The sequence below is a fragment of the Martes martes genome, assembly GCF_963455335.1.
Source record: "Martes martes genome assembly, chromosome: 5".
NCBI classification, from domain to species: domain Eukaryota; kingdom Metazoa; phylum Chordata; class Mammalia; order Carnivora; family Mustelidae; genus Martes; species Martes martes.
Genome location: NC_137892.1, coordinates 55,656,122 through 55,944,479, shown reverse-complemented (window position 1 = coordinate 55,944,479; position 288,358 = coordinate 55,656,122).

Sequence of the window (288,358 nt, the reverse complement as noted above, 5' to 3'; positions counted from 1 at the left end):
GAAAGATCAGTAGGATAGAAGTAGCTCTTTCTACGATGCTAATTAAGGTTTTGAGGAAGAACATTGTACAAGTTCCTTAGATTTGTTCATGTTTAAGGATCCTTTGGGAGAAAAGCATTTTAGAAACATCTAACCAAATTCTTAAGTAAGAACAAATTCCATTCCTTTTTGATCGTTTGTTTCTTTCTTCCTCATTCCTCTCTATCCCACTCACTCTGGCTCTGTAGAACACATTTGTCCAATATCCCTTACCTTGCGGCTTTGTATATATTATCATTATTGAGTCACATTAGCTTTTTTATCTTTAGGATAAGTGATTCTTATGGTAATATTTCCACTTATATCTGATTTTTTTAACTTAAAATTATTTTTTCTGCTACCTTATTCCTTCCCCAAATCTACATTCTCCTTAGTTTTTAAAAAAATAAAACCTGAAGGTTTTTAGGTCTTTAGTTAAGGGCCTAACGACAGTAACTATCACAGAAGACTTCTTTCTTGTGTTTCTATATTACATCTTTATTTATTTGAATATTGTTCGTTCATTTTTGAACAGCTCAATATTGCATGTGTGATAAAGTGATCCTATGCTGAATGTTTACAATCCCTAGTTAGCATTCGTGATGGGCATTTAGTGGTCTTAGCTAGTGTCTATGAAAGATAATGAAGTAGTGAACTAGTTACCATAACTGTGTGGTGCCCTAAGGAAGGTGTCGTTAAAATAATCTGAAGCCTTGTAACATACACCCTCACCCTGTAGAAATCCATAGTAACAAGAGTAGGCTTGTCATGAGTGATACGCATGGACAGTTTTACATTATAATTCTTTGGACTAATCAAATGTTAAATTGCTTAGTGTATACTAAGTTAGGTTTAGGAAGAACTATAATGTAGGCTAGATAAACATTTGTCCAAGAAATAAGGGATCAAATGAACAAATGAATGCTTTGAATTAGGTATCCCTATCTTTCTATTCTTATCCCAAATAATACACTTGGCTTTGGATTTTTTGTTCTTATTGTTTCAAGAATGCTGTTATTGAGGGCTCATTAACTGGCAACAGAGAACAAAGACCTAGACTAAACCTACCTATTTATGAGAAAGCCCCTAAGGGGGTGCCTGACATACTAGAAACTCAATGGGTTATATACAATGTCCAAAACCCTGATTGAAATAAAATGTTTTCAAAGTGTTTTTCTGCTGTATCATAGACCATGCTTTACTACTGTCAATAGTTGCTGAGGGTAATACAGAACGATTAGTAAGTAGTAATAGATACTTGAATCTATGTATTCTTACTCTGTGTGGTGAAATGTCCCATTCAGTTTTGTGTCTGTATCTTAGTTACTTAATTACAAAACTGAGCAAATTAAAAGGATGCAAGTGGGTTTAGTCTTTCTATATCAGGGGATCTCCTATTGATCAGTGATTATAGGCTAAAAATTTCTGATGTGATTTTTCTTCCTAATCAGTCAAGAGTATTGCCTAGATGCATTATTGAAGAGACCTACATGCACAAATTGACAAATCAGTCACCTTCTCACCCACCCCACCTCTTTTCCTCTTAGTACCACCACCTCTTCCTCCAAGTAAAATTTGGTCAAGTTATATTGCTAATCCACAGCATATCACTCAAGGCATTAAATATCCCCATTAGCTATTTGGAAAACTAATTATCAATAAAGTAATTGGTTAATTTACTTTTTTAAAATTTTATGTTGAGCTTCTGGTTTGGTTTCTTTGTTTTCATTCTGTCTCTTATGTAATATTGAACATGTTCTGCCTAAATGACCAATAGTCACTAATGATTCCTCAAATGATGCAGTTAAATCATCCATACTATAAGGAAAGCTGTGTTAAAGTGTTGGTTAACCCAAAATTTCAGAATGCCATTCTTGACATTCTTTCCTCATATTCCATATCACTCCCAAGTTCCACTTTACATTTTAAACCACAGGACTCTATTTGGAAGAAAAAGTTAAGTGTAAAAAAGGGTCATGAGACTTAAACTGATGACCATGTGTAAATTTACTGCTCATTTAACCAAACAAATCTATGAGTTCATTAATGAAACAATTAACTTAATTTGACCAGGTCATTTATTCAAACAAAAAGTTTGGTGAAATTAATGTACATCATCTCTAATATTTTCTCTAATATACTCTTCATCTTAGGTCATTTTCAATACCAGGATTTGTATGAGTCCATAACAGTTTATGACTGTGAAATAAGAGTCAATTAAATCAGAATCTAATATACTTAACCCTATGCTTTAAATGAATGTCAAGAAATTGCTGCCTTACATAACACTTAGAGTGTCTTAGGAAGAAAACTCATGGATAAGAATGCACTAAAAACAAAATCTTTAGATGCTTAAATATATCAGCTGCTCTTAGTGATAAACTATGTTTGGATCAATATCTCTGGATGTCAGAATATAATAGATGTTGAAGAAATCTATTGAACTGGTAAAAAGTACACACAAATCAAAGGCTTTTTAAGGTTTTTGGGGACAGTGTTTTAAATGTTCAGTGGATATCGCGTACCTGAAGTTGCTATAGCCTTTATTTTGTTTCCTATCAGCATTCACCATCTTTTTAAAAGGTGGATATAAAATTAATTTACACAAATCTCCTATCTAAACAATATATATACTTCCTAAAAGGTCTTAATATAACCTGTAATGGGTTTCTGGTTTTCGTATCACACTTCATTTTATTGCCTTAAAATTGATGAATTATATGAAAACTTAAAAATTAAGACATCTCCCAGTTCACAAATCTGACCTATTATGACCTATTTCAGAGTCATAACATGTTGATGCATAAAGACTGAGTCATAACACATTGAGACAGCCAACCTTTTGCATAATGCTTAGCACAGAATAGGTGATCAGTGGTGCTAGGGGGATTCAGATTGTGCAGCAAAAGAAGACACACTTATACCTATTTTCTCATTCTCTTAAGTATTTTCACCCACATTTTAAATTGTAAGATCAAGTTTTTAAATTTTTTTAAATGAAAAATTTCTATCCATAAGAGTTGAACTAAGTACCTGTTAACTTAGACTAAAAGATAATGACAAAATTAAAGAACACCTAAGTGCATTGTCATCCTATTAACCAAAATTACATCTCTCTATATTTAAAGATAAAGAAACATACAAATGAGACCTATTTATTCAGTGTACAGGCAATGATTGAAATAGTCATGTTGATGAAGAGAGGGTTCTCAAAAGATTAAATTCCATTCAAACCATGGGTAACCATTGATGGAAAATGTTTAGATTTCAGCCATCATGAATTAAGGTGTTCAGAACCAGCTGGAGATGGTATCAATGGATTTTGGCATGAGGAGTTGGCGCAGGGTGAAAATACTTTACCAAGCACTCTTAGATCAGCTCTGAATTACTTATATGGCTAAACGAAATCAGTTGGGAATAGTGGTGAATGAACCAAGCAAGTCCTACTTGTGTTTTCTTTATGAAAATGGTCTTTTGTATTTGAGATCTTCTGTTTTGAATAAAGGAGTGATTTAACATATGATTTATAAGGAATGTGAAACAAAATCTTGAGGAAATGCAAATACATTTTCATTACACATGGAAGCTAATAGCTTTTAAGGTATGCTGCATAAAGTATAAAGTAGAAATTGATATATGCACACAAAGTCTGATACATAGAAGGTAACCTTGAGGTTGCTTTGTTTTGTCTCAAAACTTTGCCTGTAGTCCAGTATCTTACCCATTGTTTAGCCTACAAGTAACCATCTTCAAATAGAAGTTTCAGCAGATACACAGGTCTGCAGGTGTTTTGAGGAAAGCTGTTTTCTGGACTTATAAACGTGAAATGATTTCCGAAACTAATTCTTAAGGTTCATATGCTATAAGATTTTTCTTGAGAGGATGTATTTGAACTGTAATATTTGAAAATGCAGAATGTAGTGTTTGATTCAAATCCAATTGATTTTCTGCTGAGTCTGTGGGAGACCACTTCGTATCACACCAAAACTCAAACTCCCACAATGTACATGTATAATTTGACACTTGTGATTCACAGGAGGCCAGGATAATGGTGGAGTAGAGCTAATGGAAGTCAGAATTATAATGCCTAGGTGTAGTATTTGCATAATGGGTTGGGAACTGACAGTACATTTCCTACCAGTGGTAAGGGTGGCAGAGGAACTAAATGAATTGTTGAGGTAACAGCAATAGATCATTCTCCACCATGTGCTGCAAACATTAAGCTATTTGAAAGCTTAATGAACAAAGCAGTGGTTCTCTGATGAGGGCATCCAGAAAACATTAGCAAACAACAAATGAAACTGCCTAGAGCATGAGGAAAGATCTATAGAACTTTTCTTTTTCTTTCTTTCTTTCTCTCTTCTCTCTTTCTCTCTCTTTCTTCTCTCTCTCTATTTCTTTCTTTTCTTCCTTTCTTCCTTCCAAATTTTTTAAAATTTAAATTCAATTAATTTAGATATAACATATTATTAGTTTCAGAAGTAGAGGTCAGTGATTCATCAGTCTCATATAATACCCAGCTCTCATTATATTATGTGCCATCCTTTTTTTTTTTTAAGATTTTATTTATTTGACAGAGAGAGATCACAAGTAGGCAGATAGGCAGGCAGAGAGAGAGGGAGAAGCAGGATCCCTGCTGAGCAGAGAGCCCGATGCGGGTCTCGATCCCAGGACCACCAGATCATGACCTGAGCAGAAGGCAGAGGCTCAACCCACTGAGCCACACAGGCACCTCGTTATGTGCCCTCCTTAATGTCCATCACCCAGCTACCCAATCTCCCCACCCCTCTCTCTCTAGCAACCCTCAGTTTGTTTGCTATGACTAAGAGTCTCTTATGGTTTTCCTCCCTCTCCCTCCTTTCATCTTATTTTATTTTTCCCTACCTTCTCCTATGATACTCTGTTTTGTTTCTTAAATTTCACATATAAGTGAGATCATATGGTAATTGTCTTTCTCTGATGGACTCATTTTCTTAGCATAATACCATCTAGTTGCAAATGACAAGATTTCATTTTTTTATGGCTGAGTAGTATTCCATTGTTAAGATACACTGCATCTTTATCCATTTATCTGTCATTGGACATCTAGGCTCTTTCCATAGTTTGGCTATTATGGACATTGCTGCCATAAACATTCAGGTGCATGTGCCCCTTAGGATAACTACATTTGTATCTTTGAACTAAGCACCCAGTAGTGCAATTGCTGAGTTGTAGGGTAGTTCTATTTTCAACTTTTTGAGGAACCTCCATACTGTTTTCCAGAGTGGCTGCACCAGGTTGCATTCCCACAAACAGTGTAGGAGGGTTCCCCTTTCTCCACATCCTTGCCAACATCTATAGTTTCCTGACTTGTTAATTTTAGCCTTTCTGACTGATGTGAGGTGGTATCTCCTTGTGGTTTGATTTGTATTTCCCCGATGCTGAGTGACGTGGAACACTTCTTCATGTGTCTGTTGGTCATTTGTATGTCTTCTTTGCAGAAATGTCTGTCCATGTCTTCTGCCCATGTCTTGATTGGATTATATATTCTTTGGGTGTTGAGTTTTGTAAGTTCTTTATAGATTTGGGACACTAGCCCTTTATCTGATACATCATTTGCAAATATCATCTCCCATTCTGTCAGTTGTCTTTTGGTTTTGTCAACTTTTTCTTTGCTGTGCAAAAGCTTTTTATCTTGATGAAGTCCCAGTAGACCATTTTTGCCTTTGTTTCTCTTGCCTTCTCCCTCCCACCCTCCTTCCCTCTCTTTCTCTTTCCCTTCCCTCCTTTCTTCCTTCCTTTTTTCCTTCCTTCCTTCCTTTCCAGTGCTCTGTAGATAAAACAATAGTGACTACAACATGAGCTATGTCTTAAGAATTAATAACTTATTGGATTAATTGCTTCCAATCTTGTCTCAAACCAGCCATTTCTCCTTACTTGTCATTTAATCCTCAAGAAATGTCCTATACTACATTTGTTTCTATTAAAATCATGTTAGTTCAAAGTGACAATATGATCCAATCTTTCTAATACTTAAGAACTCTTCTTTTTATTGGACAAATTAAATATAAGAATAATATAATTATAGCTTGGAAATAAAATTTTATCTATCTCTCCAAAAAGAGGTTAGCAATCTTCTCTTTCTCTCTTAAAATATAATTTACTCCCTTGCTATTACATCTTTACAGGAAGTAAAATGTATGTCTAATGTGCATTTGATATGGACCCTATTCTAGTACTTCTTAAACTTTAATGTGCATACAAATCACCCTGGGATCTTGTTAAATGTAGATTCTGATTCAATAGGTCTGGGATGTCCAGATACTCTACATTTCTAATGAGTTCCCAGTTGATGTTGATGCTGCTGATATGGGGAACACTTTGGCAGTGGTTACCCAGATGGCTTCCTGGGAACCCAGCAGAGATACTCATGTACTTGTGCTTCAAGAAGGGGCAGGAAAAATGGGTGAGAGGTTTGAGGTAGGTGCTGGGCTTAGTTGTCCAGAAAAGCTGTGGAGGAAAGGTAACCGGATATTCATTTTTAATAGTGTTGCATCAAACTTGTAGTCTTGGTTTAATGATGTGAGAGGAGATGGTCCCCTTCACCTGCAGCATTCCAGGCACTGTACTACCTGCTGTGACTACAGTGAGGATGAGCTAAAGCTGCCTCTCTTGTAAAGCTTAAAGTTTGTGGACAACCCTGTTTTTTCTCTCAGCAGTTGAGGGATGGGAGGAGTATGTTAAAGTAGGAAGGGTGTGTTGTTTGTTTGTTTGTTTGTTTTTGTTTTTTGTTTTTAGAATTAGATGACAGGCTCTAGTTCTTCTCTGTTTACTAGTTTTGTGAATTTGAGAAGCTCACTAAGTCTCTCTGGGTCGTTTTCCTATGAATTTTTAAGTGAGGGGATTATCTTCATGGTCCCTTCTGGCTTTAAAATTATATGCTTATAACTAAACCATGTGACTCTAAAGTAATGTTGTTGTTGTTGTTGTTTAATAAGAATACCAAACTTAAAAAAAAATAAATTTTGCTCTTGAAATGAGTCCTCTTGGAAATCTATTACTCTGAGTATTTTAAGAACTGCACTTGTGGAATTTTCTGCAGTGTCAATTTCAGAGTCACTAAAAAAAATAAATAAATAAAATAAGTGACATTTTACAGTCCTACTTAACTGAGCCATAAAGCTATCTGAATTATCCCTTCAAATGTTAGAGGAAGATCTAATCAAAGAACACTGAGAGAATGTAAAATCTTGGGGAGTAGTTTCCATATCTGCTTTAGCTTTGTATTTTTACAGAATTATCCCCAAATTTCTTTGTTTATAAGAATCTCCTGCAGTCAATGCCAAGATTCCATATTTCTGAGGTGTACTCTAGCCTCACTAACTAAAAATTTTCAGGAGAATCCACATTTTGTCCACAAGGATGAATCTAATAGTTGAGGAAATTGAGGAAAATTACACTTTACACAGTGTTTAGTACAAGAGAGTTACTCAGCTATTGATTGAATAAAAGAAGGAAGAATAAATGGCCAAAATCTGTCATGTTAGTAAATTGCCATTTATGTAAATATAAACAGAATGCATTAGTTAACCTCAGAGTCTAAGACTTCCTTCGCCTGTGCCACCATCTTAAATCTTATTTTATCCAGGTTGAAGTTCGTAAGTCCTGCACTATTACCCTTCAGGTTCCATGAGGGCCAAGACCCTGTGTAACAAACTATTATATCCACAGTATGCAAAATAGCAAGTGATACCTAGTAGGTGTACATAAATACTTGTTGCCTTGAGCTCCATCCCAGTGTATTGCATAACTTAGATGACAATCTGACTGGTTTAATTGTAAGGAAGACTGTGTCAGTCACCTGAAATGCCTCCACCTAAGGTTTCCTTCAACTCAGGCTGACTGGGTCTAATTTCCACGTTTCCAGAAATTAACTGTACTTTGCTCAAGAGCAATCCTGAACCTAGAGCCATGAAATTCTAGACCCAACCCCTCTGTAAGAATTTATCAATCATCTGGACATTATCATATGCACCTGTTGGGAATTTGTGTTTTGCAATGTTCCTATATACAGGCTTATTAAATACATCTCTCTGACTCTTCATAGTGTTCTAGACCTCCTGCTATCACAGAGAGATTTGATTCCATTCCTCTTGTTTTGCAACTGCTCCAGTCATCTGCTTTCCAAGCAATTTTCCCCCTTTGTTTTAGTCTTTGTTTCCTTTCTGTTTCCCTCCCTTCTTTCTCCACAACTGCCACCCCCTTGATTTTTTCCTCTTCTTCTATCTACATTTTTTACCTTCTTTCCCTTTCAAAGTCACGGTGGGATGCATAGTAGGTGAGGGGAAACCATTCTGCTTTGGGTGATTCATTTGCCTAATCTGTGGGCATGAGGATCAAAGGCACTGGTGCTATTCATTGGACTATGTAGTTACAATAGTGCCCATAAACTATTTCTGCCTACACATTTTCCTACGAATTCCCTTGAAGAAAGGGAAACCCTTAGAATTGGAAGGACCAGAATGAGCAGTGGAAATTCACCCAAAATATGCTGAAACAATTAGTCAACAACTTAAATCTGCAACAGTATTGGCAAAGGGGGAAAGAGAATAAAACTCAAGTCAATGCTTCAGAGGAGAACCAATCTAAAGATAAAGTAAGCTGTTTGAGGAGAGAATGAAAACTATAATGCTCTTTAAAAACTTTGCTTAAAAAAAAACAACAAAAAACCTTATATTGAGCAAAACAGAATCTGTGAAGAAAACTCTGAATGTAAAGCAACACTAACACAGATTTGCAAAGTAATACCATTGACTTGGATCTGACTGAAGTAAGAAGCTTTAAAATCTATACACTATAGAAACCAAAACAAGAGGTTGTTCATGGCTAAATATGAACATTAGTTTAGATATCTTCTCCCACTACATGAGTACAGAATCACTTAAGCAGGAAAAACATGACCTTTCTCGAGAAGTTAGGAAAAAAATTCTTTCTAGAAAAGATTATTGCTGTAAGTTTAAACTTTGGGAACAGAAAGGTCTTGGTCCAATTCCTACTCTGTTCATTTGTTAACTTCATGACCTCAGTTTCTATAAGATAAAATTCATTATACCTTCATTATAGAGCTGCTGTGAACAGTATATTGGTTAAAATTTGTGCATTAAGAATAACATTTTGATGAATTAACTGATGTATTTTCCTCTTCAGGGATGAAATAGCACAATGTCAAGACAAAGGAGATAGTTCTTGCTATTTGAGCACCAAAGAGATTTGAAGGGATAAGCTGAGTCTGATTTTTTTCTTTCACAGAGTCCAAAGAAGCAAACCCTGGGATAGGAGAAAAGATAGACAAGTTGGAAAGAGGAGTACTGACATGAGTGAGAAGGAAATTCTGAGACTACTTAGGAAGGAGTGCAGGGGTGCCTGGGTGGCCCAGTCAGTTAAGCATCTGACTCTTAGTTTTGGCTCAGGTCATTATCTCAGGTTGTGGGATCAAGCCCTGCATTGGGCTCTGTACTCACCAGGGAATCTGCTGGAGGTTCTCTCTCTCACCCTCTGCCCCTCCGCCTGCTCTCTCAAATAAATAAATAAATCTAGAAAGAAAGAAAGAAAGAAAGAAAGAAAGAAAGAAAGAAAGAAAGAAAGAGGGCATGTCCAGTCTTGGCTTTCAGAGGAAGATAGTATCCCCCAAATTTATTTGGTGATCTCAGAGAAGAAGGGGTTCTGTGCTATTTCTAGACTGAGAACTCTGGGGCTAGACAACATCCAGTCCTGCTTGGCAAGGAGCTGTTTTCCACCATGATCAGCACTGGAGCAGAGGGTATAATATCAGCCCTGGATCTGGGGGTCTGTTGAACTCTATGGTAGGGGATGAAATAGGAGATCCCTGAGAATCAGGTAGGACCAAGAAATGTCACTGAGGCAGTGTGATGATCATTGGTCAGATAAGACAAGGAACAGCTCAGGAGAGGTCATCTTGGATGGGAAAAGGCTGAGGACAAAAACACTTCCTCTTACCAAAGACTGGACACAACATGATACTATTTTCAACTCCCCCACCCCCCTCCCCCGTAACAATATAACTTTAAAGGTGAAAATGGAAAAAAATTCCGAATGGACTTAGTTCATTCGGAAATTAGGATTCCATCTCTGGTGCTAGTGGAATGGGTTTTGAAATAGGAGTTCAGTCATGGGGGAAAAAAGGTACATTTTTGTTCAGTAAACTTATAGTCAGTGAAACTTGTACTTTCTGTATCTAAAAAGACTGCACTCTCTGACTGGCACAGAGAATTAGATCTATAAAAGACAGTGGGGTTATTATCAAGAAGAACTTGTAGAGGTAGACGGGATTTGAAGTTTAAAAAGTAAAACTGAAAAGTTTGTGCTGGGTACAGAGTGGGGTCTCATTCAATATGAAAGGAAAAAAAAAACATAGTGAGTGAAATGTGGAGGCAGGGTAGCTGGACTGTAACTTTATTGTGGCAGCACAATGTTGTGGAGAAATATTATGGTGTACACCTTAGTCTTTGGTTCCTCATTAACACCTAGCACAGTGTTGGACTTGTTTTTACTTTGTACATAGTTGTTAAAATATTCATAATTGAGGAAAGTAGGTATACTATTGGTGACATTGGAGTAGGAGAATAAGGCAATATACAGATATTTCTTTAGAAGGAAATTCATAGGTATTCAAGGGGTTTAAGCAAGCCAACTGTCAAGGCTTTAAAGTGATTTGAAGAGAAGGGGAAAGTGAGCACATCCATCTTTAGAAGATTGTAGCTATGGTAGATTGAGAGAAAAGGAGAAATCACTAAATATGGTGGAGGGAAGTCTGAGAAAAAGATTTAGTCATATTTAGGGAAATTAGCTTCTGGATCATGACAGGATGATTTTTCCAGAAAATCTCATGGGAGGTTCTCCAGGCACACCAGACACTATGAACTTGTGTAGCATGAGTGCTCAGGTGCTAGGCGGTGAAATAGCATTTCCAATCACCCTAATGTGTCCTGCTATATGGAAGTTTTTTAAATTTGCTTATTTTAAAAACTTTTTATTCAGATTTCTAAAATTTACAAATAGGTAACTTTTGGTTCAGAAATGAGAGAACATAAAACCAAATTTGGTTAAAATCTCCCTATCCCTCATTCTCCCAACTCTTTCAAGAAACCCTTCCTCCCAACACATAGGTAACAACTGTTATTAGTTTCTTGATATTCTTGATGCAGCTATAAAAAATATAAATATATTTTCTGAACCCTACCCTTTCTACACAAAAGATAGCCTTCTATATACGCTGCTTTGCATCTTTGTTTCATTTAGCAATGTATTTTGGTAATAGACCCAAATCAGTATATAGAGAATTTTCTTGTTAAAAAGTTGTATGATATTCCATTTTATCAATCTATCATAATCTAGTCAGTCTACTATGTTGCACTTTTATATTAATTCCTGTCATTGAAATTATTAAAAATGTGGAAGTGAATAAGCTTGCACTTGTGTGATTTCTTGCATGTGCTAGTATTTCTGTAAAATAAATTCTCGGAAATTTTTGACCCAGAGATTACTGCATGGGAGGGTTACATGTTTATAATTCTGACAATATTGCCAAATGGCCCCCAATAGAGTTTGTTTCTTTGGAATCATTTTATACCTTATCAGTTAGTGCAGATTTACTTTCAGAAAATGCTCAGGATCCTCAAATTGACAGGATGAGAAAACTAGTAAGGAAATCATTTCTTAAAAAAAAATTAAGGAAGTCACTACTCACCTTTATAATCGAACATAACAACAGAACCCAAATTACTCAGAAAGGTAACCACAGAATTCATTGTGATAGGATATTTTTTAACTCCAAAGGGGTGCTGAATGTCAGCTTAATCTTAAAAACTGGTATACATCCTGAATTATTTGACAGGTTATTTTAGTTTTACCATGCACTTGAGAGTTACCAGTCTTCATAAAACTCAGAGGTACTATGCTTATAAAGTTTTCCACTTTTGTTCAATCAAAATGTCACTGAAAGAAGGAGTTAGCACCAATGTTAATAACTAAAAATCCTTGCTCACCCTTGTATTTAACAATTTAGTGGAAAGAAACCCTGATCATCAAATGCCAGGTACTTGAAGATATTATAATAGATTATAATTGTAGTTGAAAGATTATTTTTAGAACTTAATGCGAAAACATTGATGTGTTTTTATATACACACCCCCCATAAACATACATACATCCATCAAATAATTATCTGTAGAGCTTAGCCACTTCATAAAAGGAATCTTCAGAACTTCAGCAATAAGAGGTTGGTGGTGGTGTGCTTCGACATTTGAGGAAATATTTGTTTAAACAAAACACAGTGCAGAAGGGTACAGAGCAGCTGTGGAGTCCTGAGGCAGGCAAAATGTACAGGCTGAAAGGAGAACAAAGTCATACTTAGGAGGAGAGGATAGGGCCCCTCCTGTGTATCTGGGCAATGACTCTCCCGCAAAAATGGTGAGTGAATAAATAGATGAAAGCTTTTCTTCTTTATTTGAACAGCCACCATGAAATCTGCTTTCTGACTGTCAAATTTCAATAATGATGTTTTTCCCTTTTAACCTTGCTTGTATTTTTTCGCTGAATATGTTAAGTGTTCTCTAAGATAATTCTAAGATGTATCCTTTGTATTCTGGTCTATCATAAAAGCCAATAAAATGGGTGTGGAAGGCTTTGGTGAAATTTACATCATGGGCCTGAAGGCAGATCATTGGATTATAGAACTTAATATATATATATATTTCAGTTTCCACTCGCTAAGATTGTTACGCACTTTTCTTATATAAATGAAATCTATTTAAAGGTCAGTAGAAGAAAGCTAGCCTTGGCAATGGTGCATTTTGTTTGCTGCCTGAATTAGAATGGAAATTATGGCACCTCAGACTTTTCATTACAAGGTTTTTTTTTTTAGGAGTCCCATGGTTCTACTTTTGGCACTGTGGTAGAAGACATTTAAGTAATTCAATTATAATTTAAAAAATAGTATTAGGTCAGCATAAAATGTCAGCTGTGTTTATCCTGCAATGCCTGGGTCAAGAGTGGTAGAATTCAATACCTCATAGCAGCATACAATCATGTAATTTCACAGCTTTGGAGAAATTTCTTTTCTCTAACAATGCCAAGAGTTTATATGGTTGAATTTTTTCCTTCGAACTATGTTCAAATATTACTGTAGTCTAGATATTTTTGGTTGACAGTTCTAATCATGCCTCCATTTCATAATTCTTTAATTATAATGCCAAGAGATTGCTCACAGGGGCAAAGCACAAGTTCTATAGAACCCACATCATTCTATTGCTGACCCCATCCAATATCTTGGCTTACTACATTATCTTTGGCTCCTCTTTCCTGTTTCATTGTTCCTAATCTCTGAGCACAAAAAAGTACTGCTAATGTCCTTTGGGCATTCCCAAGGGTAGAAAAACTATTGATTAATACCTTCAAAGTTTCTATTTTATTAGGCTACATGCTGTGTACCATGGATATAAATATGGATATGTCTTCAAAGAACTTACTGGTTTGAAAGCAAGAACATTTTGTAACTAATTAAATCAAGGGTCATTTAAGGGTTTATTATCAGAGCATTTTGCAGGCAAGAGTGGTATTCCAGAAGTAGAACTCACAGAATTTATCCACAGGGTAAAGAAATATCTCCTCCTTGGGACACCTGGGTGACTCAGTCAGTTAAGTGCCCAACTCTTGATCTCAGCTCACGTCTTGATCTCAGGGTTGTGAGTTCAAGCCCCATGTTGGGCTCCTCGCTGGGCATGGAGGCTACTTTAAAAAAAAAAAAAAAAAAGAAGGTGGGACCCGGGGAGGTCCTACCCTTATTCTCTCAAGTCAAGAGAAGAGTTTAGGTTAATGATTTGTTAGCTAAAGGAAATCCTAAATATCATGACTTGGCAATGTGAAGGAAACTGCTTAGAAGAAATTCTGAGGAGGGTAACTTCATAATTGTTTAGTTTCTCTTTTCTGTGTTTTGTGACATAGGGTTTATATTAGTTTCCAAGGACTGAAGGAACTGTCCTATGACTCTTAAGTAGTTCTAGTAAACCTCACATGTCCCTTGGTTTACAGATGCATCATTCCAATTCTCCATCTTCATGTGGCATTCTTTCTCTCTATCTTCATGTCATCTTCCCCTGGTGCATGACCTTCTGTGTGTCTACATTTTCCTTTCTTATAAGGACACCATTCACACTAGATTAGGAAAGTTTACATTCTGAGGTACTAAGGGTTTAGATTTCCAACATTTGGGGAAGGGATCAGTGCAGGAGGAGACACAGTTCACTAGGAATCATGACATTAAAAGTAGGTCATTAATGGGTGCCCTAATCCAATGTGACTGGTGTCTTAACAAAATTCAACCCATAATAGGGCCTATAGTGGTTATCATTGCTACTCTGCCCAGAGCCTCTTTAGTAGAAGTGCCACCTAATCTCCAGTTGCTGTGAATGTTGCCTCATGATGACTCAAACTGCCCTTCTCTTGGTAATTGTCTTTGGACAAGTGGGAAACACCTCAGTTTGTAGACTAGGACCCCCCCCCCCACCCCCGACCAGACCAGTCACAGGTCTCTAGCCTCAAGGTGGGACTAATTTTGTGGTGTACTTTGTACTCAAGAGTTTGCACTAGGGTTAACATTGAGGCTAGTCTCCAAATGAGGTCACATCTTACCTTTATTCTCTAACCCTATCCTGCTTCCCTCCCTCCTGTTGTACTAATAGCATCTGTTAATAAGTCACATGAGTAAGAATCTTGTGATAGGCAAAATAATGGCCCCAAAGATGTCCACATATTAATCCTCAGAATCTGTGAATATGTGAATATGTTAGGTTGCATAGCAAAGGGGAAAAGTTGCAAACGAATTAAGATTGCTAATCAGCTGACCTTAAAATAGAGAGATTATCCTGGATCATCTGGGCAGACGCAGTGTAATCACAGGGGTCCCTAAAACTGGGGGAGAAGAGCAGAAGAAATGAGAAGGAGCCATAATTATAGGGGAATGTTAAGAGAGATGCCTTGTTGCTGACTTTAAAGATGGAAGAAATGGCCCATGAGCCACAGAATGCAGTCTAGAAGCTGGGAAAGGAAAAACAAAAACAAAAACACTGTCTCCTAGAGCCACAAGGAAGGAATACCAATCTGGATTTTTGGCTCGGGGAGACCCGTGTAGGACTTCTGACCTCCGGAACTGTGAGATAATAAATTTGTGTCATTTAAAGCCCCCAAGTTTATGGTAACTGGTAATAGGAGCAATAGGAAACTAACGCAAATTCTCTGTTTCAGGCTCCACTTTTAATAAACCTGACCTAAAGCAGGGACTTCTTTCCCACCTACTAAAGAGGTACCATTTCCAATTGTCATTTAAAACAAAACAAAACAAAACAAGATAAAAAAATAAAACAAATGAAGGGTCTGAACCCCACGTGCCAGCCATCCATATTCCAGACTCGTACCAACCCTCTCTATGAGGGCCAGATGCTTGATGACCTCCCTTCCTTCTATATGTGAGAAGGTGATCATAGCAACCAATCCAGAGGGTTGTTGTGCGTTAATACATGAGAAGTGCTTAGAATTTTGGGACCATTCAATGACCTTTAGCCATCTCTGTTTCCATTTGCCTAAAAAACTGCATTTTGCTTCTCTCTGAAGATAAGGGAGCAGTCATGAAATAAGCTGACATCATAATGATTTGGTGTGCAAATGCACACCAGTTTGAAACTTGTACTTTATTATCCATCACAGAAAAAATACTATGGGGGGAGCAGACATTAGATGATTAGGGAATGTCTGCATTATTTTCAGTTTCATTACCAAAGCCTTAGCTATATGATAGGAACAGAAGAGATTTGGAATTCTTACAATTTATTTCAACTGTGTTTATATCTATGCTATAGAGGATACCCTGCCTAAAGTAGCATTTGTTAGATGTTTTTAGATGTAGATTCTAAAATGTACATTCCTGAGCACCTCCCCTGCCACCACTTTGAGAAAGAGGCCTTAAATAGTAGCATTCTTAGTGATTTCCCCACTAGGCTGCATGATTTTGAGAACATCCTTAAGTTGATGAGTAATTTTGTGCAATTATCTAAATATTTCCTTTTTTTAAAGATTTTATTTATTTGAGGGGTGCCTGGGTGGCTTAACTGGTACGCATCTGCCTTTGGCTCAGGTCATGATCCCAGGGTCCTGGGATGGAACCCCGCATTGGGCTCCCTGCTCAGTGGGAAGCCTGCTTCTCACTCTCCCACCCGCCCCCTGCTTGTGTTCCCTCTCTCTCTGTGTCTCTCTTTGTCAAAAAAAAAAAAAAATCTTAAAAAAAAAGATTTTATTTATTTATTCGAGATAGAATGAGAGTGAGAGAGAGAGAGAGAGCACAAGCACAGGGAGCAGCAGGCAGGGGGAGAAGCAGACTGCCTGCCAAGAAGGCAGCCCAATGCGGGACTCCATTCCAGGACTCCGGTATCATGACCTGAGCTAAAGGTGGACAGTTAACCGACTGAGCCAGTCAGGTGCCCCTAATCTAAATATTTCTACATTATTAACATTTGATAGCAAACTATCCGTGTAGGAGAGTCTTTGCATGTTTTTGTTCTCTCGTAACTATCACTGAAACACAATTAGAATTCGTCATCCTGAACAGTACATTTGGATTCAAGTGATTGAAGCATCACTAAATTTCTATTTCTTTTCATTAAATCTTCACATTGTGTCTAAGTCATTGTTTAAATACACATAAGAGTGCGATAATATTTTATTGCTTGAAAAAGATGAGCATACTTAATTTTAAAACTTCTTAAAATATATTATTCAATCTAAAGATTTGATCTGCCTCCAGAATGGCAAAAAAAAATTTCTTTTTAAGAATGGCAAATTTTTAAAAGCCTATCAAAGCACCTGGCCACTTAAAAATGAACAACTATGGGGTGCCTGGGTGGCTCAGTGGGTTAAAGCCTCTGTCTTTAGCTCGGGTCATGATCCCAGGGTCTTGGGATCAAGCCCCGCATCGGGCTCTCTGCTCAGCAGGGAGCCTGTTTCCCCCCTCTCTTTGCCTGCCTCTCTGCCTACTTGTGATCTCTGTCAAATAAATAAATAAAATCTTCTAAAAAAATGAACAACTATTACAGAACTGAGGAGAGTTCTTGGCAGGAAATGGCTGGAAAGAGGGGAAAAAGGGATGCAGAGAGATTATTGGGTTTATATTCCATTGATTTATTAATCTCTATTGGTAATGTGGACTTGGGAAAGTAATTGATCATCATGATATTTAATGGCACTTCTTATTAAGCAATGTGTTTTTTTATTTTCTCCTTTCCCATGCAGTGTGTTCATACTGTGGAGAGGGGAAAGAAGTATGAGTTAAGCTTCTTGACTTTTGAGACCTTAATGTTTAATAATAAAAATGAGACTAGACTATTAAAGCCTGTATATATGTATGCACATATTAGAAGTACACACGAATACATTTATGCTTTGTAAATTGGTACCTCCATATTTATGTTAAATATTTCAGGAATGAAGAATGGTTAGACACTACAGTGCATCATTTAGATACAAATTTACTGTAAAACTTCAGAGAAGGACATATCAGCAGGAACTGAAATAATCAAAAACTTAATTCAGGATTTGGTGACCTGGGCTAATCCTCTCCAGTATTTTGAACAATTTTAAGTCTGTGCGTCTTGGGCTTGATAATAAATGGCCTGATGCTTGCCCAAAGTTGGGTCTTTTTTCCCCTCCCATATAGCACTTGTATTAACTTATTTATTCACAGTGACTAGTTTTAAAAAATCAACTATTGTACAAATCTTTTAGAAAATTGCTTTAAAGAAAAAACATCCTGTCAGCATAATGGCTTAGCCAGATGAATAAGGACATGTTATTGAACTGACACAAGGGGCTTTGCAAACTTGTTTATTTAGATATGTTCTGCGGGGGTATCACTTTAAAAGCAGAAGCAACATAGAAGCTTTCTGGAGCATCAGACCTAGTATGGCCTAGTCACAAACTCAAGTCTTATCCCAGGTACTATAGCCAGTTGAAGCACTCATTAATTAGCATTTAGATTTTAAGATATATTCAGCGATCCGTCTTGCAGAGATTTTATCTCCTTGGAAGTATGTCTGCAGTGAATCCTTTTATTGGTCCTGAAAGAAGTCCAGTCTAATGATAACAGCAGAAAAAAGCAGTGCAGCACTCTGAAGGAAACCTATGATTTAAGTCTCAAAATAGCACATTAAAAAAAAAAAAGATTTTATTTATTTATTTGAGAGCCAGAGAGAGAGAGAGAGACAGGAGGGGAAGACAGAGAGGGAGTGGGGGAAGGAGAAAGAATCTCAAACAGACTCTGTGCTGAGTTGAAAGCATGATGCAGGGTTTGAGATCATGACCTGAGCTGAAACCAAGTGTTGGATACCCAACCAACTGAGTCACCCAGGCACCCTAGTACGTTTTTTTCCCCCAAGTACTAGCCTGCAATTTAAAATTACTCTTGTGTGCTTCAAAATTCTCATTTAACCTTCGTGGAACTTACATTTTGCGTACAGGCTTACTGGAGTTAGAAAATTCAAAGAGTTAAGTCATCAAGGAGTTTAGTATTATGTCTGTGTAAGTACAGACTTAATTTTTATTATACTTTAAAGTTAATTTGGTTAGTGTATAGAATGGACAATATGCACAGGAAGAACATTTTATAAGTATGAAGTACCTCCCAGTCACCCAATTTTTGAAGATAGCCCCAGTCACCAGCCCTAGTGTATCCTTCCAGAGAGGTGCCTAAGCACAAAAGCTTGAGTCATAAAATACAGACATCAAATACGAAACAAGTTTCAACTGTGTAGTGATTGAACAAAAGAAAAAGGCAGAGAAAAATGGCAGTGATGAATTGGACAGATTAGAAATCCTTAGGTCCTACCAATGGTGCCACTTGGTTGGAGAAGTTTGGTTATCAATCCTGGGATGGCATGCAGAGGCCGGGCCAACAGAAGGTTGTATTAAGTTAAGGCTAAGAAAGGAGAATGAGCTGGAGACCTCATGTCCGTTGCTTAACAGCTGATGCAGCTCACACCCAAATGATGGACATAATTCCTGTTACCTGCTATCATGGTCATTGTACTTACTGATCATAAGAAACGGCATTTTCTACAACTGCATGTAGTTGACTATTTCTTTACTCATGTTCCACAGAAGAGTGGAATTCAAACTTGAGTGAGCACCGGAATCACACTGCCAGCTTATTAAAAATGCATTTTCTCAAGCTCCAACCACAAGGGATTTTGACCCAGAGTATTGAGATAAAGTCTGGAGTCTATATTTTTGTTGAGTCACTCAAATGAGGCTATTGTAGGGATAATGTGCAGATTCTACCGCACAACTGGAGAAAGTCCAACACTGAGAAACATGGAGAATTTTCTGGGTTGTCCAAGCCCAGTGGCAGGCACACATGAAATGAATGTTCATTTTACAGTTCACTTCAGGCCCTTCCCTGGTTTTTTTCATGTTTCAAATCACTGACGAGCGGCTCTAAGTCCAAATGTTCAGACCACTTTGATTCAAATTCTAAAATTACAACCATAAATATAATGTGCATTTTTCCTTGCTGAATCCTTAACTTTTCCTTACACAACAGGTAGCCTAGTTTCTATGAATAAATGAGGAAATTTATGTGAGCAATTTTAGAACCTGGTGGGTAAAAATTAACCTCCTGTATCTTATGCTTTAACACAGGGGGGACTTTACTCATTCCTACTAATCAGTATTCCTTTTCACTCCTTTTATTACAATAGGAGCTATGATCTACCTTTGCAATTGAGCTTTTCTTTTAATATCACAATATAATTTTCTTTGAAATGTTATAGTCACTGAAACTTAATCTGAGAAAATTATAGCAACTGGAATTGGCCTTGGCACCAGCATTTCAAAATTTTATATTTAAATTAATTGTGCATATATAATACCACGCTGAGAGTCATTTTCACAGAATGTGGCCTACCTTTTGTAAGTAACCAAGAAGTAAGCATTTTGGCATTCTTTGTTAACTCTTCAAAGTCACCAGGACCAAAGATAGCAATCTTCGTGTACATTCAAGGTTATTCTGTGCCCCTACTCTTGCCTTGGACTTGCTGTTACTGACCTAAGATTCCACTTGTTTTCTACTCTTTGCCCCTGTATCCGTTTAGTTGGCCATAATGGCATTGGCAGGGCTATGTGCTCAGAAATTCGAGACTCCTATTTGGGCAAAGCTATCTCCACTTGCCAACTAGTCCCCCTACCCAAATTGCCATAGCAACCAAAAAGATTGCAGGTGCCTACATAATAGAATCATACACTGAACAGATGTCATCATTTACAAGCGGTGTTTTGTTGAATGTGAATGGTTCAAACAGCTGCAAACAGAATTACTCCTCCTTCTGAGATTTCAGAGTGTCAAACTGCAAAATATCCATGACTTGTTATGGTGAAGAGCCAACTAGAACAGAAAGGATAGCTCGTCCTGGAGGTGAATACTGCATGAGCACACATGAACACATGCACGTGCACACGCACACATACACACACCCCTCTCTTCTTTCCTCACTAAGCAGGTGGCTATCAAAAGTATATAATGCGTATGTTGAGGACCTGAACAGCTTACAATTAAGACTGAGACACAAATCTGGATGGAATATAAGCAAGAGAAAAAGGATCAAAGATCTTTCTCCAAAAGGGGTCTTGTCTAAAAATGGAGATGACAGATAACTGACAGTATATGGGAGGTGTTTCTGGCCTCCCTGAACAAAAACAGAATGCCAGAAATTCTTAACATTGATTAACCCTTTCTTCAGACTTAGGGATTGAAGACTTCAAATGACTACAAATATGCTGTCTCTGTGGAAAGGAAGTGACATAAATGTGATCACACTTAATATAACTGGTACGAATGAATATACAGGAGTATTGGAAAATAGATTCCGGGGCGCCTGGGTGGCTCAGTGGTTAAAGCCTCTGCCTTTGTCTCAGGTCACGATCTCAGGGTCTGGGATCAAACCCCACATCAGGCTCTCTGCTCTGCGGGGAGCCTGCTTCCTCCTCTCACTTTGCCTGCCTCTCTGCCTACTTGTGATCTCTCTGTCAAATAAATAAATAAAATCTTTAAAAAAAAAAAAAGAAAATAGATTCCAACAAAGGTCATGAGGCAATAAAAGGGGTCAAATAATCTGTGAAGGTCTCTGTAGAGTAGCTTTAGGGAGACTATACAATTTAAACATTGAACCAAGAACAGCACGTGCATACTGAGACCAATTCTGAATGAAGGACACCAAGGAGGAATATCGAAATGAACCACAACATGGGTTATATTCATTTACTCAAAAACAGCCAATGTCTCTCTTTCCTGTGAAAGAGGCAAACAAGTTTCTAGTAGCCTTCCAAATGAACTGGGAAATCTCAGCAGATATTCAGTCAAAACCAGAATGTCTTTCTTAGTGTGTTTACTGATGGATTTTAAATGTCTATTCCTTATACTCATGAAATGTGTTGTCTCTGATATTCCTCAGTATATGTCAGCAATGAAGACTGATTAGATGCAAAAAGTATTAAAAACTTTAGGCTCATCATAGTATTTCTTAAATAATTAAACACATTTAATAAGCAGTAGGGAAACTTACCAACCATGCCCTTGGTATTCCTGATTGTACATCCAGAGCAAGCAGCAGGTTTTTAGGCTATTAAAACCAGAGTTTCACTCCCGGAAGACAACTTAAGAGTATGAGCCTAAAATCCAAAAAGAAAATTTTATTCAAGACATAAAATCAAACTTCTTGAAGGCAAATTTCATTAAACAGAACAAATAACAAAAGCAAGGGATGAAATTGCTTTTTCCGCATATTTGCGTATCGACAGCCAGTGTTAAAACTATTGTAGTCAATGTGTTTTTGAGAAACCAGAAAAACTACTCATGTGAGTTTTGAGCCACACTGAAAGGCACAATCCAGTTCTTTTTTTTTTTTTTTTAAGATTTTATTTATTTATTTGACAGACAGAGATCACAAGTAGGGAGAGAAGCAGGCAGAGAGAGATAAGCAGGCTCCTGCTTGAGCAGAGAGTCTGATGCGGGGCTCGATCCCAGGAACCTGGGATCACGACCTGAGCCAAAGACAGAGGCCTAACCCACTGAACCACCCAGGCACCCCACGATCCAGTTCTTGTACTCAATGTCCTCTCATTGAGGCCTAGAGACTGCCCTTTTACATGAACTACCTACAAGTTCATGACCACTCACACTCACAATTACCAATATGGCGCAGAGGGAAGAGTGGGTCTGAAAACAGGCCACTTTTAGAGGGTCTGAAAGTAATGTTAACAGTTACCTATCGCCATGTGTAGGCCGCTTCCAAATTTAATGACTTAAAACAACTATCATCTATCATGGCTTATGAGTTTGTGAGTCTGCTAGACATGACTGCTGATCTAGGCCTGGCTGGACTCATTTGGGCTGTGTTCCTTCATGACATGCACAGAGGTAACAACCACCCAGAGGCTGGCTATCAGCTGATCTCAGCTGGGATGGTTCCCTGCTCTGTGTGTCTTTTCTCTTTCAGCAGGGTGATAGCTGCTGATAGGGTAGTTAGTGGGGGCCTAGAGAATCAGCAGAAATGTGAAAACCTTCCTGAAGGTCGTATTCATACCTACACAACCTAACATTGTATTCTCTTGGCAAAAACAAGTTACAAGACCAGTCTAAATATAAGAAAATCAAGAAATAGACTCCTTCTCTTGATAAGAAGAGCTACAAAGAATGTTGGCAATTTTTACCACAAACAATATGTTCACGGAGAATAATGTGTCCTCCACCAACTTCCTAGAGAAAAATACAGCTTTTATAGCACAGTATTGCAAAAGTATCTAAAATTTCTGTAGACACCTACCACTTTGAGTTGAAATACCCGAGCCCTATGCTCCCAACTATTTTACGCAAGCTATGACAGAAATTGACTTTTTCAGGCACACATTAAGACCCAGTTGTACACATAGTACAGTTTTGGGGGTGCTCAGTAAATGTTACTGAACTAGGAAAATCCTAAAGAACTGAAGAAAAAAAAATCCTGTCTATACCAAACATAAATTGCCTCAGGTTCTGCAATATTCCATGAAGTAGTCCCCTCATCCTGGCTCCTTTGGTTTAGCTGATTTTCCCTTTGGCTAGGAAAATTGAGACAGATTAATAAGTTTATACACCTATTATTGATTTTAAGCTAACTATTTGTAAGACATTGTTTAAAATTACTGAAAGGTACATTATGGAGAATTTGTTTTTGTAAAATGTACTTTGCCTATGTCTTCACATCTAGTTCCAAACTAGATTTTAAACAATTACAAGCAATATAAGTTAAACTCAATTTTAAATAAGGTGATGGGTATTAAGGGGAGCCCTGAGTGCATGGGGAACTGGGTGTTATATGCAAACAATGAATCATGGAACACAACATTAAAAACTCATGATGTACTGTATGGTGACTAACAAAACACAATTAAAAAAGAAGATAAGGGGGAAAAAAAAGAATGCATCACCAATGAGATTAGTACACAAAATACACATCTTGAATGTTTATACAATAAGCAAATATTTGCCTACATCATTTTTGGCAACTAGTGGAAAGAACGGTACAGAACCAAATTTCTCAATGTTGTAGGGTGGATTGTGGAAGCTGTAGTTTCTTCTGCCTCATATTTTCATATTCTCCTTTAGAGAACACCATACCCACTTTTGTACTCCTGACAGGAATTACCAATCATAGTGAAAATGGATTGAAACATTGAGTCAGCAGTTTGTGAATCAATTAATCTGGCTTACAAATCGAGAAAAACTTCTCTCTTAAGTTTGTAAAATCTCTATACCATTTCTTTTCCTGTTCACTGAAAATGGATATTTTACAAGTTAAAAATCTTAGCAAGTAAATAATACGGTACTTGGAAGAACAGCAATAGATACAACCTGTGTTTCAGGTTCAACAGTTCTTTAAAACACTTTTTTTTTTTCTGTATTTTAGTCTAGAAAAGTGTTAGTCACTTGGAAGTATTTGTTGCTGTTTAGCTACAGCCCATAGTGTTTTAAGCCTGACTTTACCCATCAGTGGGAGACATCTTCATTTGATGAATGTCAGGTCTGTGAAAGAATAGTAGACTAGCCGGGAAACCCCGGCCTGAGTTTGGCACTGGGATCTCTGAATCATGATGAACAACAAAAAGCAAACAGTCCAAAGCTGGAGTCAGTGCAGGTCATACATACAAAATGATGATTATTTTTAATTTTAATGAGTAGCACAAACAAGTTCTGTGTTTCTTTAAAATCCCTCCACCCCATAGCAATGACAACAAAAAAGTAAGGAAACCCTGTTCTGGTTTCTTTATCTATTTTTCTCCTTGTTTTATTTTTTTTTCTTTTTTTTTTTTTTCCAATGATAAAGAGAGACTTTGTTGCTACCAGAAACCAGCAAAAGCTCTCTTGATTACACCATCCAAGTGTTTCAGAATTACTTGCTGAGAAACTCCCACAAGCATGATACAGTCTCCCTGCCCTTTGATCTGACACAGACTTTTCTGTACAGCACGAGTCCTGCCCTTCTCATGTGGTACAGACAGCCTTGTCTCTGTGGGGTTGCAGTTACCAGCCAAGCATTAAAAACAGCACATGGATTAGAGGGCATGACACAGTAAAGAGACAGATAGTTAAGTGTTGCTATCTAAGAGGGAGAATGTAATCAGGAACACTTTATTAAGAAATCACGGGTTTGAGGAATGAAGCACTTTAGAATGGAAAGTCTAGAATTCTATACAGCAAGCCTATAAAATTAGAATGTTACCATACTGCTCAAGTCATAGGTTCATTTTTCTTTTTTAAATAAGCTCTAAAGAGTGACTGAATCAAGGTACATCAGGGCCAGTTTCCATCATTCTTTGCAACAAAAGCTCTTTCAGTTATTGGTGATAATGTTAACATTAAGGTCAGAAAACCTGAAAGTGAAAGTGCTGTTAGATTCATATGCTGTATTACCATGTAATTATATAAATTCCAAGTTGACCCTATCCCTATTCTCTATTTCCTCTAGTATATAGCTACTAGAAAGAACAGAAAGACAACATTGAAATTAAGACTCTATTGTAAAAAAAATAATTTTATATTTGGCATCTATAATAGAAGGTAAAAGCAATTATAATTCAGTTTGAACTATGATGGGATTACAAACAACGTATCTGCTAACCACCCACCCAAGTATTATATAAAATATTTCCCTGAGCTTTGATTTCAAGCATGTGTCTCTAAGGTGAATATCCTGCCTTTCCAGCAGGCACAGATAGTATAGTCCCAGCAAGATCGTGGGGACAGGATGGTCCAAGGTTAGCCAGATCAGTGAGGGCAGTCAAAACAATGCAAAGATTATAGGGCAGGACCCAAAGGAAGAGACTGTGAGAACCAACCATATGCACCCTGAAGAGGGAGGACAAGATTGCAGGATACAAATACCCTAGAGGTAAGGGCCTAAGTGGACAAAGGAAATTAGCATGACAGTGACAAATGGCCTAAATTTCCTTTTCAAGGAGGAACAGCTGAGCCAAAGTAATAATAATTAAAACAGAAGTTCAGAAAGTAAAAGTAAGTTGAACCTGATACTGAAAAATGTCTCTGTTTTAAGAGCTGATTAATTTTTAAAATCCTCATATCTACAATGAAAGTCATCTTCCATCTAAATTCCCCACCCCCTTTCTTCTTTTCCTCTTGCCTTCTTTCCTACCAGCTCTTCATGACAAGCCATTCTCCTGGTTCTCCTGGACTAAGATGCTGGTGATATTTTTTTAAAGATTTTATTTATTTATTTGACAGACAGAGACCACAAGTAGGCAGAGAGGCAGGCAGAGAGAGAGGGGGGGAAGCAGGCTCCCTGCTGAGCAGAGAGCCCGATGAGGGCTCGATCCCTGATATCATGACTTGAACCGAAGGTAGTGGCTTAATCCACTGAGCCACCAAGGCGCCCCAAGGCTGGTGATATTTTTATTATCTTGTCTGCCATTTCTCATCGCATTCCTCACATTCAGCCCGGGCATTCCATCACTTTCAGTTCCCAAGGATCTTCTCGCCTGCTGTTGACTGTGTCTTCCAAATGTACAGCTGTGATTTCGTCATTTCCCTGAACAGAAACCCTCAAGGATACCCCCACTCTACTAAGGAATGAGAGAATAGCTACTCCTTGAATTCAACTTTCTCCTTTGCCCCAACAGGATCCATTCTTCAGCTTTATCTTGCGTGTCCTCACACACTGAAGGGCACAGGTCTTTTCAAACATACTCTCAGCTTTCCTTTTCTAGTCTGTTGCTCTAGAAGCTCTACAACATGTGCATCTGCCCTTCAAAATTCAGCTCAACTGATCTTCATCCATAAAGTTTCCATGACCCTAAAAGAAAGCAACCTCTTTTTCATAAGCACTTGGTCACTGCATTTCTAATTACCCTGACCCGATTCTCATTTGTTTAAGGAGTTTACATACTTGTCCCAGCTTCTCCCAGTGCAGTGTATGTTTCCTGAGCAGGAATGCAGCCTGTTCATGTTCAGTGTAGACTGTTAGTTGCTACATATACAAAGTTGGAATAAATGCTTAGGAACGATTGAAAAGAAAAAGATTAATTTTAAAAGTTGTTTTACATAAATGTAGGTTAGATTAACAATTTAAAGAGGTTGTCATTCTTACCAAAAGAGGGAGAAAAAGAAAGCAAACTCAATATTATTTCATTCTAAATAAAGTGAGTAGCATTTGCCTTCTCTAATTGGTAAACAAGATTACCTCAACTAGCCTCCTGCTAGGCTCAGCTCTTTCGTATTACCAAACGACATAACCCATAACCATGTTTCAGTGTACACTGAAAGAAGATATACCAATGTGAATAATAGCTATTTCTGAAGTAGACTATTTGAGGAAATTTTTAATATCTTTTCACATATTTCTGCTTTACTATAGAATATTTATAGCATTTAGAACCAGGACATTATTAATAACAAAATTTGAGCAATGGATTATTTTTGATGGATGATTTTTTTTTAAAGATTTTATTATTTTAGAGAGAATGAGAGAAAGAGAGAGCATGAGGTGGCAGAGGGTCACAGGGAGAAGCACACTCCCCACTGAGCAGAGAGCCTGATGCAGGACTCCATCCCAGGACTCCGGGATCATGACCTGACCTGAGCCAAAAGAAGTCACTTAACCAGCCAAGCCATCCAGGTGCCCTGATGGGTGATTCTTAAAGATAATAAATTTTGAACTGGATTGTGCTACATCCTAAGAATACAAAAGTTACCCTGTATAGACTGAACATGATCTGATATATATTTTGAAACAGTAATACTAAAAACAACTAAAACATATAGCGGAAGGCGCCTGGGTGGCTCAGTGGGTTAAGCCTCTGCCTTCGGCTAAGGTCATGATCCCAGGGTTCTGGGATCAAGGCCCACATCGGGATCTGTGCTCAGCGGGGAGCCTGCTTCCCACCTGCCGCCCACCCCCCCCACCCCGCCTGCCTCTCTGTCTACTTGTGATCTCCCTCTCTCTCTGTCAAATAAATAAATAAAATCTTTTTTAAAAAAACATATAGTGAAGAAGACAAAAACTTGATGCAAAGAGAAAGGAGATTTGTTACTATTGATGGCAAACAATATGAAAAAGGTTTGAACCAAGATTGTAGCAGTGGGAAGAGAGGAAAGTTCAAATCCATATCAATGAATTTTGATTAACAATTCAATGAGGGGACTGAGGGAGTGAGAGGATCTTTCAATATTAAAAAGGCTGTTATAACCTGATTGATAAATAAGGGTCTGCTTTTAATGCTAAGAGGTGGTGCTTAAATGATGCGTAAGTTTGTTCACAGAATGGGCTACGTAGGTGGTTCTAACAGAAAGAAGGGTTATAAAGAAGTCATCAGGGAAAAGAAACCTGATATGTGAACTTTTATCTTTAGGGACTGCTGGGCAGCATGAGTCATGCAGTCCCAAGAGATAACAGGGCTTCCTGGCGAGATGTTTTAAAGAGATGCTGCCAAGAGCTAGCTCTGCAGGAAAGATGGTGACAACTTTCTCTGAAAAGAACCAGTGGCTTTTCTGAAGCAAACACGTGACTATATGAAGCAAGGGGTAACAATGGGATGGGCTGTATCTTAGGGGTGGAGGTGGTGAGTTTGGTAATGGGGAATTAACTGGTTCAATTTACCAGTTATAGAAATCAATTAGTAATAGACATTCCCAGTTTGTATTGTATGTATCTTTTAAAGATGTATTTATTTGAGAGGGAGAGCATGCATGCGAGTGGGGGCAGTGCGCAGAAGGAGAGAATCTCCGGCAGACTCCCTGATGAGTGCAGAGTCCAATGTGGGGCTCGATTCCATGTCCCTGGGATCATGACCTGAAAATAGGAGTCAGAGCCTTAATCAGCTGAGCCACTCAGGCACCTCTGCATTGTCTCTATTTCATGGTCTAAATTTTTTGGCATTCAGGATGACCACTATAGCTACCACCATTTTAAATATAGAAATCTATAGAAATACAATATTACCTTTATCATTTTTACCTATTGGGGGATATTAACTCATTAAGTTTCATAACCATAATTGAGCTTGTACCAGTTCTATAAAATTCTATTTTAATGCCTAGGGGAAAGCAATGTTCATAAAAAGTGCACCTTACAATTTTAACCCGGTTTTGTGAACAGAAGGACCTAAATCGTCTTCCAGTTACCTTCTTTTACTGAAATACATATCATTCTATTTCATTCCTTACTTTTAGCTACCAACATTAGATCAGATGAAACTAGAGGAACTAAATTACTTAATTCTATTTCCGCATTCTCTTACACCAAGAATCACAAAATGCCCATGGCATGAATTAGAATAGAGAAGACCCATATTCTAGTTCTACCACTACAACTTATTAGTATTTTGAGTTTGGGGAAATTAATGAATCTTACTGTACCTCAACCTCCTCTTCTATAAAGTAGACATTTCAGCTTCAGGAGCTAAATATTTCCCTGATATAAATATTCCCACCATGGCCAATTTATCAACCCACTCAGAAAATTCTTGAATATTTAATAATCAGCTCTAGAGGACTGATAGAATCCATATGAATTATATCTAGCACACAGTGGTTGAAGGGAATATATAATAAAGTTTCAAGAAGCAAGGCCTGCAGAGTAGAAATAATGACAAAGACAGATTGAAAATCAGATTTAAATTGACAAGAAAGTTCAGATATAAGATCATTAACTTCAAAAGCCATGGAATAAATAATCATAACAACACATGGAAAAGATATGTAAAACTGTAATGTTCGGAAGATTGAAACCTAGAGAACAGATTGAGGGAAGTATATGAAATATGTCAATTTAGTTAACTATATAAAGGACAGAGTTTTATAAAAGAGGTGGTATGATCACTTATTAAAAGTTGATACACAGAAGGAATAGTTATAAACATAGCAGAATGAATGCAAGTTTACATGTACTAGTTTTTATATACCAATAGCCAGTTAAAGGCAGCCTGGGACAGTGGTAGGATGGTCAACAAGATATAATCCATTAAGTTTTACTCAAGGTGAATAGAGGATAGAATAATGAGGTAGTTGTTATCTAGTCTAGTTCCAGATTTGTGTTTGTACTGTTGCTTCCAGAATTTTCTTTTTTTTTTTTTTTTAAGAAATATTTATTTATTTGACTTAGAGAGACGACAAGTAGGCAGAGAGGCAGGCAGAGAGGAGGGGAAGGAGGCTCCCTGCTGAGCAGAGAGCCTGATATGGGGCTTGATCCCAGGACTCGGAGACCATGACCTGAGCCAAAGGCAGAGGCTTAAGCCACTGAGCCACCCAGGTGCCCCACTTTCCAAATTTCAGAGTCTACTACTCTTCCCATCCTAGGGTCATCCTTATTCTAGTTTTTAAAACCTTCTCAATCCAAGTTCCAGCCTCACTCTTAGTACCATTGGTAATTCCAGCAGGCTTTCCAGTCTAGTTCAAGGAATCCAGTTTTGTCTTTTGGGATCTCACATGGTCCGTCTTAATCTCCTGCATGTATATCTCACTAAACTTGTCTTAAGCCAATTGTACATTGATAGACTTTGCCAAGCAAAAACTGTGTTTCAAAAAAAGCTACCCTATCCAAAGTCTAGACTTACACCAAGGTAACTTTCCCCTGATTTTAGCCTTGGTTACTCTGTTTAGTGCTCTCTCTAGAATAAGTATGCTGGGTTCTGTTTCCTGGACCCACGGATTTCTAATGGTTCTTGGCATGATTCATGAATGTAAAATTTCCAGTAGTTGCTAGTTGTTGAACTAACCTCCTAGCATTGATTGTTTTCTAAATTTCATCATAGTTATACCTATTTTTTTCCCATGAGGTTTTGAACTGCCTACTTTATTTCCTATCATTACCTGCATTCCCCCTTAGGTCTGCCTTTAGGTCTGTCCCAGCTATATCTCTTGGTGTATTCTTATCTTCCTATAATACTGCTCAGGATCCTTATGATCCTGATTGACTTCTGGGTTGACTTCTAGCCTGGGACCTACTCCACACTGTACCATACCAAAAATCACAGGAACAGTGTGTCTTCAGGTGGGCAGATGGAAAATGCATGGAAAATTAGAAATCCAGGGGACCCAAGTGTCTCATCAAAAAAGCAGTCAGGGTACTTAATACAGGGAACATAGTCAATAATATCATAGTAACATTGTATGGTGACAGATGGTAACAATGTATATTGCAGGGAGCTTTGAATAATGTGCAGAATTATGAAGTAGAACTATGTTATATGCCTGAAACTAATAGAGCATTGTATATCCGCTATAATAATAAAAATTTAACAAAAAACAAAAGCAGTCAAGATACTGCATATAAAAAAATCTTGACATAGAATATTCAGATAATAATTAGTGCATAGAAAATTTGTTCCTTGCATCACAATACGTGCAAAAAGATCATTTGTTTTGTCCCATAAGATATATTAATAATTTTTCTGTAGGGAAGGGCGCAGTCAAGGAAATAAACTTTTTTTCAGGTGCTTACTGGTGGCTGGAGAATACAGGTCATTCTCCTTCCTATTTTGGAGAACTCATTGGCTACTTTTCTGAAAGTGAACACAGGTTCTGTGCCTTCATGGATATCTAAATAATTTATTAATGTCAAAATGAAGTGGCCTGAAAAAAACAGTTGCCCCCTCCTCCCCCACCCCAGTCAAAGTTTAAGAAAAGGTCTAAGCTTATAAATGGACAAAAGATGTCACCAAGTTACCTTTCATTGGTGTGCTTTTTGTCCAATGGATCCTCCAGGGATAATCTGATTCTCTAAGAAAGTGTAATATTGATTAATTTTCTCTTGACTAGGCTAATTGAATTCCTTCTGATTGAAACAATAGCATAAACATTACAATTTATTGCCCAGTAGGATATTAGGAAGTTTTGCTGCTATTAATAAATTCACTTCAGTATTTCTGACTGACTGTATATATACACACACATATATAAATTTTCTTTTGATAGTTAGTGCCTCTCATTTATAAATTGCTTAAAATCTTCAATGTATATTCATTTTATATTTGTAGAAAAGAGACTTTTTTTTTTTCAAAAATGATTCTTGAATAACTATCTCTTTGTACCCAATAGAAAAAAGGAGTCTCATTACCAGGATCTTTGAGGTTAATCAATGGTCTATAACATTTGGAGTGTCTCACATGAACACTGCCTCCTCTCCTAATTCTACCCCTCATTTTCCGCCCCCAAAGTCCCTCTCTTGAATAAAAAACCTTGACTATCAATATTTTCAACTCTCCCACATTTTCTTTTTCCACAGCCCTATTCCTTTATAAAATCACAGCGCCCCTCCCTCGGGAATTGTCTTGTACCAATGTCCCCCTTCATCTTTTAAACTGTGTAGCCTAATCTCTCCTACTGGCTGAAGGGAAGGATGAGTCTTGGCCTTGTGGGTAGTGGAAAAAAAGCATATTGGAAATTCTCTAATCTTGACTGTTATTTAGTCTTTCCAAAGAGAGAGGGAAAGCAAATGAAAGCCAAACAAACAAAAAAAAAGCATGGTGAAGATTAACTTAACTAACAGAAAACTTAACTAACCAGGGCTACTTGAGATTTGTATTCCTCCTTTTAACATGTCTTTGACTTGATTGTGGTAAAAATGCATCCCTGTCAGGATTCCTTCCACCCCGCATATACCCTGAATCACATTCTAAAGCTTTCCCGATTAGTCCAACAACAAGCTGCTCCTGTCCATTAGGCTGGCCTAATTCCTGAGGGGATTTTTTTCCCCCTGTCGATAGGAGATGGCAAAAATCAGTGTTCTTAGGGATTAAGGGAGTAGAACTATCTGCAAAGGTAACCAACCCCACCTCAAAAAGAAATCAATGCAGTGGAGATGTGGTCATATTTAGTCCACCATCCACGGTCCGTGCTATGGCCTCTTTTTGAGGGGTACCTGGCACACGGCACGTACTCAATCAACATCTGTTGAATGAATGAATAAAAATACTTTTTCAAATGGCCTCACTAGGCCTCAAGCTACAAGGTATTGGCTACGTATACTCTTAGTCCATGTCCTTTGGCTTAGAGACTGCTTGTGAATATAAGCATTTTCAATGAACTCAATTCCCAAGTGACAATTAAAAGTATTTCTAACTGAGGGAATCCAATAATTTATTAACTTTGTAATCCTGTGTTCATTCTTTTACTTTGGTCTATCTTCATTTTTCTCAATTGAAGAAAGTTTCTGGGATTGAATAACTAAAATCTCTGTTCCTGAGTCATGCTGCTAACTCCCATTATGTGTTCAGCTAACATTGTGTGTTCCTGCCTGAATTTCTTTTGAAGCCTTTGTTCTGCCCAAACCCCTTCTGGTAAAAAGGAGTTCACAGACAGGAAATGAATGGCTAGAAGGGGAAATAATATATACACATGCACTTCGAAATGAAAAATAAACTGAAGTACCATCATTGTTGAATGGTGATGGGTTCAGCCTCAAACAATACTTTGCAGAATTTCTTTCCTGTAGAGATCTGTCAGTGATTCACCTTGAATGCTTGAATGGAAAATTGTTCTATCCTATCTAAAAAAAAAAGTTTGTTTTCCTCACATCTTTCTTTTGTAGCTAATGTCAAACTTCATGTAGTTCAGGCAGAGGTCAAAAACGGCAGAGGTATTGCCATTAAGCTAGGCAGAGTCTGGAGGTGAACTCTGTATGAGAGGGTCTTGAGGTCTGCACATCAGACTCAGAGATGTGAATCTTTTGTTTTTAATTTTGGCTCTAGCATTTGTTTCAGAGAAAATACATCACTTCTACAGTTAGAAATCAAACTTCCTTGAGAGAGTTTCATTTGTTTCCAAACTTTGAACATGGAAAAACCTTTTTTTTTTTTTTTTTTTTTTTGGTGAACAGTTATTAAATTCCTACTTCATGCCAAGCATTGAGCCCAGAGCCCTGCTTAACCAGGATCTCATTTTACTCCCCATGCCAGCCTTATACAGTAAATTAAATAATTGCCCTTGTAGTTAGTTCGCTAACTGGGATGCCACAAAGCAAAGTGTCATGCCTAGAATCACACAGCTTTGTAGAACTGAGTTTTGAAATCAGTCTATCTCCAAAGTCTGTTTATTTTAGTGAACATAAATTGTACAGCCAGAAAGTCAAAGGGCAGATCTCTAAACATCTAAAAGAAATTCTGTGACATTCATTCAGAGGTTTCAGGGGTAGCAGAGCACAGTGACAGACAGACTGGATGTTGACCTGCATGGAAAGTACATAGGGAAGAATTTGGCAGGCTTAGTTGTTTAGCCACATGCACAGAGAAGTAGCAAAATCATCAACAGCACTGTCTCCGAGCATTTAATATCGAATGTAATATCTGAAAGTCTAGAGTAAATTCTAAAGTACCACACAAAATGAAAGGTGATGTTACCTCAAGGAAATAATATAGCTTGATTGTACTTTAAATGCAAGTTTCTCCGGAGAGCAAACCATTTTTTTTTTCCCTAAAAATTTCCTGAAGAAAGACAAGAGGTAAAAGGCCAGGGAAGAAAAAGCAGCAAAATATGTTTCCGTTAACCTCAGTGCTCTTAAATTGCTATACTAACAATGTAACAAAAATGCCTGGCCTTTTTTTTTTTTTTTTTTTTTTTTTTGGTACAAACGCCTTTGGTTTACAAATTCTTTTTTTTTTTTTTTTTTCTTTTTTGTGGACTAACTGAAGCTTGCTGAGGTTAAAAGCAAGGCCAGGGGCTCACAGGTGGAAGTAGCAGAACCAGCTCTGGTTCTAACCAGCTTCTAGTCCATAGCTAGTGTTTATTCCACCGTACTGAAACTGTGTGTTCATTTGAAGATATGAAGATAACGAAGATAATTGAAGATAATAAAAATAATTACCACCTATGAGAATTCCTGTTGCGGTGAGAAATTCAGTACATGGAAAACCATGGATACGAAGGATATGTTTTAAGCCACTGTGGAAGAGGAATTATGGAAAACCGAAGTACTTTATCTTAGAATATTAGTGAAATTTTTTTTAACATTTTACAACATATAATCAACCTTCCAAAAGATCTTAAATACTAGCAAAGCTGGTGCCTGTTTTGTTTCTGAGCAAACCAAACAGCCAGCCTTATCTGATCAAGTTCTCTCTGGGTATGTCAACAGGGAATTAGCTCCCAGAGTTAAATACCTGCTCTCAATCCCCATTTAAAAATAAACATGATTATTCAGATGAGGAACCTGATACCCAAACAGTTTCTAAGACTGTGCAGAATTAATGACAGAACGGGAGGAATAAATTTTAGCCAATAACTCTAACTCCTTTAGTTGGGAAACCAACTAATATTCCCATGGGGGGAAGACGGAGAAGAGGGCAGAATGCTGTCTCAGACTGTGGCTCTTAAGTGAGTTGGAAGTTAAGACTTACATGACATCTTTCCTCTCTGGTCAAGCTTTGTCAGTAGAAGCCATTTATATTCTGGCAGCAGGAACCCCCTGATATTCCTGTTGGCACATTCTATGTAGAAGTAGGCCTGCTGTGACCTAGAAAAACAGTGAATTAATTTACATAATCAGTGCAGTGTCCTTGTGGAGGCATGTTTAGAAGGGCCACGTTTGCAAGAATGGGTTTGAGATGCTTTTGAAAAAAACCCATATGGCCTTTCTTTTAAGCATGGGGGAGATATACTACTCTGGAGGGGCTACAGTTTCTTACCCATTCATACAATTCATATGAACTGATAGACTTAAAGACAGTGGGCCTATCACTTACTTATACCCTTTCTAAGTACTTTAATAATGTAAATTACATAGCTTTCCAGAGTTCCCTAAATTATCACTAGAGCTATCTAACAGAATATTCTTAAATGATGGAAATGTTCTCTGTCCACATCATCCAATATAGTAACCATTAGTCACATGTGGCTACGGAACACTTAAAATGCGGCCAATATGCAGACATGTTTTTTTAATTTAATTTAATTTTAATTTAAACAGAAATAGCCACAGATAGCTAGTGTCTCTTCTATTGGAAAACTCAATAAATTTACTTCAAAAAACAAATAAATTGTCTCTCAGTGTGGTTTTAGCCTATTTTCTTTTTGTTTCTTACATTTAGCCTATTTTCTTCTTGTTTCTTACATTTGACACTTTTTTTGTGTTTTTTTGTTTAGTTTAGTTTTTTTTTTCTTCTTTCTTCTTTTTTCTCCTTGTCAAATGAATGCTTTGCTGGTTCTTTCAGTGAGGGTCTGTGCGTGGTAAACTCTTTGTCTTTTTATGTCAGAAAATACCCTAATTTGCTCACATTCTTGTAGTCATTTGGCTGATATAAAATTTTATGCTGACAGTTTTTCCCCAGCATTTTCAAGCTGTGGTTCCATTATGTTCTGGCAGCTATTGTTGCTGATAAACAGTTAGCTGGAGTGTATTTGACTTTTTTTCCCTCTTTCTCTCTAGTAGTGTTTTCTTTATTCTTGATATTCTACAGCTTTGTTATTACGGGTCTCAGTGAGAACTTAAGCTTATTTTTCTTGGTATTTAAGTATATTTTCCACTTGAGGATCTATAACCTGTTTTCAGTTGTGGAAGACATTCAGCTATTAGATCTGTAGATGGATTCTCCATTATTTTCTCTCTTCTTTTCTAGAAGTTGTACAAGTCTCAGGGTCTCCTCTCTGCCTCTTCCTCTCATCCCTTTATCCAAGTAGCAAACTAGGGAGCTATGTGGTGGATTCTGGTGATACCCCTTATCCACTTTACTAGTTTGCTCACTTAGATTGTGCCAACTGAGCATTGTCCTATATCAATCCATATTTTCTTATTTAGTAATTTTGTGTTCTTCCTAACAGATATTATACCTTTATCTCAATATTTCTCAACATACTTATTTCAATATATTTTTCAGATACCTATGTTAAGTAATGTCATCCAAATCAGATCTTTATTTTGATACTGATATTTTTCTTTGAACTTTTGGATTACAATCTCATGGGAATGGGAGATATTCTTTCTCACCCTGTTTAACCATGTGATTGACTCCACCCAGAACACGGAGGACTGTGACCTTTCCTTAGTCTCATGATGGATTGGGTTTCCCTCCAAGTGCTGTTAGATAACACAGCTCTAGTTCCCTTCCTAGGGAGTAGCTTTGTTTAATTCTACAAGCTACGTCTGTATCCTCCTACCTTTCTAAGCTGAAATGCTCATTAAATTATAGATCCAGGGAAATATCTGCAACAGACTTTTTTCATACTCCTTTCTTGTGTAGCATTAACTCACCATATCCAGGACACAGGTCCAGTCTCCCTTCACATGGAACACTGTAGTCTTCCACTTTACAGAGGCCAAACTCCCCCAGTGACCTTTACCTGCTTCTGGACCTGAAGTCCATTAAGACCATAACTACTTTTGTGCTCATGGCTATCTATTCCTATCCAATTTCTAGACCATAGAGATGCTATTCTCATTTTCTATTTTTTGTGTATTTTACCTGTTTAGAATAAGTGTCCCCCAGCTCTGGCATGTTCCAGGGCAGGGGTGGCAGTGGCTATATACATCTAGAGATCAGACAGAGTAATCTATATATCATGACATCAAAGCCAAAAAAGAAGAGAAGGGATGTCTCCAAGTGCAGACTTAGGTCATTGAAAAGAAATTTGCCCTGGTTTTCTGCCATGTGCTGGTCCCTGGAAAGTATACACATTATCTTGCCATCTTCATATTGTCAACTAAAACAGTACTAAATACATATGACCCAATAAATATTTTATTGAATAAGCAAGTACATAAATGTTCCCCTTCTCCTGGAGCCAGTGACTTTAATTAATTTCCATTAACGCAGCTATGTTGCTACAAGCTACATTGAAACCACATTGAGTAAAGGGCAAGGAGGGTTAAATCAGTCCTTGTTTTCCAGTTATACTTATTCTCTGAGTAAATGTTCACAAATGCAGATAAGTCTGTGTGCATCTTCTGAGAATCAAAAAATGGATCCCTTGTGTTGTAGGCATAAGGGAGCTGTGGGCCATCTCAACTTAAAATTGGTTTAAGCGTTTGAATGAATCAGTCCATTCTAGTTTCACTTTAGTTATGTAGCAATTTCACCTGAAAGCATGAGGTAGACATACTCAGGCTCCTAAATGGGAGCTCACCATGTTTGTGTCTTAATGCATTTCAATCACAAAAACTTCTCAGGCCTTGGCTTAAATATATATAATCTTATTTTGCACAAATATTGTCAAATTTGGCTCTCAGGTTTCTCAGGAGACTATAAAAGAGGGAGCTAGAACACTACAGAGAAACGGATAGACACATTGAGATCAACTAGAAATGAGTACTGATAATCAAGGAGAGTGAAGGAAATTATATAAGGCCATTTTGCTGAACCTATTTTGTCTTGTGTATTTAGAAGATCACTGTGTTATAACCAAGCATAACTATCAATTCACAATTTATTATCAACTAAGAAAAGTTGGAAGTATGTTCACTGTACTCTGATCAAGTGGGCTGGGGAAACACCAGGAACATTGTAGAAATATTTACTTGCAAAATGATTTGGTAGTAACCATAATAATTTGGTACCCAAGAACTGTAGATAGCTGAGATAGAATTATTTGGGTCTAATTTAACTTAGTCTGAAATGATCTGTAGAGTTTTGATGAGCATAGAGTAGGGCAGGGGGAGATAGAGAGAGAGAGATTGAGAACTTCAGTAGTGTAGGTCCATGTTCTGCTCACTGACCTCATTCCCTGAAATGAATGAGTTGGCAAATGTGAATCAGTTCTTTCCACAAAGGGTCCTCAGTTCATACAATTCTCTCATCATAGAAGCATCAACCAAGCTGAGGGAGATACTAATTTTTTTTTAAAGCTGTATTTATTTATTTGAGAGAGAGAGAGAGAGAGAGAGAGAGGATGTGCATGCAAACATGAGGTAGGGGAGGGGCAAAAGGAGAAGCAGACTCCCTGCTAAGCAGAGAGTCTGATGCCCACAATGGAACTGGATCCCAGGACCCTGTGATCATGCCCCGAGTCGAAAGCAGACACTTTAACAGACTTAGCCACCAAGGTGCCCCAGGACACTAGTTGTCAATTCTGTACTTTGGGAAGAGGGGGTATATAACAGACCCAAACAGCACATCTGTTTTCAACCTCCAACAGCATTCTGTTGGAAGTCTAAGAAAGGAGGTCAGGGACATTGTCTCTGGTGGACTTTGGGACCAATGGTATGTTGCTCTCTAATATGGCACCTTCTTGAGGAAAATTCAAGGTAATAAGACTTCTGTATGTCAATCCTCTGAACAAATCTTCAACTAAGAAGCAACTAAAGAATAATTAAAGACCTAAGTATTGTGAGAGACAGGATTGTCTCCCTGTCGTATTGATACTTGTATCTTTTGTACCTAGCACATAGCACACTTTTTAAGTTTGTTTGTTTATAATCTTTACACCCAAAATCCCAAGCTCTTCTGACTGAACCAGCCAGGTATCCTAGTAGATATTAGTTTTTAAAATACATTTTTTCTAAGTTGACTTCTTTGAGGACAAACAAAGGATACTCCTATTATATTATCAAGATTTACCTGGTTATTTCAGCCTAAAATACAATGTTTATGAAAGTAGGAACCTTATTTACCTTTTCTGCTTTTATTTCCTCAGAGCTTAGTACATGATGGGAGCATACTAAATATTCTAGCACCCACAAGTGAACTAGTAAACCAATGTAAAGTACGTGGAAGCATGCTCAGTCTTTCAGTGCATTTTAAATTTAGCAGTTAAGTGAATCTGACTAAGGATGAGAAACATATAGCGAGTAGAATAATTGGTTTTACTTAAGAATTTGAAGAGGATTAAAAGACTTGATTTGTATAATTCATGATGTTAACAGACTGATGTTCATCCCTTTTGTATTCTTTAAAACTTTCAGTACCTATGGGAGGAAGTAAAAGGACTTTTACCCTGTGCTTCAGCTGAAAATCTCCTAGTGAATAAGACAAGGATGGTAACAGTTGATTACTTGTGTGTGTGTGTGTGTGTGTGTGTGTGTGTATGATATGCACATGTGTGTACAATAGCATTACTGCCCAGGATATGCTCTACATGTTTGGTGAATCTACCCATACTGTCCCCTGGACCAACCATGTTTTACTGCCTTCTGGATTTCAGTATTACTTGCAAAGATGAAGCAGAACCCATGGGAGCTGTGAGTCTGTGAGCAACTAAACAGAGTTAGTTACCATAAAATGAATTTGTTAGATTGTTTGGTAGAAGTTGGAGACATCCTGAGTTGGGACTAGTCAATAAAATGGCAAGGAGTAGGCGAGCCTTCACTCCCTCAAAGATAAATTGTCTCTCACAGGTCATCAGGGGTCTTTATGAGGAAATCCAAATATCAAGTGGAAAAGTTAGCCTAATTCTCAAGCTGAATCCATTAAACATTGGGATGTTGGTGGGAAGAAAATGAGCATGAAATGGAAAATCAGAAACAAAATAAGCATAAATCCATCTTCTCTGATTAAGTCTTTCATCTGTTTTCTTCTCCACATACTTTTTTCTTTTTTGTGTGTGTCAGTTATAAAAATTTCCCCATTCTCTAAGCATTTGAGGAGAAATTTCTAAGGTTTACATTCTCTGTCTAAGGTCTGTCTTCAAGTCCTGTTCATTTGCCAACATGATTGGATTCAAAATTCTTTAACCAGTTTACAGTATTCTCTATTTTAGGGTGAGATATACCACTCACTATTAGTGAATGGACAAGACAAACGATAACATGTGGACAAGGTTTCATGTGCCATTACTCCCCAGTGCTTTCAGATATTGAAATAAGCCCTCTTGCTAAAGAAATTTATAGGAAAATGCTGGTTTTTTTTTCTTAAGACTTTTAAAAATTTATTTATTAGAGAGGAAGGAGGAGTAAAGGGGGAGGGAGAGGGACAGGCAGACTCTGTGCTGAGCACAGAGCTTGACACGGGGCTCGATCCCAGGACCCCAAGATCATGACCTGAGCCAAAAACAAGAGTCAGACATTTAACCAACTAAACCACCCAGGCACCCATTTCTTCTTTTTTAATGTCCAAAGATTTGATAGTTTAATGGAGAGTCTTTAAATCTTCTGAAATTTCTTCACTTACACACACATTACACAAATGCACATTAAAATAGAATGCTTGATATGGCGATATCAAATCTAGAATAAACAAATGTTTGGTGTTTGTCTTGCCCTTCAGTCTTGTAAATGAATGGACCACGGAACATAAGAAAACAAGGAAACTAGGCGAGCAGGGAAGACAAGGCAGGACAAAGAAAGACTTTGTGTTCCTGGGAGCATATTAGAGATAAAAGGAAAATATAAATCAAACTGAGAAAATGCCCTTTGAGTGGCTTCCTGATGGAATGACACAATCACATGTTGAGAGCCATATGGGAGAGTTCAAACAGTTTTAGACCTGAGCCCAGAGGGCAGTGAGGAGGCTGCTGGGAGAATAATTTGTTTTGTTTCTTGGGAGGATGGCCAGAATGACTGATGCTTTGACAGTTCCTGCTGGCTGATCAGCAACTCCCTCCAATTTTTCTTAACCTCTTATGAGAGATAAGACTAGAAGGACAGAGACTGTGTAGGAGGTGATGACAGGGAACAACACTCAAAGTAAAAAGAGAGCCTGACACTACAAGCACATTCTGGTCAGACACCAGAACCCGAGCTGATTAGGCTGTTTAGACGGTTTTACATGGCAGCCTTTACAGAGCTCTAATTCTTCAAACAAGAAAGGCTTGTGTTTCCATTGATGTTTGAAAGTGTTCGTTTTTTGACAAAAAGGCTGGACTTGACATTAGACAGATGCAACTTTAGTTAAAGCCTAGGAGGAATTGAAGATCACCATTCCTTAAAAAAACACAGATGGCTGCAAGAGAATGTTTTCATTTTGGTTTGGAGGAAACAATACAACCAGAGTTTAAATTTTGTGCAGTATATGTTCTACATATTAGAGAATTTTTGGTAGCATAAATGAAATTAAATTTCTAACCGGGAAAAATAATATTAGAAATTCAACATTAAAAACACTTCTCATTGTTACAGGCTTCCAGTTATGGGATGAGTAAGTCACGGAATAAAAGGCACAGTATAAGGAATACAGTCAATGACATTGTAGCAGTGTGGGATGGCGAGAGATGGTAGCTACACTTGGGGTGAGCGCAACGTAAAGGATAGAGTATACGGAGTTGTGGAATCACTGTGTTGTACACCTGAAACTATAACATTGTGTATCACCAACATGCAAATAAAAAAGTTAATTTAAAAAGTCCTAGGAAATTATAGTACCTAAAATTTGGGGGCGGGTATTTATCCCTGAGTTCCTGGTTAGTCAAAGCAGAAAGGGAAACACAATTGGTTATAGCATCCCTTCATGGACAACTGAAAGTCTGTCAGAAAAAGTGAATATTTTCCTGTTGCTAAGTTCTCTAACCTTTATTCTGATGCAGAGTGAATTAGGTAATGGAGAATAAAGGTCAGTATCGGAGTTGTCACAAAAAAAAAAAAAAAACCAAGAAAAAATAAATACTTCTCATCATTAAGAAAAGGCAAACTGGGGGAGAAAGAGTCAAAGATGTCAAGAAATTAAAACTCCTAAGCATTTGCATATATAGCTAGCTCCACTCTGAAACTAACTTTTCTCCCACAGAGAGCTCTGTATGGATGGAAAGTCTATCCTGAAAAAGACACAGTTTTAAAGTAGTGTTGTAGGGGTGTGAAGGAAAAAAAAAGATACCAGATTACTCAAAGCAATAATTTTATTCAGATCTTGTAATAAGGAGAAGGTGTATGTTCATAAATGAGGAAAATGTATTAGGAAGGGGACCTTGGGCTTAGACGAGGCAGGTGGACAAGGGAGTCATCCAAGTCTTATGGGAATCCTGAGAAGGATGGAGGTGGGTGTTACCCAAGGCACCGTGGAAAGATGCAAGTGAACACTATCTTGGAATATGAAATAGCAGGTTGTAGTTGGCCATTTTGTGGACCACTAAAAAGAATTTCTTTTTTACCGTATAGTGTTATGTATGATGAAGATCATGGGATGTAGAATATAATGTTTAAAAAGATGGGGGCGCCTGGATGGCTCAGTGGGTTAAAGCCTCTGCCTTCGGCTCAGGTCATGATCTCAGGGTCCCGAGATCGAGCCCCACATCGGGCTCTCTGCTCAGCGGGGAACCTGCTTCCCTTCCTCTGTATCTGCCTGCCTCTCTGCCTACTTGTGATCTCTGTCTGTCAAATGAATAAATAAAATCTTTTTTTTTTAAATCTGAAAAAAATATATGTAATTGTTGAAATAATTCATTGGATTCGTTGAATACCAGAATTTAGAGAGCTGAAAAATAAATTTCTGGGCTAGAATATAATGGGCAAGGAGCTCTCCCAAAGTCCTCAGAAAAGAAAAAAGAGGAAGGAAGGAGATGTGTTAACACCCACATAAAAAGGGCCTCTTCAGAACAGGAGATAAAAGTAAACAAGGAGGAGGAAATATTTGGAAAAAAATTTAATCTTCTAGATTTATACCCAGAATGATATAAACTCTCAGATAAAAGGACAAAGTAAAGAACAAAATAGCTACTGAAAAGCCTGTAACATGAAATGCTCTAGTGAAATTTAAGAATATCAAGACAGAAAGTCCCATAAGCTTCTTGAGAGAAGAAAGATCACTTAAGAGAAATAAAATTTAGACTGACATTAGATTCCTCTCTAGCAACACTAAATTGTATTGAGGGGGAAATATTACTTAAATTTTTATATCCAACTATGCTGTAACTTAAAGGCAAGGGCAAATAAAATATTTTTTCTAGGCCATGCAAGTCATAAAGTTCTTATTGTGCAAAGAACCCCATTCTAAGTCTAATGGCTCTGAAATCCGCTTTTGGAAAATAAACCCAAGGTGATCCTGTTGCAAACGGTTCACAGGTGATTCACAGCACTCCCTTTGAAAAGAGCTTAATTAAAGGAAGGTCACTTTAATCTTGGAATTTTGGCTCTTATAAATTAGAAAGACTGCCAAACTCCAAATAAGTAATACCTACTGATCTTTGAGCACTTTTTCACTTTCCAACACTTTTGAGACTCTGTTTCAAATGTTTTCATTTCAGGGTTCCTGGATGGCTCAGTTGGTTGAGCAACCAATGCTTGATTTCATCTCAGGGTTATGGAATCAAGTCCCACATCTGCTTCTCCCTCTGCCTGCCACTGCCCCTGCTTGTGTGCTCATTCTCTCTCTCTCTCTCTCTCTCTCTCTCTATCTCTGACAAATAAATAAAATCTTTAAAAAAATAAATAAAAAACAAAAATGAGGAAGAAATGATGGAAATAAAACAACACATTTAGGAAAATACCACAGAGGAGAGACCTTGTAGACACCATCTTAATCAAGCCATCAAAGTTTACTGTTAACGAGACATATCAAAATTGTGTGTCTCTGAATTCACAAGAGCACATGGCTACTAGAGAATTCTTGCCATATGTACAACCTGGATATAACGAAGAAGTATTGGAAAACTGAAATTGAGGGGCATTTCATAATGAAGGCAGATGCTTAACCAACTGAGCCACCAAGGTGTCCCTCTTCCTTATTTTTCTTTTATTAAAGATTGTATTTATTTATTTGACAGAGACACAGTGAGAGAGGGAACACAAGCAGGGGGAGTGGGAGACAGAGAGGCAGGCTTCTGCCCTCCCCCCCAATGTGGGGCTCGATCCCAGGACCCTGGGATCATGACCTGAGCCGAAGGCAGTTGCTTTCCAACTGAGCCACTCAGGCGCCCCCCTCTTCCTCATTTTTAAATTGGAATTCTACTGTAAGGACTTTCCCTTCTCCATTCATTCATTCATTCATTCGCTCATTGATTTCAGTGTGAACTCATGGATGTTTTTCATCATATGAGTTTATGATCCATTCCTATAATAATTTTTTTGCTCACATTGTCTCTGATTTAGTCTTGGGTACTCCTTCAGCTCACCTTCTGTGTTCTTTTCACCTTGCTCATGTTAATTTTTAAATGCCTCTTTCCTTTCTGAAACCACGAGAGAGTCCAGGTTCATCTTGTGCTTTCCCTGCCCCGGGCTTCACTGCAGCCATTTCTCTAAGTGGTCCTGATTTGTTGTCTTAGAGAACAAGATGTGGGAGCAAGGTGTACTTACTGCTACTGCAGTGTCATTGCTTCTAGGCCTTTACAGAGACTAGAGCTAGAAAATACGTGTATTCCCACGTACACATATCTTTATTTTTATGTTTCTCTATCTGCATAAACTTGAAAAACCATGAGTTCTGACTCTCTTCCACGACCAAAGCATCTATCCTAGCCTTCCCTACTCCTCTACATATAACTTCTTTCTTTAAGAGGTGAAAATTGGAGGGTGCCTGAGTGGCTCAATTGTTAAGCGTCTGCCTTCGGCTCAGGTCATGATCCTAGAGTCTGGGATCAAGCCCCGCATCGGGCTCCCCATTCAACGGGAAGCCTGCTTCTCCCTCTCCCACCCTTCTACCCCCCACTTGTGTTCCCTCTCTTGCTGTGTCTCTCTCTGTCGAATGAATAAATAAAATCTTTAAAAAAAAAAAAGAGTGAAAAATTGGGCTCTCATTATCTAGGAATATATTCACTTAGTTTCTCAATTCTAGAGTACGTGTGAAGTAGTTTCAGATTCGCTAACCCACCTTCTGTAAAGAACAGTTCAGTGAGTAGAGTACAGTGTTCATACAAAAGTCCTTCTTTTCCTTAGCCTTGCCTTACACGGTCAAAATATGGTTTTCCAAAATTACTTAGATTAGTTCTTCCTCACGCCCTTCCATGAGGCGATCTTACTCATTTGTAATAAGTTCCTTTGTTACTGTTTATAGTTGATTTTTTAAAATTAAAGATATGTTGATTTGTTTTTTGAGAAAAAGAGAGAGAGCAAACATGGCGGGGGAGTGGCAGAAGGAGAGGAAGAGAGAGAATCTCAAGCAGACCATGCACTGAGCACAGAGCCCTTCACGGGGCTCCGTCTCAGGACCCTGAGATCACGACCTGAGCCCCAACCAAGAGTCAGTTGCTTAACCAACTGTGCTACCCAGGCACGCCTATAGTTGATTATAGGTTCCACCAACATGTGGTTAATTTTATTTTATTTTTGAGTGTATGAAGTGTTAGTACAGTTCTAAAACTCTGAACTATGGACAAGGAATTCTTAGAGAAGTGGCCATCCTCTCTTGTTTCCACTCCCTTCTTTAACCACATTCCTACCCAGAACCTCTAGGAAACCTATCTCATTAGTTCCTAGTTTATTCTTGTATTTCATGCTGCACAAATAAATAGATATTTGTATACTTCATATAGGCCCTTTTACTTTTTTTTTCTTTTTTACTAAAAAGCCTGCATTACTATAAATGCTTCTGTAGCAACTCGTGTTTTTTGCTGAACAGAATATGGTAGAAAATACTCCTTGTAGGTTCACAGAGCTATCTCTCATTCCTTTTTACAACCGTGTCATACTCCATTCTTTGAAGATACCGTAATGTATTCAGTCACTCTTACATGTCTGGACATTTAGATTGCTTACAATATTTTGCTGTTACAAGCAATGCTGCAATGGATAACATTATGCATATATATTTTCATATTGTTTAAAACATACCTTGGATAAATTCTTAGAAGTGAGATTGTTATGTCAAAAGGGAAATGCATGTGTTAACTTATGGTGAGCATTGACTCAAGTGTAGAATTGTTGAAATAATATATTGTACAAAGGGATATTAACCTTTGGTCTCTGGTATGTGTTATAAATGGTTTCCCCCTGATTATCAGTTCTCCCTTGACTGTATGATGTTTTTGTCATGGAACAAGTTTTTATTTTTATGTAGTCATATTTATCACTCTTTTATTGTTTCTGAGTTTTAGTCATAAAGTCTTTTTTGCCCCAACATTAAAGAATTCATCCAAGTTCTCTACTAATACCTTCTTCAGTTTTTACATTTAGCTCTCTAATTTGTTCGGAATTGAGTCTTGTGAAAGGTGTGAGGTATAGTTCTAATTTTGTGTTTTTTCCAAAGGGTTACCCAGTGGTCAAAATACTGATTACTAAAAAGTCCATTTTTGTCCCTGTGATTCAAAAAGCCACATTTATAATATATTAATTTTCAATTACAGAAGCTTTAGAGTATATTTGAATGTCTGATAAGACTAGTTGCTCTCCCATAGTTCATTTTTAGTTTTTTCCTGGTAATTTTTGCATGTTTGTTTTCATTATGACTTTTAGCATAAACTTATCGAACTCTATAATAAAGGTTGTTGGCAATTTAATTGGGATTTTACCTAATTTATAAATTAGGGACAACTGTCTGCTTTAGGACATTGAGTCATCATATCTAAGAATGAGGTGTCTTTCCACTTGTTAAAATCTACTTTTGTGTCTTTCGGGAGAATTGTAAAGTGTAACTCATATATGTTATGTACATTTCTTGTTGAGTTTATTCCTAGGTATTTAATCTTTTTAACTATTATAAATGAGGTTTTTGCTCCCATAATGTCCTCTAAGTGGATATTGGTTCAATTTATTTTTGTACTTTCCGTATATTATCTCATTTAATCACCACAACCATACAAAGTGCTTTTCAAATCACACAGCTAGTAGTAGATGGTAAGACAAGGGTTTTATTTTATTTTTTTTTAAAGATTTTATTTATTTATTTGACAGACAGATCACAAGTAGGCAGAGAGGCAGGCAGAGAGAGAAGGGAGGAAGCAGGCTCCCTGCCAAGCAGAGAGCCCGATGCGGGGCTCGATCCCAGGACGCTGGGATCATGATCTGAGCCGAAGGCAGCGGCTTTAACCCACTGAGCCACCCAGGCGCCCCAAGACAAGGGTTTTAAAGCAGGCAATCTGATTTCAGTGTGCTGTGCTGCCTACTTCCCACTAAAAATTTGTTTAGGAGTTGATTTATTTAAAATCGTGGGCAACAATCCAATAAATTTTCAAAGCTCGACAAAAAGCAAAACATTGAATCTGCAAATTTTAACTTTAGAATTTTGAGAATATCTAGCAACTTAACTCCAAAGAAGAGGCAATAACTTAAGAGGGTATGGCATAAACTTATTTCCTCATGAGGAGAGATGAGGAATTAATCCACCTCAGTTTCTATCTCCAACCCAGGGGAGGGAAAAGGAAAAAAAAAAAAAGGAGGAAGCAGTATAAAGACTACAACTGTCTGGTTGGGGGGGAAGACAGCACCCTTTTTTGGTTGGTTGCATTTTCCCAGGTGCTACCTAACCTTAGGAGAATAGAGTTTAGGGGAAAAGTGAGAGCCCCTGATACTGAAGCATGGAGCAGAAATCTCAGAGCAGGCGCTTGGAAGAGGCATCCTCAGAAGCGTGTAAAGTCCCAAGGTCCCGAGGACATTGCACAGCAGCCCAGTGTTGAGTAGTACCCAAGGCAAAGGAGTCAGGGCAGTTACGGCCAAAAGTGTAGACAGGAGCACTGTGGCCATGGCAGCAAAGAAATGACAGTAATCTTTACAACAGTGAGGCATAGCGCCCCCACTCTTGGACACCACCACCTCCTCCCTTCCTGTTGACTAAGGAAAACCTGGAAGAACTGGGCAGTGACTCCAGGAGCGACGAGGCCATCTGAAGCAGCAAGTAGAGACTCTATTGAGCCGACTTGGCTTCCAGAATTCATGGTAGGAGAGGCGTAGCTAGACATCACTGTGTTTGTTACCCCACAGCTTGTTAGTTCTTTCATGGACCGGTAGCCTATACAGATCTGTTCAAGATTTTACGTGGGACTGATTTTTCCCTGAAATGAGTAATTTTCCCAACCAAAGCATGTCTTGTAGGTGAAGGCCCGTTACTTCCAGGTATTCAAAATTAGAGCGTGCTCGCTGGAGTCATTTATTTTTCCTAATAATGCAGCCTGGTTTTGTCCCTAATGCTGTCGAGTGAATACACTTAGGGTCATACCTATGCTGTTTGTACCCATGTATCGAGTGGAGCGTAAAGGCTGCGTGTAATGATTCTACTTCCTTTTTCTCCCTCAATGAAAAACATGTCTCTTGACAGAAGTAGGTTTTCAAAAGACAATTTCTTACTCTGATGAAGGGCTTCAATGGAGTTTCTGGTGGTGGATTTAAGGACCTTCTGATAGGATAGATTCGCCGCTCAGAGGACTTTAAGAAGGGATAGCTCCATCTGTAATGATCGAGACTATCACCTTTGTAGTCACCCAAACACCACGCAAGTTTCAGACAAAAAGATAAAACTATAATAATATTTATTATAAATGGCACCATAAAGTGAATTCCGCTTTCCTGGGAAAAGAAGTGGCTATGGGTGACATCTGTCCTGTTGACTCAACAGCGGGCATTCATCACTTAGAGCTATAGCTTCCAGCATTGTCCAAGTTATTAATAACAAGTCAGAGAAGAAAGAAAAGCTATTTGGAAGACGGAACATAAGTCAGTGTTCCTCATGTGGCACTTTGTCTTAGCGAAGAAAGCTTTTACCTATATTTAATAAGTTGGTGGGAGGTGAGAGCATTAACACGAAACAAATTATATATATTTTATTTCCTGTTTGTTTTCCAGTGGTTTGAGACTTCTGGGACTTGAGACTTCCCTAGCAGGAACTTAGCTCAATATTATAGTGTGTATCATCTTGAAAAAGGAATTGCAAAGGCTTGTTTGTATTCTCTGTGTGCTCTGAGTGGGCTGGAATCATTCTCTTCAAAAGTCATTTACAACCCGATGTAATGAGCACCCTTAGTCAGCAAAGGTTTTAAACGTTAATGAGAAATAGAAAACTTTGGGTGGGGGGTTTTTCTCAGTATGCTTGGTGTCTACAACTAGGTCTGTGTTTGAAAAAGAACTCTTAAGGCCTTGCCATAGATTTCATTTTCAGGATAATGGACTGGAAGCAAATTTTCAAGACAAATTGCCTTGAACCTAATTAAGAAGGAGAAAGCAAAAGGAGGAAGGAAAGGGAAGAATCACGAAAGGAGAAAGACAAGAAACACATAGCATGGTTTTATTTCAGCAGGATGGGGAAAATGATCTTATCCCAGGTATCAAAATACTGTGCACCCTGCCCAAACATTACCAGGAAGTTGGAGGGAAGTCAAAAGGTGAGAAAGCCCAAAGAGGCCAAGTAAAAGTTTCTTTTCCCTGGACTGCTCTCTTTTTTTGAATTTCAAGCAGTGAGAAGGAGGGGAGGCCTTTCTGAGATGATTAATTGGGAGACCAGAATTAAATGTATGACCCCAGAACATGTTCAAGGAGGGGTGGAGGCACTCCTTCTGCTAATTCATTCAAGGCAGGGAAGTAGCACCAACTATCAAGAAGAACAATGATTTAGAAGCCTGGAACTCCTCTTGGCCCCACTGTTGATGGTCTGTATGGCCTTGGCAAGTTAATGAACCTCTCTGAGAATCTGTCTCATCATCTCTAAAAAGAAAGCTTTGGGCTAGAGGTCACTTCCACCTTCCTAAATTTAAATTTTAAATTCATTTTCATTAGTGGTTCTGAAATTTGGACTTTCTTAAATAATGGGAAAGAGCAGAGAGAAATTTGTGAAAGTTTAGCACTTCTTATGTGATGATGCTTAGAAAACTTGGTAAGTTTCACAACCTGGAGGCCTTTATTTTTTTTTCGCATTTTCTTAGTTCTTAAAGGTATTCATTCTGGTTGAGTAATGAGGTCATTCTCTCTCACTTCAATTTCTGTCCATTATTTCAGAGATTTACATTATTTGGGGAAGGAGAGAGAATTAGGGAATTGGGCTAAATATATGCTGAGAATTCCCTGACTGTACTGGGCAACTAACAGCATTTTATGTATGTGTCCTAATCCACAAAATCCATCACTTTGCGATTTCAACACATTTGTAAAACGTTGTTCATTTTATGCTACCACTCTACCAGGAGTCTGGTCTTCCAGAATAATTTCAATATATATTCACCAAGAAGATTTGTCATAAAGTCCTGTTATTTCCACACTTGAATAGTTGTTCTGTCCATCATGCATCAAAAACTAGAGAATGTGTTTGGAGCTACCTTTTGAGTTTAAATCTGGAGCCAGGCATGTACAAAACGAGATAAAGTAGAATTTGAGTATAAGTAATAACCATGTGAAGAAAAAGGTAAACAATAAAACCATACCGAAGTGTGCAAGTTTGGGGAGTTCTCTCCCAACATTTCTAAGTGAATCTCGTGAATCTCCTGGTGATTCTAAGACCAAGGAGATCCTGGTAGTTCTAGAGTTTACTGACTGTTGCAGTGCTCACCTACACTTTGTGCCTAGGAATCTTCTTTAAGTTCCATTTCCTCTTTGCATCCAAACCATAAGCCTCAGAAAATGCCAGAAAAGCTTCAAGTGAAAGTGAAACACTGAATGATCAAAATGGTCCAAGTTTTTCATTCCACACCTACCAGCAGAGTTGAAGAGAGCTGCCTCATAGATGTCTGAATTTTAGAATTTTAGAGCTGAAAGGAAATGATCTAACCTGATGCTCCAATTTTAGAGATGAGGAAACATCCCAGGTGATTTTATTGCCAAGGTCACAAAACCCATTAGTGACAGAGTATTTATTGGAAGTCACATTTCCTAACTTGTAGTTGAATCTCCTTGTACTTTACTTTTTTGTTTGTTTGTTTCTGGTGTTTTATTAACACATAAAGTATTATTTGCCTCAGGGGTACAGGTCTGTGAATTGTCAGGCTTACACATTTCACGGCGCTCACCATAGCACATACCCTCCCCGATGTCCATAACGCCACCACCCTCTCCCTACCCCCCCCCCACAACCCTCAGTTTGTTTCGTGAGATTCTGAGCCTCTTATGGTTTGTCTCCCTCCCGATTCCATCTTGTTGTACTTTACTTTTATTTCCAACTGCATAGGATTGCGTAAGAAAAACCATAGCACAGAGCAAGCATCTTTCTTTGGGGGTAAAATCTGTTGCCCTTACTATGTATTTCCACATGGAGGAGTCCAGCTGAGCAACGGGCCTTGCTTTTTTCTTCTTTGTCCTCATTCCCAGGGGAGGACGAAGACCTAAGGACTGGTTGGGCGCAGGAAGGGCTGGCGTGGTCCTGACCCTTCCCCTTCCCTCCCTTTAGAGTCTGCATGTGCTCAGGTGTGGCAGGCCTTGCTCGTGACACTGTGCCTCTGCAGTGAGGTCTGCTACTTTCTAGACCTGCCCGCCACAGGGTAAACAAGTTTCCATCAAGCCACTTGGTTCACTGACTTCCAACCTAGCCTATAACATTAATTAAGATAAATTCACACCTATCTCTTGACCATCTCTCCAGCTCCAGTTTATTCCAAACCTGCATGGGGAAAAGGGGACTTTATTTACCAAGTGGCCTAAAATCCAGTGACTTTAACCTGGCGTAGTCTAAAGTTTCTTTCAGCCTACATTGAGTGAGATTTAACTTTTCAGTTAAAGGCACTGCCATGTAAACAATACATGAGAAAGAAACTTGTATAAGATCTTGCATCTTATAAAATCAAATAACTTGGTGTGCCTGGGTGGCTCAGTGGGTTGGGGCCTCTGCCTTTGGCTCAGGTCATGATCTTGGGGTCCTGGGATTGAGCCCAGCATCGGACTCTGCTCAGCGGGGAGCCTGCTTCCCCCTCTCTCTCTGCCTGCTACTCTGCCCACTTGTGATCTCTCTCTGTGTCAAATACATAAATAAAATCTTTAAAAAAAATCAAATAACTTGCTCTCTAGCAAAGGAAAAAAATCATTCTTTCCACTTAGCATTCCTCCACCCTATCTGCTGGCTTTTTTTTTTTTTTTTACTTCCTTCTTTCCTGACTGCCTTTCTTTCTTTCTTTCTTTCTTTCTTTCTTTCTTTTTTTCTGAATACACAACATTTTATTTGTCTTCAAATTTGGAGTGTTTTAATTACACAAAGATGGCAGGTCAAATTTTTTAACCTAAAAATATTTACTTATTTAATCTATATTAATACTTCAATAAATTAATATAATAGTAATATATTAATACCTTAAAACCATATTAATACTATATTAATACTTCAAAGTATTTATAAATACTTTAATATTTACTTATTGAAATTATATTAATACTTTAGTTTTTATAACAAACTATACAAGAAAAGATAATGAGCCAAACATGTGCATTTATAGAACTGCTTGTCAGTCATGCCAGATCCCCAGGGATGGAATTCCCAGCATGACCTCATTCGTTTGTGAGGACACAGAGAAATCCTTATTTAGGTGTACACATTCAATTCCTTGTCCAGAATGGTCAGCCCTCTACTTCTTGTTGATTTCCTTCTGCTATGAGGGTTCATGCCCAGTTGTCTGCTTCTTAGAGCAGATATTTACCTTCCGCATCCACCGGTCATCAGAGGAGGACTGGGGCCACACAGATGATTAATTGGAACCAGTCTTCTGGGGTGTTTCCTGGGGGACCTCATCCATTATCATATCTGAAATCAGAGGAATTTTTACATCTTGCTGAAGTGGCATCTTGAAAAACCAAACCGTGAACTCAGTTACTCCCCCAGAAGAAATCTCTTAACAAAGATAACAAAGATATTCTCTATGGGGACTGACTTGCTGTCCAACACTTGTCTATTCGAGATGTAAACCATCTTGCCCCTTGTTTGCTGCCCCGGAGTGACTGAGCCACCCTATCTGGTTCGATTCCTGTCACTTTTCTCTCCTACAGAGTTCGGTGTTAACCTGGATATGCTAATTATCAGCTATTTGGATTGGGCCAAGTGGTAACTTTTTCTGAGCCTCAGTTCCTTCATCTGTAAGTGGTGATGATAATTGTACTGGAGGGAATTGTACTGCACCTAAAATGCCGAGGGTGCCACTTCATTTACTATTAATATTACTTTGAGACAATTGTTTTCATTAGATTCCATTGCTACTTCCTGAGATAGTCCTAGGCATTCCTCTATTCTGCTCATATTATACTTGATATAGCACTTCTTTGTGGCAATTTCCACATTGCACTTTAATTGCTTGCTTACACATTTGTGTTCTTCAGTGGTTTGTAAGTTAGTCAAGAAGAATAAATAAGGTTTTACATCTCTGTATCCCCAACTCCCAGCTAGATCCTGCCACACATCAGTTCAGTAAATGTTTGATGAATGACTAAATGAATGGGTAAAATAATAAATGAATGAATTATAATCTAAGTAGTTCTGTGAATAGGACCTATAAATGTTATAAGCTGATGTCACGTGGGATGACTTATTTTCAAGTGGGAGGGATCAGGGAAATTATTGTAGAGACAGGAAATGGGTCATGTTATGAAATTTCATAGTTGGGTTTTCAGAAAAAAATTTTTTTTTTTTTTTGAGAGAGAAAGTGCACACATGAGGGGAGGGCCTGGGGAAGGTGTGTGGGAGAGTCAAAGGAAGAGAGAGAGAGAATCTTAAGTAGGCTTGATGCCAGGTACAGAGCCCCACATGGGGCTCAGTCTCACAACCCTGAGATCATGACCTGAGCCAAAATCAAAAGTCAGGTGCTTAACCGACTGAGCCACTCAGGCAGGCCCCCAGAATTGTTTTTTAATAGGATAAGAGGAACATGCTAGTCTGAGTGAAAGGTACATGTGACATCCCGAGTAAATAAACCGCCAGCTTATTCAAGGCATGGGGAGCAACCCAGACCTTACAGTTGATATTAGAAAAATGTGGGAGATGAAAAGAGGTAAGTCAGAAACAAACAGGTGGATTTTGAATGCCTAAACAAGATGCTTCTACTGGGTTTGGTAACAATGAAGACTCTCTAAAAGATTTGAGTAGGAGACCCATGATAATGGGACTATCCTGTTCACAATGTGCCAAAGAGACTGGCTTGGGAAGAATGTTGAATTAGTGATACACAGACTATGAGGAAGTATAAACTGGAACTAGAGACGTTGAAACAAAAAGGAAAAAAATAGATGCAACATACACATTGGAAGTAACAGGAGAATCCTCAAAACCACATAAAAGCAGACCTTGAAAATCTCATTCCAATAGATGAGACAAAAGAGTGACGGGCAACTGCTTCCTCCTAAGCTCTTCACCAAAGACCTTTGCTGTATATATACACGGTCAAGAGTGAAAATCAGGGGCACCTGGGTGGCTCAGTCAGTTGAAGGTCTGCATTAGGCTCAGATCATGGGATCAAGCTCCATGTTGGGCTTCCAGTTCAGTGGGGAGCCTTCTTCTCCCTCTCCCCACTACCCCCGCCCCGGGACTTGTGCTCTCTCTCGCTCTCTCTCAAATAAATAAAATCTTTATTTTAAAAAAAAAGTGAAAATCAGACTTCGCTGAAATAGAGGTATAATGTAAATATTTCAAATTGCCCTTAGGTCTTGAAAATCTACTTCCTCCCTTTGTTCTTTGCACCATCATTTTATTCCAACATTTTTCATTCTGAGATTTATAGCTTTCTTTTATCTCTAGATTTCTGAGCTCAAGTATGTTGACTGCAGCATTCACCCAGCAAACAGTTATGCTGAGTATTTCTATTTATTCCTGCTAATGCCTTAGAGATCAGGACTAAGCAGTTGATTCTTCTAAAACATTTACCAAGCTTTCTTGAAGCCACCTTCTTATTTCCCCTTGTCCCTCGATTTCCCCCTTAAACTAGAATTAACATAGTGAAGAATAAAATATTATCTGGCATTTATTGATGTGTTTTCTCAAGAAGCTCACAGATCTTTTCCAGCTATATCCTACTGAGAAGAGGAAAAGCATGAAAATATTTCTGCTTTTGAGAAAACAGATAGGAAGGGGGAAAAAGAATACCACAAGAATTCATGGAGCATCTGCCACAAAACCAGGAAAAAAAAGAACGCAACTTCTTGACTCTTGAACCACAGACTGTAGCTTCAGTAAAAATAGATGAGGATGATCATTATTGCATGGCCTTGGGGGATGAAGAAGGCTCATTGCTCTGACTGGAAAGTGATGTCCTTGAACGGGAAGGATCACGATCATAAATATAAAACAGATATGAAAGATGAGCTTCTCCTTTGGCAGTTCTCTAAAGATAGCTGCTACCTTTCCTCAAAGACCAAATTCCCAGAATCACATTTTCTCCTACGTTTACAGAAAGAAACAAACTACTGTGTGTCCCACTCTGAAGGGCGATAATACTCTGATGGAGGTAGTATGTATTTCTAAGGTGGCAAACACCTACAGCTCACTGCAGTCCTGGATACCTTAAAATTGGTACATTCTCCCTTTCGACAAGGGGAAAATTATATAGCAAATTCAGAAAATAATCGAACCCAGACAATTAAGCCTCTAAACTTTTGTCCTTTCCCTCAGTTGTTTAATTCAAATACAACGAAATATGTTAGCACATAATCTGGACAAATGCAGTTTGTTGAGTCCATCTTGCTCATTGTGCCTATGTGATCCTTATTGCCCAGACGTGCAGACATGTGTGAAAATGTATACTGTACTCCTGTGTGCTCTATGAGTATCCAAACTTCACAATATATTGCTTTCCAGGTTAAGGAGGTCTTAAACTTGAGATTTAGGTAAGATAAAGGAATTGAGAATCCATACACTGACCATGAGATGGAATGAAATCTATGTAGTTTATTATGCAATTAACTTGAACGAGTTGTACCTGTAAACTGTAAATAAAAAATAGCAGAGTTCTGGTTTTAACTTCTTATTGATCTTTACTAGGAACTGATGAAACTTTTGTTGAATGTGACTATGAGAGTTGCCCGTGTGAATCCAGAATCTGGCCCAGATTTCTCTCCTTTCCTGTTTTATAGTTTCTATTCATCTTCTGTGAATTCCGTTCTCATTGGTTCCCACACTGGTTGGTGAGAAATGACTCTTCCTAATGTGGAGATCTTTATTATTAACATTGCTATTATTTATTATCAATCTACAAGGAGTCAAAGTTCACACCTGAACTGTACTTAACATAGTTCCAGCTATTTTTGTTACTGGCCTTTCATGATGATTTTCTTCCTTTACTGTGATAATGCCTGCATGTTTTGTGAGGTTTGTCAACAATTTGTGTTGATTTTGTAGAATTATTCTCTGTTAGAGTAACTTCACCAGATTTTGGCGCTGCCTTGTTTATCTTGAGAGTGTGAGGTGAGTTTTATCTGGCTCCGACTTTTTTTTTTAATTTTTAATTTTTTAAACTAACATATAATGTATTATTAGGCCCAGGGGTACAGGTCTGTGAATCGGCAGGCTTACACACTTCACAGCACTCACCATAGCACATACCCTCCCCAGTGTCCATAACCCCACCACCCTCTCCCTACCCCCCGCCCGGGGCAACCCTCAGTTTGTTTTGTGAGATTAAGACTCTCTTATGGTTTGTCTCCCTCCTGATTCCATCTTTTTTCATTTATTCTTTTCCTACCCCCCAAACCCCCCATGTTGCATCTCCACTTCCTCATATCAGGGAGATGATATGATAGTTGTCTTTCTCCGATTGACTTATTTCTGTAAGCATAATACCCTCTAGTTCCATCCCCATTGTTGCAATTGGCAAGATTTCATTTCTTCTGATGGCTGCATAGTATTCCATTGTATATATACACCACATCTTCTTTATCCATTCATCTGTTGATGGACATCTAGGTTCTTTCCATAGTTTGGCTATTGTGGATGTTGCTGCTATAAACATTCGGGTGCACGTGCCCCTTCGGATCACTACATTTGTATCTTTAGGGTAAATACCCAGTAGTTCAATTGCTGGGTCGTAGGGTAGCTCTATTTTCAACTTTTTGAGGAACCTCCATGCTGTTTTCCAGAGTGGTTGCACCAGCTTGCATTCCCACCAACAGCATAGGAGGGTTCCCCTTTTTCTGCATCCTTACCAGCATCTGTCATTTCCTGACTTGTTAATTTTCGCCATTCTGACTGGTGTGACGTGGTATCTCATTGTGGTTTTGATTTGTATTTCCCTGATGCCGAGTGATGTGGAGCACTTTTACATGTGTCTGTTGGCCATCTGAATGTCTTTTTGGCAGAAATGTCTGTTCATGTCCTCTGCCCGTTTCTTTCTTTTTTTTTTTTAAAGATTTTATTTATTTATTTGACAAAGATCGCAAGTAGGCAGAGAGGCAGGCAGAGAGAGAAGAAGGGAAGCAGACTCCCCGCTGAGCAGAGAGCCCAATTCGGGGCTTGATCCCAGGACCCTGGGATCATAACCTGAGCCGAAGGCAGAGGCTTTAACCCACTGAGCCACCCAGGTGCCCCCTTCTACCCATTTCTTGATTGGATTATTTGTTCTTTGGGTGTTGAGTTTGATAAGTTCTTTATAGATTTTGGATACTATCTGGCTCCAATTTTTGTCTATATATATATACCCTCCTCCAAAGTAGGAGGGTGTATATATATATATATATATATATGTATATGGTATATGTATATAGCTTTGGTATATGTATATAGCAAAGCAGGAGGGTGTATATATATATATACTTTGGTTTTGGTCAGCATTAAATAACTCCTACTTTGCTTTTGGTCAGCATTAAATAACTCTTTATTAGGAACCTGTTTTTCCTAATTTTATGGTAACGATTATCTATATGAATAAAACTATGTTGAGAAAAATAATCAGGTGAACATGTGTGCAGTTCGTTAAAAGAAGTCACCCGAAAAAAATAAAATGAAACATAAGTGAAAGTTTGAATCTGCACTCAATTTTTTATTTTGCCCTCAAGACTTTAAGGTTTTATATAAAAAATAATTTTTGTGTGTATTTTACTATCACATGTTCATGGCAGACCAAACATTTTTCTTTTTCATGATGATCATCACAGCAGCTTCTAGGAAATATCTTCCTAACCCTTCAGATAAAGTGGTTAAATTTATCTTGAATGGCATAAATGAGGCTTTGCTGAAATAAGGTACTACATCAGATGACCTCTAAAAACTTACTACAGATGATCATTTTAAAACTAGCATTGTAAAGTGAATTTATATGATATAATGTAAAACCAATCTCAGATCAAGTAAATCTTTATATCCAGCATTAATTGTTGCTGCATAACAAATTACTTCAGAGAAAATAATAAATTCTATTTATACTTTCTGTGGATCAAGAAGGAATGGTTTGTTGGGTCAGTGTCTCATGAGATTGCCATCAAATTTTTGGCTAGAGATGTCTGCTTCTAAGATGGCTCTCTTGATTGGCTGGCAAGTTGGCGTTTGCTGCTAACAGGAGGCCTTAGTTCTTTACCATCTAGACCTCTCCATTGGGCTGCTTGAGTGTTCTCACACCATGGCGGCTGGCTTCCCCCACAGCGAGTGACCCAAGGAAGCATGGTGGTGCTGCCGGTGATGTTTATAACCAGTCTTGCAAGTTCATCATTTCCATTATATTCTTTTGCATTGTATGTAGGAGGGGACTAGACAAGGGCATTTATTTTGAGTTCTCGAGATAAATAAATCTATCTAGAAGTCTATATGTGTTACAGCTTTGCTCAGTTCTTATCCCAGATACACCAAAGAATTGGAGAGCCAAGACCAGAATGGGGAGATTGGGTTTATTGAGTATATAAGTGTAGTGCACTTTCAAGAGTGAAACTGGGCCACTGCCATAGCAAGAGAGGCAATGACACCGAGGAGCTCTCGTTGTGTCCTTTTAAGCTTGCTCTGTGCACCTGCAAATTTGGCTTTGATTGACATTTTTGATGGACAGCTAGTGGTTATATAATATTTTGGTGTTTGCGTATGTGCCTACCCATGATACATTCTGTTAGGATTGTATTTATTTATGTATTGCATATTTATGGGCTTTGTTGTGACTTTAAGGTAACCTTAAGGGCACGTTGTTCCTTTTTTTTTTTTTTTTAATGTTCAGTTAGCCAGCACATAGTACACCATAAGTTTTTGATGTAGTGTTCAACCATTCATTAGCTGCGTTTGAGCCAGCTCTGTGGCTCAGCCTTTCTTATTCTGTTAGCCTGTAGAGGTGGCTCGGAAAGTGTGGCTGTTAACTCTGGGGGTGAGGGAGGTGGCTTCGAGGGTGTGGCCAGCATCTGTCTCATCCCTCCTCAGTCAAGTCTAACTGCCTAACATACGTATATGTCGATGTCCCATTTATTTTTGGCACATCTGTTATATTTTTCAAGTTGAAATTATTAAAAGTATGGTAAAGTCTTTCCCCGATATTATTATAGGGGATTCACTTCTTGTGACTGTATACAACTCTTGTTTAAAATTAAGGCATTCTAGTTTTTATTCTTTCTATACCATGACCACATAAAGTAGAAGGTTAACGTCACTAAAATTATTTTAATTTCTAGATTTGAGTCTAAAGATCAATCCAAATAACCAACATTGTTTCAACCTGAAATATAATCTGTCAATAAAATTAGTTACTTTAGCCCAGAATGTCACTAAATTAAACAAATGTTAGCACACTAACTAATGCATGTTTTAAAGATGCCTTGTTGACATGTAAAAAGTAGCTTAGAAACCGGGAGATATGGTCTCAGTAAAATATTTGCTGTCTGCTCTATACAAGTACTTATTCAAGTCACTTGTGGGTAGTCTTAAAAAGCAGATTCTGCATCAGTAGATCTGGGATAAAGCCTGAGATTCTGCATTTCCACCAAAAGCCAAGGTAGTTATGCTGCCATTGTTCCTCTGATGACAAGCTAAGTAGCAACAGTCTATGCAGTGGGAGTTCCTTTGAAAAAATCTTTATTATAACAATATTTGTTTATTACGCAGATTTCAGAATACCCAGAGTTTCCTAATTTAGGTTCACATCAAACTCATTTTAGAGTGGAAAAAAAATTGTTCCATATGTCTTCCATAGAAAATTTCAACCACCCTCTGCCCTTAAATAATTCCTTCCAAATAGAGTATCTTTTTTAGGATGTGATTTCGTATGTCTAACCTTATTCTTCTGTTTTTAAGGAAGAAGAAAGGCAATTTCTTGGTGTTAGAAATGTGCTATACCTTTAGTAAATATTTTTGAGTAACGAAAATATTTCATGCACTTATTTATATTTTGATTTAACCCTTACATTTTCTTCTTCTGGCCATAATATCTTAGAACGTAGTTATTCCAACATTTTTTTCTATTCCTCTATACTCACCTTTGACTCTTGTATCATTCCTGTCTCTATTCCATGCCATGCCATGGGTCAGACTTTTGGTGAGGTCATTTATATGTTATCATCTAAATGTCTGAAGCGGTCCTTGCTTTTATACTCTAATTCCCTTTATCCCTACCCTGATCCTTATTATGGACATAACTCTTCATAGAACCATTACTAGAGAGTATATTCTATTTTAGAGAATTTGCTTACCTTTAAACACAATTATAAATCACTATCTGAGGACCTGGTATGTCAGGATGCTTGGTTGTAGGCAACAAAATTTGACTTACTACCTAAGGGAAAAAAGTTAAGTGTGTTGGAAAGATCTGAGCAACTCAGAGTCTAAGAGAGAGGGACACTTTGGCCTGCATAAAGCTGCCTGACTTTTAACTATCCATATAACTTTGTCATCTATTGAGAAATTAAACCTCCCAACTAGCACAAAGTCAGTCATATGTCTGCCTTTCTCATTATACCACAGCCAGGAGAGGGGCTGGGTAGATAGAGTCCCCTCTAGCAAGTCTACCGTCAGTGGAGAAATGCCCTCATATGGGGAAACCAAGATGTTAATAGAGGGAGAGTGTGAACACTTGATGCTGGATCCAAAAGATGTACAGCATCCACTATCCTCGGGTTTGGTAAACCTAAAAATGGCAGACTTGTGCTATTGCTCTCACATTATCCAGAGTCCCTGCTTTACACCAAGAAATAAACTTCTGGGCAACAGTGACCTAAGATCTTATTTCTCTCAACTTGTTGCCTCTCTGGGTTATACCTTCCCTGAAGGCAGAATAGCAGAATGAACATTTCAGATTGAAAAAGCAAGGTGTGCTACAGTGCCCTCATTTCCCATAAGAATTTTCTACAACACCAAAAAGGGGTCACAATCTTTAAATCATTTCTTACTAAAAATGCTGTCCTACTATGAGGAGAGAAATTTGAGTGAACTGGGATAGTAGAAAATATTTTAAACTTTTAATTCCATCTTTTAAACCTGGAAACAACTTGTAAGTGGCAGTCTTTGTTGTCTCCAAAAATCACATAGCTTAAGCCAAATGCTGAATGTTCAAATCCTAGGGCTAAGGTGAACTCAGAAAATGTGTGCTCATTTTGTCCTAACGTCACACTGTCACCTGGTGGTTTCTCACCCGGAAAATTTGAGCAACGAAGCTATGGCTTATTTGGATATTTTATTCTCTGACATATACAAAACAACTAAAGAACTACTTGTCTTTTAATAGCTAAAAGATGTTTTATATCTTTAACTTCTATTGGTTTGGATACTATTATAACTACCTCATAAGTCTTTTTACTGGAGCACATGTTTTCCTCTCACAGACAAAAGTAGAGCATAAATAAGAGTAAATCATGGGGAATGCTTTACATTGCAGTGGAGTGTTTGGTGAATTTACCTGGTTTTCCTACACCTTACCAGAGTGACTATATAAACCAACTCCTGTTGGAGTGCCGGTTTCCTATTTGCTTTAACAAACTACTCAGTTCATCTGTACCTAACAGCCTCTGAGTTCTCCTTCCCCACAAGTTCTCTGCTTTCAGTTAGCTGCCTTTCTTCAAAAGAAATAAAGGCACTTTTTAAGTGCCTTACATACAGTGGATTCTTTATACCATTTGTTTCTCTAATTATTACTATTGAGTAAGAATTATAGGGACTTTAAAATGTAAATCAAAAATATTTGTCCTAAGAATCCTATTTGTTACAGAGTACAGGTCCCAGGCAAAACTGTGAGGTCAGTGAAGATGAATGTCTCTAAGTCCTCCAGTCCAGCCACAAGTTTTGCTTGGTGCCCTGAAAATTCCTTCCATGACAAAGCTGGAATTTCTCACTCCACTTCCCCTCCTCTTTCTCCTGTACTCCCAAATACATGGAAGAGGACCCATCCCATATTTCATCCTTTAAAGGAATAAGTGGTTAAGAAGCTAAGCTAAAGAAATTCTAAATGGGAAACTGCTAGAGAAAAATATTGGCAGAAAGGAGGCAGATTTTCACCGAGGACTTTGGGGAGCATGGCAGATCACCACCGATGGTGAGTTGGGGGAACATAAGGCTTCCTTAAAACACCAGCACAGTTGATTCATGGTTGTGAGTCATTCTTGTTTGTAAACATTGCCATAATTTCATTGTGATTATACCGTAGTTTCTATTGCCTACTCTGTAAACTAACACATAAAATGCTGGTTTGGATTTATAGAGAAGAATAATATTAACTTGTGATATGGAAATCAAAAGAAATGATGTAAGTTCCTTCAAGATCAGGATACACAAATGAAATAAAAGTGGTACTTGGCGAAATACCACACTTCTAGACTAAGAGAATAATTAAAATTGGTATCGTTCTACAAAGGACTGGAGAATCTTGTCTCTCTCTTGATAGTTCTTACCAAACCCACATGAAAAGCCCTTTTGAGTTTCATTCAAAAGAAATGCTAGATTCTTGGGCACCTGGGTGGCTCAGTGCGTTAAGCCACTGCCTTCGACTCAGGTCATGATCCCAGGGTCCTGGGATTAAGCCTCTAATGGGGCTCTCTGCTCAGCAGGGAGCCTGCTTCCCCCCACCTCTCTGCCTGTCTCTCTGCCTACTTGTGATCTCTGTCTGTCAAATAAATAAATAAAATCTTTAAAAAAAAAAAAGAAATGCTAAATTCTATCTTTAATATCAATTAGAAGGCTCTTTCCCCCTCTTTTGTGTTTAAAAATAAGGATCCAGGAAGTATCTAGGAAGGTCTTAGGTGTGCAATGCTCAGCATTTTATTTATTTTTATTTTTTTTTAAATTCATTTATTTGACAGACAGAGATCACAAGTAGGCAGAGAGAGAGGGGGAAGCAGTCTCCCCACCAAGCAGAGAGCCCGACGCGGGGCCCGATCCCAGGACCCTGGGACCATGACCTGAGCCTAAGACAGAGGCTCTAACCCACTGAGCTACCCAGGCGCCCCTGCTCAGCATTTTAAAGTAGTTTGCAGAACTTCCAGGCTTATTGGGAGAATCAGAACATACCTTATTATAGTGAATTCTAAATCAACTTTAAAAATAGATCACCAGGATATTCACCTATAACTTGCTGTAATATTCATAGGAATCAATGTACCTACAGGGTGATTGCCTAAGGATTTGGTGTACTTCTATACACATCTGTCTGATAATTAGAAGAAACTCTTTTTATGTAACTGAACAGCTGAGAAAAATGTCAATAACTGACAGAGAACACACAACAGGACTCATAAACTCTATCTTCCAGTAATTTTTATGTTCCTAGTGGAATCCTAGAAGATATTCGCAGTTGTGGGGAATGTCGTAAATGCAATATGGGATTGGTTAGAGACCCTTAATTTCAAAGTTTTATGGTATCTTCACAAACCCTGAGAACATAATAGAAGCCCTACCCACTCTGAGTTGGCTGAGATGTAGGGGAAGAGATGAACATTATAGGATTCAGAAACTTTCCTCTGGGAAAAAAGGGGTTCACTGTGAATATATGAGTTAACCAGATGCATATTGTGGAGATCTCTCGACTAGATGCGGGGCCAGCAAACGTAGGGGAACGTGATGGGGTGGAAGCCATGGTGTGGGCAGTGAAAGAATTCACCCAAGAAGAACAAAAGAGATAGACGTTTATTGAATACACAGCAAAAGAGAGATGGGGAGGACAGCCAAGGAAGAACTGTCTGCCATGAGGCAGTGGTAAGGGGCCACAGTTATAGGACAGAATGAAGAGGTTTGGTAATGCATGGAATTTTCCCTTTTTGGTAATCTTAGGAACTGTGTCTAGTTGTAATTGGTCAGTTAGGGCCTCTGCCTATTTCAAGGTGGGTCATTTTATGATCCTGTTCACATTCATCTCCATGGATGCATGGGCCTTTTAACCTTACCCAGGTTTCCATTGCTCAAGCCTGTTGCCTGAAGTTGGCCTCTACTCATATCATATGAGCATTTTAAAAAGTAGCATTATTTATAGAAAAAAGTGTATTTAAATATTTTATTTATTTATTTGACAGAGAGAGAGATCACAAGTAGGCAGAGAGGCAGGCAGAGAGAGAGGGAGAAGCAGGCTCCCTGCTGAGCAGAGAGCCTGATGTGGGACTCGAATGCCGGGACCCTGGGATCATGACCTGAGCCGAAGGCAGAGGCTTAACCCACTGAGCCACTCAGGCATCCCTAGGAAAAGTGTATTTAAAGGTAAAATTAAAGAGATCACTTTTGCCCAGAGTATGTCTAATAGCACATACATACGCAGATCTCACATACCCACAAAAATCATAAAATCTCACTGGTCTTTTAGGATAAAGTTCTCCTGAGATCTCAGGGAAAAAATACAAAAATATCAATCTCAGACAGAAGTATGCCAATCATTCAGGTACTCTGAGTTTTGAAGAGAATATTAATATCTTCTTTTAGTTATTGAATATTTTAAAAATGATGAATCCCACATGTCATCTAGAAGAAATGTTGATTTTTCTCAATTATAATCAAATAAAATATCCAGTGAGTTAACGTGGTAAGAGCAGTTTTACACTTCAAAAAATTGAGAAATGTGAAACATGTAGGAATCACATCAGGCAAATGTTAAGATGCTATCCTCCTGATGTGGTATGATGGAAATACAGTTGACCCTGGAATGATGCAGGGTTAGGGAATACCAATCCCCTGCATGGTAGAAAATCTGCATAGAACTTTCAACTCCCCCCAAACTTAGCTACTGATAGCCTTCTGTTGACTGGAAGCCTTACCAATAACAAAAACAACACACATTTTGGATGTTATATGTGTTATTTATTTTATTCCAACAATAAAGTAAGCTAGAGAAAAGAAAATGTCAAGAAAATCATAAAGAAGAAAATGTACTCTGTGCTATACAGTATTTATGGGAAAAAATCCATGTGTAAGAGGATCCAGGTAGTTCAAAGTTGAGTTGTTCAAGTGTCAACTGTATTTAGAATATGTTTTCATGAGGTCATTGTGAGTTAGACGAAGGCAGTGCTGTCATACCCCTATTTGATGCTGTAAACCATGGGCAGCAGGGAAGATGTGAGACTGAATTAACCCACATGAAGTTTGCTAACGCACTGCATAAACCTTCCCACCATGAGAACCGAGGAAATGGAGACCTGTAATGGCAAATGTGTGTTGTTGATTGGGTGCCAAAGACTAGAATCTATGGATTCTATAGCATGTACCTACCTACTTGTAGAGGAACAGTGATATTTTATCTATGTCATCTTTAATTTGATCCTTTTTATGTAAAATATGTGTTTCCTAAATATGAAGACTCTATTACTATTTGTTTTATTTTATTTTGTTATTATTTATTTTATTTTATTTGTTTTCCAAATAGTAACACACTTAAGACAGGGGTGTATGCTTAAATAATGTACCCAATATAATTACCGCCAAAATTGCATCAACTGAAAGACCTTCGGTGCTGTGCCTTGAATATGACACAGTGCGGGCTGGGTTATCACTGATCCTGACCACGACTAATACTAGAGATTTACTATAAATCAGCACAACATGCTCTTTGTCAAGTATTTAACCTCTCTAACAGTTGGGGTCCAGTCAGAAACCACTGTTATTTTAACAGAAAGAATTTAAAATGAATAATTTTGAACTAAGTATTGAAGACTGAAAGCCAAGAAACACTAATGTATTATGACAGAGGAAGCTGTACAGGAAGCAGCTATACTCTTTGGGGCTGGAGGAACAAAGAGAAGTAGGGATTATTAACATTTACAAGTTTGGAGGTGGAACCCCATGTAGCTTTGACCTCCAACCACTGCCAGATAGTACTGGTGACTCTAAGGGGGCTCCATGAGGTCTGGCTTTCTAAAGTGGTAGAGAACTGGGGTACCTGGTTGGCTGAGTTGGTTAGGTGTTAGACTCTTGACCTCAGCTCTGGGCTTGAACTCAGGGTTTTGAGTTTAAGTCCCATGTTGGGCTCCATGCTGGGTGTGGAGCCTCCTTAAAAAACAAAATAAAGTGGTAGAGAACAGAAACCTGGACTTATGCTGCCAGGGTGAAGAAGAATGCCTGAGGTGACACAGAGAGCCAGCCTGGAGCAGATCTTTCCTTCCCCTCCAACCTCTCAGGCACCCCCTAGCGCCATTTTATACAGTTGTCTGGAAACAGAAAAGCAGTTTGCTGAATCCCAGCCCTAATATCCCAGTGGGTATAAACCTGAGAAACACAACTTTCATAACCAGTATGTTATCTTTTAACATAAAAGCATTAGGTGTCTTATATTAATATGTAGACCCACATTCTCTGATTGATTTCTCTGAGGAGAAACAAAGGGGCTCTTTCATATCATCACTCTTTTCCCTGGAAACATTTATTAAAGTATGGTTGGTTGACATCTTACTTGGTGCTATTTTTATACTTTGCACAGCACACATATTCTTAACAAATATTAGTCAAATGAATGTGTAAAAGTATACTCTTAACATAACTGACTCCTTAATTCTCTTTAAACAATGAATTTTTCATCTTCTTTGATCACTAAGCTAGAATATAAATATTTATACCATAAAAATTATAACACCACAGGAACATGAATTCCAAGTATTAGAAGCACTTGTGCTTCATTAAGACAGTTAATATAGATTTAGCTTATTTTTCTTTGAAACTCCAGAGGGATGCAGTAAAGAAATTTAGACTTTCCTCCTTTGATAGTCTTTTAGATGGAATCTATCTTTCTGAAACCCCAGTGATGCTACAAGCTACTCTTTGGATTCTCTGCACAAAAGTTGGAGGTGTGTTATTCAGCCTTCATATGAAAGAAATGAAAAATTATCTTCTCTTTTTATTTCTGGTTCCACTCTTGTCACTTCATCCTCAATCTCCCTTGGGTCCTATAGTCCTTTCTGGATACAAAGTGCTTGATCAAGTGCAGAACATGAATTCTGTTGGAGAGAGTTCTATTAAAGCATCTTTGAAAGAAAATAAGACCTAATGTCTACACAATTTCATTCACTTTACCTAGTTACATGTTGGGTTTTCTGTTTGGTTTATAACATTCATTATGCCACCCTTGAATATTTATTCTCTTCCAGAAGCAGACGAGACAAACTTGATCGTGAACTGAGAGAGAACTGGCTCCATGGAGCAGTGCCCTTTAAAACTCTCTTCTCAAAACATTTGAAAGAGTGATGGAAAAATCCATAGTTTCCTTGATGATTACCCAAGTTGTCCAAGTTTTTCTCAAATATATGTGAGGATATTATTTTGTAGACACTACGGGAGTTGGAAGCTTTTTGCAGGATTCACAAACAATTCACCTCCAAAGAAAAATATGTATAAACACATTTTAATGGATTATGTAGTCAATCTAACTTTTAAACACAGTCCTCTATTTCATTTTACAAACCATATGTTTTACTGCTTTTCCTGACATTAATTGTATTCTTAGATTATGGAGGAGTGTTTTTGCCATTTGTTTATGACCTTTGGGGGTATTAATCAGAAGTAACCTTGAACAATAAAGACTAATTCCTGTTCAGCAGCCTGTTTACAATATGAGAAAAAGGAAGGTCAGAGTGTTGGTGGCATAATCCCATGGGCAGTCTCTTGATTTTTCAATATAACATAGACTCACTTTATACTAAGTACTATGCCTTTAGGATTAGAAAGGAACAATAAAAATTTAGCTTTAAAATGTAAAGCTGGTTCTGCATCGGTGCTATTCTGTGTAGTCCAGGATGTGTAGTAGCATTTCTGGCCTGTCCCCAACTAGATCCCAGTTGCACCTCCCAAGTTGTGACACCAGAAATGAATCCCAAGGGGCAACCTTGGCCCCAGTTGAGAACCACTGCCTTAGGTCTTGACTATTTCCTTTCCGATCGTTCTGTTTTTCTTGTCCCCCCTTACAGGGCCCATGATAGTATATAGGGACCAGATGATCTTTCTCAATTATTAGGGTGCTTACTCCAGAAGATTGCTCTACTGTTGATCACAAGGCAAGAACTAATTTAGGGACTGTGAGATATTTCTTGTTGGGAATGATGATTATCTAGTTATTTGAGTTATGCTAGCTTTTTGTACGGGTGATATTAAGGATGAGCTATATTACAAACATCTGGCACTGAAAGTGGTTTGTTCTGAGAATGATAGTGAAGTCATTCAGTAAATTGAATGATGTGAATTTTCACTATAATCTTTATTTTTATAAAATCAATACTTTATTAATGCTTGTGTCTTTCATCCTATTTACTATACAATTTTGCTATCTAATATAACATATAATTTATTTTTAATTATATAATTATTTAATAACATCACTGTTAATATAACCCTTCAAAACAATCTGACTGTTAAGTTTACTTTTCTTAATTTTGAGTCAATATTATTAAATATTAGTATATATGGACTCTTATATTTGGTATATGGAATTCTGTCTTCAGTCATGTGGTTATAAATTCTTAGAAACTCATTACAAATGTTATTTCTTTTTTTTTTTTAAAGCTTTCATTATAGACTGACAACAAATGCTCAAGAACTACCAAATTTTGTTGTTGCTGCTGTTGTTTTTTTTTTGTTTTTGTTTTTTTTTGTTTTTGTTTTTTTTAAGATTTTATTTATTCATGTGACAGAGAGAGATCGCAAGTAGGCAGAGAGGCAGGCAGAGAGAGAGAGAGGAGGAAGCAGGCTCCCTGCTGAGCAGAGAGCCCCATGTGGGACTCGATCCCAGGACCCTGAGATCATGACCTGAGCCAAAGGCAGAGGTTTAACCCACTGAGCCACCCAGGCGCCCCACAAATGTTATTTCTGCATAAGATATCAAAAATAGGAATATCAGCAATATGTAATTATAGAAATGACAATGAGGCCTGGAGAAACCTGATGTACTTTCAGAATTTTACTCAGGACAATTGCCAGCCTTTGAACTAGAGCCTTTAAAGAGAATTTTAGAAGTATCACAGGACACATGAGCCTAGTCATTTACGAACAGCATTTCTAGTATTCTAGACCATCGGAGTCATAACTAACAAATGAGAGAATAAATGGGTAAAAAGAGATAAACTCTTATCATGACCAGCAAAAGACAATTTATGTAGAGAAGAAATGAGGAAATATGATTACTACCAGATAATTAGTACCATTTTATTAGAAAGATACATAATCTTTAATAACCAGAAGCTCATTAATCTTCATAGAAATAGTTAACAGTTGATGAACACAACTGTGACCTAACCTTGAACATGGAAGCTTTAGGTCTTCAATATTAGCAATGTATAAGATAAAATAAATTTGAGTTCTACAAGCAATATTTTTATTGCAGTTAACAAAAACTTGGGCTTTCTAGTGGAAGAGAAATATAAACAAATTTTATGAAAGCGCTAACCCAAACAAGTGAATGTAAATTATTTGTTTCCTGTTTTTATAACCAAATCTTTTTACAGCAAGGGCCATAACGTTCAGTGAGTCAGTTGATTTATAAATCAGGAAAACATGGCGGGCAAGATGTCACTGGAATTCATCAAGGCACAAGACAACACATAACACTTAATACTTGTCAGTCAGAGTATTTAAAAAATACATTAGTAATTGAGTCATCATGAGATGCTGATTAATTAATGATAGCTTTGATGCAGTTATCAGCTATCATATGACAATACCTAACCCTGGCGTATTTTACATCCTTTTATATCCTAACATTTATATCGACATTTTATGTGAAAACCTTGAGAGTGTGTTTCGCAAACGTGCCAGTGGCATGAACCTGGACAGCAAAAACAGTGATGCCAAAATCTGGATTCAAAAGAAGAGTGAAATAAAGTAAGCCAAATGAAGCAATACAAAATTTGACAGGGATTACTGCAGGCCTTGAACGGTAATACAAAGACACAACTTAGATCAAAGCAGAATGGGGAGAATTGGCTTCAAGGCAGCATTCGTGGGAAGGAATTAGAGGATTGGCTGACTGCAAATGCGGTACCACTCAACTGTGTGACTTATTTGCCAAGGAACTAACGTGATCTGAGGTGTATTCATGATGACATTTCTAATACTATAATATCTAGAGTGACATTGATGATAACATTTCTTTGCTTGGAATCACTAAGGCTCTACCAGGATTATTTTGAAAGCCGGGAGAGTGGTAGCGGGAACTTGATATCATGTCATTTAAGGAATGGTTGAAGAAACCCATCACACGGGGGGAAATAGGATTGCTGCCCTGAGATATCTGAGGAGGTGTCTTGTGGAAGAAGGGTTTGATTTTTTTCTATACAGGTAACCCCCAAAGTAGGCTGTTAGCTATGAGTTACTCCACCTAATTTCAGTCTGATTTTCTGCTCAATAAACTATAAGCCTAGAGTTCTCAAGCACATGAAAATCCAGACAAACATTAACAAGAAATTGGTACAACTCTTCTATTTTTAGTCTCCTTAGTAGATTTGCCACCTTGTCACCTGGTAGAGATATCCTTTAGGAGTGATCTGGGACAGTTTACAGGACTATTCTACTTCTACCTGTTACTTGAGGCACAGGAATCTATTATAGACCAAACTGTATTAGGTCAAGGTAAAACATCAGTTACTACTGCTAGCTAACCCCTCATGCATGTACCTTAAGACCGTCATAAGCCTCAGAGTTATTACGGATGGATTACTGACAAATCAGTTAACAGATTCTGGTGGAGATAAGTCTGAGGTTTTCACTTGCCTTTTTATTTTCAGGTTAACCTTAATAATTTGATATCATTTTGGAAGGAATAGCTAGATGCCCTTCCTTTCCAACAGATAACAGAAAAACGTCATTTTCTAAAAAATACATGACCTTGTTCTGTTAATGAATCCCTTTAAGAAAATTTATATTGATATTTTGATTCAGATAGCAAGAGGAACTATAGGTTAACTATTTTAGAGTAATGCCATCATTTTTAATAGATATCTCTCAGCTTTTAATTATTTTATAGCTCACATTTCTATATAAGTTGTCTCAGGCACATATGTATACTTCGAAGGAACTGAAGTACACATAAAAGAAAGTAGTTTATCTTTGAGTACACTGAAATTCTATCATGCCCTTTTATTCCTCTAATAACAAAGCTTTCCCTGTTTGTTTTTATTTGGCATAGCAAGTATTTTCTCTTATCCTGGTTTTCCTTATTAGTCACATAAAGTACTAGATCACAAATTCTATATCAGGGAAAAGATGAAAGGACTTTATGAACTCGTCTTTGTCTCCCCATAATGTTGCCCCAAGATAAATAGCCATTATACATTTACTGAGTAAAGGGAGCTTTAATGTAAATAGTTGGTATCCAGAAAAATGTTCAAACGATAATTTTAGATGGGAACTTAAGTTTAACCCACCGAGAACAACTTATTTCCCTACATGAGTGATAAGTGAGAAGAAACAATAAATTCCCCCACTCAGAAAACAGGCAAACCTTGTGGTTTCCTGGAAAGAGTAGAATCAAGCAGCAGATGACAAGCTTTCTGCCAGAAGTTAACCATTTATCTAAAGCATATTTAGCTCCCTCCAGGCCCACCTGGACGTTATTTTGTGGAAAGTTTTAGACTGAAAACTGGGAAAGGAAATCCACAATTACTTTGGTTAGCCTGGCCTCATCAGTGCTGAGCAGCTCTTCCTGCCATAGTTGTAACCCAATGGTTTATACATGGAGCACTCAAAAGAGATTTGTTGTTCATCTGGAGCTTAGGGAAATATACAATAGAGCAACAAATGACAAATACCATAATTGCTGAGGGGTATTATCATTTCTAGTGTGACTGATCAAATCTGGAAGCCTACAATAAAGCAAGCAAGCATTCATTCTGATGAAATAGCATGAACCAAGTAATTGCTTACTTTTTTCAGAGTTCAATGAAAAGTCAACCGTTAGAACAAAGTGATTTCAGCTTTGTCATTGAACAATAAATGTGCTCAGTGAAGCTTGGCTGGCTTTCTGTTATTCTTTTCTACGCCACCCAGCATAAAACAAAGATCAGCTTCAGGGCACAAGTGGTTTTGTTGGCACTGAGCTGGTACTGTTGGCGAGGGAGAACTTTTCTACTTCAACCAGAATATTTCTCAATGACTGTTGTTTTTCGTAAGCAATGCCCTTCAGGTCAAAAGTCATGGGTCTGAGACAGATCTCCACGACTTTCAGGTTGTGGACCATTGCAAACAACATTGCCTCTCGGTGCCACACGACAGTGAAGAAGGAGGATATCTGTGTTATCTGTCTCACGGGTTATCTGTGTGGAATACATCTGATCATGTGAAGGAGACTGATAAATAGGAAAATCGTGATTATGAATGTTAATAACCAAGCTCTTGGAGAAAGAGCTCAAAGAGGGAAATTATCCATTTGAATTTCTACTATGCCTCAAAACCATCTCTGATTCATGGGTGAAGTCTCCGCAGCTTTGCACTTTTCCACTCCCTTGAATTTCTGTAGGGAAAATGGGAGTCTTATTTCTGAGTTAGATGATGTTGAAAAGGTCAGGTGACATGACCATCTTATGTACAGTTGACGTGGTTATGTCTCTGTGGGTGGACTGGTGTGAGGCCCGTGGAAAGTGCCGACTGAGGGAAGGAGACCCCACAGCTGGAGTAGCACGGCCAGAAGAGTTCTAGCAAAGGGACAAATGCAGACATTCTAAATCAAGCTTGCCTGGGAGCAAGTCCCGCTCTACTTCTTCTTATCAACTCTGTGATTTTAGGCAGCATACCCAGTTTGTGACGCTTCCTAAACTGGAAAACAAAAAACAAAAAACAAAACAACAATTTTCTCATGAAGCAGTTATGAGGATTATATTATTTAAGGGCCATGGTAAGCACTTTAGGAAAGAAAGCAAATTATTATTTTTTTTAATTCATAGGGTCGCCTGAAATTGTATTAAGCTTTTAAGATCATAGAATCTTCTCTTAGAATAAAATAAGACAAAAATAAATAATGGAGATCTATCATACCTGGAATTATATTAGTAAAATTTATCCTTAAGAATCTACATAAAATTCTTTGCATGTATATTTGGTACCTCAGTTAAGTAGTTATTTTCTTGGAATTTTCCAAGCTGAATTCCTCTCTTTCAAAGCATATGAATAAATCATTCTTTGGATTTTCACAACACTGTTCTTTTAAAGTGCCCCAAAGAGTTTTTAAATAAACGGTTAAAATAGACAGTTTATTCCCAAAACATTGCTTGCCGAGTATAACCATACACACCCAACCCCGAAAGCCTTAACAAATGTTGCTTCTAAATGTCTTTGCTGCATATTAATGCCCTTTAGAGATTTCCGTTTCTGGGTGAAATCACATCCAACGGTACACAGAAATTCAAGCTAACTTCTAGTTACTGCTTTCCACTGCCGAATAAAGTTGTCACTGGAAGTTACAATGTTTACGGAATCAATTTGCTAAAATCAGGGCCTTGGATTTCACTAGAAATCCATGGTTTTTCCAGGATTGGAAAATTGGTTCTTCCAGGAAGCTCATTTCTGGTGCAACACTGAAATGGTTAAGAAATTATGGTTAAGAAAACAAATTTCCTGCTTCTGAGAGCATTACCACATATCAAAATGTGAGTAGCCCGTTTTTAAAGAAGTAAAGATAATAAAAACATCACAAAGAAAAACTACTGAAAAAATGCATACTTTTTTCCTGATATTCAGAGGATAATTTGGCATCTTTCAATAGCAAGGAGTCACAAATGTATTTATTGTCCAAGAACCCAGCAAGCAGTACCCAAGGTCTTTGGTTTACACATGAAGACTCAGACTGGAAGGGGGAGTATTTATTTATTTATTTATTTATATTTTCTTATTTTGTTGTTAGCCATCATACATACAGTACATCATTAGGTTTTGATGTAGTGTTCAACGATTCATTAGTTGTGCATAACAGCCCCTGCTCATTACAACACATGCCCTCCTTAATACCCATCACCCACTTACCCTATCTGCCCACCCCTCTCCCTTCTGTAACCCTCAGTTTATCTCCCTCTCTGATTTCCCCCTGTCAGTTTTCTCTTTCTTCCCCTAATGTCCTCCATGCTATTCCTTATGTTCTACATATGACATGGATGGAACTGGAGGGGATTATGCTAAGGAAGGGGGAGTTTTTTCTGGTTCTCTTAACTGGAGTCATGGCTTTGCTTTCACAGTGTTTGTGTCGTATCCTCTTAGGGAATTGAGATGGAAGTTAAAGTGCGAGGGGCCAAGGGCTCTGTGATTATTAAGCTCTGGTTAGGAGAAACCTACTGGGGATCTCCACATCCCATCCTCTTGGTCTCCATGACCATGGCCAGTGTCAGTGTGAGTGCTTATTGCCTGTCATTTGGACTTGGTTTCAATGGTCTTCTCTGTCATTTTCTCGCCTCTGGGAATGCCTACTCTCAGTCTACCTTACCATTGTCTTACTGATTCTGAAATGCCTTGTCTGCAAAGGATTTTTTTGTATCTATGCTTTAGAAAGAACTCTTACAGATTGATTCAGTAACTCAGTAGGATAATGGTAGGCAAACAATACTGATAGGCAGTTGACAGGCACTAGACAGATGAACAATTCAATTGTCCGATGCATATATAAAGTGATGCCTGCTCCCAGAAGCAGAGAAAAGTAAATAAGGAATGATAAGACACTACTTCTCACTTAACACATTGGCAAAAACTGGAAAAGAATGATAACCATAGGCTACAAGTGTATGAAGACACATCGAAGTCCTTGAGTAGATAAATGGTTGAATAAAGTCTAGTACATTCATATCACAGGATATTATACAGCCATTAAGAAGACTGACTAAGATCTATACCAGTTGACAGAGAGGGGTTTCTGCAACATATGAAGTAGGAAAAGCCAAACGAAGAAAATAGTATATTATATGAACTCATTTTTCTCAAATAATGGCAAAAATCATATTTATACATGATTATTAACATGTACACTTTAACATTATGTGGGAATGAGGGAAGAGAAGGGAAAAAGAGTAGATTAATTAAAACAGGAAGAGAGAATTAAAAATGTTTACACAATAAAAATAGAATGTATGATTCAGTTTTTTTATTTTACTTATTTTAATTATTATATAAAAATAGAACATACGATTCAGTTCAGACATATATTTCATGTCTGTGGGGTCATATAAAGAGCTGTGTGAGGAGATGGACAGCCAAATATTAATGCCGGTATGTCAAGGAGGTAGACGTTTTAAAAGTTGTTCATACTTTCTTAATGCTTTTTCCTCATATTTTTTTCTGTGTTCTCTTGAATTTTCCTAATGAATGTATACTATTTAATTTAAAAAGAGAATAAACTCTTTTATTTGTGGAGAAAAAAAGGTACACATTACTTCTCTCTTTAAACCTAAATAGTTCCCTGTGACTTACAGAATAAAACCCATATAAATGTAACATAAGGTTTCTTAAGACTGGAACCCAGACTATTTTTTCAATTGTGTTCCCAATATTCCCCCTGCTTGGCAATCTGAATCCCATTTAATTATAGCAAGTGAATTATAAGACATTTTCTGAATACCCCTTGGTATTTCAATCACTGTATCTTTGAACTCACTCTCACTTTCTCTAAAATGTGCTTTACTGGGGCACCTGGGTGGCTCAGTGGGTTAAAGCCTTTGCTTTCAGCTCAGGTCATGATCCCAGGGTCCTGGGATTGAGCCTCACATTGGGCTCTCTGCTCAGCAGGGAGCCTGCTTCCCCGTCTCTCTCTGCCTGCCTCTCTGCCTACTTGTGCTCTCTGTCAGTCAAATAAATAAATAAATAAAATCTTTTTAAAAAATAAATAAATAAATAAATAAAATGTGCTTTACACTTACCTTATCTGCCTGTAAATGCCTTCCTATTTATGCTGAAATTTCCATTTAGGTGTCAGTCCATGTCTCCCTCAGCATCCCCCAGAATAAATTTCTCACTAATGATGACGACCATTAACTGAGCACCTCTGTCCCTAACTTTAGGTTATTATTTAACAATGATAAGGACTACTGATTCTTATTTTTTAAAAAATGTGTAATCTGTTTAGAAAAGATAGTCTAGAAAGGCAACTATTACAGCTGTATAATGATAGAAGTATGATGTGGCTTGGGCCAAGGGAGAGGAGTGGGGGACTCTAAATCCATGAGGGAAATAGAGGAAAGCTTTACAGCACAAGTGAAACAGAGTTAAGTCTTGAAGATCTTTGATAAGTGACAGTTAGTTCTTCCAAAAGTGAGCTGGCTCATTGCCAGCAGAGGAAACCTTCAGACATGTGTACCAACAGACATGTTGGGAGGATACCATGGCATTTGACATCTTGGATAATATCCGGCAACAGACTGGCCTGTGTTTGTCTTCCTTCATCAGATATGAACACCTTGACAACAGGGGCTTTTTTACACATCACAGCCCCTGGCACAATGCCTGACTCAAGATGGGTGTTCTGTACCTGTGGGCTGCCTTGGACTTGGGTGAATTCTGTCCCTCCAGTTCTCCTTGTAAAGATCCTCACCCACCCTAGTCACGTCTAATACAGGGAATTTTCTACCTAGTTTTACTCATTTGTATTCAAATCAAGGTCTTGAACTCTTTGTGGGGTTTTGTTGATTTGAAGCAGAGCATATTCCTTTCAGTACTTCATCTATATTCCATTTGGTATGCAATTTTAATTTTATTATCATCTTATCTATCTATTCTCTTTTATTCAAAAGAGAACGGCATACATCAGTGATCCCAGGAATAACCGAAATGTTTTTCTGAAACACTGGAGGCTGGAAGCTTTTATCCCTTCCTCCCACGTAGGGGAGCAGAAGCACCTCTCAATTCCCCCAAGAAAGGATTCCTATCCTGGCTGTTATTTTTCGCCTTTTATCTTATTCAAATTAATTTTCTGCTTAGCAAAGAAATACATGTGTATGGCTTAAAAATTATTTGAATGGTACCAAAAGACTTAAAATGAAATACAGTGGTTGTTCCTCACCCCACTCCACACATCAGCTCACCCTGCAGTCTCCAGGGGTAACCACTTGAAACTCTCATGGTTTTTTTTCTCATACTACATTCAAGTTTCTAAATAATATGCTTATATCTCTAGTTCTTTTATTCACTTTCAACATTCATCTCTTGGCTTTCATCAGACTATAGTACTTTAAAATATTTTAGCCTAACTTGTATTATAACAATAACAATGTATTATTGTACCCCTGAAACTAATATTACACTCTATGTTGACTGGAATTAAAAATAAAAATTCAATAAAAATAAAAAATTTTAGCAGAGAATGAGCCATGTATGCATTGGTGTAATGATACCCTGTGTGTGGTCACAACCCTAAATATCTCTTAGACCCAGTCATTGAAAATTCTACTCAGGAAGCCTGCCCTCCAGGGGCTGTCACTACAAATGTGTGTCTTGCTTTTTTTCCCCTACACCACAGGATTTGATAAGTAGTATCATAAATGTAAAAACATGGGTTCCCATAGGTGAATTAGTGGCTTGTAAAAGGAAATTTGAAAGAGATTTCATTGTGAAATTAGCAGTCTTCTAGTTATGTGGACTGGCTAAAATATTTTAGACATGCCCTCACCCATACATGGAAATAAGAGGGAGAAGCCTGGAGCTTATAGCTTTACGGTTGATTTTAGGCTTAATTCCTAGAGAGTCCTCTCCATAGACTAGTTTGGGAAAAATTCCTCTGTTGTCAGTTGCTGATCATAAGATTAACTAAATTTTGCCTTAAAAACATCTTCTTGTCTGTCTCTGATAAACTCTGCGCTTGCTGGATGATGTCAGAACACCTAAAAGTGTCCGAACTGGAGACCTCCTGAATTGTCTGTGTGCCTGCTTACTGACAAGTGTCTATGTAACAGGTGAAAACATGTGTCGTAATTTGTTCTGAGACTGGCTTTTTTCATTAAAGTCTGGTTAAAGGTTGTTAAAAGTAGCTAAAATTCACCCATTTAAATTTTTGGAGGCTTCTGTGTTAACTTTCTCACACACACACACACACACACAAACACACACACCCCTAAGGGTTTACGCAGACTCAATTGGCTCAAGTTGGTTTGCAACAAATAAAGTATTCCACTCCTTTACACATTTCCCCACTTACCCGATCTTTCCTATAAAATATGTAACAATTTTTGGTTAAATTATTATTTGGTGTTTTCCTTAATATGCACAAAAACATTATTCGTGCCTGAGACAGTATACCGTGGCTGTTTTCAGGCCAATTTTTTATTTTCTTCTGGCATTAGTTCCTTATGCTTTTCATTTATTTCTCTATTACCTCTTACAGTAGTACCCTTCTGTTTTTTTAATAAAATTTTCCACCCTGTTAAACCTATCACATAACCTATCACCTGTGATTCTTTTTTTCCTCTGAAAACCTCCTGTCTGCTCCAGCCTTGTCGGGTCGCTTATTGTAGACCTGCTACTCTCCTGAAACTGCCTTTCGCTACAAACTCTGCCTTTGGCCTTGGCTTGACTCCTTTTGTCTAGGCCGTTTTCTTTTTACCTCTTGGTTTATGTTCTCATTATAGTGAAGAATAATCTGCCAGTACTTTCCTGAGAAACAACATATGTGAGGCAAACATCTTGAGTCCTTGAATATCTGAAAGAGGAACGGCTGGCTCATATGGTAGGTGTATCTTTAACTTTTTAAACAACTGGTAAGCTGTTTTCCAAGGCAGTGGTATCATGTGATATTCCTATCAGCAGCGTACAGGAGTTCCAGCTTCTTCATATGCTCAGCAACCCTTGGTGTGGTCAGTCTCCTTAGATTTAAAGGGGTAGCTCACTGATCGTTTTAATTTGCCTTTCTCTAATGATGTTAGATGTTAATGATGTCGGGCATCATTTCAAATCATCGCTGATTGGCCACGAATATACATTCTTCGGAAAAGTGTTCCATCCTTGTGCCGTCTTTCCTTTAAATTGTTTTCTTATTAATGAGTTTTGAGATTTCTTTGTAGATTATGGATACAAGTCCTTTAGCACATGTGATTTGCAAATATTTTTTGTCTCGGTCGGTGGCTTGTCCTTTTAATTCTCTTATCAGTGTCTTTTAAAAAACAGAAGTTCTGAATTTTGATGAATTCCAATTAGCTTTTTCTTTTTTGGGCCATGGTTTTACAGCTTTGCCTGGCCCAACGTCTCAAATATTTTCTCCTTTGTTTTCTTTTAGACGTCTTATAGTTTCAGGTTTTACATTTAGATCTGTGATGCATTACAAAGAAATTTTTATAGTGTAATGTAAGAATCCAAGTTGATTTTTTCACAGATGGATATCCAAATTTTCCAGCATGTCAGCATATTAAAATAATTGTTTTCTTCCCTGAATCAACTTCCTACCTTTGTTAAAAAACAGTTGACTGTGTATGTGTGAGTCTATTTTTGAACTCTAGTCCATTAATATGTTTATACCACAATGCCTTGATTAACTGTAGCTTTACTTATGGGTGTATGTGTGTATTTGCTTTTTTAAAAATATTAATCCAGTGTAATTAACATACAGTGTTATTTTAGTTTCAGGGGTACATTATAGTGATTCAACAGTTCTGTACATTATTCAGAGTTCATTTCATCATAAGTGACTCTCTTACTCCCCTTCCCCTATGTCACCCATCCCCCCCCACCTCATTTTTGGTAAACATCAGTTCTGTATAGTTAAGAGTCTGTTTTTTGATTTGTCTCTTACTTTCTTTGTTCCTTTGTTTTGTTTCTTAAATTACACATATGAGTGAGATCTTATTGTTAGTTGTCTTTTTCTAACTGAATTATTTCAGTTAGAAAATAATCCATTATATTCTTTATATAATTAAAGAGTATTTTAAAGAATAATTAAATATAATTATATTAAAAAATATAATTCATTATATTATCTAGATCCATCCATGTTGTTGCAAATGGTAGCATTATACTCTTTTATGGCTGAATAATATTCCATTGTATGTATATACCCCATCTTTTTTATCCATTCATCTATCGATGGACACTTGGGTTGTTTCTGTAATGTGGCTATTGTAAATAATGCTGCAATAAATATAGGGGTGCATGTATCTTTCTGAGTTAGTATTTTCGTATTCTTTGGGTAAATACCCAAATTCTTTGGGTAAATATAGGGGTGCATGTATCTTTCTGAGTTAGTATTTTCGTATTCTTTGGGTAAATACCCAATTCCTAAATCATACGGTAATTCTATTTTTCATTTATTGAGAACCCTCCGTTACTGGTTGTACCAGTTTGCCTTCCCACCAACAGTGCACAGGAATTCCCTTCTCTCCACTCCTCACCAACACTTGTTTCTTGTGTTTTTTATTTTACCCGTTCTGACAGCTGGGAGGTACTATCTCATTGTGGATTTGATTTGCATTCTCCTGATGACAAGTGATGTTGAGCATTTTTTCAGTGTGTCTGTTGGCCATCTGCATGTCTTCTTTGGAAAAGTGTCTACCGGATCTTCTGCCATTCTGTCTTTCTTCCCACTTTTTTAAATCGGATTGCTTGTGTTTTTGCTGTTGAGTTGTGTAAGCCCTTTGCGTATTTTGAATATTAACTCTTTATCTGATATATCATTTGCAAATATCTTCCCCCATTCAGTGGGTAGTCTTTTAGTTCTGTTGATTGTTTCATTTACTGTGCAGAAGCTTTTTATTTTGATGTAGTTCCAATAGTTTGTTTTTGCTTTTGTTTCCCTTGTCTCAGGAGACGTATCTAGAAAAGTGTTGCTAAGGCCGATGTCAGAGAAATTACTGCTCGTGCAGTCTTCTAGGGTTTTTATGGTTTCAGATCTCACATTTAGGTTTTTAATCCATTTTGAGTTTATTTTTGTGCATGGTGTAAGACAGTGGTCCACTGGGGCACCTGGGTGGTTCAGTCATTAAGCATCTGCCTTCGGCTCAGGTCACAATCCCAGGGTCCTGGGATTGAGCCCCGCATTGGGCTCCCTGCTCTTCGGGAAGCCTACTTTTCCCTCTCCCCCACTTGTGTTTCCTCTCTCTCTCTGTCTCTCTATCTCTCTGTCAAATAAATAAATAAAATATTAAAAAATAAAAGAAAAACCACTTTCTTTCTTTGGCATGTTGCTGTCCAGTTTTCCCAACACCATTTGTTAAAAAGACTGTCTTTTTCCCACTGCATATTCTTGCTTCCTTTGTCAAAGATTAATTGACCATATAATTATGGGTTTGTTTCTGGGCTCTCTATTCCAGTCTATTGACCTGTATGTCTATCTTTGTGCCAGTATGATACTGATTTGATTACTACAGCTTTGTAGTATATCTTGAAATTTGGTATTATGATACCCCCAGTTTTTTTCTTCTTTTTCAAGATTGCTTTGGCTGTTCAGGGTCTTCTGTGGTTCCATGCAAATTTTAAGATCCTTTGTTCAGTTTTGTAAAAAAATGCCATTGGTATTTTGGAAAGGATTACATTAAATCTGTAGCTTGCTTTGGGTAGTGTGAACCTTTTAACAATATTGATTCTTACAATCCATGAGCATGGGATATCTTTCTATTTCTTGTGTCATCTTCAAATTCTTTCATCATTGTTTTATAGTTTTCAGAGTATAGGTCTTTTACCTCCTTGCTTAAGTTTATTCATAAGTTTTTTATTATTTTTGGTACGATTGTAAATGGGATTGTTTTCCCAATTTTTCTTTCTGCTATATTTTTAGTGTGTGGAGATGAGATGCATTTCTATATATTGGCTTTGTCTTGAATCAGATAGTTTAAATCCTCCTGCTTCATTATTCTTTCTCAAGACTGTTTTAGCTATCCTAGGTCCTTTACATTTTCATACGAATTTTGGAATCAGCTTGTAAATTTCTCAAAAAAATATCTTCTGGGATTTTGATAAGAGTTATATTAAATCAATAAATATGATTAGGAAGAACTGCAGTATTGGGTTCTTCCGAGCCATACATGTTGTATTCCTCTCCATTTATTTAACTCTTCTTTAATTTTCTCAGAGTTTTATCCTTTTTATTACAGAAATGACACATATTTTATCAGATTTATCTCAAAATATTCAGTAGTCTTGAGGCTATTATAAATAGCACTTTAGTTTAAATTTCTGATTGCTTATTACTAGAGATATTATAGATGTAATATTTTAACTAATAACTATTTTATTAAAGTCTTTGTTTTAATCCAGTCATACTCCCAAGAGAATTTAAGGTAACATTCTTATAATGGCTTGACTCTGCACTGAATCTGATCAAACTGATTCACTTTGCTCCAGTTGATTTATAGAATAAACACTCAAATTCTTCAAAAGGATTCTCCTGGTGTGTGGTTGTCCAACTTATATGAAAATTTTAATTCTATTGAATAATATAGCTCCTTCAGCTATTCAACTACTTTAGAGTTAGCAAGTTATTAGCAAGTTATTCATTCTGGCTGGTCCATCAGGTTGAACTGCTACTCAAAACCTAACATCCTGTGCAAGTCCAATCAAGGTTGTCCCATGGTACAACTGATTGGTAACACCTGCCTTTAAAATTTGCCAAAGCAACGTCTTTTCAAACTTCATGGAGTATAACCCTGAAGTCTCTACCGTGCCTAGTCATTTGAACAATTTAGAAAAAATGGGCCTTATTTTTTTGCCCCCCACACCCCCACCCCCATCTCACATGCAGAGGAGAATTGGCCTATGGTGTAAGGTTAGAATGCAAATCAGTCTTTTCACCTTTTAGAACAGATTGCTGCCTTGGCCTTTTTATTTTTTTTTTTTTTTTCCCTACACATAAAACTTAGCAATGCTATAGAAAAATCTTGTTGCTTTATGGAACTCAATTTTGAATTGTCTGCTAACTGGCCACTACCATCAAAATACTGTTGACAAAAATACTATTTAAGAGAAACAGTTTCATGTTTGTGATAACCATATCCTGACATCAGTGTATCTCATCAGCGATTTATTACACTTCCACATATGAATGTCTTCTGTGAGTTACTATTTAATCTAAAGCTTTGATCTCTAAAATTTGTCTCAAAAACTAGGCATATAAAGAATATTTCCTAAACTTTCTATAAAATTGGGCTTGAAGATACCCTCCCTTACATTATGCATTATAAATTGTATATTATAAACATAATTTGAGTGGCAAAATTTTGCCTGGAGTTTAGAGCCAGGAATTCAATATTTGCATCTATAAACAATAGAATATACTTCTTTTTGTTGTTATTGTTATTGTTTTGGGTTTTTTTTTAAATAAGAGTGATTATGTATTTATACACTCCTTTTGTCATGGTCTAAAAGACCAGAACCACATTTCATACTCAAAATATCTTCCAATTTTCTGTGATGATAATCTCTTTCTTCTAGTTGGTATTATATACCTCCTTTACTTATTTTTTTTTAAGATTTTATTTATTTATTTGACAGACAGAGATCACAAGTAGGCAGAGAGGTAGGCAGAGAGAGGTGGGGGGGAGGCAGGCTCCCTGCTGAGCAGACCCCGATGTGGGGCTCAATTCCAGGACCCTGGGATCATGACCTGAGCCGAAGGCAGAGGCTTTAACCCACTGAGCCACCCAGGCTCCCTTCTTTACTTATCTTAATGGTAACTATCTTATTGTATATGTTTTTTTTTGCATGTATCCCAAAATTCTTTTAAGAAATAGGGTATAAACAAAAGAAAATTTTTTAAAAAATCAATTCCAGTTGAAATCCACTTACATTACATCAGAATTTCTATAATATTTTTATTTGTAAATCACAATTATTTCTTCAAATCTCTCATTACAGAGGCAACTCATGATATTTAATTTGGCAGGGAAAATAAGAAGAGATGGGCATGAACTGATCTTCAGTTTGCATTTCCAAAGAGAAAAAGTTTGAATTCTATCACCATATGCTTATGTAACTAAACATTCTCATGTTCACACCAAAGAACCTAAGGCCAGAACTGATGCTAATTAATTTGTAGCTTCCAGAAACCTAGAATACTTTTATGGATGTAAAGAGGATCAGTAACTTTTCCTGTAACAAATTTATTGTGCTCCTACCACGTGCCAGGCAAAGTTGATGGCTCTGGGATTATACCAGCAAATGAGACAGATGAAGAATCCAGCTCCCACACCACTTACATTTTAGCAGAGGAAAACAGATGGTAGATTGATTAAATAAATACACACAATAGATTTTAAATTAATCTAATAAGTAAAAAATAGTTTTACATATATTGTTAGAAGATGAAGGGCTATGAAAAGACAGCCCAGGGTAAGTGGGCAGGGAACAGGTGAAAGGAAGGAGCACTACAATTTAAAATAGGACAGACTGGGTAGGCTTCATTATGAGGGCAATTTTGATATTTAAGATACTTACCATTGCTATTTCAAAAGATTGATAATTTCATAATATTTGCTATTTCTGTGTCTGTTTATTGATTTTTTTCCAGGTTGAGTTCTGTTTTTCTATTTCTCAATAACCTTTGTAGTTGTTAATTAGATGGTAATTTTACACTTTTTTCCCCAAAGATTTTATTTATTTATTTGACAGACAGAGATCACAAGTAGGTAGAGAGAGAGGGAGAGGAGGAAGTAGACTCCCTGCTGAGCAGAGACCCTGATGTGGGCCTTGATTCCAGGACCCTGAGACCATGACCTGAGCCGAAGGCAGAGGCTTAACCCACTGAGCCACCCAGGTGCCCCAATGTTACACTTTTGAGTGAATTTTGTTGTCCTTTAAAGAGTGTTGGATTTTCCTGCAGACACAGTTAAGTTACTTGGAATAACTTTGATCCTTTTAAGGCTTCTGTTTAAACTTTGAGGTTCGGCCCATCCTTTACCGTAGGGATTTATTAGCTCTGCTACTAAAATGAGACTCTTTCTGAACACGCTACTCAATTATCTCTTGCATTTTGAGATCTTCTCTCTCTAACATTTTGGAATACAGACTATTGCCTGCTCTGTGGGACCTTGGGGACATTTGACCTTTCCTCTCCTGTGGTCATTTCCTTTGCCTTCAAAAGTTCTACCTTGCCTGTGTGCAGATTCTTTCTCAGCCCAAGACTGGGGAGGACCTTCTGTGCAGAGCAGGTGTTTAGTTGGGTTATTTGTTTCCTTAGTGTGTTTTCAGATCTCCCCTGATCTCTACAGCTTCCGCTTGTGCGGCTCTCCGTCTCCAGTTCTTGGCCATGCATATTCAAAGTGCCTATCCTTCCCTCCACTATCATTTCTGTATCCTCAAGGCAGCAAGATCTCCAGGCTGCTTGGATTTCCTCTCCTCTCCATACCCCAGAAAACTGTGATCAGAAGGTGACTTGGGCAGTCCTAGTGCCCAGCTTCCCTTCTCTAAGAAATCACATGTCTGTGTTATGTGGAATCCAGTGTCTGAAAGCAATTACTTCATCTTTTCCTAGATTTATAATTGTTTAGAGCAGGAGGGCACTTTCTTTAGAAGTTAATTCTTCATAACTGGAAACAGGAATCCTTTAGAATGTTTAAGGTAGTAGTTTGAAATTACCAGTATGACGAGATTTTAAAAATACTTCCTAAGCTACTGATGATTGAAACCATGAATTTTTTTCTCAGCATTTTGTGACCTTTTCTTTATTCCTGTATGAATTCTCAAGAAGACCAGAGCACGCAGCATCGTGGAATACTTGAGGGAGAAGGGATCTTATTTTTATTTGTGCTGAAAATTGTCTGGATGAAAAATGTGAATATAAATGCTATTATGTGTTTTTTTTATGTGTTGTGTGTTTCTTCATTTGCATTCAAACCACGTCAACATAGGCTCCAAAGGAAAGCCTTATGTCCCAAGCAAAAGAAAAAAAAGTGTAACTTTTTCTGTCACTGTAGGAAAGTGTTATATAAATGAAATATTTTGAATGGCTGATTTGTGTCTCGCTAAATTCAAGGACACTCAAATCCTGCCCCAAGCAGCCCAGGCTTTCCCCTCACCTGGGGCTAAGTTCTTTAGACATTAGCAGTTGATCGTATGTGCCCTACCTTGGCAATGATGTCCGCATTTCAGAAGACTGTAAGATGTATTATTTCATATGGATGCAAATCTTAGAAATCAGGCCATATGATTGTTTTCCTAAAAGCTTACTTTGAAGAATTTTTTTCAGGTTTTTTGTCTTGTTTTGTTTTTTTCTTTCAGGTTTTAGTGCTTCTGCTTAAGGAACACCACAGATGACAAGTAATTCCCTGGAACCCCTTCTGACCTTTAGAATAGCACAGAGACCACAGTATTCTATGAGGCGAAACACCGATTTTATCACAATGTTACTCTTTTAGAACTGAGAGAAGTTGATTCTTCAGCTTCTTTTTCCCGGGTAAGCCCTTTCAATGACATCATATTGTACAGACAGTGATCACAGACCTCATTTTAAATGGGCAGTGTTTTCATGACAAATTAGTTTGAGCATAATCCTCTAAGGAATAAACTATCCTCTGAGGAATAAACTATTACTGGTATATGTTGCCTTTTTTTTTTAATAGTTACTCATCATTATAATTCAGTTCCTTTTGTATTTTAAATGTTTCCTTTTTATGATGATTCTAAAAATCATGGTCATTTAGGAGCTATTTTTTAATTTCAATTTCTAATTCATGTTAAGAAATTTGAATAAAGCCTTAAGGATCCACATACAAATAAAGAAACAAATTTCTGGCATATACACACATACATAGATGTATGAAACTGCACTATGTTCAAAAAGGTGTACCGAGATGTCCCCCAAAATCAGAAATGTAAAATGCTATGTTACTACTTTCCTAGGGCTGCTGCAACAAAGTCCTAAATACTGAGGGGCTTAAAACAGAATTGTTTCCGTTCTGGAGGCTCAAAGTCTGAAATCAAGGTCATTCTCCCTCTGAAACCTGTAGGAGAATCCCTCCTTGCCCCTTCCTGGTTTCCAGGGGTTTGCCTGCAGTCTGTAGCATTCCTTGACTTATAGATCCATCACTCCAGTCCTTGGTCTACACATGGTCTTCCCTCTGTTCATGTCTCTCTCTGGTTCTACATTTTCCACTGCCGCTTTTTTATAAGGACACCATTCAGCTTGGACTAAGGCCTACCCTAACAACCTCTCTGAAAACCCTATTTCCAAATAAGGTCACATTCTCAAGGACTAGGGCTTAGAACTCCAGCATATCTTTTTGGGGGGGACACAATTCAATCCATAACAATTATGAAGTCATTTACACACACACACACCTTTATTTTTTGAAAACAACAACAAATATGGTGAAAAACTAGGAGTAGTAGTAACATGTATTGAGTATCATTCTACTGAGCAGGAAGTATCTCCCTTAGTTCTATGAGGAAATCAGTGTATATTCTACGTTTGATTTCATTTGACAAAACTGATGCCTAGGGAAGTTAAATAATGTACTCAAAGTCACATGGCTATTAAGTGATAAAACAGGGAGTCAAATTAATGTCTGTCTGAACTAAGAGTTCAGACTGTTTAACCACTGGTATTCTTAAACTACTTTTGTATCATGAATCCTCTTTGTAGTCTGAGATACCTTTGGAACCTTTTTCAGAAAAATGTTTTTAAAGCATAAAAGGAAACACAAAATGAACAAAAAAAATGTTATTGAAATACAATTATTAAATTTAAAAAATGATAATATATTAGGCTGAATCACACACAACTGTCATTTTTTTAGGTAGAAAATGTACAAATATTGACAATTTCATATGGTTCATCTGAATGGTAATATATGTGCTTCTATACTAATAAGTAAGATCAAGTGATACATTTAATAGCTACCGGAATTTCAAAATAAGTATAACAATATTTCACTATATTTGCCATAACTGTAATTTGATATGAAAATATTTGTGATTTCTGTTGGTGACAAAACTATAGATACTGCTAATGCCGTGTTGTAGGTTTTTTCCTGTTTTCATAATTGAAGGCGCTTATCAATTTCAGTTAGAGATAGTGAGATAAAAAGCATGTTTTTCCCATGAAAGTTCAGAGAGCCTTTGGAGGGCAGATGGAAAGTTTATGGAAATCCATACACTAAATTCTAGCCAATTTCAGGACACCCTAAGTGATTTTTTATTTGATAAAAATGCTTGAAAAGTAATTGAAGTGGACTTAAATTTATGCTTTTTTTTTTAAAACCAGATAATACTTTTCTATCTTTGGATAGCCCACAGCAGCCATTTTTGCCTTATCGTTTTGTTTATACATGGAAAAAGTGCTGCATGGGGACCGGCTGATGTTTAACTGAATATAGCCATGTAACTTTTACTTATAAGATGTAAAGCAAACAAAAGGCTGCTTAAGATGTTTTAAATCCCCAAGTATATGTTGTATTTAAGTTTGTAAATTTTCTCTGAGATCTTTACTCAGTAACATATGTGCGTACATAGCAACTCATTCTCCAACGGTATATTCTTTAATTTGCTAGTGAGGGGGTAGATGGATAGATGGCAGAGGAAAAGGAGTTATTAACAGAGCAAAGGCGGTGTGACATTAGGGCATCACAAACATGGTTGCTCATAGGAAGGAGGAAATTTTTTGGGGGGGGGGTCTCTCAACTCACTTCCCCATGGTACTTGTTAATGTTCTTTGACTTCTTTGAGGTATTGACCCTACTCTTAGAGAAACTGTCTGCACAGTCACTGCCAAGTTTGACCGAGGAAAATGAGTGTCACTTTAAGACACAATTTCATTTCCTCTTATTAAATACATCGGATAAAGAACAAAATTAACCTAATAACACTGGTACATTTGCAAGAACTGCCAACTGTAAAAGAAAGTGATAAAACAAGCAGTTTGTAAATTTTCTTTTTACAACACTCTTGTTAAACTAATTTAAGTGTCCTGCCTCCAGGAGCAGCTTAGAGAGGATACACTTTAAGTGATTATTCCTAAATAGGTTATTATTTTAAATGGGGTCCTTTAAGAGTCACATGTGTGGCATTTGGTTAATCCATTACATTTCCAATTAGAAACAAGTGCTTTTTATGGCAGGCAAATTATTTTACATGCTCCACAGCTGCACTTAGGACAGAAGACTCAGCCCATGACATTCCTCTTGAAAAACATTAAGGGAAGAACTATCCTGTGCCCAAGGGTGATTAAGCTTCTTAAATCACTTCTGATCTGTGACAGAAGTAGTCTCTTCTAATCCTATTTCTCTGAAAGAATAAACTTTGTATTCCACATGGGCTTGCAGGACTGAGATCATCTTTGCTCCTAGTCTTTACCCATGTGTTTACTTTAATGACCACTGCTGAACAGTTGAGCAAGCAACCTCTGAACTCTATTATTTAGCTAACTTACACAGCACTGGCAGGATATACCCTGAGCTGGGTGCACACTACACATCTGACACTCAGATTTGATCTACTAATTAGCAATTAGAAAATCTCAAGTTTAGTGCTTTTGATTTTGTCTTGATTCCAGTCTGTGTTCTGTCACTCATGGGCTATATGACCTGCAATAAGTTATGTCCCTAAACTTTAATCTCCTCATGAACAAAATGAAAATAATAACTGTTTCCTTTATAGAATTAACATGAGAAATGAATGAGAATCTCTGCAAAATGCTTAGCACAAAACCCAGACACTCGCTGACTAACGAATACCACTAGTATTATTAAAATATGTATGCAAGCCTACCCACGCCCCACCTCAAAGCGGGTTGAAGTGACCCTGTTCAGGCTTCTATGACCAGAGCTTGAGGCAAAGAATTTCTACAAGATGCTCAAAACAATATCCGAGGTTTGAATTCCATCTTAAAATCCTTAGAGAGTGTAAGTTAAGCCAGAGAAGTCAAGATCAAACAGAGAAGTAGGCAAGTCCAAAGGGGAAATGCAAGACCAAAAACTGAAGATAGTTATATTTCAAAGTTTAGGTTATAAGACTGCCAGGATTAGAATGTATCTGGTGTGAGTTTAGCAGAAAGGAGTGCTTGGAGAATGGAAAGAAGGTGTCATGATCTGCTCTCATCAGAAACTGGCAAGTCAGTCTGGATGGCTGACTTCAGGTGTAGGGTAGAGTGGACAAAGTAGCAGAGTGTACCTAATCATTATTTACTCACTTTTAAGTGCCTATAAACTTCCAGGTTTTGACTCTCATTCTAGAGATACATAGGTTCAAAGACATGGTTTTGGCCTTCGGGTATCTTAGAAGAGGACAGACATCAATAAAGAAAGAAAAATTTCTGAATTTCATGCCTAGGTGATGAGTAATCACACAGATAAGTAACACATTCAGAGGTACAGATTTGAGAGTTGATGAAACAGACTATGTTTGGAAATATTGAGTGTGAGTTTTCCATTGGTCATCCAGGACTTGCACACTGAGGGCTAAATACCTAACCGGAGCTTAGACAAGAGACCTCAGTTTGGCGGAGTGTGTGGCTCTTGATCTCGGGGCTGTGAGTTTGAGTCACACGTTCTATGTGGAGATTACTTAAAATCTAAAAAAAAAAAAAAAAAAAAAAAAATTAAAATAAAAAAAATGTTAAATGAAAATACATTTGATCCCCTGCCTAGAAGGAAGTAGAGATGAATGTGTTATACTAACAATGTCAAGGGACTATTTTATTGAATAGAAGGACATCAGTGAGAAATTTGGCATTGTTTTAGCTACTGATCTACTAATATCTGGGAATATTTGAAAAGGTTAACACAGAAGCATCTCTTAGACTTATAGTGCATTTTTGAGTACAGATGTATTTATTATCTCATTCATTTTCAAAATCTCCTGAAATGGAGATGTTCCTCCCAGCCATGTTTATAAATTAGAGAATAGACTCAAGTAGATGAAGTGATTTTTCCAATATCGTCTAGAGTTTCAAAAAGGAGCAAAGAGAGTAGTTCCCTCATTTCATTCTGCACAACTTTTCCTGAATTTATATTGTTTGCCAAGTACCTGCCCACCCCTCCCAACCCCATCCACCCCAGCCCTACCCCCTCACCCCCCATTGCCCTTCTGTCACTTAGACTTTGTCTCTCTGGTGTAAGTCTCCTCTCTGCAATGGCAGAAGAGCTGTGACACTCACAGGACACCAGTAGCAACAGTTTCCCTGAAGAGCCTCTGTGCTTAGGGAAAGGGATGTAAAGGTCCTAACTCTCACTTGGCAAGACCTGCTGTCGGTAATCTGTTACCTGTTCTGTGGCCAGAGATGAGCATTCAGACAGTTTTTCATATTACTCATAAGGTCCCCGACCTATGATACAGTCTCTCTGCTTTATTCGAGCTGCTTTTAAAGTTAGATCATTAATGATATAATGAATATAACTGGGGTCCAGTTGTCATGAGCCATGCCTCATGGTTTGTTCACCATCTCCTGTGCAGGCACAGGGGGATAAATGAAGTAGCTTTTGGGTATCCTGTCCAGCAGCAGTTCTCAAAGTGGGGTTCCTGGAGAAGCAGTACTAGCTACTGAATTAAAAACTCTGAGAGGAGGGTCCAGCAATCTGTGTTTTAATAAGACCTCAGGAGTTACTGATGCATGCTTTAATTTAAGAACCACTGGTACAGAGCTATAGAATTCTTTTCCTATACTGTTTGGACAGAAAGAGTGTTATGAATGTTCCCAGCAAAAATAGAATCTATCCATCAATGTAATGGTAAATTCAAGCACATTTTTATCCACATTATTACCACTCTGTCTTTATTTATTATCACCTTTATCTGAGGTAGCCTTTAAGATCTCTAATTTAATGTCAAAGCAAGCTCTCAGGACTGGTTAGTGTCATATGAGTAAATACGTAGTCTGTATTAATGGCACTGAACGTTGAACTATGTGACATTTTTTCCTCCTAATTTACCCTCATCTTATTGCTGTTTCCAGACGTATTTAGTGTATTTATTGTCTCTTCATGGTTAGAGTATGAAGGAAAAATGCCCAAAATGTTCATATTTATGTTCTAAGTAATAAAATATTGAAGGTTTTTTTGAATTCAAAATAGCACCTTTGTTTTTATTTTGAGAATTTTACATTACTTATAGCCTAAGGGGAAATTTGTGTTATTTAATGCCTCTTATTGTATTTCATTTCTTTCTAAGAGCAAAAATGATTGGTAGTTTATCGGAAGTTTTGATTAGTGATTTTTGGTAGTTATTTGCCACACATTGTTTTTTTCCAAAATAACAAATAGAACACAGAAAGCACTGTCTACTGTGTTGGTCCTAAAATATAAAATGAACAGAGAAGAAAAACCACTTAGATTTTTAACTTCTATCTTCAGCAAATATTATAAATGATGTCTCTGTGGCCCAATCTTGTCTGTCTTTGCAAACAGTAGCTTGGCAAGGAAATATTGTTCTTTCCCATTGATCATTCTTCATGCCCATACAAGTATATATGTGTATTCATGGGTTGAGTTCTAATTTTGGAGTTTCCTTGTGTTTGTAGGGACACGAATGACTGTTCTCTTTGAAGAGGTTGACAAAGGTATTTGTAACATTCGTTTCTTGATGTAGCCACCCTGCTTGCAGAAGTTGTTTATTTCCTTCCGATGACAGCTCGCTTCATAGACTGCATCTATATTAAGTTACATTTCTAGGGCTCCTTCAAGGTATTTTAAAATGCTCTGTTGGAAAACCTATGTTACATAAAAAGCTGGATGATACATATGAGGGACGTTTTGGAGCAGTCATGGCTGTCCATAGATAGCCTGGCTGGAGCTTTTAGGAATCTGTACGAGTAGATAGAACTAACTTTGATGGAATGTGTCCTTAAACAAGTCACATAGTAAGGCCACATTTGATTCCTTCAAGAACACTTTTAAAAAGAGATGACATCTAAATTACATTAATTACAACCTGATGAACGGTATTCAGTACTGCAGAGGAAAGTTTGGGAGGAGGAGGGAGTTGCCACCACGTGAACATTAAAATCTGAGTTGCAAGAAGAACAAGAGGAATAGGAATATTTATAGAGTCACGGAAGTTTTGGGATTGAACTTTCTAGATCACCTGGTCTGACTCATCCATTGCACACATGAGGAGTCTGAGTGAAAGAGAAGTCAAGTCCCTGCTTATGGTCACTTGCCAGTGACACAGGTTGAACCCATTGATCCAGGGCATCCGTACTCTCAGCTGTTCCCACTACCCCATTGATACAACATAGAACTAAAGAGGATGCATGAACAGGAGGCAGAAAATAAGAGTTTATCAAGGAAATTAAGAAAGCTTGGGGGACTGAATTAGGAAAACCTAAAACCGGAATGTAAATTAGAGTGAGACTTATAATAACAGGTAAAAACTAGTTTATAATGGGGGTAAAACATAGTTTAAGAGGGGTGGGTACCTGGGTGGCTCAGTTGGTTAAACAGCTCCGTTGTGCTCAGGTCATGATCTTGTGGTCCTGGAATGGAGCCCTGGGTCAGGCTCCCAGCTCAGTGGGGAGTCTGTTCCTCCCTCTGCCTCTTCCCACCCTCCACCCCCCATTTGTGCTTCATCTCTTTTTCTCTCTCAAATAAATAAATAAAATCTTAAAAATATAGGAGTTTCTGGAGATGGGAATAAACACAAATCAGAATTGAACAATGCAAATACATAGAGTTGCATTTATTTAAAGGCACCTCTCCCTTCTCCAGAGTATAGGAGTAGGCTGGAAGACATCTTTATGGTGCTGAGGACTCAAAGGTTGTGGAAGCTAGGGCTGTGAGCTGTAGGGCAGAGGAACTTAAGCAGAGGGAAGACATCTAGAACATGACTGTGGGATAGAGGAGACTGGGGGGTTGCCAAGAAACCGGCACCATTCCTAGCAGCCAACTTTACTGAGGAGGTCAAAGTGACTCAAGGGAGGAGGTGGGGGACAATATGCTTAAAGAAGCAGCAGCAAGCACATTTTTAAGTATTTCCTGCTTCTTTGACCCTACTGCAACCTTCCGGCACCATATACTGGCCCAGCTATAGCCCTCTGGTCCAGCCTATTCTCCAATTGGCCGTGGCATTCAACACCATTTTGGAACATGCCCTAACAACCTATTAAAGCATCAAGGTCCTCTTCACAGCCAGTCTTTTTCAACTGAATCCCTCACTCCTAAATCAATAAGTATTTGAGCTGGTTATCTGATGCATATACCTGTAATCCTGATTGGAGTAAAATGATCTAACTTAATTTATTCATGTATGCAAATCATTATGGAAAATATCTAAGTAAAGAATTTTGTATGCAAAGAAATTTTTAAAAACATCAAATAGGGTGCCTGGGTGGCTCAGTGGGTTAAAGCCTCTGCCTTTGGCTCAGGTCATGATCCCAGGATCCTGGGATCAAGCCCCGCATCAGGCTCTCTGCTCAGCGGGGAGTCTGCTTCCCCCTCTCTCTCTGCCTGCCTCTCTGCCTACTTGTGATCTCTGTCTGTCAAATAAATAAATAAAATCTTTAAAAAAAAGAGAGAGAGAGAGAAAGAAGTAAAGCAATAAACCCTCCTTGTATAGCCTGAGTTAAGACTATCTGAATGGTGTCTTCATTGACGTTTTACTGAAGTGTTAACTCTTAAAGTTGGGGCAGATAAGGACATCTCTTGGTTCATTTGAATGCAAACTAATGTTGGACATTTAAACTCTGATGAAAAGTAGTAGTCATATAGCAAACCACTAAGTTTTCACATGGATGTGTTTTTTTTTTCTTTTTCCTTTTTTTTAATCATTAAAATATACATAACATAAAATTTACCATCTTAACCGCTTTAAGTGTACAGTCCCACTGTATTAAATACATTTACACTGTTGTGCAACTAGCAACACCATTTATCTCTACAACTCTTTTCCTTTTTTTATAAAACTGAAACTTTGTACCCATTAAATAATAACTTCCCATTCTCCCTTTCCCCTGAACCCTGATAACTACCATTCTACACTCTGCCTTTATGATTTTGACTTTTGACTACTCTATTTCATATAGGTGGAATCATACAGCGTTTGTCTTTTTATATGACTGGCTTATTTCACTTAGCCATAATGTCCTTAAGTTTTATCCATATTGTAGCATATTACATATAATATTACATATTACATATTAATTTCCTTTCCTATTTTAAATATGAGAATAGCACAATATTACATTACTTCCAAGTGTACGACAAAGTGATTTGACAAGTTTATGGTTATGCTATGCTCACCGCAAGTGTAGCTACTACCCGTCACCAGGTAACACTTTTATAGTACCATTGACTAAATTCCCTATGCTGAATTCCTGTGACTTATTCATCCCATAACTAGTAGCCTATATCCCCTCCTCTCCTTCACTCATTTTGCCTATCTCCTTTCCCCCCTTCCCTCTTGACAATCATCTGTTCTCTGTATTATGGGTATGATTCTGCTTTTTGCTTGTTTTATTTATTTGGTTTGTGGATTCCACATATAAGTGAAATCATATGGTATTTATCTTTCTCTACCTGATTTATTTCACTTAGCCACATTGATCTATTTTTATTTTCTTCTCTCTAATGGACATAGTAAGAAAAGCCAAGAGAGGAGATATAGAGGAAAATCAAAATCACCTCTGGCAGGAAAATGTCACAACCTCATAGCTATGATGAACAGAAATCATAATAATTAATGATGGTGAAAATTGGCTGCTAAACTTTAAGCCCTTGAGTTAAAGCTAATTGCAAGCCAAAATGTATACAGAGGAATACAAATGTATACAGCTGATCCCTCAATTGTTCACTGACACAAATAAGATGTGCAATGCTTTCCTGATGCTAGAATATTCTCATCCATTTTAAGTCCATTTGACCCAGGACTTTAACATTACTAATTATTTTCTAAATTCTTATTTGGAAAGTTTTAAAGATTTTCCCCTTTTACCGGATACGGTTTTGCAAACTTGATCCATGAAAACTTCTGCAGCAAATAACTATATCCAGACTTTAACTTTTATGTAAGACATATGCCTTTCCTGGTCCTCCCCCAGTCTTTTACAAATCTGTAAATCACAGAATTAGAAGTAACTAACTTCAAGTGGTTCATGTCTAGACCGTAGGTGGAAGTGGCTTGCCGAGATAGAACAGTAAGCCAGGATCAGGAAGGAGAAGACTAAAAATAAATGTCAGACACCATACAAAGAGCATGACCAGACTTTGAGTGAAAAGACAAGGTTTTAGAGTCAGGTAGCAGTGTAGAATCAGGATAACAACAAAGATGAGGCAAGACACTAAGTGAGAAACTAGACAGGGTTTATCTGCTTCTATTATTCCGTGACCATTGCTTAATTCAGCTGTATTTCACAGTTGACTGTCGGCCATTTGAAATCAAGGACTTTGCTTATCCAGATTGGTAGACTTAGGGCATGCTTTGTATTACTGCATAAAATGGGAACAAAGTAAATATTGAATGAAGGACTGTGTCAAAAGTCAACTACAGGTATGGGCTCTTTATACAGGTATAAAAATAAAGCACTATACTAAACAAGAACGCATTCTCTTTATTACAAAAGATTTTCTAAAGGAAAATCTCAACAAGAGGAGTTTCTACTTTTTCACTTTGTTAACCTATCGGAGTTCAAAAATGCATAGCTGAAAATGGAAATTACTCTTTCCCAGTGGTTTTCATCCTTGGTGGAGGAAGAGTGGGATTCCTCATAACTACATGAATCTCAATGAAGTAATAATGAAAACTTGTATAGGATTCTAACCTCTCCAAAGCAGAAACTATTGTATAATAAACTTGGCACACTAAACCCATATTGCTGAGGCCACTAATAATGAGTCTTCAAAACCTTTCTGATTTATTTGAAGAGAAGTTGTCAGTCTTGACAGAGTCTCTCTGATGTCAGGAGGCAGGGTTCAAAGCCTACATTTAAGCTTAGAAAGGACTAGAAAGGACACCAAAAAAAGTCCAGGCAAGCTGTTTCAGTGTTTTCTGACCTAGTCTTAGCATTTCTTACAGTTAGAAAGCCATGTTTTACTGGAATGTTCTATTATTACCATGGTGGCATAGCGCCAAACATGGAACCAGCAGGAAGATAGGGCTGGAAAGGATGGTTTCAACTTCCTTCTCTCTCAAAAGTTAACACACCAGAGTGATGTCAGTGGATTATTCTCAAAGGTTTGTGAGAACAAGCATGACTTTATATGTGGCAAATATGAGGAAAAAGGAGAAGTAGTCTGGATACTGATATAATTGGTATGTAATTAGTCAAATATTTATGCTAGTAAAAAAGATATGTGGTTTCAAATACTGAACCCAATACATAATGCTTACAAAACAAATTTCACAGTGTTTTCAAATGAATAGAGTTCTTTAAAAAAAAATAAATTCAGTAATTTTTGTGTTGGTAAAAGTTATTCTTGTTTTTATTTTAAATTCCTTTTTCCCAAAAGTTTTAAATTCAAATAAGATTGAGGAGTACTCAATCAAGTAAGATTGAGGAGTAATTAAAATAAAATAAGATATTATTTTATTTTATTTTAAGATTTTATTTGTTTATTTAAGAGAGAGAGAGTGCATGTTCGAGAGAGAGCATGAGCAGAGGGGGAGGGGCAGAGGGAGAAGCAGACTCTCTGCCGATCAGGAATCCCAACACAGGACTTGATCACAGGACTCTGGGATCTTGACCTGACCCGAAGGCAGAGGCCCAATCAACTGTGCCACCCAGGCGCCCAAGAGGAATTTTTAATATAGACCATTAGGTGATCCTGAACATATGATAACAGAATTGCAGTTACATAAGAAATTTTCCATATTTTTTAATAAATCTGTATTGAAGTATGTAATGGTAAAAGGACATGTTACAGAGATTTGTTATAAAATACTTCAGAAAAAAATCGGAGGGAGAACAGATAAAGCAAGTGAGGCAAAATCATGAAAACTGTTGGATTTTTGATAGTTTTCTGAGAATGTGGTTTATTTTTCTCTCTGCATTTGTATGTTTAAGTTTTTTTGGTAGTTTTTACTTAAGTGAAGGTCATATGACATCCATAAAAATTGAATGGCTTTTAGCAAGCCTGGTATGTGGCACAAAGTGGCTGTTTCATCTGTGTGCATAATCTGAATAAACTAATTTCTGACACAAATTGGTATAAACACTTCGCTGTACTGCTTCAATAAAATCAACTGTTGTTTAAAAATATTTTCCAATGTTAGCTTAGTAAATAGACATAATTTATTTTTCCATTCTCATTCATTTTTTAAAACACACTTTTTCTTTAACCAAAACTCTTAATTACCTTCTAAGTCACTGAGATACTGAAACTGATGGCAAATCTTGGGCTTACAATTTGTGTATATAAAATCATGACAGGTATGGGAATTAGGAAGAGTTCTAATCAGGTTAGGTCTTCACAGTGTGGCTTCATTTTGGAATGTTCTAAACTCCTAAAATATGAAAGATGTCCAAATAAAACATAAATGCAAAAATATTTTTAAAAAAACAAGTGCATTCAAACAATCCTCTCCTTGGCCTTCCTATACTAACAGGTATAGGTTTTAACTCCTGACATAATTATTTTCTGGCACACTCACCTTTGCTCTTTTCTGTAAGAACAAGATAAAGTGTACAGACAAATAATAAAATCAATGTTCTGGCCAGCTAAGTTTGATATGTGGTCATCAAATATTCCAGAACCATTGTCCAATTTCCAAGGTAGTTTTTCTCCTGTGGTGGTGTTCTTATGCACTTTCACACCTCCTCTGACCTGTGGTTGTCACCTCTCTGGCGGTGACCTCTGTCCTGCTCAGTGGATTAGGTGACTGTACTGTTACAATCCACTGGATTTGATCCTGAGATGCAAATGTTCTTGGCTAGGAACCATCCCTCTCTGTCTCGGAGTCTGATCCTTTGTTAGCAGCAAACACTCACTGCGGGCTTGTCACAATGATTTAGGAAAGGCATATTTTACCCAAATAAGAAGCTCAGTGGTGTAGCTGGAACTGATCAAAAGCCATCAGCAAGCTGACAGATTGCTTTTTATGCGAGATTGGCCTTTGGGTCTTTTGGAGGAAGAATCCTCTACATATACATGATGAAAGCCAATGCTTGGTCACAAAGCTATGATCGTCAACAGAAAGGAAAAATGTTTATCCAAGTAGAAAGGTACATAGATGGGAATAAATGAACGTCCCATGATGAACGAATGAGCCTTATAGATCCTCCCATTGAATATTCCATTTGTTTCCCGCCCCCCACCTTGGTCATTTATTCATTTACTCATTTATTCTTTCATTCTCTCTAATGGGCATTATGCTATATGCTGGGAATAAAACAAAGAGTAAGAGAGATACTACCTCAGCCCGCATAGAATTTACGCTACAGTGGTAGATATTGACAAGTAATCAGGCATCAGGTAAAAGGGAGGTACAGAGAGTAATAGCTCACTCACTCTTCACTGTTACCCATCTGTTTAGAGCTGGAGCAAATCGGAAGGCAGTATATTTTCCGGATGCTTAGGGGGCAACTTCTGCCTTTGCACTTCTATAGGAGAAGACTTAATTAGTGGGAGAAATAGCTTCAAGGAGATCAGCGTTGTGAGCGGAAACCAAAGAGATGATCTAGGCATTCTCAGTAAAGGTGGTCTAGTGTCAGTGTCGAGGCATGGAAAAGTTATGAAGGGAAATATGGGGTGGTCAGATTGGGTCCCTTTATTATCACCAAAAGTAGATACAGTTAAGATACCTATCTAAGAATTGTTTGGTTGATTGGTATTCTTTCTGGAACCCTGATCCCTCAGCCGCTCCAGGATACCTTGTCACCCCCATCCCGGGTGTGCTCCCTCTGCCTCCTTATTCCACTTGAAGTTCTGCAAACTTGCTTTTTTGAGAGTCAGAGTGTCACAATACAAGATGCTGTTACCATTTATTAATTACTACTTCAGCATGTGTTCTCACCATCTGCTTTATTTTATTCTACAATGAAATGGCTATTTCTAGGAGAGGAAGAATCTTTTGGGCTTCATGGTATCTTTGCTGCCCCTCTCATCATTCTTGAATCCTCCATATGTATTATAAAAATTCCTGTCTTATCATTGCCTAACAGCAAAAAGATACTGTCAATTGCTCAGAAGACCTGACCAATACATAGTAATGGACAGGCAGAGGACAGATATTTGGAAGTAGGAAGGTAAGGAGGAAGAAGGGAAGGGAGCAAGAAATGGTGTGAAACAAAGAACTTAGGTTGCACAGGTCCGAGAAATGTTCACCTTACTGTTGCCAAATTCAAATCTGTCATCTCAGAAGAAGGTAGAAGTCTATAAAGTACATAGAATACAACATGTAATATCCGTAATAGTTCATTTCATGTGAGAAATTTGGTTATTTTGTGTGAGGCAAAGGAGGAAGAAGTTAGAAAAACACACTTTATTGGAAATCTATAGTTATTAATGTGGTTTGGCTCCTAGTTTTCTGTGTGGTCTTGTGATAATCACCTAACATGTTTGGTCTGTAGGACCTCATTTATAAAATAAGGCTGACAACAATTCTGAGGAAGAAATACAAGCAAAAATTGTAAGTACAGAAGTTAAGTACATAGGAGAATTTTGGAGAGTTGGATGAGAGAATTTGTTTGCTTACTGTGTCTATCAGATAAGATTTATCCATTTGTTTTTCAGGTATTTTAATCTTGTTTGCCAAAATAAACCATAATAGCTCTAATGAGCTGGGGAGAGGATCTTGGTGGTGTCACTTTAGGGGCAGAGGTGGGGGGGATTTTAAAGCCTGACACCAGTCCTCTGTAAAAATGACCTCCAGCTTCCTTAGGTGTGGGTGTAAGACGCTTTGGCAACCATTATTTGGTGGGTGGTGTGAAAGCTCTCTCTCATTCTTTCCCTTGATATTGACCCCCTGGTTCTGCGACAGTGAGGTTAACACTTTGGAATCCTACATACTGCTCCAAGGCAAAGAAAACTTTCTGCTACCACTTGTTTGGTTCATTTCCCATATGAGAGAAGAAAACCAAGTGCTGCAGGAAATGTGTTATTTCTGTCTGAACTCAGTTTTTATTCATTCAGAGATGTTGAGGAGACAATCCAGCTACATCTCCCTGCCCTGCCCTCATTTACATAGAAGTAAGCTTTGCCTGTCAAATCTGTTTTGCTTGAAAGCCCCGAAGGCCAAGAGCAACACATTCCCACAGACTTCTGTCTTGCTAGAGCTCTATGGGCTAACCTGAAAGAGGACCAAAACTTCAGAATCTATTTGAATGGGCCATGTACTGACAGTCCAACCATAGCCGTCAAGGCTCGTGTTTCCAGTGGATCGTAGAGCAGATTCTCCAAACTGCAAAGCAACATCTGCTGCTTTAGTCCTAACTATATGCCAATTACTGTGAAAGAGATTTCTGCCCGGGCAGATGCAGTTCCTATGATTACATTCATCTGTGCATTTCTTCTATGCAGCCCATTGTCTGTTTAAGGGCCCTTAGCCAGCTCAGAAGGGTGAATGGAGCTCAATGCAACACTGGGCTGTAATGATGCCATTTGTCAGCTTGCTAAATCTTGTAAAAGAATACAATTAAGTAATTTTCTAAAAATTCAATCTTCCTCCTCCCCCCGCCCCCATCACAACCAGTCTTGGAGGTAGTCATCCCATCAATGATTTTATACTTCAGCCAGGTGATTTTTTGTTTTGTTTTGTTTTTAGTCATCTCTCCAGTTTAGGACTAATAGTGATTGTCCCTGAAAGGAGGGCTCCTCAAGAAGATACAAGAGGACCAAACAAAGATAACTCACAGTGTGCTGAGAAGCTGAGGGTGGCTTCTTGTAGGTAATGAGAAAATCTTTTGAGAACAGAAAATGCAATTATAGTCATTCTTAAAACAGATAGGCTCTACGGTAATGTGGGCGCAGTGAAGTGTATGAGAGAACTATAGGTTTGTTTTGATTTGGGAAGCCTTGTAGGTTCATGTCAGGTGGCTCTTACTTGGGACTTCTATGCTGTTTTGGTTTTCATCTGTCCCTTCCATAAGAATTTATTATGTGCCTCCCGTGTGCTGGTCATTATGGAAATAAAAATGAAAGAAGTCACTCTTTTCAAGATGTTTACAATTCTATTTATACCCAAAACTTACAAAACAAGCAAATTATGAAAAATACTATAATTGAGAAATATGCAGGTTCCTGCTGGGGTAACAGCACTGATAAAAGTCATTTGCTGAAAGTGTCCGCTTATTTTGGTACAGTTAAAAAAAAAAAAAAACCCACCAACAACCTATAACAGTCCTCCAAAGTGGCTCAATTGTGTACAATCTTCCCTCCTACTGTGAAAATCAGGCCTAACCTATAGACTGTAAATGTGCAATGAGATAGACTGGATATTTACCCCAGATTTGATCGGTGATGGGGAAATTGGATGTCTGAAAATTGCTTTGGATCTTTGAAGAACCCATAGAAAACATGTTCCTAAGAAAACCCCCGTGAAGTATTTTCAGAATTGACCGGATAGTATTTGTAGAGAATTTGCCGACATTTCATTGATGAATATGTTGACAAACGCACACAATCGAGCCCACATCCCTCAGGGAGGAAAGAAGGCTTATTATGTTCAGGAGTGGAGGAAAAGAATTCTAACAAACCCGGGTTTGTGCTCTTGTGTAATTGGGCGGGTGTGGCAGAGAGGGCTTGGCAGCACTGGCATGTAGTTGTCCTCAGTGTTGCTGCTGGAGAACCCCACTGTGCCCTGCGTTCTGAGACTACAGGGAAAAAGGACAAGAGGGGAGGAGTTAGCCGCAGGCTACAGCAATGACCGGTTCAGGTTCTTCTCTGAGTCAGATTCTGAGAGCAACACCTTGAGAGAATTTTCTTCCCTTCTCAGTCCTAAAGGGTTTATATTTGGGCCATAGCCAGCAGGGGAGACTAAGGCAGATTGTGTTATTTATAGAGAATAGTTGCTGGTTTATTTTCCAAACAAATGACTAAGATCCTGTGGAAAACAACATTAAAACAACATTTGTAAACCAGCTTGCAAATAGGAAACTCCATGTACAACAGGATATTCTGGCTGTTTGGTTTTAATCATCTCTGACTAAATGTTTCTGGAAGTAGCTTTAGCTAAAATTGTATCTATTTTATTTATATACCTACCTTATTCCTTTTGAGGATATACATGAATGTGTGGCACAGGGACAAATGTAGAGTTTGGGTCCCTTCTCCGGCAGGTCCAAAAATGTTTTCTTTCTACCCCTATTCTGAAATACAATTCTTAATCACCTAGGATACATCAGGTCAGAAAAAGAAAAAAAAAAGTGGATTAAGTGCACATCATAATAAACCAACCTCCCACCCATAAGCCCAAATGTTTGGAAGGGCTTCAAAGTGCCCCCTGCAGCCTTTGACCAAAGCCTGGCAGCTCTGAAGAGGAACTCAGTAACAGGCACAAAGACGGCCAGCTGCACAGCGTGCCAAAGCCAGCCAAAGTGAGCTGGCAGAAGGAGCAGCCAGCGAGCTGACATTGCCAAGACATAGAGGCCAGGGTGACGGGAGGCGGGGGACAGTTTCCAAGGGAGCAGAATTGTTTTTAATTACTTGCTGTAGTGTTATTCTCAGCCTTGCTCTTTGTAATTGTATGTGGGTTGTTTCAATCCTACATCCATCTTTCCCCCTGACAAGGTTATTGAGCCAGAGAATGTGAAGTGACTTCTTCTCACACAGGGTGGGGACAGGCATCGACAGGAGAGTGAGACAACCATGTCAGGCTGGGCTGGAAAGGCCACATTTCTCCAAATGATGCATCCCCACAGAGGCAAGCTTTCTCACTGCACTAAATTCGAGCAACTGGTAATGAAGTGTGTCTAAGAAGTAATTTAAGAAGCCGGTGCCAACCCTTCCATTTATTCCGGTTAATTTCTTTATTCCTCATTCTCTACCTTCTGTTTCCAAATCCTCTTGCACTATTTCTTAGAACAGGGCAGTCCTTATAACCACCTGGATAGAATAGCCAATCTCAGTAGGAGGGAGGATAGCGGTAATAGCTGCTCTTTATTAATCAGCCGCGACATTGCACGTTCTGCACCCGGTGTTCAATCATTGTAACCACCATAGGTATCATCATCCCTGTTTTACAGATTAGCGTCTGCAGGAGATTAGAGTTTAAAAGAGATACCAACAGGTCAACAGGCAAAAATACACCAGAGACAAACGCTTCAATGGCAGAGAACGGCAAGCTGTCGAGGTCGTCTAGCGTAAATTCCGGGGGGCGGGGTAGTGAGGAAATGACTGGGGGGATGTCACTGGAGGAAGTCCCATTTGCAGTGAATAATGAGATAATGAAGAATGCAGAATATGTAAGAATAATGAAGAATAAATAAGAATTAACCAGTCAGTGAGAGTGGGAAGGGTTTCTAAGAGAAAGGGACCCTTGTATGACAGGCTTGAAACAAAAAAGATCACACCAGTTTAAAGAGGCTAGAACACAGAGCATGAAAGTAGTGTAAATGAGAGGTAAGACAGAAATGGAGGAGTTTTCCTAATTCATGCAGAGAGGTTTAAAGTTATTCTTAGGGAGATGAAAATACTCAAATGATTTAAAGATCTGCAGTTCAGAACATAGATAGCAGAGAGGAGAAGTGGAAGACAGAATGCCCCCAGATTTTATCTAGGTGATGCTCTGAATAAGGAAAGATCTTGAAAATGAATCCATGGGCATGATGATTGAATGTGGGTGGTAGAATGGGGAAAGACAGCAGTTTCTGCCTACACTATGGTCTTGAAAAATTGTGTGGACAAAAATATTATTCACTTTTATAAAAGAGGAACAACAGGAAAAGGAAAAGGAGTGTGTGTGTGAGTGTGTGTGTGTGTGTGTGTGTGTGTTCTGTAGTGTTGATGAAAGATGGTTAGGCAATGAATCCTGGCTGGGGACACATTAATATGGAGATGTGTGATAGTTTATGTAAACCTTGCATGTGAGGCCCATCAAATCTGAAACTAAGAATTCTAAAACTAGGGGCACCTGGGTGGCTCAGTTGTTAAGCGTCTGCCTGTGGCTCAGGTCATGATCCCAGGGTCCTGGAATCGAGCCCCACATTGGGCTTCCAGCTCAGTGGGGAGCCTGCTTCTCCCTCTCCCTCTACTTGCTGCTTCCCCTGCTTGTGCTCACTCTCTGTCTGTCCAATAAATAAAATCTTTTTTTTTTAATTTATTTATTTGTAGGCAGAGAGGCAGAGAGAGAGAGAGGAGGAAGCAGGCTCCCCGCTGAGCAGAGAGCCCATTGCGGGGCTTGATCCCAGGACCCCGGGACCATGACCTGAGCCGAAGGCAGAGTCTTTAACCCACTGAGCCACCCAGGCGCCCCCAATAAATAAAATCTTAAAAAAAAAAAATTCTAAAACTAATATCTTTATCTTAGCAAACTTAGTAAACAGGCAGAGGAAAGGACAGTAGGACCTTCAGCATTCTGACTTTTGAAAAAAGGTATAAGGCCCTTATCTTGCTCATCTGCTTGTCCATCATCTCTAAGCCCCAGGCTTGTGTAGAAACCTATGCTGTTCTCCTTGCTTTGTCTCTACTGAGGCTGAGGGGATACTGACCACCTTTGCGACAAGCTCTGTTCCTGGACTTGATAATCTAAGAGGGTAGATGAGTTTATCAATGGAACGTGAGACTGAGAAGTTAGCAGTCCCAGAATAAAAATTAAAAAAAAAAAAAAGACTATTTCTCCCTTAATTGTAGTTTCAATCTTCTTAGCTCATAGCAGCTCACTAACCTGGTTCTAGATTACCTAGTAATCCTCTGGGTTACTGAATATACTGTTGGTAAACGTATCTTTTGCGTTATAGCCATGGTCAATTTGTTCTATTTGTAAATTAAAAACCAGCCCAGTTTGAACCTAAAACTCTTATCTGGGGAACTAGAACAAAGAAAACTATGGTGTAGATATTTGGCTATTCAAAACCTAAGGAAATTGAACAGAGTTTGAGTAATATTAGACCTCCGTATTCTTATTAATAGAATTCTTCAACAAAAATCCATACTTCTAATAACATCTTGATGCTTGTTTGCATTGTGTTTGCACACCCACTGCACCCATCTTGGACATGCTCCTTGGTGTCTCATTTCTGCAGTATGCTCCTAATTGGTCTCCACTGTCCTTCATTTACCTTGTTGACCACTTCTGGATAGTTTTCCAAAATGCCTCTCTTCACACACACACTCCTCCTTTCTGCTAGTTTCTGCATAGGACTTCCCTTCCCATAAGAACCAATCAAAATTTCTTAGCTTATCATTTAAGTCTGCCCAGTATCTGGAAACCTGTGATTGCTCCATTTAACCACCACCATTTCCTCAATATGCAACTCTCCGCACATACATGCAACATCACTTCTACTTTTTTACTTTCCTGTAGTTCTCTACAACTTGATATTCTCTCTGGGCATCAGTCCAAATACTGCATTTTCTTAAAACCCGTATTGAACCCTTTCCCATTTTAAAATCAAATAAGCAACCTTTTTTAATTAGCCACTACTTTTTTCCTTTTCTTACTATCTGGAGTACCTATACTGTGTAAATTCAGAAATTTGAAGGGCTCCCAAAATCATTTGAACCAAATGTCTCATCAAACCGGTATGTAAACTGAGCCCTCCTGAATAAAACTGACTTCACCAGTCTATTCTATGCAATCTTGTCCCTTATCTTACACCGATTATTAGGCTTGCAGGCTTTTTTTCCTGCATTGGAGTGAAAACTTCTCAACCCTATCTGCTACATTTTTGTATCTTCCTCAATGCCCAGTGCCCCATTGAACTGAATTCAAACTGAATCAAGTTGTAATTTAAAATTCACTTGGGCTTATGTAAGTCAAGAAAACTAATGTTATGTTATTTGAAGATTTAAATATCCACTTTTTAATTTGGTTTTCCAAACTTGGGTTTTCATGTGTCTTATTTTTTCTAAGTGGGTACAACTGGTCAAAATAGATTGAGAATATATCCATTTTATTAGGCAGAGTCCCTTGACTGCTGAAATTCTGTTGAACTATTGCAGGCTCAGAGAGGGGAAAAGGCACAGGTTATCACTCGGTTTACGGGCTTCTGAACATAAATCCGATGCCTATGGGTCTTTAGAATTGGATATTTAGCCACTGTGAAGCTTCACAGCATGACAGCACCTTACTTCCTCTCCTGAGATAACTTACATGTGATAGAAACAGCTACGAAGAATTACTTGTTGCCTAGAGGGTTAAGAAGAGAGTGTAGTCCTTTCATCATTGATGATAAAAGTAAAATCAAAACATAAATAAGCAAAATAATGTGAGGCTTTTTATAGAATCTCTCCTATATAAAACAGTATCCATATGCCATTTGTTTTTCAAGCCTTAACGACTCACTACAACTAATATTTACTTTTTTCAGTATTAGGATAAAACTTTTTGAAATCCCATTCCATCTCCACCTCCTATAATTGTTGGTGTGGTTGTAAAAATATACCATCTCCAAGTCCCAGATGTTGCATTATAAAGTAATTTATTTATTACTGATTTATTGAATTCTTAAAGTGTTTTTAATCAAAATTTATTTATATAGGAGATATTTCAAACCGAATCATTTATCTCTTTTGGTATATAAAGTCATAGCCAACCACAGTAGTAAATGTCAGCTCCTCGACCAACAACTCACACATGCTCGATACAAATGTTATAAATAACTGTATAAAGTTTTAGAGTGTTTAATAAAAGCTTAATAGTTTGCTGACATGCTTATTTCCAATTTCTTGGTGTAGTTCATTGCCAGAATATCTGGATGCATGTGGAAACGATGCCCTTTAAACATCGCCAACTTTTTATATCCACTGCACATAACTTGTCTGAGCTATTAAGGAAAAAAGAAAAAGAAAAAAAACCTGTAAATCAAGATGACGTGAAGAGGGACAAATGAGCTTTATGTAACAGGAAAACAATTTGTCCTTCCCACCAAAATATTCTAAACAAACAGCTAAAGAAACAGCTCTGGAAAAGAAAATATTGTTCAAAGTTTTCATCTTTGAAATAATGTTGCTTAAAATAATTTCCACATAAATGATATTCAGCACATATGAAGATTGTGCAAAGATTCAGTTCTTGATATTGTGGTTGAGATTTATAGACCTTAAAACCTTGAAGCTATTGGGCATTCATACTGAACTCATTTGGAATAACATGGCAGGTTGTAGGTCACAGTAAAAAGTGGATAAACCTCTACACATCTGGTCTTCACTCTACAATGGAGCACACAGTTAAGACCCAAATGAGCAACCTCACTAGTCAAATAGAGTTAAAACCACCTGAGCAGATCAAACCAGGGAAATGATCCCCTCTTGTACAAGCAATTCAGGATAGAATTGGAGGCACTAAGGTTCAGCAACCCAAGAGTACTGATGAAGCAGAGAAAATGGGATCACACCTCTACAACAATCTGCTTCGAGTGTGAAACTTGTAGCCTAAACTAAGAGAAAAATGGGGTGGATGCTGTGTCTCAGAGCATAGGGAAAAAATGAGCCACAGGACAAGTTTATCTCTGTTAATTTTGTAGACTTAATCTTTTACTTAGGATATGAAATATATGCAAAATCCACAAAAAAATTCCACTGAGTAGGTGAAAGTCATTAGAAAACTGTAATAATTATCTCCAAAATAAAAAAAAAAAAAGGTATTTTGGGGGGTATGGTTTTAGGGCTTTATGCCTCTCAGGCACAATGATACTTCATTAAAGACAATGTTGATCTGAGTAAGTGGGAAAAATAAATGAAAAAGAGGCATAGGCAAACCAGGGTGTATATGCTTAGTAGCTGTATCAGTTTGTTAGCGCTATGATAAATATCACACACTGTGTGACTTAAACAATAGAAATTGACTTTCTCACAGTTTTGGAGGCTAGAAGTCCAATATTGAAGTGTGAACAGGTTTGGTTTCTTTTGAGGCTCTCTCCTTGGCTTGCAGATGGCCATCTTCTCTCTGTTTCCATATGTTCTGTCCTCTATCTATGTGTCATCTGTGTCCAAATTTCCTCTTCTTATAAACACAAAAATCGTATTGGATTAGAGCTCACCTGTATGAACTCATTTTACCTTAATTATTTCTTTTTTTTTTAATTTTTTAAAAAGATTTTATTTATTTATCTGACAGACAGAGATCACAAGTAGGCAGAGAGACAGGGGTAGGGGGAAGCAGACTCCCCACTGAGCAGAGAGTCCAATGCGGGGCTTGATCCCAGGACCCTGAGATCATGACTTGAGCCGAAGGCAGAAGCTTTAACCCACTGAGCCACCCAGGTGCCCCACCATAATTATTTCTTTAAAGGCCCTAACTTTAAATTCAGTCACATTCTCAGGTCCTGGGGGTTAGGACATCAACATATGAATGGGGGAACAATTTAGCTCATAACAGTAGTGCTATAGATAAAAATTGAAGTAGAGACTTGAAATAGCCTCATATAGATAATATAAGTCAAATATATTTTTGTTTACTGCTTCACAAAACTCAAGGCAAATGTGCAGGTTGAGAGCTTTACTATCTAACACCCTCATGTTTTGTTTCTCTGTAAGTATTCTCACATTCTTTCCAGCTTTATGTCTATTTACTTTCATTTTTGTACTCTACAAGATTGTATGCTTCTTGATACTGAAACTCCATAAATGCTCTTAAGTGACTAGCATCCTGATTTTTCGATCTGTGGAATTCACCTATGAGTAGGTTGTTAAATAATTCAGTGAGTGGTAATCATTATTTCAACAAAAGAGACTGAAAATATTACAGCGTGTAAAAAAAAAAAAATGAGGGTTGAGGTGATGTCGGGGAATATAGCAGAGTAAGAATGTCCATAAAAGCTATAGAAACAATGGCAAAATAGAGTCAACTTTTTCAGAACTCAGGAAATTAAACAAAAGCTTTCAGCAAACTGAGGAGCTGGCTGGATCTTTGTAAAAATGTGTCATTTTGTAGCATTTTACCTTACCTTATTCCTATCACCCATGGTAGACTTGTAGAACAACAGCCGCAATCATAGTGAATCCAGCAGACTGGTGACCACTGGAGGGAATCCAAGATGGATGGAGCTTTTTCATACCACATCCCCAGAGAACTGTCATTATTTGACCTGTCTGGTGGTTCCCTGGAAGAATCCACTGACGAAGTTAAAAACAGCTTTTTCTCTAGGCACTTGTTAAAAACAATCAGAGTCAACTGTTGAACATCACAGGTGCCTGATGCAGTAAATAAAACTGGGGCAAACAGTTGGCTAAAACTTAAAAGAAAAATCTGAGAAACAATGTCCATTGGAAACTTTGTCAAGTTCTGATACATTTCTTGGAATCTAGAGGCCAGATGCATACAGAGGACTATGCATGTGTCCAAGTCTGGACATACGCTCAGGAAAGATCTGAGAAGGCCCTAATCTCTCACCTCCAGCTGAAATTAGATCTCTGCACAAGAAGGAAGTTTATATCCCAAGACCCAGGCTCCCTCCAAAAACCACTGAGCTGTATACTTTAAAATAGTAAATTTTATTATATATGAATTATATCTCAATTTTAAAATATATTGGTCTATATCTGAAATTAAATAAAAACGAGAGTAGGTAGCATTGTTGACATAATATTGACAGGAAAGAGCCAGATACTCTATTCACGTGAAATTCAAAAACAGGCAAAACTACCGCTTATTGATAAAGTTCCAGATAGTGGTTACCTCTTTGGGGAATGTTTTGTGTAAGGGGATATGAGGGAGACTTCTTGGGGCCTAGGAAAGTTCTATCATGATTGAGGCTGTGGTAACATGAAGGCATTACACCTCCATGTATAAATTCATCAAGTTGCACACGTAGGGTATGTGTGCTTCACTGTAGGAGTTCTACCTCCATAAAAATAAAAAAAAAATATATAAGGGGAGTAGCTGTTGTTATATCAACATTTTGCTTTAGTTGAATATACATGTATGTGTATACTAGCTCATGATGTAAAATACATTTATTTCTGTGGGCATAATCAAAATGTTCGAAAATCCTGAACTAGAATGCTAGAATTCTGTGAAAAACTTGACCTGCTTTGAGATAGGAACAATTTGAGTTTATCAGGCACATTTCTGAGAATACAATGAAAATAGAGTACAAGTTGCAGCAAGTTTCTAACTAATAAATCAACCTCACAGTGATTTAGATTTAGTCACTACAACACTCTGGCCCTAGCTTTTGCTGTACTTTCTTCATGACCTTCCTTCACACCAAAGCCAAAAATGACCTCCTTCTCTTCTAAAGCTTACATTTTTGATTGGTATCTCCATTCTAGTATATGTAAACATCTGACATTGACCTAGCATAGTGTTTATATACTGTTTTTCTTTCCTAACTGTGAAACCCTAGATTCTAGTAATTATATCATCCTTTTCCTTTTTCTCCATAAAACTCAGCATAAGTAGTTTGCTCTTGATACTGCATAGAAGAATAAACACATTAAGAAATTAAGAAACCAATTAATATAATGATCTTTGAAATGTATGCCTTACTAAAATTAACAACACAGAAAATAACAAAAGTGGGTGAGGATGTGGAGAAAGGGGAATGCTCTTAGGCTGTTGGTGGGAAGGCAAACTGGTGCAGCTACTCTGGAAAACAGTATGGAGTTTCCTCAAAAATGCTACAAATAGGACTACCCTACAACCCAGCAATTGCATTGCTAGGTATTACCAAAAGGATACAAAAATACCGACTCAAAGAGACACATGCCCCCCAGTGTTTATAGCAGCATTGTCAACAATAACCAAATTAAGGAAAGAGCCCAAATGTCCATCAACCGATAAATAGATAACCAAGAGGTGGGGTGTGTGTGTGTGTGTGTGTGTGTGTGTGTGTGTATGTGTGTGTATGGAATATATACTTAGCCATAAATTGGCTGATGGAATGGAATCAATTCTATTTGGAATGGAATTGATTATGGAATATTGGAACAATGGAATATTACTCAGCCATAAAAACAAATGAAATGTTGCCATTTGCAACCATGTGGTTGGAGCTAGTGTGTATTATGTTAAGCAAAAACAAGTCAGAGAAGACAAATAAAATATGATTTCACTCATCTGTGGAATTTAAGGAAAGAAAACAGATGAACATAGGAGAAAGAAAAAAAAGAAGAGAGGGAGGCAAACCATAAGACTCTTAACTATAGAGGACAAACTGGGGGTTACTGGAGAGGAAGTAGGCAGTAGTTGGGGTAAATGGGTGATGGGTATTAAGGAGGGTATTTGTTATGATGACCCCTGGATGTTATATGTAAGTGATGAATTACTAAATTCTACTTCTGAAACTATTACACTGTATGTTAACTAACTAGAATTTAAATAAAAACTTAAAACATTAAAAAAATGAAATATATCCCCTAGAAGTTCAAAGTAGATGTGTAATATGAATAAAAATCTAATATTTACATACAAATAAAAGCTGAACAACAATATAGGAGTAAAAGAAAGTGTGTACATAAATGTATGTATGTATATATGTTTGTATTATACAGTCTATTGAGTATGTATCTGGAAACTTAAAATTATCATTCTTTAGTAGGTCAATGTGATTACTCCTGCAGAGTAATCACAAGACCGCTTTTCCGTTCTGTACCTCACATACAGGCTGCTAAACCAAGTTCATAGTTCACTAGTATCAGGGAAAGCTGGCAAAAATAAGAAATGAAAGATTTCACCCCAGAACTATAGCAAAGGATTTTTGACTCTTCAGTAAACAAGGCAATCATTTATCATCACTTGACCTAGAGATACTCAGGAAAATTTGGAGAGAGAACTGAGCCATATTCCTCAAACAATTTATTTACTTACATACCTTCAAGAAAACAATTAAAACAAAATCTGTCTCTTTAACTGAATCTTATTCTTTATGTGATATTTTTGATGAAGACAAAAATCATAGAAGCCAGATAGGAATCAAATATGTATTTCTTCAGGCCTGTGCCTTTCAGAGGCGCTCATGGGTTGGCAGTTCCAACTGTATGTGATCTCGCCTGTTGGTAACTGCTGCTACTCTTCGCTGATTGACTGTCGTTGATTGACCAGTGGGTGGTGAACAGCGGGAGAGAAAGACCACACAGCCTGAACAGCAATGAGGAAGCACTTAAGACATTTTTCAAGGCCTCAAGTTGTCTGGTGTTTATTTTCTTTCAAAGGCACACATGTAATGAACAGCTCAATCTTAGCTCTAAGAAGAGCAATTGCTTTTGAAAAGCAGAGTTCTTACAAAAATATAAGCCTCGTTAAAATCCAGGTATTACTAAATTCTCATTTTATTATAATCCTCTCCATGTCTCAATTTAAGCATCTGAAATAAGGTGTGTGAATCTTAATTTAAAAAAAATTTTTAATTAATTTAAACATCTTAAAATAAGGTGTATGAACCTACTGCTTAGCTGAATTCTTTACCACTAATTTTGAGTAAATAATAATAGAACAGCTACCCCCAACTTCCGTATCTGTCTTTCATAATCATAGAATTTGTAATTTAGAAAATGTAGGATCTGACATTCATAGACAATTCTCTTTAGTGTGCATAACACCTTATTGTTAGCTTATTTTTTAAAAAAAAAAAAGGATGGCAAAATAAAAGCAGTTTTCATTAACTTTAACACTTGTATATTGAGTCAGGCTTAGGCATTTACTTCAAATTCCCTTCTCTTGCTGTTAGGAAAGCTTCAACCACCTAGATTTCAGATCAGTAACCTAAGAACAGAAAGTTGCAATTAAATCACTAATTCTCATGGCTGAGGTTTTATTTTACCCTTCTTACAAACTAATACATTTGTTATTGTTGTGTGGATTCTGGTAGAAGACACAAGACTCCTGGTTCAGAGACAAAGGATTTTATTACAGCAGGGTAAGCCATGCGATCATCAGCATGATGTGTTGGTTCCCTTTGTTCCAACTCCTATGGGGGTGAAGCAGAGAGCTGGATGGATGCTATGTCCACAGTGTGTTTGTGTGCAGTTAGAGAAAAGAAGGAAGCATCATGTCCAGGAGTGGTCAAGAAGAACCCTGAATTTTCAAAATAGATTGACATAACCCCAACTCTTTTCCTACTGAGGAGTATCCAGAAGTCGATCAAAATATACACATACACTTTTCTGAGGACAGTGGCCTTCAGAGACCAAACTACCTTACTCAGGTGTGTAGACCAGAAGGAAGTAGGGAGAGTCAAATATTTTAACTGATTTTTAAGGAAGACTTTTCAGATGCTCAGCAATACTAGATTTTTGAAGATGGTAGTGAATGTGGGATAACCATCAAATACCTTAAGATTTGGCTCAGTTTGGACCAGCCTTTGTGACAAAAGACATGTTATTTTTGAACTCTAAATAGACTGAAAAGCTGAAAACATGATATGGTTTAATTTCAAGACCAACAGTGCTATGGCCAGAGTTGGCTGATTAGATAGGAAAGTGAAAAAGTTTCAACAATGGTAAGATAGCAGTAGCCCCAAGAGGGGGTCAAGTTGATGTATTGAATTTGTCAGGAGTAAACAGGGTCAGTTTCCCAACCCGTGTGTCTTCCTTCTCTGCAATACAAGTAGTTCAGGTTTGGCAGAAATCACAGGTCTAACAAATGGGGGTGACTTCTGAATCTGAAACATAAAATCATTTACTGTGTACCTGGTCTATGATGGCATGTCTGTTACCACATCTTGTGTGCCAATGAGTCCAGGTAGTGATGGCAGTGACCTGGGTGATGTAGGATTTTTCTTCTTCTCCTCCTCCTCCTCCTCCTCCTCCTCCTCCTCCTCCTCCTCCTCCTTCTTCTTCTTCTTCTTCTTCTTCTTTAAGATTTTATTTATTTATTTGAGATAGAGTGGGGAGGGCGGTGCACAAGCAGGGGAGCAGCAGGCAGAGGGAGAAGCAGGCTCTCCACTGAGCAGGGAGCCCGATGTAGAGCTCGATCCCAGGACTCCGGAATCATGTCCTGAGGTGAAGGCAGATGCTTAGCCAACTGAGCCATTCAGGCATCCCAAACTCCTTGATTCTCTTTGATCCCATCAGAGAATGGGCCAATACAATGGCACTAAGGAGGAGTATCTTTAGTCTGCCAGTGTGAGATTTTCTAAGTGGCAGCCAGATGACTAGGTCACTAACAACTAACAGCCCAGGGGTCAATAAAATGTAGCAAGGTTCATCAAGAAGTCTGACGGGGGATAGGAGGACTGACTTGAGTTTGCCCACCAAGAGGACTGAGAGCATCTGCTTTTGGTTTTGCATAGCTAACCTGGAGGCCAAAGAGTGGTAATGGCCCAATGGTCATCATTAGGTGTCAGCTTAGCTAAACTATCATTGCACCAGGCCCTGATATTTAAGGGAACCCCTGTAAATTTAGGGATCCATTGTTCCTGCTGCTTTACTTAAGGCAATGGAGTGAGTGATAATTTTCTCCTAAAGGAGAGAGTTGCCTTTTCTTATAAAACTGAGATGACATCAAGGCAGGCTAACTGCACTAATAAATATGCTGTTTCCACATGACTGGTGAAGTATATCAGGTCCTATCTACCTTTTAGTCATCAAGTTCAAGTTTACTCACCCAGAAATAAGAATGTCAAACTGGAAGTCACAAGGCCTTCATAAGTAAGGTATTCATTCAGTTGCATCAGGAGCATAGTAGTAGCAGGCCAATGGCTGTTATTTCAAAAGGGGTGTACTTGGTAGATGGCACCATCTCACTAGAAAATGACCTCTCTGAATATTCCCATAGCCTTTGCATCTTTAAAATTACGATTTCCCTTTCCCCTTCTGGAATTTTTTATTGTTTATGCTGGAGCACCCTGGAAGAGACAGTATATACAACAGATCCCGAGCGAGAAAATTCCCTCTGGCACTCATGAGATGGGGACATGCAGGCATCTAACACACCATTCCATTATACATTCAGATGTGGGAGCTACAGAAGGGCACAGTGAGTTAGCCCAGTGGGCCCCACACATAATGTCACCTTAACTTTCCTTTCAGTTAATATAAACCCCATCAAAACCCTAAAAGTTGAATTTGAGCACCATTTTCCCCTAAGGGAACATAGACCAACATGTTAACAGGTGTGTGGGCTAGAGGCCACAGCAGCAGATGCAGGGAGATCACATCATCTCCCAGGAGGGAATGCATGATAGGTGGGGTGGCAGAGGAGCCTGTCTCACAGAAGACAGTGCAGGGGTTGGAGGGAGCAGGAAAACTTTGTTTCTACCTTGAGTCCCTTATTTCAGAGTGGAATTCAAACATAGCATTGCTTTCTTTCCTGTACACCTCCCAGCATCCAAGCACCTAGGGCCCTTTCTGCCTGTCACTGTGGCTCCAACCTCACAGTCCTCAGCATCTCTGGTCATCCCATACCCAGTGTTCTGTCCTTGTTGCCAGCCCCACTGGGGTACAGCAGGTTCACACACATGGCTGGCTCTGCTTTGTTAGAAATGGTTGTGCATTTACTTTGTTTTAAGTAGCTCATGCGCAGATCAGTGAAACAAACATCCCGTATTTTTGGTTCAACCAAACATCTTGGTCAAATAACAAGGACATCCTTGCTGTATAGGTTACTCAGCTCTGCAACCACAAGCCACCTTGCCTTTCAGGTAGCACTCTGAGGCTTACTGTCCCATTGTCACGGTAATATTCTTTCCTCTTCTTGCCTGGAAGACAGAGAGTAATAACCAAGGTGCCTTTTGGGCGGATGATTTCAATATTACTTCTCACCACCCACCTCATTAATAATAGGGTAGGGCGAGACCCTTACTCTGTCCAGCACCCCCCATTCTTGCCCTTGGCTTGGGCAAGAGCACTTGGTATTAGATTCCAGGGAGTCCTCCATATCTCTGAACCTGACCTTTAAGGTTTTGTCCTCCTTCTACCAGAAAGCCATATGTCTCTTTCACTATCTTAACCTTGTCACCAGAACTACTGAGTCCGAGATTTTTTTCTTTATAAGCTAATAAGTTAACGTGTTATTGTTTCAAGGATATGAGCATACTGGCAGAAGATATAAGACTTCTGGGTCAGAGACAAAAGAATGTATTTCTTACAGCCCAGCAAGTGGCATGAGCATCAACATGTTTGCTTTGGTTCTCTTTGACCCCAAGTTCCATGGGAGTGCTGTAGAAGACCCGGATGAATGCTGCATGTACAAACTGGGTTTGCATTGCAGCTGAGGAACATTTGCAGAACCTCATGTTAGAGGGCAAGCAGCAAGCAAGCCTGCTCTTTTTTCTGAAGGGAGACTCAGGGTCATTGACTGCAAATTGGCCTGCGTAAGCAACGGTCAGTATCATGCATTCTAGATACACTCTGGAAGAAGGACAGGGATATTCAGGGCCCATGGTGATTGGCTCTCCCAACATTAACATTATACACTGATTATACCCCGGATATTCTGCTAGTACTTTCCTATCTTATTTCATTTAATCTTCATGACAACTTTGAGTCAGGTACCATTAATATCACCCTCGTTTAATGCATGAGAAAACTGACATTCATGGAGTCTAACTGGCCAAATTTGTTTCATAAGGGGAAAAACTAATACTGAAACCCAAGTCTGACACCAAAGTGCGTTCTCTTATCCACTGTGACAAATGTCTCTCAAGCAGTAGATGTGAAGTAATGTATTCTTCAGAGTATTTTAATAGATGTAGCCTTTTAAGGTATGGACACTTCCATAAAGACAGTTTAATAACTAACAAGTTTAAACACACACATTAGGGGAGCAGAACAGATTTCTGATGAAGTTACCATGATAGTAGTTGCATTCTCTGTATGGATGCCAATAAAATGTTCATATACATCTTGAAAGGTAAGCACTTGCCTTGGTTCCCACCAGACTGTCCTAGTCCATACCTGTTGTTCCATTGTATTCATTAATAGTGCTCCCACAGGATATCAAAATAATTGATCCTCATGATTTTTAATCTGAGGGTAGTTTTCTTCAGAAGTTAATGAAAACATAAAGGGAAAACACTCCCTGGAAATGTTATATATCAGAGGAGCAATTTCAAGCTTTATACGTATGAGCAGTCTTTTCAAAACAATTAGTTTGGAAATTTATCTACTAAACCCAGTAGCAGCTTAATCAACAATTTCTAATATGCATCATTGCTCTTCTGTTCATTCCTACTTTGTTTTCCCATTTTCTGATGACTCAGATCCCCATCTATATCCAATGGATAAACTCTCGTCAATGTATACAGAAGACAAATCTGTTAGGAAGGAATAGGGGCCAGTTTCTAACTTTGAAATTTAGTTCTACATTCTAAAATAACATTTCACAAGTATTTTAACTAATCACTGGCTGTGTGCATGCTGTTGAAAGCTCTAAATAGGAGAACTAAACTTTAAATCCATTTCCACCTATGCATGCATTACCTAGCAACATCCTTGTGTATATCTGAAATATCACAGTGAAACATTCAGAGTAATAAGAGCATGAGTTCTAGTTGAACTTATAGTTCAAATATACACATATATGTGAATATATATGTGAAATGAAAATATAAGGTGAAAGCAAAAGAATTAAATTTTTGATAATTTCATTATTGGTAAAATTGCATCAGTTTGTAAAAGTGGCAAGAATGATAAGGGAATTGAGGGAAATTGGTGGGGGAGATGAACCATGAGAGACTATGGACTCTGAAAAACAATCTGAGGGTTTTGAAGGGGTGGGGGAGTGGGAGGTTGGGAGAGCCTGGTGGTGGGTATAAAGGAGGGCACTTATTGCATGGAGCACTGGGTGTGGTACATAAACGATGAATTCCATTACACTGAAAAGAAATTAAATTTTAAAAAATGGTAAAAAAAAAAAAAGAATGATAATACAGACAGCAATAAAAATGGCAGGCACTACTTCCAGGAGTTTTCACCTAATCAAGGAGAGAAGATACTCTCAAGGAAACTTATATAGGTTTCTCCTATCCGAAAATAGAGCGTTCCTATGAAATCTTTCATAAGCCTAAAGGGCATAAAGCAAAGAAGTAATTACCATTAATTTGCATGGAAAAATTTCAAATGTTCCTAGATGGAAAAAAAAATAACCTGTTAGGCTTTTCTGATATCTTAGGACATAATTTGCTAATGGACACTCAAAACAAATCAGTGTAAAACACTGATGCTCACAGATAGTTCAAAGCTATGGCCACTTGATATGGAAATGCTGAGTGGTTCCTGGGGAAAGAGTTTGATGAGGTCACTTTTTTTTTTGAGAGAGAGAGAGAGCAAGAGAGAGTGCGTGAGCACAAGCAGGGGGGAGGGGTAGAAGGAGAAGCCCACTCCTCACTGAGCAGGGAGCCCAACATGGGACTGGATCCCAGGACTGCGGGATAATGACCTGCACTGAAGGCAGATGCTAAACCGACTGAGCGACCCAGGGACCCCAACGGGGTCACTTTTGCTGCTCAGACGGCACACCACCTCTAAAACTGTGCTCCCTGCAAAACAAAGGCCAAACCTTATTTTCATTTTTCACTTCATAAAGTGAAAATCTTCTTTGGATTCCTTTCAGTTAGTGAAAACAGGTATAACATACGTCTTTCATAAAAACGAAGTGGCATAATGTGAACTTTAGAAAGGTGGGGTGTACTGATGTTATCAACGTGTTGTTTCTCACCAATGTGACCGGAAGTTTGCACCTCTGTTTAATAGAACATTCTCTGTTGCGTAGAGAAAACAGTACGGAAAGGGCCCCGAGTGAGAAAATAGCTGGAAAGTGAAAGTTGTGTTCAGTCTGGACATCTGTAAGGAGAGAGTTAATGTATGCACAGCCTGTGGGAAGAGAGATGTGGTTTGAGAGGTGTTAAAACCCATTTACTTTTAGCGGATTAGACCGCCTGCTGCACAGCAATATCCTGAGGGAATCGAGGACAGCTCAGTTTTGATGAGAGAAGGAGGAGAGACCAAAACATGGAAGTTATTTGGATAAGATTTCAAATCTATGAGTTAGACGCCTCAGGAGGGAACCCTTGATATTAAAGAGGTTCCAGCTTGGGGATCTGGAGTTCCTGGGGAGGACTGGAAAAGAAGAATGGAGAGAGAATAAAAACAGAGCTGCAGGGACTTAAGCAGATGAGTAGTAGAGTTTGTATAGTTTCCATGCTCAGAATATCACGATTTAATCCTGGAGAGAACATCTAGCCCCCAGTCATTTTTGTACCAACATGACATGCCTTCTATTTGCCATGTTTTAGGGATAATCATTCAGAATTTGAACCCCTATGAATCTCCTTAGGCTCCCTCTAAAGGGTTACCCTTCTGAGGGATGAAAAGTGTGCAACTTTAAGATGCACCTAAAGACTGCAATTAAAGTAGCAAATGTGCAAGTAGGTAAACTCACAGTTAGAAGTAAGCCAGAAGTTCTACTGTGTTTGGACTCATTCCAGTTAGCTCTTGGGCAAGTCACCTGACCTCTTTACCTGAATTGTTCCCATAGTTAAAACGGGGCAGATCACTTCTCTCCTACCACGTGTCATAGGAATATATACTAGATTCTTTTTAAAGAATGGGGAGGAGTTCAGTATTATACTAAACATAGGGAATCTTCCTACATGAACTTCAAAATATTCCATTATTTTTGTTTCAAAAAATGTAAAATTCCACTTCAGTTATCCTTTATACCATTTTCCTCACAATGTTATCATTGTACATTTTCTGAAATTAGCAGACATACTTCCTACTGAAGCACCGACAGCAGATAAAACAGGGTTATGGGCTCTAAAAAGAACAAAGTCCTATACACAAAAGATTTTTTTCTCCCAGAGGTAAGAAAATTCAGCTTGAAGGATTGGCAAACACCCAAGACATTATTCAGTATACCTGTATATTACTTGGGTCCATGCTGGCAAGCCCGCTAAATGGGGAGAGGTGCTCTCCGGAGATTAATTCTGTTTCCTTTCATTTTCCACACTGGAGTCTCTCTTGTTATTATTTACCTCCAGAACTTCAGTTTCCAGGTTGCATGCAATACTAAAAGCAGGGGATTCACACTTCTAAATTGCTCTTCTCCCCCATTCTCATGCCTCTTTTCAGAAAACACACCAAAACAATGACCAGCTAATTGAAACAACCATATAATTTCAGATGGAGGTTCTGTAGTGCCATCATGGGAGACTTTTGCCCTCCTCATTGCTAATCTAATTCTGTTAGGATCATCAAAAGAAGGTAAACTTCTCAAAGAGAATGATTGATAATCTCCCAGGACAAAGAGAATGGAGAACAATGGAAATAGGGTCTCTTCTCATTTTTAGTCATCCAGGCTTTAATTTTGAAATCCAGCACTGTGGGGGTTGAGAACATAATACCTTTTAAGAGAGAGAAAAAGAAAATGATATACTCGTGGCATAATTTTTTTCCAATTTATAATAATTTCTTCAAAAAGATGTTGTAATTATGTAATTTTGTATTTATATAATTCTGTTAAGACTTGAAATGGCTTTGAATCGCCACTCCCTGACCCCGCCAAAGACCAAAGTAGTTTTAAATGAGGCTGGTCTTCCCACAGAGAGAAAATTTCTACAATCATCTGATTGATGCCCTGTGATATATTATTTGGATAATGTGCTTCTCTGTCCTCAAAATTTAATTCACTTGATAAGCTTATGAATATCCCCAGATATGCCATATACTCCTCTGCCTTCTGGGCCAAGTCTTCAGGAGTTACTTCAAATGTCTACGAGGAGAGCCCTCAACTTTGTGCATCTGAGTGTTGCACTCAGGTTCTCATGTTAGTGCTAAATGGAGTCAGAGGGTATTTCCGGTCTAGAGCCACAAATTTTTTGTTCATATTTTAATAGAATCAAGGGAGAAAAGCTAAAATAAGATGGATGACAAAAAAGAGAAAAAGAAAATGATCCAGTGAGCAACTTTCATGTATAGATAGTGAAATCTTGGAAGCCATGTTCCACTAATCTTTTCTCTTGCCTCAACATCAAAGCAAAAGCATGCATATAAGAACCAAAAATAAATGCCCTCCAATCATAGCGCTGTTCAGTCAGAAATAGAGAATAAAATGTAATAGTTAGGAGATCCAACCCGGAGTCTGATATTTAATCCCGTTCTAAGCCTGCTCTGCCCTTGTTATAACTTTGGAAAATTTCTTAAACTCCAAATTCTTCAGTTTACTCATTTGTAAAATGGGGAGGTTTTACCTACATCATAAGTCTACCTTGAGAATTAAATCAACTGCACTTATACAATATTTAGCTCAGTTTCTAGCACGAGGTATAGGACTCAGTTATATTAGCTGTTAGCTACAAGCATGCCTATCTTCAGTTCTTTGTGGTCAAGCCCTAATATTTTCATCAGATCAACAGAAAGAATCAGGGAAGTTAACAAATCCCATTTCTTCAGGAAAAAAAATTTTTTTTTGTTTTATTTGGCTTAAATTTTTTAAATAGCACTCATACTTTCTGCCCTGAAACTTGGTTAACCTTGGTGGTAATCAAAATACATGTTTACTCCCTTTTATCTTTTTGTAATTATCAAGGTTAGCAGTTAGTCTCTTTGCTACAGAATTACAGCATTCATCTCTTCCACCCTTTAAATCAACTGACCCAAAGTAAAGTCAAACAATGAACCAATTGCCATACATTGTCATAAGAACAATGGGTCTACTACTGAAATTATGACTAAAACATGATTTCAGGATCACTTGGAAAATTACTCCTGAGAGAAATTAAATTTTAAAATGGTGACACCGTGGTACACTGCAGGGAGATAGGGGGAATGTGGAACAAAGATAAAGGTAGCTGATCGGAGAATATGTGACATGAACATCAGATGTTTGGGACTTTAGAGAGAGAGAAAGGGAAATTACGGGTGACTTATATTCTCATGAAGTTTGTAATTCTGTAGTTACATGTGGATTTCTATTAGTGACAGGCATATTGTCAGTTACTTTCCCACATGGTATCTGTCACAAATACTTTCAGTTGGTTCACTCAACCCCATTGCAATTCCCTTTGAGCATATCTTCTTATAATAAAGACTGGAACACTAAAGACTACATTTTCACAGTCCCTTACAGTTAAGAATTTGTAGATGTACAGTTGGGAGTATTTTCTGGCTCCATTGTTCCTGGCTGTGTAGCATTCCATATTTTCCCCTTGACTTCCTGGAGCTTCTTTATCTTATATAATACTCTGTAATACATAGCTTTCTAGTTAAACTAGTGTGTTAGAGTTCTCCAGAGAAATAGTTCCAAAAGGATAAATATAGAGAGATTTACTTTAAGAAACTGACTCATGCAATTGTGCAGGCTTGACAAAACCAAAATGTACATTGTAGGCCAGCAGAATGGAGACATTTGTAGTTCCAGTCCCAAGATCTTCTGCTGGCAAAATTCCCTCTTCAGGGAGGTCAGTCTTTTTCTTTTTTTTTTTTTTTTAAGATTTTATCTATTTATTTGAGAGAGAGAATGAGAGGAGAGCGCACGAGAGGGGAGAGGTCAGAGGGAGAATCAGACCCCCCGCCAAGCAGGGAGGCCCATGTGGGACTAGATCCTGGGACTCTAGGATCATGACCTGAGCCGAAGGCAGCTGCTTAACCAACTGAGCCACCCAGGTGCCCCGGTCAGTCTTTTTCTATTAAGGTTTCCTACTGACTGGATGTGGTCCATCCACATTATGGAGAGTAATTCACTTCATTCAAAGTTTGTCAATTTAAATGTTAATCTCATCTAAAAAAAAAAGCCTTCGCAGGAAGACCTAGAATGTTTGACCTAGTATCTAGCTACCCTGGCCTAGCCAAACTGACGCATAAAATTACCTATCACAGCTCGTTAGAGTGGATTTTGTGGTCCATGATGAAAAACTCTAATATCACATCATTTCACATGACCCCCAAAGTAAACTTGAAGGTTAAGAGTTGCAATCCTTACTTTATAGATAAAGAAACCAGTTTAGGAAAATGTTTTGCACTGTTCTGTGAAGTTAAAAAGCTGAAGATGTTTTGAAGCTAGAACTCAAGATCCCAAATCCAGTTTGATTACAGTTCTATTGCCAATAAATCCGTTTACAAAGATGAAACTAACCACAAGGAAAAATTAAGAGCTAATAATGACAAGTACTAACCCAAAATGTAAAAAGATGTTATATATCTACAATTTGGGTCTGGAGTAGAATTTTAAGGAAAAAGTGGATTTTAAGGTGGATAAGATTTGTGTATATGCTAAGGAAAGAAAGCAAACGTTCCAGATAAAGGAAACAGAACGAAACAAATGCACAGGTGGATATATGCATGAATATGTGGAGGCTGGTTAGGCATCTGGGCCGACTAGGAAAGTAGAGAGGGAAGAAATTTGATGTCTAGACTGGGACAGATTATGGCAATGTTAAAATTGATAACATAGGTAACCATTACAAGTTCTTGGGCTGAAAAGCATCTTGAATATGGGGGTCAGCTATTATTTCTATTCTAGTGGTTCCCAGTCTTCATTTCCAGTCCTGGCACACCAACCCTGTATTTCCACCTGATCCCAAAACATGTTTTATAACCACCTCAAATCTCTCATTCCCAATGTCAACTATTTTTCTCCCAGAGAGGCCCTTTTTTTAAACAGTGGTATTGCTATTTCTTCCAGTCTTCCAAACTACATCTTTTATGTTTCCTTCTTTTTGTCCCCTAGATCTAATGTTCAACAGGGCATCATTTCTTCATTTCAATTGTCACTTGAGAGCCTGGTAAGATTTAATGCATCTCCATGTGCCCAGATTACAAGAATAGCTTCCTAATGGATGTCTCTGTTTCGAGCATAAAGAAGGGTTGTAGAAAAATATGCTTATGTTCTCAACACAGTGACTGGCTCTCCAAATTTTAAATGTTATTTACAGCTTAGGTAGTAAAAAGGCTACCTCTGCTCGAAAGATTTGGCATAATTCTTAGAGAGAGGTGAGTGTATTAGATATATTCCCCAACCCCTGCCCCCAGGCAGAATTAATTATTCCCATAGGACTCTAAACTTGCCTAAAGATGGGATATATCACACTGTTTTATAGTTAATTATTTATATGCCTGTCTACCTCCAAAGAGTAAGATTTTTAATCCAGCACCATACCACTTTTTCACCATTAGGCCATACCCTCTAACCTGTCATATCTTCACTTCTGTGTAGCAAATTTAGAGCTAATTGTTATTATAATTACTGTTACAAACAATTATTTCTCATATCTCTTCCTCCATCTTTCTTGGCAAAGCCCCATGTCTGATTAAATTCACCTGTCTTGCCCTTCCATGCCTGCATCCAAACAACTGAACTCTGCTGGAGAGTAATATAGAATCAGGCTAACGGATCTCACTATACATGCATGAACACAAATATAAAACAGTCACTCGACACAACATAGCAATATTTTCATACTTCTTATTTTTGTTTTACCACTCTCTAAATTGACAAGCTCACACCCTGAACTCTCTCCTGGAACCACCTGTACTCCCCCACTTCCTATTCAGCTGATGATTTTACTTCATACTTAAAATTCTTAATAGAAGCCATCCAACCAGTAGTCTCTCCTCTACCCTTCACACATCTGCCAATAAACCTCCATTGGAATAGATACTTCCTCTTCCTTCCTGCAAGTGTCCATGAACCGTCCTTGCTGGAGTCCACTTATCTTCTGGATTCCAGATACCCTTTTCTTCTCAGGATCTTTGTTCCTGAACTTTTTCTGCACCATTAGTTTTCTCTTTTCTCATCTCTCAATCTCCTTTCCTTCCCCACGCTCTCCCCATGGATTATATCTATCATCTCTCTTTTTTAAAAAAAGTACTTTCATTAGATCCTCCTCCAATGAACACCCCATTTTGATCCTCTTCATAGTGAAAGTCTCACTTCCACTTTTTCACCTCAGTCTCTTCTCAACTCCCTCCAATTAGGCTTCTCCTTATACCCTTCCACAGAGACTACCCTTTAGGCAAACACCGACCTCCATACTACCAACCCCAACAGATGTTTCTCTGTTCTTATTTTACCAGATCTCTCAAGAACGTTCCATATAATTGTTTACTTTTCTCTCTTTTTTAAAAAGATCTAATTAATTTATTTAAGAGAAAGAGAGGGAGAGAGAACACAAGAGGGGTGGGGGGAAGGCAGTAGGGGAGAGAGAGAAGCAGACTCCACACTGAGGGAGGAGTCCCACACCCCAGGACCCTCAGATCGTGACCTGAGCTGAAGTCAGAGGCCTAACCCACTGAGCCACCCAGGTACCCCAAACTGATTGCTTCTTTTTTTTTTTTAATTTTAATAAACATATAATGTATTTTTATCCCCAGGGGTACAGGTCTGTGAATCGCTAGGTTTACACCTTTCACAGCACTCATCATAGGCCATACCCTCCCCAATGTCCATATCCCCACCACCCTCTCCTGTCCCCCCTCCCCCCAGCAACCCTCAGTCTGTTTTTTGAGATTGAGTCTTTTATGGTTTGTCTCCCTCCCAATCCCATCTTTTCATTTTTTCTTTTCCTGGCTCCCCCCAACCCCCCCACATTGCATCTCCACTTCCTCATATCAAAGAGATCATATGATAGTTGTCTTCTCCGATTGACTTATTTCGCTAAGCATAATGCCCTCTAGTTCCATCCACGTCGTCGCAAATGGCAAGATTTCATTTCTTTTGATGGCTGCATAGTATTCCATTGTGTATATATACCACATCTTCTTTATCCATCCATCTGTTGATGGACATCTAGGTTCTTTCCACAGCAAACTGATTGCTTCTTGAAAGACTTTCACTTCCTAGTTTCAGTGAAGGATTACTTTCGTACTACTGGTCACTCTATCTCAGTGTCCTGCTTGTTCCTCTACAGATCACTAAATTTTGGAGTGATGTAGGACTCCCTGCTGGGTAACTTTTTCTTCTTTTTCTCACACTTTAGATAGATTAGCCTATTTAGTACTATGGTTTTAAATATCATCTAGTTAACAAGTTCTTCCATATTTATATGTCTAAACTGAGCCTAGTGTCCAAACTCCTGTATCTAACTGCATTTTTTTCACATCTGTGTTTGGATGTCTTCTGTGCATCTAAAAGCTGACATTGCCACCACAGAACTCCTTATTCCTATCCCATTCACCCTCACAAACTTGCTTTTCTCCCCAGTTTTCCCCATCTTGGTGCTAATTTCCTATCTAAATAGTTGTTCAAGCCAAAAATACTAAGATTCCTTTTTATTTCTATTCTTGATTCATCTCTATTTCTATATCCCCCATTTAATCCATTAGTAGGATCTGTAGACCTTCCTGAAAACATATTTCATAGCTGCCTACTTTCTGCTTCCTCTCTTGCCCCTTCACACTCCATTTCTACACAGTACCCAGTAGGAGCTCATAAAACTACAAACCAGCTTGTACTATTTCAACGTTCCACCCTTCACCTTCGCACCAAATAAAACAAAATACATAAGTTTTCCCTGGCTTACCCTTACCATTTGTCCTGTAACACTCTTTCCCTCAGTCATCATGCTTCCTCCACACTTACCTTCTTTCTTCTCAAGCCCAAGAGATGTGTTTCTACCTTGGAATTAATGCACTGCTGCACTCTCTGCTTTGAGTGCTTCCTCCCAATCTTCATGGCACCAGTTCTTCTTCTTCTTTTTTTTTTTCTGTATTTGTTTTTATTAATTATTTTAATTAACATATAATGTATTATTTGCCCCAGGGGTACAGGTCTGTGAATCGTCAGGCTTACACATTTCACAGCACTCACCATAGCACACACCCTCCCCAATGTCCATAACCCAGCCACCTTTTCCTTACCCCTGCCTGCTCCCCAGCAACCCTCAGTTTGTTTTGCAAGATTAAGAGTCTCTTATGATTTGCCTCCCTCCCGACATGGGACCAGTTCTTAATGGCTAGTCAGGTCTTGTTTCGAATGTCACCTTCTCAGAGAGATTTTTTTTTTTCTGTTTATCAGTCCAAAGTACTCATAAATTACATCTTATGAGATTGCCCTTTTACAAATTTTGACATAGTTAACATTTGATTTTTCTTCTTTTTTTTAAGATTTTATTTATTTATTTGACAGAGAGAGACACAGCAAAAGAAGGAACACAAGCAGGGGGAGTGGGAGAGGAAGAAGTAGGCTTCCCGCCAAGCAGAATATTTGATTTTTCTTATTAAATAGTTTATCCATTTATTCATTCTTTCTGTTTTTGTTTTTGTGTTTTTTTCATTATCTATCACATTAGAATACAGCCATCATGGAAATTTATTCCATAACGGGTTTGTTCCCTGATACATCTATTGTGCCCAGAAAAGTGATTTGGTAGCTTATAAGAATTCAATAATTGAAGTGAATGAATAATGAGATCTATGGCAGTCATTTGTGACCCTGAATGAATTAAAGGTCTTAGATCTTTGTAGCTGGCTATGGCCATATAACTAGTTTTGGCCAAAAAGTAATGAGCAGAAGTGATTTGTGTCACTTCTGGGTCTGAACATTTAATGTCACTGCAAGAACCTACAGAGTTCCCTTTCTTTCTGGCACGTGAGTGTTTGGGAAATCTATCAGCCTGTCCTGCAGTGAGGACAATAATGACATAGGAATAGAGCTTCCAGCCAGCTCACAGTAGACAGATACCATGAGCAAGAAATAACTGTTTGTTGTTTTTAGTCGTTGAGATATTGAGCTTTTATGTTACATAGCACAATCCAGGCTATCCTGATAAATAAAAGAGCTATCTTTACATCTTTATCAAATTGCTTTGTTTAAGTATGCCATATACTTTTCAGCATGTTTGTCAGAGTTAATGTAAACTAAAGATAATATTTATTGAACACTTATATATGCCACTCAGAATGCTAGCTAAGTTCTTGGTATATAAATGTCTTGTATAATTCTTGCAACCGCCTTTTAAGTCATGTTCTGTTACTCTGTCCATTTTACAGATTAAGAAACTGAGCTGCAGAAAGATTATTTAACTTGCCTAAGCTCACACAGGTAGTAAGTAGCAGAGTTGGGACTTAGAATCCAAACTTAAGCAATTTGTCTCAAAAGCTAGTTGTTTTTGAAAAGATAAGGTATATATGGGGTGCCTGGGTGGTTCAGTCAGTAAAGGGACCAACTCTTGATTTCAGCTCAGGTCATGATTTCAGGGTTATGGGGTCAAGCCTTGTGTGGCATTCTGCATAGGGCTCTGTACTGGGCTCCCTGATAGGCTTCGTGCTGGGCATGGTGCCTGCTTAAGATTCTCTCTCTCTCGCTCTCCCACATCTCTCTCTTTCTCTTTAATAAAAAAAGAAGAAAAAGATAAGAATATAAAACAGTTATCAAATTTCCTAGCACACATTATTTTCTCAATTGATAACTATAATTTAACAGCATATTAAATCTCTAGAGAACAACACAAATGCAAAGTGTTTGTTTTTGTTATCTTTAAGACTTTGTCTTTTCTCAACACTTAGTAAGAAATGTCTAAAAAGCTGTATTTACAGAAGACTAGAGTAAGATTTGGTATTTACCTGGTTACTCTGATCAACATAGACAACCACATTGACAATCCAGGAGGTTTATTTTATGAGGCCTAATATAAACTTTAAATATGTGTCTTTTAAAGGAATTTAATCAGTATGTATACAGTGGGAAAGTATCTACTAACTTCCCAGAAGTATATTTGTCATTTCGGGATCAAGTTGGGACTGAAACTTGAGAACAAATAAAATTGTTAAAGAATAGTATAGGTCTTCATTTTCAAATGTCATTCGATAGAGATAGACACTAATTCTACTGAAAGTTCAAAGGAGAGAGTTCATTAGATTGCTATATTTAGAAGATTGATATGGATGTTTCTAACTTTACACAGTTATGTCACCATTCAATTAATGTGGAAATCAAGCTACATTTTAAGTGAATTCTACTTGATCACTAAAAGGATTCGAAGTAAGTTTATATTAAAATCCAAATATTAAACAAGCATAAAAGAGACTTGATACATGCTTGTTGTCAGAATGATGTATAACTTTATATACTTTAGGCTCTATTTGCAAGAAATGTAACTATAACTTTTTATATAAGTATTTCATTCATTATAAGTTCCGAATGTTAAAACCTAAATATTCCTAATTGAAAATTCCCTAGAATGATCAGATAAATGTCATGGAAAAGATGCAGTAAATTTAGCAAATTCTCTCGGGGAAAGGGAACTCTATGTAGTTAGCCCCATAAATATATTGAAACTGAGTTGGACAAAGATTACTCTTCCTGTCAAACTGTATGGAAGACACTTAAGGGAGGAGTTGCTGTTGGTTGTGTTTATCTTAACTACATAAACCCAACTGCACTCCAGGTATTAAGTTGTGAAAGCGCTGTTGTTAAATTTCAAACAGATGTAGGATATTTGACTGCTAGAATTTTACTACCTTTTTTTTTTAAAGATTTTATTTATTTATTTGACAGACAGAGATCACAAGTAGGCAGAGGCAGGCAGAGAGAGAGAGGTGGAAGCAGGCTCCCTGCTGAGCAGAGAGCCCGATGTGGGGCTTGATCCCAGAACCCTGGGATCATGACCTAAGCTGAAAGCAAAGGCTTTAACCCACTGAGCCACCCAGGCGCCCCAATTTACTACTTTTTTTTAAATGATGGAAGCCTGTCATATGTATGAATTTCTGAGAATTTAGGACAGCTGAATATTTGAGTGAGTTTAACTAAAACAGTTTTCCATTCTTTAAGAATGAATTGCACTGGGATAGGCAAAACAGTATTAGGCTTGAGACATGAAGTTTATAGATGAAGGAGAAGATAAGCTAAGTCAGGAAGAAAGCATAGAAAGGAGGAAAGGGAAATGAAAGAAAGAAGAAAAATGGCTGGAATAAATATGGCCCTTGATAAATAGTTTGTTAATAATCATTCTTGTGTATCTTGATTTGATGACTCAGAAATATTCAATTCTCTATACCAGTTCCTTAAACTTGAAAAAAAAAAGTGCCTTTCTTTTGAGAGAGACAATTTGGAGGGTTAATTATCAGCATATCAGAGAATAAGTCTGCCTCCCTCATCTTTCCTTTCCATGATATATTGTAATGATTCACTTTCCAGTGCAAAGATGCTGTGAAAATATTGTTTATGCATATGGAAAACTGGTCTGTTTAAAAATAGTAAGTTATTTCCAAATTCCAAAATGTATATAAAGTACGAATTCTCCATTGAAATTTATTAAAATAATGACAGGGAAAGGACTTAACTAAAAATGTTAAGTACACATTGAGTGGTAAAACAGCTAATAAAATATTATAATATTGCAATTATTAATATTTTATGTATATATATATATATTTATAATATATTGTCAAGGCAAGGGACCTTGCAAAGCAAAGGCAAAAAGCATGTGGAGATGATGGGGCTCTGGGAAGAGACTTCTTTCAATCCAGGCTCTGGCCAACACTGCATAATAAATTAGTGAAAATAAAGTTTGAACAAGCCACCCGGAAGTTAAGCCTTTCTATAGACCTTGGTATTCCTTTAGAAGTATCACTGTTACCTGAGTTCCTGTTACAGCTCAGCTCGTGAGCCAAGGAAGTTTCACTGACTATTCCTGCCACCCATGGAAAGCTGCATTTCTTTATCAACCTGAACAAGCTAAGAACTAGGAGAGAGGTTTCTTTCTTAAATCTTTTGGGTAAATAGAGGAAGAAAGAAGAAAATATCTTTTAAAAAATCAAAGCTTTGTTCTTTGATTGTCCCTACATAGGATTAAGGTATATTTGACTCTTAGGGAGAAAGTGAATAAATCTAGATTATGGTTTTAAATAAAATCCCAACCAAATCTTTAAAAAAAAAAAAGAAATGCTTGAGAAGCACTGCTTTAGGCTGCTAAAGACCTCACATGGCATGTCTCTGGAGAACCAAAGGCGTATTTCTGGTACTAGAGAAAGAGCAATGTGCTAGTTACAAGGCTGATTTCTTACAATGACAAGATAGTTACGTGAGTTGTATGAAGTCTCTCAGAGCTCCAGGTAAAATTTCAGCCCCAAACTCTGGTCCTCAGTAGCATCTCTGCATAAACCACCTACTTCCCTACAAACAGGCAGCATTGCATTGATTATGAGTGCTCTGACAGAACAAAGTAAAGGGTCCAGGCCAAATCTTTTACTTCCCATGGGAAATTTCCTTAGTGAAAGCAGTAGCTGGTTGAAGATTAAGTCCATGCCTAAAGATCACTTGTGCCTAGAAGCATCCTAGAAAATTCCATTACAGCAAGACCAAATATCGATGTGGCCACCACTGAAAGCTGTCTGTTAAAGCCTTGTAATGTCACACATGTAACATGTTTTTTCCCCAGAGGAGGAAAAGCATTTTATAAATGCTCCACCCTGTAGAAAAGATCGTTGGTCACATAGATTTTATAGTCTCTATTGATTTCTTGAGTGGAAATAACAGATGCTGTTAATGAAACTTCTTGTGGGTATACATGCTATGTAACCTATCACATCTCCCTCAGAGGTGAAATGTAAGTTCTGCTGGTCTGAAGTTAAGCTCATGTGTGCCTGCCAATAGCAACAGGGTGCATGCAGTGGTTTAAAGTTTACCTCTGGGGAAAATTTTATCTATTAGGGAAAATATTCACTTTCAACCTCGGCTACCTCCTTCAAAGTATAGAGAGATTTAAGACTTTTTAAAAATCTATGAAAGAGAGCACGTAGAGAACACAATAACAGAGAGAGAGGGAAAATTAGCATGTAAATTAATGATATGTCTCCTTCCCTAATAGCTATTATCACCATATAAAAATCTTGTTAGCACCATTTGCTTTAAAAATCTGGTATCACAAATGTAGTGATCCGACGGGGCACGTGCACCCGAATGTTTATAGCAGCAATGTCCACAATAGCCAAACTATGGAAAGAAACTAGATGTCCATCAACAGATGAATGGATCAAGAAGATGTGGTGTATATATATATATATATATATATATACACACACACACACACACACACACACACAATGGAATACTATGCAGCCATCAAAAAAAATGAAATCTTGCCATTTGCGACAACGTGGATGGAACTAGAGGGTATTATGCTTAGCGAAATAAGTTAATCAGAGAAAGACGACTATCATACGATCTCCCTGATATGAGGAAATAGAGCTGCAATGTGGGGGGTTTGGGGGGTTAGGAAAAGAATAAATGAAACAAGATGGGATCAGAGGGAGACAAACCATAAGAGACTTAATTTCACAAAACAAACTGAGGGTCGCTCGGGGGAGGGGGGTCGGGAGAGGGTGGTGGGGTTATGGACATTGGGGAGGGTATGTGCTATGGTGAGTGCTGTGAAGTATGTAAACCTGACGATTCACAAACCTGTACCCCTGGGGATAAAAATGCATTTTATGTTTATAAAAAAATAAAAAAATTTAATAAGAAAAAAAATCTGGTATCATCCCCTATGGTTTTTAAAAAGATAAACCTAGGTAAATTTTAGTAAATATAAATTACTACTGCTTTGATCCAAAGGGCCTTAAAGTACTCAAAGTACCATAGTTAATTATTTTTTAGAACATAGATGGACTAAAAGCTTTTGTCTGATTTAAAACGTGAAAAAAAATTGGTAAAGATGAAACATTGCCTTCCTTGATAGAGACTTGTTCCTCTGGAGTACTCTTTAAAGATATTCTCTAGTCAATTTTCATAGACTAAACGTATCATGAGCAACGATTTTCCCTAAACCCATTTTTTAATTAATTTAAGGAAATGATTAGAGCAAGTTAGGTTTTATTTAATGCAGAGGAGAGAAGATTGAGACTAATATCATTAAAAAATATGTTCATGTATATGGAGCGTAGTTCTTCAAGGTACCAATGCTTGCTATTTAACATTCCATATATCAGAGATTAAGGCAGTATCTAAAATTACAGCACACACACACACACACAAAAACACAATAACAAGAATTTCAACAAGATGACAGAAGAGGAGAGCCCCGTTTCACTTTTGTGGGAGCCTTGGGATCCAGTTAGGAGATTGTAAAACCCTGGTTGAAGCCCAGTATCAACAGTGCTGTTTTAGGAAGGCAGACTGCACCCTGCTGGTAGGCTAAACAAACAAGCTCCCACCTGTCGACTTAACAGCAGCCTCGATCCCTTCCGGACTTGGCTCTAGCCCTGCTTGGTCATGGTCCTGCAACCTGTACTATCCATCAAGAGACCCAGAGGGGCCATAAGTCTCTGTGGCCTGAGTAACAGGCTTTCCAGCTACAGACCCAACTGTGGACTCGAATACAACCCTGTGACCCGGCTGCAGCCCCACTCTACCACCAGTCCAGAATCAATCCTACTCTCACAGATACCTAGTAGGACACATACTATCCGTACCTTCCACCTGCACCCTGCCCTCCCCGTCTCAGTAACAGGCCAACCAACCTCAGTCTTGACTGCAAATCCTAAAGCAGCCCTGTGTCTTGCCTCCAGCTCCCTCAACCACAGTCCTACAGGTTGTCCTGCCTACCAAGACACCCAACAGAAACCCAGAAGGAGCCACCTCAGGAACCCAGTGGGACTCATCTATTCCACTGGCAATAGGCCCACTGTCAGTCAGAAGTGACCTTGTAACCTGGCCCCACCATGCTCAACAAAGGTCCCAAAGGCAATCCTGTCCATGTCAGGATCTGGCAGGAACTGTACCTGCCCACATTTAGGATAATAGGCCTGCCAACCACAGACCCAGAAATAGCCATGTAACTAGCTTCTAGCCCCTCATGAGTAAAATCCTGGAAGCAGTCCCATCAGTCTGCAGACAAAGCAGGAGGAGGACCTCACCTGCCAAAACCAGTCTGTAAACACAAGAAAAAGTATTTGCTCCTCACATGCATAGACATCATCAATTCAAGGCTACATGGGTGGTGAGTAATCAGTCAAACACGGCACTGCCAAAAACTAATAAACCTCCTGTAACCAATCCCATGTGGGGAGAATTTTTATCATGAGTGAGTGTTGAACTTTGTCAAATGCTTTTTCTGCATTTATTGAGATTCGACAAAACTCAACATCCATTTGGTAAGGTTACAGGATATAAAATCAACCTGTGAAAATCAGTTGCATTTCTATATTAATTTCTAAATTATCTGAGACATTAAAACCCGTTTGCAACTGCATCAAAAACAATAAGATAGGGGCGCCTGGGTGGCTCAGTGGTTTGAAGCCTCTGCCTTCGGCTCAGGTCATGGTCCCAGGGTCCTGGGATCGAGCCCCACATCGGGCTCTCTGCTCATCGGGGAGCCTGCTTCTTCCTCTCTCTCTGCCTGCCTCTCTGCCTACTTGTGATCTCTGTCTGTCAGATAAATAAATAAAATCTTTAAAAAAAAAACAATAAGATACTTAAGAATGAATTTTACCAATGAGATAAAAGACCTATACACTGTAACTGTAAGACATTGATGAAAGAAATTGAAGAAGACAGAAATATATGGAAAGATTCAACATGTCCATAAATTGGAAGATGAATACTGCTAAAATAGCCATTCTTTCAATCAAATAGATGAACATGGGGGAAAGAAAGAAGCAAACAAGGAAACAAACTCTTTTTTTAAAAACGTTTGTTTGCTTGTTCGTTTATTTATTTGACACAGAGAGAGAGAGCACAAGCAGGGGGAGTGGCAGGGAGAGGGAGAGGGAGAAGCAGGCAGATCCAGAGATCTTAGGATCCTGGGATCATGACCTGAGCAGAAGGCAGACACTTAACCTACTGAGCCATCCAGGCACCCCAGGAAACAGACTCTTAACTATAGAGAACAAACTGATGGTTACTGAAGGGGAAGTGAATGGGGGGATAGGTTAAATAGGTGATGGGCATTAAGGAGGGTACTTGTGATGAGACCTGATGTTGTATGTAAATTATGAATCACTGAATTCTACACGAGAAACCAATATTATACTGCATGCTAACTAACTGGAATGTAAATAAAAATTTGGAGGAAAAACCCCAAAAAACAAAACAAAACAAAACAAAACAAACAAACAAAAATATCAATTCTACCTAAAGCCATGTATTGATTCAATGCAATCCCTATCAAAATTCCAATGACTTTTTTCACAGAAGAAAAAACCAATTCTAAAATTTGCATGAAACCATAAAAGACCCCAAATAGCCAAAACAGTCCTGAAAAAAAGCAAAGCTGGAGGCATCATTCTTCCTGATTTCCAACTGCATTACAAAACATCAAAACAGTATGGTAAAGGCATAAAAGCAGACACAGAGACCATTACAACAGAGTTGAAAGCCCAGAAATAAATCCATGCATACATGGTCAAGTAATATTTGACAAGGAGCCAAAATTACGCAGAGGAGGCAGAATATTCCTTTCAATAAATAGTCTTTGGGAAATTGTATTCACATACAAAGAATGAAGTTGGGCCGCTATCTTACACCACTGACAAAATTTAACTCAAAATGTATTAAGGACTTGTGTTTTTTAGCACATATTTTTCTAGAGAAGACCTATTTCTCCAAATTCTTTCTATAATTTTCCAAAATACTTTAGATCTATATTTTATCCAAAAATATCACTGTGGTCTAATAGCATTAACATGTATGGTACATATACTTCCTAGTAGATATGATAAATTAACTGATTTACAAGCATACTTTTAAATTAAACACTACTTCTGTTTTTGTGTGTGTGTTTTCCCTGTAATAGAAAAGTAACTTTATTTAGAGCGGAAGGCCATGAGTTTTGAGTCAGACTCTTCTATTATTATCTGTGCAATCTTGAGCAAGTCATTTAACCTAAGTCTTGGTATTCTTAATGGGTTAATAATCATAATGGCTATTCTGCCATTTCACATAATTGCTGTAAAAAGAAAACACAATGACTGATGGAGAAGTGCTTTGCAGTCTGCCACCATATATGAATAAAAGTGATATTTAAAATATATGATGTTCACTGGTATAGCACATAAATCTTATCCTAATTGATTCATGTTTTTAATTTAAGATCTTCTAAGCCTTCAACAATTGTCAAATTATCTAGAGATTATAAATTTTTAAGGTATATGGTAGCTAATGACACAAATGAACACAAAAGAGATTAGAAATTACTTTATACTTTTTAATAAATTTTATTTTACTTTTTTTTTTACTTAACAGTTCACCATATTATTTATTTTCCACTGGAATCATTAACAAATCAAAGGAAGTATTTTAGTTGAGGATGACAACATTACATTTTGTTCTCAAAATTATAACTGAGAGACAATGAAACTTGATATCATATATTCTAATTGATACACAGCTGTATTAAAGTACACATACAGGGTGCCTGGGTGGCTCATTGGTTAAGCATCTGCCTTCAGCTCAGGTCACAATCCCAGCATCCTGGGATCAAGCCCCACATTGGGCTCTCTGCTCAGAGAGAGCCTGCTTCTCCCTCTCTCTGCTGCTCCCCCTACTTGTTCTCTCTCTCTCTGTCAAATAAATAAATAAAAATCTTTAAAAATACAGAAGTAAAAAATAAAATAACATACACACACTTTTTTTCTCATTTCAGTTAACAATCTGAGGCTACCATTTTCCCCATTATTACCCCCCAATATCCAGTCCTTTATAAGTCTTGCTGGTTCTGCCTCCAGATACCTTCCATTCCCAACTACCCTCTCTCAGTCTCCATTGTCTCCAGCCTGTTCACAGCACCATCATGGCCCAGCCAGACTACTGTAACAGCCCCAACTGATATCTTTGATTTCTCTTGGGCACACTTCAATCTTTTCCTCATAGAGCAGAATAAATAAACATAAGTAAAATCACATTACCCATCTATTTAAAACCCTCCAACTTCTCTGCACTCAGAATAAAAAAAAACATATATCTTAATTTGGCCTAGCCCCAATCCTCCACATGATCTGCTGCCTCTCTCCTTTTTGACTTCATTTCATCTCTTCTCAAACCACTCTTCTTCCAAACTCCAGTCACAGTAGTGCATTCCTGCCTTGTGAATGCTGCGTTTGTGATGTCTTCTTTCCCAGAGAGCAGCATGAAGGGATCTTACTCATCCAACACTGAATGAGGGCTTTAACCTCATCATATTTTTTTATTAATCTATTTCTACCATCTAACTAAAATAAATAGATATGCAGTCTGACTAAAACAAGTATGCTTGTTATGCAATGAGAGATGCCAGGAACTCTCTTGGTTTTCCTCTTAAAGAGTAAGTCAAGCAAGGAAGTCAATTATCGTATGGTTTCACTTACTTGTGGAGCATAAGGAATAACATAGAGGACATAAGGAGAAGGAAAGGAAAAGTGAATTAGGGGAAATTGGAGGGGTAGATGAACCATGAGAAACTGTGGACTCTGAGAAACAAACAGCGTTTTGGAGGGGGAGGCGGAAGGGGGATGGGTGAACCTGGTGGTGGGTGTTAAGGAGGGCAGTATTGCATGGAGCACTGGGTGTGGTACATAAACAATCAATCTTGGAACATTGAAAAAATAAAATTCAATTTAAAAAAAAGTAAATCCTTAAGATCTTCCTATATAAACATTCTGAAGCTACCTTCCACTGCCTTTGTTTAAAAAATCTCCCCTCAGACCTTTATCTTCGCTCCATTGTATCAGATCTTAGCTCGAATCTCATCTCCTCAGGAAGGCCTTTACTGAACACCCAATCTGAATATTGTCAGCCATTTTTCTTGATTATAGCCACTGCCAATCACATAATAGGTATTCAGTGAATGTAAGTTGAATGAACGATGGCATTTTAGTTTGTGTGCATGTGCAAGAACTTGACAAGTACATAAGCAGCATGTGATGATAAGACTGTATTTTCATAAGCAAATCTCTCTTTCTGAAGTTTTCTTTAACAGAATCAAAGCTAATTAGTTAATGTATTCTATTTCTCTACGGACATAAAGAGAGGAGAAAGAAAAGCCAACTAACTCCCCAAATGCTTCTTAGCAGTTATTTTTTTTCCACTCATCGTTTTATTTTGGCTCTTTTATTTTAACTTATTTTTTCAGATAAAGACAAGTTGTCAGCTATATGAGTCTTTGAGAATACTATCACTCACTTGGAATATTTTAAGGCCAATTAAAAGGAAAACAATAACAACTGCCAGGCTTTGTTTCCCAAAGTGACAGGTCATGCTTCTGTGTTGTATTATGGTGTATATAGTGGATATATACGCATATTTTTAGTTTTAAAACAGTAAGTCTTGAAGACCCGATTTCTAAATCCATTATGCTAACTATGAATTTGTGTCAATATTTTAACTCAAAGTTACCCAAAATATTAAATAGCAATTTGAGATTTCATAGTAAGATTTTTAAATGTTAGGATTTCTGCTAATATGCAAGCAGGTTTGCACATCAAGATTAGCTTCAGGTCACATTGCTTGACAAGCAGGCATCACAGTTTCAGTTATTTTATGATTCAGCTTGGCATTTGCAGCAAGAAACCCAAGCTATCACCAGGCATTCACTCTCTACTGTCTCAGCACCGTTTACAGTTCAATGAGGCAATCTGAGGAAATGTTCTGCATCTCTGTTTTATCTCTCAGCTGCCCTTGTCCTTCTCTACCTTGGGATATGATTTTGGAAAATTCAATATGACATACTCTTTAAGCTTCTTGAGAATGAAGAATAGAGGAATGAAAACCACCCCCCCCAAAAAAAACACTGTATTTTATTTTAAATTTGATTTTAAAAAGTCTGACATTCCTGTTTTACATTCATTTCCTTAGCAGTGATTAATAATAGTATTTAACTTTTCTGAGAAAAAACAAAAACCAAGAAAAAAACCTTCACCCAGTTTACAAAGACAGCAAGGAAAATGTTCATTCATTCCAAAACATATTGATAAACTTATTAAGAGATTGCAATGTGCTCAGTGCTGTGGGGAATACAGCTGGGAATGTTGTATCTTCTAATATTGTTTTCCATATTGTTTCTTTATTACTTTATTATATAGAGGAAAAACAAGACATGTAAATATTTAACTACAATGTAAAGTAAAAAGCAATCTGATTTCTTCTGCGTCTTTCCAGATGCAGTTGAATGTGAGTGAAGAAAATCGCAAAATCAAATTGAAAAGTTTCCATTTCAAATCTCAATTGGGCACACGATAGTGCCCCGTGAAATTTTATCTGCTTCTGCTATAAACTCACTTTCCCACTTTCAGAGGCAACTCTTAAAAATTCTCCTCTCTCCTCCAGTAGTCAGGCCTACGTTCTGCAGTTGCCATGCCGGAAGGCCTTAACCAGCACTTCACTGACAAAATGGAATCTCTCTGATTACCAGCTCTCACCACCCCACAACGAAATCCATACTCTACCTGCCCCTGCATCTATCTTCTCTTCTTCATAATAAAATGGAGGACTGACATTTCTGTGACCAAAGGCCAGGGTCTCTCTTCCTTATCCCTTGGATCAAATCCCTAGAGTCTTTCTAAAAAATCATCCACTTCTTCCTCTTGTATCTTCAGTCTTCTCTTCTCCACTGGATCAGACCTATTAATGGACATATTCTTCCATATTCAAGAAGGGAAATCTGCCTCAACACCACATTATCTAATAAGTTCTGCCCTATTTTTCAGCTTCTATCTATTGTTATACTTCTTAATTTTTTTCTCTATTTCCTAAACTTCATTTCATAATTCTACCGGTAACAATTAGACTCCAAACATTTCATGATCAAAGCCCTTGTCAAAGTTCCAGATGATTTCCATGTTGCCAAAATCAGTGGATATTTTCCCACATTTTCTTAGTATCTAAGGTACTAGTTAACAGTCCTTCCTTCTGCAAAACCAAACCCTTCTTTCTTTTTCCCTTTCTGGCAATTTCAGAGTCCTCTTCTCTCTACATATCTCCCCAGGTGATTGCCTCTATTCTCATTTTACTTTTAATGTACTTTTAATGACCGTATTCATAATTTCAGCCTTGATTCTCCTCTGAGATCCAGAATTGTGTCTAGTTCCTTTTTGTCCCATCAGTTTGGGTCTCTAATACACATTTCAAACTTAATTTTCTGTACCTGATTCATGAGGAAGACCAATTAATTCTACTTCCAAAATATATATATGTACACACACATACACACACACACACACACACACACACACACACATATTTATATACAGTCTGCCCATTTCTCTCCTTTTCTATTGATTTTACTCTGTTCCAGGTTATCATTGTCTCTTCATTAGATTATTCCAAGAGCCTCATAACTGCTCCACTTCTGCTCTTTTTTTTTAATTTTTTATTTATTTTCAGCGTAACAGTATTCATTGTTTTTTCACCACACCCAGTGCTCCATGCAATCCGTGCCCTCCCTAATACCCACCACCAGGTTCCCCCAACCTCCCACCTCCTGCCCCTTCAAGCCCCTTTGCACAACAGGAAGAATAGCATTTTTCTACCCTTACTTAAATTATTTCCCTCCACCAAGACAGAACAATGGTGGACAAAGAAAAGCCATTTATTTTATTTTTATTTTAAAGAAGATTTTATTTATTTATTTGATAGAGAGAGAGCACAAGTAGGGGGAGAAGGAGAGGGAGAATCAGGCTCCCTGATGAGCAGGGAGCCCAAAGAGGGGCTCCATCTCAGGAACCTGGGATCATGACCTTAGCTGAAGACAGACTTACCTGACTAAGCCACCCAGGTGCCCCAGGAAAAGACATTTAAAGGGGACTTAAAACATAGTTAAAATTTTGGCTGTGGAAATTTAGGAATAATAAAAAAAGAATGTTTTCCAGAACAGCAGACCAGAAATAGCAAAGATGTGGAAGTGAACAAACGTAAGAGGGGACCTACAGATGAGTAAGTGGTTCTATTTGGTTACATCAGAGAGCACATTAAATAAGTAGTAAATACTAAGTTCAGGATTGAAGCCTGCTAGCCTCCGATATGCTAGGTGTTTGGAACTTGTTTGGTAATTTTATTTTATGCTCAACATTGAAAAATGAATGAAGCAATTTTCTGTTTGTTATTAACAAGTAAATTAATAGAGTAATATAAACTATACAGAGATAATGTACTTAGAGTGATAAACAAGTCATATGAACCTGTCTCAGGTATATGTCTTTATCTCATAAATCATTACACTGTCTTTTGCTTCTTTTGGGATTAGTAGATGGCAGGATAAAGGTAAATATTGGTTTGACCCATCTTTTTCTTTAAGAGAAGAAAAAATATTACTTCTGATTGAGATAATTGAAAAACCCACTGCCAGCCTACTTCTCCTGCATTTTTTTTTTCCTCTGTGAGATATTTCTTTTAATTAGAAATTGTCGTAGCGGTTATATACCCTTCATTCTATCTACTTTTAATAAACAAATACCTTTAAAATAACTTTTCAATGATCCAAAAATCAACTTCTTGTTTTAAGACTCAGGATACGTGGTCAATGTTCAAAACTGCTTATGGATTGCACTCTTGCCCTGTCCACAATGTCTAGAAAGACATAAGGAAATCTAGAAGTGAAAGAAATGCAAACATCTCCCAAATTTCATTCAAAAACTTTATTTATCAGCATTGCTTCTAGGGCTTATGCTCAACATATATCACTATTGACCACCATCACCCTCGCTTTCCAGATTTCAAGGTCTTTGCAAAGGGGCAAGTCACTTCACATTAAAATAAATATTGGGGCTAATTAAGGCAGACATTCTGAACTGAACACCAGGGCCTCTGTGATTGTTGTGTAATAATGTGTGATGTAAATATATTGTAAATGAATAACTGAGTCAGGTGTCTAGCCAATTCACAACCTTTTGTTCCTTAGAGCTTTGGGCAGTAAAGCAATTAGCACTTTGGAGGTTTGTGGTCAAGAGGTGCCCTTTGGGAGACAGGCAATCAATTGGACTGTGAGTCTGCTGAGCAATTTAAGGATTCCAATTAAATATTTCAGAGAAAGTCAGTTTAATTCCAAATAACTGTATTGGCAAGACTAGGTGTATGCAAGCTGCCAAAGTCAATATATTTTATGCCATGAGGCAATTTTTACAATTCCAAGAACATATATAAAAAGAAAAAGACTGTTTTCTCTCTAACCTAAGGTTAGTAAATATATACCTTTCCTCACCCAAAATACTTTCTTTCAAGTTTAATGAAGTTTTTCCAGAACATAAGATTTAATTTATCTTCTTATCTCCGAGCTTTATACATCTATTTTGAATACATATATAGCTACAGATCACGTATTTTTTTAAAAATATTTATTCATTTGAGAGAGAGAGAGAGGGAAAAAAAAAAACATGAGTGGGAGAGGGGCAGAGGGAAAAGCAGACATCTGTTGAGTGGAGAGCCTTACTTGGGGTCAATCCCAGGACCCTAAAATCATGACCTGAGCGGAAGACAGACACTTAACTGACTAAGCCACCAGGTGCTCCAGATAATATGTATTTTAATTTGATGTAGATGGATTTCACTTTACTGATTCCATGTTCCTGCAAAGATGAAAGGGAAAACAAGAGGACAGTAGGTATATCAACTAACTGTAGCTATATTTGTATTTGCTGCTTGTTCTTGCCATCCTTTAGGGATTTTACAAGCAAATTTTTGGCCTAATCCTAGATATTTAAACTATCCATCAGGGTCATACAAGACCACAACTAGCATTCTGCCAGTGGCATGCCATTGGTGGTATATCATTAGTATACCACTGCCACAATCAAAGTGTCCTAAGTAAATAAGAACTTCTAGAGCATGGTTATGGCACAAACTGTTCAGAACAGTGAAGGTCCTGAGATTTTCCATACTCACAAATGAACAAGTTAGCCTGCCAGAGATTCATGAATGCTGACAGAAGATATGAGAAAGCTGAGTTTGAGGCAAAGGCTTTGTCATTCTCTACAGCAACAGTAGCCACAGAATCACCATTTCCATGTATGAGTTTCCTGAATCTGAATGCCCACAGCATGCTGTGAAGAGGACCAACTCAGGGCCACATGCACACACAATGGGTTGTATACAGGACAGAAACCCTAAAGAAACGTGAACCTTTTATAATGCATCATAAGCACGCATTTTGCTGTAGAGGAGCATACTAGCTCTGCTTTCAATGACTCTACATTTTCAATAAAAACATCTTTGAAAAATATAGATAAGAATAAAGCTGTTAGTTTTGCACTTGCAAGATTTATAGAAATACAAGAGACCAGTGGAAAAATACTTCCTCATGTTGGCCAGACACTGAGACCTATCTTTGGCTCTCACTTTAAAAGGCTGTAAAATCTTACATACCAATGTATGTGCCTTTTCTTGAGAACTTTGGCCCAGATTGCATTCTTATAACACTTATTGTTAAATTGGACTATTCGACATTTCACTAAATTTGGCATGAATTTACTGAAAGACTTTGGGTAAGACCTCAGGCTCAGTATTTTAGTAGCTATAAAAATGAATAAGATATGGTTTGTGCCTTCTAACTACTCATAATGTACTGGAGGACACTGACATCTAAGACCCAACATAAATGAAGTTAGAGAAAATTATGGGATAGTAGAAGAAAGAAATACCTATCTCAACTTAAGGTAGAATTTGAGAAAGAAAAAGAAGAATAGATCTTAAAGGGGATGGATGTGTGGATTTGTGTGGGGCAGTAGAGAAATAAGAGTCTAAAGTAAATCACTCTGGCAAAAATATAAACAGTTTAGAGGGGAGAAGACTAGAGACAAAGAGGTATCTCCAACTGTAGTTCCAGGGAAAGCCTCAATGACAATTTGAATTCAGGCAATATCAGTACCAGTAGAAAGGAAGGAAGTGACTATTGAGGTAAAAGAAAAAGTTGTGCCTCTCCTCATATGTAAGGATGAAAGAAAGAAAACAATTGAAAATAATCTAGGGCAGATCAGTTACATTAACAAATCACCTGTATGTGAGTACATGACCTGAATTGACGATTCTTCCCCTGGTCCAGTGTTTGGTTTAGAGGTGGGTCTCTAGTACAAGTCATTCTATTACACTCAAATCCAGAACTTTGACTTGAACTATTAGAAACAGAATTTCCCTTTGTGCTGACCATGGAGATATTAAGATGTAATACTGGACGCCTGAGTGGTACCGCAAAGAGAATGGAAATTCATGTGGAAAAAAAGCAGGATTAAGAGGTGAAGAGAGATGGTAATATACTTTGAGGCCTTCACACTACCCATGCTTGCAAATGAGAAACAGTGATGAAATTTTCAGTTTTGGGAACCAATTCTCCTTGTTTGAGCTGTGTTTCTTCCATTTGCACTTGAAAATACTTTAACTGAATCAAGATTGCCTTACTTGAAAACTACTGAATTTTTAAAAATTAACATATAATGTATTATTTGTTTCAGGGGTACAGGTCTGTGAATCTCCAGGTTTACACACTTCACAACACTCACCATAGCACATACCCTCCCCAATGTCCCTCACTCAGCTACCTCATTCCTCCTAACCCCCTGCCCTCCAGCAACCCTCAGTTTTTTTTCCTGAGATTAAGAATCTCTTATATTTTGTCTCCCTCTCTGGTTTCATCTCGTTTCATTTTTCCCTCCCTTCTCTAAGATCCTCTGTCTTGTTTCTCAAATTCCTCATATCACTGAGATCATGTGGTAATTGTCTTTCTCTAACTGACTTACTTCGCTTAGCATGATACCCTCTAGTTCTATCCACGTCATTGCAAATAGCAAGATTTCATTTGTCTTCTTTGTGGCTGCGTAATATTCCATTGTATATCTATACCCCATCTTCTTTATCCAGTCATCTGTTGATGGACATCTAGGCTCTTTCCATAGTTTGGCTATTGTGGACATTACTGCTGTAAACATTGGGGTGCACATGCCCCTTTGGATCACTACATTTGTATCTTTAGGGTAAATATCCAGTATTGCAATTGCTGGGTCACAGGGTAGCTCTATTTTCAACCTTTTGAGGAACCTCCATACTGTTTTCCAGAGTGGCTCTACCAGCTTGCATTCCCATCAACAGTGTAAGAGGGTTCCCCTTTCTTCATATCCTCACCAACACCTGTTATTTCCTGACTGGTTAATTTTAGCCATTCTGACTGGTGTGAAGGGGTATCTCACTGTGGTTTTGATTTGGATTTCACTGATGCTAAGTGATATTGAGCACTTTTTCATGTGTCTGTTGGCCATTTGAATATCTTCTTTGCATAAATGTCTGTTCATGTCCTCTGCCCATTTCTTGATTGGATTATTTGTACTTTGAGTGTTGAGTTTGAGAAGTTCTTTATAGATTTAGGATACTAGCCGTTTATCTGATATGTCATTTGCAAATATCTTCTCCCATTCTGTCTGTTGTCTTTTGGTTTTGTTGACTGTTTCCTTTGCTGTGCAGAAGCTTTTTTATCTTGATGAAGTCCCAATAGTTTGGAATGTACTGAATTTTAGAGTCTCCAACAGAAATGCTCTTGAAAGTGCTGCTTCAGTGAGGACAAAGTTGGACTGTATGATGTCTAAAGTCCCTTCTGGTTTCAAGTATCTACAGAAGACTCAATTTTAAAGGAACATACAGGAGTGTAGGAATTTATTTGCATTAATAGTGCATCTATGGAACATAATTTTAGAAACACCTTTGCACTCCCTTTGGCATATTCCAATACAGCAAAATCTATCCTGTAGAATGTATATAAATGCTTCTCTGTATTCTTTTAGTTATATAACAGAATGAAAGAATGTTTAAGGAAAAAAAAGCAACAATAATGATGAAACACCATCAGCATAATGCAATGAGAAATATAGTCAGCCCCTTTTATATACACATCAATCATGGCAGAACCAGAAATGGATATACAGCCTTGTTCGGATGTATCTTACAAAATTGCTTTAGAACACTGAGGCATAAAGCTCTTAGCTTAATGAGTTGGTAACATTTTGCAGATTTGCTTAAAACACATTGCTTTCCAGACTGTGTCAACAGACTCCAACAGTTCTTGCCAACACACTCGTCCTAAACAATTACATTAAGATCCATAAGGCCGTGTTTACAGTTCTGAGAAGCAAATGTATTGTTAATGGGCCATAAACTATCCTCTGACTCAATGGCTTGGCTTTTTGAAATTTGTGTAATAGTCAACGGAAAATTTCCAACATCTACTTGGCATGGAAGCGGAATTAGCTTCAGGGATATAAAACTGAATGCTGAGAAGCATCCCTTCCACACATTTCCAATCTGACGTGCTTCTTATATAGAATAAAACAACTTACAAAAATTTTGAAGGAAGATCATTGCCATAGTTTAGAATAGTTTTATATGTTATAACAAAAAAGTGAATAATCACAATGAACCATAAAAAAAGTCCTGTGTGTACAATATCCTCAATTTTCTCTCAAATAGTTTTGCAAATCTCTTGTGAAATAGCTGCATCAGTGAGTCACAAATAGTCTGTGAACAGACATTCAGTGCAGCTTCCTGCTTGTCACGCCCGCTTTTTTTTTTCTGGTTGCCAAAAACCCAGTTGTTTCAATCTACAGTTTTTATCTTCCTATAAAACTCTATGTCGGCCTCTCATACCTATTTTCCATCTTCCCATCTTTCTTGCCACTTTCTATTCTTTTTCTCTATATTTCTGCTTCATTCCCTTTTCACTCCAGGCATCCTTCTTGTTTTAGGCTAATGTCTCTCAGTTTCTTTTTTCCAGATGGTTCCACATCCTCTTGCTGATAATTTCCATTTGTCTCACTGTATTTTTTAAATTAACCAAATCAGGCTTTGCAAGCTTTATTCCCTATGCAGTTTTATTCTTTCAATTCCAGCCTTCTTCCCATCTTTGTAATCTTTCAATGATTCCATGGTCAAACATTTATATATTTATATGTGGCATATTTATACATATTAATCTGCAACTTTGAGCAAGGAATTATTCTAGATACTGTACAAATAACAAGATGTCTGGATTCAAGCACCAAGAAGTTTGGCAACTCCGAGAAAAGTCACATTGCAAGAATATCCTTGGTATAAACAAATACTCTTCTCTTTTTGGGTCTCTTAGGTAGCGGGTGGCAAATACAGAGGAAAGACTTTTGTCTCTCTCACTTTAGAAGCCCATCAGAAGATTAGAAGGAAGGGAAAACAGGCTTTGATCTTTTTGCTGCAGTGTGTTCCTGTTGCAAAATAATGAGGAAGGTGATATGGCATTGAAGGCTGTTAGGTTGAGAGAGCAGCCCCAATGCCAGCCTTTGCAGTGCCGGTCCCTGGCACACTGCTTGTCCTGAGGCTGCCCCTACAGGCAGTCCAGCTAATATCCAATCTCTGCAGACTGCACGTGAGGCCCTGTTCCAAGCATGCTACTCATAAATAGTTTCCTCGTTTATACAACTTGTAAGACCAATTCACTTCCCCCACTTCAGGGATTAGGACAACTGGGCATCAAAGATTAAGTCACTTTTTCAAAGCGGTGGGTTCAGAGTTCCGATCCAGCCAGTTTGGGTCTGAAACACACACCCTTACCGCCAGAATCAAATAATAGGACATAGGGAATTCCCTGTATCCACTGTCCTCTCCTTCATCTGTGTGCTTTATCCCATCCTGCCACAGTATCACTTTCTCAAAAGGCCTGCATTGATTAACCCACTTAAAACTGCTGCACTCCTGACCACCAAAATTTTTGATTGCTTACTCTGACCCTTTAGAACCCTGAGTGAATCATTTACATTCTGGGCACCTCAAGCCTCAGCCTTCTCATTGAAAACTTCTTCTGGGCTGATCCTAAGTGAGTTACACTGTCTTCAGCAGAGTTGCAGGTCTCCATGATACCTGGCTTGTATATTCTTGTGATACTTTTGGACTATAAGTGTATTATCTATCTCTCTGGGAACCATGTGAATCTGCTAGTGGCACTATTTAGGTTGGACTGTTGAACGAGAAGTTAATCTTCATTCACAAATGGTGTAATGTAAACCTCATAAAAGGATGGGTGACTTATGATTAAAAAAAAAATCAGGTGTCCTATGCTCAGATATACAAACTCTGTTCTAGGTTGATCTTAATAACTTTCTAATGAAATCATTACATTTTTGATACCTGACATGGAAACACTATCTACCCCAAAGCAAGAAATCTTGACTTTGGATAAGAAGATGCTAATACTTTTTTTTTTTTAAGATTTTATTTATTTATTTGAGGAGTGAGGGGTGGGGGGAGAGAGAGAGAGAAAGAGAATCTTAGCGACTCTGCACTGAGCACAGAGCCCCATGTGGGGCTCAACCCCACAACACCGGGATCATGACCAGAGCTGAAATCAAGAGCCACTCAACCGACTGAGCCACCCAGGCAACAAACATACTAGTACTTTTATGGTATTTGTATTATTTATGGAATTGTTATAGTAGAATATTACACTGGGTATCAAACTCCTGGGTTCTGTAAATAACTTTAGTGCCAAGAATTGTGTGACCTAAGACAAGTCGTTTTTCTTATGTGACCTTCAAATTTCTCTTCTATAAATTTAGGTAACTCAACTAGATGATATCTCTAAGCTCTTTAGGAATTTTCACATTTTTTAATAATCTGAAAGGCTAAAACTGAAACTAAAATCATGACAACCGTGTGGGGTTTCAGTATTCATGCAGCTATGGGTGAATTATAAGTAGGATAACTCTATGTTTTTTGCTCAGGAGAGTCCCAATTTGCAACATCCCTCCATAATTATAAACAACACCTCCATTTTATAGCTTGTGCTATCTGTATTATTCTTCATTAACTTTCACCTTATGTTAATGCACATCTCTAAGTTTTGCAAGTTAATTTCTATTGTCACTTTTTCCAGTTTTATTGAGATATAATTGCTGTATCTCTGTATATAGCTGATATAGCACTGTATAAGTTTATTTTTTATGCTTTTTTCTAAGTTTTTATCTAAATTCCAGTTAGTTAACACAGTGTAATATTAGTATCATGTACAATATAGTGATTCAGCAATTCCATACATCATCCTGTGCTCATTACAACAAGTGTATCCTTAATCCCCATCACTCATTTAACCCATCCCCTCACCCACCTCCCCTCTGGTAACCATCAGTATGTTCTGTACAGTTAAGAGTCTCTTTCTTGGTTTGCCTCCCTCTCTCTTTTTGTTTTCCCTCTGCTTGTTTGTTTTGTTTCTTAAATTCCACACATGAATGAAATCATATGGTGTTCATCTTTCTGACAGATATTCTGATGAACATCTTTCACTTAGTATAATGCTCTAGTTCCATCGTGTCATTGAAAATGGCAAATTTAATTCATTTTTGTGGCTGAGTGACCTCGGATTGTGCATGTGTATAGTGCATATGTAGATTATAGATATAGATATAGATATAGATATAGATATAGATATAGATACAGATATAGATATAGATATACCACTTCTTCCTTATCCATTCATTAGTTGATGAACACTTGGGCTGTTCCCATAATTTGGCTATTGTAGATAATTCTGCTGTAAACACAGGAGTGCATGTATCCCCACTGTGTAAGTTTAAAGTGCATAGCATAATGACTTGACTTACATATATTGTGAAAGGACCACCATAATATGTTTAGCTAACATACAGCACTTCATATAATTACAAAGAAGTTTCTTTCTTGTGATGAGAACTTTTAGGTTCTACTCTTTTAATACTACCATATGGTATATTTGAAAGTTGCTAACTATAGTCATCGTATTGTATATTACGTCCCCAGTATTTATTTATCTTATAACTGGAAGTTTGTACCTTTTGATTACCCCATGACCACCAACCCCTATTTTGGGTAACCACAAATCTAATCTCTTTTTCTATGACTTTGGTTTTTGTTTTTAGATTTCACATATAAGTGAAATCATGCAGTACATGTATTTCTTTTTCTTACTATACTTTTCATAACGCCCTCTGTCCATGTTGTCATAAATGGCAGGATTTTCTTCCTTTTATGACTGAACAGTATTCCAGTGTATGTGTGTATGCATCCATTCATCTGTTGATGGACATTTAGGTTGTTTTCATGTCTTAGTTATTATAAATAATGCTGCAGTGAACATGGGGGTACAGATATGCCTTTGAGATAGTGATCTCATTTCCTTTTAATATATGCCCAGGGCACGCCTGGGTGGCTCAATGGGTTAAAGCCTCTGCTTCAGCTCAGGTCATGGTCCCAGGGTCCTGGGATCGAGCCCCGCATCAGGGTCTCTGCTCAGCGGGGAGCCTGCTTCTTCCTCTCTCTCTGCCTGCCTCTCTGCCTACTTGTGATCTCTGTCTGTCAAATAAATAAATAAATAAATAATCTTTAAAAATAAAAATACATGTATGTGCCCAGAAGTGGAATTGCTGGATCATATGGCAGTTCTCTTTTTATTTTTTGAGGAGTCTCCATACCATTTTTCATAGTGGCTATACTAATGTACATTCCCACCAACAGTCTATAAGGATTCCCTTTTCTCTACATCCTCACCAGCATTTATCTCTTTTCTTTTTGATCATAGTCATTCTAGGAATGTCTGAATGGCTCAGTTGGCTGATCATCTGCCTTCAGCTCAGGTCATGATCCCAGAGTCCTGGGATGGAGCCCTGCATTGGGCTCCTTGCTCAACGAGGAGCTTGCTTCTCCCTCTACCTGCCATTCCCCCTTGCTTGTGCACTCTCTCTCTCTTTCTCTCTCTCTCTGACAAATAAATAAATAAAATCTTTTAAAAAATAGTCATTCTAATAGTTGTGGGGTAATATCACACTGTGGTTTTTTTTTAGATTCTTTTTTTTTTTTTATTTGACAGACAGAGATCACAAGTAGGACGAGAAACAGGCAGAGAGAGAGAGGGAAACAGGCTCTCTGCTGAGCAGAGAGCCCGATGTGGGGCTCGATCCCAGGACCCTGAGACCATGACCTGAGCTGAAGGCAGAGGCTTAACCCACTGAGCCACCCAGGTGCTCCCACACTGTGGTTTTGATTTGTTTTTCCCTAATGATCAATGACATTGAGCATCTTTTCATGTACCTGTTGGTCATTTGAATATCTTCTTTGGAAAAATGTCTATTCAGTTCCTTTGTCTGCTTTTAAATTGGTTTTTGGGGTTTTTTTGTTTGTTTGTTTGTCTTTGGTTTGCTTTTGTTTTGCTATTGAGTTGTATGAGCCCTTTATATGTTTTGGATATTAACATCTTTTCTTTAAACTTTGTTTTATTTTTCCAGTGTTCCAAGATTCATTGTTTATTCATCACACCCAGTGCTCCATGCAATACGTGCCCTCCTTAATACCCACCACCAGACTCACCCAACCCCCTAACCCCCTGGATATTAACATCTTAACAGATATGTACTTTATAATTTTCCCCCCATTCCAAAGGTTTCCTTTTCATTTTCTTGATCATTTATTCAAATGCATAGTCACTTTTTTAAAAGATTTTTATTTGAGGGAGAGAGAGAGAGTGTGTATGTGCCCGTGTGGGTGAGCGGGGAAAATGGGCAAAGCGAGAAGGGGAGAGAATGTCAAGCAGGCTCCACACTCAGCACAGAGACTGATGTGGGGCTCCACCTCACAACCCTGAGATTATGACCTGAGTCAAAATCAGAAGCTGGACACTTATACAGTAATCCCTGCATATTCATTTTTAATGAATTAACAGTAAAATTATAGGTTGTATTTTATTTTCCACATTTTGTTTTAATATTATGCTGCTCATATTCTTGTATTTTAATACAGGTTTCAGCTTATCTCTCCATCCACACACACCCACTGGGATCATACATGTGCCTGTTAATTTTTTTCACTTCATCCACACATAGTTCTAAATTATTTGGGTGTACGTGTATTCATATTCTTACATATTATGCTTTTATTTTTCTAGAATGATGTCAAGATATTAAATCAATGGAACAAAGTTTATCTGAATTTTTAATTTTAATGTATATATTATTTTACTTTCCCAAAAGCCATTAAAACTCACTTCCTTATAAGCATTGTGTCAGAGTTACACCGCTTTTTGAAACTGGTTTTCTATACTAACTATGGTAATGAGTATTACACATAAACAATTGAAAAGGCAGCTGGAGGGATGCCTGGGTGGCTCAGTCAGTTAAGCTGCTGCCTTTGGCTCAGGTCATGATCCCAGAGTTCTGGGATCGAGTTCTGCATCGGGCTCCTTGCTCGGCAGGGAGCCTGCTTCTCTCTCCACCTCTGCCTGCCACTCTGCCTGCTTGCGTGCTCGCTCACTCTCTCTCTCTCTGTCTCTGAATAAATAAATAAATAAATAAATAAAACATTTTTTAAAAATAAATAGGTGAAAAAAAGTTTAAAAAAAAAAAGAAGCAGCAGCTGGAGGCATCTTCAGATTCAGATAGACTTGAATTCTTCTAATGAAAATGATCATGGTAAAATGTGCCTGTCAGTTTCCTTGGCTCAACTATGAGCTCATGAGGGGGCTAAGAGGCTCTTTGTTTTCATGCTCTCTCTACCATGAACCTAGAAGTATAAGCTCTGAATTACTGTTCTCACTCATTTTCCTAGGGCTATAGCTTAAACTCCATAACTAAAAGGATTGGACAGAAAAGACAGAGAACCAAGGAACATATAAATAAAACCTATAAAAGTGAGGATTTATATGGCTAAGTTCTAAATAGTATCCAATTTACACAAATCCTCTCCCTCCCCTGCAATAAATCTAAAAAGTTGTCCCATTCTTTATTCATGGCTCTCAGAGAATATTAAAGAAAATGCAATTCATGATCAATCCTGGCAACACTTTCTACCTCTTTTCTCTTTTATCTCCTTTCTTGCTCTGCAGAATCCCACATTCTTCACATTTGATCATTCCCCAAAATGTTTCACCAAATTCTCCCCTTATCCTGTCCTCTCCAGTTCCCACTCCCTCTGCTTCTTTTTCTTTCTCTTGTTTTTTTTTTTTATTTTACATTATGTTAACTTATTTGCTAAGTCTTTATTCTTCTCCTTACTTATAATCATTACTTATCCTTATTTAATATTTAGTATGTTGTAGTCTCTTTTCTATAAACTTGACTCTATTAACCCATTTAGTTCTTCAAAAAAACACTATAGGATAAATTCCATTATAATCCCTAGTTAAAGTTATGGAGAAGTTGAGTAAATTGTCCAAGTTCCCACATCTAGTCCATAGCAGATCCAGACCCTATGCCAGGAAGCCTGGTACCAGGGCCCATGTGAATAACCAGTCTTTTCTGCTGCCTCCCTAGCCCATTCCTCCTCTCTGAAGGTTCATCACAAAATATAGGATTCCCTATGGTGATTCAGATAAGGGAGGGTGTTAATAAATGTTATCCTGTCCCAGTAACATAAATAACTTAAGTCGCTATGGATGAGATTGTTATGTGGTTTCCAGTGGTGGCCAGATATAGATATATTCCATTCAGTTGGATTGGATATCTTCTTAGTGTCAATATTCAAAACCCACTAAATTTGATCTCCTCATTAAAAGATGTAGGATTTCAAAGGACAAATTCTATTATCCTGATACATTTATGTATCAGAAGAAAATAAGAATATGCAAGAATATGATAAGAAAATGCAATGTAGTGAAGAGGATAAAAGATTAGCATTTTTGAAATAAAGAACAATAAGATGCATATAAACTTGTCTTAATTCTCTGATTACTCATCCATAAAATTTATTACCTTTCTACTCTTCAAGCCTTATTAATTCCTTATTCATTCTTTTTTTTAAGATTTTATTTATTTATTTGACAGAGAGAGATCACAAGTAGGCAGAGAGGCAGGTAGAGAGGGGGGGGGAAGCAGGCTCCCTGCTGAGCAGAGAGCCCGATGCGGGTCTCGATCCCAGGACCCTGAGATCATGACCTGAGCCGAAGGCAGAGGCTTAACCCACTGAGCCACCCCAGGCACCCCTAAAGGGATTTTTTTTTAATGATTATTTATTTATTTATTTGACAGACAGAGATCAGAGGCAGGCAGAGAGAGGGGGAAGCAGGCTCCCTGCTGAGAAGAGAGCCCAATGTGGGGCTCGATTCCAGGACCCTGCGATCATGACCGAGCCAAAAGCAGAGGCTTTAACCCATTGAGCCACCCAGGTGCCCCCCTTATTCATTCTTATATTTCCAACATTACTTTAGTGTGAATTACTGAGAAATTCACATTATTATTTTTAAGCTATAAATTTTTAAAAGTCTCTGAGGATCTCCTTTGCATGAAATGTATTGAAAATACACTTCTAAAGGGCAGTACATGCATGTACTAGCAGTCCTCTAGATATATTCTATTGTTTAGGAATATAGCTCAAAGAAAAGTGATGAGAATTCTATGTATTAATCACTAGTTTTGGGGGTTTTTTTTTTCATTTTTTTTCTCAAGGAACCCAAATAAATGTTTGAGTTTCTTGATGATAAAATAGTTATTTAACTTGAAAGATGCCATATAAAATAAGAAATTGGTGAGTGTAGATGCTAAATAGATGTTAAGTATTACTATACTATAAAAAATGGAAAAAACAAATTAAGGAAATTGTGGACAACCACCAACCTCAAAAATATTACCACTGTGATATGAAGCCAGGATAAGAATTTGCTGAAACATCATACCTAAGTATTGGATATGGTACAAAACTAAGTTAAGAAGAAGAGAATTGTTAGCAGAGTTGTATCAAAAACAGAATGAGTATGGGAGAGTAGGAACAAATAAATGAAAATGGACAACAGACAAGTAGTATAAGGTAAAACTGCTTCCTGGCCGTCCAAAGAGCCAAATGCAGGGACTGACTAATTCTGTGTTCCAGTGGGAATATGAAGGAAAAGATGCCTTTGGAAGCAATACAATTTCCGACAATACAAACAACCTATATAGTTTGGATCCTTAAAAATCAAGTACCATCATAGATGGATTTATGTGGATAATATAATGAGCCAATTTTACTTATATAGTATCCATGCGTGCCATTTGTGGAAGAGAATGGCTAAGGGCTACTCTAGGTCAAAAAAGGGTCACTGTTTATATGCTGTGCACTTTGAAAACATATGATAAGTTTGGAAGAAGGAAAGTGTTCACATCTGTTTTTAGCAACTATAATGCCAGTCCCCACACTAAAGTTTTACAAATTTCTATGAACAGGTTTCAACCATTTAAATGAGTCCTTTAATTCAAGAAATGAGAAAGATAATTGGAACGAGATATACCTTTCTCATTCATAAAAAAACTAATTTATATCTTGTTTTTAAAATATAATTTATTCATTTTTATAATTATATATGATTATTAAAAATCATAAAACTATTACCTACCTAGTAAGAACCTACCAGGGAACAATTAGTATAATAAAAATAAAACCTTTAATAAATACTAGTTTTCAATATATTATTAAATAACTACTACTCCTTAGTTTTCCCCTTTAGTGTATTTTCTACTTACCATTATGAAGTATATATTTTATTTTTATTTTTATCTTTGTTTTTATTATTGGCCATTCTATAGTCTTCTGACAAGAATCACTCAATTTTTTATAAGTGGGATAATCAACTTTCTCACCAGATCCAGGGTAGAAGAGATCCATCAATAAATAGGTAATAAATTCCATGTCCCATCTACTGTGATTATTTGAGGATAGACAATGTGACTAAAAACAAAGAAAATCAGAACAGTAATAGTTTGCCTTAGACTTTTGCTTGAGTAGGGAAAGGGATTCATTGAACTTGAATCTGGGAGGATGTAGAGCTGAAGCTTTCCATAATACCATCCAGAGACCACATATTTGAAATGGAAGTCAACACAGATGAAGTAAAACCAAAAATAGAGAACCTAGGTGATTGTGGGTATCTGAGGCCTGTGAATGAAGGTGCATTACTATACAGTTCAGGCATATTAACTGATAACTTTGTTTTGTTTAAGCCAATTTTGACTATGTGTCCTCATACTTATAATCAAGGATTCTCTTCCCCACCCCCACTTTCATATAGTCTAGATGAGAGAACTATACCAGACGTTTCCTTTGTCCTATCCCCTGTAGTTTGAGTCCTTTAGAGAGAGGATTTCCAAAAATATGTAAGCCAAAATTATAGAAAAATAACTTACCTATGTTTTTCCAGCTAAAATGCTCTAAGAATTCTGATATTCCCTTACAAATAGCAAATATACTTAAGGATCTGGATCTCAAACTAAGTAATAGAACAGAATACACTGGCTTTGGAGTTATCCATTGTCATGCCTTCAGCAGGAAGAAAAAAAAAATTCTTTGCTTCAGAATAAATTCACAAGCAATTATGACTTACATGAATAAATAAGTCATTCTGTTATACTATGAAGTTCATTATATTAGGAAGAAAAACAAAACTCAAGAATAGAAAATACTTCTGATGTAGCTTTAAACTGATTTGTGCATAGCTATATAAACTGGGACCATTATCAGGAATCAGCCAAATTCAAGTGACATTAGTGGTGCATTGTTAGCTTATTTATCTTGGAATCTTGACATCAAATCCTGACTGGGTCACGGCTGGTGTTGGTTGGGAAAACAGGCATAATAGACTTGGGTTGAGGCAGATGGAGGAGGGGTGAGTTAAAAACAGAAAAAGAAGAAGCTGAGGGGTGATAGCTGAGTTAGAAGTGTTCAGAATCTCAAGGGCAAGATCCAAGGGAGGGAAGACATAAAAATAATCGGGAAACTGAGGTCTCTGGTCTACTGGAACAGACGGCTTCCTGTGGCAGCTCTTCAGTACTCTGGATAGCTCCCAAAAGCTATTAAGTACTTGAACTACATCCAAGGCTTCTTTCCCTACAGCATTTTACCCTACAACCCAAGGAGCTGACCTGCCATTTCCCTTCAAGCAAAGTTTTCTGATCATTCAAGTGATAATAGTTTTGCTGAACTCAGTTTTCTACAGTCTTGGAATAAACGTCCAAGACTTTACATCTTGGCATCAAATCAAAGAGTCTAGAATTTGTCTCTTAGTCTTCTGTGTAGCATGTACCAGAATTATCCTAGCTATTATTTCACATACATGGAAAGATAAGGATATATAAGAATATTCTTTGGAAGACTGTTTGAAATATAAAAATGCCAGAAACAATTTGTATATTCATCTATAGGGCAATAAATTGTAGTCTATCTATATAAAAAAAACAAAAAAATAATAAAATGCAAATACATCGACATATGCTGATATAAGATAATTCCCAAGATATACTATTAAGATAATTTTTAAAGATGGAAGACATAAAAGACAAGTATTTTGCAAAATAATGTAGGGCACTATATTTCCACCTATGGAAAAAATAGATTCAATATGTTTGTATATACAAAAAGTATTCCTAGAAGATTACACATAACTGGTAATGATTTTAGGAAGAAGGTCTATGGAACTGTTAGAATTTCTTACCATCTTCATATGTTGCTTTCCAATAAAAATGCTATCCAAAAGTATATATATTTTTTATTAACATATAATGTATTATTTGTTTCAGGGGTACAGGTCTGTGATTCATCAGTCTTAACACAATTTATAGCACTCACCATAGCACATACCTTCCCCAATGTCCATCACCCAGCTACGGCATCCCTCCCAAGCCCCTACCCTCCAGCAACCCTCAGTTTGTTTCCTAAGATTAAGAATCTCTTATATTTTGTCTCCCTCTCTGGTTTCATCTCGTTTCATTTTTCCCTCCCTTCTCTAAGATCCTCTGTCTTCTTTCTCAAATTCCTCATATCACTGAGATCATGTGGTAATTGTCTTTCTCTGACTGACTTACTTCGCTTAGCATAATACCCTCTAGTTCTATCCACGTCATTGCAAATAGCAAGATTTCATTTGTCTTCCTTATGGCTGCATAATATTCCATTGTATATCTATACCACATCTTCTTTATCCGGTCATCTGTTGATGGACATCTAGGCTCTTCCCATAGTTTGGCTATTGTGGACATTACTGCTGTAAACATTGGGGTGCATGTGCCCCTTCGGATCACTACATTTGTATCTTTGGGGTAAACATCCAGTATTGCAACTGCTGGGTCACAGGGTAGCTCTATTTTCAACCTTTTGAGGAACCTCCATACTGTTTTCCAGAGTGGCTCTACCAGCTTGCATTCCAACATATGGTATAGGAGGGTTCCCTTTCTTCATATCCTTGCCAACACCTGTCATTTCCTGACTTGTTAATTTTAGCCATTCTGACTGGTGTGAGGTGGTATCTCACTATGGTTTTGATTTAGATTTCCCTGATGCCAAGTGATGTTGAGCACTTTTTCATGTGTCTGTTGGCCATCTGAGTGTCTTCTTTGCAGAAATGTCTGTTCATGTCCTCTGCCCATTTCTTGATTGGATTATTTGTTCTTTGCGTGTTGAGTTTGAGAAGTGTTTGTTTTTTTGTTTGTTTGTTTGTTTGTTTGGAGAAGTTCTTTATAGATTTTGGATACTAGCCCTTTACCTGACATGTCATTTGCAAATCATAAGTATATTTTTTAAGTTAATTTAAAATTATGCTGCTTTGTGTAGATATGAGCTACTTCCATTAATAGATCTAGCAAGCTCCCTCCCCTAAGTATAAGCCATTGAGCAAAGTTTCCTGTGGTATGTTACTATTTTTTAGTTTCTTTGTCCAAAACTTAAAAAACAAAATATGTTGGGGCACCTGCTTGGCTCAGTGGGTTAGGCCTCTGCCTTCGGCTCGGGTCGTGATCTCAGGGTCCTGGGATCGAGTCCCACATCGGGCTCTCTGCTCAGCGGAGAGCCTGCTTCCTCCTCTCTCTCTCTCTGCATGCCTCTCTGCCTACTTGTGATCTTTCTCTGTCAAATGAATAAATAAAATCTTAAAAAAAAATATGTTGACTTTTGGCAACAGAGCAAATATTCTTTTATTGGGAAGTCTACCTCTCTTCTAGTCTACTATTCTTTGTGATTCTTCAACATGATTAAAGGAACAATCTCTAGCAGTTTACATAAACCTTCAGAGAAGCAATAATGTAGGACAAAAGTCACAGACATTTGTTCTAGAACAGTTTGTTCTGTGCTTAACATGGTTAAGAACTTCCTTCCATAGAAATCAGGGGCCAAAAATTTCTCAAAATTTCATCCCACTCCAGAGCACATAATGATTGCAGAATGAATCAGTGTCTTGGAAACCTAAAAGATTCTGAAAAAGGACATCTCATGTGTTGCCTGGAGAGCTGGGGTGGGACAGGAACTTAAATCTTATAAACTATAACCAAGAAAAAAGACTTCCTCTTTAAACATCACTTATAATAAAAAGGGGGAATTCATACCGAAGAGCCTCTTGTAATTACGATAAGATACATGTAAGAGTATTCTGCAGATTTACGTTTGAAAACAAGTTGTGAGTGGCAAACTTATTTACAGAAAATTTAAATTTAAAAGGGAGGAATTTACTGATCTACTGTAAAAAGCAAGCAGTGGTTCCTACTTCTTGCTACACACATGGGGAAAATTGTGATTTATGCAAAAAAGAACTACATAGATAAACTTCCTTTTAGTGAACTCAGGGAGCAGACACTCTAATGGAAGAATTGAGGCAAGAAGTACAAGACAGGGGCGCCTAGGTGGCTCAGTGGTTTAAGGCTCTGCCTTCGGCTCAGGTCGTGATCTCAGGGTCCTGGGATCGAGCCCCGCATCAGGCTCTCTCTCAGCGGGGATCCTGCTTCCCCCTCTCTCTCTGTCTGGCTGCTTGTGATCTCTCTTTCTCTGTCAAATAAATAAATGTTAAAAAATCTTAAAAAAAAAAAAAAAGAAGTATAAGACAGACTCAGATAATAGCCACATTAAAATATTCAAACCTGCCATAAGAAAACATATGGCAGTATGCTAATAGTATTTATCTCTGGTGGGATCATGTTTTATCTACACTTAATTATATAATATTATATGTACCTCTTTATATTTTCTAGGATTCCCATCATAATCATGTATTACTTTTAGGGGAAAAGTAAATGTTTATTATTAAAGACTATAATAGTCCAAAATGGTAATTTAGTTATAAATAAAATAGAACTCACAAATATAATATGCACTACAAATTATAGTAAACATATCTGGGATTATTATATCCCTTTGGTTTTAAACAAGAACACACATTTAAATTAAACTGTATAGGGGTGCCTGCATGGCTCAGTGGGTTAAGCCTCTGCCTTCAGCTCAGGTGATGGTCTCAGGGTCCTGGGATTGAGCCCCATATCAGGCTCTCTGCTCAGCAGGGAACCTGCTTCCCCCTCTCTCTCTGCCTGCCTCCCTGCCTACTTGTGATCTCTCTCTCTCTCTGTGAAATAAATAAATAAAATCTTTAAAAATAAACAAATTAATTAAACTGTATAATAGGTAACATTATTTAGTTTTCAGGGTACAGGACACCCACACTTTTCTACAAAGCTTTGTCCCTTAATAATCACTTAGTCTCACCTCTGAATTCCCACAATACTCGTTAGCTTTACCAACCATTTGGTATTTTTTTTAAAGATTGCTTGATTCATTGATTGATGAGAGAAAGCTCATGAGCACATGAGCAAGATCACAAAGAGAAGGGGGAAGAGCAGACTCCCCCTGAGCAGAGAGCCCAAGCCAGAGCTCTATCCCAGGACCCTGAGATTGTGACCTGAACCAAAGGCAGATGCTTAACTGAATGAGTCACTCAGCCACCTCAGCCATTGGATATTTTACACTGGCTTTTATTATACCTACGTGTGTGTGTGTGTGTGTGTGTGTGTGTGTGTGTGTGTAGTCTTTCCAACTATATAGTAAACTTCTTAAGGATAATGACCAAATATTATAAGTCTATGTAGCCCCTAAATGCCAGCCCAATATTTTGATCATCATAAAATGTTGATAAATACTCATTGGTTGATTACATACCTAATTAATTGATAAAGTTGTATGATTATAGAGTTAAATGACCTAGCAACATAAGGTTAATAGGACATTAAGAACAAATTTATTGACTAAGGAGTAAAATAGTTATCTCACCTCCCTTGTCCCTCTGAATATATTGTTAGATGGCTAGATATGCTGGAAGGCACACTAGGGCTTATTTTTTGGCTCTAAAATAGCAGATATTAAAATTCAGCATTGTAACAGATACAACCACTTAGTCCTAGGATCATAAGAAAATCCTTTCTCAACCTTCCAGGGTACATGAATAGTGGCATTTGGTGTGTCAGAATCGTCAGACTTTTCTCTAACTTATTCCATAGGTGTGTTAATCCACCTGTATCTGTTTGTAGTAGTTCTTTGAGGAAATAATGATGGAATGATCTGTAGCTATCTTTGCTTCTTTCCTTCTAGGGTCAAAAATAAAAGTATCCAAATGTTATCAAAGACCAGATCTTCTATCTGGGCTCTCTATCTCAACCTTTTCAGAAACCAGTTCTTTTAAGTACATCTCTCTTTAATCATTCTGCCATTGCCTCCTTTTCTTTGAACTTCACATATGCACAGATATTTCACTTTTTTTGAAAAATAATTTGACCTTGCTAATCAGCGCCCTACCTTGCTGCATTAATTTAAACCTTTCTTTGCCTACATTTCTTTTCTCTTTGTCCTCCATTTTGATACCATTTATTCCTTATCTCCCTTTTATCTGCAAAGTCCCTGAACATAGATGTGTAAGTTTATATAATAGTACCCCAGAAATGTTCAAGGCACAACCAGCATACGTGCCTGTGGTGGCCTTGTTGACCTCACTCCACTTGCCTTTGTCCCCCTTTTTCCTCCCCATCTCAAAACATTTCAAATAATACTGTGTGCAGCTTGCAGATTAATCTTCCTAAAATATCATTCAAACATTACCCAGATAGGATGAGGTCTAAATGCTTAACTGGTGTTTTCAGTTTTCACAACTGTCTTTCCCACTTCATGTCTACTTTTGCATGGAGATCTTCCACTCTAGCCACATCCATCTCCCAAACAGATTTTCACACCTTCACTTTCTCACGGAGCATGTGTCCTCCCCCAGCTTAGAACATCCCATCCCCATCTCCACCTATGTAATTCCTACATATAGTTCAAAGTCCAGTTTGAGTCTTGCATCTCTATAAAGCTTTAATGACTACCCGAACTCACAAGGATTTCTCTACCCCCTCTCTGATTCTGATTCTATGTATTACTATTCGACATATATATATATATACTGACTTTTCATTGTACTTACTTGTGAATGTGTATATGCTCTGTCTTTCCATGTAGCATAAACCTCTAAAGTCAGAGACTAGATATTATAACTCATTGTATCTTCTACAATGACCAGCACAACATTTCATATACAGTGGTACACTTGGTAAAGGATGATGATATAACATGATTTTCTGTAATTGGTAGGTTTTTATAACTATGCCTACCATGCAATCTTACTTTGGCATTTGTCATAAATACATAATAGTTTATTTCATAGGAGAGGTTGTTTGTTTTGTGTTGTGTGTATATAAGTGTACACACAAGCTTACCGTCCAAGTTACATAGTAACAGCCACATTCCCAAAGCTGGCATTCTGAACATGTAGTGTGTCACTATTATTAATACAAGTAGCAACAATAAATAATTCGGAATATGTTTCACCTTATCTTTTTCCTAGAGAACCACAGTGCACATCAAGTTTCTGAGGAGTCCCTTAGTAAAGTAGCAGGTTGGGGTTTATAAATTATGTTAATTAAAATAAAATCAATATGTTTGGGAGAATTCATTTCAGAGGTTGTTTTCTCAAATGTTAGTATTTTCCAAAGAAATCTCTTCAATAATTCGTCAAGGATTAGAATTGAGTGGAAAAATAAAACACCACACAATTCAAAAAGAATAACAGGAATATTGGTAATTATTTGACGGAAAGAAAGGGAAATCTATGAATCCATAGCTGTCTGCTCTGAATTTTTCTTTTGAGTGAAATTGATTTAAATACTACTACTCTAATTCAGTTAGAAAGAGCAAATAAACAGAATATTTTGTAAACTTGATATATAAATATGTCCCCAAGAACTTGACTGACTAAATCTCAGAACAGTACTTGACTCATAAACCCTGGGCCCAAAAGCCAGGAGCATGAATTATCACCTTAATTTGGCAGCCAAATACCCGGTGCTTTTTTCAATAAAAAGTGTGGCAGAAAACCACAGAACAGAATCCATTAAGTCAGATAAGGCTACTAAAGTCTCCTAAGTTTCAGAATGAAGTAGGGCAGAGTAGAGGAGTTTTGGCTGCAACATGGTTTTATTATTACTTATTATTAAAATATATGGCTATAGAAAAATGTGTTTTTGCTTAACTCATAATAATTTTTCAGCAGAGTTTAAATTATCTAGCACCAAGTAACTATATTTTTAGACTACTATAAAATAGTTTAGTGGAAAGATGGCAAAATTTTATAAACACGTGAGTAGCTGTGTTGCCAATCAGGTAAGTGACCTTGAGCAAGTTACTTAGTCTTTCTGAGTCTCAGTTATCTCTTCTATAAAACTAAAGATAACACACTCAGCATGTGGAGGCCTAGAAAAAAAATTAGTTTTCCTCTTTGCCCCCTTCTTTTTTCTCCCTATGGCCTAATGGCACACCATGATACTGAAATACTTTATGTTACCAAAGAAAAAATTAACCAATATGTATGTTTTATATTCTTATTACTAGAAATTAATTGTAAGAGGTTCTAGCTATGTTGACAGTCTCAGTGAAATGTATCAGTTAAAAAGGGATATTAATCTAATTAGATCACTTTCTTTTCTATTCAACATGGACAAATGAATATTTATACTAATATGAAACCATTTCAGGGAAGAAACTTGAAACGAGGTAATAACATTGGCAAAGAGAAAAAACACAATGCAATCAGAAAAGGTGACATGAAGATGAAAAAATTCCATTTTGAGTACCACTAATAAATAGTCTTTATGGTTTAAAAATGTTTTATTTATGCAGTGGATCAGTTTCTGAATGCCCACTGTGTGTCAGCCTTTTTGCAAAGGTGCTCTGAATAAAAAGATGAATAAGACCTGGGCCATTTACCTTCCTCTTACAGATTAATAAAGAATTGACATACAATTTTAAAATTCCCTTTTAAAGTTCAAGTGCCACAACATAATGATTTGCAAGGTATTACAGAATGAGTGTGGTGATGTTGCACAGAAGATTTCTAAGTGCTGTTTACAACTATCCTTTAAGGCTGGAAACAAAGTAATGCATTATCCCCATTTCAGAAATGAGGACTACCATAGTTCAGTGACTTGCAAAAAAGCTTAAACAAGGCCTCAAAATCAAGTGTAATATTTCCTAAACCTTTGCTTTTCCCAGGATGATCAAGTACTCAATCCATTCTATCTGCACCATAGTCTTTCCATTTATACCTAGGGCTTTAAAATAATTTCCCATCCAGCAATGTCAAGAGGCAGCAATATGATATTACTCTTGGTCTCAGTGGTAAGGGAGATGATAAAATCATCACTTATAATGCCAACAAAACATTATAAATAAGTTCACCATCATGGAATGAATGTTTGCCTTATTTCAATTTTATACAGAGAAATAGGATTACAGAATATTTAAGCTCTGTATTCTTTAGTAATGCAGTCTTGGTGAAGGCATGCTGGCCAGGTAGAGTAAGTGGTACAAAGATCCCCTTTCATCAAAATAACTATTTAAAATAGCTGTGGTTTCAAATGTACTGAATGGACTGTTATTCTTGACCTGCCTCTATTGAGTTTTTTCTTAAAACAGAATTCCCGTTACTGTCCTTCAATCAACGACTGGGTTTGAACATTAGCTATCCAAGTACAGCCATATTCCAATGGACTTTCACAAGCATTCCCTTTAAAGTTAAAATTTGATGTTAGTTTTTACCAAATTAAAGACATCTTTTCCCACTTTGGAAATGCTGTTTGGTGAAACAGTAAATTTAAAACCTAAGATGCCAAATAGTTTTCCAAAATTTAATAGAGTTTCTTCATTCGCCATAGATTTTTCTTTCTATTGTATGAATATCATTTCTATTCTCTTTTCATTTGAATTACTCTTACAAGAAAGCATAGGGAACAAAAAGAAAATAAGAATGTGATATACTTGTGATATTTCTTAGTTTATTCTAACATGCCGATACATGAAACAATTTTCATTTTCTTTCCAATGTAAGCTATGATTTTTAAGGTTGAATTTCTGAGCCATAAAAGTTTTTTGTGTTTTTTAATTTTTTTTTCTAGATTTTATGTATTTATTTTTGAGAAAGAGAGTGGGCACAAGCAGGGGGTGGGAGAGAGACAAGCAGACTCCGAGTGGAGCACAGAGCCCAATGCAGGGCTTGATCCCATGACCCTGAGATCATGACCTGATACCAGGACCCTGAGATCATTACCTGAGCCAAAATCAAGAGTCAGATGTTTAACTGACTGAGACATCCAGGCACCCCCTGAGCCACAGAAGTTTTTAAACAAAAGATATGGATGTTTGGGTGGTGTCTCTAACTTTTTGAACTTGCCTTAACATAAATGATGTATGCCCCCCTTCAAGTTATAATTTATTTGCATAGCCAAAGACAGACAAGATAGACCAACATGAGGATAATTTCTTCCTTTGGCAATTCTCTTGAAACATAAAGTTCTTATTTGGTCAGTGTATAGGTTCAGAGAACAATTTAAGTACCATATTGAGATATGCAATTTCAAAGATTCTTGTTATCAATTAGAATATGCTACACGTTCACTTGAACTTCTTCTTTCCTTCAACCATTGACTTTATAAAATAAAAATTCTTTAATAATTTATAACATTGTTATGAGCTTATTCATATTCAAGGATAAATTTTATTTCATAACTGTATGCCCCTATTTTATCAAATATTTTAGACTTTGAGAACATATTTTGCATACATGTTAACATTTACATTTGCAGTTAAAGACATTACTGAGGTAGAAAATACAATCTATTTATTATCTATAAATGATCCCAATTCAGAAGAAAGATGCACAGATTCCTAATGACACTAAACCACTTAGGGGTCTAGTTACAATGTGAGCTTTGGGAAATGGTCACATTAGAGTGCTCAAATTCTCCCATTCCTTGTTTTAGCTTCTTAGAAACGAAAGGTTCTTGCTTGAGGAGCTATTTCTAGAAGTCTCATAGAAGGAAAAGGGAAAATTCAGAGAAATGCAGGCGACCAGATAGGCTAAGTGGAAAGGGATAATGAATAACGGAGCGGGGTGGGGTGGGAGAAGAGAAGCAAATACCTCGATCAGGGAAATATTTTGTGGCAAGGAATAGAGAGAGAGCATCTTTCCGGATCAACCCTCATGTTTGTGGGGGACTTTGATAGAAACTAGTGATAGGAAGAGCTATTTTAAAGATCATATATTAATAATTTTTAATAGAGTTTCATCTAGAGCAATGTTTATCAAACATTGATATTAAAAGTTCTTAAATGTTGATATTAAAAGTTCTTTAATGTACAGGACTGTCCTATATATTGCAGGATTTTAGCATCTCTGGTCCCCCTTACTAAATGCCAGAAATGCTCCTCCCTCATCATAGCAACCCCAAACATTTTCACATATTTGCATATGTCTCCTGGAGATTCAATTGCTACTAATCAAGAAATACAGCTCTGGAAACAGTGTGTGTAGGGGTGTGTGTGTGTGTGTGTGTGTGTAATGTAATACTCACATGTATTGTATTTGGAGCAGCTGCATAGCAGGCATATTATCTTACATGCGTAAGAAAGTGGACTTCAAAATGAAAAGAAAGAAGTGTGTTTCTATTGGGAAATAAGTGATGTGAAAAGCAAACCAGGAAAAATCAAGGAAAGAAGCCAACATTTCTTGACTACCTGATATGCAGTATAATTTACCTAAAATTTTAAGATGACTCAGTGAGAGAACCAGTATCTAACCCAGGTTGATATGATTCCAAAACCCATGATTTATTGTGCGTTGACAGGAGAACACCAATGTGGTTTAAAAAAATAACGACTACCTTAGAAAACATAAGTACAAATGAAACAATAAATTTTTCTCTAGGTTTAAACAGCATCCACACTTCATATGTATCATCCTCCCACTCCTAATCTAGCAATGCTGTGTATCTTGCCCCCTGCCAATAGATGTGGGTAGATTTTGAAGATAAAAAGCTAAGAAATGTCACATGAGCATTCTCAAAAAGGCTCACTCAAAACCGATCTCATTATGGGTAAATGAAAGGGTTTAGAGAAAAAGACGGGAAAAGAACAAGTCTATGGCCTGTGGAAAATGCTTGATTTCTTGACTTTCTCAGGCTAAGGGCCAGAAGCATTAGTGGAAATGTATTATTATAAATTCAACCAAGAATTTATATATTATTCATTTCGATATTGCTTTGGAAAGAGACGATTTTACTGTTGTTGCTTGTGAGTATTAAGTGAAAATCATCTCCTTGCTTGAAACCGTCTTCAGATGGAAATGTCCTGAGCTTGACTTGATTCCCTTCTTTCACTTTCCCATAGGCAAGTTGGAAATCCAAGCCCTAGTCAGAACAACTTGGGTATGACTTGTGCCCAGCAGACAGGAGGCAGGACTAGAAGTGATCAAAATAGAGGAAGCAAATGGGCCCTGTGGCCCTTACGAGCTCTTTAACATTACAAAGGAAATGGAAGGAATTCTCAAAGCCTCAGAATAATTATCTCAAAGAGACTTCATTCGTCAGTCAGTCTGACACAGATTCCTACCAGAGGTCAGGGCCAACCCTAGAGCTTTATTCCTTCCTGTGGCACTTCCCTACAGGCACAGAGTTTAGAACAGATTTCACTAAGGACACCACCATATGCAGTTTTTGAGGGCAAGAAGCACTTCTCTGACCTACTGCTGCCGATAGTATGGCTCAGCAATCCAGCAGAAGTCTGCTGAGTCAGATAAAATGCAGAGGTTTCAGTTTTATAAGTCTACTATCCTTCTCATTGTAAGCTTTGCAAATTCAATGGACCACAAAAGATCAAGTCTTTCCTTTAAGCATCATCTTGGAATTTCAATCATTCTTGCTGAAAGATAACACGAAAACTAAAAGTAAAGAATCAAAGTATGTCAAGAAAAGTCCTTTTTCCTCTAAAAATTTCCAAATTACAGTTAATAATGATAGAAGTAATAATACTGGCAAAGTAGTCCTTTCTGTAAGAAATAACTTGGCTCTGGGTCTCAAAATCCCCTTGTGCCTTAATTATATATACATATGATTATGTGTGCATGAAGGAAGAGAGAGACAGAAATTATAATGGCTTTTGATCCTTTGGACTCTTCTTTCTGTACTGCAAATAAGTCCTGTAGTTTTAGAGACTAGGTCTGCACAATTCACTCAAGCAACAAAAACAGGAACTGTATCTAAAAATTGTCGTATTTCTTCCCTTTAGTTGATTATATCGATTATATTAACCAGACAATAGACTAATCTTTCTTATGCCATATAATCACTATTTCTGTGATACCTACTGAGGAAAAACTGCTTCAGTTGTGAATATTCCTGTGGTTCTTTTTTCTTTTTCTAGGCATATTTTTGAAAGAAGTCTCAAGGGTTGGTTTTTCTTTGATTAGTAAACTCAACACTCAAATCTCCAAATAATAAGTAGAGGTGAAAGGTCCAAGAGGCAGGTACTAATGCCCATTAGAAACTTGAAGAGGTTAAAAGGATTTCAATAAAGAATTTGAGAGTTCTATATCTTTTTATCATTTACTGTAGTCCACATAGAAGCTGCAAGTTGGAATGTTGTGGAAAATCTGAGATGACTGAGGAAACCCAAATGGCACATGGAGAGATGGGAGAACACAGCTTTATTAATGCCAGTGGGTTCAGTGGGATTGTTCCCCAAAGACTGAGCACCCAACAGGGTTAGGAGTGAGTTTTTATGGTTACAGGCAATGGGGGATGGTAACGGGGTGTTTTAGCAGTCTCTCAAGGCCCTGATGCTTTCCCAGTCTCTCAAGGCCAAATGACCCTTTCTTGTGGAAGTATAAAATATGTGGAGGTGTCTCAGGAGAGTTCATAAATCACCCCAGAGGCATGGGTGGCTCAGCTGGTTAAACATCCAGCTCCTGGTTTCAGCTCAGGCCATGATCTCATGGATCCTAAACTTGTGCCCTGTGTTGGGCTATGTACTCAGCAGGGAGTCTGCTTGAGGATGCTCTCCCTCTGCCCCTCCCCCTGCTCATGCTCCCTCTCTCTCTAAAATAAATCTTTAAAGAAAAAAAGAAGACATTTCTATTTAAAGTGACTTTAGAATCTTTCTGCCTTCATTTGGTGGGACTGTGAATGGTGAAAACCACGGTTCTGAAATATACATCATAGCACAGGCTCACCCCAAATAGTTCACCAAGCCTTCCTCAGTTATGAAACCTGGGTTTTAGGTCTCTTAAGAATTTCATTTGACTGATCAGTGGTCTCTTTGCTCCTTATTAAAGTATTCCTTTGAAACAAAGATCATCTTGTCAAAGTATATCCCAAATAACCCATGAAAGACAACCTCTTTTGTGGCAATGACCTGATTAAAAAAAAATATATCTCCCAAGGGCAGTTCACTCTGTGTAAATTAGTCTTCATTCCATTATGAAGTTAGAAATCAATTTCCAGTCACTTAAGAAGTCCTGAAATAGGTCACTGCTGTATGTACCTTCACCTGTCATATTATAGTAGCAGAAAGTACATACTCACATTAATGGTTTTAATAAGCAAAAGAAATGTCAGTAGCAATAGTGCCATAAGCCTAGGATGCTACAAATTAACACGGTCCCAGTCATCATTTAATATTTATTAAGTATCTAATGCATACTTGGCTCTAAAATAAGCACCGTGGAGGAATTACTTCTTATAGAGAGGAATTATCTATTGCTGACTGGGAATCTCTTGCCTGAAAAGACCCAATACAAGCATATAGTATCCAGTAAGATCATGTAGTCACCGTTGATCCAGCCAAAATAGTGAAGTGATATAAGTAATAGAAAAATGAAGATGATATAATCATAAAAAGAATGAGAGGAGAACTTAGAAATAATCTGGTTTAATTCCTCTCATTTTACTGATGAAGAAACTAAGGTCCAGAAAGTAAGTGATTTGCCTCATCATGTTCAGTTGGAGGTTCAGACCTGAAATCTAGGTTGTTATTATCTCAATGAGGTTCAGTCCACATATGGCATCTTGGTTAGTTTCCATTATGGCTCCTTTAAATCTTTGGGTATGGGTAGGTCTATGAATCTTCTCCTACACATACATACCCAACATAAAATGCAGAAACAGAACAGAATAGCCGCAGTAAACTCTCCCATACCCAAAAATAAATAAATAAATAAAAATTATATATATATAGAATGGTGAGCACAGAGTAGTCACTGGTTCATTGTGATTTTGAACTCTTGTGGGATATATGTATTATCCCTGACTTGAATGGGGCATAATCTGGTTCCCAAGAAATGATTCTCCAAGGTTTTTGGTTCTCCACTCTAAGTTCATAGTAATACTTCCATAAGAAATTACTCTTTTTGTAACTAGATAGGTTTCCCAGCCTTTTCCTGCCTACAGAAAATTAGGACACTTGCTACAGGGCCTTATACTGTCAGAGGGGTTCATCATTAATGACGACTTTGGTCTATTAAAGAAAAGCTGTAAAGAAATGCAAATATGTCAGACAGGATAAGACGTTCAATGGGGATTGAAGAAGTAGAGTTAAATTTGATCATTTCCATTTTAAAAAAAGGGGTACACACTTAAAATGCAATGAGGACCATGAACATGATTTTTTGTTGGAATGTCATTCAAACTAAATTAACTTGAAAGACAAAAGTAATACTTTTAAAAATATATCTTTTTCTCAAGAAAATTACAGTTATAAAAAATATATTTTTGTTTTAGTCATGAAAATCTGTAATTATTAGGGATAAACATTCAACATTTAAATAATAATCATCTATAATAAATAGAAAAAATACACTATGTACTTAAAATACATGTAAAAATACATAGTATATTTTTTTCCTTCTGACTTTCTCTAAGATTTCATTATCAATACCCAATCAACATAGAACTTAATAAAAGAGAGAGCTAAAGGAACACATGGTTAACAGAAAGTCTTTTCTGGAGGAACTAAACTGTTATCTAATTTGAGGGGAAAGTTCTTTGGAAGACAAGGTGACAACTTCTGTTAGATGAAATACAAAAGTAGGTAACGCTAATAAACACCCTCTCTCCTGATGTTCTGTGTTCTTTTCATTTGCTCCAGAGACTGGGACATAAGAGGAATTAAAATGTCTTTGACAAGATGTATGAATTTACTATTTTTCCTTCCTTTTATATTCATAACCTAATAACTTTTATAATTAGTCTGTGAAGGCCTCCCTTACTAATAAATTTTAAGCTTATGTGAAAGGATTCATTTGGGTGGTATATAATCTTTATTTTTAAGATGCAGTTTATCAACTTAAGCTAATTAAACTCTCAGTTGTCATGCTTCCTATGCTTCTTGGAATTCAAATTAAGAATTTGATATCATATCTTTAATAGGTAATGAACATTTTGTGACATTTGTTTCTTTTAATTAGTCTATTAAATATCGTGTGAGAATTGCCTGTTGATTGAAGTATTCTCCTTGCTTTAGCAGAATTAATTTTGACCATTATTTCAACTAGACAATAATTTTTTAGTTCAAAAAGTCACATAAAAATTTATCTATGTCAATGGTTCTATTTTCCTGCTACTTTCAATTTTTCATTGGTAGAATCAAATCTTGTTGTATTGTCCATCTAATAGCCTATAACAGTAATTGTACACCATTGACACACACACACACGCACACCAAACTGCTCTCAAGACAAGCTGTTACTATATGTAATAGACAAAAATCTCCCATTGACATAATTACTCTTTAAGGATTTTAACGTAGACTAAGGTAGTCACAGAATGTTTCACGAGAAAGGATTCTTAAGGAATGGGTAGAAAATAGGTCAATAGAAAGGAGGGGGAAGAACACTTAGACTGAGGAATGTAAAGTAGAAGGAAACTATCTCTACCATGTGAATAGGTTATAACCATGTGCTAGTGAATTAAAAGGAATGAGAGTGAGTAAGTAGGAAGGTCTTTTTCTTACTCCTGATATTTCCAGCCTACACATATGATGGCTCCTTTGGCCCAGAACATAGTTTCGCTTAAAAGATATTCTGAACATAAGCATGTTAATCATAATTATGAAAATACTGAAAACTTCTCATGAAAAAAATCCTCAATGAACTTTTCTAAGTCAGTTAAGTATTTTGATCATTATTCTTACCACAGTTATTTTTTTTTTCTTTTTAAAAATATTTTACCTGGAACTGCTGGGTTTTTTTAAGTTCTCTGGGAAAATTTGATGAATTATTTTTTATCTATACCAAACTTATAGATTATGGCTTTATCATGATTATTTTTGCTCATCAGTTAATCAGAAAAAGTGACCAATTTTGTGAGAAAGGTAGAGAAGAGAAGCAAAGGAACAAGGTGATGGAAAGGAGAAGAGGGGAAAAGCTGTTGGAGAATAAGACAGAAAAGGGGAGATCTAGAAAGAGAAACATAAGAAGAGTAATGAGAGACAGAAAGGTTACAGGGATTTCATCTTATGGCCTCTTAGGCCCAGAAATGTATGAAAGAGTAAAAAAAAAAATAATAATAACAAATTCAAAACAATAAGGCTGAAATGTCCTTTTAGGTAGCTAACCACAAAGCTCATATATGGCACATAAGTTTGAGAATATAGATTAGAGAAGATCTAAATACAGCAGATAATGAATTCGTATTTTAAGCTGTTGGCCAGTGTTTTGCCAAAAGATATTCCATAGAGACTTAACAATCTATTAAAAAAAGTTTTATTCAAATAAGTTTGGGAAATACTGCATTTGTTCTCCTCCTTCGAAAGCACTGACAATACATATAAGGATAGTAACATCTCGAGGGGATGCTAGGAAAATACAACGGGTGAGAATTTGTTAAATAATTTTTTACCAATCTTAAAGACAAAATATTGTGTGTGGATGTGTGTATAAGTAAAATGCCATTTCATCTTGTAAAACATACTAGGAGAACATAAGCAATGGTGAGTCACAGCTGATTGTTTAGGCTGAGAAAGACAACAAAGGCATTGAGTTTAGGAAGATAAAAGCTCAAGGTGATGAAGCAGATTATGGCTGGAAAACAGGAAGGCCAGTTGATAGACTATGATGGTAATGAAGGGGAGAGACAAAGTCTTAGGTTGGTCTGGGGATAGCGAAAATATAAAGATAGAGCTAAACATAAGAGAATTACACCACAGATATTGGTTATTACCAGGCCAACAGCCCCTCCTGATGTGGCCACATTTTATTCCATGTCATTCCACAACTCAAGTGAAGCAGGGTGGGAATCTGATCCAAGGTAACTCATCCACAACTGGCTGGTAAATATGACTTCTGTGGTGTGGCTTAAAAACAGAAGTTAGACCAGATTTCCCTTTCAAGAGTTTGAAATTGTGAAAAAATGGACTGAGACTTTTAGCAGATAGAAACAGATGGGTATGTGGAGAGAGAGAGAGACATATTTACTATATACAATGTTTACTTCTTACATTAAATTTCTATGCTGATTTAGATCCCAAATCCAGATTAAGACCTGTCTTATATGAAATATCGGCAGCATTGAGGTTATGATTTTTCATTGTGTCCTGTTAAAATATTGATCTTCGTGTTTGGTTTTTCCCACTTTTGTGTATGAGATCTTTTGACCAGTGAGTCAGAGGTACCCATATTTCCTCAAAGAAAGGTATGATTTTTTACAATAAGAATGAAAATGGCAAAGAATAGTCAATGTAGAAGAGATGCCTGGAGGAAGCAGAGTGTAGACTTTATGTTGTAGCATTGGAACAGAATAAAGAATAGTGAAGAAACAGACCACCTCATATGCATACACACACACCCAGAGAATATAAGTTTATCTGGGTGAGGGAGGAAGGCAGAGGGAAATGGGAAAGAGGAGCTGTGTGGAACATATCCTTATAGCATGTCAGGGAGAGAGAGGGGGGTAGACCCAGGGCATATGAATAACCTTGGGGAGAGAAGTAAAATAGTGTCCTCATGGACTGCCCATCACCTTTAGTGGCCAGTAGCAGAGAGTCTTATGAAAGACAAGTCAATACATAGAGACTACTTGTCACCTGGGCAGAGCAAGATGTCTCTGGTGGTGGTGTGGGTACAGACACCTACCTTTGCCCATGGAACTTCTAGCTTAAATAGTCATACCACTGACCCAAGAATTTGCTAGACCCCATCTGGAATGACATTCTTGGGCCTCCTGAATTGGGAGATGAGGGTCTTCAACACAGAGAGATAGTAATCATGAAAAAGGGGAGCCTCAGTATTGATAACTGGGTAGGATTTAAAAGTAGTATATCCTATCCCTGTTAAACATTAAACATAAAAGATTTTCTATAAAAGTTTTATTTTGAAATTTCATTTCTTTTATGAACCTAACTATAAAGGTCAAATTGAACATAGTTTTGTTCTTTCCATGTGTTTAAGCTAATCAGAATAGAAATAAAATTGCACAAAACAGTAATATCTCTAACTTTATTTAATAATAGCACATTGCTTTGTTTATTCCAAAAACCCTCTGGATCTGAGTACCGCCCATGCAGAAGAAATTAAAAACTAAATGAAAATTTTCTGCATTCCATACCTAGCAATTTAATTTTTAAGTCTTTATAACCCTAAATCGCTTAACTATTATTTTTATATTTTAGTTTAGAATGAGTTTTCCAGCAAGGATCCCAGGAACATTAAATCTGATATTTATAATCTCAATTCTTTTTGTGTTTTCTGTGCTGTCTCTGTATGAGTTGTTGTTAATATTCCCTTCATCTGAGTTCTCTATCTGTTCTTGGTATCTTTTGCTGGGGACTATATGTCTGGACCCCAGGGCATAATTCTACTTTTTTAAAATGCAATTCTCCACTCAGATACAATGTTTTGATTTGGTCTTTTTGTTGATTTTTTATATATTTACAATCTTCTGTTGTTTCAACAGAGTTTTCTTTTTTTTAAATGTTTTAGATTTTTGTTTGTCCTTTTTATCTTTTAAATACAAAGTCTGAGCTGTCCCACAGAGAGAGACACAGTGAGAGAGGGAACACAAGCAGGGGCAGTGGGAGAGGGAGAAGCAGGCTTCCCGCTGAGCAAGAAGCCCGATGCGGGACTCCATCCCAGGACTCTGGGATCATGACCTGAGCCGAAGGCAGCTGCTTAATGACTGAGCCACCCAGGCGCCCCTCAACAGAGTTTTATAGATTAAGTATGGTGCTCCTTTCCAGTTTCTTCATCAAGGTATTCTCCCTTAGTAAAGTAGCCAAGTAAGTCTGAATCTATTAGTAATCTGCCCCTATAGATGAAACAGATGATCGTGGTTTCCAGACTAAGCATTACTATGCTTAACTTAACAAAAAAAGGTTCTGATAAATGACATAAAGCCCCCAGTCCCTCTAGATGGAAGCCTCTACTGCACTTGATCCACTTGATCCACTCTTTTCGTAAACCAGAAGTAGGATATGGATGTTAGACTAGAGTCTTTGGTTGGTTGGTTGGTTGGTTGGTTGTTTACATTGTGTTTAACACTGGGTTGTGCTCTGGAAAATTTAACTTTGAGTCCCTTCTAGGCCTCAGTTAATCTCTGGATTGGGTACTTATTCATTCAACACACACTTAATAAGCAATTAAATACAACTAAAATACATTAGTCACTGAACTTTAGTTATAAGTTGAAAATAGGATGATGAACAGAACATTCTGATGCCTTCAGCCTGGTAGAGAAGACAGACATTAATCAATATCACTTTAGCCTGTCCCACCTCCTCTCTCTCCTTGGCTTTCCTGATTATTCTCCCTTGATTTCTATCCTAAAAACTCCTTCATGGGCTCTTTTTTTCCTCTATTTTCTAGGGTTTTATACCCACTCCCTGAGGGAGTCAACACACCTCATGACCTCATGACTTCAACTTTTACCTATATGCTGAGGATTTTTAAAAAATTCTTTCTCTTTCCCAGATTTCTATTCCCCAGCCCTATCCTGTAAGAACCACTAAGTCTCTAACCAAATCTTGGAATCCTTGTCCTCTTCTCAAACTCACTTTCATTGGCTAGATGCTCCAATCTTACCTAATCGTGCCCTTCTTCTCATTTCACTCCCCCTGTTCACTTATTCTGTAATAATATTTCTGGGGCACAAAAATGATCATGCCATTTCATATCTAAATGTCCCTAACAGTATCTAAAAGAGGTGGTCTAAGGACCTTACTATGACACACAGCTAGGATCATTTTCTTCCACTTCTCTACATGCTAAACTTCATTTTCAAAAATATGTCAGTAGCTTTTTATAATGCAACTTCATCCCATGGGCCATTTTGCTTAAAATAGCCTGCCTTCTTTTACTCAACATTTAAGATTTAGTTCAAATAATAAGTGAAACCCACAAGACTTCTAGGCAGAGTTAGCCACCTCTTTGTTATACCATTGCCCCAATGATATGTTTACATTAAAGTATCTTTCAGAATGCATTATGAGTTTGCAGCATCATTTATCTTGGTAATCTCAGTATATAGCAAAAGAGCTGGAAAAATAGTAGATGTTGAATAAGTATTTATTGAATATGACTGAATAAGAGATTGCCTCTGCAGTGTGTGTGTGTGTGTGTGTGTGTGTGTGTGTGTGTGTGTGTGTGTGTGTGTAGGTGTTTAGATGTTTAAACAAAGTAGCCTTTGGAAGGCTGGGAATTTCATTTCCATTCTTTGGATGGAGAGAGAAGAACAGAAAAGAGGAGAGAAAGCATTGAGTAAAATATTTTTTTACAGAAGTTAAAAGTAAAAATTTTAAATAGAACCTGCCTATTTATTGATGATGTTTCAAACAGGGTAAGAGGTTATTTATCACAGATTTGGAATTGGCCTCTGTCTGGTTTTGATAGGTTTGGGATTAGATTTCCTCCCCAATGATAGGAAATCATAGTAGTTGTGGTATAAGTAATTTTAAAGTCTAGTCCTTTCTGTTATAAAAGTCCAGGCTGAACAACACTTCACAGTGTCCGAGAACACGTCCCCCTTCGTCCTGTCGCTCTGTCACATGTAGCTTCAGCTTCATGCTCCAAAACAGCATATGTATATTCCAATAAGCAGAATAGAAGAAGGAGCAAAGAAGTAGAGAAGGAAGATGATATGCACATTATTTCCTAACGAAGACTCCCAGATGTTATACAGTACTTCTGCTTGACTCCTGTAGCTTAATTCGGTGGCCCCAGGAAGACTAGGAAATGAGGCCTTTGTTTTGGTCTGTTTCCAGCCAAAAATTCTGTTGCCGTAGAACAAGGGAAGAATGGATATGGACTGATAGATTTTTGGTTTGCCTCTTTCTGTTTCAGGCCTTACCCAAAATATTGTATGAGGTAATTAGTACACTAAGATCACTCAGTGAACATTTGTTATTATTTTTACTCTCCACTTTGATATCATTTGCCAGTTCTCCCATATCCGGACAAAATGGATACTTCTACCCAAGTAACTCTCCACTTGTACGTTAAGAGTATTAGATATTAAAGCCTCTACCGGGCCTTGACTACTACCTGAACTATATATACCCCGAAGCTCTTAAAATAATGACTAAATTTCTAATGGCCCTTGATACTGTTGGGGTCATCCAATATCACGGAAGAGTTACTGAAGTACTAGTAGATACAACTGAATGTTATTTAGTATTGTGACCTCACTTTTTCCTGAGAGAGCTGAACTCAGCTATAACCTCTTAAATCTCAAGGCCTCGTGGAGGACACTTGCATTTCACAGAAGGGGTTTTGAACTTTACTCCCCAGATCACTGACCACACTATTCCAAATTACTGCGCCAGAAGCAACATTAGGTGGTCCTCATATTTTTAGTGGGGTTTTAAAAACTATTATACTCTGTTGATTTGATAATGCTTCTGTTTTTTTACTTCCTCTGCCAGGAGCTAACATTTACAGAGTGAGCTTTTGGCAGGTGAATCATTTGGAAGAACTCTGGGACACTTCACCAATAGGACAGGACCAAGGACTACTGGCAGACAAGATAGGTTTCATGGTTCCTTGTTTGCCAAAAATCATTGTGCATAGTCTCCTGCCCAGGTTACTGAGATCACGCTGAACAGGTCCTAAGGAATTTCTCCCTTTTCTCTGTAACCTTAACTGTAGTGATCTCAGTGTTAAATGTTATAAAGTAGTGCTGGAGTTTTATTAATGAACCCATCAGCTAAATTACAGTGATCATTAAAACTGCCAGTTAGTGTCAAAATGTTTTGACTATCAAATTTAGAGAGATTAATCATTCTTTTAAATATGCTCTGCTGGCAACCTTATTCTTTCTTCTGGTCCGAGATGTCATTTAGTATGGCTTCTGTTTCTTCTATTTTGCAGGCTGGTAATTAAATGAAGGACAAGTGGGTAGAACCAACCTTTTTTAGGAAATTTTTTAAATGAGTTAATGATCCATTCCTTAAGCATTAGAAACTGAAGGTGAGCCACCAAAGCTCATGACATTTTTAATCAGTATTTGCAAAGAGCATCAGGTAATCGGAGCAGAAGAACAGACTGGGACATACATTTCAGAGGGTGAGTTCTTCCACCAAATTGTCAGTGACATCTTGTTCAAAAGAAAAGGGAATTTTCAAAATGTTATAAAGTGATAAAAGTCAGAAGATGTTTGATAAGTTGAAGAAGTAAGAAAATACTGACTGAGAGAGAAGGTTTTGCTATAAAATTGACAGGGACCTCAAGATATGTTTGACAATGATTGAATTGGGTTACATAAAGTGACACGTTTTGCTGCCTTGCTTCTTTTTCTGATCAAAATTGAGACTTAGTAAATTGTATCATTTTTACTTGCTTCTGCCCTGTCGCTCACTGCTGCCATAAAATCTGTGATGTTTGCTTTAATTTTTTGAAGCACTGCCAGGATTTATTTTTTAAATGTAAAGCATGGTATAAAGTGACCACTCGAGCACTTGCTAGAGTTATAGGAAATAGTATTTACCGAAAGAAAAAAAAATATCCTCTTCAATTTCTTAACAGCAGAACACAGGCCCCAATTAGTGAATTGATTTATATAAATCAGGGACAACTGTGTGCTTAGTTTTGCCTTTTCTGATGTCAAACCTCAGATCCTAATTGTCGAAGTGACAAACTGTTCTGCAAATGGCCTCTTGTGCACACTTCCCATGCAAAAAGTGATGCATTTAAAAACAATAATACCTTCCAGTCATCCATGTTTTCTATTAAATTTTTTTATGAAGTTAATGAACTTATATAAAAATGTACTTAGAATTCAAAATCTGAATTCATTACTGTAGTTCATTGAGTACTTAGTAAGGTTTCCCATAGATGAATTCTATGCAGGCTGTCTTTTCTGACACCCTCTAGGTTTTCCCTGGAGGGTTGAGAGTGTTCTCTTTTTTATCAGTAATCCCAACCAAGATTGCTGTATTTCCTACTTCCCAGCTCCGTTCATTCTCATCCTTTGGTGTTTGCTTTGGACTGTTTCTATGCAGGACAGACAGGCTGTGTGAAGACGTTAAGGCATCAGTTATGTAACATGCATCTACTTTCCCATCCTTCATTCTGCTTCCAATCTAAGTTTGAGCAATAAGCAAAAAAAAAAAAAAAAAGAATTCACATTTGCCTAATGCATTCTATGAACTGGTACTGGGCTCAACACTTTACATGTGTGATTTTACTTATTTATTTTTTCCACAACAGTGCTATTGTCCCTACTTCACAGGTGAGAAAATGTAGGTTCATAGAGGTTAAGTAATTTTCTCAAGGTCACTGAGTGAAAAAATGAGGAGGTTGGGCTGCCAAATTCTTCCCACTCGGTATATCATACTATACCCATCTCACCTGGACCTAAGAGTTATTTCAGGTTTAGATTGAAGAGACAGGGGCTAGTGATGATGCCAAGATGTGTGAAGCATTATTGACTTCCCTATGAGTCACTACTCTGATATATAAGCAGAACAAATTTTCTATAATAGAAAGTTAAAAAGTTTCATATTTATTACAAGTATTCAGATCTATATTTGGCATTAAGACGTTTATATGGGTAGTAATTCTGTTACAATATGCAACTAACCAATCCATATAATAAATCACTTGAGGTTTTTGTAGGCCAACTATAAACTTTATATTCCATTTTCAATATACTTGATGTGTATTTTAAAAGATATTTGCAGAATATTTCTCTTCCTTGAAATATTCTGGTCAATATTCAAGCTAATTTTATAATCCTCATAAATACATTAAAACCTTTCATATTAGCCCTTGTCCTGTTGAGTACTTCATTGGGATTCTGACTTAAGCATTTCTTTGACTGGAAATTGTCATATGCTACAGTTAACGATGCATAACAATACCTCAAGTCAATACTTTATGCAGTTACTCAGCATTTAGAAAAAACTATGCTGACCTTATTTTACCACTATTTCACGGCAATAGACACACAGTAACCATCGGATAACCTAACAGGCTTTTGCACTCATTCATTCACAAAATTATTCTACTTGAGGGTCATTCGTTCAGGACTTTTGTATTCAACAACCATTTTGACAGTAATGAACATCCTTCTGTGTAGGAATATGCCCATTTTGCAATATAATACTTTACTGTTGTTTGTTGTTTACAATATCTTCAATATCTAGAGATTTCTTCTTTCATTTTCCATTTATTGTTTTTCATTGTTAACTTGAACCATGGTAGAACAAGTGGCTTTTTGTTCTTGTAGATTCCATTTTGTTGGAGGAGAGGGTTTGGGGAAAGACTTCAGAAAAGGTCCTAATGATGAGTAGGAGTTCATCAAGAAAAAAATAATTGGGAGTCTACTATTGAAAATCTAGACAACTGAGCTGAATCACTGACACAAAGTTACCAGTAGGACACAGCAAAGATTTAGCCAGGACCTTTCCTATGTATTGGTGAGGATGAGTAGGTATAGGTACTAGAGTTAAATATATAACATCAGAGCCTATAGGGTCTTCAATATTCCTCAGCTGGCTGGTATTACTGAAGACATGAACATAAGACAATGCTGGGTCTAGAATATAAGCTCCATGAGAGTGACTAGAACAATTCTTGACATATAGCATGTTCTCTATAAAAAATAATGCATAAACGCCCTGATGATTTGGCATAAGAATTATAAAGCACTCAGAAGCCCTTCAGTTTTGTTATTAAGGAACATCTATATTCTTTCCTACCTGTCCTCTTATTTCATGTCCAAAGAGGAAGGGAATTAAAATTGATGGGTGAAAGCTAAGGGACACTTACAGGGCCATGAAGAGGGATAGCTAGCTGCCCTTCTTGGATTCCTCTTTCCTCGAAGATGCTTATATTTCTCTTTCTTCTTTCATGAGACTGATGCAGCAATAGTTCCCAGGGGGAGAGGTTCTACTGGACACATGGTCTTGAGGAACATGTCTACTGGACACATAGGCTTGAGGAAAAAACTCATTATCCTTCTGTCCTTGTTCTAGTTGTCTTTGCATCATGTATTCTAAACCTCACAGTATTTCTGTAAAGGATGAGCCCAGAGGCAGGGTACTAGAAACCCCTAATGCAGCCTCATGGTGCAGGCCTTGCTCCCTAGAACTTGAAATTTGGAACTGGAATCTCTCTGCCTGGCCTTGTCTCTCTCCATGGATTTTATGGGAGTGACTTCTCTTTGAGACTCAAATGAAATACCAGTTCATGACCCTAATGGTAGACTTGGTGAGAACAAACTAAAGGCAGGAAGGGCATTTCCAATAAGTAGAATGAGGGGCAAATATTACCAGACAGAAAGTTAAGACGAAAAATCCCTAAGAATGCAAGGATCCACTGCATTTATGAGTGCCTAAGTAGGACTGCCTTCCAAAAGCCTAAAGATTTCCATATGAACATTCCTAGTTCCCTCCCCATTCTTCAGCACTGACTTTGTCAGTCAACCCTGCCCACTACACACACACACACACACACACACACACACACACACAGCATACACATATGCATAGAATATAGGATTTGGAAGTACTCTGTGCAAGTAAGTTACTAAGATAATGGGGGAAACAAACTTTTTAGGTTCTGGGCTATCATCTAACATAATATTGTTCTCTCTGCTTATATATTTTGTATGAATATTAATGACTTCATATCAAGTTCTAATAAATATGCACTTTTTCATTCTTATATTTTATTTAAGTATCCTCACTGAAATTTACAGTTCAGAAATGTCAGATTAATTTTAATCACTCCTGATATGTGTGCATGCGCACACATGCACACACACAAACACACACACAGGGCTGTAAACTCTGTAAGGTCAAAGATTATGTGACTTACTCATTTGTATATTCCCAGTGCCCAGCATAATATTCAGCACATCTTTAGTAAAATAAATGTATCGTGTAATAGGTAAGGTCTGAACAGCTATGTGAGTAGTGATAGCCAGCCCCCCCCACCAAAAATCGTGTAACTATTACTTTCTGTTGAGTAGTTCATAGGAAGTAGCGGCCATCAAGGCATATGAATTTCAGTTCCTCTTCCCTACAAAGTTAGCAGCAAATGACCTCAGGAACAAGTATCATAGAGCTTTCCCCTGATATTTTATAGAAAGCAAGTAAAGTAAAGCTATTTAATGGGCATCTCCATTTTCTTAATCTTTTTTGGTAAATAAATCTCATTGCAACCTTTCCTTTTGCTATCCAGATCATCCCCATTTCTTTGTGCTTCCCTCCTGGTCAGTTTTCCATCTCATTTATATTATGGTCTCTCTATTAAATTTTCTATTAGTTTTCTTAATTTACAGTCTTCAGCACCTAGGCTCACCCTGACTCCAACCAGAGCTGATTAAGATAGAATTTATCTTCATCCATGTTTCACCATTTTTTTTTTTTTTTTTACAAACCTCTCCTTCGCTCCTTAAATAAATGTACATTACTGGTTAGTATATTTCTAGTTCTGAGATCTTCTCTAGGTACATTTGCCTGCTTGCATACAACCTGTATACTTAGAAATTGTTGTATTCTTCTAACAGAATTAGCCTACATCCTTTATTTTCAACTATGCCCATTTATTATATACATTATTTTTCAACTTGCCATTGTATTCTAAATTCTGATATTATCGTTCATGCTCTTATTTCTTCCCAACCACTCACTCAGACTGGTGACAAAAGCACATTTAATGATCATAATTTTCATTCAAGTACCAAAAGCTCTCTTATCAGATGACTCTCGAAAGACCAGATTGTGTAGATTTCTTTTCATCTGTTCTGCTCACATCCTACCTGATGTCCAACTGCTAATAATCGTCAACATGTTATTCTTAGATCCCATCACGACGAATTCTAAAGGGGTGCTCACACTTGCTCATTATATTAGACATCTGTTACACTGGGTTCCATATTGCTCATATGAAGGAGTCACAAGTCCTACTGCCTTATTTTAACCACCCAGATATCATACTTTTCTATCCATTGGGGCTGCATGTGCTAAATCATAGCTACCTCCTTTCCAAGTTTAAGAATCCAATTGACAGGTAGATTTGGGTTATGGTTGTCAGATTTAGCAAATAAAAATACAGAATGCCAAGTTAAATTTGAATTTCAAAATAAGAATTTTTTTTAACATAACCCGTATGATATCTAATGTTTATATACACATATATACACTTTAAAAAGTTTATCTACAAATTTAAGTTGTATCGAATAACTTTTAGTATATGTTCTAAATACTTCATGATATACTAAAAATTATTTGTTATTCTGAAATTCAAATTTAACTAGGTGTCCTATATTTTATCTGTCAACTGTAACTTGGGTGCATTCTCAGATTTGAGTTAGACATGAAGTAACTTATACTGTCTGGAAAGCATCTTGACAACCACAAAGGAAGCTGTGGGAAAGAAATAAAATCATGAATTTTTTGCTGTTGTTGTTTAACTGTAGTTGACATACGATATTATATTAGTTTCAGGTATGCAACATGGCGATTCAACATTTATATACATTACAAAGTGATCATCACGATAAATCTAGCTACCATCTGTCACCATACAAAGTTGTTACATATTATTTACTATATTCCGTATGCTTTGCAAAACCCTAAGTTTTTTGAGAGATTAAATGTAAGGGTAGACATTCACTGATTTGAGATGCTAGATTCAATTTTGCTTCAAAAAAAGAGGACTACGGGGTTTTCAAAACTTGTTTTGGCCCATTTATATGTGCTTGTGTTTGGGTATATCTACATAACCCCTCTTAAAATCATAGCTTAGTTCCCTGAACAGCTTGTTATAATTATAGATCAGTTTCACTTGGCATATGCTAAATATCTACAATTATTTTTTTTCTATAAAGGAAATATTTTAGGTTGTATATACAGGTTCTGACAGCAAAAGAATATTGTGTACTGTCTTTGCAGAGTCAAGCTGTTTGATGTTGCATGACACGCTATGACGTTTTGGGGTCAAGCAAAAAAACCTGTATTTGCTCTCTGACAGATATTACGACATCCACTCCAGGAGAAACCATCATTTAGAACTTCAACTTGGCTTCCCAAGAAACAGAGAGACATGCACTTTAGCCAAAAGCTAGGAGAATGGGAGTAGTTCTATTTCTTCAAACTCTTCTACATTTGAATGAACTTGCAGTACTACTTTGCACCAGGAATTTAAGAGCCAATTACCAATTTTTGGTCACAGTATTTTCTCTGTGGTTAGATTCAGATAACATATTCTAATGTATGTTTATTATAGAAAGCAGATACAATTAGATGAGGTAAACAGGAGATGGAGATATTTAACTTATTTCCAGGAAATTGAAAGAGAGAATGAAAGGCTGGGGATGCCTACTTTTTCAAACAAACATGTTTGACAGAATTGGCTCTGGGTAAGAGATGCCAAAGATCCCACTGATATAGCAAATAATGTCATGAACATTGATTCACAAAACTAATCTTGTGCTCAAGGGTTGGGGTTAGATAACTGGCAGATTCATCTACTTCTCGGTGGAGTCACTGCTGAGAAACTTGGCTTAGTTCAGATACTTGTAGAAATGAAAAGAGTTCATGGGGCCAGATTAGCACACCTCATAATCCACAATATACTATACCTACAAAAATTCCAAAATTTGTTTGTAAAGAGAGAAATAAAAATATTTGATTATATAATTGGTCATTTAGTTATGAATTCTCTGCTCTCAAAACATACAACTGAATTTACACACTTAAAGGTAACCAAATAACTTATTGTCAAACCATGAAAATTTTGCAGATGATGAATGCCAAACCAGAAAGAATTACTGCATAGTAGGTCTAAATTAGAACTATTCTGTGCAAACCTTAGGGTGTATATACTCAGATCTGTGTGTATAATAAAAAAAAAATAGTTACAAAAAATGGTTTTAAATTCATACAGTGGGAAAAAAACCCAAGGCAATCTTCATTAGAGTCAGAAAGTCATAAAACACAGAATGAAAATTTGGATCAAACCAGTCTGCAGACAGAGCTCACACTCTAAATAACAACATATATTAAACTAGAATTAACTAACTGAATATTAATAACTGCATCTTCAATGTAATAACATATTTGATAATATAGTACAACAAACTGAATAATAAGTATTCAAAAATTTAAGTACAGGGCTCCTTTCTAAATATAATGACTATATTATTCTCACACTACAAATGTGGCAAGTCTGACTCTGGGAACAAGGTACTCAAATTATAACCTGCCCACAGACTGTACCAGATTCACCTGGGTATTTATGAAAACTCAGGTTCTGGAGCCCCACCTCATACTTTATGAAGAATTCCACTTGAGTCTTGGGCATGTCGTGTTTGAGAATATGTTTCCTAGAAGACAGATGCAAGAATGAATTGGCGACATTGGATTTATGTTGTTTTGGTTTTGTCTTTGTGATCTGTGAAGTACTCAAAAACAATTGTGCTAATTTCATCTCAATTAATTAAAAATATTCTCTTCTACCCAGCAACTCACTAGATAAGGTTTTCTTATCAAACTATTTCAAGGGGCGCCTGGGTGGCTCAGTGGGTTAAGCCTCTGCCTTTGGCTCAGGTCATGGTCTCAAGGTCCTGGAATCGAGCCCTGCATCGGGCTCTCTGCTCAGCAGGGAGCCTGCTTCCCCCCCACCCTCTGCCTGCCTCTCTGCCAGCTTGTGATCTCTCTCTCTTTGTCAAATAAAATTTTTTTTAAAGTATTTCAAAATTTAATATCGATAATGTATAATTTGATACAGAAATTATTAAGTTAAATCATTGCTACAAAATAACTACAACTGACAACATAGAAGAAATTGTTCTGATGGTATCATCTGCACTGAAAAAGCTAAATTTACAGATAATTTTCTTAACTATAACCAAAAAAGCCAAAATGTCTCAGTTGTATTAGCACTCATCATTATTCATGTGACTTAAAAAAATTAATTACATGCATTATTCTTTTTGATTAATTTGAGGCTATCACAATTAGTACACTAAAGCATAAAGTCTTAACTTTTTCAAAACAATGTTTGCTTGTCAATTGCCAGGCAGTATTCTGGGCACTAATGGCAAATCAACAAAATAAGTAGACACAAATATTACTGTCCCCTAGAGTTTACTCTTCAGTGAGTCTTGTGCTTCTTTGACCTTAAAATGCATGACTACTTGTTAGTAAACTTTCAGTTATGTAAAGTAGAATTCCAGTAAATGAAAGTGGCTGCTGTCCGTTTCCAGGGAAGCTGTAAGAGAAGTTAGAGCAGAAAATGTGTAAATTGTACCACTAACATAAATTTCTGCAAGGTAAAGACCAAACACGAACCTTCCTGTGAGAGGCAGGGGTCACACTGACCTAGATATCCTCAGATTTGAAGGTCTGCAGGGATGTGAATTGCCCCTCTTAATTTAAAGGGTCACCCAAGTCGCTGATGGCTGAATTCCTCTATGCTATTCTGATAGACATTTATCGCCTCCTTGGTGGGAAAGAGATCCCCAAAGAGAATGGGATAAGCAAGCCCATGAGCAGCAGTCAGAAAAGAGCAGAGAGAACAGTAAGTTTGTATTCTGGAATAACAGCTCAAGGCAGAAAACCAGAAAATATCCCAGGACACATGAAGTTAATTGTGAAAGATCCTCTTAAATTTGGTGAATTCTCCATGTATTATTTCTTTTCTGTGCTGTTTCCCAGTCATGATCATACAGTGGTAAAAACAATCTAATGAAAGTACCTTGGGGCACCTGAGTGGCTCAGTGGGTTAAGCCTCTGCCTTTGGCTCAGGTCATGATCTCAGGGTCCTGGGATCAAGCCCCGCATTTGGGCTTTCTGCTCAATGGGGAGCCTGCTTCCCCCTTTCTCTCTCTGCCTACTTGTGATCTCTTCTGGCAAATAAATTTTAAAAATCTTTGAAAGAAAGAAAGTGCCTGTTTGCTTTTCCTTATAGGAAAGTAGGAAAGCCCAAGAAAATCAGATGGTGGTAAGGCAGCCTTAGAGGAGAGAGGAGAACAAGTTTATCTTGTGAGCCCTGATCATGACACGAAATAGTAAAGAGCACTAGGAGTTGACTGAGTCTGAGATACATGCCTGAGGTCTAGCAGAAGGGAAACCCTTTTGGTATACCCACCCCTCACATTTGGCATTGGAAAGGAAATAATATCTCAGTCATCCATGGAGGCAAAGGGCTGCATCATTGCATTATGATGCATTTCTCTGTCTTTGTTACCTAAGACACAGTAAGTCCTTTAAGGGCAAGGGTTAATTCATTTTTTGTCTTCCCATGGCCCAGCATGGTAGTTGACACAAATTAATTATTCATAAAAGTTGATGCAAAATGCTTTATTAAATGAATGATTTGAAATCATTTTATAATTTTAGAAAAGTAAAACATTTATAGAATTCTTATTGTGTCATAGGTGGCAGAAAAATATGAATCTGTGTCATAGAGGATTTGATGTTTGACCTGAGTCTTGATCAATACGATGTGGAAAGTGGGGAAAGGGACCTTTGAGACAGAGACATTAGAATTTGCAAAGGTGTATTAGTGAAGACAAGTCTTTTGGAGTGACTAAAGTATAAGAGGGATGAAGTGAGGCCAGAAAGATACGTTAGGGCCAATCATGAATAATTTTGAATGTCATGTTAGGAAGTTTGGATTTTAATCAGTGGGTCCTGGGAAGCCAGAAAAAGTTTGTAAGAATGGAAATTTGTTAGATTCATCTTCTGGAAAGTTCAATCTGGCACTAGTTTGAATAAAGAATTCAGTACATCCTACAAGAGAATCAGGTTATGAAGTTACTGGAATGATCAGGGGGAAAAAAAACTAAAAATCTGGACAAAGAAATGGATAATAGATACAAATGTTTGTGTTTAAACATGTAAAGCAAAAAACCCCACACATATATAACATAATGTATTAAAATTTATAAAACACATAACAATGACTTACTGCTGAATATAGGGGGAGGACATAAGACAGAGAAGTCTCAGGGATGACTCTAAAGTTTCTGGCAAGGAAATGGAGAATACTGTCTTTATGGAGAAAAACAAGACAGGGACGATTCAGCAGGGAAGACTGGCCGTCAGTTCAGGAGCCTGCTGAGTTTGAGGTCCCTGTAGACATTTCATGGAGATACTCCTTGGACAGTGAGATAAGGAGATTTTCAGCTCTGGGAGTTGCTGGTACCAAGCATGGATTCGCAATGTATCAGCAAAGAATTGGAAGATGAGACAAGGGGGACGAACTTCCCCCATGAAAGTGGATAGCACTGGAGGAAAGAAGCCTGGAGTGTATGCCAGGAATGTCAATATCTGAGGAACAAGAGTTGAAGAGGAAAGAGAGAACTGTATCTAGGGGATCGGGTGGGGAGACAAGAGGAGGTCTCCTAACAGAAGCCAAAGGAAGCCAAATTTCAATGGGGAATTAAGTCAGGTATCAAATAAGATGACTGAAAAAAAATGCCATTCCACTAGACAATCTGGAGGAATATGGTGATATCATGTAGTGTTTCAAACTGAGAAAACAGATTATAGAATATGGGGGGGGAAATGGTAAAAGAACGTGAGCGCATTCCTGGCACTTAGCAGTGAAAAGAAAGTTCAAGATGGGGTTTGGTGTTTGAGAAGATGACAAAATGAAGAAAATATTCTCTCTCTGGGTAAATTCAGTTTTCTGTCCCAACTCAGGGACCAGAGAGGGCCTAAATCTTCCCTGATGCTAACTCCCTTTTTCATTTTTCCTTTTTCTTGACTGCCTTATAGGTTTTCAGATTCAACCCCTGCTTGTGAGAGTTCTTCATCTCCTGCTCCTTCACTTTCCCATCTGGTCTAGATAAGAAAGATTGAGATCTTGTAGGGGGGAGTCGAGCCATGAGAGACTGTGGACTCTGGAAAACAATCTGGGGGTGGGAGGTTGGGTGAGCCTGGTAGTGGGTATTAAGGAGGATACGTATTGCATGGAACACTCAGTGTGGTGCATAAACAATGAATTCTGGAACACTGAAAAGAAATTTAAAAAAAAAAGGAAAGAAAGAAAGAAAGAAAACAAAAGATTGAGATGCCACCAGCAATGGGCATACTAAGGAGTTGGGGCAGGTTTGTAAGTTTAAGGATGGAGAGGGAATAGATATACTAGCTGCTAAGGAAATTATGTGTTTTTGCCCCATTACACCCAAATACCAGTATCCCTCTTTGATTCAAAAGAGCCACTGCATGTTATAGCATCCTTCACTCAAATATACAGAAAATCTAAACTACTTTTATTTTTCTTATTTCGACTTATTTTTGCCTGTGGATATCTTTATTTTCAACTGGTTTTCTCAGCCTTTCTTTTTCTTTTTTCTTTTTTTACGTATTTCCTAAATGTTTTGAAAATCCCAAATGATGTTATAAACATTTTTTTATTGATAAGAAACTTCTTGTTGGTCTTTCCTCATCTGACCCCATTTCCAAATGTATCTCCTTTTAAAGGACCAGGTAGTTTAACTCTACAGACTACCTGGATTTGGGGAAAAAAGTAAGAATTATCGAGGAGAAAGAAGGTAGAATTTAAACACTAGGTTAGCGTACAGTGTTAGAAGTCTCCTGAAAGGTATAAAATTAATCCCATTTATAACTGTGGTTTACGGAAAAAAATGTAAACGTCTGCGTTTTAATATATAGCTATTCAGTGTTTATTTTCAAACGGTTCAAAGTAACTGAAAGGAGTTTGAGTTACCAAAGCAAAACTATTCTTTTTTCCCCCCGTGTCACTGCCCCACTTTACGGTTTTTGAAACACTTGCTTTTACATTACTATAAATCAGCCAATGCCTGTTTCACAAAATATTCCGTACTGCTCAGCTCAAAACCATTCTCTGCCAAACACACAGAGGCGCCTTGGCCTCTGGAGAAACTGACGCAGGTCGAACCAGGCAAACAGAAGGGCCCCTGTCCTTCAGTTCCCAGGGCTCTGGCCTTTCCGCCTGCCCACAGGGACACTCCACAGTCACTGACCCAAACCTTCTGATGAGGGTCTTCAAGCTTTGCTAGCGTTCTCCATTCTAGAAAACCACAAATCCATTTATTTACAGTATGTTTCAAAAATAAAAAGGCCTGAGGAAATGAGGTAGATGGAGCAGTGAGTAATTTGTCCCCTTAAATGCCTAGCGTTTGTTTCCTCACGATTTAACGGTTTCAGTGTGCCTCTTCAGAGAATTAGCATGCCAAAAGAAACAAGAAAGTTCTTCCAGCTCGGTGGCTTCTGATTTCTTGTTGAACAGCACCACCTCGTGGTGATTCTGTTTCTTTAATTATTACAAGGGATGACTGACAATACCGGCTTTTCTGTTCTGGTTTGTTTTACTTTATAACCATGTCTAAAGTATAGTTTAAATATAGTCATTTCTCTGGCAGAGCTGTTTACATTGACCTCATCACTTGCTCTTGGGGTTCCTTCTTGTATTCCCTTGAGCACTAGCATCCCTTTCTATATAGTAGGCGCTGTGTGGTTGTGGTTAAAAGGCATCTTTCTTTGTCTCACTATTTTAACGGTCACTACATAATGATGGTTTTTCATTCAATTTTCTTTGAAGTTCTTACTAGAATTTAGTATCACTCATACAACTCTATGTATCTGAATATCTAATCATTTCTTTAAACTACAAGAAAATTGTTTCTCATTTTTCCTTCTTGTAAAAATCTTTAACATCGTTGCTTCTGAAATCATGACTTAGAATCTTAAAGACAGCCTGATTCCTACTTGTCTTTTCCATCTTTCAAATAGTAATACTGTCATTTCTTCCTATATCTTCATTTCCCTTTCTGCCCTAGCTAAATCTCTGGTCCAATTTTTTTTTAAATTTTATTTATTTATTTGACAGACAGAGATCACAAGTAGGCAGAGAGGCAGGCAGAGAGAGGAGGAAGCAGGCTCCCCACTGAGCAGAGAGCCTGATGTGGGGCTCGATCCCAGGACCCTGGGATCATGACCTGAGCCGAAGGCAGAGGCTTTAACCCACTGAGCCACCCAGGTGCCCCTCTGGTCCAATTTTTATTAGAGTCATGGTGAGGTTACTACAGTATCAGCCCTCTTTTCTTCTGCAGATCCCTCCATCTTTATTTCAGAACACACGTGCTTTTCTCTTTGAATCCTGCAATTAAAATTGAAGAATACAATCAAAATTACTTTAAAAATCATTGGCATCATTCTTTCCATTGAAGCTTTCCATATAAGGATAAATATTTAGGTATAAGAAGCTTCAACATCACTTTATATTATTGTAAGACTAGAAGCAAAGTAAATGTCCAACTAACAAGGAGGTAAGTGCCCCCATTTACAGAAATGGATGAATTATTGTACATTCATACAGGGGAATATTAAGCACCACTAAGAATGTTTTGTTTTGGTTTTGTTTTAAGATTTTATTTATTTATTTGAGAGAGAGAGAGCATGAGAGGGGAGAGGTCAGAGGGAGAAGCAGACCCCCCGCTGAGCAGGGAGCCAGATATGGGACTCCATCCTGGGACTCCACGATCATGACCTGAGTCAAAGGCAGTTGCTTAACTAACTGAATCACCCAGGAGCCCAAACAACAATTCTTATTCTTTGAATCAAAATAGCCTTCCATTTTGAGTTTAAGCTATCAGGTAACACAAGTTGACTTAAAATTCAAAACTTTCATTTTTATTTAAAAATTTAAATTTAATTTCAATCCTTTTCTTATCTCAAAAGAGATAGCTACATCCAGGGTTAACATCCAAAATATACAAGGCATATAAAAGGAACTACAACTGGAAAGCAAAAACAACAAAGCTAAACAATTCCTCACCGAAAAATGAGTGGGCAAAGACCTGAATGGTCATTTTTCCAAAGAAGATATACAGATGGCAATGGATATATAAACTAATCATCAGGGAAATACAATTCAAAATCACAGTGAGACATCACCTCTCCACTTTTAGGTTGGCCGTTATCAAAAAGATAAGAGATGACAGGTGCTGGTGTGGATGTGGAGAAAGGAGAACCTTCACACACCTTGGGGGAATGTAAATTGGTGCAGCTACAGTATAGAGATTCCTCAAGATGGTGATAGTAGAACTATCATATGATCCAGCAATCCCTCAAAACCAATTTCTTGAAGAGTTATCTGTAGTCCCATGTTCACTGTAGCACTGTTCACAATAGCCAGTGTATGGAAACAACATAACTGTCTGTCAACAAATGAATGAATGAGGAAATGTGGTATACACATACACACACACACACACACACACACACACACGCTGGAATATTATTTGGCCTTAAAAAAGGCGGGAGGGAATCTTGTCATTCATGACAACATGGATGGGACTCAATGGCATTGTGCTAGATGAAGTAAGACAGAGGAAGGCAAATACTGCATGGTATCATGATATGTGGAATTTAGGAAAAAAACTGGGAAGGGAGAAGTGGTTGCCACAGGCTAGGAGATAGTAGAAATAGGAAGAAACTTGTTAAAAGATATAAAATTCAGTTATACAGTGAATAAAGTCTGAGGATCTAATATATGATGTGGGGACTATCGTTGATAATTCTGGATTGTGTAAGTGAAATTTACTAAGATGGTGGAATTTAAATGTTCTTTCTCTACTCCCTCCCTCCGTCTCTCTCTCTCTCTCTCTCTCTCTCTCTCTCACACACACACACACACACACATACACACACACATACACAAAGGGTAGCTATGTGAAGTAATGGATGTGTTAATAATGGGAGGAATCCTTTCACAGTGTATACATATGCAAATCATTTTGTACTCTTTTAAAATCTTCTCATTTTGTCCATTATACCTCAAGACTGAAAAAACTACATATTACAAGCCACAAAAATAAAAGGGACAGCTGCTCTATAGTTCCTGAAAATAAGGAGCTCCACTATACATGGGTTTTAATTAAATATTTAAAACAAAAATGTGATATTTGTCAAGCTCAGTTCATTCTTTTAGACAAATTCAAGCCAGAGTCAGTTTCATAAAAGGAAATGTGTTCGAAGAGTTCTCTCCTATTTATAACTATAAACCACTCTGGTAAATCGTCTGCTTGGAGTGGAAGTTGATCAAAAGCTGACAATGGAAAAACACAGCTGCAAGTGGACGTACCCATCCTTTGCTAATGGCTGTTTATTTGGACATACAAGGCAGCTCTGGTTTTGGTGAATGGAATTCATTGTCACAAACCCTGCTATGAAACCTGGTATATCGCCCACATATAGCCTTTCCTCACCCCACAACCTTGCTCATCACCAACAAAGTCTGTGGTGACTACAGGACCAGTAGTGGTGTCGAAGAAAGAGGAAGAGGGAAGAAGAGGTGCTAAAAAGGGGAAGGGAAGGGTAAGGTCCTAGTAAAGACAATGTATTGATATACGCATTAAGCTTTTGTCTTATACTAGGTTCTCACCTTGGCTCTTTCCATATGTTATCACACTTCATTTTCACAATGACTTTATGAAGTAGTGCAGATGAGGAGGACGAGGCTTATGAAAGTTTGCTTAGGATGGTTCACATTACCGGTAGGGAGCAGATCTTGTGCCTCCCAAGCCATGCTCATAACCACGCTCTTCTGACAGTCCCCACAGACTGTGAAATGTGTTCCAGGTACTTCCTCATGTGAGGATAAAAGAATGGAAAAAAAGAATTTCAGGGGCACCTGGCTGGCTCAGTCAGGTGAGCCTCTGACTCTTGATTTCAGCTCAGGTTATAATCTCATGCGTTATGAGATCAAGCCCTGCGTCAGGCTCTGGCTCAGTGGGGAGTCTGCTTGAGATTCTTTCCCTCTCCCTTAAGTTAAAAAAAAAAAAAAGAGAGAGAGAAATTGTTCAGGGATCTGGTTGGGTCTGTGCATGGCAAATTAATCTTACCTTACTCTTAGAACTTCAAAATGTAGAATCTGCATGTCCTCTTTCTGAGGAAAGAAGCTCATGTGACTAAAATTTCACAGAGAACAGCAGGCATGAAAGTCTGGTCAAATGGGAGACTTTGCTTTATTTAGTTTTCAGTGAGTATCAGGAATGCTTTTGTTGTGAGATTTCTCAGAACATACCTTTACCAATTGATTTCATAATTTTTTAAGAAAGATTTTATTTATTTGACAGAGAGAAACATAGCGAGAAAGGGAACACAAGCAGGGAGAGTGGGAGAGGGAGAAGCGGGCTTCCCGCCAAGCAGAAAGCCTGATGTGGGGCTTGATCCCAGAACCCTGGGATCATGACCCAAGCTGAAGACAGACACTTAACAACTGAGCCACCCAGGTGCCCCAATTTCATAATTTTTAATACTACTCCTTCTCCACTGTTTTTTCCATTACATTCTGCCACCACCACTTCTCTCTTGGTTTTGATGAGGAAAAGGGCTGGGATTTACTCTAGGTGTTTGAGTCTTAAGCAGAGAGTCTTGAGTCTTGTCTTTGAGTCTTTGAGTCTTGAGCAGAGAGAAACACCAAAGAAGGCTAGGAGACAGAATATAAACTTTTTCATGTGCCTCTGATCCCCTATCTCCAATAAGCCAATCTCCTTCTGACCTCTCCCTCTAGCATCCATCCTTCCTACAACTAGAAACTCTATCCTTCCTCCCACTGCAGAGCTCTTGCCTCCCTGATTAACTGAAGTAATGAATAGGTAATGGAGCAGGAGTGAATTCCCACTGAGTTCTGGTGATAGATGTTTTCTGATATCTAAAATGTTAATATATCTGATCAAGAATTTTTAATGTGATATTTTGTATTCTTTGGAGATATGTTAAAAAAACTATTCCCGTATCTTTTTTACCAGGAAGCATGACCACCATGAAAGCTATAATGACATGGCATGACAATGGATAGATTTATGTTCCAACTGGAATCCAACTCTAAGTTGTAGAGGCACACTAATTCTTAAACTTAAAGAAGTTTCCACATGGTAATTTTAAAATGGAGAGACTATGAAAGATAGTTTATAAAGCTAAATTTACAAACTATTCCATGAAACCATTGTATCACATATGTTTACAATTAAGAACTAAGGGAGGCTATGAATTAGCCCCATTATTAGCATATTCTGTCACCCAGACAATCAAACCTCAAAAAAATTTAGTTCACACCTATATTTAACTCTATAAATTTGGTAGGATTACAACAAAGGTCCCAATAATTCTTATAAATAGCAGCCTTACCCCATCCTTTCACTTTCACTACCTCATAGCAAGATTTATTTTGATAACTTAAAGCTGTTTACATTCCATAATAAATAAAAGTATTTGGCATTTTGACCTTTAAAAAATCTAAAAATTGAAATACAGTTATACTTACTGAGTTGTTCTTACTTAGAAGCCTGAAAGAGATTAAAATGAAATTATAGTATAGTTCTACATGCATGTATCTATTTTCCCCATTAGACCATAAGCAATTTGAGGAGAAAAAATAATATTTATCTTTACCTTATTCTAAGTACATCAAACAGTAATTTCTTCATTGTAAATGTTCAAAATTTTATTATTTTTTCAGTGTTAACTTAAGACTACTACAATGAAAATATACCAAGATACATAGAATTCATGTGCAAATCATTCTTCACAGAGTTCTTCAAACTCTTTTTCATACACATCCTCTCAGTGCTACAAGTGGAAATTTGATGGTCATGGGAAGATATTTATAAGTTAATTAGCAGTATTCAAATGTTAGGTGATGCTGTTGGTAAATATGTAAATACCCGGCCCTCCATGTATGGGTAGATAAATAACTACATAACTGATTAAGCAAGAGCCCGTTTCCTATTTTTGGTGCAGAATATCTATAACCAGTTGGCCATAAACCTAAGAGGACCCTGACGTCCGATTAGCAGGAAAAGAAAAAAAAAGATTTTTAGTGGGATCATGAAAGAGACTGTTGAATTAACCTGGTCATGGATTTTGTAGAACAAAGATTAGAAAAAAACTGGAACTTAAAAGAGAATACAGATCCCTTTGGATGATAAGGAGAAGGAGCTTAGCAGGTAAAGGTCAGGCTCGAACAGCTGGTCAGGATGCCAAGGTATATTTGGGAAATTAAAGAAAGATACAAAACCCGGAGAGTCAGAGGGAACTTCTGAAAAGCCTAATATTCTCCACTAAGGAATGTGAGACTTCATACTGAAGGCAGTGGGGAGCTAGTAAGGAATTTTAGATGGTGAAGTTCATGATCATGTAATATTTTAGAAATGTTACACTAAAATTATATTTTAATGAGTTTGTAAAACAACAGGCAAATGCTTTCATAACATGTTAAGTAAAACAGCAAGGTAAAATTGCATACACATATAAATTATAAATATGATGTTTTCATCATTGTCAAAAAGAAAATTGACACAAAACATTTCAACAGAAAGGAAATATGCCTAAGTTTCAATGATGGCTGACTTTGGGCACTATGATTATGATGGAATTAACTCAATAAATATATATTGCATATATTTAAATTTCATTTTTAAAAGATTTCAAACTTCACTGCTCTCTTTGTAAAAAGCTAAAAAGCACAGTAAGTATATGTCTTCTTTTTATTTTATTGCCAGTGTGCTAAAATTAAATATTGCTACATAAGATAAATGTGTCTTCAAAAGCAGTCCTCTTTACCATAGTGTATTTAGTTTTTCACTTGAAACTTGGAGTTCATATTGTCGATGTTTTTTTTCCAAAGAATACAGGAATTGGGCTGGAATTGTAATTTCTGGAGAGAGACAGTATGGTTCATAGAACCAAAAAACCATGCTCAAACTAGCATCAGTTTATTTCCAGATGTCTGTCCTCTGACAAATTGCTTAATGTTCTTGGAAAAGGGTGATCATAATGATGACCCACAGATGTGTGGGGGTTTCAGTGGGGGTGTAGTAATAGCAACAGTCTGTCAGGCCAAATTGCAACTATATTTGTTTTACTTAATTATATACCATTAATATTCATATTCTGAGAAGTAGTTGAAAGCACAATTGTCATACCTACAGATCTGGTAGATTTTTAACCCCCAGGCTTATCATCCTATGAGTATGGTTTAGATTCTTTCCCTCCAAGGACATTAACTGGCATGTCAGAATTCAAATGTCTCTGCTTTTCTGTCCATTTATGCGGACTGGTAAGATCTTTCTTCAGTAATTATTCCACCATTTTAGATTTCCTTGCCCGGAAATCGGTGACTCATCTGAAATAATGAAAATTGTATCCCAAACCTCACTCTTTAGGGTTGCTTATGAATATAAGAAAGGAAATTCTTTTTTCTTTTCTTTTCTTTCCTTTCTTTTCTCTTCTTTTTTTAAGATTTATTAATTTATTTATTTGGTAGAGAGCGTATAGGAGGGAGAAGAAGAGAGAGAATCTCAAGCAGACTTCCTGCTGTGTGTGGAGCCTGACGTGGGGGTCTATCCCAGGACCCCGAGGTCATGACTTGAGCCAAAACCAAGAGCTGGATGCTCAATCCACTGAGCCACCCATGCGGAAGGAAATTTTAATGGTCTGTCCTATTCCCATGCCTCCGCAGATATGTGTACAAAACCAGAGCAGGGCTCGACAAGTTTGTGGAGTAGCCACTAGTGTGACATTTCATTTTTAAATATGCATCATTTTTAAAGAAAAGAAATTTTTATTTGTGTGAACTGCTCTTCTGCCCCACATGCACCAATGGCATACCATTCAGAGTAAAAGCCAAAGTGCATATATCTGCAAGACCCTCTAGTCAAAGGCTCCACTCTCTCGGTGACTTCAGCTTCCATGGCTCTCCTTTCCAGATCGACTCTGCCTATGTCGACCATCTTGCTCTTTCTTGTACATGTCAAGACATGTACGTGCCATTCCCATCTTTATGCACCACTCTTCGCTAGATCGCTACATGGCTTATTCCCTCACCACCTTTAAGTCACATGTCTATAGTGAGTTGTTCCCTGTCTATCTTACCTAAAATAGTAACAACCCCCACCAGCACTCCCAGGTACCTCCCTCCGTTCCGTGAAAGGGAGGTATAGGCACAACAACCTCCGAAGACTGGAGGAGCCATAAAACCAAAGAAAAAGGCTGACAAGTCCAGCTTGACAAGAAATGGTTTATTAAGGGAATCTACTGGACAGAAGCATGTCTTGGGCCGATGCAACACAAGTAGAGCTCCGTAACCTCATCTCACTTAAGACCTGCTTTTATAGCCCTCGAGGCTAGGGAGGGACCATGCAAGGGAAGACTGTTTAAGAAAAGGTGTGAATCATAGTCAGATCTCCAGGGCAGATCAAGGAGGATATATCCTGAGGCTGTACTTAAGGGTGTGGTTAAACAAAGGGAAAAAGTGCTGGGGAGGAAGGCTGCACCCAAAAATGTTTCAGGTCATAGAACAGTCATCATGGCATATTTGTTTAACACTCTGTTCGTCTGGTTCACAGACCCTCCTATTCTCATGTTGTCCTCTTCAGAAAGGAGAAGCTCTTTACAGAATTTACAGCCCTCTCTTTATTTTTGGTTTTCATCACCTAGAATGTAAACCCCATGAGAGCAGGGATTTGTGCAAGTTTGCTCACTGCTCTGTACCCAGCATCTAAAACTGTTAGGAGTTGGTTGGACAGTTAGGGGGTCAGGACAGCTGAAATAAAACAGCACTAACATCCTGCTTGGCGGCTTACACAGGACCACACTAGCATTCTGTTTTGCAGCCTTTACAGAAATGACTTCTGCAAAATGTCCTAAAATAAAACAAAAAACCACAAAGGACTTGTCACCATCATGGGTAAGGGGCAGTTAAGACATAAGCCCCCAGATGTCATCAAAAAAACACCATCAGCATGTAGACATTAAGCTATTCGGTAGACATGTCAAACACAAGCAGAACATGACCCAAAAAGGAATTTGGCAGAACATTCAGCTTAACCATTCTCTGGATCCCATAGTGGAAAGCAGAGATGGGAAAAGGAAAATACATTAATAACAAGAATCTACCATCCTCAGAGGGGCAAAAACTTAGGAATGGGCCCTGACTCTTCAAGGCTGCAAGTCAGAAACGGAAGCCTCAGGATAGAGAATCAGCTTTACATTCTGATCACACTCATTCTCTCATTCTCAAGAGACACCTACTCATTTTCATTCTCCAATTAAATTATATAAAAATTTTAAGATAATTCTTCTGGCTTGGGAGAAGTATGTCTGTAATAGTTTCTCATGCTGGGGCTACAAATCATATAGATTAAGGAGCCTGTGACATTTCTATTGGACACCAGACAATATGTTTTTATCTTTCCCTAAACATTACCTACAGAATGAGTTTGTAGGCAAACTTCCTTTCCAGGTATTACAAAGATTTTGCTAAAGAAATGCTGTAACCTAATGAAAATATTAGTTTTGAAAATATAACATTTGCCACTAATTAAGTCTTCCTAGGTATAGACATTTACCAAAGTAAATGGTTCTTTGGATCTAGAAAAAGATTTTGATGGGCCACATTGAACAGTTTTTATTGTACATGGTAGGGCTCCCAGAATAATCTGGATAGATAAGACTTAGAGAAAAAAAATAAGTGAAATCTCTTTCTGTGAAATTAAATAACAGGGATTTCATAGCTATGTACTGCTATAGTTATCTACTAATATAAATGGGAGTGAACCCTTGGAAAAAGAAATGGAATCAAATTTCTAGATGTGCACTGTCCAACATAGTAACCATTAACCACATATGACTATTTAAACTTAGGTAACAGTAAAAATTTAGTTCCTTAGTCACACTAGCTACATTTTAGGTGCTCAAGAGCCACACATGGCTAGTGACTACTGGTTTGGAAAGGACAGAAATTTTGTTGGGCAATACTGGTATAGACAGGATTCTCAGAGACATATTTGGGGAAAGGCATTCAGTGGTAGAATTATTTTCTGACTGTGTGGAAATTATCTTCTTTTTCTCCCAAATCTAAAGTAGAAATCTGTTTTACATAGAATTCCAGTCACATAATGTTAGTGGTACTTTGGTGAATGGAGAAAGGGAAGGGATGTTCCAAAGTTGTAGGTGGGAACCAGCCACAAATTAATGGAAGCCTGAGTTTGGACAAGAAGCCATGATTATGAGTCCTGGAAATGACAACAGAGAAGCAAACTCGAAACAACCCTCATTTTCTCTAAATGTTTTAGAGCAAGTTGGCCCCCAAATGAAGGAGGAAGCTAGGTAATGTTATTTTATAGGAAGAGATTTGAGCCGTTTTATTCATGTGTTAGAATAAAAGATGGCCTCAGGAACCTGGATGCCTTGGTGAATCTCAAGTGGTCGATATTTTGCTTACCCAAATCATAATGATCAAATAAATACTTTGTGAAGTAAGATCTTGGGATATTGGCTTTTGGGGGTATATCTCCAGAGACTTAAGCGCTTTACTTGGGGATAGTAAAACCAAGGGCAATATTTAACAACATGAGAAGCTTCCCCCCCCCCTTAAGAGTGATCTAACTAACATTCAGTCTTTCCCAAGATAATTTCACATCAAAGACAAGAACATCCCCTCTCAGGCTTATCAAAGCTCTTTTTCTGCAAAAGATGGAAGGTGATACTTATAAGGCATGTACAAAGTCTTAGAAAGTTATGAGACTCTCCCCTGAATGTATTTAACCAAATGAAATAATAAACTTTACATTGCTCCTCTGTTTAGAGAAAAAAGAAAGTAGAAAAGGATGTAGTTATCTCTCACAAAAATGACTCAAATTTGTGTTTTTTAATTTTTAATTATTTTATTTTTAAAAATAGGGACAAGCCTTCCCAAAAGTCACAGTTGGTTGTTTTTTGTTGTTGTTGTTGTTGTTTCGTTTTGTTTTTTTATGATTATTTATTTATTCATGAGAGACAGAGAGAGAGGGAGGGCAGAGGGAGAAGCAGACTCCCCACCGAGCAGGGAGCCCAACACAGGACTCAATCCCAGAACCTTGGGATCATGACCTGAGCTGAAGCAGATGCTTAACCGACTGAGCCACCCAGGTGCCATTTTTTTAGAGCTTTACTAGTTGAGAAATCATACTATCGTTATTAGTATATACACCTTTTTTCATTCACTAGATAGCAGGTTTCTTGAAAAGACACAACTGATATCCCTCACAATGTCTAGAAAAGTGCATTCATGTGGTAGGTAATAACTACTGAGTCCTACTCAGATACTAAATTATTATAAGGCTTTAGGGCTGCACCCTACTGAGCATCTAAAACATGCTAATTCAAATTTGCATGTTTTAAAGTATAAAATACACACCAAATTTTGAAGATTTTTTATGGAAAAAAGGACTATTAAACTATCTTAATTTTTATACTGGCTACATGCTGAAATAATAGTTTTTATGTTGAGTTAAAATATATTAAAATTAATTTAACCTATTTTTATGCTTTTTAGTAATACTAGAACACTTGGTAATGATATATGGAGCTTGCATTATATTTCTATGGGACAATACTAATTTAGAAAAGCCATGTAAGTGGAAAATCTTGAAAGAAAAAGAGAAGTTAAATAATAGGAACACAGACATAGAGCAGAAAGGCAACACAAGATCAACCATTTTGAAGCATGTATAGGAAGAGATTAGAAGTAAAAACATTTCTCTTTAATACACTTGTTTAAAACTCTACTTTTAAACTCTAGACTTTGACTCACTACATGCAGAGTAAAATGAAATAAAAATAAGAGGCATAGTAGATGCTTGATAAAGAAAAAATGTATATATATCTGGAGCCAGTCATAACAGGGACAATTGTTTCAGCCACTCTGAGGTAATGATTTTACCAAATAATGATGAGGGAGATTTGGAAGTTAATATCTGAATCCCACTTTTATTTTTAATGTATTCTACAATAGAAAATTTCTTAACCAATCTTCTTAAATCAACTTCTCAACCAATACATGAGATTAACCTACACTCTCAATTCTTCATAAAGCCCATGTCTGATGCTCAAAGCATGCTGAATGCTTCAGCAGCAAAGATCAGATTAAGATTATTGCCACCCAACCTGAAGCTCATAGTAGATACTCTCAAATTTACCAGTGTTAAATTAAAGCATGGAAGATAGAGAACAGTGGCCAGTAAATAAAAGTCCAGACTTTCCAGGCTATAAACCATGTCTAGATATTTGGCTGTGTTTACTCCTACATGGCTACATGGAAATGATCAGAAGCAAATACTGAGACCACTAGAGTTTTAAGGAAATTTTTTTTAATTTTTTTATTTTAATAAACATATAATATATTTTTATCCCCAGGGGTACAGGTCTGTGAATTGCCAGGTTTACACATTTCACAGCACTCATCATAGCACATACCCTCCCCAATGTCCATTTCCCCACCACCCTCTCCCGTCCCCCCTCCCCCCAGCAACCCTCAGTCTGTTTTTTGAGATTGAGTCTTTTACGGTTTGTCTCCCTCCCAATCCCATCTTTTCATTTTTCTTTTCTTACCTCCCCCCAACCCCCCCGCCTTGCATCTCCACTTCCTCATATCAAAGAGATCATATGATAGTTGTCTTTCTCCGATTGACTTATCTTGCTAAGCATGATACCCTCTAGTTCCATCCACGTCGTCACAAATGGCAAGATCTCATGTCTTTTGGTGGCTGCATAGTATTCCATTGTGTATATATACCACCTCTTCTTTATCTATTCATCTGTTGATGGACATCTAGGCTCTTTCCACAGTTTGGCTATTGTGGACATTGCTGCTATAAACATTCGGGTGCACGTGCCCCTTCGGAGCACCACGTTTGTATCTTTAGGATATATACACAGTAGTGCAATTGCTGGGTCGTAGGGTAGCTCTATTTTCAGTTTTTTGAGGAACCTCCACACTGTTTTCCAGAGTGGTTGCACCAGCTTGCATTCCCACCAGCAGTGTAGGAGGGTTCCCCTCTCTCCGCATCCTCGCCAGCATCTGTCATTTCTTGACTTGTTAATTTTAGCCATTCTGACTGGTGTGAGGTGGTATCTCATTGTGGTTTTGATTTGTATTTCCCTGATGCCGAGTGATGTGGAGCATTTTTTCATGTGTCTGTTGGCCATCTGGATGTCTTCTTTGCAGAAATGTCTGTTCATGTCTTCTGCCCATTTCTTGACTGGATTATTTGTTCTTTGGGTATTGAGTTTGATAAGCTCTTTATAGATTTTGGATACTAGCCCTTTATCTGGTATGTCGTTTGCAAATATCTTCTCCCATTCTATCAGTTGTCTTTTGGTTTTGTTAACTGTTTCCTTTGCTGTGCAAAAGCTTTTGATCTTGATGAAATCCCAATAGTTCATTTTTGCCCTTGCTTCTGTTGCCTTTGGCGATGTTCCTAGGAAGAAGTTGCTGCGGTTGAGGTCAAAGAGGTTGCTGCCTGCATTCTCCTCAAGGATTTTGATAGATTCCTTTCTCACATTGAGGTCCTTCATACATTTTGAGTCTATTTTCGTGTGTGGTGTAAGGAAATAGTCCAATTTCATTTTTCTGCATGTGGCTGTCTAATTTTCCCAGCACCATTTGTTGAAGAGGCTGTCTTTTTTCCATTGGATATTCTTTCCTGCTTTGTCAAAGATTAGTTGACCATAGAGTTGAGGGTCTATTTCTGGGCTCTCTATTCTGTTCCATTGGTCTATATGTCTGTTTTTGTGCCAGTACCATACTGTCTTGATGGTGACAGCTTTGTAATAGAGCTGGAAGTCTGGAATTCTGATGCCACCGACTTTGGCTTTCTTTTTCAATATTCCTTTGGCTATTCGAGGTCTTTTCTGGTTCCATATAAATTTTAGGATTATTTGTTCTATTTCTTTAAAAAAAATGGATGCGATTTTGATAGGGATTGCATTAAATGTGTAGATTGCTTTAGGTAGAATAGACATTTTCACAATATTTGTTCTTCCAATCCATGAGCATGGAATATTTTTCCATTTCTTTGTGTCTTCCTCAATTTCTTTCATGAGTACTTTATAGTTTTCTGAGTATAGATTCTTTGCCTCTTTGATTAGATTTATTCCTAGGTATCTTATGGTTTTGGGTGCGATTGTAAATGGGACTGACTCCTCAATTTCTGTTTCTTCTGTCTTGTTGTTAGTGTAAAGAAATGCGACTGATTTCTGTGCATTGACTTTATATCCTGACACTTTATGAATTCCTGTATAAGTTCTAGCAGTTTTGGAGTGGAGCCTTTTGGGTTTTCCACATATAGTATCATATCATCTGCAAAGAGGGATAGTTTGACTTCTTCTTTGCCAATTTGGATGCCTTTAATTTCTTTTTGTTGTCTGATTGCTGAGGCTAGGACTTCTAGTACTATGTTGAACAGCAGTGGTGATAACGGACATCCTTGCCGTGTTCCTGACCTTAGCGGAAAAGCTTTCAGTTTTTCTCCATTGAGAATGATATTTGCGATGGGTTTTTCATAGATGGCTTTGATAATATTGAGGTATGTGCCTTCTATCCCTACACTTTGAAGAGTTTTAATCAGGAAGGGATGCTGCACTTTGTCAAACGCTTTTTCAGCATCTATTGAGAGTATCATATGGTTCTTACTCTTTCTTTTATTAATGTATTCTATCACATTGATGGATTTGCAGATGTTGAACCAACCTTGCAGCCCTGGAATAAATCCCACTTGGTCGTGGTGAATAATCCTTTTAATGTACTGTTGGATCCTATTGGCCAGTATTTTGGTGAGAATTTTCGCATCTGTGTTCATCAAAGATATTGGTCTGTAATTCTCTTTTTTGGTGGGATCATGTATGGTTTTGGGATCAAGGTGATGCTGGCCTCATAGAATGGGTTTGGAAGTTTTCCTTCCATTTCTATTTTTTGGAACAGTTTCAGGAGAATAGGAATTAATTCTTCTTTAAATGTTTGGTAGAATTCCCCTGGGAAGCCGTCTGGTCCTGGACTTTTGTTTGTTTGGAGATTTTTGATGACTGTTTCAATCTCCTTACTGGTTATGGGTCTGTTCAGGTTATCTATTTCTTCCTGGTTCAGTTGTGGTAGTTTATACGTCTCTAGAAATGTATCCATTTCTTCCAGATTGTCAAATTTGTTGGCGTAGAGTTGCTCGTAGTATGTTCTTATAATTGTTTGTATTCCTTTGGTGTTGGTTGTGATCTCTCCTCTTTCATTCATGATTTTATTTATTTGCGTCCTTTCTCTTTTCTTTTTGGTAAGTCTGGCCAGGGGCTTATCAATCTTATTAATTCTTTCAAAGAACCAGCTCCTAGTTTTGTTGATTTGTTCTATTGTTGTTTTAGTTTCTATTTCATTGATTTCTGCTCTGATCTTTATGATTTCTCTTCTCCTGCTGGGTTTAGGCTTTCTTTGTTGTTCTCTCTCCAGCTCCTTTAGGTGTAGGGTTAGGTTGTGTATTTGAGAACTTTCTTGTTTCCCGAGAAAGGCTTGCACCGCTATATATTTTCCTCTCGGGACTGCCTTTGCTGTGTCCCACAGATTTTGAACCGTTGTGTTTTCATTATCATTTGTTTCCATGATTTTTTCAGTTCTTCTTAATTTCCTGGTTGACCCATTCATTTTTTAGAAGGATGCTGTTTAGTCTCCATGTATTTGCGTTCTTTCCAAATTTCCTCTTGTGATTGAGTTCTAGCTTCAGAGCATTGTGGTCTGAAAATATGCAGGGAATGATCTCAATATTTTGGTACCGATTGAGACCTGATTTATGACCCAGGATGTGGTCTATTCTGGAGACTGTTCCATGTGCACTAGAGAAGAATGTATATTCTGTTGCTTTGGGATGCAATGTTCTGAATATATCTGTGATGTCCATCTGGTCCAGTGTGTCACTTAAGGCCTTTATTTCCTTGTTGATCTTTTGCTTAGATGATCTGTCCATTTCAGTGAGGGGAGTGTTAAAGTCCCCTGCTATTATTGTATTACTGTCGATGTGTTTCTTTGATTTTGTTATTAATTGGTTTATATAGTTGGCTGCTCCCATGTTAGGGGCATAGATATTTAAGATTGTTAGATCTTCTTGTTGGACAGACCCTTTGAGTATGATATAGTGTCCTTCCTCCTCTCTTATTATAGTCTTTTGACTTAAAATCGAATTGATCTGATAGAAGGATTGCCACCCCAGCTTTCTTCCGATGTCCATTAGCATGGTACATTGTTTTCCACCCCCTCACTTGAAATCTGGAGGTGTCTTCGGGTCTAAAATGAGTTTCTTGTAGGCAGCATATTGATGGGTTTTGTTTTTTTATCCATTCTGATACCCTGCGTCTTTTTATTGGGGCATTTAGCCCATTAACATTCAGGGTAACTATTGAGAGATATGAATTTAGTGCCATTGTATTGCCTGTAAGGTGACTGTTACTGTATATTGTCTCTGTTTCTTTCTGATCTACTACTTTTAGGGTCTCTCTTTGCTTAGAGGACCCCTTTCAATATTTCCTGTAGAGCTGGTTTGGTGTTTGCAAATTCTTTCAGCTTTTGTTTGTCCTGGAAGCTCTTTATCTCTCCTTCTATTTTCAATGATAGCCTAGCCGGATATAGTATTCTTGGCTGCATGTTTTTCTTGTTTAGTGCTCTGAATATATCATGCCAGTTCTTTCTGGCCTGCCAGGTCTCTGTGGATAGGTCCGCTGCCAATCTAATGTTTTTACCCTTGTATGTTACTGACTTCTTTTCCCAGGCTGCTTTCCGGATTTTCTCTTTGTTGCTAAGACTTGTAAATTTTACTATCAGGTGACGAGGTGTGGACCTTTTTTAATTGATTTTGAGGGGCGTTCTTAGCATCTCCTGGATTTTGATGTTTGTTCCCTTTGCCATATTAGGGAAATTCTCTGCAATAATTGTCTCCAATATACCTTCTGCTCCCCTCTCTCTTTCTTCTTCTTCTGGAATCCCAATTATTCTAATGTTGTGTCGTCTTATGGTGTCTCTTATCTCTTGAATTCTCTCCTCGTGATCCAGTATTTGTTTGTCTCTCTTTTGCTCAGCTTCTTTATTCTCTGTCATTTGGTCTTCTATGTCACTAATTCTTTCTTCTGCCTCATTGATCCTAGCAGTGAGAGCTTCCATTTTTGATTGCACCTCGTTAATAGCTTTTTTTATTTCAACTTGGTTTGATTTTAGTTCTTTTATTTCTCCAGAAAGGGCTTTTATCTCTCCAGAGAGGGTTTCTCTAATATCTTCTATGCCTTTTTCGAGCCCGGCTAGAACCTTGAGAATTGACATTCTGAACTCTAGATCTGTCATGTTACCAATGTCCGTATTGATTAGGTCTCCAGCCTTCGGTACGGCCTCTTGTTCTTTTTTTTGAGGTGAGTTTTTCTGCCTTGTCATTTTGTCCAGGTAAGATTTGCTTTCTCCTACTGTGGAATTCCGCTGTTCTTGGTGACTGAAGTTGGTTTTGGATGGGTTTCTTTTTGATCTTCTGGGGGAGGGGCCTGTTGTAGTGATTCTCAAGTGTCTTTGCCGCAGGCGGAATTGCACCGCCCTTGCCAGGGGCCGGGCTAAGTAATCCGCTCGGGTTTGCTTTCGGGAGCTTTTGTTCCCTGAGTGCTTTCTGTACAGTTCCGGAGGACGGGAATGAAGATGGCGGCCTCCCAATCTCTCGGCCCGGAGGAGCCGAGAGCTTGGGGTTCCGCTCCTCAGTGCGCCCTTAGAGAAAAGCGCCCAACCGCCCCGCCTCCCTGGCTTGTGGTTGCGCCTTGAGGAAAGCAGTCAATTGCTGGAGCCTGGAGAAAAGCACCGTGCTCTGAGCCCACCCAGCCTGCAACTGGCACAAGGTAATCCCAGGCTGAGAGCTCAGTCCTCGGCTCTGTCACTGTAGCTGGCTTCCCCGCTCCAATACCTGCGAGCTCCATGGCCCTCAGACACCCCTGGTCCTTCCGTGACACCGCGGGACCTGGGGTTATGCTGACCCCGCCTGGGTTTCCCCCTGGTTTAGCTCCTGGAGCGATGTCTCCCAGTGGAACGGACTTTTAAAAGTCCCAATTTTGTGCTCCGTTGCTCCGCCGCTTGCCGGGAGCCAGCCCCTCCCCCCATGGTCTATCTTCCCGTCGCTTTGGATTCACTTCTCCGCAGGTCCTACCTTTCAGAAAGTGATCGATTTTCTGTTTCTAGAATTGTTGCTCTTCTTCTCTTCGATTTCCCGTTGGATTTGTAGGTGTTCACAATGGTTAGATAAGCTATCTAGCTGATCTCCTGCTACCCGATGTCGTCTCAGCCTGCTACTTCTCCGCCATCTTGACTCCTCCCCTGAGTTTTAAGGAAATTAAGTGACAGCACACTGACCCTGGAATCTCTTCAATAATAAACTTTTCATGATTTTTTTTAAACCTGGAACCCCAACCCCCTTGTATCATCAAAAAGGAGACCCTAAGAGCTGTATGATCCCCATCAGTGGTAATTAATTCATTATCTACCTACTGAAAAATAATTGATAAGGAAAAACATGAAGGGCCATGGAGAAACATGGACAGGGTTATTCTCTCAAGGAGTAAAATCTGGAATTCCAGCTGAGCTAACCAAAAAATTTTTTTCTTGCCCTGATGGTTCTCTTTCACAGCCACAATATGTTTTCCAGTTTTCCCTTTTCTGAATGGAAGTTCCCATTATGATTATACTGTTCCTACTTCACCATTACATAATGCATGTGAGGGAAGAAACATAACTTGCCCTTCACTTTGTCCTTCAGTGTGCCCATCAGACCACAGTGAGTCCTTTGTACTCTGGGGAAATTATTGAACATGGCCCAGAGATTTTGTACTTGAATGCAGCAGCTAGACGGAATTCTATGGATGTCTCCATTAGGGATGCAGTTGTTTTACGTGTGGAGGAAAAGGATTCTTTGTGCAGGAATAAGTGAATACTTGGATGGACAAAGAGAGATACAAGCCTAATATTTGCAGAGAATGAGTCAGTAATACAAATGAAGACCCCCATATCCAGATTAAAAATATTTTATTTTAAAAATGCCTATGGTAGATTGTTTCTCAGATGGCCATGACAATCCTTCCCATCTTGCATGTTTTTTGGCAATATGACTTTTCTATTCCTCTGATTAAGTGATTGAAATTAGTGGCATACCTGGTTTTATTGTGCTTCATTTTATTGCACTTCACAGATTTTATTTTATTTTATTTTTTAAAGATTTTGTTTCTTTATTTTAGAGAGAGAGAGAACATGAGTGGGGGAAGGGACAGAGAGACCTGTAGAATCCCCACTGAGTGCAGAGCCCAACATGGGGCTCGATCCCAGGACTCTAAGATCACAACCCATCCCAAAGTTAGACTGTTAACCGACTGAGCCACCTATGTGCCCCCAGATATTATATTTGTTTTATAAATTGAAGGTTCATGGCAGTCCTGTGAGGAACAAGTCTGACAGTGCCATTTTTCCAACAGCATTTGCTCACTTGCAGTCTCTATGTCACATTTTCATAATTTTTGCAATATTTCCAACTTTTTATTTGTCATGGTGGTTGGTGATCATTAATCTTTGATATTAATATTTTAATTGTTTTGGGGTCCCACAAACTCACCGATATAGTTCAGGGAACTTAACTGATAAATGTGTGCATTCTGACTGCTCAGTCAACCAAGTATTTCACTCTCTTTCCCTCTCCTTGGGCCTCCTAATCCTTGAAACACAGTAATCTTGAAACTAGGCCACTTAATAACTCTGCAGTGATCTCTAAGTATTCAAGTGAAAGGAAGAGTTGAATGACTTTCACTTTAAATCAAAAGCTAGATATGGTTAAGTTTAGGGAGGAAGGCATGTTAAAAGCCATCATGGGCAAAAGCTAGGCCTCTTGCACCAAACAGTTAACCAAGTTGTAAATGCAAAGGGAAGGTTCTTAGAGAAAATTAAAAGTGCCACTCCAGTGAACACACAAATGGTGAGAAAACAAAATGGCCTTTTGGTGATTTGGAGGAAGTTTTAGTGGCCTGGATAGATTAAACCAGCCATGACATTCCTTTAAGCCAAAGCCTAATCCAGAGCAAGACCCTAACTCTCTTCAATTCTATGAAGTCTGAGAGAGGTAAGGAAACTGCAGAAGAAAAGTCTGAAGCTAGCAGAGGTTGGTTCATGAGATTTAAGGAATGAAGCTCTCTCTGACATAAAAGTGCAAGATGAAGCAGCAAGTGTTAATGTAAAAGTTGCAGCAACTTATATCCAGAAGACCTAATTAAGATAATTCATGAAGGTAGTTATAATCAACAACAGATTTCCCATTTAGAGGAAACAGCCTTGCTTATATTGGAAGAAGATGCCATCTTTCATAGCTAGAGAGGAGAAGTCAATGCCTGTCTTCAAACAACAAGTTGATGCTCTTTTTAGGGGCTAGTGTGGCTGGTGACTTTAAGTTGAAGCCAATGCTCATACCAATCTGAAAATCCTAGGGCCCCTAAGAATTATGGTCACTCTGTTCTCTTTGTGATCTACAAATGGAACAACAAAGTCTGGATTCATCTATCAAGAGACACTTAGGTTACTTCCAGATCTCGATTACAAATAATGATGCAATAAACATAGAGGTACATATATCTTAACTTAGTATTTTTGTTCTCTTTGAACAAACTCCCAGTAGTAGAATTATTGGATCTTACATTATTTCTCCTTTAAATCATTTCAGGAACCTCCATACTGTTTTCCACAGTGGCTGCCCCAATTTACATTCCCACCAAGAGTGTATGAAAGTTCCTTTTTCTTCACATCCTCACCAACACTTGTTATTTCTTGTCTTTTTCATTTCAGCCATTCTGATAGGTGTAAGATGGTATCTCATTGGTTTGGTTTGCATTTCTTTGATGATGAGTGATTTTGAGCATCTTTTCATGTGTCTCTTGGCCAAGTGTGTGTCTTTGGGGAAAATGTCTCTTCAGGTCCTCTGCCCATTTTTTAATGGGTTTGGGTTTGGGTTTTGGGGGTTTTTTTGTTTTGTTTTGTTTTTTTGTTGTTGTTTTTTTGGTATTGAGTTGTATAAGTTCTCTTTATACTTTGAATATTAATCCCTTATATATCTTTTGGTAATGTTTCTCCAATTCAGTAGGTTGCTTTTTTGTTTTGTTGATGGTTTCCTTTGCCATACAAAAGATTTTTATTTTGATGGGTCAACAAAGAAATTAAAGGAGAAGTAAAAAAAAAAAAAAATACATGGAGACAAATGAAAATGAAAACACAGTGGTCTAAAGTCATTGGGACACAGCAAAAGCATTTGTAAGAAGGAAACATATAGTGATACAGGTCTACTTCTAGAAACAAGAAAAAAGAAGCATTTACCATAATCAAGTGGGATTTATTCCAGAGATGCAAGAAAACTTAATGTTCATAAATTAATCAACATGATACACCACATCAACAAAACAAAGGATAAAAACCATATGATGTTTTCAATAGATGTAGAAAAAGCATTTGACAAAGTACAACATCCATTCATGGTAAAAACCCTCTACAAAGTAGGTTTAGAAGGAACATACCTCAAATTAATAAAGGCCATATATGAAAAAGCCAGAACACACCTCATAGTCAATGGTGAAAAACAGAGAACTTTTCCTCTGAGATCAGAAACAAGATAAGAATGTCCACTCTTTGCACTTCTATTCAACATAGTACCAGAAGTCCTAGCCATAGTGATCAAGCAAGAAAAGGAAATGGGGCTTCCTTATTGGTAAGGAATAAGTTAAACTGTCACTATTTGCAGATGACATGATACTATACATAGAAAACCCTAAACCCCGCCCCACAAAAAAACTATTAGAGATAATAAATGAATTAGTATAGTTGGATACAAAATTGATACCCAGAAATTGGTGTCTTTTATATATGCTAAAAATGATTAAGTAGAAAGAGAAATTATGAAAACAATCCCATGTAGAGTTGCACCAAAAAGAATAAAATGCCTAAGAATAAACTTAACCAAGGTGAAAGACCTGTGCTCTGAAAGTATAAAGTATTGATGAAATTGAAGACAACACAAGCAAATGGAAAGATAGTCCATGCTCATGGATTAGAAGACATAATATTGTTAAAATGTCCATATTACTCAAAGCAATATACAGATTCAATGTAAACCCTATAAAATAGAATAGCATTTTTCACAAAATCATAAAATATAATAATAAAATTTATATGGAAACACAAAAAACTCCAAATAGCCAAAGCAATCTTAAGAAAGAACAAAACTGGAGGTATCATAATTCTAGATTTCAAGATATACTACAAAGCCATAGTAATCAAAACAGTATGGTACTGGCACAGAAATAGACACGTAGATCACTGGAACAGAACAGAGAGTTCAGATAAATCCACACTCATATGGTCATTTAATCTGTGGCAAAGAAGGCAAGAGTATACAAAGAGAAATCGTCTCTTCAAAAATGCTGTTGGGAAAACTGGACAGCTACATGCAAAAGAATGCAACTTGAGCACTTTGTTATACCATACACAAAAATAAACTCAGAATGGATTAAAGACCTAAAAAAAGTGGATTAAGACCTAAACCATTAAAATCCTAGAGGAGAACACAGATAATAATGTCTTACCATCAACTGCAGCAACATTTTTCTAGCTATGTCTCCTAAGGCAAGGGAAACAATAGCAACAATGAACTATTGGGATTCTATCAAAATAATTGTTGTTTTAAAGCAAAGTTTTGGCATAGTTTGTTACGTAGCTGTAGGTAATTGAAACCATAGTCTGGCTTTGGCAAATCTACCTATGTCACGATCTGACATATTTTAGATTTTTCTAACTCTTTTCTGTTCTGCGGTGGAAATTTCCAGTGATGGGCAGGCTGGCTTATACAGTCTCCCATTCTCTTCTCACATCTAGGTCTGTCTATACAGGGAGTATCATACATGTGTGAGATTCCTAGCCTGCTTTCGCAAGCTGCTTTCATACTCCTAAAGTGCATTTTGTTACCCTTCAGAGGATTTATCTGAGACATTAGAAGCAGGCCCAGGGCCATTCAGGGAATTCTGAAGTCCCGAGTAGCCAGGTTTGGAAGGGGAAGAGGGCTTCGGTTAAGCAAGTCCTCTTGACCTGTGGGGTCTTCAGCCCACGTGCGGTGGAATGACCAGAGAAGAGTCAGAACAAATCTACTAAAGCATTTGGTTTCAAAAGAATCACTGGTCAAAAAAATAAATAATTAATTAATTAAAAATTGGAGAAAAAAAATTGAAGAAAAAGAATCACTGGTCAAAAGATTGGATTATTTCAGGGACTAGTTTATGTCTTTCAGTATCTGCTCTTCTATTCTCTAGTTGTTATATAACAGTAAAATTTTTGGTAAACACATGGTCACCCAGCTAAAGGCTCCATTTCCCAGTCCCCTTTGCAGCTAGGTGTGCCAACGTGACTAGGTAAGCTGAGGTGATGTATGCAAATTACGGGTCATGCTAGTAAGCTAGAGGAGCATATGCTTTGCTTTCTCCTTCCTCTTCTGCTACTAGCTGCAATAATGTAATGGCAAGAGTGAGAGCAGGCATCTTACACCACTGGTGGGACCCAAGAGCAGCTAGGTAGAAGGAGTGGCTGTCCCGAATGATTGCTGGCCACCCTGGGAGCCTTAAAATGCCTAACCAGGTTTTCCTGTGGGAGAGAGAGAAGACTTCCTTTTTTTCTTTAGGCCCATGTTATTTTAGCTTAAATCTGTATCCTGCTGTGGAATCATCTTTTGTAATTGTATAATTTAATTAAATTCTGCATCAATTGAAAAATATAAATGTGAAAAGAAAGTTGTTATATGCAAATTAAGCTAAATGCTTTGGAAAGGCTCCATAAAGTGTAGGACAAAAAAAAAGAAAAGAAAAGAAGAAGAAGCCATTGAATTAGGTGAGAGTGAAACCATTGTTTAAAAAAATGGGAGGAGATGAGGGAATCATAAAAAATATAGTATGATTCTGCTCTCAGCTTCATAAGAATCTGTAATTTTTTCCTACATATTAAAGACACTGGGACACTGAAACTGAAAATTTTTATTTATTTTTCAAAGATCTTATTCATTTATTTAAGAGAGAGGCAGAGAGGTCACAAGCAGGAGGAGCAGCAGGCAGAGGAAGAGGGAGAAGTGTGCTCCTTGCTCAGGAGCCCTGACGTGGGGCTCGAACCCAGGACCTTGAGATCATGACCTGAGCTGAAGGCAGACACTTAACCAACTGAGCCACCCAGTGCCCCTAAAACTGAAAATTTTTAAAAGATGGATTAGATATATGGTTTATTCAAGAAAGGTGAGGCAGAATGCTAGACACTGGACAAATACAGAAAAAGACTTCATCCTACACCTAATAAATGCACACTTACATGTTTTAAGTTAAATATTTAAGTGCTCCTGGCTTTAAATAACCTTTGGACCTTTGATTAGCCAACTCTCTACAGGGCCCAAACATGTGAGAGGGCTTTGATTATATACAATTACATTTACAGAAATTGCATGATAAATAACACATGCTTTCTTATTACAGGCTGGGGATTTGATCATTCTAAAATAACTGTTTTAGGGTCTTCATACAGTCTCAAAGACCTCTAATTATAGATTAATGTTTGGGTGATGCAAACTGTTGAAAAGGTTCTCAGGCCCCTTTATTAAAGGTTGTTTTTTTGTTTGTTTTTGTTTTGTTTTGTTTTTGAGTGAGAGAGAGCACAAGTGGGGGTGGGGGGCAGAGAGGGAGGGAGGGCACAGGGAAAGAATCTCAAGCAGGCTCCTGCTTAGTGAGGAGCCAACACATGACCCTGAGATCATGACGTGAGGGAAAAATCAAGAGTCAGACACCTAACTGACTGAGCCCCTAGGCACCCCTAAAATGCTTTCTTAATAAGATTGATTTCTATTTGTTTTTTTTTTAATATTTTATTTATTTATTTGACAGAAATCACAAGTAGGCAGAGAGGCAGGCAGAGAGAGTCGGGGAAGGAGGCTTCCTGCTGAGCAGAGAGCCCCATGTGGGGCTCGATCCCAGGACCCTGAGACCATGACCGGAGCTGAAGGCAGAGGCTTTAACCCACTGAGCCACCCAGGTAGCCCCTGATTTCTATTTGTTAAATGTCCAGGTGATAAGTCCTAGTATTTTATTCTCCTATATTATCAAAGAGCTCTAGTCTGATATATTTATGCCATTTAACATATTTGAACTTCCTCTGTGTTTAAAAATTGGAGTAGAAATCTCTCATTTTCCACAGAATAAAACTGGTGTCAACTCTTCACTGTTTACTTTTTCTTTCTAGCATATATTTTCTAATTTTATTTTTAAATGTCCCCATTCAATTCTCTAACCCTCTTGGGGTTTGATATACATAAATAATCTCTAACAGTTGCTATTAGAATAGTAGGATGTACTCCATAATTTCCTTTTTACTTGTCCCAAGTAAATAGTGTATCAAGGTATTAAAACTTTTAAAATCCTATTTCTTCCTTGAGACACAAAGATAGACTCAAGGATGTGACACAGGAATTCCTAGGCACATATCAGAAACTTGAATATTCTAATATTTTTTAGAGAGAAAATAAAATTTGAGTTGGAAAATAATTCCTTTAAAAAACAAAAGCTGTTTTGAGGCACCTGGCTGACTCAGTCATTTGAGCATGCAACCCTTCATCTCGGGTTGTAAATTCATTGGGTATAGAGATTACTTAAAAATAAAATCTTTTTAAAAAGTTAAAAAATGCATCTGTCTTTTCTTTAAGGCCAAAAAGATCTTCCAAAAATGTGTTTTGAAATAATTTTCAGGGTTTTTTTAAACAGGCAATTGTTGCTATTAAAAAATCCCTTTCTATATTCATAACTAACACCCACAGCTGTCAGTAGTTTCTTTTGTAAAATTGATTAACCATGTGGGTGGATTGATTTAGCTTGATGAACTTAAACACGTTTTAATCACTCTTATGGAGATTCACCCACAGATATTCTTGCTTCCTTCCCTGATCCCTGGTCTTATGTAGACTAATTTTGGTTTACTCCCTTTCTTATATGTCCTGAAACAGAGGCAAGAATAGTCTAGAACCTCTAGAATACCAAGTTACATCCCCATTGCTATTTCTTATTTTGGGGTAGAGAGAAGGGAGAAACAGGAAGTAACATTGTGAAGGAGTTAAGAATTTATTGATTTAGATCCCTAGCATAAACTTTATGTGATTATTATTCTTCAACCTTTGACATTATCTAGTCTTTATTTCTTTAACATACATTTTTAGTTGTGAGAAGCAATAGGTCATATTAATTAAGGACATAAGTTCTAAGGTCAGACCATCTGGTTATAAATCCTTGATCTATCACTTGTTACCTGTATGATGTTGAGTGAATTGCTTAACTGTTCCAATCTTCAGTATAGAGCATAGTAATAACCACCTCTCATCTATTTTGTGTGAATAAGAAAATATGTGATACATTTAGCTTAGTACCCGTAATATAGTAAGTGCTCAGCAAATGTCAGCTTTTTTATGTTATAAAAAATAATTCAGGGGCACCTGGGTGGCTCAGTGGGTTAAAGCCTCTGCCTTCAGCTCAGGTCATGATCCCAGGGTCCTGGGATCAAGCCCCACATCGGGCTCTCTGCTCCGCAGGGAGCCTGCTTCCTCCTCTCTCTCTGCCTGCCTCTCTGCCTACTTGTGATCTCTGTCTGTCAAATAAATAAATAAAAATCTTTAGAAAAAAATAATAATAATTCAGAAGTTCTTAATTAATTCTAAATATTATTCAGAAAACAATAATTAACAGAATGGCATATAAAAGGTAGTTATAATAATGACAGTTCAGAGACATACATGAATGTTTAAAAGGATGGAGAAGAAAATGGTTCCTATGGTGGGACTGCAAATAAATTTAATTTTCTAGTGAAAATGTTTTAAAGTTTTGTCATATAAATTTGAAAACTAGTTCTCCATTGTATGTCTCCATAATATGTTTACTCATCAAATTATCTGACTCATTTTTCCTGATACAGCACAAATACATGACAGAAGAGCTAAGTGTCGGGGTCCTACTAGGAAGCCCATTCCAGGGGGTTATCTAGACATTGCCATTGGTCTGAGCTTGATGTCCATTTGCAGAAAATATCACATTATCCAGAAAAACATGAATTAGGCAATAACTAAGTATATGTTAAGAAAAAACAAAAGAGATGTGGTGACAAAGAACAAAGGAGAGGAAAGAGAGCTCTTCATCCTGATGGGTTTAACATGGCTCCCAGGGATAGTGCTGATCATCCCTGAAGAACACTGGCTTCTACAGATTTTCAAATTCAGGGGCTGCCAGGCTAGCTTCCAGGCTTTCTCCCCACCTCACAGAAACCTACCTGGATATTCCCAGGTAGAATCATGCTTCTAGGAGAATGCTGAGGAATCTCTCCTCTTATTTGAGTAGTGAGGGTTTTTGTTTTTTTTTAATTTGTTTTACTTTTAGAGGGAGTGTGTGTGCATGTGCTCGTGAGGGGATGGGATAAGAGGGGGGCACGCAGAGGGAGAGGGAGAAAGGGAATTTTAAGTAAGCTCCACCCCCAGCACAGAGCCTGACTGGGGGCTTATCTCTCAACCCTGAGATCATGATATGAGCCAAAATCAAGAGTCAGACACTTAACCGACTGAGCCACCCAGGCACCCCAGTGAGGCTGTATTTTAAAGGGCCGCATGTAAACATGTTTTCCAGAAGCATTCAAAAGAAGTGGAATATTACATAAATGATCCCATATAAAGAAATAGATTAATAAAAGCAGTAGAATAGGAAAACTTTCTTGTTGGGAGAGGTCATTGAGAAGATGAGACTACTGGTTGACGTGTTAGCTAGATTGGGCAATGGCCGGCTCCTTACCCCATCCTTTCCTTAGGATGCAGGTGTCACTGGCCTTTCCTGCTCGCTAATGCTGCTCCAAGGACATAGCCTTTTGGTGGTGGTGTTGTGTTGAGAACACGTGTACAGCATGAGTGACCGAACTCAGTTAAGGCCTCTATATGAACTTGTAGACTGTGGTGGGCAGGTGTGGGTATCCACTCCTCTTGCTACAGCTCAAGATAAGCCTTATATGTAACTTCTCTTTGCTTATTAAAACCTGCCGCCTACCACTCCGGAGGGACCTTTGCTTGCTCCCAGCCAGTTTCAGATGACACCCAGGAAGCTCTGGAGTGGGGGTAATGAGCTAACATTAATGTGTAAAGAATCCTGAACTTTCAGAGTCTGTTATAGTTTCAACAGAACTAAGTTGAAATTTACCATGACTGTGCCTATAAATGCGTTTTCCAAGATACATTATTTCAAAGTTCTAAAGTTGGTTTCACATTTTCAAGAGTCTTTTTGGTAATAGTTCAGGTGGAGTTACAGAATATATATAATATTTAAGGAAATATTTCCAAGCATCTCCTGTATTTTTAAAAAATGCCATTATAAATGCAAAACAATTGATAGCACCTTTGCAAATCATTGTTTTTTATAAATGAAAATATCCATGACACTTAATTTCAGATTTTAGCTACAATTATAATGAGGCTTTGAGAAAAGACAAGCAAACCCTTAAAAGATGAGCTCATATTTTAGGATTATGAATAAATAGAAATGAATGGAATATACCCAGACTTTAGTATGGGTATATATATTATATATATAGTTAAATATTAGTATATAGTTAGCAGTTAGTATCTACACCTACTTCTAAGGCTAAATAGAATACTTAGTGAAAATGAACCAACAAATTTTATTTTTAGTAAAAGTAAGAACAAGAAATATTTGGAAATTAAGGCTTCAGATAAGCAGAAAAACATAACTTATCAGAATACCTCCATTGTCAGTCTCCTTCTGATGGCCCAGTTTGTCTAATATGATATGATTACCATATCCCATATTCATTTGAATTCCTTTTTATACTTTCCTTTATTAATTGGAAGTATCTAGAAATATTTAAGCCATATCCAGAGATAAGAGTTTTTTTATAACTGATGAATGCTGAAATGTTGCTGTAGGGGAAATAAAGCTCAAAATCTTTGCTGGTTTACTATTTAACAGAACCTAAAACAGGATGAGGAAAACAAATAATTATCTGTAGAGTTAGTGTGTTATTTATTGTTTTTCTTCTGAAGTAGCCATTCCAAACAGGTAAAACAATGAAAGACAGGGTTAGTAATGTAAGGGCCTACTTAGCCAGAGGGAGCCATTTTGTTGTTTATGCAGTAAACTTAGATTGACCCTGCCCCTCCCAGAGGAACTTACTTGCAAAGCCCAGATACAAGGGCGGGTCAGGCCAAGTGGAGACATACCATCAGTGGGGCATGAATACTGTCTCCCTAGCTACCAGGGAGAGTGGGCCCCACCTTTTGGGCGCCAATTCTGACCAAAGTGATAGGCTAGTTCAAATATCTACCATGGCCTTTGCTCTATAAAAGTTAATCTGTGAGGCAGGGAAGGGTCGCCTCTTTGTAAGAGACAGCCCTGGCCGGTCAGTTTGATTCTCAATGCTTGGCTCAAAATAAAGCTTTGCTTGACCTTCGCTTTGTATCAGTCTTGTTCCTTTGACCATGGACCCAACAGTAAGTAGCAAGGAGAGTTGAGCTCAAAGACTTTGCTTTTGTTTATGAAAATCATCAATTTGATTCCTTGGATTCAGTTTATGCCAAGTTGTTATTATTCCTTTGCTATAGTTTGTTGTTGTTGTTGTTTTTTTAACATTTTATTTATTTATTTGAGAGAGAGAGACACAGGGAGAGAAGGAACACAAGCAGGGAGAGTAGGAGAGGGAGAAGGAGACTTCTCGCCGAGCAGAAAGCCTGATGTGGGGCTTGCAGCTCCATCCCAGGACCCTGGGATCATGACCTGAGCCAAAGGCAGACACTGAACAACTGAGCCACCCAGGCACCCCGATTTGCTATAGTTCTTGGTCATGGAGCCAGATTTAAAAAACAGTTCCTGAAAGTGCATTGAAAAATGCAGAGTTTTTTCCCCCTCTTTCCTCCAGCAGAAATTATTTCAGACAGATTCTTCTTTGAATTTCTTTAATTCAATTTAAAGTGCTTCCCCCCTCCTCTGTTCTTCAAAACTTTTTGACAAATACACTTTGTCACACATTCTGATTAATGCAGTCACTGTGCCTAGAAAATTAGATTACTAAGCAACCTAATCCCACAAAACAAAGGCTTAACTATATAGTTTTTTCCCTACATTATCAGTAAGGTAACTCTTCTGAAAAGCAAATTACTTTCTTTCTCTTTTTGCTTCATGATATCCATGTAGACCCTGTCTTTCATTATGAGCTAACTTTTGCATTTGAAAGGTGCTTAAAACAACAACAACAACAACAAAATTCTCCGTTCAAAACTCTAAAATATCCTTGGTGGAACTCATCATTAAAATGAAACTTTAAATGATGATTTAAATATTAAAATGATTTGCTACTCATCATTAAAAATGAAACTTTAACATTTTACAAAAGTTGTAGGAATTCTTAAAAATAGTCTAAAAGCATAGACATTATGTGTCCAGGATGTAAATTGGCAGAAGAAAGAACCATGTTTGCCTGAATGGTTTATAGTCCAACTAGACAAATGTTAGTTGTGGTTTACATTTCAGTGTGGTTCAGGAGCTCTGCCGGTTAATTGAAATTAGTAATATTGGACTTAAATACAAGGGAGGGATGAATTATAAAATGAAGTAATTGTGGGTGTACTTTGCCTTAAATATCTATAGATGGTGCCAGTATGACATTTAAAATCCCCTGGAAGTAATCTAATATGAACATATATAAATTTCTTTATTTTCACTTGTCTGAAAAACTCAGTCTCTAATCTAGGAGACATTGTTTTAGTTCCTTATCACTGAGTCACAATGATTCTGTTAGGTTTCCTGGGCTTCAGTCACCTTCTGTATTAAAGACACAGAAATGGATTCTTTCAGGTTTGGCAAAAAAATTCCCAAAGTAGCAAACCCCCCAGATTAATTGTACCTTTACTTATTTATTATGTCTTTCCCACACAGAGACCAAATAAAAGATCCTACATTCTATTTATATATAGCCCCCTAAGTGTACATTCAAAATGCTGAGGAAACCTTGATTAACCATCTCTTGTTACTGATAAGGCCCCGGAATCCCAAGGTTGTTATAATGTTCCCATCATACTTCAGCTGGTTTTCTTTTGTTTGTTTGTTTCTTTGTTTCTAGAAAGACTCTTGGGAAGCAGTTTAATTCTTCCTTCTTTAAAAAAATTAAAGTTGTAACTTCCTGACTTAGACAATCCTAGCCAATACTTCAAGTTGGTTTATTAAAAAGCAGGAAGCTAATCTGTCCCCCAAATGGCTTATTATTTTCTTAAAAGAATTATTTCTTAATCTCGTGATGGTGGTATAAAGGATCCTACTCTGTTCTTTGTTAACCTAGATAAAACTAATATAATGAAGGAAAGTGACCACACAGCAACAAAATGTATATTAGAACTTGCTTTAAATGTGTTAATGTTTCCAACAAGCATACATAACATCTCAAATGTTATTAAATTGTCTGTATTAAACCATCTGTCAGATGATACCTCGGACTCCATAATTAGAGTACATGGTTTAAAAAAAAAAGAGAGAGAAAGAGAGAGCATCATGTATTCTACACACAAGTTTCCAATCTTTTCATCTGCTGTGACTAACATAGTTTCACAAAGGGAAAAGACCTGAGTATTGGTTATTGTAGCAATGTAATTCTATGCTGCTATTTCTTGGTCTCCTGCTGAATGTAGCTTAGAATTAGTTTCCCCTCTCATAAATGAAGTGATTTTTAGCTCTGGCCTGCTTCTTTGAGAACTTCATACTACAATATTTCATTCATGAAGTTTTTCTTCTACTTTTCTTCCCAAATCATGTACCCACAAACAAATTTCTTTGTATGTGCAGCAAGAGGAAGAAAGAGAGAACGCTCTTCCATTAGAGGAATGAAATAAAATAGAATTTCATCAGTTATGAATACTGTATTAAAGACAGTGTTCGTGGTTTTCAAGATACTGCCTGAAGGATAGTTTTGTTTCCACTTGGTCAATCTTAGATATTTTCAGAGATACATACTTGTGGCCCAAAGAGCCCATATGCAACCTCTATTTGTTATTATTACTTACATAAGTGAAGAATATCATGATAAAATGATAAAAATAAAATACCCAGTTGTCTTTGGACAGCATACCTTACACATCTTGTCCCCCCAAAAATGTTTATAAAGCTTGAAACTTGAATTGCTTTGAAGGTGATTTGTTTTATGGATTTAACAGCTGGCATCAGATCAAAGTCAATTAGATAATTTTCAGCATCAATAGTTTTTATTCAGGAAACCGGTGTTCAGTTTTACTTATCTTCTCATTAGGGAAGATGATTGCAGCAGCTTTCTTTTTAGGCTTCCATCAGCTTTCTTTTTATTACATAAGCACACAGGAAAAAAGGAAAGGTAATGGCTTGCTATAAGCCCTAGAAATCAGGAAATGGACCAGAGCTTTATGTTGCAAACCCCCTTGAAAGACATGTAGCCCCTTATTAGCCATAATGTTTGGGTTCAACAGAATGAAACTGAAATTCTAACCTGATTTCTTTAGAAGTGATTACTGGACATTTTGTTAATGAATGCTGTGTATAGGCTATTTTGGAAACATTTATTAAATACTACCAGAAGTCCTTTAATATGGAAGTTATCTATCTACACGAAAGTTAAATTACTTAGTTCTACTGTGACTATGAAAAACTACCAAGTATTTTTAATAAGAATAGCGTTGATAAGAGGGAAGGAAAAAGCATCCTCTTTTTGCTTCTGTCATCTGTCATGAATTATTAACTCACAAACACACACAAAAGTTTAAGTGAATTGCCATTCTGACAAGAGTTCAGTAATTTGCCCTTACTCTCTCTAGAACAACTGTGGGCATGTGCTGCGGCCATTTTCTGTCTCTGTTTTAAAACCTTGTTACATTTTCTGTAAGACAGACAAATACCTTTTTGTTTCTTTCTCCTGAAAAAAGCTGGTCAAAAGTAATTTGCATGAATTGTAAATTGCTAAGGGACACTTGGTTAACTCTTTTAAGTCTCAGTTTTATACTTGCTACATTTCAGCAACGGATACTCAGCTTATAAAAAAATGAGATGTTGGGGCACCTGCGTGGCTCAGTGGTTTAAAGCCTCTGCCTTCAGCTCAGGTCATGTACCCAGGGTCCTGGGATCAAGCCCCGCTTTGGGCTCTCTGCTCGGCGGGGAGCCTGCTTCCCCATCTCTCTCTCTGCCTGCCTCTCTGCCTACTTGTGATCTCTCTCTGTCAAATAAATAAAGTCTTTAAAAAAAAAAAAAATGAGATGCTGGAAAGTTGGGACAAAGTTTTTTTGGAACAGTAGCATGGCACTATTTGTGCTATAATAATTTTTCTTTCCTCTTTAGAAAGAAAGAAATTTACAGGTATACAAACAATGTTTCTCAAATTTTAATGAATATACAGAGTATCTGGGATGCTTGTTAAAAAATCTTGAGATTCCTGACCTCCCCACTTACACTCAGGTGCAATGAATCAGAGGTCGGGGGGCCAGGAAGTAATTCTGGAGCAGATGGCCTGATACAACTTTTAAAGTTCGAATCCCTAACCTTTCTGCTGTCAAGACAGCTACAAAAATATGCTAATGCTGTCTTTAGCATGCTCCTGGCCCCCTGGCAGATATACCAGAGACACTGGGAGGCTACAACTCAGACCCAGACCAACTGAGTCAGACTATCCAGAGATGAATCTGATGACACTTGGGTCTGCATATCCCTTGCTTAGAACAGAGTGTGAGGACTGAGAAGAGTAACAAAGATTTTGATGTCCTGTTTTCCAGAAATAATGGATGTGAAATGCCAGAAATACCTGCTAGTGACAAAAGGTAAAACATATTCTACACTGTGGTGATAAGAATACAGGTAAGCAAAAGATAATTGATATCACTTAAAAAGTCAAAGGGACAATGATATATACCTAGGGTTTTTTTTTTTTTCCTACAAAAGATGAAAGATGTTATTTCTTGTTTGTACTGACATAAACACACATATAGATGAGCAGACTTAAGCATATCCCTCAGTGCACAGGCATAGAGTACTAATCTGTATAACCAACTCCCAGACAAACAAACAAACAAACACACACCAATGGCCCTCATTGTTCTGCCTTCCAGTCACTATACCATCAAGGCAAAACAGTATTCTGACTTTTAAAAGAATAAATTAATTTTTCTGGACTTCTTACTTGATATAAATGGAAACATATGATAACTACTCTTTCACAAGCTTCTTTCTCTCCATGCTATGTCTGTGAAAGTTATCTATTTTGTTGCTGAAGATGTAGATAACCCCTTCACATTTCTATTTAGTTATGGCTCTGTGTGTTGGCTCTCCTATTCCATTATCGATTGACGTTTTGGTAATATACTCTTTATTTTGTTCTATTTGTAGATTATCCCTGCACCAAAATTATCCCTGTAGGAAATCCCTGTGCCAAAATTACCAAAGTCTTAGTTATGTATTATAAGTATACTGTTAAGTGTTTTTCCATGGTTATGATGTTGGTGTGTTTAAGGAATTCTATGGTAGATGTGAACGTGTGTGGGGTGTGTGTGTGTGTGTGTGTGTGTGTTTCACAGAGGTATGTGGGTTTTATTTTTTTAATTATGTACTACTTACTTAATTATGGGCTAATCAAGGTGCCAGTCACTTAGTTTTAAATTCTTTTTAAAGTATATTTAAGAATGCCTGAATGGCACAGTTAGTTAAGTGTCTGCCTTCAGCTCAGGTCATGATTTCAGGGTCCTGGGATCAAGCCCTGAGTCAGGCTCCATGCTCAACAGGGAGTCTGCTTGTCCCTCTCCCTCTCCCTCTGCCCCTCCCCTGCATTCGTGCTCTCTCTTAATCGATCTCTCTCTCTCTCCCCCCTACCCTGTCTCTCAAATAAATGAATAAATAAATAAAATCTTTAGGAAAATTATAATGTATATTTAAGAGGGAGAAAAATAGCTTGAGTATGGGACTTCCACATACAAACATTGCAAACATATGATGTAATAGATTAATAATAGTAAGGCTAACTATGGTTAAGTTTTTTCTAACACAATGCAGGGCAGACTTCTTACCTGGTTAATTGATGAAGTGTGAATGATTTGTCCCTTACAACAAATCAAGACATAACTCTACCAAATAAAAACAAGTGGTCATGTAATTGATTATACAGCTAACTGTGATGGAAAAGATTTAAGTTGCAACAATATATAAAATACTGAAATCCATTCATGATTCCATGTTCTACAAAGTTCCCTGTCAATTCTCATAATGAAATAAGATAAAATTCATGAGATTGGCAGTTAAAGAGACAGTTTGAAAGGGCACTCTTTTGTAGGTTAGGATTGAGAAAATTGATTCAATTTTTAAAATAAATCAAGAAAGGAATCTTGCTTAGGCAGAAACATAGGGGAGGCAGTAGTGAGGGTGAATTACCCCTTTGGATGGCTTACTATAACTATATTAATTATAATTATATTAATTATATATAATTATGTATAATTATATATATAATTATGTTAATTAAATTAATATAATTAAATATAATTATATTACTTATAGTATAATATATTGATTATTATTAAATATATAATTATATTTAATAAATATTATTAAATTATATTTAATAAATAAATTATCAATTGCTCACTTTCGTTTTTCTGGTAGATCTAGGGTCTACCCTGGCATTTAAAAAGTCAAATTAGAATGTTTGATGTGGTCAGGTTCTACAGAGAACCTTGGGAGCATCACCTTCAGTGCAGTGAGGGAGGTGGGTTTAGGCAAAGGGAACACATATCCTGTGATCTGAGGCCTCAGTCACTCCCACTGGGAGCTGTGAACCTGAAATGGCACTTCAGAGAAAGCTTCAGTTAATAGAAGGATCCAGGCCTTTGTACTTGTGCATAGACCAATGACTGGATGTGGAATGCTCCTAGAGGGGGAGCGTAGCCATGGTCCAAGCAGTTCTCTTGGTTGAGGGAAATTTCAGGGTAGGAATTCAACTCAACCATTAGCAGGCAACACTCCCAGCAGGTAAGGAGATGAATACATCATCCCAGATGGACTCTGGGTGATGAACTACAGCACCCACTACAGTTCAGCCTTGCACCTTTTGGATCCACTTGCTTTATATATGTTTACTTCAGAAACAGATCCTCCAGGATTCTGACTGGTCCCATTTTCTGGGAGAACAGAAAGAAAAAGGATGGTGGCACAAGCTATGTGGTTGCAACTAGTTTTGGAGCTAATATCCTTTTCTTCCTGTGTGATCAATTCCAGGTTAATTACATCTTCAGCAACTACCTCTGGTCTAGGTGACTTACTTGGTAGGATAATTGAGACTTTCTGCTCTGAGGGGCCTGAATTTTTGGAAACTGTGCCCTTCTCGGGTCAAGGCTGCTGAACATGTCCACTTAGTGTTAAAATTTGACAGAGGACAACCAATAGGCACCCCAGGCGATCACATGGGTCCAAATCTTCTTCTTCCCTGACTCTAATGTAACAATAGCCATAACTTTGCCTAATGATCAAGTCAATGCCCCCCCCACCCCCCGCACAATCTAGTAAATAAAGATACCTAAAGTGGCTGGGTAACAGCCATAGTTAAAAATTTAATGAGACTTTTGTTGTGTTTCCTGGGGAAAGCATTCCTTCTCTGGGAATCAAAATCTCTAGAACTACATAATCTTGAGTTGCAGTCACAGAAAGCACAAATTTCCCAAGTGGATCACTGGGATAATGTGATCCTACTTCTATCAACAGGTCCCAAGAGCCATGTATTCTACCCACTGGGGACCTGTGGCCATTCATTTAGGATCTGTCCTGCCTCTCAGAGGATGGCACCTTATCTTTGCAAGTTATTTCTAAGATGCAATGAATGTGCCAAAATCATGTTAAAGACATTCGAGGGGGACGCCTGGGTGGCTCAGTGGGTTAAAGCCTCTACCTTCGGCTCAGGTCATGATCCCAGGGTCCTGGGATCAAGCCCCGCATCGGGCTCTCTGCTCAGCAGTGAGCCTGCTTCCCCCTCCCTCTCTCTCTCTGCCTGCCTCTCTGCCTGCTTGTAATCTCTGTCTGTCAAATTATAAAAAAAAAAAAAAATCTTAAAAAAAAAAAGACATTCGAGGGATGGGAATGGTCAGTGACTATAAGTGGAGATGAGAGTTTTTTGGGGGTAATAAAAGTTCTAAATTAGATTGGGGTCATGGATACAATCTCTAAATATGCTGAAAGTAATTGAATTGTATACTTAAAAATGAGTGAATTTAATGGTATATAAATCATATCTCAATCCAACTTTTTTTTAAGGCAATTCTATGACTTTATCTGGTTATGAGCTTCTCTCTGGCATGTTATGTGATGTCTATCCAGTGAATTCCATGCTCACCATTCTCACCACCACACTCCATGTTTATGAAGTGCATTCCCCAAATATTATGCCAGATCCTCTGTTTCGGATCAAGTACTCTGTTCACTCTCAGATAGTGATCCCAGTTGATACCCTACACATAGAAAATATAAACAAGAATATGTGTCTATTTCTGTCAAGATTTTTCTCTCCCCTTCTGGTATAGAAGGGATCTGGTGTTATTAAATTATTACCAAGAGGCTAATAGGTGTTCTAGAGAGATGGTGCTATATCAGGGACTCACCATTGGTTTCTGTTGCTAACAGGTTGAACACGGAACAATAGCAGGATCTATATCAATCTCAATAAGTGGGACCCTGTGCCCTTGAGCCCATACGTAGCCTCCATCCCTGCTGCCATGGGCTATGCTATTAGTGCACTACATTGTGCTAGCCCATGGTTGGTCAGTGACAGAAACTGATTTATCTACTTGATTGTTTAGTGCTTCCTCTGTGGTGGACAATGAGTGCCAACATTTGATACAGAGATCTTCACAATTTATGATCATAGGTCTTCTAAATCTTTTAGGTTCATCCACATGCTTCCAGTTCAAAACCTCATCCAATCATTCTTCTTCCATTCCCCAGACCAAACAGCCAAGCCATTTCCATTATCCATAGGTCCATATATATTTTTATCTCAGGCCTACAACTTTGTCTATTGGGAGGATTTCCTACTCTACAACTGTTTTTCTGGGTCCCCCCAAGGGGGTTTGTAGTGTGCTAGGAATACATTAATGCCTTGCACAGTACAATGAGTCAACCCATCCATAAACAAGGCTTTACTTTTTTCCTCCTTTGTCAGTATTCACAAACCCTTTACCCCCCACAGTGGCTATAGTGGTTAATCGAGGGAGAGGAACTCAGGGAACAGCAGGGGATTTCATAGAAGGTTGGGCCACCAATCCACATAGTTCACTGTGTTCTCTTGCCCAGCTCATGACTGATCCCAGATATACCATTTCCATCTTTTGATGCACTGATTTAGTGGGTCTGACAGAAGCCCCTTATGATGAAAAGTTCTGGCCACAAGGTCACTTGGAGCTCAGTCTCTACTAAGGTCTGGAAAACACAATAGAAACTATTTTTTAAATGCTCAGATATGATGGCCTTACTCCAGAAACCTTAGGGGTCTACGTTGCAGTTATCCTACTTGAGCTAGCCATTGGTCCCACGCAGCATCTTGCTTACCACAAATGCCCTAATATCACAGGACTGACAGATCATATGGCCTAGATGCCAAGCCTTCTTCCATCTCTGCCCGGGCCTGCAACTAGTCCTCTGTAGAAGAGTCCTCACCCAAATCTGTCAGTGTTTACGTCACTCAATAAAGCCTTCAGAACAGTATGCCCAAGTATGAAATACATTGCCTTCATATAAATATATAACCTCTCTTAAAGTTCCATTGTTGAATGGCCAACAGACACATGAAAAAGGGCTCAACATCATGTGGGATGAGGGAAGTACAAATCAAAATCACAGTGTGATTCCACATTACACCAGTAAGAATGGCTAAAATTAACAAGTCAGGAAATGACAGATGTTGGCAAGGATGCAGAGAAATGGGAACCCTCCTACACTGTTGGTGGGACTGCAAGCTTGTGCAGCTACTCTGGAAAACAGTATGGCGGTTCCTCAAAGAGTTAAAAATAGAGCTATCATACAACCCAGGGGTTGCACCACTGTGTATTTACCCCAAAGATACAAATGTAGTGATCCAAAGGGGCACCCACACCCCATTGTTTATAGCAGCAATGTCCATAATAACCAAATTATGGAAAGAGCCCAGATGTCCATTGACAGATGAGTGGATCAAGAAGATGTGGTACATATATACAATTAAATACTACTCAGCCATCAAAAAAAGAAATCTTGTCATTTGCAATGACTTGGATGGAACTAGAGGGTGTTATGCTAAGCAAAATAAGTCAATCAGAGAAAGACAATTATCATATGATCTCACTCATATGTGAAATTTAAGAAACAAAAGAGAGGAGTATAGGGAAAGAGAGGAAAAAGTAAAACCGAATGAAATCAGAGAGGGAGACAAACCATGAGAGACTCTTAACCATAGAAAACAAACAGAGGGTTTCTGGAGGGGAGCAGGGTGGAGGGATGGTATAACTGGGTGATGGATATTAAGGAGGGCAGCAATGTAATGAGCACAGGGTATTACATAAGACTGATGATTTGCAGGGCACCTGGGTGGCTCAGTGGGTTAAGCTTCTGCCTTTGACCCAGGTCATGATCTCAGGGTCCTGGGATCAACCCCCACATCAGGCTCTCTGCTCAGCAGGGAGCCTGCTTCCCCTCCCCCCCACCCCTGCCTGCCTCTCTGTCTGTCAAATAAATAAATAAAATCTTCAAAAAATAAAAGCAAACAAAAAAAAGGACGCCTGGGTGGCTCAGTCAGTTAAGGCGCTGCCTTCAGTTCATGATCCTTCAGGTCCTGATCCCAGAGTCCTGGGATAGAGTCCCGCATCAGGCTCCTTGCTCAGGAGGAAGCCTGCTTCTCTCTTCCTCTACCTGCTTGTGCGTGCTCTCTCTCTCTGACAAATAAATAAATAAAATCCTTAAAAAAAAAAAAAAAGGACTGATGAATCACTGACCTCTACCTCTGGAACTAATAATATATTGTATGTTAATTAATAGAATTTAAATTTAAGAATAAGTAAACAAATACAGTTCCACTGTTGTAGAGTTACAGGTACCCAGAGTATATTGGGCTGGAATAGCACCTCTTTCCATCACTTGCCATCTAAATTCTAAGCCATCCACAGCAGGGAAGCTGAGTTGAAGTGGAGAAAGAGAGAGAGAGAAGTGTGCACACAGCCCTGCATATGTGTATATGAGCATATGACCTATCAAGGATCATTGAATTTGGATTTAGTCAGGGTCTTAAAAGCTAATCTGATCAAATACCTGATTTGGAAGATAATAAATTAAATCCAAAAAGCTTCAAATATCTACTCCCAAGTTATACAATTACTTGTGACTGAGCTGAAATGGACTTTCGGTTCTTAGATGGCAAGTAACCATCAGAACTTCTGCACATTTCATCCTACTTACTTGTGGAGCTCTCCTAATAACCCAATGGGAAAATTTTTCCTGCTTTTCTTGAATTGATATTTGGCTTTAAGACTGTATGTGTCCTTTTCCCTTGCTTAAAATACTGCTGACACCCCCAGCCAATTTGTTGTACCCTGTATTTGTGCTCACGTTTTATCCCTTTCCTAGGTGAGCCCTGTTCACCAACTACCTGCTGAGATGCCGTCACCAGATCTCTCTTCCCCCAGCAGCAGTGTCCGCCAGCTCTCCCCATTATGTCTGTGCAAGCCCTAGCTTGGCCTCAGATTCAGGCACTTGTTTTCACAATGAGCACACTGCCAGAATAGTAATTTCTATAAAGTGTTCATTGATGTGCTCTTTTTTCTGTTTTCCTGGTGGCCTTCTGCCATTTGGGGCAGTTAGACAAGAGGGTGCCCATTGTTAGACAATTGCTAAGGAATAAACTAGAAAACAAAATATCTAATATCTTGGATTTTAAAATAAAAAATACCTGAGTTCTCAAGGAGATTCTGGAAAGATGATGACCTGAACAAGGCTCCTTCAGTTCTACCACCAGCTCCGAATTGCTGCTACCGTCAGCTCCAAATGAAAACTGCTTGTGTTCCTAGAAGTCTTGGAGGAGATGAAGCTGTATGCTCTGATCCACTCCCTAAGGAGAAAATTGAGTTATATTCCCCAGTACCTCCACCTCCTGATAACTCGGTGAACACCTGAAGAAGAGTTTTGAAACCTCAGGGTGAGGAGAACCTTGGAACAGTTTACCTCAGAGAGACCTATGGGGGAGGGGCGTCATTCAGCAACGCGTGGACTGAGTCTGTGCTTCTCCCAAGGATGGGCAGGAGCTCAGCGAATGGAGGAGATGGTTCTTCAGCAGACCCTATGCTGCTGGCTCATGGCAGAAGGTCACTTCACCTCTCATCACCAGTAGGATCCCCACCACTTATAGCCTGACAGCCAAAGGGCCAACAAATTAAAAATAACAATCCAACAGAGGGGCTAGCAGCCAGAGCATGCTAGAGTCAGCATAAGCAGAATACACAGCCTATAGAATGACTGAAGGAGACAGGTGGCAAGCTTAATAGAAAATTTTATTATTTTTGCAGGACTCCTTTCTGCAATTAAGGAGTTCAAGGACAACTTCCCTAAAGAAGCCTTCAGTCCCAAATTGAGTCTGTTAAAACACAGCTGAGGACTTCAGTGAGAGGACAAGGCGCTCAGCAATCCGTTTGCCACATTTTCAGGTCTTGGACAATTTTTCTAAAACAAACAGAAGAGAAATCTAAATTAGGATGGAAGGAATTGATCATTAAAATTAGTCTATCAGAAGTGAAAACCTAATGCCAGCTATGCCAGGTACCAAAAGAGGGCACTTGATTGAAATTTCTTTCAAAAATGATTGAAAACCAGAAATAGGTTAATTAATTAGTAGGCAAATGAAAAGAAAGTAGGCATGGTTATATGGATACCAGATATGGTTTCAGTTAAAATATTAAAAATCTTTTTAGGAATTTTAGATATGGGCATGTGTCAGAGTTTTATTTCAAACTTGCTGCAAGATAGGAGACCTGAAACAGACCTAAAACAGTTCATCCTTTGAACAGAGAGCATACTTTCCATATATCTACAGATTATTTAAAAATAATTATGAACATCTATAAAGTTGAAGGGCTTTAATAGAAGTGTAATACAAAATTACTGGAAAGGATAATCAGACAGAAATGTTTTATTCTGCCTTTCACAACAATTCCCGGGATTAAGGTCCCAGGAGCTGGAGAGAAAGAAGAACCTTAGAGAAGAGACAGAGTCAAGCATTTCACATTTCTCTACTCCGTAAACTACCACCAGCTAAAAAGGAGGTAAGACCCAGGCAGGGTGTGAATCAGCCCTGTCTGGGCTGTGGCTATCCCAGACAGGAGTGGACATGGGCCTCCCTGGTTCATCTGGAAATTCAGAGTTGACAGTTTCACCAGTATCATTAATTCCATGTGGCATGAAAGTCAGAGAACTGAAGCAGGTGCGGCAGCGGAGGGGGGTGGTGTCAGTAAGAGAATGAAAGACCCCTGAAGAGCTTGGAGTCCCTTGGAATCTCAGAGATTTGCAGGAGAGTGCCCCGTAGCTGGGGGGGGGGGGGGGGGAGTGTGAAAATTGGCTGAGAAAGAACAGAAATCAACCATGTCTACAGGGATCTCTCTGAGGAGGGAAAAAAAAACCACTTGCATCATTCCGAAGTGAAAGATGAATGGTGGACCATGTAAAGAAGAAATATTTGATTTCGTGACACGAGGAAGAACATGATTGAGGGACAGTGAAATGAGTTACTTTTCAAAGGATGCTGGGGCAGAACCAAGACTGATGAGTATCCCCTCCTAGCTGTTGCCTTATTAATGATCGTGAGAGACCGCCTTCCAGCACAAACACTGCTAACGGAGAAGAAATCAACCCCAGGGAAGAGGGGAAGGACACAGAAGTAACAGTCCTAAGTCTCACTTTTTCAAACTGAAGTAACGGAGATATCAGTTGAATTTCACTGAATTTATAAGTGTGTATCTGGATTAGTTTTTCCACATCAAGCAGAATGGAGTCTCAGAAGCAGAAATGAAATAGAAAAAAAAATTAAGTTACATTTTACATGCTGGTATTTATGGCTTGTGGAATTCTACTTGTTACAACATAGTTTTACAAGATTTTCTACTCTGAAACCATTGTTCATGACTTTATTATGTCCTATAATTTTGCCTATATTCTAAAGAGAGGCATATTTAGACCCAATTATATGCAGCTTGAAAGTCCCAAAAAGGAAGAAGTGTACTTTAGTAAGAAAAAATTTCCAAATTCAGGTAAATACTGAAATTTTACTAGGTTTATAAATTCAGAGGTCATTTTTGACCTTGTTAACCATAGCATTTACTGAGCACTTACTACAGATAAGTGTTAAGCAATTTACATGGATTATCCCATTTGCTTGATCCAAAAATTCTACGAGAATGATTATTTTTAACCCCATTTTTCAGTTGAGAAAACTGAGGTACCAAGAATTAAGGAAGCTCTCTGAGTCATACAGAGAGTGAGTGAGCCAGATGTCTAGTCCAGCACTCTGACCCAAGAACCCACACTCACTATCAGCACATCATTTGCTGGAGTCAGCCATCAGGTAGAAATCATCATATGCTGCCAAAAACTAAACAAAAAGCAGGGACTTAAACTAGGAATTTGAGGGTGTTTTTTGTTTGTTTGTTTGTTCTGTCAAATGTAAAGGAAGTCCGGAGGCAAGCAAACTAGGAATGTAGTAAAGTAGGGTAACTTCACTTGTCATCACAAACTGTGTTCTTTTTAACATTCTGATTCAGCATTCCTACAGAAGCCCCTCATCCTCATGCTCTCAAGAGGGCAGCCACAACTCCAGGCATCAGGCTGGCATTTCAGGCAGGTTAAAAGGGAAGAACAAAGAGTGAAAAGAGCCATGCATCATGGGAATCAAGCCCATTTAATGTACTGAGTAGTTTCCTCTTACGTCTCATTGACAACAACTCATCACATGATCACCACAAGAGTAAAAGAGTCTGAGACTCTTAATAGGATACATTGTTACCTTGGATAAAATCAAGATTCTGTTAGTAGGAACAGAAATAATACATATTTGGACAACCAGCAGTCTCTACTAGAAGTGGCTTCAGTGGGCTAGAACTTAAAGTGCAGAGAACCCAGGAGTGATTTTAAGTAAAGCAAGTAATGTATTTAGATTTTCATTGACTTGTATTCTGCAACTGCTAAAATTTTAACTAAAACATGTAAACATACATTCTTTTGCCAATCTTTTGATCTGGGGCACCTTTCCTCAGAGGATATGCCCACTGATTATGCAACATCTTTCTTGTATTTTTCACACCCATGATAAAGTGGCTCTCTTATCCCATTTCTTTAAAAGAAAATTTTTTTAAAAAGTTACAAATGAAATGCTTTACTCTAGATTTCTAGATTTTCCCCCATTTTCCAGTTGTTTTTGCTATGTGTAAATCAATACCAAATTTTTATTGGTTGTTTCCCAAAGTATTTGGATTATTTCTGGAGAAATAAAAGCTTTTTTTTTTTTTTTTGGTGTGTATTTCTTGATTCATAAGTTGTTTAACTAAATTACATAGTTACAATAGTAAATGCAACTGACCTACATTTCAGCACACAACTCTACTAGGGCCAGCAGAAAATAGGGACAATCAAAGAAGCAGTCTACTGGCTCCTCTCATTTCGCTTGCTCTGAGTATTATTAAGATGTTTTATAGGGGAGATGGATGGTCTTAGCTAATCCACAATTTTTAACTGGCATTTGAAAAGGGGAACTTTTATGTTGTTTTATTATTTACTTCTGTGCTAGTTTTAAAGTCTCTGTGGAAGTTTTTTAAATTGGGCTTTTAAAAAATTTTGAAATATGTCCAAAAACCTGTACATATTAAATGTGTACATCTTAATGAGTTTGAGGATAAGTATCTTCACCAGAGACAGTGTCATAAGCTTATTGCCTCTAAATGTTTTCTCCTTCCCAGTTTTTTTTTTTTTTTTTTTTTTTGGTGATAACATTTTAATGTAAGATCTACCCTCTTAACAAATGTTTAAGTATACCATTTAGTATTCCCTGTATGTCCTGTGTTGTACAGTAGATCTCTAGGATTTATTCATCTTGTAAAACTGAGACTTTTTACCCTTTGACAAACACTTCCAATTCCTCCTCCCCAGGTATCCCCTAGTAAGCAAGATTTTGCTCTCTGCTCCTTTAAGTTTGATGTAGATTCCTGTTATCAGTGGTGTCATGAAGTAGTTGTTCTATATCTGGCTTGTTTCACTTACTTAGCATAGTGTCCTCCAGGTTCATCCATGTTGTCCCAAATGACTGGATTTCTTCCCTTCTAAAGGCCATGTAATATCTCATTATATGTATAGACCACATTTTCTTTGTCTACTCATCTGTTGATGGACATTTAGGTTGTTTCCAAGTCTTTATAATTCTAAATAGTGCCGCAATGAATATGGTTTTGATTTGCATTTTCCTGATGATCAGTGATGTTGGGCACCTTTTCATAAAGCTGTTGGCCATTTGTATGTTTTCATAAAGAAAAGTCTATTCAGGTCTTTCACCCATTTCAAAGAGTGGGTTTTTGTTTTGTTGCTCTTAAGGTGTAGGAGTTCCTTATATGTTTTGGATATTTACCCTTTTTTTCTCTTCCATAAATAAATATCAATCACTCTGAAAAATGCTAAATATTTGAAGATATGAGTTGCTAGTTTCTAGAAAAAAATAGAAATGGTGAAACAAATTAGCAGAGATATTGACTTCAGGTGAAAGATGATTAATATCTAGAAATAAATGTTGGATTCAAGTTTTATAATATGCAAATGCTTTCTTTTCAGTTTAATGCTTACCTTCTTGCAAGTTTAGAAATTCATACTATTATGATCATTTAAGAAAATGATGTGAATAGTGAGTAAAGTGTTCTGATGAGGGTCACAAAAACGTTCCCTCTAACAGCTTGAGATCCTAAAGGAATTGACTTCTCAGATTACTTTGTCAACTAATGATAGGAATAGAAACTCAATTATATTTCAACCCTTGTAAATGTGTATAATCAAAATCCATATGCAGAAGTATTGAATTTAGAATTTGATGGAATTAAAGCAGAAAAGGGGACATTGGTATAGGCGTGGGAACATAAAACAGAGAAGAGGAATGGTTTGCTGATTAACCCTTAAAATGTGAATGAAAACATCATGTCTCCTCTCAGGGTCAACAAATATTTATTGTGGTTGCTGTGAACCATATATAATGTGGTGTTACTCTTGGATTTTGACTCAGCATTTTTCTTAACCTTATTTTGAGCTGAACCTTAACTAGTTTCTCAAACTACTATTTATTATAAACTGCTTTGCTACACATTAGCCTAATAACTGCACTGTCAGTTTAATTTGTGTTGTACATACCTCACTCTCCTTGCTCTTACCTATTAAATACAAATCCAGATATATTTTATATGTGGTCCCAATTAAAAATTGCTGATTTCAACTTAATTTTCCACTTTCTTTCTTTTTTTTAATTTAATTTTATTTTTTTAAACAGATTTTATTTATTTATTTGACAGAGAGATCACAAGTAGGCAGAGAGGCAGGCAGAGAGAGAGAGAGGAGGAAGCAGGCTCCCTGCGGAGCAGAGAGCCCGATGCGGGACTCGATCCCAGGACCCTGAGATCATGACCTGAGCTGAAGGCAGAGGCTTAACCCACGGAGCCACCCAGGCGCCCTAATTTTCCAATTTCTAATAATGACACAGATGTTAATGGATAATTTACTTAATAGAACCTGTTGTGTAGGTTACTAGTTGTAAAGTTTCTGTGGGTTCTACCTTAGATCACAAAGCCAAAGTCTACTAAGCCATTCAGGATAGAGAGAGTAGGTTTGGATATGTTTATACACATTAATTATTCTTTCTCTAATCATTATCTAAACTGAAAGGAAAAAGTTATAGTCAGCTTCCTAGTGATTTATATTTACCAAATTCTAATTTTATATTTACCAAATTCTAACTTTCCAAAAATTATCACATTCTTATGTGATTGAGTGACTCATTTCAACTAAATCTCATGCTACCTACCTAGATGTCTTAATGGAAATCCATAGGAGGCCACTTGGCCGTGACTCAGGTACTGGCCCAGAACCAACCCATTCACTGTATCCAGAACACTTGCTGTCTAAGTAGGGCATCTAATCTCTGTCTTAGATCATTATTTGAAAGTCAACACAGTGATGTGTGGATTTAAGTTCACAACTCCTATATAGAGAGTTTACTATGAATTAAGAAGCATAACATGTATACAACACACAAAAACCCTGTATCTTCCCACATTACACAGGAAATTACCTAAGCAAGATGAGAAAATAGTAGAAATGAGAAGCTATAGAATGAAGGCTTTCGTTTATGCCAATAATTATGAAAGTACAACACTGTATTGCTGTCTTTAACATATTTCCATCCCAACAATATTCATCCAGCATTAATGAAAACAATTCCAAAGCTCATGAGCTCAATATGTTGCTACACAAAGAGATTATCTGATCAGAAAAACTACATATAGTGTACTCTGTACTTGGCAGAAAAGAAAGAAAGAAATTGTGTTTCCCATGGGAAGAAAAGGTGGTACTAAGAGAATTCCAAAATAGTCTACATTCCAAGTTTTACATATGCTTCTCTATGTGTGGCTAACAGCCTGGTCTGGAGCCGGAGAACACTGATCAAACTGACATGAGTTGTCAAACCTGTTATCAATCAGAAAAGACCACCTTGGTGATCTAGGGTATTGGCCATAGTGCTTCTGTTTTGCATGAAAGAGTAAGTAGTCTACAAGCTTTTAATGATTAAAAGAGATGAATTATTTGGTTAAAGAAATAATAAACTCATGGTTTTCCAAGGTTCTTTTAATTGGTAGACACTTAATATTTGGGGATGACTGTCATACTCTGCCAAGATATAAATAAGTACCGTTCGTTTAATCTTAAGAACATTGTTTAAAACCACAACCAAGTAATCACAGACTAGGCTCTCAGTATCTACCAAGAGCCTGGTCATAGGCATCGTATAATAGATACTCATTTCAAAAAGATTCCCATTTTTTTCTGAGGATTGTTTTTTTCTCCTTTGAAGGGAAGAGGCAAGGAAGAACAATTCAGAGCCTCCCACACTGCCTGGGCACAGTACAAGAACAAGGGCCAGCTTCGGTGATGTGTTACCTGTGGTTGGCTTAATGCTCTGATGTTGTCATCTTGAAACTCTAAATAATTTTTAAACAAAGGGCTCCATATTTTCATTTTTGTAGTAGGCCCCACAACTTTTGATTCCTGAAACTAACATCAGACTGTATGTTAACTATACCGGAATTTTTTTTAAAAGTCACAGATTTACCAACCCTATAATGAGCCAATTGATATAAAATTGCTTTAATATTATTATAAAATTGAAATGAATACGTATTCATATTGATACCAAATTGCCTTAATAAGGCATTTTATAGGAAGACCAAGTAAATCTCAACTGAGAATAGTTACCTTTTTTAAAACTTGGGAAATGGGGCACCTGGGTGGCTGATGTTAAGTGTCTGCCTTCAGCTCAGGCCATGATCCCAGAGTCCTGGGATCAAGCCCTCCATTGGGCTCCCTGCTCAGCGGGAAGCCTGCCTCTCCCTCTCCCATTCCCCCTGCTCATGTTGCCTCTCTCACTCTCTCTCTGTCAAATAAATAAATAAAATCTTAAAAAAAAAAAAACTTAGGAATAAGATATGCATAAGAATAAAGGATCAATTTTCCCCATAAAGAAAAAATTCACGTTTTATCACCAATATTTGTACTGGAGGACCTGTAACATTATGTTTAAATATCAGAAACGCATATGGGTATACACTTCTTGGTAGCAAACTTTGTGACAGCTTATTAAAAAAACAAATATTTTGAAGCATAATATATGATTAATTTCCTCATATTAGAAAATGTTTCAGCATATTATAACTTCAAACACTTTTGGAACACCTGTTTGTGTTTCAAGGGGAGTTTTCTGGTCAAATGTGTTGTCCTCTAAACTTCAAATCCAGAAAGAACAGAGGACAACGAATTCAAGCTAGGTCCCAGTTGTAGGAGACCTTCTTCTCCGGTAAAGCAGCAGACCTATGAGGGGTGTAATGTCACAAAGGCTCCAGTCCCCAAAGTCCTCACAACACTTGCCTCTTCCACACAGCTGTCTCAAGTTCTGCCCCCTAAAGCTAGCAGTCAAATGTGCCAGCTCTTCTGCCAGAAAGCTTTATCTATCCAATTCATTCAATCCTCTCAGCGGGTAAATAATCTTTTACACATGACAACACTGAGGAACAAAGATGTGAAGTCATTTGCCTAAAAATCACACCGTTAGCAGGGACAGTGTTGGATTTTCAGTCCCAAAAGCCTTCCCCAGTCTGTATGCTTCAGCAATCGCCTCAGAGCCTCTCACAAGAATTATTCATTTTATTTTGGGAACTCCTTCCACAGGCTGCCCTGGGGTCAGGCATTGATAACTGAGAAGAAAAGAGAATGTGAAAGCCAACTTGAGGTGGTAGAAGAGAGCAGGAAGTCAGCAGACACCAAGTGAGAAGAAGGGAGACAAGGATAGGGAAGGAAAGCAGGGTGAGCTGTGCGCCTCCTTCCTGCCTACCATCCTCATGCCAGAGATTGGAGAGCTGTGTATAACTTGTCTCCACTTGCCTGCAAAATCTTCCAAATGCTCAACCCAGTAAGAGGGGATTCATTATTGAGAGGACTTTTATCATTGGTGAAAGAAAAAACATAGTAAAAGCAAAAAGCAAACAGGAAGCTCCTGAAACAGATAGCAACTAAAACTGAATAAATGCTCAAAGGCAAATGATCAATATATTTCCATTACCCTCAACCATCATCCTAGCATTCATCATTGGCATCATTGCAATGATACCTGGTCAGGGCATCAAAATCTTTAAGTTCCAGGCAGAGGCACAATTCAGGTGATTTTTTTTTTAATTTTTTTTTAAGATTTTATTTATTTATTTGACAGACAGAGATCACAAGTAGGCAGAGAGGCAAGGCAGAGAGAAAGGAGGAAGCAGGCTCCCTGCGGAGCAGAGAGCCCGATGTGGGGCTCAATCCCGGGACCCTGGGATCATGACCTGAGCCGAAGGCAGAGGCTTTAACCCACTGAGCCACCCAGGCGACCCTGATTTTTTTTTTTTTTTGAAGATTTTACTTGTTTATTGGTCAGAGAGAAAGAACATATAAGCAGGGGGAGCAGCAGGCAGAGGGAGAAGCAGGCTCCCCACGGAGCAAGGAGCCTAATGTGGGACTCAATCCCAGGACCCCTGGATCATGACCTGAGCTGAGGGCAGATGCTTAACCCACTAAGCCACCCAGGCATCCCACCGTTCAGGTAACATTAATGTTCAGAATTCACTGGCTCTTTATCCCCACACCTGACCTTGTATTGTTCTTTATTTCTTTGTGGGGAAAAAAGTATCTTCCAGATAACTGTATACCCCTTGTAAAGTATCTTCATAAAGGATATGGTCAATATCTCTCTACTGTATCATGAAATTGTAATTCCAGCTAACTTTTACTGTACCCTATTTTTAAATTTTTGCACTAATTTTCATGTTCTCTTTATTGAAGATCCAGAAATTGGAACTCTAGATTTTAAAATGAAATGAGTTATTTATTCTTCTAGATCTTATTCCAATGTCATGGCAACTTTTATTATACTCCTTAACAGAAAAGGCTTTTTGCTTTATTTGTTAGAAGTTCAAAGATTTATTTGTTCCATTTATTCAAAATATTTATGGACCACCTGCTTCCCATCAGACACTCAGTAGGTGCATGGATATAGCAGTGAACCCAACAGATGAAGAACCCTGACCTGGTGGGGTTTATGTATTAACCACCAGGGAATCAGGCTTTCATTCCTTTATAGGGGAATCATTTCCCATTATTGGCAGAAATTCCCTTTTTCTCGAGTTAATATGCATCCAGCTTACCATGACTGGTTTTATGGATTAATGAAATACATAAATGAAATAAATGCAAAAGAACATTCTTTACATCATCTTATGTGTCTGAGGACCATAAAATCCCATAGCAATTTAGTCACAGCTCTGTGCACCATTGATGTGTAAGCTATACCATACAAAACAAAGTAGAAAATGAAGAAAATTTCTCTGAACACATGTACATTTTAAGGTCTCAGACAGTGGGGAACACATGGGTTTGAATGGTACACGTCCACTTATTCATGGATTTTTCTTGATAAATACAGTATAGTACTGTAAATGTGTTTTTCTTATGACTTTCTTAATAATATTTCTTCTCTAACACACTTTATTGTAAGAGTATGGTATCGAATACATATAGCATGCAAAGTATGTGTTAATCTACTGTTTGTTACTGGCAAGGCTTTCTGTCAATAATAGGTTATAAGTAGTTAAGTTTTAGGAAGAGTCAAATGTTATATGCCAATTTTTGACTATGAAGGAGTTAATGCCCCTAACCCCCATAGTTCAAGGGTCAAATGTCACTGAATTCATTATTTAAACAGGATAGAAAATTTCAGTGATGGATTTGGGGCAAAGAGAAGAGATGTGGCAGTAGGAAAAGAGGAGGGAGGTTCAATTCTAGCAGTTCTCAATCTCGTCCTGCAGCTTTCAGTGACCTGAGGGTATAAATCTGCAGGTGAAAGCTTAAATGCTTTCTCATTTTAAAGCACTCCACCATTATTCAATCAACCACTGCTTTGTATACTAAAAATACAATCGGTGGGAAATTCTAACCTCTAGATAATAATTATTATTCAGTTTGTTCTGTTGCTTTTTTTTTTTAAGATTTATTTATTTATTTGAGAGAGAGCGAGAGGGAGCACCCACATGAGCAGGGGGTAGGACAGAGGGAGAAGCGACTCCCCACTAAGTGGGGAGCCCAAAGCAAGACTCAATCCAGGATCATGACCTGAGCTGAAGGCAGGCACTTAACTGACTGAGCCACCCAGGCACAACTCTTCTGTTGCTTTTCATCTGTAAGCAAATGTACAGAGTATAAACCAGCAAACCATATCCAACGATTTTTTTTCTAACTTTTCCAATACTTAGGAGAGGCACTGCCATAGCCTCGTCTACATAAGACAATTTATAGAATAAAAAGCATTTACTGCTTTCACCCTTAAGAACCCAGTACACATTTTTAACAATTGAAATACATGACCAATTTGACAGACAAAAAAATACAGCAGTTTATAAAAAGCACTAATCCTTGTGAGGTGAACATACTTTACCAGTTTCTTAGGAAACACTGCCACCATGTGGTGTTTCAATCCAAAATGAATTTAAAGATTCATTATACCATTAAACATTGCACTTAATAATACAGAATAAGAAAAACATTTTTCTAACAATATAATGTTACAAAAAACTTATGGGCAATATTTACTAGAATGTATAAATATTCACTAAGTGGGTTCTATAGAAATAAATATTTTTGTTCACTAAATATATATACATATTTTACATAGTTTTACTTGTTTTCATGTTAAAAAAATCCCCTTTAAACCTAAAATATGCCACTGAAAAACGAAACTATAAAAGTTGAAAACATAATGATCAAAAGCATAAGCTAATTTTTTAAAGTAATTTGTTTCAATTTGGTGTCCAAACATTATGAAAATGCTTTGAAATGTGCTTTAATATAGAAACACATATATGTTTAATACATTAAAAATATATATAACTACATTTTTGCTCAACTGTTGTACTTTAGGAAATTTTAGATTTATTTTTCCCCTTTTTATATTTCTAGGTTCACTAAAGATTATTAAAATATAATGAAATTAACAGTCAAACTAGAAGGAAACCTATATGGATATATAATGTTTGTTCTCATATTCAAAGAAGAAAACAAATTTAAATACCTTTAGGAAAGATAAAGCATAGCTCACCATTTTTATTTTGAAAATCCTTATTGGTAAGTGTTCTTTCTTATATCCTGCCCAAGTCTGTCATTTAACCATTTAAAGAGGTTTCCTCCGTATGTCTTCAGTTGAAAATTAAAGTGATTCCCTAGTTCTAGGAATTCTTCCCTTTATTACTCTTCTCTACTGAGTAAGGATTTCTATATCACACTTAAATACACACTAACAAACAACACCTGTTCATAGGTGTGACAAAACTTTCTCAAGCATGTGAAAAAAACAAGTGGTAAGAAGTTTGAATAAAAAACTAACATTTGATTTTAATTTAAATAAGTACATTTATGTTATATATTATGTTAAATATTTTAAAACTTTATTTCAATTTAAAATAGCAATGTGACCTTGCTAAAATGTGATGATGAAACCTTTAATGCTTCAGACAAAGGCTTCTTGGATGGTGGGATGCTTAATTAAATACATTGTCTTTTAGCTGAGACCCATTTGGCTTGTAGGAGTAAAAAGGTACAGAAAGCTTAAACTGTACAAAAAGGCTTTAAAAAAAAAAGGAAAATCACTCTCATCAAAATTACACTAAAACTGATTTCAAATTGCATTTCAACCTAGTCTCAAGAGAATTATTCCTATAAGGAAATTACCCAAAGAAAAATGAATGAACACATTGAAATCATGTTAATTACTATATAGTTTTTTCTCCTTGCAAGTTTTGTTATTGTTATTAACCTTATACCCAGACATCCCATGTAATATCAGTCAGTTCTCTTATCTCAAACAGTTTCACTCTTAAGTGATAAATAAATTCAGTTACTGAAATCTTATGGGAAAAGCTGTCCCAATGATCGTTGTAAATTTCAAGAATTAGAAATAGTGTTGTGACTAAACCTAGCATGACTTTCTCCTTCTTATTCAGTAATCTTTAATATCCAGTCTTATCCTTTGACTAATTAGAAGTGTACAGTATTTCACATGGCAACATAATCAATGATTCTTCTAAAATGAAGCAGAATAGGGTGCCTGGGTGGCTCAGTTAGTTAAGCAACAGTCTTTGGCTCAGGTCATGATTCTGGAGTCCAGGGATCAAGTCCCACATCAGGCTCCCTGCTCAGCGGGGAGTCTGCTTCTCCCTCTGATCTCTCCCTTCTCATGCATGCGCTCTCTCTCTCTCTCATTCTCTCTCTCTTTCAAATAAATAAATAAAATCTATAAATAAATAAAAATAAAAGAGTAAATTGTACCAGAATAGTTTTATTTCAGACCAAAAAAGAAAAAAATGTCATTAAAGATGTGAGGAGAAAAGCTTTATTTTGCTTCTTGAGAGTTAGGACATCAAAATCTCTACATCAATGGATGCAGATATATCTGTGAACAAAGTTCTACAGGAAAATATTGCTGTAAAATGTAGCTAAAACACGGGGAGTATCTCTCCTGGACAGAGATTGAATGAAAAAAAAAAAAAAGGAGAAAAGTTAGAAGTCAGTAAAACTGCGCTGAATAGAGCAGAGAAAACAATTTTCGTCCTTCCCCCCAAGTCTTCTGCATAAGAATAGAACAGAAAGGGGAAGGTTTTTCCAAGGAATTAAAATAGGTTTGTCTTAACTGAAATTATTTTTTTAAAAGATTTTATTTATTTATTTATTTATTTATTTATTTGAGAGAGAGCAATGGAGAGTGAGAGAGAGCACAAGGATGGTGAGAGAGGGAAAAGGAGGCTCCCAACCGAACAGAGAGTCCCGTGCGGGGCTCGATCCCAGGAGCCTGGGATCATGACCTGAGCTGAAAGCAGACCCTTAGCTAACTGAACCACCAAGGTGCCCTATAACTAAAGTTATTAAACCAGAAGTTGCTTTCTGAAGTTTACATAATAACTGAAAGTTAAGCTATTTAATAGAAGACACTTCAAATTTCTGGTTTGGCATATATATCATAGAACACAACATTAGTCTGTAGTATATGGATGATTAGTTTAATAAATGTTACTAAGATAAATCTGAGAACAAATATAAAGCTATTGTTTGGATAAAGCTGAGTTTCCTAAAACTTTTCATCAATATTTTAAAATAATCTCACTCTTTTACCAAGGATATTTATTAGGCATCACTAAGAATATGATAGTATTCTAGGTTTTAAAATCTAGTCTCCCAGAAAAAAAGTGAAATAAATACCACAATTCTAATGACATTCTATTTTGTTAAAAAGTAAGTCATTTTAAAAAGGAACCTATTCTCAATAGGTAGCAAAGATTTTAGTAACCTGTGGCTTTTTAATATTATTTACTCTTTTCTATTCATTTCTTTTTCTTATACTTTAGTTAACTTTAATTTAAAAACACTGAATTTTAGGACATTTAACTCTATTGACATCAGACTCCCCCAAGTATAAAGACTGAACTTTTCCTACTATTTCAAAAGGAATGCAACTTCCTCAATTCAAAGTATCAGCTATGAGTCAGACACAAATCAGTTTAGTCAGTATTTTTGAAGCAGAAGTTGGAAAAGTTTTTGTTTGTTGAAAAATTGTCTGTTATGTGTGAGTGAGTGTATTCCATTTTGCTTCATTTTAACAAAAATAGTATCAGAAAGCTTGAAGAATGCTAACGTTTTAGATTTTAAGTCTTGCAAATTATGTCTGTTTTTAAAACTGCTAAAGCAGATTTTTTGGTTTTGCTTTTGTTGTCCTGCTTAGGTTTGTGTCCTCATAGATTTTCAGAATAGAATAAAGGAAGGGGAAGTAGAAAATACTAGCAATTTTACACATGAAACACAAATCCAGTAAATGGAAACAATTATTGATACCAATAAAAAGTCACTATGAAGAGAATAAAATGGCAAGTAAATATATTTTTTTTAAATGTTTGCTAGGTATTTATCGCTGTCAAACGTACTGATTCTGATTCTGCTTTCTCATAAAAAGAGAACGAGCTTAGAAAATATTAGGAAGGATTGAAGACGTGATAGCACCAAATTTAGACTTTCTCCTTGACATAATTGCCAGAGAATTAGAAGGGATTTGCACAAAAAATGACTTCCTTGATTTGAAGTTCATTTGTGTTACAACTAAAATCATTCAGAAAACCATCAGGAAACATGGCTTACTCTCTGGGAACAGGCGATCTCCTTTTTTTAACCTCTTCAACTCCATGTAGACATCTTACATATTCTGCACAAAAAAAGCGGAAACTATATAATATTATAGATTTTCCAACTACTGATTAGAACATGTTACATATAAAATATTCTAATATCTTATACTATCTAAATACTAAAAATAGTATTTGTTCAAGCACCTGCCTTGCCAGCATGCACAGATGTCTTGTAAACATATTATTAGTCGTGCGTGAAACAGCCCTATAGTATAATCTATATCATAAGCAGATTTTTTTTCAAGAGAGTGTAAGATCTAAAAGACTCTAGTGTGTATTTGCTCTCTCTATTTGCTCAAACAAAATGGACAAAAGATTTTTTTAAAGAAGATCAACTTAAGCCATGAATATATTTATGAACATAGTTAAGGCATGAATAGACCATATGTAAGATATCTAACCCATATGTGTAACTTCACAGTAGTAGAACACATACCCAGTCCAAGTCCCTACTTTTATTTGGGCTTGGATATGAGTTATCCAGTGTCCTGCGTCTATTGACATCATCCGAAGCACTTGATTTCTTCGTGTTCTTTGCAACGTTCTTCTGTGAGCACATCTTCTGTTGTAATTACTTTTTTTCAATTTTCATCAGCAGCACTGTTGAGATATAATTTCCACCCAGTAAAAAGTAGCGTACATTTAATGTGTGGAGCGTTCCCAGGACCCAGACAAGTTTTCTCTTAATTCCTGCAGTCATAGGCAACTACTGATATCCTTTCTGTCATTACAAACTAGTTATGTCTTTTTCTAGAATTTCAGATAGTTAGAACCATACAGTGTGGACTGTTTTGTTTCTGGCTTCATTTGCACAGCATAATGCTTTTGAGATTTATCCATGTTTTATGTGTTATCAATAGTTCATTCCTCGTATTACTGGGTAGTAGTTCATTGTATGGATGTAACGCAGCATTTATCCACTCACCAGTTGACGGATATCTTGCTTGTTTTTATTTTTTCACTTTTTCCTTCTGGGAACATCTATGTTCATCTTTACATGTGTCTGCGGACATACTGTTTCTCATGGAAAAATACCTAGACATAAAATTGCTGCGTAAGGTGATAAGCATCTGTTTTATTTTCTGAGAGATCGCCAGACTGTCTCCCACAGTGGTTTTGCCATTCTCCTTTCCTCCTGGCAAGGTCCAAGGGTGTCAGATGTGTGGCTTCATCCCTTCTCAGCCTGGCTTGACATGGTTGGTCTCCTTGCCTTGTGCCCCACAGAGCTCCAGCTTCCACCGATCACTGCTTATTCCTGCTTGGTTTCTAGCACCTGGAAATTTAACTTTCTTCTTTTGAAACCCAGCTATATAATTTTAATAGTTTTTCTGTAATTCTACCTATTTGTAATGAAGGGGTGTGTTTTCCAACATAAGCTCAGCCTGCCATCTTGACTGTAAGTGTTCCAAAATTTGTACATGATGAAACTGCAGGTCAAAGAGATTGCGAGATTTGAACGAGATAGAAACTGATTGCTGGGAGAGTAGAAAAGTGATAGTTTATACATAAATACTCTGTTGGGCTTTGATTAATCTTGAATGGAAATTTTTCATTCACCGCCTCACAGCATAAAGTTAATCTAGCTTGAGTGCTGCAAACATATAGCATCCAGTATTTACCACATAATAGATGTTCATAAATGTTTTTTGAGGATTATAAACAGCAGCTATATATTGAAAGATCACATTTTCAAATAAATATTGGAAAAAAGTAGCAGAATTTAGAATACTGCTGAGAAATTCGATACTGTTACTTTCAAGTTGTGGAGGATTAAGTTTGAGATTTATGGAAACCTATCTATGGCCTTTCAATGACTAGATTTTTTTTTTTTAATTTATAGTTGGTATATTGAGTTTTTAAAGTGATTTGCTAATTTGTTTGCTCTACAGAGCTCTGTGCTGTCCTCCCCCTCCTCCCTGTCAAGCTTAACAAACAATTTTTATTCAAAAAAGTTTCTGAGTAAAACATTAATCCAGTCCGTGTCCAAACTTTGCTTGTTAGAGTTTTAACCACTGGCGAAATTGCCATGTTTTATAATATTGTTTCTTCAGTTATCAAAAGAACATTTATTTATTAATTTAAAGATTTTATTTATTTATTTGACAGAGAGAGAGAGACACAGCAAGAGAGGAAACACGAGCAGTGGGAGTAGGAGAGGGAGAAGCAGGCTTCCCGCTGAGCAGGGAGCTGATGCGGGGCTCAATCTCAGAACCCTGGGATCATGACCGGAGCTGAAAGCAGACGCTTAACAACTGAGCCACCCGGGCACCCCCAGAACATTTATTTTTAAAGGACATTTACAATAACAGATTTGGGCATCCTTGACAAAACTGTGGGATTGAAACCGTATTTCTTTTTTCATTTGTGTTAAATAGATTCATCGATTATTTTCAAAGCAGGGAGTGTCAGTCAATGTCAGTTTCATTTTCTCCTTCAGATTTAGCCAGATACGGTACCAATATTATCCAACTTTTTAAAACATTTGGGATCATTACTGCTACATCTGTTTCCACATTCTTGGCTAAATACAGAAATAAATGGATGTTAGAAGTATAGTTAGCCAATTTGCACATATAAATGTCTAGTCCATTTATATCAGTCCAAATATGTCTCTTAACTTAATTTAAGCCCAAGTGCCTTGAATTGGTATAATTAGAAAAAGGAAGAAGATAAAAGTGTATTATTTACAAGCACCAAAGCAAACCATGGAAGATCAGGACCAACAGCTTAAATTTTGATTAAATAACCAGTTGAAAACAAAAGGTAGCTATAGGCTGAGCCTCAGCCATAGAGAAGCCATCTTTCTATTTAGAAAGATAAGCTAGTTCATACACATAATACAGAGTTACTAATATAATGAAGTCCGCTGAATTATAAATTGCTACTGGGTAATTTTGGAGGAAGAATAAAGGCAGCATCTGCCACATTCATCCATCTTGAGTACATGTCATATGGGAAATGAAATATGAAGAGATACTTAAAATTGGAAAATTTAGGCTAAATGCTACAGAACTATTTAGCGTTCCACATTTTCATCCCTGAAAATCCAATTTCTTTTCAGGCTTTTCTTTCTCTTCCACTAGTAGCATTAATATAATTTCTGTATCTAGGTAATTCATGGAATAAATCACAAAAAAATTTTTAAAAAGGAATTTAAAATAGTTTTATTCACAAAACGTGAAGCCATTCTCAGCATGATGTTGTTAGGAACCAAATCCTGGAAATGTCTTCTAACATCCTTTGATAAATAATGGTTGATAAGGAATAAGCAACTTGAGTTTATAATTTTAAAAGGACTGTTAATAAAACTTTAGTTTTTAACAAATGAATCCAGTTATCAACAGAGTAGAAATACAAATAAGTATTGGAAGAACAGTCTCACAAGAAAAACATTTTTTATAGCCTTTTGTCATATATTTTTCCTGAGACTGTGGCTTTCCTTTTATGACATTCAGCCATTTTTGGTACTTCACATGTGTATCTTGAAAATTAAAAGCATTACCCCAAAATGTCCTATGCTTTGGTTGTAGTGCCAATAATTTAGACACAGCTTGATTATGTGGAATATCATGCAGCTGTTAGAAAACTGTTACTTGGGGCGCCTGGGTGGCTCAGTGGGTTAAGCCTCTGCCTTCAGCTCAGGTCATGATCTCAGGGTCCTGGAATCAAGACCCACATTGGGCCCTCTGCCCAGCGGAGAGCCTGCTTCCCACCCCCCCACCCCCGCCTCTCTGCCTGCTTGTGATCTCTCTCTCTCTCTCTGTCAAATAAATAAATAAAATCTTTTTAAAAAAAACTGTTACTTATTGCTTGTATGATTCTTGTATAGTGTCTAGGACAACCATTTTCATTACAAACAAAACAGAAAAATGTAACATGTATACATACATACACACACATACACATGCAATTGATTATATAAATAATAAACACATGTTTATAAGACCATAGAAAAATGTTGGTACAATACACATCCAACTGATATGATTGGCTATCTCAACAAGAGTGGAAAACTACTTTTTTCTTTATTCACCTTTTCTTTTTTTGACCTGTACTAAAGACTATATGTTATATTTATAATTTATAAAAACTAATAAATCAAACCATATTAGGGAGAGGGAGGCCCTGAAAGTAACTATAAGGGGACCGAGTCAGAATTAAAAACAGGCTAAGTGTTAAGTCTTAAGGAATAAACTGAGAGATTCTAAATCTTTGGGCAGTGTAGAATCATAACATTCAGGCCGTATCTACTTCAAAACCATCCCTCCACCTCCCAGTCCAGTGTATCAGTCAGACCAGTTCAAGGATGGGCATTGTGCCATTTCATATGTTCTTTTATAGTTTTCCATGTTTGGAAAAACACGTAATACAGAAACAGGTGTATCCATAACCAGTTAGTGTTCAGTCACCTTGCTGAGATTAGGGAGCAGTTCCTGTGGATGAGTGAAAGAAGCACATCACCTTCTCCAAAGGCCACCAGGACAGATGTCAGAACAAGACGTAAGTGACTGGGGAGAAAACGAGTTGGGAATTCAATTAGGAAAGAGGTGAAAATTCAGAGAGCTGGATGCATGACAGAGGCTAGTTGCTGAGAAACACAGTACACCATGCAGCTCATCTGAAGCAGCAGGGTGGAAAGTCAAAGTGGCATGCCAAGGAAGCAGAGTCGGCCGTCACTTTGGGTCACTTTGTCACTTAGTCAGTAAATAATAGGATTGGGGATAGGAATGCTGACTTGCAATCAGACCCATGTGGGTCTGAGTACTAAAAACTCACCATTGTTTGTGTAACTTGACTTCTCTGTATTTCAGTTTTTCTCAAATATAAAATGGAGATAATGAATTACTTTTTTATAGGATTTTGGTGATGTTTAGGTGAGATGATCCACGTAAAGTTTTAAATTAGCACAGTTTGACAAATAAATTCTCAAAAGCACTGTCTGTGATCATTGCTGGGAATAATAGAGATCATTTAAAATAAGTAAAAAAATATATAATTTAGAATAATAAAAAGTAAAGCAAAATAATTTAGAAGCAAATCATTGGGGCAAGAATGTCTAAAAAAAACTATTATTATGAATAATTTTGAGTGATGCATGTTAGAGACTCAGCTACTTTCTAACCAGGAAGTGCATTTTCAATATAAGAGATGGTTAAGGTATGATATATCAAAATAAACTCCACTTGGCATTTACTAATTTCTTATGTGATCACTAGGGCTGAAATACAATCTGTTATTAAATTGACATCATGTCAGTTCTGTTTCGTTCAAAGTAAATTTAAGCATGTTGCCTTTTAGGCTTGTTCTGACTGACATGTAGCTGATTTCTTTCTAAAGAATAGTCTTTTCAAATGTGAGGTAAAGAATTATTATTCAGATCCCAAAACTCTCAAAAATTTGGAATGGCATTTTAATAACTAATCTTCCTTGAAAATGACTGATGCAGGTTGTAAGGAGATACCATGAAGACCAGAGCTGGTGAACCCGTAGGATCTTTGGGAAAATATTTATGGACAAATACCCTAAAGTTGGGTGATTCTGGACACCTGTTCAGAACAGGAGTTAGCAACCTAGATGCAAATGCATGAGGCAAACGTGGTCAGGTCCAAGTTTTAGGAGGTTTTCAATACATTTCAACTGTAAATGAATTGAGCAGACCAAAAAACTGATAAGAAAACGGCTTGTCATCTTCAGCCCAGGTAACATAGATAATTTAAGAATTGGTGGGTGAAGATCCAGCATCACCATGTATGTAACAGGCTAGTATGTTCTGGCCTCTCTTCCATCTCTTCACAAACCCCAGCCTCTCCCTCACCTTGAACTTGACTGACTGCATTGTCGAAAAGACTGTAGATTTTATGCATGTTTCTGTTCTTATTTGGTGGAATCCCTTCCTATCTTGACAATTCAAGGAGTAAATGATAATGTAGCCCATTTCCCTGAAATCAAGGCCTCTATTTTGCATAACACAATGAAGTTTTTAAACAGGAAAAGGAAAAGGAAGAATTTAATTAGTGAGGAAGTTTGAAAATATACTTTAAAGAATATCCAGGAAAGGAATAAGGCCATTTGACATCCTCTAGAGATCTTTTCTATATAACTAAAGCATATGAGAAAAGCAGATGTTACCAATGGAAAGTATAAACCTGAAACACCCCACAATTACCCACCAAACCACAGTGAATGGTTCATAGGGACTAGGATATTCTTCTGTCAGGAGAAGTCTCTGGAAATACAAGAAAATGTAGATAATTCTTCAGTACAAAGTTTATGACATTAGGTGTAGGAATATATACTTAGGGAATTGGTTTTTCTGAAAAAGAGACTGAGGATGATGTTAGGACCCTGGAATGAGCCCAAGGCAACATTAGAAGAAACCCAAATTTATTTTCAATAGTTGAATCTGTATAATTTACATTAAATTCTGTAGTCTTTTTAAAAATATTTTATTTATTTATTCATTCATTCATTCATTCATTTATTTTAGAGAGAGAGAGCATCCTTTTACACACACACACACACACACACACACACACACACACACACACACAGCTGGGGGAGGGGTACAGGGAGAGAGAGAATCTGGAACAGACTCCACACGGAGCACAGAGCCTCTGGCCGGGCTCTATCTCATGACTTTGAGATCATGACCTGAACCCAAATCAAGAGTCCCTTGCTCAACTGATGAGCCACCCAGGCACTGCTAGATTCTGTAGTCCTAAAATGAACAGGACCTAGGTAATGCAAGATGTCTTTAAGACTACTTCAAACCCTAGTCCAATACTGTAGTAGTCTCTTGTCAAACAAAAGGATATCAACCTAGTAATTATTTCCTTTTCATAGCTCAATTATCAATAAGAAAAGAAGAGGAGGACATTTGTGACTACAGGACAATATTTTATAGATATTATTCCCATACAGGTTGTTACCAAAGGCAAAGATTGAAGGCAAAAGATGATACTCAAATTGTCAGAAACTTAGAATCTCAGAAGTATGGAGAAATGAACTCCTAACACATATGAGAAAGCGTGGTCAGGTGTTTTGTTTTGTTTTTTAATTTTATTTTTCTATTTTAGGGAGAAAGAGTGTGGGCAGGGGGAGGAACAGAGAGGGAAGAAGAGGAGGAGGGGGATAATCTTTAGCAGACTCCATGCTGAGTACAGAACCCCATGTGGGTGCTCAATTGTATGACCCTGAGAGGGCCTGAGTTGAAACCAAGAGTCAGATGCGCAACCGACTGAGCCACCTGGGCATCCCAAATTGTTGTCAAGTTTAATGATGAGGCGGGGTTTTTTTACTGGTGAGGTTTTATGAGTTATAGAAAACACTAAGGAAAGTAAGAAGGATCTCTTAAACTTACTCATATATTTTTTCACCTAAATAAGCAGAAAATAAAAATTAGAAATGTTTTCTCTACATAAAATTTTTAAAACATACAAGTTTAAATAGGATTTAATTCTATTAACAGCTTATTTCCCTAATATCAGAAATAGTCTTCTCTGTTCCCACCCAGAAGAATAGCCTTTTTAATGTGTGAAGTGATTATGAATGTTTACTCAAACTGTTTAAACACAATTAACTACGAATGGTCATCATTCTATGGTATTGTTTATTGGTCATCGTTTCATAATACTTTCAAGAGAGTCTTGGAAATGGTCAGAGGGACTGGGAGTAGTCCTTACTAGACCAAGGGCAAATCAGGTCATGTTTCTATCAGTCATGCCTGTTTGCATGACTATAATGGTAACTGTCCAATGCCTACTGGTATCAGACATTGTTATAGGTACTTATAAGTTTTATCTTGTTTGATATTCACAACCAGACATTGAGTAACTTGCCAAAAATTACACAGCTGGTGTAATTTTGTAACTCACATCAGTCTGACTCTAAAGCCTGTGCCCTTTGTCCTAAATTGTGCAGCCTTCTGACATGATTTGTTTAACAACTGCTGAAAGAACTAGCTCCTTTTTTGTATATATAACATCTTAAAAATAATGGGAACCTCCAGTATTTTGTAAATAATAGCCACTTAAAAAATATTTCCCGAATGAGTGAATGAATGAGTGATCAAAACTAACTTACCTCCAGAAGCAGGTAGGCCATTTCTGAACTTGCCCAGATAGATAATGTTTTTTTTTTTTTTTTTAAGATGGTATGCTTTTATTTGAGAGAGAGAGAGAGAGAGAGAGAGAGAGAGACCGTGAGTGGCAGGGGTGGCTGGGGGTAAGAAGGGAAGGGACAAGCAGACTCCCCAATGAGCAGGGAGCCTGACATGGGGATCATGACTGGAGGTGAAGTCAAAAGGTTAACCAGACTGAGCCACCCAGGTGCCCCTAGATAATGTATTTTAAAATGTTTTCAGACTAGCGGAATTCACAGTTTCACTTTGCAACCAGTTTATGTTAAATTTTAACTAAGTACTTCGACAGTAAAATTCCAAAACAATAAGAGAAGCCTGTCAGTTCGTTATACAATAAAATGGTGACTCCATGTCTTAGAAATCTTAAAATAAAACAAAGTCATACAGATAAAAATGTTTCTTAGAAATATGAAACGTTTAGCTTTTTTTCTACTATAAATCTAATCGAAATCATTTATATTTTTATTCTTATTAAATATAATTATCCGGGATGCCTAGGTAGCTCAGTTGGTTAAATGTCTGCCTTCATCTCAGGTCATGATCCCAGGGTACTCACTGGTCTTTTTGCTGAGCAGCATGTCTGCTTCTCTCTGTCTCTCCCCCGACCTTCTACCCCTCCCCGCTGCTCATTCTCTCTCTCTCTCTCTCTCAAATAAAGATAATAAATAAATAAATAAATAAATAAAATTATCTCTACCCCAAAGTTGTGGAACAAACTATTTTCTGAATATGCTCAGCCTTTATGATGATACTGAACTCTCATAATCTGTGAGTAGAAAGAGAAATTTTGAATTCACTTATCTCACAGAATGATCCACTAATAAAGTCAAGATGTCACAGTGCCAACTACAAGTATTTACATTTAGGCCAAGCCATCTAATATCAACACTTTTTTTTTTTAAAGATTTTATTTATTTATTTGACAAACAGAGATCACAAGTAGGCAGAGAGGCAGGCAGAGAGAGAGGAGGAAGCAGGCTCCCTGCTGAGCAGAGAGCCCGATGCGGGGCTCCATCCCAGGATCCTGGGATCATGACCTGAGCGGAAAGCAAAGGCTTTAACCCACTGAGCCACCCAGGTGCCCCATATCAACACTTTTTTGAATGCTACAGAATTTCTCACCTTTTTTAAAAAAAAGTCATGACCAAGAATAGATAATCATAAGCAGAATCAGCTGAATCGTTGCTAAACCTAAAAAAGAAAAATATGATCCAACGATTCACTTTTAAGTCAGCGATTTGAAAAACACTTTGTACATTCAGCCATGGCATGCTACATTATGCCGCAACTCAGAAGTAGTCGGTATAGATCGGGTAAAAAAAAAAACAACTCTTTTGTCCAAACATGACAGTTTGCCATTAAAGAGAAATACTCTTGATTTTCTCCCAGAGCTTTCTTTGAAGGTACATTGTGTCATGACAATGACGTACTCTGCACATGCTCCTCCTTGAAAGTATGCTCCCATGTTGCCTCCTTGAGGAATCCCCCGAAGACCCTTCTCCCGCCCCTCATCCCAGAGCAGGCACTCCCTTTGCTCTAACCCAGAGGACTCCATCTTTCATTTTGGTGTAACAAGAATGTGTTTTCTTCACTCTACTATGGAAATTTTTGGCTGCAGAAAGGATATCTTAGTCACTGTTCAAATATTTATAGATAGAATTTGCTTCCTAGCATTCTCTTCTCCAAACTAAACATATAATAGGTCTCACTATTCCCCATATACAAGTTTTCTAAGTTCCTTAAACAACCTGCTTACTTTCCTCTGGGTGCTCTTTGCTTGGCAAATGACCCTCAAAAATAGCATCAAATATTGGAGTCAAATCTCTTTATTTGAAGCTGGCCCATAGAGCTCTCCAGTTTATGCCATTATAAGACCTTGAGTGAAAAACCATCTTACAAAATGTTTCTCTAAACAATTAAACATCTTTGATAGTTTATCAGATTAAGTCATTCAACAGGCGCGTATTGAATAGTTAGTTCCTCCATTGCAGGCAGTGTGATCAAAATGGGAGATCCTCAGTGGGTTAAAGCCTCTGCCTTCGGCTCAGGTCATGGTCTCAGGGTCTTGGGATTGAGCCCCGCATCAGGCTCTCTGCTCAGCGGGGAGCCTGCTTCCTCCCCTCTCTCTGCCTGCCTCTCTGCCTACTTGTGATCTCTGTATGTCAAATAAATAAATAAAATCTTTAAAAAAAAAAAAAAAACTTAAAAAAAAAAAAAGGGGAGATCCTGCCGTAAGTACCCTCAATATCCAAGGCGGATCTTTTTGTGTAGACTTCCAGAAGGTATTAACATGTGTCTCACGTATATGGAGGTTCCATAAACAAATATTTTAGGGTCACTCTGGGTTCTACCAGTATAACATACTTTATTTTCCTTGGGACTTTTTGCAACATCTAATATTCGAATGTGGATTGTGACTCTCCAAGACTCAGAATATAATATGGATTATTTCCCAAACTTACTTAGTGACACTGTTTTCATAATGCATCCTGTAGAAGCATCTCATGAAAATATTTTGTGAAATACTCTGTAGAGTTTATAGCCTAGTAAATGGATCATTGTGGTTTAGGGAACTAAGAGCTTGGTAGCATCACAAGGTGGGATACATGTACAAAGGAAGTTTTCAAGGGTGGAGGGTGTGATGGAAAGGTTCTAAAAATAAGTTATATAAAAAGAGGGGAGGGTCACCTAAGTGGCTCAGTTGGTTAAGCATCTGCCTTTGGCTCATGATCCTGGGGTCCTGGGATCCAGCCCTATCTCGAGCCCCACGTGGAGCCCCACATTGGGCACCCTACTCAGCAGGGAATCTGCTTCTCCCTCTCCCTCCGACCCCCACTGCCGCATGTGCTCTCCTTTGCTCTCTCTCTCTCAAATGAATAAATAAAAAATCTTAAAAAGATAAAGTGGGGAGTCAGTGCTGGGGTTTTAAGAAAAACTTTTCAGGCATGGACAAAGCCCAAAATGGCTTACTGTGCACAGCGGCATTCCATGATCAGAACTGCAAACATTTATGTTAGCTAGAAGAGGCATATGCAAAAGGAAACATCAGCACTTCGGGAGAGAACCTGGCCGTGATAGTCAGGAATCCTCCCTCATTCTGTCTTTTCAGGAAGTACACAAAACCAACAAGAATAGCAAATAAAAAAATAAAGACATTTTCAGAGAAACATATAATCTGCAGGTCCTGTAATATGGCTATGAACTGACAAAAACAATTAATATTGGGCAGAAGCAATATGGGAATTAATGATGAGTAGAAAGTAGGGCATACCTGGTGTTGGACTAGGTCTGCAAAAGCTCCTGCAAAAATATAACTTCCTAAAAAATGAAAGACACATTGTGAAATCCCAAAAATGCAATCCTTTTTTTGCAGCCAGGGTGCAGGGACTGTGTTGAGCAATGCAGATAGCAATTTGACTTAGAGTAGCAGAAGATGTGGGACTCTTAAGAAATCGCACTGACAAGCCATATTTGCAGGAAGCAGTCTGCTTGCTTCTTTGGGAGCAAATGAGGAGAAATGTTCTAAGTGGTGACCACTTTCTCTTAAACTGAAATGGAGCTTAGAGAAAATAGCTGTTCTAGCATACCCAAACCCGTTTAATAATAACTAAATTAATAGAAAAGAAACAAGTACAAAATCAATACAAACATAGTACAAGAGAAAAAAGTTATCAAAAAACTCACTAGAAAAGTGTAACCAACAAGAATACTTAATTGTTAAAAGACTATGTTCATGGCACATGAATAGATTAAGGAACAGATTGATAAATTCAGAAAGAGACCCAAATGCGCACATGAGTTTAGTACAGGTTACTTAAGAGAAATTTCAGATTTGGTTGCAGACCACCACAATAGAATGGATATTGCAATTCAATGAGTCAAATGATTTTTTGGCTTCCCTGAGTGCATAAAAGTTATGTTTAGAGAGTACCCCTCTGTTTGCTAGATGGCATGCAGCCTGATTCATGAATCATTTAGTAAAGTCATTTGGATCTTTAAATTGACTCCGTTGAATTTTTGTTACTTACCAGATTTGGTGGCAGTGACAGGATCTGAATCGAACTTCCAGCAGCATTCAAGGACAACAGAGAAGCACAGGCATGGTGTCCACGAGCCCTTGGAATTCACCATCTTTCTTGCTGTTTTCGAGGAGTGTCGGTAAGTTCCTCTTGGTTCTGAGTTCATTCTTTTTTGGATTTGAGCTCTGGATCTAATTGGCTTTCCTTTACAAGGCGAGTCAGCTTGGGCGGGCAGATGGCTCTGCCTGGAGCCCGCCCGACTGAGCTGGCACATTTGCCTGGAGCCCCGTGGAGCTGGCAGAAGAGTCTACCCAAAGCTGAGTCCCTGGCTTTTTGGACTACAATTCCCTGGGGGGGGAGCTTCAGCAAGCTTCCAGGGGAATTGTTGTTGGTGAGCACAGGGCCTTCTTGTGGCCAGGATGCAGTATTGCCCATCTGTTCAAGTAGACACGCTTGTCTTATTTTGTATAGATCCAAGCTATTATTAGCAGGGACCTTGGACCCAAAAAGCCACAAAAATTGGTAGTCACTGACTGGGCACTTAAAGGCTATTAAAGCACTCATCACCTCGAGAAGACTCCCATGATAGGATCAGTTGGTCACAGAATGGGTTAGATTGATACCGGGTCACCTGACAACCTCAAGAAAACTTCCGTGAGACAAGGTTCACTGGAAACCACACACAGCCCCCAACTGCATCGCACATCCCTTTTAGGTATTAGTTCATTTCCAAGAAACCCAAGGGCTTAGCTGATAGGAAACTTAGATTCTTAAGAATCAAACATGCCACATTTGACGCACCTGCTTATTTTATATCTAAGACCTATGGTCCTGAAGGTTGCAGAAACATAGCAAAAATGGTGAAACCTAACCTAGCTTGTTTTGTGTACTGAGCAGTTTGTTTTGGTAACCATCGTGCTGGGCCCCCCAATAAGGTGGGACAGAATGTGAGTTAACCTCATCTGCAGCTACAAATGGCTAGACAGAAATGCGGGTTCACTCCATCTGTGGCTGGGCTTCCACCAAACATCTGCCAGCCCTCAGAGGAATTACAACGGCCATTAAGGAGAGCATTCCAAATAGATAAGATCCTTTAAGAAGTGGACTTGGAAGTAAGGATTTCCAAATTAAGCAAAATGAGATACTAGTTTGTTTTTTATTTTATTTGATTAATGCCAGCATAGTTAACCTACAGCATTAAAATAGTTACAGGTGTACAGTGTAGTGATTCAACAATTCTATATATTACTTAGTGCTTTTCAAGGTCAGTGTACTCTTAATCCCCTTTACCTAATTCACCATCTCCCAACCACCTCCTCTCTGGTAACCGTCTGTTTGTCCTCTATAATTAAGAGTCTGTTTTTTGGTTTGTCTCTTTTCCTTTGTTCATTCTTTTGTTTCTTAAATTCTTTGTGAGTGAAATCATATGATATTTGTCTTTCTCTGATTGATTTCACTTAGCATTATACTCTCCAGATATATCCATGTTGCAAATGGCAGATTTCTTTGTTTTTTATGGCTCAATAAGATTCCAGTGTGTGGGGAGTGTGTGTGTGTGTGTGTCTATCACAGGTCTTCTTTATCCATTCATCTGTCAGAGGACCCTTGCGCTGCCCAAGGAATACGTATTTTAATTGGCATGGAGAGGTCACTAAACTTAAAGAATTCCAAAGTAGTTTCATTGAAAGATTCATTACAAAAGGCTAATTAAAAAGAGAAACGTTACCTAAAATGACACTATAAGATCTATAAGATGAACATAACTCTTACTACTCCCCTCTACTCTTTGAGTACTTATCCTAATACTCCTCTGTGTGAATTATGTTTCTACTCTGCAGAGTCTATGAAACAGTTACCTTTTAAAATAAGACCACTCGGGGGGCACCTGGGTGGCTCAGGTGTTAAGCGTCTGCCTTCGGCTCAGGTCATGATCCCAGGATCTTGGGATCAAGTCCTGCATGAAGTTCCCTGCTAGGTGGGGAGTCTGCTTCTCCCACTCTTACTCCCGACTTGTGTTCCTTCTCTCCCTCTCTCTCTCTCTCTGTCAAATAAATAAATAAAATCTTTAAAAAAAATAAAAATTAGAAAAAAAATAATAAGGCCACTCGGAGCTATAGGTGATCGGTCCCTCTTTGGTCAAAGTTCAAACTAAGGACCATAGTTAAAGAAATTCTTAAACCTAGGGAGGATCCATCATGAGAGATTTTGTAAAACTCCCAAGTTCAGTGAAGAGAAATACAAATGTTCATCTCTTCCCTTCTTTCAAAAAAAAGTTACGTTTACACTATAGTCCAATAACTGTGCGCCAGCATTTTGTCTAATAAAAAATGTACATAGTGTATTGCTAAAAAATACCATCATCTAGGCTTTCGATGAGCCATAATCTTTTTGCTGGTGGAGGGTCTCCCCTCAGTGTAGATGGCTGCTGACTGATCAGGATGGCGGCTGCTGAAGGTCAGGGTGGCTGTGGCAATTTCCCAAAATAAGACAGCAGCGAAATTGCCACATGGATTGACACTTCCTTTCACAAATGATTTCTCTGTAGCATTCAATACTGTTTGATAGCATTTTAACCACAGTAAAACTTCTTTCAGTATTGAAGTCAGTCCTCTTCAGCTCCATCACTGTTTATCATCTAAGTTTGTATAATGTTCTTAATTCTTTGTTGTCATTTCAGTGATATCCACAGCATTTTCACCAGCAGCAGATTCCATCTCAAGAAAGCACTTTCTTTCCTCGCCCTTAAGAAAGCAACTCATCTCTTCAAGTGTGATGAGGAGATTGCAGCAATAATTCAGTCCCAACTTCAGGCTCCACTTCTAATTCTAGTTCTCTTACTATTTCCACCACATCTCCAGTTCCTTCCTCCACTGAAGTGTTGAACCCCTCAAAGTTTCAACCCATGAGGGCTGGAAACAACTTCTTCCAAACTCCTGTTCATGTTGACATTGGAGGTCTTCCCACGAATCACGAATGTTCTTAATGGCACCTAGAATGGTGAATCCTTTCCAGAAGGTTTTCAACTTACTTTGCCCAGACCCCTCAGAGGAATCACTCTCTAGGGCAGCTATGGCCTTGTGAATTTCTTAAATAATAAGATTGGAAAGTTGAAGTTACTCTGATCCCTGGGCTGCAGAATGGCTGTTGGTTTAGCCAGTTGTTGTCCATCTCCATCGGAGCTCTTGGGTGGCTGGGAACGTTGGTAATGAGCAGTCATGTTCTGAATCTTTTTTCCTCAGTAGTAGTTCTCAACAGTGGGCTTAAAATATTCAGTAAAACATGTCGTAAATAGATACGCTGTCCTTCAGGCTTTGTTATTCCTCTCATAGAGCACAGGCAGAGTAGAGTTAATATAATTTTTAAGGGCCCTAGGATTTTCAAGAATGGTAGGTGAGCATCAGCTTTAACTTGAAGTCACTGATAAGAGAGTCAGCCTGTCCTTGGAAACTTTGAAGTCAGGCATTAACGTCTCTTCTCTAGCCACAGAAGTCCTAGATGGCTTCTTCTTCAAATACAGAGAAGACAGTTTCCTCTACATTGAAAATTGGTTGTTGAGTGTAGCCACCTTCACCGATTACCTTGGTTGGATCTTCTGGATAACTTGCTGCAGCTTCTCCGTCAGCACTTGCTGCTTATCTTGCACTTTTCTGTAACGGAGACAGCTTCTTTCCTTCAACCTCATGAACCCTCCACTAGCCTCAGATTTGCCTTCTGCAGCTTCCTTACCTCTTTCAACTTGCATCAAATTGAAAAGAGTCAGGGCCTTGCTCTGGATTAGGCTTTGGCTTAAGAGACTATTGTGGTTGGTTTGATCTTCCATCCAGACCATTACAGCTGACTTTATATCAGCAATAAGACTGCTTCACCTTCTTATCATTTATATGTTCGCCGAAGTAGCACTTTTCATTTCCTTCAAGTACCTTTCCTTTGCTCTCACAACTTGGCTAACTATTTGGCTCAAGTCGCCTGGCTTTTAGCCTTTTGTGACTTTTGACATGACTTTCCCAGTAAGCTTAATCATTCCTAACTTTGGTTTTAAAGTGAAAGCCGTGCAACTCTTTCTTCCACTTGAACGTTTAGAGGCCATTGTAAGCTTATTAACTGGCCTAATTTTAGTATCATCAGGTATCAGGAAATAGGAAAGGCTGAGGAGAGGGAAAGAGAAAGGGAACAGCTGGTTGACTGAGCAGTCAGAACCCATATGATATTTTCCAGTTAAGTTCACTGTCTTATATGGGCATGGTTCATGGTGCCCCAAAACAATCACAGTAGTAGTGCTAAGGATCACTGATCACTGATCACCATAACAAGTACCATAATAATTAAAAAGTTTGTAATATTGTTAGAATTACCAAATGTGACAAAGAGACCCAAAGTGAGCAAATGCTATTGAAAAATGAGGTTGATAGACTTACTCAATACAGGGCTGCCTCAAACCTTCAATTTGTTAAAAAAAAAAAAATGCAGTATCTGTAAAGTACAATGAAGAGCAGTGCGATAAAACAAGATCTGCCTGTATATGGCACCAGTGACATCTCAAGTCTGGGTGAGGAGGAGGGATGGTTTAAATAAATGGTGTGGGAACAGCTGGGTAGATTTTGAAAAAAATTAAGGTCAAATCCATACTTCACATTGTACACCAGGATAAATTTCAAATAGAGCAAAGGTTTAAATGTTGCCAACCACAGCTAAAGGAACTCTAATCACTCATACTCCCACTGTTAGCCATCTATGAGGATATTTGATTCCCCACCACTTGATATTTTTAAACTTTTTGGTATTTGTAAATTTAATGGGTAGAAGCATGGTATTTTCTTGTTTTAAGTTTGCATTTCCCTGATTACTGCAGTTTAAACAGCTTCTTCTGTGTTTATTAACTATTGGGATTTCCTGTTCTGTGAAATTGCCTGTTTGAATCTTTTATCCACTTATTCTTATTTGGTTGTTTGTCTTTTTCATATTGATTATTTTAGGGTTTCTGTTTACTGCCTAGAAAACAATGTATCGCTTGCTTTATTATTTTCTCTGTATTAGGGCTTATTTTTTAATTCTATATGTGGCTTCTCATGTGCACCTGTTTATTATTTTGATGGAGTCAAATTGTCATTCTTTTCCTTAAGATTTTTGCTTTTTGTGTTCTTTTGAAGAGGGCTTCCTGACCGAAAGGTCATAAGGATATTCTCCCGTCTTCTCTTATGAAGAAGGAGAAGGAAAAAAAGAGGAGAAAAAAGAGAGGAAAGGAGAAAAAAGATAAGAAGAAAAGAGGAAATACTTGATTTTTTAAAACTAATGCAAAGGTAGAAGTGCTGGGAAAAAATATGAGAAGATTCCTTTATAACTTTAAAATGGGAAGATTTTTCTAAAAACGACTCAAAATCTCTAGTCATAAAATTAGGATTGATAAATTTTTAAAACTTTTTAAAAATTTCTGCAGCAAAGTATACCATAAGCAAAACAAATGACAAACTGGCGAGGACAAGTTTGTAACTCACGTAACAGACCAAGCTCCATAATATAAAAAGAGTGCCTAGAAAACAGTTAGAAAATAGAGTGACACAACAGAAAATTGACAAAATACATTAATAGGCAGTTGATAGAAGATGAAATACAAAGTACAATTTAATTGTACCAGCTACAATGTACAATTTAATTGCACAATGAGACACATGCCAACTTACAATAAGCTATGAGTCCATTTTTCATCTAGCAGGTTAGCAAAAACTTGGAAATTTTGACTACACAGTCTATTGACAAGACAATGGGAAAACAGACACTCTCACTCAATGCTGGTGGAAATGTAAACTGGCACAATGTCTATGGAAGGCAATTTGGAAAAAAAATTTAATTACAAATACATATAATCCTTTGCTAAGCATTTCCACCTCTGTGAATGTATCTTACACTTGCATGTGTGAAAATAAACAATATTATTCATTGCAACATTGTTTACAAAAGGAAAGGACCAGAATGTTCTATCATTCACAGGGATTGGATTAAAAAAAAATTGTTCAGCAGCAATCTGTGCACAAATAAAAATAGTGAGGGAATTGTTTATACATATACATCTGTGAAATGTATTATTAATTGAACAAAGCAAGTTGTGAAAAAATTGGGTAGAAGGCAAACTTTTGGGTAAAGAAGTGGAGGATAGGAATATATATTTTTATTGGCTTTATTTGCCTAAAGTAACTCTGGAAAAATATAAAATTAATGATAGTGGTTATCAGTGTGTGAATAAGGGTGGGGAGGAAAAGGGGAAATGCAGACCGATGGAAGGCAGGTTTTTCAGACTACACATACTTACATGTTTTTGTTCTCATTTTGAACGACGACTTTTATTACCTATTGAATGGATTACAGTTAAAAAATCAATTTCCTTAAAAATGACTTAAACTAATAATATTTATTTAGTTAAAAAAAAAAGTAGGCAAAGAGTAAAGACTACACCTTTGACTATCTTTCTACCTCTGTCAGGGTTGAAAAAGTTAAACTTTTCAGAAACATGGTGAGGAAGCGAGCCCCTGAAAAAAGTTCTAGTATGATGCTATTTTTATGTGTCAAAACAAATGAAGTTTCCTGAGATATTTCAGGACAGATATTATAAATTTAAAAATGTTTTTTCTAAAGTAGACTATGAAGAGGTGAACTAATTTATGGTAAGCTGAAGCAGTGAAAATATTCCATGCAGTGCAAAAATGTCAACTTCAGAATTATTCTGAATATCACATATAAAGAAAAAAAAAAAAAGTTTGCCATTAAATGATCAACTGACAACTCAAAGCAGAATATACTGAAATGCATAACGTTTTATTATCATATCTATTTCTTGCAATTCAGAAAAACCATAAAGAATATCATCTAAATCTGTAATTTAATGCATAACACGGTAACACATTTCTAAAGTAAGTTTGAAAATGAGTCAGCCTGATGAGTCTGAGTGACATTTTGTTACTGATTTAAAGGAAAACGCTGTCTCTGTTAAGATCTTATAATACGTATAATATAGAAAAACACAGTATAAGTTTAGACAAATTTGAGAATTTTATCACCTTAACATCAGGGTGTTAATGCATATGGAAGCACAAATATTTGAACTATTCCTTTCATTATGTCAGATGACAAGAAAGGTGCCTGAAAATTGCCTTATTTGTTCAGGTAAATTAAATAACGTCAGATCTATGATTGATGTGCTTATCATTATAGGATCTAGATGTTCAGAGTATCATGTGCTAGAATAGCATTTGTAATGGTGTAAAAATGAAATATTTTAACATTGGTGTATTCCCTGAGAGGATTTCTTTTTCTGTTGGACTAGCTAGCTGGCTTATGGGCCTTACCTATAGAAACAAAACCCTGAAACAGCAACAACAACAACAAAACTCACTTTAATTAAGTCCATCAAAGGTAAAGAAACAAAGGGGGCATTAAAAATGGAGAGATGGGTGAGGAAGGATGTTCCTCAGGGCCTACTGTGTATTACTTAACTCATCTGCAATTTTTAGGGCTGACTCTTCATTGTTCTCACAGAAGAGCGTAGAGAGTACACACGAATGAATGACCACAGGATAGGGCCAAAGGCGAGGACAGCTGAAATTCAATGAATGGCTCAACAAAAAACAAAGAAAGAAAAAAACATTCTCAAGACATTTCATTACAGATTTTATGAAAATAATTTGATTTAGTCTTGACTTTTCTTTCCACTTTGGCATTTTTATGTGTTAAAGGGAAAAGCCACTGGTTAATGTTAAGAGGTGAGTGAGGAGGAAGAATGCCCAGTCCTGGGGTCCACATCAGCACAGGTCCTGCTCCATAAAGGTTCTTGGGCTTAAAGTCACCACCTGTTCCACCCAGGGCTTGGAAGGGTGGATGTCACCTTGACCAGGAGAGAAGCAAGCTCACCAAGTGGGAAGGGTTATAGCCACGGACTCTGCTACGCGTGGCCAGATTCCTTTTATTTGGCAAGAGAAGCTAAAAACCCGTATCATTCTTCAGATACTTAATTATTAGAAAAAAGTTGTAAACAGCCTTCAGGAAGCTAGTTGGTAACCTGTGCGCTTTCCTAATGACAGCTAAGCTTTACACAAAACCCCCGATGTGCCAGGGCTATGTGCCTTACATAACCTCATTTCATCCACCAACCACCTGAGGTAAATCCTATTTTATCCCCATTTTTGAGATGAGTTTACTGAGGCACACACATGTCTGTAACTTGCACAAGGTCACACAGGCAGTAAATGGCAGAGGTAGAGCTTGAACTTCGGAAATTTGTTCCAAAGTTCAGACCCTCAAGCACCAAGTATTCCCAAAAGAAAATTTTCCCTTCAAAGAGCTGGTTATAAATATTTCATTAATTGTAAAACTGAATTCTACACTATTGGCACTATAGTGATACATTTCCATGTAAACGCTGTTTTTTTTGTTTTTAATTTTTAAAAAACTTTTTTTTTAATTTGGAAAAATTCGTGGGATACCATTTTTTTTTTTTTTAGTTATTCAAGTACAGTTAACATACAGTGTTATTTTAGTTTCAGGTATATAACATAGTGATTGAGTAATTCCATACATTACATCAGTGCTCATTAAGATTAGTGCACTCTTTTTTTATTTAATTAATTTATTTGCTTATTTTAATAAACATATAATGTATTTTTATCCCCGGGGTACAGGTCTGTAAATCGCCAGGTTTACACATTTCACAGCACTCACCATAGCACATACCCTCCCCAATGTCCATAAGATTAGTGCACTCTTAATCCCCTTCACCTCTTTCATCCATCCCCCTCACCACCTCCCCTACCGTAACCACCAGTTTGTTCTCTACAGTTAAGAGTCTGTTTTTTCATTTCTCTCTTTTCTTCTTTGTTCATTTGTTTTGTTTCTTAATTTCCACATATGAGTGCACTCATGTGGTATTTGTCCTTCTCTGACTGACTTATTTCACCATTATTTCTGAAGGACCCAATCTGGAAGAGGGGTATTTTGGAAAACTTATGGTTATTATTAATTAAGTATTTTCTAAGGGTAAAACATCATTTTGGAGAAGACATATTTTATGTGTTTTAGCTACCACTTCCCATTTTTGATTATGCAGTAAAATACTACCTAATAATTATATAAGTATATACTTATATACATCTATACATGATTATGCATGATTTGTATATGTAACATAGTACATAGTAGTGGATACATGTGTGTTGACAGCAAAAATACAAACAGGCAACATAATTTAATACCTTTGACTTCAGTCAAGTTACCCAGACTCCTTTCAGGGTTTTTTTCCAGGTTTATTGTGATAAAATTGATGTAAATTTAAGATATACAATGTGATGATTTGACAAACATATGTATTGTGAAATGTTTACGACAATAAGGTTGGTTAATACATCCTTACCTCATGTAATTATCATTTTGTTATTGTGGTGGTGGTGGTGGAAAATTAAAGCTGTACTTTTACAACAACTTTCAAGTATACAATATAGTATGTTAACTATAGTCATCATATTGTACATTAGATCCCTTGAACTTACTCATGTTATAACAGAAAGCTTGTACACTTCGACCAACATCTCCCCATGTTTCCCACCCTTCATCCTTCAACAACCAGCATTCTACTGTCCCTTTCTAAGAGTTCGCTGTTTTAGGGTCTGCGTAAAAGTGAGATCATACAGTATTTGTCTACTTCTGTCTGACTGACTTCACTTAGCATAATGCCCTCGAGGTCCATCCATGTGGTCACGAATGGCAGGATTTCCTTCTTTTTTTATGGCTGAATAATATACCATTGTATATAGCATTATACACACATATATGTCTCACATTTTTTTCTTTTCGTCTGTCAATGGATACTTAAGTTCTTTTGATAGCTTGCTATTGTGAGTAAAGCTACAATTAACATAAGAGTGTATGCATCTCCTTGAGATAGTGATTTTCTTTAGATATAACCCGTAAGTGGGACTGCTGGATCATATGGTAGTTCTCTGTAATTTTTTGAGGAGCCTCCATACTATTTTCCATAGTGGCTTCAACAATTTACATGTAAACTGATAGAGACTCTCTTAAGCTTTCATTTCAAGGTCTTCAGTAAACCTCAGAGAATTCACAAACATGGACTACTCACTAGTGGTTTTTGATTGCCCTTGGGTAGTACGGACTGTTTGCAGAGGCTTGGCTATTCACCCTCCAGTGGTATAAACCTGTTCCGTGGTATCTATAGGCCTCACCTGTGACTCTTGAATTTGTATCCACACCTCGCAGAGATGTAATTGTAAAGAAGGCAATTGAAAAGTCCTTCCTGATAGAATGATCCTTCAGCAGGTCCATTTATTTCTAAAGAACCCTCTCTCGCAGAGTCCACACTTGTTTGGGAAAGACACATCTCTATTCAGGGTACATAGGAAGTAGGTCCCCCCTCCCTTCTCTCGGAGGCTATTCCTTTTTCCCTATTAAACCTCCATCTCTTCCTAATATTGACTATGGGCTCATAGCTGTCCTCTCTAAATCCAGACCTCTGGCCTACCCCCGATCTAAAACCCTCCAATTTCTCCTTACAGTAAGTGGGAGTGATTCCCTAAAGTGCCACCATGAAGGATGTCAGACTCTTACTGTTTCTTACTAACTAAGGTAGTGGGGAGTATTATTAAACCCAAACACATACCTGTAATAGTAAATCACAATCTGTCCTAAGATTTCCACCCCTTCCATGCAGTCTCAGCCAGTAGAAAGCTGGGGCATTTTTATTGTGCTAAAACCTAAATATTTGAGTTATCCCTACTGCTTCCTCCTCTGACCTGGCTGTTGCCAAGGCTGAAGGACAAGTGAGAAGAAGTTTGAGGAAGTCATTAAAACTCAGTAGATTTTTAAACTTTCAGTTGATCTTCTTCCAGCTGAGCCAGGACCATGGAGACAGAGCGATCAGCATTGAACAGGAAGCCGGGCTTAGGTAGGTAGCACAGAGGTCTTAGATAAAATAAACAAACCAGGGCTTTGTGAGGTGACAAAAAGGAAATGAGCAAAGTCACACCCTAAGCCCATCAACCAGGCAGTCCAGTGAGCAGGAAACAAAGCCAGGAGACCAATGCCCCCAATGGTGAGAATATACTGCACAGGTAATGAGAACAGAACTGAAATTAGGTTCTTTCTTTTAAGCCACTGCTCGATATTTTCTAGTTGCCTAGAGCTATGCACTATGAAAATAAAGAGGCTTCCTCCTTTTGAACATCGTCTCTGACTTGCTGAAGCTTTTTTAAAAAATAACATGAATCTGATCTTACAAAGTATTTTCTGACATGAACAGAAAAATCTGTAAGTTGCTGCTAACAGTACTATAATGTTAGAAGCAGAAAAAAATGGAAAACAAAAAGATTTAGCATTCGGCTCAGAACCTCTTTGTCACTTACCAAGGATAAACCCAATTCTTTGGAAGCTGACCACTTTTTTTCCTATTCTCAAAATGCAGAAGGCTGATGTTGATAATGAAGTTCATGATGGAATTCTGAATGGGAATGCTTATAGAACACTTAATTATATCTAAATAATAAGGAAATTACATGTAATATAAACATTAGGGACATTATAATCTAAATGATGGGTAAAGCAAAGAAACAGTAATTTACATACAATGAGAAGTTAAATTTCTGAATAAATATTCTTGCCTGTGCATTTGGGAAAGATAGTTATACTTTTTAAAATAGGATTGAATGTCTAGCTAATATTTCATGAAGGACACAGGAAGATCTTATTGGAGCATAAGCAAAGGAGAATAGCCAAGACACCCTCAATCCCTAGAAACAACTTAATCAAAGAAGAGAAATAGAAATGAGTGTAGTGTATGTGGAGAGATGATGAATGAAATCAGTGTGGGCAAAACAAATTGCATATATTAGAGTACAATGGAAAATCTATATAGGTCATGGAGTCCCAGACTTGGCTATATGGCTAAAGAACTTGAAATTGATAGGTCAAAAGGACATGATAAATTTCTGTAATGAGCAGGGTGGGGTGGGGTTGGGGGTGTGACACAGTGGAAGGGGTGTTTTAGGAAGCTGTGCAGGTTGATTTCAGAGAAAGGTGAGTTAATTCATGCATATGAGACAAGGCTAAATCCATAATTCAGGCACGTTGTTGTAAAGGTCTGACAATAATGGGATACTTGAAAAGAAAGGATGAATTTGAGGAACATTAAGAGGAAACCCATGTCCCTGACAGACTGGATATAGAAGATGACAAATGTAGCAAATATAACTCCAGCGATCCTTTATAAATAGAAAGCCTGTAACTTATTACTGGAAAGCTACTGAGAGAAGTGGAGAGGCTGAGAAATGGGGCCCTGTGTAGGGGCAGGGAGGGGGGTCACCCTCTGATTTATTTTTCATATTTACTATATAATTTAAAGCAAAAACTATTGGCACTTAACACTGATCTTAGCATTAAAGAAAAATGTAGTCCTGAGGAGCTTTGGCTGTAGCTGAGCAAAAATACAATGCAGGCTGTCGTAGGAAACAAGCACAAATAAAACATTGTGAACATTGTGATCACGAATAAATGATATTTTTATCACTGATAGAACGGAAAATAAAGGAATAACACAGGAAGTGGGGGCAGTGGATTAAAATGTCACAACTGGAGAGCAGGATGCTGAATCTTGAGTTATGTGTTGAGAGATTAGAGATAGATGAGGAGGAACTGAGTTTGGAGCCAGCCATAGAGGAATCTGCTGATCTGTGGGGAATGTGGGGCGGGGGGGGGGGGGGGGAGGTGGTGGGAACACTGCAGAAGTAAAAGTGATACTCAGTGACAAGAACAAGGGCTGCCTTAGAGGGAGGTTTGCAACATGAGGCAACCTGAAAGTAATACTTCTCCTGCTTTCTAACATAAACGTTATCACGAACTTATGATGAGTTTGCTCTAATCCTGTTCTCTGTGGGGATGGAGAGCTTGCTGGCACTCTGTGTTCCACTAAACACACACACACACAGAGTAATAAATGTAATAAATACTTCTCCTTGGGAAAACGCCACTTGTTTGAGTTGCTGTAGAAAGTTTAACACTTGGGACAATTCTTAAATAAATCATAAGCAGGTAAAATTTTGTTCTTTAACCTATACAATTGGCTTGGTGGTAGGGAGGGTAGAAGGTGGCGGAGAACAAAGCAACAGTAGCAAAAATCAAGCTGTTGTACAAATCAGCACAGAAATAGGATTTTGTTAAAAAGGAAAGGGACTGAGCACATGCTTCATCAGCGATGAAGTTGACAGCAGCTATTAAGCATGCGCTTTCTACCAGAACACAAAAATTAATCCATTAGGGTGTATGACAACATTTAGGTTAGAAAGTGGCTGAGTTCAAATCGTGCCTTCTCCATGTATGACTTCAAAGACAAGAAAGTTATTTAATTGCTCTATGTTCTAATTGCCTCGGCTGTGAAAAGGGGGTAATATTTTCTACCTCATCCAGTTGTTGTTAGGATTAAGATACTCATTGTAAGTCCCAGGGCACGCCGGCCAACAGCAAGAGCTTATTAATTGTAATATAATTACTATTAGGAGAATTTCTTTCTACCTGCTTAAAAAAAGACATTTGGCAAATACTCTATTTCCCATTTAATATTATTTCTGAAACAGAGATGATATGTGTGGTAATGCGCCCTTTGGTTCTCTTTGGATGACCTTGGAGAAACAACTGTCAATCATTGACATTTTTAGGTTCTTTCCACCCATAATTTAAGAAAGATCTATAATTTAAGAATGATCGCAGACATTGATCAGTGTCCTCTGGCACCATTTAACACTGCGCTATTATTTGTATGTGAAAGTATCACTACTAACATTTGTAAAAACCCTTTGTGTTGTTTCCAACAAAATATTCAATTGAAGGAAAAATGAAATGCAAGGAATTTTCAGTATATACTGAGTAGTAAGTTGTAGAAACAAGAAAGCGTGGAAATGCATGCCCTGTGTTATATTTCCTTATTAATTCCTGTCACTCATATTACCCAAGAATTCTCTCAAACTTAATCACAAAACATATCCTGACCTTTAACAACTAGCAGGCTGAAATGTTAACCTTCAACATTTTGCAAAATTCTTCTTTAAACACTTCCTCTGGAAAACACACAGCTCAAAGTGCTAAAATTGTCTCCTATAATAACCACAGCAGGATCGTAACAAACCCACTTTTAAAAACCAAATAAAGCCTTCCGTGGGGGCGGTTCACCACTTCCCCTTTTTAACATGCAGGAACTAATTTAGCTGAGAAGATAAAAGCAAGAGCTGCCTACAGATGTACAAGGAAACTAGATCCTAGAACATAAAACACCTCAGCGGGTCGGTGGTCTGGACATTTTCTATAAAATGAGACTTCTCAGACTGAGAATGTCCCGAATGGCAAGGAAGGAGTCAAAGGTCTGTACATGTGTGTATTGTAGAAGACAGAAGAAGAAGAAAATGCACACCAAATTAGTCGCAATCATAAATATTTATGTGTTTTCCAACTAGGTAATTATACACTTATTTTCAATTTAATTATCCACTTATTTTCAATTTAATACTAATTTAATTCAAAACTAAGACAAAAGACCTAAACTTATCCTGGTGATAATTTCATAGTATATACTTAAACCAAAGCATTATTACCTGAAACTTACACACAGTTATGTGTCAATTATATCTCGGTAAAACTGGAAAAAAAAATTTATGCTAAAAAAAATAAGATGAAAGCCTTTTCAAACCAACTTTCAAACTTTCAAACCAACAAAATCAGAAGAGTAAGGAACATAGAGTGCCCTGTCAGATGACCTAACTCTTGCTTTTCTTTCACAAAAAGACTTCGTGAAATATGTTCTCTTCTATAACCCTTCCCTCTTTTAGAAAGACCATCCCAGGCGGTCTAAATATGCACATAGGATTCGACTTTCTCGCTGAGACTCCATAACATGCACTTAGTTCATTACTCCTTTACAGCTTCCCAATTTCATGTGTTCAAGTTTCTGGTTATCTACTCGGCCAGACATCTGTGGGCTATGCTGTGTGAACTCCGGTACATTATACACTGCAAGAATATCTGCCACAAACCTCATTTGCTCAACATGTACATTTTCTGTCATGTAATAAATGTTCTCTTATTTTTAGTATAATGACACGAGTGGAGGGAAGTACAAATGCACAGTGCAGATTCTAGCCATCCCTCCATGGCTCTTCCCAAGAAGTGTTACAAGACAGTCAGTCAATAAGAGTATATTACGTCAATTTTTCTACAAAATTTTCCTTTTAAAAATATGTGAGAGACAAACACAGTGATTTCGATTATTTAAAAGAGAAAACCATGATAAAAAGTGTGTTCTTTTGTTAGTGAGGCTTATATATTTGGATTCCATTGGCAACATTTTTTTGCTCTATTATTGTCACAAATTATTTCAAAAGGTAAAACTTGGATAAGAAATTAGGAGAAAATGTGCATGTAGGGTTTGATCGCAGGAGAGCGCACTGTTGCTGGGCACAATCTGAAGTAAACGATATATATATTCAGCATCACTCCGTTCCTGAAACCTGTTTTGTACCCCGCACCGCCATGCTACTTCCTCACTTCTTAGGACACCTCAGTGTCATATGTCATCGTATTTTCCTCCTACCTCCTTCATGAAATGTGTCTGCACTGGGTTCCATTTATCAAAGTGTGTTTTCTACCTAGATATTTTATATCTTCAGTCCCCACTCTCCAGAAATACATTTGCTTTTTAATAGGTACTTTAGAGGATAACTTCTTAACCCTTTTTAATAGGTACTTTAGAGGATAACTTCTTAACCCAAAGGGTTTTTGACATCTTTCAGATGTGTCAGCTTTCTGTATTTCTGATATATTATAAATTATAATTATTATTATAAATTATATCTGTTTGGCTAAAGGTGTATGACGTGTCTAGGTATTTTTAAGCAAGTTAAAAATTGGATGAGCAGCACCAACTACCCTCAAGTGGTTGTTTTCCATGGCTAACTAGTAACTTGAACTCTCCTGTACACTACCTCCAACTGTTTAAAGCGTCACAAAACCAAACTCTTTTATTTTATCTGGTCTTGTATTTTTACTGTCTCTGGAGCTGTCTCAGTCAATACCAGTGGCAGTTGGAAAACTTAAGTAACTCTTCACTTTCCCCCAACCTCTGCCCTTCCTCACTGTGAGAAGGAGGTTTGCAGAAAGTAAGGAACACCCAACAGCCATTGCAGTGTAATGTCATTCCTTTCTTAGTTTGTTAGGCTCTAAGCAGGAAAAACCAATTTCTACTCTGCCTAAAAATAGCTCTTAAGGATTTTTTAAATGGCCATAAATGCTTTCCATTCTCCTATCCACAGCTTTGCCACATAACTTTGTAGATCCTCTCATCAATAGGTCAAATGCAGTTCTCTACCCCTTAAATCTGGATTGGTCCTGTGACTTGTGTGGCTCAATGGCACTTTAGCAAATGTGATGCAAGCAGAGGATGGAAAGTGCACTGCACTTTGGGACTTGCCTTCTTGTTGCTGTGGGAACCCTTCTGCTCACATGTGAAGAAGCCCCACTAAGTCTGTTGAATAATACGAGCACATGTGCTGCATGATGTGAGCAAGTGTGGGTGTGAGCAGGTGTGTGAATAACGTGAGATGGGTGGATGATGTGAGCAGATGTGTATATGACATGAGCGGGTGTGCTGTATGATATGAGCAGGTGTACAAAGTGATGTGAGTGTATGTTCTAGATGATGAGAGATGTGTAGCCCAGGCAGTCCTGTCACCCCAGCTGACAGTCAGGCAACCACCTGATGTGTGAATCATGAACTGAGCCCCGGTTGAGTTACCAGCTGAAAGCAGACCCAAGAGTAAGACAAAATCAGCTACAATCAGGAGCAAAGCGATCATATAACCCCAGCCCAAATCACCAACACAGAGAATCATAAGCTAAATGAGCAACTGCTTTCATAAGCCTTTAAGTGTGGTATGGTTGGTAACTCACTGGATAGATACACTGACTCCATGGGGAAGGAAATGAAACTTGTTCACTAATGAAACACTTCATTCCTCAGTATTTGTTTGGACTTTGCTGTTCCTTAAAATTAATGTTTGTCTTTGGGAGAAGTACATTTGTTTGCCCTTAGCACGTTATAGTTTAATAAATGGGTCTACCATTCACATTGGTCCAATTGCCCAAAGGGTAGGAAAACCAGAGACAACAATAGTGCTTAGGTTTCAACCACATCTTAGATCACTCCAAGGACTCCAGAAGTTTTTGTGCAGATAAAGACCTCAGACTGAACAAATGTCAAGAGAAGGAACTGGAGTTGGAGAATGGGAGCATTTCTGCAAATGGGATGGCAATTAATGAGAGAGATGGTTGGGGATTATCAGAGAGAACTGAAGAAGATTCTAGAGAGAAGGCAAGAATCTCAGGGAAATAGGATCAACTAGGACTTGGGAAACTCATGAGACCAACTTGGGAGGAGCCTAAATTACTTAAGTGCCTTGTCTCTGGTACTCTGGGAGAAAATCCTATTTATCAAGTTTTTAAATATTTCCTGTCCTACTTATAATTGTGTTTTGGAATGGTTTTATATGTGCAGTGGAATAAAAGGTGTGGATTTTCCCAGTCTGAGTGGTAACTGAGAAGGCTGCTAGAAGCAGCTGGGAAGATACATATGATCCTACAGAGGACTTAAGAGAGCCCACTAGACTGAATGACTTCTCTTCCCCTACTCCACCACCCAGCAGAGGAAGCTGGCTTCTGAAAGAAGAAGACAGGCAAATATCTGAGTTTCAATACCTAGAAACAGATAAAGGTACCCGAGGCCCAAAATTATTCAAAAGATACTAGATAAACAAAAGCTCTTTTAATCAGGTTCCAAATGTACATCTTTTATCTTTTACACGAAATAATCCATTTGAAATGATTCCTAGTTGCAAGATAGAGAAGTTAAAAGAAATGAAATGCCACACTAGTGTGGAGCTAATTTCATCTTTTTTTGAACTACCTTAAGTAATGGTGCCCTCTTTTTCTGAAGCACTATTTTTTTTTGTATTGTAGTTATTTCTGAACAAATATTATACTTTCTGGTGTACTGCAAGTGATTCAAAAGAGAGAGTCATGGGCTAGTCATTAATGAATACCCCCCACCAGTACCCAGAACTTTACATTATTCTGAACAGTTGTTCAATATTATTTTGATTTGTTTTAATGAATAGATAAGTGAGTAATTTCCTGAATATTTATATAATCAGTAAATACCTGAATGACTTAATTAAATTAATGAATAAAATTATTTTACTTCAAGAGTAAAAGTCGTATATATTTGCCCTGAATATGGTGGATAAAACCCAGAAAAGTAAGGTAATTGGCAGCTTGTTAAAACAGGTCTCAAACAATACCCTTCATCAGGCACCATTATTAGTTCAGAAAATAATCACAAAGATGTGGGGTTCCTGGGTGGCTCAGTCAGTTAAGTGCCTGCCTTTGACCCAGGTCATAATACCAGAGTCCTGGGATCAGGCTCTGCATCAGACTCCCTGCTTGGTGGGAAGCCTGCTTCTCCTTCTCCCTCTGCCTGCCATTCTGCCTACTTGTGTTTTCTCTCTCTTTCTCTCTCTCTCTCTCTCTCTCTGTCAAATGAATAAAATCTTAAAAAGAAATCACACAGACATCTAGTTTAATAGCTTATAGGCTTATAAACTTTATTCACTTTAGCAAGGAAAAAATCTACCTTTAAAAATAATTACTTTTAAATATCCCTCCATGTTAAAGGCATTTGTATATATTTAATTTTCTACACCAGAAATAATCCTTCCAAGAAAAGTAGAGGTAGGACCACTAAATTGTAAAACAAAGACAATTCTAAGCTATTTTAAAAGCATACTAATAGTTTCCACACAGGTGTCAATTTCATTTACTTGCTAGGGAATGTGCTATGTTAATTCTCACCTTTCCTCCCCTTTGGACATTCTTGTTCCATCCTTTTTTATGCTTTGGGAAAAATCCAAGCATATCACAAGATTATTAGGAAGAGTTCTGGAAATTCACACCTCTGAACAAGACAGGGAGAGAATCTTTCATCGTCTCAATATATAAGAATCTGAATTAAGTCATTTAAAATTACATACATAGCAGTCATTTCAGGTTCTCTAGAATAATAACACAAGCTAAATTATCTCGTTCAAACAATCCATAAGCAAGACACAGGAACTGGTTGGTGTTTACGCATTTCCTTGTGTCTCACATTACAACCTCCAAACCTTCCGATTTTTGTCCCAGTAAGAGAAATTCAACGACCTCAACTCTTGCCTTTGGCATTAATTTGAAAAATGGCTGAGACACCTTCTCAAATGTATAGACCTTTCTAAAATGGCATGAGGCAGATTTAGATGGGTACAATTTCAAAGCTGAGCAAAAGAGATTAAATGTTCGTACTACAGATTGAACATCTAAAGAGATTTTAGGTTAAGTCCCTTTGAACATTCTGCCCTTGAGAGTTCACTTTTTTTCATCACACATTTAGATTTTCATTTCATTTTTGCTACTTTCAGAGCATTCTGAAACTATCTCTCCTCTTGTGGTTGCATTTTAACACTGGATCTAATAGCAGAAAGCATGTTTTTCCCCCCTTATCTTTAACATGAGCACATTTTGAATGAATTAATTTGATTTCTCTCTTGTTGTGGAAGCTCAGTTGAAATGTCTATAAACAGATTTCCAAGTTATCGCTCCCATATTTAGGTTTGAACAGTTCATCCTTTATAAATACAGATTTGAAAATCATTCCCGGAAATCCTTTAAGGAAGCCTATTACATTTCATTTTGAATGACTGCAATTTGTTGGAACAGCAAGCAATAAGACTACACATATTTGTACATACACCAAAGAATTACATAATCTGAAAATTCTCTTTTACTAGCAATTTAGTAACACATGATACCACACTGCTCCTGCTGGAACTACAAAATGTAGCTTTTCATAAAATGCTAATTTTTCTGAAATAATGTCTTTAGGCAATAGCTTTTGAATTTTGGGTAACACTAGCCATGGTCTAGAACCTAGTTGTTGTCTAACTAAAGACACAATTCCTCAAAAAGAGCCTTTAAGGAATTAGCTCAAGTTGCAGCACAAAGAGAAAAAAGGAAAGGAAAAGGGGGAAAGAAAGGAAGGATGATAAGAAAATAAAAGAGCAGGAAAAGAAATAAGGGAATTCTCTTCTGGCTTCAGAATTCTCTTCTTCTGTAAGAACAGCACTGGATTTCCAAAGGAGGCGTCCCTGGAAGTTAACTTAGAACAAAGAAACAAAAATCTCTTATATACAAATATACTTCTAAACTATGTCTTTGAAGTAAAAAGTGGAGGCCACAGGAATAGAACCTATTACTGTGACCTATCACAGAATCACAGGCAGCCTCACCTGGATTAAAAGCATTTATTGAGCACAGTATGGACTTGGAATTGTCTGAAGAGATCTCTATGCAACAAAGTATGATTTCAGGGTAGTTTCCAATAAACAAATTCCAGTTAGCTGATGTGAGTCATTTTGCACAGGAAAATCAATATAGAAAAGCTGTAGACATTAAAAGTCAACGATATCACCCACAACAAAGATGCTCTGAAAAGTCAGATCTTAAAATAAGATTTATACTCTTGTGGTTTATGAGGTGGGGAAAAGGGAATTTAAATTAGAAAAAAAAATGTTTTTGATAACAGAATTTACAACAGCTTTAGTCTCAACTGAAATAACTAGAATATATGTTTTATATGTATGTGGGGTTCCCTGAAGGATATTTAGTAGATCTACTGCTTTTGATACATGGCTCCCAAACTTGCTTTTAGCTGTGGAACTGCTTGTTCAAATGACAAAAAGAGAACGATTAGCTCTGATCCCGAGAGCTGCCCTGGTGTCTGATAATCTTTCAGTTTCAATCCCCCCTGCATCCTTAAAATGAAATCCCTGATTAAATCTCACCAGAACAAAAGGAGAAAAGGGAGGGATGAGGAGAATAAAGAGAGATTTGGCAATGTTGACTAGCATTATCCCAGGTGATACGATATGTCTCTGGGGAAAATCTTACCCAAACCTGATCTTTGCCCCTCTCCTCCACTCCAGTCCAGCTAATTACACTTGAGCCAAGTCTTTGAAATTTTCATCTCTATTCTCTTTGGTCACAGCATCCTTTCCCAATGATGGTCATTCCCCTTACTCTTGGGTTTTGACCCTTGCAAACATCTATTTCCTCTAAGTCAGAGCTTTCTGGGGGCATCACTGCCATTCCTAACCTGCAGAGATCTCATATATTGCCTAAACCAGTACTTCCCGATGATTTGCATAACATAATAGAAAAAGATAACAGTTTTATTGATTAAATTTGGCTTTCAGCCTTAATACAATGAATGCTTGAGGCTGCTAGAGATAACAAGCCTGAGATCTGCCTATCCCAGCCGTGCCCAGCCTGTGAAGTACTAAGAGTTTTATCTCACTACATCGGTGTGTGGTAGCAGCAGAAGACAGTGCAAATTTTTAAGTAGGAAAAATCTAAGAGGCCCTGACTTGGACTCTTTTTTTTTTCCTGCTAAGACCCTCAAATCCCTTACTCCTTTACTTTCCCAGCCAAACTGTGCTCAGCCCCAGAGCAACGTATTAAACTCTGGCCTTACTCAGCTCCTAAACTTAAATTCTTAGCTACTCTGGAGAAGACTTAGACAGTAATGGGAGCTGGAACCAAGAAAAATATCATGGTCTCTTAACTTCAGACAGGATCTCAAGACCATCTGGCCTTCCTCTGATGGACTTTAAGCAACTCTTCTCCAACTCTCTCTAATAGCATTTTAGACCTTCACCATTCTCTTGAAGATCTCAAGTCTTGGTTAAAGCTTCTTAGGTCCCCTTTACAGAGAGATACAGGCCATTGGCTAGGTACTGTCTCACCTCTCCTAGACACATTTGTACCCAAATTCTGGAACTTCATGTTCTCTCTGGTTTCAGTAGAAGAAATACCCAACTACTGGCTAATTCTTCTCACCCTCTCTCCAGATCCCATTTTCTCTGAATTCCTTGAGGATGTTGTTCCTTAAATTATCTCTTCATACATTTAAACTCGTCCTGCCTATGACTCTTTTTTAATCCAATGTTATTAAAAGGCCTTTCTCAAGTCTACATTCCCCTATTTCTCTCCCTCCCACCGTAGCCACACTTTTTAAAAGGAGCAGGAGACACCTTTGTCTCTTCTACACCTACCATTTACTCCTCAAACTGAAATATTTCTGCCTCTTGTCGACTCACTGAATTGCTCCTGCCCAGACCACTCATAACTTCCTCAGTCTGTTGGGCACCTTCACTCTGGATCTGCCTGGCCCTTACTTTAACCAGCGAGACCTTTGACTCCCATTGCCAAACTCGCACTTCTCTCAAGGGCTGTGGTACCACTCTTTTCTGATTTTCTTCATGCCTTTTCAGATCCCATGTTTCAATTTCTGTTTTGAATCCCTCTTTTCCTACCATCTTCTCCTTCAAAAGTTAGGACGCTTCAGATCTCATGATGAGTCATCCCTTCTTGCCTGACATACTTTCTCTGCAGATTGGAAGCAATCTAACTTCCTAGTTTTAAATGCCACCTATAGTCACCTTAAAACCTTTATTTCTCTGTCTCCATGATTACAATGGAAACTTCTTAAAGGTAAGGAATTTTTTTTCTGATTTATCATTATATATCCAACGTCTGTCATTATGTGATCAATATTTGTGGGATAGATGAAGGATTTCACATCTATATTTTTATCCCAGATCTTACTTTTAAGCTCCAAGATTGTTTATCACACTGCCTACTTTTTCTTTCCATTAAGCTGTTCCCCAGATGTCTCAAGCACATATTTTACCCTAAACTCATCACACTTCTATATATTCTTTGTGGCGTTCAGATAGTAGCCACTCGGTGAGTGAGTCAGGGTGATCATCAGCATCCACATCCGGGTATAGCTGTCTGGTTCTCTGCTCCAGGAGTTAACAGTTTTGAAAAAGAAATGATATTGCAAGAATAATATTTCAGAATTTAATGATTTATACTAGTATACAAATGTGATCCTTGAAAGTATATCCAGGGTTTACTGATGTTGTAGTATACCATAAGCCCACACCTCCCTGCTGAGTGTGGAGCCCAAGGTCGGGCTCCACAACCCTGATATCATGACCTGAGCTGAAATCAAGGGCTGGATGCTTAACAGACTGAGCCACTCAGGCACCTCTGAACATCTGTTATTTATTCTGCTTAGAACTGTCATGCTTCCTCAACTCCTTCTCTTTAAAAAAAAAGAAGAGAAAGAGAGAGAGAGAAATAGATGAGCTATCAGTTCTTTCATGGAGGTCTTCTTATTTTTTGTCCTCCTCTGCCCAAACTGGAGTGGGTCTGAATGTTACCTGTCCAAACTCCTAAGGCTTGTCTTGCTCATAGAATGTAAGCATTACATGTTATTTGTTTCATCTGCTAAATGGTGGCTTCTGAAGGGCAAGAAGGTTGTCCCGGTCTCTTACATTTTCTTATTTCTTACATTCTACATCCTCAGAGATAAACACAGTGTCTGACACAGAGTAAGTACTTAATCAATAACTTTGGGTAAATAATCCTGACAAGTTGAGGGTTTTATTGATGGAATTGAGTGGATAGAATAAAATTATGCACAATTAAATGGATCAATAAGTTAAACAATAAGTTCTTATCTGGAACACAATTCATATGCTTCTATTTACTGATTTTTCCAAAAGGGTCGAGAAGTTCATCCTTAAACTTAGTAAGGAGAAATATAATGAAATGGTTATTTAATTGGGTGGTTCCACACAGCTCCCTAAAGTGACATGGTCAGTCCTCACCTACATTTTCCCTTGGCACTCTCCTTTCTGCCCTTCCACATTTTCTCCTGCTTCCCATCTGGAATATGACTAAATTCTGACAGCCCTTTGGGGACCATACGAAAAAGAATAAGAGAATCACAGACGTCTGTCCTAACATTTTTGAGCCACTAAACCAGCAAAAATCTACCTCCACACTACTCACCACAAGAGAAGAATAATCTGTAATGCATTTAAGTCACTATGACTAATAATCAAATTAGTTACATTAGCCATATGCCTAGTTGATGGAATAGCCAACCACCTGATATTATTCAGAGCACTTTGAGACATCCCTATCACCTCCATCCTTAACCTCCTCTTATTCTTACTGCACCTGTAACACACAAACTGGCACAGCACACTACTTGTACACAAATACACATCTCAGTCAGCAGTTGGCCTAAGCCTGTAATTCCACAATTTGAGACTCATTTCCTTAATGTAAGTATTTAGTCTTTTTCAAAATACAGATGTCCCTAGAATTAATAACACTTCAATCTTACACATTCATCCTTATGACAAACTTTTATAGCTTGTTAGTGGTGTTGCCTGACACTTTGGCAGGCATCGAAAAGTGTCTATAGAAGACACAAATACTACCTCAAAGAGGTTACATTCTAATGACAAAATCATTCCTGAAAACTAACAGGAAAAATAGTGTCTAGGTGCTTAAGAAAGAGGTGTGGACTTGTGTTATTGAGACATGAAGAATATAAACCCAATTCATTATGGTGAATAAGGAAAAATTTCCTAGAGGAAATTCCATTTCAGTTCCATAGTCAGGACCAGTGAGAGTTAGAGTGCTGGGTGTGTGTGTGTGCGCGCGCACGTGAGCACATGCACCCATTCATGCATGCGCAGGATGGGGGGACAGGGTCAGCGGGGGAGCCTTCTAGGGAGTCTTGTATACAATTTTAAGCTGGAAGTTAAAGAAAGCTACTGAAGTACCCTAACACATGGTATAACAAGATCAGATTGGCATTTTTAAAATACTGTATTTTTCAGGAATGTGTAGAAAGAATTACAAGGGAATAAGACAAAAGATAAGGAGTCCAAAGAAGTTCTCTCTGATGCCCAAGTAAGCAGTGATAAAGGTCTATGGCAGTAGCAGGGACCATGACGGTATGTTTGGTGGGAAGGTGATGATTGGGAACTACTTAAGAGATGAGATGTTTGGGGTTTGATAACGAAGTGGTTTGGAAAAGTGTACAAGTAGAGAGGTTGAGACTGCTGCCTCGGTTCCCCACTTGAGCAGTGATACTTGTAACTATCCATAGTAAACTTTTAAATGGATTCCAATCAAGTGGAGAAGTTGAATTTCTGACACAAACCAATGTGACCCCAAAACCTTTTAGATAAATCAGCACTGCCTCCCACCACCAAAAGAACCAACATTGACGTAGACCCACATTAGGAAAAAGCATTTTGGTGGGAAATGACAGAGAAAATAGATTCATCTCACTCATTTATTTTTAATTTTGCATATTCTGTCAGAAGACAGAGTCTTACCATAGAATTTCTCCTGGTATTTCCAAAATCTTTTCAATTCACTGTGAGTGAGAACACTTTCTGATGGATGTATTAGAGGTTTATAAATAGTATTTGGCCAGATGGATGGCATGAAATCCCATAACAGTGCCTTAGATAGGCCTGTATGGGCTTAAATATAAGTGATTGGTTTCAAAGTGTCCTTCTAAAAAATAACAAGTATTCTGAGTCCAATGTTATTTCATTGTGCTTCCACTTCTCTCCCTTCCCCCATCAAGCCTGAATTTTCAGTCATTAGTCATTGTGGAATGTGGGATTCTCTCAAATGAGGTTTCAATCTGGCACCCTAAGAATTTCACCTTCCATAGCTGAAATAATTTGAAGCAACCACACAATAACCAACACTAGAGATGTGTAAATAATCTGCTGCAGGCCGTCAGTGATTAGAATTGTTTGTCTAAAAATGTCCTTAGGTCAGCTGGCAGGATGCTGTTCTTCTAACCTCTTCCCATTCTGGTTTTGTTTTGCTTTGTTTTTTTCCATTTGCTGACTTCTCACAGGATGTGAATTTGACTTCAATGTCACAGAACTGTGAAGAACTTTTTTGAATTAGTCAAGACCATATAACATAGTCCATATTTCATTCATCTTTAATGCTTAACCGAAGTCTGTTGATGATGTTTATATAAGATAACTTCATGGCCACTAATGACCCTGCCTTGTCCCTCAAAAGATGACTTCTCCATCATAGAAACGTGTCTTCATCTTTTTTCTCAATCTTTCTTCAAAGTAGCACTACTCATAAGAAAAGAACAGCCGGTTTATCCCAAGAAGAATGAAGGTGATCCTTGACCATCTAACTTTGCTAATCTCCTGAAATATCAAATATTTGAAAATGCTTCAGCTGATCCCTCACACATCACACCCATGCAGACAAAAATCACTGACATTGAAAATTAAAATCCGCACTATTTTAAAATGCGTATTTTGTTCACTGCACTGATAATGAGTTCTTTTTAAAGGTATCACTGATTCCAGCCACAAGTCCCTGGCTGTCAGAAAATGGCAGATTGCTCTTCTGATAAAGTGACACAGCATGAAATACATCTTTGAACAGAGGCTCTCATTTAAACTGTGGCGCTCACACCTAAGGAGGCAATACCACTAATTGGAAAATGTCTCAAGAAAGATCACAATATGTCTCAACAGCAGAGTACTCAGTTACGCTTTTTGGGCAAAAAGGAATAAAAGAAAATAATGTTAATTTTCTCATCAGTCTATACAAACTATTAAATATGTTTTTAATGTGGGGAAATATATTTTAGCTGAAGCAGAAATCCTGTCATGCTGAAACCTTCTCCATTTGGTAAGAGTCTTCTTTTGTAAAGTTCTTTTCCTTCCAGCCTAACACTATCATATTCTTGTACTGAATTGCTTAAAGATAATAATTACCATTTTTCCCAAAAGGACTTGAGGTCTGCCCTGCCTGGAAGGAGAGTGAGGGTTAGATTTTCTTTGGGAAGGAGAGGCCTGGGCTTTACTCGCCAATACGCTAGGCTATGCCTTGCTGTGAAGATCCAGATTCATCTTCTTCCCCGGATTACTTGTTTGGGTTTTCATCAGTCCCAGAAGAGGAGCACTGGATGCTTTATACTGAAAGTCACATTTAAGCTGAAGCAAAGACAAATGGAGAGGATGAAAATCCATACTTCCCCAGCCAGACTAATGGGATCCATCCTGGAAATCAGTGCAAATTTAGTGTTGTAGCCAAATGACTTCGCATCTCCTGTTCGGTCTTCTCCAAATGCAGTGCAATAGGATTTAGCAACGCGTATCTGAAATCAAGCTTATTCTCTTGCCAAAGAAGGCTTGACAAGTAGAGGAATCTAATTAGAAATTCGGTTTTGGTGAGGATGGCTAAGTAGCACATAGTTTATATATTTATCATGGCGACAGTAATACTAAAAATCCAAATAGGTAAATTGGAATAAAGACATTCCCACTAAAAGAAAAGAAAGAAGTATTAAATGTGCTCTAGTAACAACAGTCTCTATGTTTTGACATTTTAAACTGATCTTTCCCAATTTGATGAGAAAATCCCTTCATCCTTTACGAGGACAAAGATTACACACGGAATGCCCTCCTGACACTTTCCTGAGAGACTGAAAACTAGTATGAGAAGAGTTGGAGTTCACCTCTCCTGAGCTTCGTCTTGTGGTGAAGATCTGCCCAGCAACAAACATGCTTTCTCCCCTTACACCCATTGTAGTGCCTCCTGATCTGTCAAGAACTCGGTCCAAAGTGTCCAGTTCAAGACAGGAGAGAACTTAAAACACTTATTCAGAACCAAGACGAATTTACCAGGGTAGGTGTTTACTAAGTGGGCAGCTCCCTTTCAATGCATGCAATATTTTTTTTTTGAACCAGCCAACAAGCAATATCCTAGAGGTCCTGTAGAGGAAATAAAATCAGTATCCGTATAGAAACTTAGCTGTAGCAAGAAAATACCCCAATATTGCAAATACATGCAATAAATGTACTCAACCTTCAGCTCTTAGCTTAAACATTACCTCAGAAATGCTCTCCTACCCCTCTCTCCCTACATCTAACTAGGTCCCTTGTTAGCCCTTAGCCCCATTTCCTAGTATACTTCTGCTTGTCTTTATAACACTGGCTATATTGTGCAATTATGTATTTACTTCATATTAATTTGTTTCATATTTGTCTCCCCCACTTAACTGTAAGTTAGAAGAAGGCAAGAATGGTTTTTTCTGTTTGTTTGGGGATTTTTTTTTTCCTTTTTCTATTACTCAGAATTTAGTGCCAGTGCTTAGCACTGTGAAGGTGTGGGGAGACGTGGATGCAAAACTTGATGCAACAGCCAAAAAGGAAGTATAAGTAAAGTGGAATTAATTGATCTGGGGAGACTTGGGAAGATTCCATAGCACAAGAAAAATTGAGATTACTAGGATTTCAACATTCAAAAAGGGAAGGGAAGGGATGCATCCC